Raw genomic sequence first — 239,185 nt, forward strand, 5'->3', positions numbered from 1 at the left:
TAAAGAATGTATAAGTAATTTAGCAACAAAAGCTTATGACTGTTATATATATGTAAATATATCTATAAATGTCTATCAAAAAGTGTTCTTTTAGAGAATAAGCAAGGAATTTGATAAACAAAAGTTTTTATTATGGAAACCATATAATGTTATAGTTAAATATCTTGAAATGTTAACTAGTCTTTTTATTATTGCCCCACCATTTGTAGATTTGTAGGATATTATACTCACTTTACTTTTGATATTTAATTAAACAATATTTAAATAAAGAAATGTGCAACAGCCTCATCAATATTTCTGTATAAATAATTTAACAAAGATGGTTTATTAATTTTATATTCACTTTTTTAATTAATTTGGACAAATAGATTTATAAACATCTTCCTAGAAGCATGTTAATGTAGATTTAGAAGACATTACAAAGACAAATAAAAATATGTATAATCTATATTTAGGAAAATTACTTTTGTGTCTTAAAATGTCACCTAAACGCTGTTTCTTATTGTCCCATCATTTGTAGAATTATAGAATATTATACTCACTTAATTTTTGATATATAATTAAAAAATAAAGAAATGTGCAACAACCTCATCAATATTTCTGTATAAATAATTTAACAAATAGACTTACAAACATCTTCCTAGAAGCATGTTGATGTATATTTTAGAAGACATATTGCAAAGACAAATAAAAATATGTATGTGTATATTAAGGAAAATTACTTTTTTGAAAGTCCAACATTTGTAAAGTAAAATGTTTTTAAATGTCACCTAAACTCTTTTTCTTATCACTTTAATTTTGATGTTTAATTAAAAAATATTTAAATAAAGAAGAGAGATCCATCAATATTTCTGTATACAAAATTTAACAGTAAAGGTTTATTAATTTTATAATTACTATTTTAGTTAATTTGGACAAACAGATTTGTAAATATCTCTCTGGAAGCTTATTAATGTAGATTTAAAAGACATTTATTACAAGGACAAATAAAAATATGTATAGTCTATATTTAGGAAAATTAATTTTGTGGAAATTAAACAACAGTTTCAAAGTGAAATATCTTAAAATACCACCTAAACCCTTTTTCTTATTGTTCCATCATTTGTAGAATTATAGGATATTATAATCACTTTATTTTTGATGTTTAATTAAGAAATATTTAAATAAAGAAATGTTGCAACAGCCTCATCAATATTTCTTCATAAATAATTTGTCAGTAAAGGTTTATTAATTTTATATTTACTTTTTTTCCTTAATTTGGACAAACAGATTTACAAATTTCTCTCTGGAAGCTTGTTAATGTAGATTTACAAGACATTTATTGCAGACAAAAATGTGTATAATCTATATTTAAGAAAATTACTTTTGTTAATGTACAATATTTTTAAAGTAAAATGTCTCAAAATGTCACCTAAACCCTTTTTCTTATTGCTCTATAATTTGTCGAGTTATAGGATATTATACTCATTGTAATTTTTATGTTTAACTAAAAATATTTAAATAAAGAAATATGCGACAGACAATATTTCTGTATAACTAATTTAACAGTAAAAGTTTATTAATTTTATGTCTACTTTTTTAATTAATTTGGACAAACAGAATTATAAATATCTATCTGAAAGCTTGTTAATGTATATTTAGAAGACATTTATTGCAAAGACAAATAAACATGTATGTAATCAGTTTTAAAGTAAAATGCTTTGGAATGACACCTAATCTTTTTTTCTTATTGCCTCTCATTTGTAAAATTATAGGGCATTCACTTGAATTCTGTTTATTGGAAAATGTTTATTAATTTTATATTTATTTCTTTAATTAATTTACACAAATAGATTTTTAAATATCTCTTTTAATGTAAATTTAGAGAACGTGTATTTGAAGGAATTTGACAAAATAAAAGTTAAAGTAAAATATCAACTTGATTTATCACCTAAACCCTTTTTCTTGTATTTTATTATTTATAAATTATAAAATATTATACTTTAATTTTGATTAATTAAAAAATATTTCTATCAATATTTCTGTATAAATAATTTAACAGGATTTATTAATTTTATATGCTTAAATTTTAAACCCAATCTGTCTTAAATAAAAAATTAAATTTAGTTTGTATTTACGTAAATTTAAGCATATATTGTGTATTATAGAGTATATTCTTCATACAGCATATTTAGACTACTAGACAACTTTATCCATTCATAATTATTAACAACAATGATAAAATATAGGTATAATGATAAAAACACTATAAACATAAGCTACAATATTTATTAAAATTATTATAAACATATGAAGAAAATTATATACATCAACATAAAATATATCAAAAAATAATTTTGTAATTCATTGTTGTTACTTACCTGATAATGTTTGATAAATATGTAATCAAAACCATTTTAAAATTGTATTAAAAAGTCACGTTTTCGCTTCCACTTTATAAACAAACACTAAGCTTACGCAAAGCTCAATCAAAATAGGTATAATTAAATTTAATTCTATATATACATATATATATAACATAAATGCATTTATTCCATGTTCAACTCACTGTTTCCAACACTAGATATGTTCCTTTTAACACTGCTAAATTGATACTAATGTATCACCAGCGGCACGCCTGAAACCACTGTTTTAACTATAAGAATCGTGGCGATAAGTGTCGGTAGAATATATACACACACACACGCCCACCTTTGTTTTACATATTGAAATATTTTTAAAATCATTCAAAAAATGTCAGAGTTTGTATTTTTTAAATTAAAAATGGAAATTAATAAAGTTTTAAAAATATTTTAATATGTAAAGTACTCCTGAGTGTAAGTATGTCACAGGTTTCAAACAATTCGTTTTAAAATACCCAATTTTGTCATAAAATTATCCATTAGAAAATATATTAATACAATTTAAACAACTTAATGACATACATTTTTTTATTAACAATTGAAAAAATCACAATATTTCATACAAAACAAAAATGGATCACAATAGTTAATACCCATTTGAATTAAACTAAAAGATTGGGTGGATTCCACACTTGGATAAAACTGTTAAAATAAATAAGTGTTACAAGACATTTAAAAAAATAAATAAAAGTTCTCAGGGGGAAGATTAGATAGTAAACACTATGTATTTATTTGGTAGAACATTTTTTGGCTTGTATAAACCCGTTTAAGAAAATACCTTAGACAATTGATCTTGTAGAGCGTTTGCGTCAGGTGTTGGGGGAGTAGACAACATGTATTCAGACGCGTAAATATACGCAGCCACCGCCAATCCAATCACCCCCGATACCACGACATTCTTCTGGAATATTATGCAGGTCGCAATACATAAACCTGCATAAGTAATATACCTCGAGTACAAAACACGGTTCATTCTGCTCTCGTTTTCACTATCTGAAATGTGAGAATAAAATGAAATATTTCAGTGAAGGAAATGTTAGTTGTCATACCGACGCAGATGTTGTTTTGCTTTGTGTATCCACTGGCACATCTTAGGCACATATCTGGACCATCACCAGTGCATCCCAGACAGGCCCTATCACATTCCAAACATCGGTAACTGCCTTCGTTGTTGACGCAAAATTGCAGGGGACTGCAAGGTGACTTTTTGGCAGCGCATTCATTCAGATCTATACAACCCTTGCTCTCCTCCTGAATCCAACCAGCAGCACACTTTTTACAACCTGGAGACAACAACAAGGATGTTATATGTATTTATATTGACAAATGTACATGTCACCTAATTTTGTAGTTAAAAAACACATACCTATGGGTCCTGCTTTGGTGCATGGGCCATCACAAGCTTGATGACACTTGGAGCACAGAATCTTCTTCTCATCCTTGTAAGATTGGAAGTAGGTTTCAGCACACTCACCGCACATATCCCCAGCATAACCTGGTTGACACAGACAGGTGCCATTGCCTTTCCTTGTGCCAGCACCCCTGCATTTCCCGTTGTCAGAACATATTGTTCCTGGATACCCTGGACAAGGTGTGCAGTCCGGACCGTAGTGCAAGTCCGGACAGCATACTTTAAATACGTCAATACATAAATAACTAAACAGGTCTGGGTTGGATTCTTGTTTCTTGAACCACCACTCCTCCAACTCAGGGTCGTACTTCTCGATCAGCGAAAAACATTGGTCCTTGCCGTCGGTCACGTCGTGACAGAGCTTCTCCTGTATTTCAGTCAGTCTTAGTTCGCTGTTTCTGTACGGTTTCAGTTTCTCCTCTTCCCAGGCTGCGTCACCGCCTTCGAACTTACCCTTCTCAGTTCTTTGCATGCCCTACGAAAATACGGATGTGGTGTTAGCATTTACAACGGATAAGTTTGTACCTTTTTGAAGGAGTCCACGAATATTTTGCAGGCTTTGCATGGCCCCACCGTCGATTGTTTACTTTGTTCGCCGAAAACACCGAAGTCGTTTGAGGTTAGGAAAACAAAAAACAATAGTCCAGCTGTTCTCGGACGCATTTGAATCGGATTTGGTTGTTGAGGGTGGCGGAATGAAATGTTTAATTCACCAATTCGTAATGCTTAAACTAATTTCGAAATTTGCAACACATCAATATTGACATGTCCACAAGCCGTCAAACCTGCGCAACATTGGATAAATCGGTGCCTGGTAAATTATTTCCAGCCACTTGGCGGTAAACGTGGAATAATTGTATTGGTTTCTGCTTTATCTGATTTGTTAGCATACATAACACTAATGGTAAGTTAAGTTAATGTTAAACAATAAAATACTCATAGCAAAACATGATTTTTTACAAAATTATATGAAATTAATTAAATAACTAGATAATAGAGAAACTATGGTTATGGTTAATGGAATCACTTCTTCAATAAATCCTGTTGTTTATTAATGTTTACACGTGATTTATTTTCATAAATGACCATTCATTTGTAAATGACTTGATTTCAAAATTGATTGATGAAATTATTTATATAAACAAAAAATAATAATTGTTAAAATTTTCAGCGAATAAGGAAATTAATTTTTATATTTTATAAAAATCAATCACAAATATAAAATGGATGATCTAAATTAGAAATCTCACTAATTGTCTTAATTAGATGTTATGTATATTAAGAACTTAAATGTCAGACAGCTAGATGGCGCTGTCCCGTATTTTTGGATAGATACCTCCAATTACTTAAACAAGGAATTGGTTAGACTTCGAAATGGTAAATCCAATATATACAAATAGATGTCGCCACTATTTGAAACAATGCAGTGGCTAAATCCCAGCTTGTTAAGATTTTAGTTTCACGTATATTGGAATAGGTGGCGACCTTATATTTATTTTGAATTAATTTCTCATATTGGAAGTGTTTGAGGAGTAAATATCGATAAATGAAAGAATTTTGAGGAATTTTATATGGGCGTTGCTAATAGAATTTATAGTTGTATGTCATTTGTAAAATTATGCATATAATATGCACATGTATACATAATTATATTTAAACTATATTTTAATAATTTAATATTGCAGTACATAATTTATTTTAAACTGACATAATAGATTCTATATCTGATATTTTTCCTTCTTTTAATAATTAATTAATGAAATTAGTAAGGAAAAGAAAAAATAATTTACTTGCATATTTATTACTATATTTTTTAGTGAAGAATTATTATGAATGAAAAATGAAAAGTGAAATTGTTAAGAAAAAAAAAGTCATAATGTTGAATGATTGGTCTGTACACACAGTAGTGAACAGAGAAATAGCACAAAATTTAAAATTAAACATTATCTAATATATTTCATAAAAGGAGTTAGTCAAAATTTGTCCATTTAATATAAAAAAATTATTTCAATATTCTATAGGTTTTTTTGTTTTTTTTTTATCACATATATTAAGAATGGTGGAGGTACTACTTATGCACACATTATTTTGTTTTGATAGTCCAAAGAAATAGTTCATTCAAATATATTTACATTTTATGCCACTATTTAATAATACTCTTAATAGTAAGTACTTATTTTCAATAGGATTTATTTTATTTTATTGAATAACTCACTTTCATAAAGAAAGAAACATTGCACTCCAGAGAAAAGGGAAATGATAATTAACATGAAAAATCAAGGTTTAAATATTGCTGACGACACTAAAAGCTTAAGTTTTTCACGAAAAGTGGTTTATAACAAATGTGGAACAACATATTCAATTAAAAATACAATAAGAAAACGTCCTAATAAAAAATCGAATCCTTTTATAGACAGACAAGTTGGAATTAGTAAATATAATCCTTTCTTGTTTTTTAGACAAATAAAAAATGAATTAATTGAGTCATACAATATAAGTGTGTCTAGTAGAACAATCAGACGTCAACTGAATGAACAAAACTTTCAAGGATGTATTTCAGTAAAGAAATCATTGGTATCAAAAAAGAATATTCAAATAAAAATCAATTTTACAGAAAAATCCAAATAAGTTTGGACCCTAGATGCACTACAAAAATTTTAAAATATTGTGGAGGAAACGTTATTGTTTGGGATTCCTTTTCTTGCCCTGGTATAGGATCATTACAGATAATTATTGATTAATTGGACCGTTCCATGTATAGAGATGTCAAGAGAGATGTAATGGAACCATTTGCCAAATCAATTTATCAATTACACATATTCTTATGCTTGATCATGATCCGAAGAATGCATCCAAGTTGATTAATTGTCCAATCTAAATCCAACTGAAAACTTATGGAACGATTTGAAGTCTCCATTAAAACACCAAAAACCATCTAATTTAGATAAATTGTGGTTATTAATTGAAGAGTTTAATTTTAAATCATTTTCTGGAATTTATAACAAACAAAGGTTACCCAACAAAATATTAACAATTTTTTTAAGTCATGTATAAATTACTGAATGAATCTATATTTTTTAAATGTGTATTATTGACATATTGCCCATTTATTTTGTTTAAGATATAAATTAAGTAGAAATTATTTTGATTTAGGTACAAAAAGAGTAAAAGTAGAAAAATGGAGTGTAAATACCTTAAATAAAATATTTTGATTGCATTTAATTAGATAGTATAAATAGTAAATAATGTGTGCCATTTATTTGACCACCACTGTATATTTAATAGATTAATAAAATTGTATTTTTGAACCAACTTACTAAAATTATTTAAATTCTAATAATTTTATAACGCATCCACTATTTTTACATTTTATGAGCGTTGCTATGTTTTAATATAAATGTAATATTTCCTCAAATTTCTCAGATACAAGAATAGAGAACATTTTTTAACATTTGTCACAAGTTTGAACGGAGTGTAAATTTTATAGTAAAATATTCAAATAGGTTGCAAATGAACGAAAAAGAAGCTAAAACTTCTTCAACAGATAAATTGATGCAACTTTTCAAAATGTTTTGAAAACTATCAATATTAAAAAGTTTTAAAAGAACTGCTCGTTGTAAAAGACAAATGTTCATTAATAATAATAATAATAATAATAGTAATAGTAATAAATACAGACAATTAGATACTAAATTAACTCTTTATTATTCAAAGATGTTTTGTTGTTGTTTAAGCAATTAACAGTACATAGTGGAGATTTACCAGACAAAAAACTAGCCAGTTAACTGTGTAGGTACCATAATGGCACCACTCCTAGACTGCAATCATAGACTTACAGGAGCAATTGAACACGAAATTAAGTTATACGTAAGTTAATTATCGTAATAAGGTGTGTGTTAAATAAACGAAAGAATATATTAACTCGATGCAAGCATCTAATTAGATGAATTTATTAAGTCATAACGACGTGCAATAAATCAATAAGACAAATGGATTTCAATATGTATGGAAATAATTGCAAATAATTACACCAACGACAACGAAAAAAAAAAATATATATATATGTATATATATTTATTAAAATTCCACAAGGCAATTTCAAGTAATTTAACTCGTACAGCCGGGCAATTGTTATGAAAACAGATAAATTACGAGACGTTTAAAACTAAATTAATTTTATGATTATAGGTTGAAATACACACACACACACACACACATGCACACACCTTCTTTCTTGGACCCAGAGCCTGGGAAAGGGGCGTCGCTTCGACTGGAAAAGCACGTGGACCGCAACGATGGTGGGGGAAAACGTGGCGAAATCTGGAGTGGGGCGACAAATGTTGTCAGTTCGAATTCGGTCTTCGTGTCGTATACATTTGCTGCGCGTTTGCCCGCTAAATACGAAAAATACGATCACTGAACCAACCAAGGTACGATCTGTTGTGATTTGTGTTATTTTTTTGCAAGAGTACGATTTTACTTACGGTTTCTGTACTTTTTATATGTAATTTTTTGGGGGTGGGACTTTGGGGATGCATTGTTTATTCTAGTGTTTCGACGTTCTTTTCTTTCTGTTTGGCAAGGTATATTTTTTGTTTATTTTATTTTCTGGTAGTTTTTAAACTATTTTATTTTTTATATTTAGTATTTAATAATTATTCATCATAAAGAAATATTTAAATTTATATAAATTTAAAAAGAATTGTTCCATCATAATATTGGAAATAAAAATAGGATAATATTTTAAATAAATCTTTAAATATTTTTAATAAATCTGTAAAGTATCATAATTCTTTTGAATAATGTTTAAAGTTGGAATATATCATTCTAAAAAACTAATCTAAATATCAAAATAAATAAATAAAAAATATTTATATAAAACATATTTTATGAAATAAAAAGCTTTTTATAATAAATTTAACTTCTGTAATTTTTATAAGATATTTTATCTGAATATAATAAATATGTTATATCTTTTAATTCTGAAATATCTAAATATTTGTAATTAAAATTTATAAAAAAGATATATTATTACATTATATACTTAATTACAAAATAATTTTGAGATAAACAGTTCTAAAATATATTTTGATATTTTTGTAAATTATTTTATCTTAATATAATAAATAATTTTATCTTCAAGAAAAATTGTTTTACAAAGTTTTAAATATTATTTGAACTTCAAAATAATGGAAATAAAAATGTATTTTTCAAAATAAAACTCAAAAATTTTATAAAAATTGGTAAAAATAATATTTATGATAGGAAGTTTTAATTCTAAAAAAATTAAAATATCTGCCATTAAAAATTATGAGAAAAATATATTATTCTCTTTTATACTAATTACAAAATATTTTATAAATTTTAAAATAATTTATATTTATCAAAATATTGGAAATAAAAATGTATTTTTCAAAATAAAACTCTGTTAATTCTAAAAGTTAAAATATCTGCCATTAAAAATTATAAGAAAAATATATTATTCTTTTTTATACTAATTAGAAAAATATTTTATAAATATGGTATTTTATAAAAGCAGTTTTCAAATATTTATTTGAAATTGTGATATTTTTATAAATTATTTTTATCTGAATATAATAAATAATTTTATATTCAAGAAAAATAGTTTTAGAATGTTTTAAATATTATTTGTGCTTAAAATTTTATTATTTAATTTTGAAATAATTTATATTCATCAAAATATTGCAAATAAAAGTGTATTTTTCAAAATAAAACTCTGAAATATTTTATAATAATTGATTAAAATAATATTTATGACAGGAACTGTTAATTATAAAAAAATCGAAATATCTGCCATTAAAAATTATAAGAAAAATATATTATTCCCTTTTATACTAATTACACAATATTTTATAAATGTGGAACTTAAAAAAGCAGTTTTGAAATATTTTTTGAAGCTGTGATATTTTTAAATTATTTTTGTCTGGATATAATAAATAATTTTATCATCAAGAAAAAAACTATCACAAAAAAATTGTTTTACAACGCTTTAGATATTATTTGAGCTTAAAATTTTATTATTTAATTTTTAAATAATTTATATTCATCAAAATATTGCAAATAAAAGTGTAATTTTCAAAATAAAACTCTGAAATATTTTATAATAATTGGTTACAATAATATTTATGATAGGAACTTTTAATTCTAAAAAAATCGAGATATCTGCCATTAAAAATTATGTGAAAAATATATTAATCTCTTTTGTACTAGTTACAAAGTAATCTATAAATATGAAATTTTAAAAAAGCAGTTTTAAAATATTTTTTTGAAGCTGTGATATTTTTATAAATTATTTTTATCTAAATGTAACAAATAATTTTATCTTCAAGCAAAAAACTATTGAAGAAAAATTCTTTTTCAACGTTTTAAATATTATTTGAGCTTAAAATTTTTGTTATTTAATTTTTAAATAATTTATATTCATCAAAATATTGGAAATAAAAATGTATATTTTAAAACAAAACTCTGAAATATTTTATAATAATTGGTTAAAATAATATTTATGATAGGAACTTTTAATTCTAAAAAAATCGAAATATCTGCCATTAAAAATTATGAGAAAAATGTATACGAATTACGAAATATTTTATAAATATGGGATTAAAAAACACACTTTTAAAATATTTTTTTGATGCCGTCATATTTTTATAGATTAATTTTATCTAAATATAATAAATAATTTTATATTTAAGCAGAAAACTATTAAAAAATATTAATAAAAACCAGTTTAAATTACATTTTTTTTTAATTTTGTGATATTTTTGTAAATTATTTTATTTGAATATAATAAATAATTTTGTCTGAATATAAGTAAAATTCTCTTTTTTAATGTTTTAATTTTTAAGTCTTTATTATTGGACATATAAAAAACTTTTGTAATGAACTTGTAAAAATATTTTGTTCCCCGTCGGATAATTTTGGTGTTTCAGTTTTAAATAATCCGTTTTTCTCAGGAATGGAAAATTCGGCCTATGTGCCCAATTCGGGGCATTTAAATTCCCCGGCCTTGGTGGTGTTTTCTCAAGCCGGTGGTCTACTTCAGCGTCCCTTCAACCCTCAGGTTAGTACCGTCAATTAATCACACAAAACGAAACATTAAAAAGTCATTGAAATTGACCCCCTAATTTGGACAATGACTTGGAATGATCAATTGGACTCGGTTTAAAAAAAAAATAATTTAATTGAGCAAACCAGTCTGAGTGTAAAAATATTTGTTAGTTTAATTAAGCATTTTTAATAATGATTGCGCATTTAAAATGTCACGGGGATGCGTTTCATGATTTACACAAATTGTGTTTTATTAAACATTGTAATCTCAGAGTCGTTATTCTTAAACATCCTATTGTTTACACAAGTGACAAATGTCTATATCGGTGTACGTCTATAAAAACTACTTTGTAACACGTCCTTACAGCAGCAGTTAATTTAATCAGTAGGCACGTCGAAAATCGGTTTTCCAAGTCAGCTCTTGTGTTCCAGTTCGCCATGTCGGAGGCGTCGAAGGAGCTGCACCGACCGTTCACGGCCTCCAGCTTCGGCCTCCGCCACATGGAGGCGTACGGCGGCATCCCGGCCCACATCCTGAACCACCTTCAACCCCAATTCCTCCATCCGGGCCTCTCCCTGGGCTCGGGCGCCTTCCGTCCCCTGGCCGACCTGAAGTCCTTCCCGTCGCCTTCCGCCTTCACGCCGCCCAAGTGTCTGAAGATCGAGACCAACAGCGACGTCCACTCGAGCCACAGCCACGGCATATTCTCGCCGTCGGAAGAACGGATTTTGGGCCCGAGTCCCAGGACCGATTCCTGTTCGCCGGCCAGCGCCTCCATGTCGCCGCAGCCGCAGACGGCGGTCAAGGAGGAAAGTCTGGACGCCCAGATGTCGGAGGACGGCGAGGCCCACGGCGCGGCCCACGACAACGACTCGCCCGGCATCCACGAGGAGAACCGGAGCTTTAGAAGTAAGTAGGATGCGGTGTGGCGATTGGTGATCCAAGTAGATTATTGTGTGGAAATTCCGTAATTGCAGTCCTTCCGACGGTATGTAAGTTAGTTTGGTGACGTGGCATTTCTCCACAAGGATCTGATAGTGTGAAAGTGGCGAAATTGTATGGTGGGTTGTTGTTAATATGTCGAATGTTTTCAGGATATCATGATGACAGTAGAAAATTTTTACGTAAGTTTCATTTCTTATAATACATAATCCTAACAAGTCTATTACGACAGCTTTCTTGAACTTTACTATTACCAGCACTAACTGTATATAAATTCTTTGGCCTTGTCTTATTAATTCATTAATATTAAACACACGTACACGTAAAAAAGGCGGCGCAAATTTGTTATGGTGGGAAACAGTTTTTTTTTGTAATAATATCTGAAAAAAATAAGGAATCATTATTGTAAGATAATATTACAACAATACAATCTTTAAATTGGCACAAAATGCATCAACATGGATATTTAAAACAGGTTTTTCTGATATAAAAAATACCAGGGGGTCGTAAAATGTTCCCCCTTTGGTACTTTTTGAATGGAATAAGTTATCGACCACGAATAAAAATTATGTATAACGTTTTCGGTCTAATTATGTTTAGCCATAAAGTTGATATCATATTGATATTTATTAATGAAAATGAATGATCTTGTAATACCTCATTTGAAAGGCACTTTTTTGTCTTCTGTTGAATGCTATTTTGGTGGTTAAAATCGACAGCTAGTTATCAGCGACTCATTTAATGTGTTAGATAAATTACAAGAAAAATTATTCTTGTTAGTTTAGTTATTACTAAAATTCGATATTCTTTCAAAAAGTAGGTATTGTGGTTAATATTTATGCAGTAGAAGGCAGTTTTAGTATCTGGTTTACTTCTGAAATGTTGGTTGTGCTTACAAAAGTAATCAGGAGAATTTTTTTACAACCTCACTATATATATTATAAAAATTATTAACATCTAAATGTTTGTATTTCCATGATCAATGATGAAATTAAAAAAACAACCCTTAAAATATATATTTAATAAACTAAAAAACTAAACTAAACAATTTTAACTTATTTTCTATAATTTACAAAATTAATAAAATTAAAATATTTTCAAATTATTTACTATAAAAAGTAGGATATTCTAAATTATTTAACATACTTTTCTGATTTAAAAATTAGTAAAATTAAAATATTTTTCAATTCCATTATAAAAATAATTTTGTTTTATAATTTAGATTTTAATTTATTAAAAATACACGATCAAAAAATATTTCTGTCCTAAAAATACGTTCATAAATATTGTAATTAAAAGTACATCAGATTAAAAATAATAATTGTTTAACTATTTTGTAATGTTTTAAATCCTTTTGAAAAAGGATTAAAGAGATGAACTTTTAACTGTTTAATTGTAAAAAAAATTAATAAATCTATTGAAAATAATAAAAAATAAATAAATTTTATTACAAAGTTTATTCTATAATTATATCTTAAAAATGCCTTTAAATTAACATTTTGCACATTTTAAATCTTATTAATAAGATTATGGACAACCAAATATGGAATGAGAAGCAAAAATTCAAATTAATTATTTTTTTAATCGGTTCGATATATCACAAATTGTGAAATGTCTTAAAAAGGAAATAACAGCAACAAATTAAATATTTTTGAGTATATTGTTAAAAGAAATGAATAAGTAAAGATTAAAATTACAAATAGAATTAAATTAAAAATTTCTTAATATTATAAATGTCTGACACCTTATTGACAATTAATTAGAAACAAAACTATTAAAAGTGCTTAATTATCAACTATGTTGAGTATCAATTATACATTTATACTTACGACCTGAAATTAATTCATATATTTCAATTTTTGAACAAAAATAGTTTAAAATGCATAAACAACATCAAATTATATATTTTTGAGTATAACAAAGAAAGAAGTTTCTGTTGTTAAAAAATTGAATAAGGAAAGATTCAAATTATAGATAATAAAATTTTAAAATTTGTTTAATTTCATAATTTTTTTACTCCTTTTGAACTATTAAATAGTAACAAAACTGTTAAAGTGCTTAATTATAAACTATATTCAGTATACATTCTATATTTTTACTTAGAGCCTGAAATTAATTCATATATTCTAATTTTTGGAAACAAAAACTTATTTTAAAGTGAAGTAACAACATCTTATTATATAATTTAGAGTATAACAAAGAATTTATAGTTTATATTATTAAAAAAAAAAAATAATAAAGAAATATACAAATTAAAAACAGAATTGTATTTAGAAAAATTTATTATTATAATTTTTTGACTCCGTATTGACAATTAAATATTAACAAAACTATTAAAAGTGCTTAATTATATGCTACATTGAAAATAAATTCTATATTTTTACTTAGGGCTTGAAATTAATTCATAAATTTCAAATTTTGGAAAGAAAATAACTTTAAAGTGGATTAACAACATCAAATCATATAATTAAGAATTTAACAAATAATTTATAGTTTATATTGTCAAAAAAAATAATAATAATAAGGAAAGATTACAAACAGAATTGTATTAAAAGATTTTTAATGTTATAATTTTTTGATTCCTTATTGATAAATTAAATAGTAAACTTTTATGTGCTTAATTATAAACTAATTGAATATAAAATCCATATTTTTACTTAAATTAATTCATGTATTTCAATTTAATCATCATCATGTAATCTAATTAGATATAATAAATAAATTTGTATTATATTTTATTTAAAAAAATGAATAATAATTAAAATTATAAATAATAATTATATTATCAATGTTATCAACTTTTGGCTTTTTAATGACAATTAATTAATTACAATATATATTCAGTATAAATTTTGTAGTTTTACATAGACCTGAAATTAATTCATATATTTCATTAAAAAAATACTAATTATAAATGTTACTGAGAAGTGCCTGTAATGTATACTTATTAATTGTGGTAATGTAATTTCAGAAAAGTAAAGTTTAACAAAAAATTAATTTTTAGCTATAATTTTCCTTTCTTCGGTGTTTAAAAATTAAAAGAAATTAAAATAATTAAGCCTTAAATATATCTAATTAATTCATAAAATATTTCTTGATATATATGACAATTAAAATATTATTTAAAAAGTTTAATAACAAATTATTTAACAGGATTTTATAATAAATTAAAATAAAATCGAGTTTTGTTCATATTTTCGTATCTATGGTTTTAAATTTAAAAAATTATAGGTTAACAATATCTTCAATAAATCAAAATTAATCAATTTTTCAATTTAGTAGATTATTAAAATTTGTGAAATAGCATTAATCGAATAAACGAATTAGGAGGACTAAACTAAAAAAAATGTTTTTCAGTTATGGTTCTATTAAAAATTAAAAATTAGGAGAAATAAAATTATCATTTAGTTTAGAATAATAATATAAAAATAAAAAATACATAACACTATAATTAATTTTCTATTATTTTATATTAATCTTAACACAATTAAACCATTAAAGTATTTTTTTAATACTAAATATTTATTAAACTTGGTGTAATTTATTTTATTATTGTTTATTACTTTTTATAGTTTAAATTATTATCCTTAATCTTAGCATTCTAATATCCTTAAAATAATAATAATAATAATAATAATTCGCATATTACTGCTATAATCCTTAATAAGTTTAGATAATAATCTTTAATCCTAGCATATTATTTTTATTTAAACAATTCATATATTATTCTATTTTTGTTATTCATATTTCTTGAAAATTGCTTAATTTCTCAATAATTAAAATCTTACTCAAAAACATACTGATTTTGAATAATTTGTCAGAGAACTAATTTAAAATAATAATCAATTCAACAAATATTTAATTAATTAAATAATTTATTTGCTTAAACATTAAAGCGTTCTTATTATTAAATTAAATTCACCAAGTCATCATTTTTGATTCAGACCCACAATACATATTTATAAAAACCAGCCACTTGAACAAAATACCAGTCCTCATCCGCAACAGGAGAAAAAAGGGGTAGTAATTCATACTTTCCCTGAACTTTTCCACAAACATATTTAAACCGCCGTGTTTTATAGTATTCATCAATCACCCGGTATAATGCATACAGGAAAACGGAAGTATTTTTATGGTTTAGCAGTTCTTCCTTCCGAAGGATATATGACTCTCATTTCGAATCAATTGCCTCCGTGTCTGAGGGGGATGTATTTCGGTGCGGGGGCCACGCGATCCTTGAATGGAAATCATTCTCGCAATTAATGACGATTCAAATTAAAAACGTTTTCAAGACCTGTTATTGGATTGGCGTTAATAAAATAATTCGTATAAATCAATCGGGTTATTTATTTTTTTGTCCGGGCACGTTTAATAAAGCCTATCGATGACTTTCTTTTTAATAATATCCCGACCGGGTTTTGATTGGTGGTGGATGTGACCACGCATTTTGCTAATTTGCGGCCGCCAAACGGCGCAATAAATTTATATAAATTCGATGGAAAAATAATATAGTTTTAAAATGTATTGATATTTTGTGTAAATTAAAATAACCAATTCGCGGTCGGTGCTTAAATACCGTGTATTTATACTATAATGCTTGACAAATGTATTTATCGCAAAATTTGTTAATTGACGATTATATCAATTTTTGGCCTTGTCCAAACAGAGGGGATTTTTCAAACAAACTATTTTAAAATACAATTGATATCGGCGTAAATGTTTGTTTATAGTAAATATGCTTTGCCGACAAAATTCAATAATTCTTTATACGGAGATAACTGTCATCATAGTTATAAAACAATTTCACGCGATTCGTTCGCTAAAATAAATTTTCGACGCGTTCGTGTGGGACAATATTTCTGGAGATTACACGTCCCATAATCAACGCCGTTTACTGAATTACCTTCACAACATTAAAGGGATTAGAAGGAGCAACACATCATAACACCCTTGTGCCAAAACTTCCTAACTGATTTTAATGTTGTAATTAATCGTATTTGAGTGTATTTGGGTTATTTGTGTTAACTACACGTTCTATTCAATTAGCCAAATTAAATTAACGTAACTTTAAATTTATTACAAATTGTAAATAGAATCATTATGAAACTTAAATTAGCCCAATAGTGCTAAGAAATCAGTATTTATTTTTAGCACTTTAACACAATTAAACAACTTTTATATTATTTTATTGTTGTTATTTATATTTTTTAAAAAATGGGTAGAACTACAACAATAAAATTTATTTAAATATAGGACTAATTTTTTACAATAAACAAAATACTTTAATAACTTTAAAACAATTTAACAATGTATGGATTAAAGTCATTTAAATATAAGATAATTTTCTGGTAAATGTTTGTATTTTGTTATTAAACTTTTGTCATATAAAAAAAGTATTGTCTTTAATTTTAGCACTTTAGCCTAATAGTGCTAAGACGTCAATTGTAACAACTTTTTATGTCACTTTTTGGTATTTATAATTTTTTAAAAAGTGGTTAGCACTACAACAATCAAATTTATTTAAATAAGACTAATTTTTTACAACAAATAAAATATTTTAATATATTTAAAACAAGTTTTAAATTTAGATTATTCTATAGTTGGCATTCATATTTCTTAAAAAATGCTTAACACTACAATTAAAATAATTTAAATATAACTTAATTTTCTGGTAAATGTTTGTGTATTTTATTATCAAACTTTGGTTATATAAAAAAATATATTATTGTCTTTAATTTTAACACTTAACACAATTAAACGACTTATATATAATTTTATTGTGGGTATTTATATTTTTTATGAAACAATAATTAAATTTATTTAAGTCTGACTAATTTTTTATATTACCAAAATACTTTTATAACTTTAAAACTGTTTAACAATTTATAGATTATTCTATTGTTGACATCCATATTTTTTTAATGATACTTAAATTAGCCCAATAGTGCTAAGAAAACAATTGTAATAACTTTTTATGTCACTTTTTGGTATTTATAATTTTTAAAAACTGGTTAGCACTATAACAATCAAATTTATTTAAATATAAGACTTTTACAACAAATACAATATTTTAATAGCCTTAAAACAATTTAATAATATATAGATTATTCTATAGTTGGGATTCATATTTCTTAAAAAATGCTTAACACTACAACAATTAAAATCATTTAAACATAAGAATTTTCTGGTAAATGTTTGTATATTTATTATTAAACTTTGTCATATAAAAAAATACCTTATTGTCTTTAATTTTAGTACTTTAACGCAATTAAACGACTTATATATTATTTTATTGTTGGTACTTATATTTTTTATAAAATGGTTAGCACAGTTAAATTTATTTAAGTATGGCTAATTTTTTACTTTACCAAAATACTTTTATAACTTTAAAACTATTCAACAATTTATTCTATTGTTAACATCCATATTTTTTTAATGAAACTTAAATTAGCACTATAGTGGTAAGAAGTTAATTGTAATAACTTTTTTGTCACTTTTTGTCACTATTTATATTTATAAAATAATAATAATATTAAATTTAAACGATTTATAGATTACTCTGTTGTTGATATTCATATTTCTTAAAAAATGCTTAACGTTACAACAATTAAAATAATTTAAATATAACTTAATTTTCTGGTAAATGTTTGTGTAATTATTATTGAACTTTTGTTATATAAAAAAATAACTTATTGTCTTTAATTTTAGCACTTTAACGCATTTAAACGACTTATATATTATTTTATTGTTGGTATTTATATTTTTTATAAAATGGTTAGCACTACAACAATTAAATTTATTTAAGTATGGCTAATTTTTTACATTACCAAAATACTTTTATAACTTTAAAACTATTTAACAATTTATTCAACTGTTGACATCCTTATTTTTTTAATGAAACTTTAGCCCAATAGTGCTAAGAAGTCAATTGTAATAACTGTTTTTGTCTCTTTTTGTCACTATTTATATTTATAAAATAATAATAATATTAAATCTAAATAATTTATAGATTATTCGTATGTAAAATAATATTCTAGTAAATGTTTATATATTTTTTATCAAACTTTTAACATATATAAAAAATAAAGTATGTCTTTAATGTTAGGACTTTAATACAATTAAATAACATATATAATTTAATTATTTGTATTTATATTTTTTTAAAATTGTTAACACTACAACAATTAATATTATTTAAGTATGACTAATTTTGTACATTACCAAAATACTTTTATAACTTTAAAACTATTTAACAATTTATATATTATTCTATTGTTGACATCTATATATATATATTTTTTTTTTAAATTGCTTAACACTACAACAATTAAAATTATTTAAATATAAAATAATATTCTGGTAAATGATTATATATTTTTTTTATCAAATTTTTGTCATATAAAAAAATTATATTATTGTCATATATAACTTATATATTATTTTATTTGTTGATATTAATATTTTATTTAATGATTAGCACTACAACAATTAAGTTTATTTAATTTTTTACAATATCAGAATATTTTTATAACTTTTTGGTACATTTTGATTAAATATCAAGATCTTGTGGTATAAAAAGACAACAAAAATAAATTATTATCTTTAATCTACCGTTTACTGAGTCACCTTCACACATTAAAGGGATTAGAAGGAGCAACACATCATAACACCCTTGTGTCATAACTTCCTAACTGATTTTAATGTCGTAATTAATCGTATATGTTACGAGTGTATTTGGTTGAATTGTTTTAACAACCTGTGTTCCTCAAAAAACAATAATAATAAACAGTTTATGTACTTTTTTAAAAAAACTTGTACTCTTAACGGTTTTGTACTTATAAGTATGCTTATAAAATAAATAAGTACATGCCAAATAAAAATATAATTTAGTATTTTTATGGTTGTAAGAAAATATTAATTAGATATAAAAATACAAAAAAGTTAAGAGTACATTTAAACAAAAAAACTAATTTAAAAGTACATAAGTAAATAAATTATCTGTGTCGTTTCAACGTGCAGGTTTTATTAATGTGTTTGGTGCTACTTGTATAGCAATAAATTGGAAATGTACTTTTATAACACTACAGCATAAAAATGGAAAGATTTAATATTGATTTTTATCGCAATATTAACAACTGCACATCTTATTGCTTTTCTATAATGGTGCCACTAGAAAACGTTGCAAATTTAATGGTGTTAACTAGTCTTAACTAGTATTAATTATAACTGATGTTGAAGCTAACTGAATGTCCTGAAAATTATTTTTAAGTATAAGTGATGCATAATATTTGTTGGTGATTCAAATTGTTTATGTCATTTGTCACGTAGAATAATAAATCCACGACAACTAATTGTAGACCAAACATGAAGAATAAACAATTAAAAAAATAACGCTGGCCTATTGTTGCCATAATATGACGGAAACGTTAGTTGTTTTAACACGTAATCTGCCAAATAAATCACATATTTTTTTTTCTTAGTTATTAATTTTTGAGGAGGAACATTCCTTATTAAATCCGAGCGCTTCTTGTAATTGACCATAAAAACAGTAAATCTTTAACACACCTGTAAAGTGCCGAAGGTACTTTACAAATGAATATTAACTGGCAATATTCCTTTACAATGCCTATTAACTAAAAGTTGCAATGCGTAAGCGTCCTCGGCGGAACCTGTAAAATTCCACAACTAAATAAACCTAGCAACAAAGAAGCACACCGACCGATGTTGCTGTTAAACTCCAAAACTGTAACATTGCGTCAAAAACTGTTAAAAATCGCCAGCGCTGATTCCTTTTAACCGCTGTAATTCAAAAGTAATCCGTTTTAGAGCCTGTTTGTTATATTATCGGTTTTTCCGTCAGCGAGCTTAAACGTCTATAAATAAAAGTTAAACCCGTCGATCACCTATAAATATCGAAATTAGGATGGCAATAACAATGGGCTTTATGGTTCAAGCAACGTGATACAATGTCAGTCCGTCCCTTGGCGTCTATTTAACAATTCAGATTTACTACGATCAGATACTTCATACGACCCCAAACAAAATGCAGATGAATAACTTTTTTTCGCTCCTCGGAACTACTTATACATTACCCCCGTTTTCGTGGCTCCGTTCAAGTGTTAACACGGCGTATTATTGAAATTTCAAATGTTATTCACCCCACCAAGTGCTGTTTTAATCTTATAGGAATATACTAGCTTTTAATTTGACAATGCTATTCTTTAATGATCACTTTTTTATTTAGCACCTTTGATATTGCATTTTTTCTTAATCAATATTAGATTGTCCTTCTTTTCATCATATTCAATGAACTAAAATAAATCTAAACTAAAGTTATTATATATACAAACTATAAACAGACAATACTTATAAAAAAATAAATTATCCCCATAGTGCTAACTAATCTCATATTTTCAGATTCTTAACAATGAACTTATAACAATTATAGTAACTTTTTTCTTGATGTATTATTAGTTTTATATTTTATAAACAATCCTTAACACCACAAAAATAAAAGTAATTAATATAAGACTGTTTTTTAATTGGCTCTCTTATAGAAAAGTTATAAATAATTATATTTTTCTATTATTCAGCATAAGTTGTCCTTCTTTTCATCATATTCTATAAAAAAAAATTAATATATGTTTAAACTTATACAAACTGTAAACAGAGAATATTTATAAAATTTAAATTAACCCCATAGTGCTAACTAATTTTATATTTTCAGATTCTTTCATAATAGTGAAAGTATAATAATTAGAGTAGTTTTTTTCTTGATAGATTATTCTAATGTCAGTTTTATATTTTATAAATAATTCTTGGCACCACAACAATAAAAGTAATTTAATATAAGACTGTTTTTTAATTGACTCTCTTATAGAAAAGTTATAAATAATTATATTTTTCTATTATTCAGCATAAGTTGTCCTTCTTTTCATCATATTCTATAAAAAAAATTAATATATGTTTAAACTTATACAAACTGTAAACAGAGAATATTTATAAAATTTAAATTAACCCCATAGTGCTAACTAATTTTATATTTTCAGATTCTTTCATAACAGTGAAAGTATAACAATTAGAGTTGCTTTTTTCTTGATAGATTATTCTAATGCCAGTTTTATATTTTATAAATAATTCTTAGCACCACAACAATAAAACTAATTTAATATAAGACTGCTTTTTAATTGGCTCTCTTATAGAAAAGTTATAAATAATTATATTTTTCTATTATTCAGCATAAGTTGTCCTTCTTTTCATCATATTCTATAAAAAAAAATTAATATATGTTTAAACTTATACAAACTGTAAACAGAGAATATTTATAAATTTAAATTAGCCCCATAGTGCTAATTTTATATTTTCAGATTCTTTCATAGCAGTGAAAGTATAACAATTAGAGTAGCTTTTTTCTTGATAGATTATTCTAATGTCACCTTTATATTTTATAAACAATTCTTAGCACCACAACAATGAAAGTAATTTAATATAAGACTGTTTTTTAATTGGCTCTCTTATAGAAAAGTTATAAATAATTATATTTTTCTATTATTCAGCATAAGTTGTCCTTCTTTTCATCATATTCTATATAAAAAAATTAATATATGTTTAAACTTATACAAACTGTAAACAGAGAATATTTATAAAATTTAAATTAGCCCCATAGTGCTAATTTTATATTTTCAGATTATTTCATAACAGTGAAAGTATAACAATTAGAGTAGCTTTTTTCTTGATAGATTATTCTAATATCAGTTTTATATTTTATAAATAATTCTTAGCACCACAACAATAAAACTAATTTAATATAAGATTGCTTTTTAATTGGCTCTCTTATAGAAAAGTTATAAATAATTATATTTTTCTATTATTCAGCATAAGTTGTCCTTCTTTCCATCATATTCTATAAAAAAAATTAATATATGTTTAAACTTATACAAACTGTAAACAGAGAATATAAAATTTAAATTAGCCCCATAGTGCTAATTTTATATTTTCAGATTATTTCATAACAGTGAAAGTATAACAATTAGAGTAGCTTTTTTCTTGATAGATTATTCTAATATCAGTTTTATATTTTATAAATAATTCTTAGCACCACAACAATAAAACTAATTTAATATAAGACTGCTTTTTAATTGGCTCTCTTATAGAAAAGTTATAAATAATTATATTTTTTTATTATTCAGCATAAGTTGTCCTTCTTTTCATCATATTCTACAAAAAAATTAATATATGTTTAAACTTATACAAACTGTAAACAGAGAATATTTATAAAATTTAAATTAGCCCCATAGTGCTAACTAATTTTATATTTTCGGATTCTTTCATAACAGTGAAAGTATAACAATTAGAGTAGCTTTTTTCTTGATAGATTATTCTAATGTTAGTTTTATATTTTATAAACAATTCTTAGCACCACAACAATGAAAGTAATTTAATATAAGACTGTTTTTTAATTGGCTCTCTTATAGAAAAGTTATAAATAATTATATTTTTCTATTATTCAGCATAATTTGTCCTTCTTTTCATCATATTCTATAAAAAAATTAATATATGTTTAAACTTATACAAACTGTAAACAGAGAATATTTATAAAATTTAAATTAGTCCCATAGTGCTAACTAATTTTATATTTTCAGATTCTTTCATAGCAGTGAAAGTATAATAATTAGAGTAGCTTTTTTCTTGATAGATTATTCTAATGTCAGCTTTATATTTTATAAACAATTCTTAGCACCACAACAATGAAAGTAATTTAATATAAGACTGTTTTTTAATTGGCTTTTTTATAGAAAAGTTATAAATAATTATATTTTTCTATTATTCAGCATAAGTTGTCCTTCTTTTCATCATATTCTATAAAAAAAATTAATATATGTTTAAACTTATACAAACTGTAAACAGAGAATATTTATAAAATTTAAATTAGCCCCATTGTGCTAACTAATTTTATATTTTCGGATTCTTTCATAACAGTGAAAGTATAACAATTAGAGTAGCTTTTTTCTTGATAGATTATTCTAATGTTAGTTTTATATTTTATAAACAATTCTTAGCACCACAACAATGAAAGTAATTTAATATAAGACTGTTTTTTTAATTGGCTTTTTTATAGAAAAGTTTTGATTATTTTGTTGCCAAATGTTTATCATATAATAAGTTTAAAATATTATTTTTAATGAATAAACTGAGACATTGATATATAACTACTATTGTTGGTATTTCTATTTCTAAAACAATTAAAAGCAGTTAAAAATAAAACTATTTCCAGGTACCAAAATACTTTTTGGTATTTTGTTTAAGATTTATGTTTATTAAACAGTTTAAATTATTGTCTTTAATCTTAGCTCTGTAACATATAATAATAATTATTTTTAACTTCATACATATGATTTTACAAATGAAAATCATCAATTTTTATTTCCAACCTTGAGAATAACAGAATTTTATTTTTAAATGTCCAATATCTTAGGATCTACAATAATTTTTTAGCACCATAACAATAAATTTATGTAATACAACTATTAAACAATGCACACAGGTTTTAAGAGTTAATATCATTTATTATTATTGCTTTGTCAGTTCAAGGAAATAATATGTATGCTATTGACGTGGTGAAGCAAGTCCTTTACTGATCACTAAGACGAATAATTAAACATCAATTTTTGTTTAATAAACACGTAATTGGTTAATTATGACCAAAACCGATATAAAATCAAATCGGGATTAAAATTAAACTGCGCAAATGTGCGAAGGTAAACAGACAGCACATAATTAGGCAATTAATTAAAGTTGTTTGTATATCGATAATAAAATAAAGGGTTTTAAAGAATTTATGTAGAACCAACGAAACAATTGTGAAACAATATTGGTTGTAACTGGTTTGCGGTGTGGAAAGCCGCAATAACAAATCATATGTAAGCTTTTACTAACAGATTTTAACTGTCTATGTAATGCTAACATAATGCGATTCGGTGTTTGGGAGGGAAATTGGGATACGCTTCGACGCATCATTTTCCACACCGTTTTGTTGCGATGGTAGTTTCGGTCTGTTCTGCGGTTTCTACTTTTTATTCCTGCACACTGCTACTCATTTTCTAATTAATACGCCAGCCACTTCTTCCATTAGCTACCGGACGAAGTTATTTATCTTTTTGATGTTTAACTTTGAAATAACTTTTATTCAATCAAATAATCATCAAAATAATCAATAATTTTTGGCATAACCTTTTACAAGTCAATTCATGACAAGAGAAACCAATTCGGAACACTTGGAACTGAAGAAAAGATTAACCTCAACTTTAACAATGTGAAAAATAAATAATGGTCACTTGGAGGACTACTTGGAGTATATGGGGGATGAGATAGAACCTCTCATTTAACATTTTGAAGCCTCTTTTGAGTCTGTAATGTGACCTAAGGTCTTTCTTTGTCATGAAGAAGCGGAACATTTTTTCAGCTGACCAAAGAAGCTCTTCTTTGAGCAAGTTTCTGACGAATTTGGTTAAGACTTTCTTCTTCTTTCTCTCTTTCTTGGATTAAGACTTCATTTTAGTTCTGTTCTACCAAGTTTACTAGCTTCAATTCATTGTCTGAAGTGGCGAATATTATACTGATCAACTTACATGAATCTTTTTTCTAATGGTTGATTCATCCCAGTTTGATGACTGGATTATTTCCAAATAGGTTGCTCGAGGATTTAGCACCAGATATTGCTTAATTTCTTCATTGGTGTAGACTTTAGGAAGACCTTGACGATGTTCATTTTTAATGCAGTCATTACTACTTTTAAACTTACAAAACTGCAACTTCAGCACTTCTCCAAACGAATGTGATGTGCTTCTTTTGTTGTTTTAAGCTGCTTTTTGAACTCATAAAGGAAATTTACACCATCCGAAAATTATTTTTCTAACCTTTTCGAAGGCTTCATTTCAGTCAGCATAGATGCGTTATCTTTTTAACTTATCTTACGTTTCATTACATTTTATAAGTGCCTTAAACCTTGATGTAGTTTGTCACTTCATCAGTTACAGCATCTTCCCCATCTCCTTCTGTTACTTTAAGCTTCAGTTACAGCACATAAAAATTTAAACAGCATACTTAGAAAGAGCTTAAAAAAGCTTTTACATTATATAAACAAAATTTAAAATATAATAGAAAATAAACCATGAACCAAAAACATAAATTACTTTTTCTGGAACCCAATATTCATTTTGGGTTCCGTACTAATCAAATCAACAAGACTAAAATCGAAAAAACTACGATTAAAATCGTGTTATTCGTTCGAGGGCTAAAAATAAATGGTAATTAATTAAGTGGTTCGTGGAAGTTATTTATTTTTTTATGCCCATTCGTATTGTTTACTTGGCGTGATGGCTGCCATTTGGTTTCACTAAACAAACATATAATGTTAAGAGTATTGTTCTTCCTCTGGTGTGGCTTGCAGCCACCTGGTCAATAAGAAACAGTTTACATTCAAACTGTTTATCTTATGTCCAAACTGATTCTTGTTTAGCTTATTAACAGGGGGCTAATGCCGATGTTATATTAATACCAATAAAATATGTGGCCGGGATCCCGGGAAAAATGAAGCAAATAAAAATCGTTGTGTTTGTTTTTGCCATTCGTTTAGTACCGTTTGCGGGATTTACATAAATTTAAAATTTTAATAAATAAATCCAGCGCTGGGATTATAAATAAAATATCAAGAAATTGAGTATCTAAATCATGGTTTGATGTATGGGCTGCATTTTACTTTGTAATGCATTGGATATTTGTTTTAAATTGATGATTTCAGCCATGAAAAAAAATAAAAAAGTACCTTTCCAAGAATATTTCTTGTTTCTATCGGTTTTAAATGTCGAGAAAAAGGTCAGAAGATCCATGTACTTATTGTTATATTAACATATGTATAATATAACAATATAAGGACTATTAAAGGAATAAAACGTTTCCTCTTTGATTTTTTTTATTATAATGCTGAAGAATTCAGTAAATTTTACTATTTTTTAATCTTCAAAGTGTTTTTTATTTGAATTTTTGATATTTTTTATTGCTATAACTTTAAACAATGTTACGAGGAAACTTTATAATCTAAATAGTTTTCTTATCAAAATTCATTTTAATTTAATTTTGAAAAAAGAGAGAATATTATTACCAATTTAATAATATATTATTTTTTTCTTTTTTAATAAAATTAAATATTAGTTTATTTATTTGAATTTAATTAATCATTTTTATTTTAATACTAAATTGTTTTTACTATAATAAATTCATTTTAAGAATAATTTTAAATTTCATTTGAAAAATGAAAAGAAGTTTCAGTATTATTACCAAATTAATATAATAATTTATTATTTTTACCTCTTTAATTAGTTAAATATTACTTTTATTTATTTGAAATTCATTTACTATTTATTTAATTATGTTTTAATACTGAATTCTTTCTTTTATAATAAATTCATTTTAAGAATAGTTTCAATTTGATTTAAAAAAAGAGAAAAAGTTTCAATATTATTACCAAGTTAATTTAATAATTTATTATTTTTTATTCTTTAATTAGATAAATATCACTTTAATTTATTTCAAATTAATTTATTGTTTATGTTTATTTTAATATTAAATTCTTCCTACTATAATAAATTCATTTTAAGAATAATTTCAATTTTATGTGAAAAAAAGAGAAAAAGTTTCAGTTTATTACCAAGTTAATTTAATAATTTATTAATTTTTTCTCTTTAATTAGATAAATATTGCTTTTATTTATTTGAAATTAATTTACTGTTTATTTATTTCTGTTTTAATACTGAATTCTTCCTTTTATAATAAATACATTTTAAAAATAATTTCAATTTTATTTGACTTCTACAATAAATTCATTTCAACAATAATTTTAATTTTCATTTGAAAAAGGAGAAGAAGTTTCAGTATTATTATCAAGACAATTTAATAATTTATTATTTTTTCTTCTTTAATTAGATAAATATTATTTTTAACTGTTTGAAATTAATTTACTGTTTATTTATTTATGTTTTAATACTGAATTCTTTCTACTATAATAAATTAAATATTTAAAATTAATTTACTGTTTATTTATTTATGTTTTAATACTGAATTCTTCCTACTACAATAAATTCACTTCAAGAATAACTTTAATTTTCATTTAAAAAATGAGTAGTGTCAGTATTATTACCAAGTTAATTTAATAATTTATTATTTCTTATTGTTTAATTATATAAATATTACTTTTATTTATTTGAAAAAAATTTACTGTTTATTTATTTATATTTTAATATTAAATTCTTTCTACTACAATAAATTAATTTCAAGAATAATTTTAATATTTATTTGAAAAATGAGAAGTTTCAGTATTATTATCAAGTTAATTTAATAATTTATTATTTTTTATTGTTTAATTAGATGAATATTACTTTTATTTATTTGAAATTAATTTATTGTTTATGTTTATTTTAATACTAAATTCTTCCTACTGTAATAAATATATTTTTAAGAATAATTTGAATTTCATTTGAAAAAAGACAAAAAGTTTCAGTATTAATTTTTTCCTTTTTAATTAGATAAATATTACTTTTATTTTACTAATAATTGAATTTTTTAATTTTAATATTAATTTCTTTACTTCACTATTAATTGAGAAAAAAAGAGAAAAAGTTAATTTAATGAAATATTTATTATTTATTCTATGTAATTCATTTTGTAATTAATTAAATATTTATTTGTTTTATTTTAATACTGAAGTTTTCAGTCCTATAATAAATTCATTCAATTAAAAAACATATAAGTTTTTAAATATATTTAATTAATTATATCAATAAATTATTTTCACTTAATTAATTAAAGGAATATTTGAATTTTGTTTTATTATAATATTAGTATAATTAGTATCCATTAATTTCACATTAATTGTTATTTATTATTAGGTGAGGACTGCCATTAATTTCAATAAATTTTTGTTCCTGTTAATTGACTAATTAATAAACACTAGACATCAAAAAACAAAACAATCAACAAAATAAATAAATAAAAATAATAAAGAAAATTTTGTAATTATTCTAGAATAAATTATTTAATTTAATTAATTAACGTAGGTAATGAAAAAAGGTCTAAATCAAGTATAAATAATAAATGAGTGGCTGAAAAGATTATCTAATTGATATATGAGGGGGGATTTTGTTAAGACGGTGGTTACAGTACGGCGGACCCCGTGAAAAGTAGCAATAGCTTAAGTTTTCGTTATTTTTTTTTCCGCACCAAGTGAAAAATGCCTTTATCTCTTGCAAATGGTTTCATTAAAACCCCGGCTAACAGTAACACAATCAATTATGGAATCCCGTGAAGCATAAATGACAAGCTAGTGTTTGCACATTTTTAATTGAAATGCAGAAATGTTCGTAACTTTTTGCAAAACGAATGTCGCGGTTTGTTAGGTATGCATTTTTGTCACAAATCATAAATCCTCTCAGTATTTTGTCAACTTAACCGCTCCTCTGCTTGTATAATTTAACAGGCCTGGTTTCAATTATATTCACCCGGCTCGTCTCCGCTCCACGATATACAGGGAAGCCGCATTTAAATTCAACACCTTTACCTTTTAATAATTCAACAACCACGTCCGACTGCAACGCCGATCTTTGATTTGATTGCCTTGAACAACCTTTTGAAACTAATTTAAATTCATTTTAATACCATTTTTACGTTAAATATTGGGAGTTTATTTTAAAACAACAAGTTACTTTCAAGTAAATCAAGCTTGGGTTCTTGGAACTGACGAGAAGAACCTCAGTTTTACCTCCCTCTTCAGAATTAAACCGTTTATTACGTACACGAGTGGACAATGTCAAAAATAAATAATAGTCACATGGAGACGTATCTGGACAATGTGATAGATGAGGTGGAACATTTTGGAACTTCTTTTGAATCTCTGGTGCGACATGTGGTCGTAAATTTAATACAAAAATAATGTAAAAATGAACCAAATTACTTTTTCCTGTACCTAATATTTACATGATTATTTCGTTTAAATCCTGACATTGTTAAGCCTTGACGAAACCTTTATAATAAATAAATTCATTTAACGGTTTCCCATCGTTCACAGCCAAGTACAAGTTAAAGCAGATTAAGAAAGTCAACCCGTTTTCAACACCACAAGCCAACCTTAAGCAGTTTTAATACTTCAACTAGAATGGCAACGAGAGGAAGTAAATAAAATTGTAGGTAAACCGTTTGTTGGACGCCAAAAACTGAATGAATTGAAAAGTTAATGCTTTGTATTCATTGACTTCCGGACCACGGCCGGTGACAATAATAGGGACACCTTTTCGGCATTATTATTGTTAACTTCTCACTTTTATTCCTATTAACGCAGATTAGGATAGGAAGGTAGCGGCCAACAATAACTTTTACAACCTTTGCCGTAGCTCGAAAATGAACAATCATGATCAAGCTACAAACTAAACAGCTATCTTTGGATGACTGTGTACTTTCTGGGTACACGTTTGTCTAAATTCTGTATTCAAATAAAGCACTTTTTGAATTTTTCAGGTCTTAATTACAAGTAATTATTATTAAAATGTTTACAGTGGTCATAAAAAAAATAACAGATAGATCTTTAAATATGTAAGAGTTTAATTAAGAAAGTTTAAATTAAACTACTGAAATTTAATTAGTTTTTGACAATAATCCTAAACAATTTTTAAAAAATCTCTATTATCGTTCACTCTCTACTTTAAATATTAAATAAATTAATTAAAAATGCTTTAAATTTAAAGATAATTTCATTTTTTTTTCAAATTTTTAATAATATGTAAAATACAATTTAAAATTATTCACCTATATATTTGATTTCTTCAAAAATAAATCTATTAAATAGTTAATTTATGTCAGATTAAATGAAAATATGATTTCTTTAAAAATAAATTTTTAATTTTTTTATTATAATTTTAACGTTTTCTCAATTTGTTAAGAATATTAAAAATTTTGTTTTTGTAATTTAAATTTTAGGGAGAATATTTTTTTTATTCTTTTTTTAACTTAACCATAACCATAATTAATTATTTAATTTAATTCTTTTTTTATAATATTTGTAAAAAATCATTTTTTTTTAATTATTTTATATTTAAATTGAAATATTAATAAATTTTTTAACTTTGTTTTTCAAAAACGAATGTTTTTTCAATTTGTTAAAAATATTTAAAAATTTGCTTTGTGTATTCCTAATTTTTTCAATTCTTTCATTTGGAAAAAGTTATAAAACATAATTTGTCTTAAAAAATCATTTATCTTAAATTGTTTAATGATTTTTTTTGTAATATCGTTGATTAATTTTACACTGTTTTGTCATTTTATCCAATTTTAAGTATATTTATAAATTTTTTTCAATTTGTTAAGAATATTTAAAAATGTATTTTTTATATGTCAATTTATTCAATGTTTTTTTTTTTAATTTAAATCTCAGGGAGAATTTTTTTATTCTTATTTTTTTAATTAATTATTTAATTTAATCATTTTTTTAATTATTTTATATTTTAAGAAAACTTCAATTCATTAAAATCTTTATTTTCTTAATTTGTTTAAATTTTTTAACTTTGTTTTTCAAAAATCAATGTTTTTTCAATTTATTAAAAATATTTAAAAATTTGCTTTTTGTATTCCTAATTTTTTCAATTATTTCATTTGGAAAAAGTTATAAAACATAATTTGTCTTAAAAAATCATTTATTTTAAATTGTTTAATGTTTTTTTTTTTTTTGTAATATTGTTGATTAATTTTACACTGTTTTGTCATTTTATCCAATTTTAAGTATACTTTTAAATTTTTTTCAATTTGTTAAGAATTTATTCAATGTTTTTTTTTTAATTTAAATCTCAGGGAGATTTTTTTTTTATTTTTATTTTTTTAATTAATTATTTAATTTAATAATTTTTTTAATTATTTTATATTTTAAGAAAACTTCAATTCATTAAAATCTTTATCTAAATTTAAATATCAAGAATTTTTTTTAACAAAACATTAATTTTAATTTGTATATTTTGTCAATTTTCTTAATTTGTTTAAATTTTTTAACTTTGTTTTTCAAAAATTAATGTTTTTTCAATTTGTTAAAAATACTTATAAATTTAAATTTCATTTAAAATTTGGAAAACTTTTAAAACTAAAAATAAAAACATAATTTGTCTTAAAACAAAAAAATACATTTATTTTAAATTACTATGAGTGTATAGTTAAAAAAAAACTGTTCTTACTAATTAAAATATTTCTTATTAATTAAAATTTAAATATTAAATGGAATAAACTGATTAAAACAGCATTTCCAAAATAACTTTTAAAATGACAAATATTTAATATAACTTTTTTATAATTTTAATAACATGTAAAATTTAATTTAAAATAATTTATCTACATATTTGATTTCCTTAAAAAATAATCTTTTAAATAACTTATAATATAAAAAATATATGAATAAATTTATTAAAAATTAGTTTTAAAACTGTGAATAAAAACATAATTTGTCTTGAAATAAAAATATAACTTAACCTTTAATTAATTAAATTTTAAATATTAAATGAAAAATAAAAAAAAAACTTCTCCAAAATATTAAAAATATAAATTGTTTTAATAAAAAGGATAAAATAAAATAAATTTATCGACTTGGGAGTATTTTGTGTATACGTTTGCTTTCAACTGTGGATGAAGCAGTTGAAAGTTAATTTTTAAAACGACAATGTACTCAAGCTTCAGTGAGTTACAGGCCAATAATTTATTTTCTGTAGTGATTTTAAAATTGGAAAAAGTTAAACGCTGTTGAAACATAAATACGTAATTTTTTATAAATGACTGTACTTTTAAGTCAGTACCCTTTTGAATATAAGAGGTAAATGGTCAGACATAAGACGCTATTGTAGTATATCCTCAGCCAGTTTCAAAAACCATCAATAAATTATAGTTGCCATCAATCCGCGGTTATATTTTACGACAACTTTATGATGAAATGTTTAGCAGTAGTGTTACAAGTTTAAGCTCGATGTTATACACAAATGGTCATTTATGGCCGGTCTGATGCTAATACCCCGCCAGACACTTATACGAAGATGGAACCTTCTTTTTACATTTGCTAAAACGATTGGGAATCGAACGCCAATGTCACTTTAAGCTGTAAATGCCGCTGAAATTTATGAACTTGTATTTAAACTGACCTTACCGAAAATATGCGACTACCCATAACACGGAGATGTTCACTTAATGACTTACAACCCATAAACTTAATTAATATTTAAAACGTCCGAAACCGAATATTAAACCCGTACAATAAAATGTGTCCAATTAGTTTTAAAAGAATATATTGCACTCCACAGTTTGAAACAGTAACACGACACATCTACATACGTAAAAACAATGTATTTTTGCAATAAAATCTTTATTTAACTGTCCAATCAAAGGAAACATTTTGCACCCTAATAAAAAGTTTTACGGTCATATAATCCGGTTAGTGACAAATTTTGAAATATGAAGAAAACAGGAGTCACATAAAAAGTCATGTTTTCAGTAAATATAATAACAATAAAATCTAAATTGATTTCTCACGGGGTCGTGTATTTATGAAAGGGGGATGTCGGATGGCCTCAGACATCGAGATACGAAGGTAACGCACTATTGGGGACGCATGGATGTATCACAAATCTTATTGAATTAATTTTAAATAAAAAAAAAAAACTGATCAAGTCTATCTTAGTATTATTTTCTGACAATATTACTTTCATTATTCTTTCATTCATTCGATTATTCTTTTCTTTTTTAATTTCAACAAATTGTAAAAATATTGATATTAGAAATAGTTAAAGAAATTTAAACAAATTGAGTAAACTGATAAAACAGTTTAAATTTTAAATAAAAGTAATTAAAAAATTAAAAATATAAAAAACAAATTTATAAGTATTTTTAACAAATTGAAAAAAGAGTTAAAAAATAAAACAATTAGGTAATGTTTTGTTTAAAAATATTTCTCATTGGTATTTAAATTTTTAAACAAATTGAAAGTATATTTTTTTAATAACTGAAAAAACGTTGATTTTTTAAAATTATAATAAAAAATGGTTTATTTTTGATAAAAATATACTCGTAATATTATTAACAAATTAAAAAAATATTGATTTAAAAAATTGAATAATTCAAAAGTAATTTAATATATATATTCTCTTAAATATTTGAATTAAGAAAAAGAAAAACAGTTGAATAAATTTAAATATAAAAAACAAATTTTTAAATATTCTTAACAAATTGAATAATTTAAAAGTAGTTTAAAACTAATATTTTAATTGTAATAAAAAGTTTCTATTCATTATTTAAATTATTTAAATTTAAAAACATATTTGAATATTTTTTTTTTTACAATTTGCAAAAACATTTTTTAAAATTATAATAAAAAAATAAATAAATTAGATGCTTTATTATTATTTTTTAAAATATATTTTATCAAAAATAAACCATTATTTATTATATTCATTTTTTTATTTTCTTCAATGTTTAAATTAAGAAAATGAAAAACAGTTGAATAAATTTAAATATAAAAAACAAATTTTTAAATATTCTTAATAAATTGAAAAAATTTTGATTTAAAAAATATTAAAAATTTTGTCAATATTGATTTAAAAAATTTTAAAAAATTGAATAATTTAAAAGTAGTTTAATAAAAATATTCTTTTCATTATTTAAATTATTTAATTTTAAAAAGAAATGTGAATAAATTGGGAATATAATTTTATTACAAATATTGCAAAAACTTTTTTAAAATTATTATAAGATTATAATAAAATTATAATAAAAAAATAAATAATTTTTTTAAAAATATAATAAAAAATGGTTTATTTTTGAAAAAAAAATCCCTTCAATATTTAAATTAAGAAAAAGAAAAACACTAAACACTAAAATAAATTTAAATATAAAAAACAAATTTTTAAAAATTCTTAACAAATGGAAAAAGTATTGACTAAAAAATACTAAAAAATTGGCAACTTGAATAATTTAAAAGTAGTTTAAAAGTAATATTTTATTTGTAATAAAAATATTCTATTTATTATTTAAATTTAAAAAGACATTTGAATAAATCGGGAATATAATTTTTTTATAAATATTCTTAACAAATTGCAAAAACATTTTTTAAAATTATAATAAAAAATAAATAAATTGGATTCTTTATTATTATTATTATTTAATATAAAAAAATGGTTAATGTTTGATAATATTTTTTTCAATATTTAAATTAAGAAATAGAAAAACATCTGAATAAATTAAATATAAAAAACAATTTTTTAAATATTCCTAACAAATTAAATAAATATTGATTTAAAAAAATATTAAAAAATTAACAATAAATTGGATACTGAAATATTCTAAATAAATTGAAAATACATTATTTTTTAAAAAACATAATAAAAATGACCAATTTATTCAATTTAATATTTTTAACAAAAAAATATTTTAATTTGAATAAATTAAAAACGTAAATTTATAAATATTTTTAAAAAGAAAATAAATTAGGATATAATTTTTTATTTATTACTCTAATATTTTACTAATTTTTATATTTTAGATTGGAAATTTTTTATTTGGATATAAATTTTGTTTTTTATTGTTTATTTAGACTTTAAAACTTAAACTCTAATTAATATCTGAAATTGTAAATGTAGAATTTAACTTTCAAAAGTCATTTTAATTATTTATACATTTTTAAAACCAGTTATTTAAAAAGATATTGTTATATTATTATATAATTATATTTATTTTTTTTTTTTCTATTTCATTTTTCCTATTTTCAAATTTCAGGCTTGAATTATTTCAGTATAAATTTTGATTTCTGTTATTTATTTAGACTCTACTACTTTCTATTCTTTTAAATTGTAAATGAAGAATATTTTAAGATTATAGACTATATTTTTTTATACATTTAAATTTATACAATTATTTTTAATTCTAATTTTTTTCGTTTGCCTTTCGTCGATCCCTTCCACTTAAAATATGCATGTTTACCTTCAAGCAACAATTGGCATTACGACCCCAAGCGATTCACACCCCAGCTATCGAATTGCCGTATATATTTACAGATTTCCAAGGATTATAAAAAACGACGGCCCGTTTATTATTTTAATCTAGACATATTACAGTGTCTTTTATGTAATATTGAAATATAACATTTATTATTTCCTTCGATTAAAACGTATCGCTCAAATAATATTAAAATTAATGTGGGGGGTGTAGAAAAATCTGTAAATTAAACAGGTAAATCGGGCCGGGCGAGTGTGTGTGTGCAATTTGGGAATCCCCCGGGCCCCCCCAACCGTAATAAATCGTATCATATTAAATTTTTGCATGTGAATTAGCATAATCATGTGCCGCATTTATAATTCACTTTACCCGTTGTTGTCATTTCACCCGTAACACGATTAACCCAGTCACTTAAATAAATCGAATAAAATCGCTGTAACATTCAGTAGATACAACGCGAAACGTGCATGTTATGGTACAAAATGAAACTGCAAAAGTAAAATGTGGTGTGAGTCGAAATTGAATAAATTTATTAGAGTATTCGAAATGAAATGAAATGATGTAATTACGCATTTTACAGGGAACAAAACGCGATTTTGTATGCACGACGCGTCGCCAGTTGTTGGTGGTGGCCGCACACTCTGTGTGTGTGTGTGTGTGTGGGTGCAGTACAGTACGGACGGGGGTAGTACGGTTGTGTACGGTGTGTGCGGGACGCATAGCGTCGCGTCGCCTCGCTCCGTCCACATTCACAGCAACACGTACACGCTAATTGCCCGATTGCTCTTGCTGATGAGAACGTGCGTTTCCCTCTTTACTACTCGGTTATTGCCGATTTTATTCTGTGCACCCTCTTTTCCATACCGTCAAACCAAAACATCACTTTTTAATTGCCAAAAGCAGGCGACCGAAACGGTTTACTATCGGCTCTGGTCACGACTCAAATCAATTTATTATATATTAACTTGAACAATGAAATTGGAATTGTTTATACTTGAGTAGTTAGATAATCTTATTTTATGGGGTTAAAAGTATTATACATAAAAATCAAATTTTTTCTCAATTGCTTTGTAAATTTTTGGCCAAATTCAAAGAAAATTAAAATATTTAGTTAAAAATTACAATAATACATTTTTTTGTTATAAACGTTGAAATATATGACTTTTTAAAGACAGAAGTTGAAAAGTTATGTTTAAGTTTAAAGTACAATATGATGAGAATTTATATCGGCAGATCTTTTAATTACGTACTAAATTAGATTTAAAGATTACACGAAAATAAGTATTCATTTTAATGGTGTTAATTTCATTATTAGGAACGTTGAAAAATTCAAGAAAATATTTTAAATTATATATTTAATTTTTTACTGTGGATTGTTTATTTAAAAAAATTGACATAATTTAATAATGATTACATATTAAATGACATTAACTTTTGTTAAACAATTTTAAAATTACTTTTATTAGATTTATTTATTTCAAACATGTAAAGTTATATTTAAGTTTTAAGTACAATATGATGAGAATTTATGTCGTCAGATCTTTTAATTACGTACTAAATTAGATTTAAAGATTACACGAAAATGAGTATTCATTTTAATGGTGTTAATTTCATTATTAGGAACGTGGAAAAATTCAAAAAAATATTTAAAATTATATATTTAATTTTTTACTGTGGAATATTTATTCAAAAAAATTGCCATAATTTGATGATTACACATAAAATGAAATAAATTTTTGTTATACAAATTTAGAATTACTTTTATTTGATTTATTTGTTTCAAACATGTAAAGTTATATTTAAGTTTTAAGTACAATATGATGAGAATTTATATCGTCAGATCTTTTAATTACGTACTAAATTAGATTTAAAGATTACACGAAAATGAGTATTCATTTTAATGGTGTTAATTTTATTATTTGGAACGTTGAAAAATTCAGAAAAATATTTTAAATTATAATGACATTAATTTTTGTTATACAAATTTAGAATTACTTTTATTTAATTTATTTGTTTCAAATATGTAAAGTTATATTTAAGTTTTAAGTACAATATATTGAGTATTTATGTCGTCAGACCTTTTAATTACGTACTAAATTAGATTTAAAGATTACACTAAAATAAGTATTCCTTTTAATGGTGATAATTTCATTATTAGGAACGTTGAAAAATTTAAGAAAATATTTTAAATAATACATTTAACTTTTTACTGAGAAATATTTATTTAAAAAATTGGCATAATTTAATGATTACACATAAAATGATATTAATTTTTGATATATGAATTTAAAATTATTTTTATTTGATTTATTTGTTTCAAATATGTGAAGTTATATTTAAGTTTTAAGTACAATATGATGAGATTTTATATCGTCAGATCTTTTAATTACGTACTAAATTAGATTTAAAGATTACACGAAAATAAGTATTCATTTTAATGGTGTTAATTTCATTATTAGGAACGTTGAAAAACTTAAGAAAATATTTTAAATTATATATTTAACTTTTTACTGGGGAATATTTATTAAAAACAATTGGTATAATTTAATGATTTCATATTAATGACATTAATTTTTGTTGTACTACTTTAGAATTACTTTTATTTGATTTATTTATTTAAAATATGTAAAGTTATATTTAAGTTTTAAGTACAATATAATGAGAATTTATATCGTCAAATCTTTGAATTACGTACTAAATTAGATTTAGAGATTATTCGAAAATAAGTATTCATTTTAATGGTGTTAATTTCGTTATTAGGAACGTTGAAAAATTCAGGAAAATATTTTAAATTATATATTTATCTTTTAAGTGTGGAATATTTATTAAAAAAAAAATAATTTTTGTTATACAAATTTGGAATTACTTTTATTTGATTAATTTATTTCAAATATGTAAAGTTATATTTAAGTTTTAATTGCGTACTAAATTAGATTTAAAGATTACACGAAAATAAGTATTCATTTTAATGGTTAATTTTATTATTAGGAACATTGAAAAATTTGAGAAAATATTTTAAATAATACATTTACTTTTTACTGTGACATATTAAGTAAAAAAAATTGGTATGATTTATACTTATAAAATACATTATATTTTTATACAATGTTAGAAGTACTTTTATTTGATTTATTTGTTTTAAATACGCAACGTTATACTTAATTTTTAAGTATGATATGATGAGAAATTAAAACGTCAGATCTTTTAATTACGTACTAAATTAGATTTATAGATTACACGAACGTTGAAAAATTTAAGAAAATATTTTAAATAATACATTTAACTTTTTACTCTGAAATATTTATTTAAAAAAATTGGTATAATTTAATGATTACCAATAAAATGACATTAATTTTTTTACACAATTTTAGAATTGCTTTTATTAGATTTATTTGTATCAAATTTGAAAAGATAAATATAAGTACAACATGAAGAGAATTTATATCGTCTGATATTTTAATTAGATACATTTCAATGACTCTCTACTGTGAAAAATTTATTAAAAAAATAACATAGTTTTTGTTATATAGTTTTAAAATTACTTTTTTTTATTTATTGATATCAAATATATTTTAAATAATACATTTAACCTTTTACTATAAAATATTCATAAAAAATGGCATGATTTAATGATTACCTATAAAATAACATTATTTTCGTTTTACAATTTTAGAATTACTTTTCTTTGATTTATTGATTTCGATTATGTAATACATCCTTATTTAATTTTAATATTAAATACTTTACTTTCATAATCAACATTATGAGATTTTAGTGCCTCATTATGATTTAATAAGTAGAAATGTTTAAATATTTATCCATTATATCTTGTTAAAATTTTTTAATTAATTTGCTTAATTTAGACATTACTTTAAAATAATTATTTAATTTATTAACTTTATTTTTAACAAAAGTATATATTTATAATATTTTAGCATGTTTTAATATATAATAAAATTGTTTATACAAATTTTTGAAACTAGTGAATGAAACAAAAACATTCACTAGTTTCAAAAATGACCACTATTTTATTTTAATATTATAATTAATCATTTTTTTGTAATAGTTATCAAGAGCTATTTATCTTACTTATTTTTTCAAGATATTTATCTCGCTAGAAAAAGTAGTTGACAAGTTTTATTTGAGTTATTGCTGTCTGAAATCATCGGGTTTTTTGGAATATTAAATTTTTGTCAGATTTAAAGATTAGATGAACATCCGTGTAATTGGGAGCTTGCTTTTAATTATTATTTTGATACCATAAAAGTTGGAAGCTTTTGAAGTTTTGTAACAATTAAAAATCTTCTTTGTATATTGCAGACATGACCTTTGTTTTTGTTGTTAAAAACTGGACAGTTAACATTGAATTATGGAGATATAAAGTGATCAAAATGTTTATTTATCTACAATTAAAAGTAATTTCCATTGTGTAAATTCCCAATTGTATACAAAAAACTGGCGAGATGATGCAAATATATGTTATAAAAGAAGAAATTGAATGGGAATATAGTCGCTACATTCTTAGAAAATGATAGCAGTAGGAATGTTTTCGGCGATTGTTGCACACAAAAAAGGAATATTTGGTTTTTTTTATCGGTTGTAGAAATCTCGGCGAAGACCGAAGTGTCTATATGGAGAGGACTAATGTACTGGGCTGGTAGCCCCGACAAATCACACAATTCCTTAACATAAATCAATTAAAGAGGCAGAAAACTAGCTGTAGCAACATACCTTGCATAGATTTGGATGCGAGCTGACTGTTTCCTCTTGTATGTTAAGTAGGAAATAAGTCGCCAGCCTTTCGGGACGGTCTCGACAAAAAGGAATCACTTCTGTATACTATTCATAGGATTCCTAACATAATCAACACGTTTCATCATAAGAAATTATCAAATTCCTTACTACCATTTTTGTAAATTAATTTATTATCATTTTTATTTAATTTATCTATTCGGCTTCTTTATTTATTAGGTACAGGCCAGCTTGACCGTTTTATTAGTCTTTGTAACGGCCTGTTTTACAACAGCATATTTCTTCGCGCGAATAAAATCGTTTTGATCTATCTATTAAATCAAAATTGTTACTTTTTAAAATTTTACTTTGGGGTTGGCATTTATTTTATAATGTATTTTTGGTTAAATTACATACAGAAAGAAATTCCGAGTTCTTCAGAATTAAACAGAGAAACATCTGGACCTATATGGTGAATGAGGTGAAACTTCCCATTTAACATTTTGAAGTCTTTAATGTGACCTGTGGTCTTGCTTTGTCATGAAAAAGCGGAATATCTTTTCAGCCGACCAAAGAAACTCTTCTTTAAGTAAGATTCAGATGAATTTGGTCAATTTGCTAACAGAGACAGTCGACTGACGATTGTCAGTATGTAAAATTCCACTTTTAGTCCACGTTGTTCATCTTCAATGCAGTCATTGCCACTTTTAAACTGACAAAACCAAAATGGTGCAACTTCATCACTTACAGCATCTTTTCCAAACGAATGTGATGTGCCCCTTTTGTTGCATTAAGCTGTTTTTGAACTCATAAAGAAAGTTTATAACTTCTAGCATAGAATACACTATTTCTAACCCAAAAAAAGCTTATTTAATATGCGAAAGTTATTTTTTTAGCTTTTTGAAGGCTTCATTTCAGTCAGCATAGTTGCGTTATGTTTTTAACTTATCTTACGTTTTATTACATTTTATAACTACTTTAAACCAACAAGATTGTTACTTTTTAAAATTGTTTTTGGGGTTGTCATTTATTTTAGCCTTTGGTTAATTAATATATAGAACAAGCAAGTTCATGACAGAAGACAGAAATTTTGTGTTCTTGAAACTGTAGGAAAGATCAACCTCTTCAGAATTAAACCATTTGTTACATAAAAAATGGATTATATATAGGAAAATTATTTTTCTAGCCTTTTTGAAGGCTTCATTTTAGTCAGCATAGATGCGTTATGTTTTTAACTTATCTTATGTTTTATTACATTTTATAACTACCTTAAACCAACAAAATTGTTACTTTTTAAAATTATTTCTGGGGTCGACATTTATTTTAGCCTTTGGTTAATTAATATATAGAACAAGCAAATTCATGACAGAAGACAGAAATTTTGTGTTCTTGAAACTGTAGGAAAGATCAACCTCTTCAGAATTAAACCATTTGTTACATAAAAAATGGATTATATATAGGAAAATTATTTTTCTAGCCTTTTTGAAGGCTTCATTTCAGTCAGCATAGATGTGTTATGTTTTTAACTTATCTTATGTTTTATTACATTTTATTAATACATTAAACCAACAAAATTGTTACTTTTTAAAATTGTTTTTGGGGTCGACATTTATTTTAGCCTTTGGTTAATTAATATATAGAACAAGCAAGTTCGTGACAAAAGACAGAAATTTTGTATTCTTGAAACTGTAGGAAAGATCAACCTCTTCAGAATTAAACCATTTGTTACATAAAAAATGGATTATATATAGGAAAATTATTTTTCTAGCCTTTTTGAAGGCTTCATTTCAGTCAGCATAGATGCGTTATGTTTTTAACTTATCTTATGTTTTATTACATTTTATAACTACCTTAAACCAACAAAATTGTTACTTTTTAAAATTGTTTTTGGGGTTGACATTTATTTTAGCCTTTGGTTAATGAATATATAGAACAAGCAATTTCATGACACGAGAAAGAAATTCTGTGTTCTTGGAACTGTAGGAAAGATCAACCTCTTCAGAATTAAACCATTTGTTACGTAAAAAATGGATAATATATAGGAAAATTATTTTTCTAGCCTTTTTGAAGGCTTCATTTCAGTCAGCATAGATGCGTTATGTTTTTAACTTATCTTATGTTTTATTACATTTTATAACTACCTTAAACCAACAAAATTGTTACTTTTTAAAATTATTTCTGGGGTCGACATTTATTTTAGCCTTTGGTTAATTAATATATAGAACAAGCAAGTTCATGACAGAAGACAGAAATTTTGTGTTCTTGAAACTGTAGGAAAGATCAACCTCTTCAGAATTAAACCATTTGTTACATAAAAAATGAATTATATATAGGAAAATTATTTTTCTAGCCTCTTTGAAGGCTTCATTTCAGTCAGCATAGATGCGTTATGTTTTTAACTTATCTTATGTTTTATTACATTTTATTAATACATTAAACCAACAAAATTGTTACTTTTTAAAATTGTTTTTGGGGTCGACATTTATTTTAGCCTTTGGTTAATTAATATATAGAACAAGCAAGTTCATGACAGAAGACAGAAATTTTGTATTCTTGAAACTGTAGAAAAGATCAACCTCTTCAGAATTAAACCATTTGTTACATAAAAAGTGGATTATATATAGGAAAATTATTTTTCTAGCCTTTTTGAAGGCTTCATTTCAGTCAGCATAGATGCGTTATGTTTTTAACTTATCTTATGTTTTATTACATTTTATTAATACATTAAACCAACAAAATTGTTACTTTTTAAAATTGTTTTTGGGGTCGACATTTATTTTAGCCTTTGGTTAATTAATATATAGAACAAGCAAGTTCGTGACAAAAGACAGAAATTTTGTATTCTTGAAACTGTAGGAAAGATCAACCTCTTCAGAATTAAACCATTTGTTACATAAAAAATGGATTATATATAGGAAAATTATTTTTCTAGCCTTTTTGAAGGCTTCATTTCAGTCAGCATAGATGCGTTATGTTTTTAACTTATCTTATGTTTTATTACATTTTATAACTACCTTAAACCAACAAAATTGTTACTTTTTAAAATTGTTTTTGGGGTTGACATTTATTTTAGCCTTTGGTTAATGAATATATAGAACAAGCAATTTCATGACACGAGAAAGAAATTCTGTGTTCTTGGAACTGTAGGAAAGATCAACCTCTTCAGAATTAAACCATTTGTTACGTAAAAAATGGATAATATATAGGAAAATTATTTTTCTAGCCTTTTTGAAGGCTTCATTTCAGTCAGCATAGATGCGTTATGTTTTTAACTTATCTTATGTTTTATTACATTTTATAACTACCTTAAACCAACAAAATTGTTACTTTTTAAAATTATTTCTGGGGTCGACATTTATTTTAGCCTTTGGTTAATTAATATATAGAACAAGCAAGTTCATGACAGAAGACAGAAATTTTGTGTTCTTGAAACTGTAGGAAAGATCAACCTCTTCAGAATTAAACCATTTGTTACATAAAAAATGAATTATATATAGGAAAATTATTTTTCTAGCCTCTTTGAAGGCTTCATTTCAGTCAGCATAGATGCGTTATGTTTTTAACTTATCTTATGTTTTATTACATTTTATTAATACATTAAACCAACAAAATTGTTACTTTTTAAAATTGTTTTTGGGGTCGACATTTATTTTAGCCTTTGGTTAATTAATATATAGAACAAGCAAGTTCATGACAGAAGACAGAAATTTTGTATTCTTGAAACTGTAGAAAAGATCAACCTCTTCAGAATTAAACCATTTGTTACATAAAAAGTGGATTATATATAGGAAAATTATTTTTCTAGCCTTTTTGAAGGCTTCATTTCAGTCAGCATAGATGCGTTATGTTTTTAACTTATCTTATGTTTTATTACATTTTATTAATACATTAAACCAACAAAATTGTTACTTTTTAAAATTGTTTTTGGGGTCGACATTTATTTTAGCCTTTGGTTAATTAATATATAGAACAAGCAAGTTCATGACAGAAGACAGAAATTTTGTATTCTTGAAACTGTAGGAAAGATCAACCTCTTCAGAATTAAACCATTTGTTACATAAAAAATGGATTATATATAGGAAAATTATTTTTCTAGCCTTTGTGAAGACTTCATTTCATAGATGCGTTATGTTTTTAACTTATCTTATGTTTTATTACATTTTATAACCAACACAGTTGTTACATTTTAAAATAATTTCTGGGGTTGCCATTTATTTTAGCTTTTGGTTAAATAATATATAGAACAAGCAACAAAAAAATTCTTGAAGACTTCATTTGAGTGGGCATAAACGCGTTATGTTTTTAATTTATCTTACGTTTTATTGCATCTTATAACTGCCTTAAACCAACAATTTCGTACCGGCATAAAATGATTTCGGCTGATGAGTCAAGGGTGCAGAGTGAAAAGGCAATTATCACAGTCACCGTAAGGCCCCGATTTTAATTCTTGATTATTCAAAATAGCCGTAATATATTTGGCAACGCCTTAATTAAACATCTGAACGGAGCCGAGTGCACAATAAAAAAAAAAAAAAATAAACGAAGTGATGTAAACTTTTTCGCCGTACGGTTTTCTTTTGTCGCAAGTACATTTAGATAAGGCGGCCACGAGAAAATGTAAAGATGCAAAATTTAGAAGTGGCGGTTTTCAGAGGGGGGGTTAGGGGGTGGAGGACCTCTCCACACAGATACAATATAATTACACAAAGCCGCTATCATTTTGCGGCCTATTCATTAGGCACCCCGAGTGCGGCGTCCAAATAAGCGGCGAGACGCCCGAAACGAGTGTTAACCGACGTCGATTATCGCCTGGGCCGCAAGAAAGGGAGAGAAATTTCATCTTGCCATTACGATTTTCCGTCGGTTTTTAAATTTCCCACCGAGCACGCCTTTTCGGTTTTGCAAATTGAAAAGGGTTCTTATTAAATCTTCGGCGGATTAGACGGCGCACGGGGCGGGTTCGTCGCACCACCGGAAATTGGCGGGCATTAACAAATAGAGGAATGATGGAGAAGCGTGTGACGATCGGCAATTAATCAGATAATAAAAAGCGGGTAACACGGTGGCAAAAGGCATCGAGTAGGAATCAATTAGGGCACTATTTGTCAGAAATTACGCACAAAAGATAAGTGACTTTCGAACACCTGTTTTACGGACGAGTGCACTAAATAGCCGTTTGTAATGCTCATTTTGAGTGTGTGCCGGGGCAGTCATTGAAATTCGAAATCGGGGTACGACTGCCAGTCCTTCAATAACTGCAACTGAACTTTAGGGTAGAAATGTCTACCTCCCCCTTTTTGTGTTCCCGAACTAGGTTGACATCATTTCGCCTAAATTAATCCTATTACATCACTCTCGTATATTTGAACAATAATTCAACTGTAACCGTTATAAACACCACTAGTTAAACCTATATATTTCATGCACTGTGCGATTTGTCATTCCCGGATACTTTACTAAAAATCATGCATCGAGCATTTTAGGTACACAATTACAACCCTTCCGGCCCCATTATTCAATAAAACTCGATAAAATGTCACGGTAAAAAAATTAATCATCACCCGACTTAATTATCCAATGTTCATTTGTTATCTATGATTCAGCAAGTCCGGAACGTATTCTGCGATTCGAAGATTTATTTGTTTTAATCGAATCAATTGATTAGCATATTATTGCGATTGTATAAAAGTATGTGAGCGAATAAAAGGATAACATATAAACAGTGACATGGCTTTGAAGTCGGAAAGACAGATGGACGTTGAGTATAAATCTATTGGCCAACAGGATCAATCGGAAAAAGTTTTATGTCAAACTCCGATCGGTATACGTTTCGCGTTTTGGAGTAGGCTTTGAGTAAAACGATGACAGTCGGCAGATGTTAAGAAGAGACTGGAACCAGGTTCCAGCTAAACCGATCACTAGATGATAAGGTAATAAGCTGAGCCAACTTGATATTTAAATACATGAATTATGTAGATATGTTCTTATTCGATTGGACATATTGATATTCCACTGGATGTTATTAATAGTCACAATTTACACACAATACAATACCAAACTATCCAAGTCAACGATTCAATACAATTTATATTCAAATTCGTTACATTCATTTGTATAATTGTACCAACTTTCTTGCGATTTATATACGTGCTTTTTACCATTTATTTTTGTTTTTTTTTTTCTTACCAGTTTACACTTTTTAACCCACTAAAATTATACCATTTACGTCTAACGGTCGTGTGTTTATTAATCAAAAAAATTATTCCGTAAAATGAATAAAACATGAGGACCCATTTGGTGTCGGTTAAGAAGTTTAAAAACTGTCATTGGAACAACAAATTATCAAAACATCACTTAAAACTTGTTCCGAAACGGAAATGAAGCCTTACATCTCTATCAAATCAGTAGAATTATAATAACATTTTTGTAATTTATTTATGAGATTATTTTATTGTAATTTAGTAATTTTTAAACTACTCAGTTACTCGAACGAACAAAATAATCAAAAAATAATTTAAAAAATAAGAAAAAAATATAAACACTCATTTGGTGGTCAATAAATAGCTAAAGAACTGCCATTAGAACAATTAATTACCATAACATCATTTCTAACTTCTCCAGATACTGAAATGAAGTCTTACAAATCAATTCGATTACTGCAAATATACTACAATCATTACGATTTACATCTGTACTTTTTACTATTATACTTTTACATCTTTGTACTGTTTAATCCACTAAAATTATACAAGTTGCTCACACTAGTCGTACGAACCTTATTAATTAATCAAAAAAATTATTCCATAAAATGAATAAAACCTAAGAACTCATTTGGTGGTGAATTAATAGTTTAAAAACTGCCATTAGAACAATTAATTAACAAAACATCATTTCTAACTTCTCCAGAAACCGAAATGAAGCCTTCCAAATCCATCCAATTGTTTTAATTTTGCTACCACTCTCGCGATTTACATCTGTACTTCTTACTATTATATTTTTATGACTTTATACTGTTTAATCCACTAAAATTATACAAGTTACTCACACGTCGTACGAACGTTATTAATTAATAAAAAAATTATTCCATAAAATAAGTAAAACCTAAGAACTCATTTGGTGGTGAATTAATAGTTTAAAAACTGCCATTAGAACAATTAATTATCAAAACATCATTTCTAACTTCTCCAGAAACCGAAATGAAGCCTTCCAAATCCATCTAATTGTTGTAATTATGATGCCACTCTAGCAGTTTACATCTGTACTTCTTACTATTTATATTTTTATGCTTTATACTGTTTAATCCACTAAAATTATACAAGTTGCTCACACTAGTCGTACGAACGTTATTAATTAATAAAAAAATTATTCCATTAAATGAGTAAAACCTAAGAACTCATTTGGTGGTGAATTAATGGTTTAAAAACTGCCATTAGGACAATTAATTATCAAAACATCATTTCTAACTTCTCCAAAAACCGAAATGAAGCCTTCCAAATCCATCCAATTGTTGTAATTATGCTACCACTCTCGCGATTTACATCTGTACTTCTTACTATTATATTTTTATGACTTTATACTGTTTAATCCACTAAAATTATACAAGTTGCTAACACTAGACGTACAAACATTATTAATTAATAAAAAAATTATTCCATAAAATGAGTAAAACCTAAGAACTCATTTGGTGGTGAATTAATGGTTTAAAAACTGCCATTAGAACAATTAATTATCAAAATATCATTTCTAACTTCTCCAGAAACCGAAATGAAGCCTTCCAAATCCATCCAATTGTTGTAATTATGTTACCACTCTCGCGATTTACATCTGTACTTCTTACTATTATATTTTTATGACTTTATACTGTTTAATCCACTAAAATTATACAAGTTGCTAACACTAGACGTACGAACATTATTAATTAATAAAAAAATTATTCCATAAAATGAGTAAAGCCTAAGAACTCATTTGGTGGTGAATTAATGGTTTAAAAACTGCCATTAGAACAATTAATTATCAAAATATCATTTCTAACTTCTCCAGAAACCGAAATGAAGCCTTTCAAATCCATCCAATTGCTGTAATTATGTTACCATTTTCGCGATTTACATATATGCTTCTTATTATTATATATTTATAATTTTATACAGTTTAATCCACTAAAATTATACCGTTGCTCACACTAATCATACAATCGTTGTTAATTGATAAAAAACTATTCCATAAAAGGAATAAAACATAAGAACTCATTTGGTGGTGTACAGATAGTTTAAAAACTGTCATTAGAACAATTAATTATGAAAACACAATTTGAAACTTATGGTGAAACCGAAATGAAGCCTTGCAACCGCATTCGATTATCCAGAACGTGCGATTGGGGTCGATCAGAATCTTGGCAAGTTTGAAATTGTCGATTTTCTCTAATTCCAAACAATCAAAAGTGAAGTGACTATTCAATAACACGTTAAACGGTTGTAATCAAGCATCGGTTTGTCGACGCCGACCCCTCGGACGCTAATGGAGCAGTTACCGCATAACGTAGTTAGAACCGGACATGCATCCAACAACATTCAAATTGAAACGTCAGTGTCATTTTCACTGTGTCGGTGTTTCAGAATGCAACGAACACGTCGGTTATTTTCATATATTCTGCTCTAATTATACATTTGATAATCCACATTGTTCTGGACAAGTAAAAACTGTTTAATTACGTTATAAAAATTCCCGTAACAAAACTAGATGCACATAAACTGAAACGGTGTACGTAGAGGGAGTATAAGAAGAAGAAAGATAAAAATATTTGTAATTTCTGCATATCTGCAGTGTATAATTTATGTCCATAAACATCTATAGACCGGTGTTTAAGCTGTATCTCGAACAAGCTCCGTATGTATCGTCGCATTCTCGAGCCCGAGACCAAAATGCTGCCGTACGTAGCAGCAGACAACTTATTTATGTTTGAATTGTTTTCAAAATGCCGACATTTTCCCACTACTGTTGTTTTTCGAATGGACTCATCGATGTAGGAAATTTTTAAAACGTTCAAACAATTTTACGGAATCTTGTACAGTCACGACACCGCAAAATCAAGTGGGTTATTTAACGTTCCCCACGTTTTTAGCGTGTGTCGCGATTCTTTTCTATAAAATTTTTATGCCTTTTTACTTCGGATGCAGTGGCGTAACAGTTTCAACATGCACACATACAGACACGCGTTTATATTAGTTTTCTCGTCCTCTTTGTAGTTAGCGGAGGAGATACATCTGTTCATCGGGTGTAAGAAATCTTTCAAGGCGTATCTCATACGCGAATAGATCTGGCTGCAGCTAGAAATAAAACGAACCGACGTCCTATCGGTTTATTGCATGCTGATGTGTTCCCTTTGTTACAGTAGGCCCTCTGTTCGGGGGTGGATTCAACAATTCGGGGGGGTACACTTTCTCCGTGCCCGGACTACCACCAGCTGCACACGCTTTAGCCAAGACTACGTTCCTCTTCGATCACGGTAAGTTTTTATTTTTTAGTCAATCCGTACATGTGGTCAAGTGGCCTATACTTCACCGGACTTTTTCGCTTTGTTAGACTGTATTAAATAGGATGAACGTGAAGCTTTTACTTGGACCATTAACTGATAAATATTTTAGCCTACGAAACTCTCCAAGTATTAAATTATTTTTTATTTAAATTGATAGTTCTTCATGTATCTTATATTCTTCATTATCTACATTTAACTTAAAGTGTAAATGTCAATTTAAACTGGAAACAATTAAATTAGTATCGAAGATAATTTTGCAGATATCTATACTGATTTATTATTTAAGAATTATCGATAGATGGTAGTAATTGTCTAAAGCATAATTTTAGTAGTGCAGTGAACGAGCGAATAGAGTGGGACGCAACATTAAAAAATAAAAAAAGAAAAAGATGGAACGAGAATCAGTATTAGAGCAAGTGTGAACTGTCGGGGAGCCGGTGAAAATTGCGGATGGTATGCTCGCTTCCTTTAAAGCAACATCTTTTGATCGTTCAGCCGCATCAGTGCCGACTTTCGATGGTGTAAATTGTAAGGGAGAGGCCGCGATTCATCGTAAAAACTCTGATACTAACATAATTAAAGTACAAGCAGTGTAATTTTACTTAATTAAATTCCCTTTTTCAAGCGGACTGTCGCAAAGCTAGTGGAACAGTGGCACACGGCAGAGCCAGCCGACGCTTGGGGAGCCTTTCGACCCAATGAACATTAAAACTCGGCATTTAATTTCATCAAGATCCAAGAAAAGAGATTTCTGACCATAAAAAACACTGATACTGCTATCGCCCGGAGTATGAGACATCTGCCCCTCTCGCCCTTTAGTTGGGGGGCGACAATATTCATTTCGCGTCACAATTTAAATTTCAAATTGCCGAATAACCAGACGTTAAATTCTGACAGTTCCAAATTTTTATTGGAGGTGTACGGCTACATCTTTTTCCTTCGTAAATTGAACCAGTTTGGTGGGCTCATCCGTTTCAGCATGATCAATGGTTTCTAATTTGTTTGTTTTTACAAGTCAGCCACACTTACACATGTCAAAACGAAGAAATAAGCATTTAGTCTCATGTAAACATGCTCCTGAGATTTTGTAAATATTCAAACACTTAAAAAAAAGATATTCTTGATATTATCTGATGCAATGCAGTATTCCACAATTTATGGAGTTCAAACCAAAAGAGGACACACAAAGACACAATAATTGAGGCAGTCCCAGAAAAAATGTAAAGGGTAACAAAAAAACCACTATAATCATATAAGTTGATGACACTAGTCCTACAAACATTGTCAATTAATCAAAAAAATATTCCATAAAAGGAATAAAACATAAGAACACATTTGGTGGTGAATTAATAGTTTAAAAACTATCAATAGAACAATTAATTGTCAAAACATCATTTCTAACTTCTCCAGAAACCGAAATGAAGCCTTCCAAATCCATCCAATTGTTGTAATTATGCCACCACTCTCGCGATTTACATTTGTACTTCTTACTATTATATTTTTATGCCTTTATACTGTTTAATCCACTAAAATTATACAAGTTGCTCACACTAGTCGTACGAACGTTATTAATTAATCAAAAAAATTATTCCATAAAATGAGTAAAACCTAAGAACTCATTTGGTGGTGAATTAATAGTTTAAAAACTGCCTTTACAACAATTAATTATCAAAACATCATTTCTAACTTCTCCAGAAACCGAAATGAAGCCTTCCAAATCCATGCAATTGTTGTAATTATACTACCACTCTCGCGATTTACATCTGTACTTCTTACTATTATATTTTTATGCCTTTATACTGTTTAATCCACTAAAATTATACAAGTTGCTCACACTAGTCGTACGAACGTTATTAATTAATCAAAAAAATTATTCCATAAAATGAGTAAAACCTAAGAACTCATTTGGTGGTGAATTAATAGTTTAAAAACTGCCTTTACAACAATTAATTATCAAAAGATCATTTCTAACTTCTCCAGAAACCGAAATGAAGCCTTCCAAATCCATCCAATTGTTGTAATTATACTACCACTCTCGTGATTTACATCTGTACTTCTTACTATTTATGTTTTTATGACTTTATACTGTTTAATCCACTAAAATTATACAAGTTGCTCACACTAGTCGTACGAACGTTATTAATTAATAAAAAAATTATTCCATAAAATGAGTAAAACCTAAGAACTCATTTGGTGGTGAATTAATAGTTTAAAAACTGCCTTTACAACAATTAATTATCAAAAGATCATTTCTAACTTCTCCAGAAACCGAAATGAAGCCTTCCAAATCCATCCAATTGTTGTAATTATACTACCACTCTCGTGATTTACATCTGTACTTCTTACTATTTATGTTTTTATGACTTTATACTGTTTAATCCACTAAAATTATACATGTTGCTCACACTAGTCGTACGAACGTTATTAATTAATAAAAAAATTATTCCATAAAATGAGTAAAACCTAAGAACTCATTTGGTGGTGAATTAATAGTTTAAAAACTGCCATTAGAACAATTAATTATCATAACATCATTTCTAACTTCTCCAGAAACCTAAATGAAGCCTTCCAAATCCATTCAATTGTTGTAATTATGCTACCACTCTCGCGATTTACGTCTGTACTTCTTACTATTATATTTTTATGACTTTATACTGTTTAATCCACTAAAATTATACAAGTTGCTCACACTAGTCGTACGAACATTATTAATTTATCAAAAAAAAATATTCCATAAAATGAGTAAAACCTAAGAACTAATTTGATGATGAATTAATAGTTAACTATTGATCCTGAGATTTTGTATATTCAAATACTTGAAAAAATAATAATTCTGATAATATTACCTGATGCAATTCAATATACCACAATCTATAGAGCCAAAATTACATTTGTTCAAATCAAAAAGAGGACACACAAAGACATAACGATTGAGACAATCCCAGAAAAAAATGTAAAGAGCAATATAAAAACGATTAAAACCCATAACTGTGAATAATAAAATTAGTTCGTGATATAAAAATAAAGTGGGAGGAATAACAGAGGTGGTAAAAAAGCCATTAAAGATGGCCACTTCCGCAGGGCGGCTAAGTAAAGACATAGTCTCGAGTTGTAAACGTAATGGGCATGTTAACGCAGCTATGTTTGGGGCTATTATCATAATTTAAGTGTCAACGAGCAAAAGCGGGAGCCGAAGTCGGAAATCTTGTCGCGGTGCCGCAGGTAAAACGCCGCCCCGTTACCCTTTCACACCCAAACCGCCCCGTCCGTAATCCCCGTTTTATCGACTTTTTAAATTGCCACTTCAACTATTTATCTCTTTAATTGTGCGTTGACATCGGACCGTCGAGATCTCGAAACAAATGAAAACAATTTTAAAGAATTATCTCGTCTCAAGGTATCCAATTATCGCTTAATTAAATTTCCTTACGCGCGGGGGTGGATGGCTGCTCCTGCATCTGTTATTGTTCGTAAAGCATTTTTAATTTCGGGCTCGGGTCCATTGATTTTGTTCGGTTATTTTTCGCCGAACGTTGTCAGATCCAGGCTCATCAAACATCGAATTAAACTAACTGACCTAGGACAACGTATGGTAAAGGGGATCGCACTACAAGGAGGTAATTAAGGAAATTGCTTTGTCGATGCGTACACACATAGCACGAAAATCGGACGGATGACAGAGATTTTGGGGGGGAAGTGTTTTGTGAAGCGTTTGACACGTGAAAGGTCTAGACTGCCTGTCAACCAGTCAGCAATGCATAAATGCATTTTTGTTATTCGATTAGCCTTTCCACTAGAACGAAGGCATTTAGGTTAAATCGTTTTTTTATTCTGTATGTTTTATTTCGGTGCATGGATCGCACGAATAACTGTTGACTGTTTAGTGTTTAGTTGATTCAATTAATATATTTGCTTTTTTAGACCAATGAGTCTTCCTCAGCAAGAATTGGAACACTATTCAATAAATGGATGAAAATTGGAACGTTATCTTTGCTTTTATTTTGATGGTTTGTCTTCTATGATTCATCTTTACTACTGCTATACTTTTCTAGTGTTCCAATACTTACTGAGGAAGACTTCTATCTATTACTTCCTAGTTGGAAGATTCAAATTGATAAATCTTCTTGTATCTTCTAGTCTTCATTGTCTATCTTTAACTTCAAGTATCAATTCTTACTTAAGAACCTCATAAGATGTAGATGACTTCCACCAATCCTTTCGTCTGTTTCTTTAGTATGAGCAACATTCGACAAACAAAAAGTGATCCAACAAATTAATTGTCAAATTGTTTTTCATTTATTAAATAAGATAAAAGTGGAACATTATCTTTAATTTTATTTTCATAATTTGTCTTCTGTTATTCGTCTTTACTATTGCTATACTTTTCTAGTGTTCCAATTCTTGCTGTGGAAGACTTCTACTAATTACTTCCGCATTGGAAGCTTTAAATTGATAGATCTTCTTATATCTTCTATTCTTCATTGTCTATCTTTGACTTCAAGTGTCAATTCTTACTTAAGAACCTCATAAAATTGATGCCGTTGAAGACTTCCACCAATTCTTTCTTCATTAGACTATTTCTTTAGTATGAGCAACATTTCACAAACAAAAATGTCTTCCAACAAATTAGTTGTCAAATTGTTTTTCATTTATTAAATAAGATAAAAAGTGGAACATTATCTTTAATTTTATTTTGATAATTTGTCTTCTGTTATTCGTCTTTACTATTGCTATACTTTTCTAGTGTTCCAATTCTTGCTGAGGAAGACTTCTACTAATTACTTCCGCATTGGAAGCTTTAAATTGATATATCTTCTTATATTTTCTATTCTTCATTGTCTATCTTTAACTTCAAGTGTCAATTCTTACTTAAGAACCTCATAAAATTGATGCCGTTGAAGACTTCCACCAATTCTTTCTTCATTAGACTATTTCTTTAGTATGAGCAACATTTCACAAACAAAAATGTCTTCCAACAAATTAGTTGTCAAATTGTTTTTCATTTATTAAATAGGATGAAAAGTGTAACATTATCTTTAATTTTATTTTGATAATTTGTCTTCTGTGATTCATTTTTACTATCGCTATACTTTTCTAGTGTTCCAATTCTTGCTGAGGAAGACTTCAACTAATTACTTCCGCATAGGAAGCTTTAAATTGATAGATCTTCTTGTATCTTCTATTCTTAGTTGTATGTCTTTAACTTCAAGTTTCAATTCTTACTTAAGAACTTCATAAGATTGATGCTGTAGGAGACTTCCATCAATCCTTTCTTCATTAAACTATTTCTTTAGTATGACCAACATTCCACAAATAAAAATGTTATCCAACAAATTAATTGTGAAATTGTTTTTCATTTATTAAATAGGATGAAAAGTGTAATATTATCTTTAATTTTATTTTGATAATTTGTCTTCTGTGATTCATTTTTACTATCGCTATACTTTTCTAGTGTTCCAATTCTTGCTGAGGAAGACTTCAACTAATTACTTCCGCATTGGAAGCTTTAAACTGATAGATCTTGTATTTTCTATTCTTCGTTGTCTGTCTTTAACTTCAAGTGTCAATTCTTACTTAAGAACTTCATAAGACTGATGCTGTAGAAGACTTCCACCAATCCTTTCTTTATTAGACTATTGTATTTCTTTAGTATGAGCAACATTCCACACACAAAAATGTGATCCAACAAATTAATTGTCAAATTGTTTTTCATTTATTAAATAGGATGAAAAGTGAAACATTATTTAATTCGATAAATTATCTTCTATACTGTATCATATAAAAATTATAATATATATTTAACAATTACTCCACCTACAAAAAATTCTTATTAGAACAATATAGATTTCTGTAAAATTATCTTCAGTATTAATTTTATTGTCTCAAATTTAAATTGAAATTTACGAAGAAGATTGAGGGAGCATTTTTCATATTCCACGATTATATAATATTAAAACTGAAGTAACATTGTGGTAAGATATTCGTTGTGAGGCAATTTAGCCGGTAGTTTTCGTCATCTCTTTCGTCCGTCTGCTTTAAGGTATCGCCGTCTTTGTCTGGGTAGATTGGTGGCAATTTGCTGCAAAATGATCCGATAAGGCCGAAAGAAGGTCTGACATATGGTTACACATGCTGTTCACAAGAAACGATATAAACAAACACCACTCTTTGCATATCTTATGTAGATCCCGTATAACAGGGGTGATTCGCTTGCCTGAGAGGGTTGTTACCTACATCATTATTACATAATAGGGTATTGAACGCCTTATTACCGGGAAGAAGTTCAGTCTTTTTCATACGGCGTGGTTTAACATGCAAATTAACCCTCGTATTATTTATGGTTTCATACCTATGTGACCTTAAAAATTCACACCCCTAGGTGGGTTTATTAATATTAATATTAATTAATTTGTCAACGTCAATAAGTCAAAACGTGAGTTATGTGGAGAATTTCCTTGGAAGTGTTCCATTTGAGTTGATTATTTTAATTACTGTACTCAGGGTGGTTTAATTAATATAAATTTAATTAATACTGTATGTAAATTAGCCCTTTGTATGACCCCACTTAATATTAAGAAATTAAAAAAAGCATAAGGGTCGTCTCACTTTTTAATATTTACATCAAGGACATCTTCATCCATTTTTATCTTCAATTGCTTCGTGATGGTAGTTGTTTAATTGTAAGAATTGCCTGATTTATGATGATGCATTTTTAAATTACGTGATGTCTTGAATTGATCTTGCAACATCCGTTTAGAAATATTAATAAAAAGGCATTAGAACAGAGATATCTGTTCCAGTTCAGTGATGTAGCAATAAAACTGAAATCTATTAGGGAAATCGGCTTTCAGTTTTTATGTCGGCTTTTATCTCAATCAAATTCCTCACATATTCCCTACTCCATCCGTCCTCGCAAATTGCCTGTGCCTCCACAATTATTAAGGCATCCGCATGGCGAATAGTAAAACCTACAATTCAAAACAAGACCCATCCAAGAGTGAGACCATAAATTTATAGTTGATTGGCCGAGATCTGCGGAACTGCTTCAATAAATGTTTGTTACTGCCTCCTTGACCAAAGGTCTATCACACCATCTGTTATCATCAATTCCTTTGGCTCTTTATTTTCTAAGTCCGGATTTATCGTTGTTGTAAGGTGGAAAACTGCCAAAAAATTAATTAGCATAAGTGACAGTCGCAGTGGAACGAAATAACTCATCAATAACTGTGAAAATCTGATTAGCAATAATTAAATGAATCACCCCATGGTAGTTGTGAGTGGCATAAGTAGGGTAGAGGAGTCAACCCAAAAGTATATTGCTTCACCCCACACATTTCATAAGCTGCATGTAATAGTTTGTTATCTTTTGTCCTTACTGTATTTGATTTTTGGATGACAATTAGACAGACATCTGATCACAAATGTTGCCAAATCAATAATGTGGACAAAGGGATTTTTTTGTTGTTCACTTAAAAATATTTATTTTTTTACAAATAATATGTTGAAACTATAATCCTAGATAATTATGCCATGTGCTAGATCTGAACAATGAGGAGGAAATTAATTTTAGAAACAATATGCGATATATTTCTAGTTAAAAATAAATTTAAAAGTGAATGAACTTCCAAGATACTTTTGCCACAAGTCAGAGTTGAAGAATCAAGATTTAAACTTGAGTTAACTGAATACTGCTTCTAATCATTATTAATTTGATAAAAATATTGGAAATGTAAGAGTCGAAACTCTTATTTCTACTTACAAAAGATCAATTGAAACTTTGTCTTCCAAGATACTTTTGTCACAAGTTATATGTGAAGAATGAAGAGTTACAAAATATTTCTAGACAGAACCAATTTAAGATGTTTAATGAAATCCACTATTTAATTAATTTTAGAAACAATATACAAAATATTTCTGTTTAAAAATGAATTTAAAAATGAGTGAACTGAATACTGCTTCCATTCAATATTATTTGGATATAAGTATTGGAAGTTTAAGTACCCAAACTCTTATTTTTTACTTACAAAAGATCTGCTGAAACTTTGTCTTCCAAGATACTTTTGCTACAAGTCAGATGTGAAGAATGAAGAGCTCTAAAATATTTCTAGACAGACACAATTCAAGATGTTTAATGAAATCCACTATTTAATTAATTTTAAAAACAATATACAAAATATTTCTGTTTAAAAATAAATTTAAAAATGAGTGAATTGAATACTGCTTCCAATTAATATTATTTGGATATAAATATTGGAAGTTTAAGTGCCCAAACTCTTATTTTTTACTTACAAAAGATCTGCTGAAACTTTGTCTTCCAAGACACTTTTGCTACAAGTCATATGTGAAGAACGAAGAGTTACAAAATATTTCTAGACAGACACAATTCAAGATGTTTAATGAAATCCACTATTTAATTAAATTTAGAAACAATATACAAAATATTTCTGTTTTAAAATAAATTTAAAAATGAGTGAACTGAATACTGCTTCCATTCAATATTATTTGGATATAAATATTGGAAGTTTAAGTGCCCAAACTCTTATTTTTTACTTACAAAAGATCTGCTGAAACTTTGTCTTCCAAGACACTTTTGCTACAAGTCATATGTGAAGAACGAAGAGTTACAAAATATTTCTAGACAGACACAATTCAAGATGTTTAATGAAATCCTCTATTTAATTAAATTTAGAAACAATATACAAAATATTTCTGTTTTAAAATAAATTTAAAAATGAGTGAACTGAATACTGCTTCCATTCAATATTATTTGGATATAAATATTGGAAGATTAAGTGTCCAAACTCTTATTTTTTACTTACAAATGATCTGCTGAAACTTCGTCTTTCAAGACACTTTTGCTACAAGTCAGAAGTGAAGAATGAAGAGTTACAAAATATTTCTAGACAGACACAACTCAAGATGTTTAATGAAATCCTCTATTTAATTAATTTTAGAAACAATATACTAAATATTTCGGTTTAAAAATGGATTTAAAAATGAGTTAACTGAAAATTGCTTCCTATCAATATTATTTGGATATAAATATTGGAAGATTAAGTGTCCAAACTCTTATTTTTTACTTACAAATGATCTGCTGAAACTTCGTCTTTCAAGACACTTTTGCTACAAGTCAGAAGTGAAGAATGAAGAGTTACAAAATATTTCTAGACAGACACAACTCAAGATGTTTAATGAAATCCTCTATTTAATTAATTTTAGAAGCAATATACTAAATATTTCTGTTTAAAAATGGATTTAAAAATGAGTTAACTGAATATTGCTTCCAATTAATATTATTTGGATATAAATATTGGAAGATTAAGTGTCCAAACTCTTATTTTTTACTTACAAATGATCTGCTGAAACTTCGTCTTTCAAGACACTTTTGCTACAAGTTAGATGTGAAGAATGAAGAGTTACAAAATATTTCTAGACAGACACAACTCAAAATGTTTAATGAAATCCTCTATTTAATTAATTTTAGAAACAATATACTAAATATTTCTGTTTAAAAATGGATTTAAAAATGAGTTAACTGAATATTGCTTCCAATTAATATTATTTGGATATAAATATTGGAAGTTTAAGTGCCCAAACTCTTATTTTTTACTTACAAAAGATCTGCTGAAACTTTGTTTTCCAAGAAACTTTTGCCACAAGTCAGATGTGATGAATGAAGAGTTACAAAATATTTCTAGACAGACACAACTCAAGATGTTTAATGAAATCCTCTATTTAATTAATTTTAGAAACAATATACTAAATATTTCTGTTTAAAAATGGATTTAAAAATGAGTTAACTGAATATTGCTTCCTATCAATATTATTTGGATATAAATATTGGAAGATTAAGTGTCCAAACTCTTATTTTTTACTTAGAAAAGATCAGCTCAAACTTTGTCTTCCAAGATACTTTTGTCACAAGTCAGATTTGAAGAATGAAGAGTTACAAAATATTTCTAGACAGACACAACTCAAAATGTTTAATTAATTTTGGAAATAATTTCTAAAATTTCTATTTAAAATAATGTCCAGAATAATATTGACAGTAATACTGCAAATTCATCTATTCAAACTAAATGTTTTGTCTTTAATCTTTATCATCAACTAATTCTGTCCAGATCTGAAGAATGGGCATCTCCAAACCCATCCCAAAAAGACATTCACCAAACATTGCAAACAGTGTAGGTCAATGTTAAAACTGGGTCCGACTAATCCGGCATATGTTAAGATGTGTGGAAGTAATGCCCGATGGTAGATAATTGGGGGTGGCTTATGGATAACACACATGTTATTCCGAGGGTGTAAATAGATAGAATTTATCAGATTCAATAGGAAACAACGGAAAAATCCCCCGATTTAAATTTTTAGTGAGTTTTGCGTGGAAACGTGCAGATAGTTTAAATTTAAAGTACGCTTTCAGGGGTGGACGAGGGAAAAACTGAATGCGGCAATATTTTAAACCGTTATCTCGATACAAAATATCGGAGAGCTTTGAGCTTTCGCTACAATATATATGTGTGTGTGTGTGATAGCTGTGTGATATAGATATATTCGTTAGCCTAGTTCGGAAGGCGTTTAAGGCGGAGTCTTTGGAGAAAGACGCTCGAATCTCGATTCAGGCGACGTCGACGTCAGAACGCCCGCGACTCCTGCGACTCCTGCGAAGACGCCCGTTTCGTCTAACAGCAAATTACATAAAACACTAGCATATTCTTATTGTGCGCACTCAAACCGCTTCTTTCTTTTTTTTTACCTCTTTCTTTCTTTTTATGTCTTGCTTTTAGACACACCGAATGTACTCGCAGCTCTTGATGTTTTACTTGATCCATGTGGAGTTTACAGTCTCTTTCTTCTCTTAACCATATAATAAACATGTCTACAATGTTCATATTTTTATATATTCTTTATTAATTTTATAAATTCCATTCAATAATTCTTACTGATTCATATTTTTGGTTTTTTAACCATTTTTAAATAATTTATAAATTTATAAATCTAAATTTTACATAAAAAATATGTCTAGGTAACACGATAAATAAATATTTCAGATTTTAGACACTGAATATTTTTAAAAAAAGACTTTGTAGCATAAACGTTGATGTAAAAGCTTTAGAAACTGTAAACTTAAAGATTGATTAATCTAAAATTTTTTGACAATTATCCAATATCAAAATTTGTTTATTTTAGTTTTTAAAATTCAAATTTTCAATAAAAATTCTGTTCTTGTATAAATATTTAACAATTTTCACTATATAAACTTTCATATACAAACTTTATTAGTTTAATAATAGTTATCTAATATGAAAATTTTGCTTGTTTAGTTTTTAATAAAAAAAAATGTTGATATTTCTGATTAATAGAAATTATAAATATATAACTTGATCTTGTTTAAACATTTAACACTTATTTTTTAGCATGAACGTTGATGTACAAGCTTCAGAAACTGAAAACTTAAAAATTGATAAATCTAAAATTTTCTGACAATTATCCAATATCAAAATTTGTTTATTTTAGTTTTTAAAATTCAAATTTTCAATAAAAATTCTGTTCTTGTATAAATATTTAACAATTTTCACTATATAAACTTTCATATACAAACTTTATTAGTTTAATAATAGTTATCTAATATGAAAATTTTGCTTGTTTAGTTTTTAATAAAAAAAAATGTTGATATTTCTTATTAATAGAAATTATAAATATATAACTTGATCTTGTTTAAACATTTAACACTTATTTTTTAGCATGAACGTTGATGTAAAAGCTTCAGAAACTGAAAACTTAAAAATTGATAAATCTAAAATTTTCTGACAATTATCCAATATCAAAATTTGTTTATTTTAGTTTTTAAAATTCAAATTTTCAATAAAAATTCTGTTCTTGTATAAATATTTAACAATTTTCACTATATAAACTTTCATATACAAACTTTATTAGTTTAATAATAGTTATCTAATAAGAAAATTTTGCTTGTTTAGTTTTTAATAAAAAAAATGTTGATATTTCTTATTAATAGAAATTTTAAGTAAATAATTTGATCTTGTTTAAACATTTAACACTTATTTTTTAGCATGAACGTTGATGTAAAAGTTTCAGAAACTGAAAACTTAAAAATTGATAAATCTAAAATTTTTTGACAATTATCCAATATCAAAATTTGTTTTAGTTTTAAAATTCAGATTTTCAATAAAAATTCTGTTTTTGTATAAATATTTAACAATTTTCACTATATAATCTTTCATATACAAACTTTATTAATTTAATAATAGTTATCTAATATCAAAATTTTGCTTGTTTAGTTTTTAATAAAAAAAAAATGTTGATATTTCTTATTAATAGAAATTTTAAATAAATAATTTGATCTTGTTTAAACATTTAACACTTATTTTTTAGCATGAACGTTGATGTAAAAGTTTCAGAAACTGAAAACTTAAAAATTGATAAATCTAAAATTTTTTGACAATTATCCAATATCAAAATTTGTTTATTTTAGTTTTTAAAATTTAAATTTTCAATAAAAATTCTGTTCTTGTATAAATATATAACAATTTTTGTTATATAAACTCTCATTTAATAATTATCGAATATCAAAAATTTGAATTTTTTTTAAACTAAACAATTTTAATCAAAAAATGTTTAAATTTTTTATTAATAATTTTTAAATAAAAAATCTGATCTTGTTTAAACTTTTATAATCTAAAAAAAAATTAGGAATCACATAATATTAAAATTTGGTTTATTTTACTTTTTACAATTGAATATTTTGTAACCAACAATGTTAAAACTTTTAATACAAATTTTTAATGAAAATATGTGACCTCTTATAAACATTTATTTAATTGCACACAAACGTTGATGCGAAAGTTGAATATCGATTGAATTCTTGTATCAAACAATGAGGGAATTATGAAAAATTAATTAAACGAATTGAAGCAGAAATTAATAAACGGGTTTAGTGAGCATAAAAGATTTTTTTTGTGGCCGTCAGTAATATTAATTATAAATTTAGTTATGAGTTTTCATGATGGTGGTTAGGCATATGAAATAGTCGGCCATTCATGTGGAAATAACCCCTATAACATACAGTAATAATCTGGTGAAATTCGCATTCCAGCGCTATGATAAATACTGCCCTTCAGCCAATATCTTCTTCGAAATAAAAGGATCGTTTTACAAATGTTATAACAGTAATATATTTATGGGGTCAGCTCTCTCTCGCTCTCTCACCCGCTCCCCCACCCCGAACAGTTGCGCCTTTTATTTTGTTCAACTCATTTTCTGCTGTTTTGTAAATTTATGTGCCCGAATATTAGCTGGCTGCCGTTGACAGTTTTGCGGTCGCCACAAGGTACACTTGCCACTGTATTCTGTATACTGTATGTCGTGTTCCTCTCCTTCGCGGTCTTCCATGCCGCTCTGTTTATTCCCTGTACCGTTCTCGTCTCGCTCGCCAACCTCAAACCAACCTACCCGGCTGCCACTTCCCCAATAATAACTTTCATATATAAATGTCAATGATTAAATAACATTATTATTACATTTTGTTTCGTTTCTTTCTTTATTTCTTTCCTTCTTTCATTCATTCGTTCTCGTTTATACATCCAGTTTGTCTTCGCAACACAATATTATTGTCATCTAACAAAAGTATTATTAATATCTCTATAAAAATATTAGTTTTTTTTTTTATAATACAATGTTTTTTTATTGTATTTATTGTATAATAATAATGTTGATTATTGACTTTTATAATTAATATAAATTTCTCTTAATTATCTAAAATTTAGATATCTATTTTTTTTTTATTATCATAAAAAACTATATTGTTTTATAAGAATGTAAGGAAAATTTAGATGAAAATATATTAAAAAAATAAATGTTAATGAAAATAAAATTTTCAACTACTCTAAAAATGAAAAATATGAAGTTTTTTATAATCATTTAAAAACACTACAAATATAGTTAGAAATTGGAGGACACTTCATAAAAAACCTAATTAGCACAAATATTTCAATATTAACTACACAAGTGTGTTAAATTTATGCAAAAATCATGAAACTCGCTTTTATTAAAAATTAAATTAAAAATAACTAATTTCAAATATTTTTCATTTGTATAAATCTTATTTTTTAGAAAATTACTTACTTATTTAGAAAATCAATTAATAATTTATTCTTTTTGATTTTGAAAATCATTTTTATATTAATTAATAATATTAATTTCTCACAGTTTTCAAATATTCTCTGAGTCTGTGATTTGTATTCGTACACTTAATTTATAAATAAAAAAAAATAATAATAAATAACAGATAAATTAAATATTTCATTAAATTTAAGAAATTTTTTATATTGTATTGATATTGTTATATTAAAAAAATAAATAACTACAAATAAATAATAATTAATAATAATAAGATTAAATAAATAAAATGTTCAACTCCCAAATTCAAAATTTTGATATTTCAATTATTTAATGATGTATTGTAATTAAAATATATTTATTACAAAAATCAATTATATATTATATAATATTAAAGAGTTATTAAAAATTAGATTAAAAATACTAAATCTTTATCAAAATTTAGTTTTTAAATATTTCAAAATAATTATTAAAAATTATAATAAAAATACTAAAATTAAAATATATTTATTATAATGATTAAAAAAATCTATTAAGTATTATATAATATTAAAAAGAAATAAAATTCTTAAGTAATATTAATTAATAAAAAAATACTGAAATTAAAATATTTTTAATGTCTAATTCAGTTAGAAATTGGGGAGCAGTTCACCAAAATTTATTTTTTAAATATTTTAAAATAACAATTGTTTAAAAAACTATTGAAAATTCTTGTAAATACATATTTATTATCATTTAATAATAAAAAGTAATAAAATTATAAAAAAAGTAAAAAATTAAATCATTATAATATTTTTAATTTTTAATTCAGTTCAGAATTTCAGGAACACCATCAAAATTTAGTTTTCAAATATCTAAAAATCTATTAAATATTATATAATATTAAAGGGGAATAAATTATTAAAAATTAGATTAGAAATACTGAATATTCATCAAAAATACATATTTATTATCATTTAATAATAAAAAATAATAAAATTAATAAAAATTATAGTGAAAGTACTATAATTAAAATATATTTATTGTAATGATTAAAAATATTTATTAAATGTTATATAATATTAAAAAGGAATAAAATAATTAAAAATTATATTAAAAATTAAAATATTTTTAATTTTTACTTCAATTAGAAATTGGGGGACACTTTATCAAAATTTAGTTTTCAAATATTTTAAAACAATTATTTTTTAAAAAACTATTGAAAAATCTTTAATTAATCTCATTTAATAATAAAATTATTAAAAATTATAATAAAAATACTAAAAACTATATTAAAAATGAATAAAATTTTATAAAGTTTTAAAAAGAACATTAATATTAATTAAAAACAGAATGTTTTTAAATTTTTATTTTTGTAAATTTAGATAAACTAAACAAAATTCGAAAAAATATGGTTTATTTGAAAGTATAAATAATTAATATGTATAATTACTAAATACATAAAATTGTCAATATTCCAAGAATGTAAATTTTCATATTCAATCATAAGTTTACAAACTTATGAATGATTATTCAAAATCTTTGTTAAAATGAATCAAATTTTAGTAATTTAATTTTTATACTCAATTAAGAAATATTAAAATTATTCTTTTAGAAATTATTGAACAAATCTTTTAAATACATATTTATCTTTAATAATACAAATATTTCAATATAATAGAAAGAAATAAGATTATTAAAAATTATAATAAAAATACTGAAATTAATATAATAATTTAATTTTTAGTTAACAATATTAAAAAAATAAATATCAAGAGAAATCACAATTTAAAGTTATAAATGGAGATTCTATGTTATTAATCAGAAAATTTGTATATATTTATTATATATAATGTAAATAGCAAAGAATTTTTATTCTTTAATTATTATAAAATGTTTTTAAATATTTATTTTTAATTTTTTTTTTTTTAATTTGATCAAAATTCAAAAGTATTACATTTTATTTAAAAGGAATTATATTTATTTTATTTAGATTTTAGGGTGTTTTAAAATATAATACAAGTACAAAATATTTTAAGTATTAGAATGAAATTTTCAGATTTCTATTTGAAGATATTTATATATTTGGTTTTCATTTAGAAATTTTAAATGTTAAAATTGATTATCATTTTAAAAGGATAATAAAAATGTCAAACTTCATATTTATTGAATTATCATAAATTTATTTATGTCTAGTTTTAAGTTATAAAATATTAAATAGCAGTAAAATTTGCAGCTGGTTTAAATAAATGAATAAAATAAACAACAAAGAAATAAAGAGCTATTTCTGTTTTACAAAAAATTTATACATAAATTTTATACATTGAAGGAAAAATTAAATAGTAACTCGACAAAGAAGAAAGTCATAAAACATAGGGAACATTTTCACAACATTGTATTTTCGTAACATAGCACAAAACGGTTTGGCACATTTGTTAAAACTAAAAACACACAAGCAAGCTAATTATAAAAGAAAGAAACACATTTTCGCACGGCTTAACTTCAACATTTTATATCATGCTAAAACTCTATTGTGCCATGCAATAAATTAACATGTTTTGCTCGGTAAAACTGAATGTACGATATTACATTTCAAGTAGAGACCATTACAGAACAAACGCTGAATAATATTATAATAACACATTGTTCATTTCACATATTTACAAATGCAAAATCGCTGGAAATCTATTACTCAAGACAAATTGTAATGGTAACTGCCTTCCATGACAATGGTGTTCTTGTGCATTTATAATTCAGCTTGTAAAACGTATTGCTTGATATGAGACTCGGGCTTTTTTTTCTTTATTAGATCCGCAGCGTCGTAATCAGATCGGAAACATTCTTGGGTAATTACCGATGTTTTTCATGTTTACACGATGCATAAACAATATGGGGGTGACGGGAGCTAATTATGAGGTAACAATTGAATACAGTGCTCAGGGGTGGAGCAATGTTATACATTTATGAAGAAAATTCAGCAAAATTAAATTCAATGAATAAAATTTCCTAATTTCTAATTAAAATATTTGTATATTTGGCTTTTCAATTAGAAATTTTTCAGTGGTCAGGTTCAATTAAGCCCTGGTGTACAGTTTGAAGTAATAGAGAGCTGTAAAAGTAGACAAAAATATTGAATATATTGATCAGAATCTTTTTTTAAACTAATATGTGGTGGTCAATTTGGTCCTCATTCCATTTCACATCTTCCTGAGTTTGGAAGGTCCTCCAAGGCTCTAACACCATGATCCTGACACTTATTTACTCGTCTTGGCATTGATCTAATGTGGTGGTCAATTTTGTCCTGAAATACCACATTCCATATCACATCTTCCTGACTTTGGAAGGTACTCCAAGGTCTGTGGAGGAAGGAATGAACTATCTATAATGTACCACAATAACAGGTGGTAATGTATTGAATATATTAGTCAGTATCCTCCACCAATTTCATCCTGAGGTACCTCACCCAATGCCATCTCCACTTGACATTGAAGGTCCACCAAAATCTGTGGAGAAAGGGCTCACCGTCAAAGTCTCTGGTCTATGATGTTCCATTGGTCATAAGTCCGAAGATCTTGGTGGCTGTGGATACAAATTTACATTGTAATCTAAATACAAGACTAGACTGAAAAATGTTTTAAAACCATTAATAATTTTCATAAAATTATATTTAAAAAAATGACGTTTTATTAATTAATTCATAATTAAATTCAATATTTAATACCATGAAACAATCACAAGTCTATATTAATGAATGATTAAGATATATAAGAATGATAAATTAAAGAAAGTCAAAAATGTTCTGCACACCTTAATTAAATGACCTGACTCCTGAACATTTTAATAACGGTCGAAAAACTTCTCCACCAAAATTAAAATACCAAATGATAAAACACTGATGACGATTTTAATTATCATAAAATGAAAAAAAAAACTGGAAAGAACGCTACAATTAGGATATAATCCGAGATTATTGAAATCTTAATTCGTATTTTTTAATAAGCTGGGCATAATTGAATAATTGGAAACAATCGTTTATAATTGCAGCATAGAGTGTTTTTAAGCTGGGAATGAATCGGGCGAAACGTAAATAAGTAAATGAAATAAAAGGAATGTAAAAATCTAGCCGAGAGTTCGAAAGTAATAAGGGACAAAGTCGCGAAGTATAAAAATAAATGAAAGTTAGCTCATTCAGAGTCTGATTAAATTAAAATAGGGGGGGACGCAGCAATCTTGTCACTTTGCCGTTTAAAAACGTGTAAAAGACCTTGCCTGATGAAAATTATATCCGAGGTAGGCTGGTAATCGTTTTACGGAGCTAAATTGCCCCACCCTTAAGTATATTGTGTTTAATTTTTAACTAATAAGTCAACCCTGGCACCGAGATATTGATTTTGATTGTGTACCATAAGTATGAAAAATGTCAGTAATCAGTATCATTAATAGTAATTACAAATATTTGTGGCACTAGTGGCAAGTAGTATTTTTTTTTTTTTTTTTGGCTTTCGAATCTAGTTTAAAGATTCATAAAATTTAAGCATTTGATTATTTCTAATGATTAAAAATATATTAAAATAATTATAAAATTGTAATTCACTGAATTTTTTATTAATTTTAAGGAATTGATAGAATTATTAAAAGAATCATTTTTTATAATTTAAAGTATTAAAGATTAAGGACTTTTTAAGGATATTTTTATGAAAATTAAAAAAAAAGATTATAAATGGTTTTTAATTTTTTTTTTTTTGTATAAACTTATTTTAACTATTTACTTATTACGAATTTTAAGTGTGTTTCACTCATAATTTTTAAACATTCAATATATTCAAGGATTAAAAAGTATATTAAAATTTTATTAATTTTAAGGAATTTATGGACTTATAAATGGTTTAATAGTTTTTAATTTAAAATTATTTTTACTATTTACTGATTATTATTTTTTTTTTTAAATTATATTGAACTTTCTGTCATATTTTTAAGTAATTTATTCTTTTATTAAAAATATCGTTGAAGATAATACATTTAAAATTTTAAACTTTTTTACTTTAAGTATTTTTCAGGACCTTTCGTTCATAAATATGTGAATATATTAGAATATATACAATTATTAAACAACTGAATTTTTCACTAATTTTAAGGAATATATGGAATAATTAAAAAAATATATGTATATACTATTTAAAGATTAAGGATTTTTTAAGAATACTTTCATGAAAATAAAAAAAATGTGGTTCAATTCTTATTATTAACTTATTTTAAATTATTTTGAATTTAATCTATTAATATAATTGTAAGAAATTTATAACATTATTAAATAATATTATTAACGGTATTAAAAATTAAAATTTTAAAAGTTTTAAAGGTTAAAGATTTTTTAAGAATACTTTGTTGAAAAATAAAAAAATATATATGGTTAAACTCTTATTATTAACTTATTTTAAATTATGTTGAACTTACTCTATTAACATAATTTTAAGAAATTTATACCATTATTAAAAGATATCATTAAAGGTATTCAATTTAAAATTTTAAACCTTTCTAGTTCAAGAATTTCTTAGTATCCTTTTACTCATAAATTTTAAACATTTAAATATATTCAAGGATTAAAACATATATTAAAATACTTTGAATTGTAAAATCACTGAATTTTTCATTAATTTTAAGGAATTTATGGAATTAAAGTTATTTTTACTATTTACTTATTATTAATTTATTTTAAATTATTTTCAGTTTAGTGAATTATCTGTCATATTTTTAAGTAATTTATTCAAAAAAATCATTATAGATACTCAATTTAAAATTTCAAACTTTTTTAGTTTATTGATTTTTCAGTGTTCTTTCATTTAAATCAGTGAAGTTTTCATTAATGTTAAGGAATTTATGGAATTATTAAAAATATATATTTATATTCAATTTAAAGTTTTAAAGATTAAAAATTTTTGAAGAATACTTTCATGACAATTAAAAAATATATATGATTAAACTCTTCTTATATTAACTTATTTTAAATTAATTTGAATTTACTCTATTAATATAATTTTAAGAAATTTATATGATTATTAAAAATATCATTAAAGCTATTCAAATTAAAATTTTAAACCTTTATAGTTCAAGAACTTTTCAGTATCCTTTCACTGATAAATTTTAAATATTTAATTATATTCAAGGATTAAAACATATATTTAAATACTTTAAATTGTAAAATCACTGAATTTTTCATTAATTTTAAGGAATTTATCGAATTATTAAATAACTGCTTTAAATGGTTAAATAGTTTTTGTTTTTTTTTTTAATTTAAAGTTATTTATACTGTTTACTTGTCATTAATCATATTTTTAAGTAATTTATACTTATTTATTATTAAAAGATCATTGTAGAAACTGAATTTAAAATATTAAAATATTTTAGTTTATGGATTTTTCAGTGTTCTTTCATTCATAAAATTTAAAAATATATTAGACTATTATTAAGTCACTGAATTTTTCATTAATTTTAACAAATTTATGGAATTATTCAATTCTTTAAACAATCTTTATATACAATTTAAAGTTTTATAGATTTTTTAAATCTACTGTCATCAAAAAACTAACTTATTTTAAATTATTTTGAACTCTATTATCATAATTTTAAGAAATTTATACCACTATAAAAAATCATTAAAGGTATTCAAATTAGAATTTAAAACCTTTCTGGTTCAAGGATGAGTGTCCTTTCACTCACAAATATTAAACATGTAAATATATTCAAGGATTACAAAATATTATAAAAAACTTGTAAAATCATTGAATTTTTTATTAATTTTAAGAAATGTATGGAATTATTAAAAAAATATGTATAATTTAAAGTTTTAAAGATGAAGAAATTTTAAGGATATTTTTATGAAAATTAAAAGGCTTTGTAAATATTTAAACAGTTTTAAGAAATTTTACAACTATTAAAAAATTATAAGTATTCAATTTAAATTTTTCAAATTTAAGCATTTTTTAAATGTTTTTAAAAATCGTTAAAAAATTTTAAATTATTTTAATACACAAATAATGTTAAAAAAAATAAATTTTTTAGTCTATTAAAAGAATATCAGTATTATTTTTATTGAAAATATTTAGACCTTTTTTCAGAAATATTAAGATTAAAATTTTTAACTTCGAATAAAAACCATGTTAGATGTTGATAATCTACTTTATTTTTTTATAAAGTTGACATTTATTATAAAATCGTGTATTATTATATTACTAGAAATATATATCACAGTCAAAAAAATTGTGAGTTCGAACTATAATCAGAAAATAAAGAAGTTACGACTAAAAAATGTATGAAAATATGAATAATTTTTATAAATAGCGTCAAAATAATATGAAAAATATGTGCCGAGAAGATTTTTAGACAGATTACACACACGTTCGACAAGAAAAAACACAAACAAAACAGTTTTCTTTAAATAGAAACATCACATCACCCGCCATTTACATAAAAAAAAAAAAATAAATTACGTACAAAACATCATAAACGCCCATTACGCATATCGATCCCGTCACTCGTAAAACTAACCTGACGAAAACAAAAAACCAACATCCACAGAAGCAAAAAGTCAACGATTACAGTTACGCATCGGGAATAACAAGCCACATCTATCCATCTATTCGTGCGCCGTGCGTCGAGATCTATGCGTCCCGCAAAAGGACACGGTCAACGTATCCCGTTCCGCATCCCATTAAAAACGCCACTCGTCCGTCCGCCAGCATTACATAATTCCCGTGTCTTAATAGAATTTCTTCTTTTTTTTTGTATTTATTCCACCGTGCTCCTCGTTTTTGCGTTGGCCGGCGCGGCGCGTCGTGCGTATTGCAAAATGTTTGTTGCTAGTTTTTAAATGGACGCGGGCGTCGGCGGAGGCGTGTAGGGCCAGTCCCACTGCCGTGGCCGCGCCGGGCCACGCCTCCACCTCCGCCGCGAACGTCGCAGCGGAACACCTGGAACGGCAAACATCCGAACTGACGGTGTCCGTCTCTCTGTGTGTGTGTGCGTTGTTTGTTCGCGGTCAAATTTGTAACGTGTAACGTCAACACGGACGGCGGATGCACACACACGCAAACGCACGCACTATATCTTCGCACAACTGTGGGTCTCCGGTCAAAAACTGCACACGACTAAGGTCAATTTTAATTGGGACCTGACGGAGTCCGCTCAGTGGAAACACGGGGGAATCCCATACCGCCGTTCCGGCGGACTATAATCTATTGGCGTTATAAAAATAAGAAGGGGGTCATTTGATGGTAATAACGGGGGGTGAAGCACACTTGCCGGGTTGGGGGAATATTTTATGTTGAATACATTAGTCGTCGGGACGGTCTCGTTTTAGTCGGCGTATTCGCAGAAAAATGCGGTATTAGTGCGAATAAGGAATCGGGCCGTTGCCACAGGTGTAAGTCGTACATCTACATTTTAGATTAGCGTTTCGTGTTGATTTCAAGGCGCAATTCGCTCGGGGGTAGTTCGAACGCTTTAACGCCGCATTTACATCCGTTTCACCCCTCTTTTTATTTAATCTTTCTATTTGCTATTGTAATTTGAACAGACGTGGATGTATTCTGTCATCTGTTCCGGTCTTACGAACGTGGTTGGCACATATTTATTTATATTTTTATTGTACTGAATTTTATTCCTTTGATAATTTTGTCATTTAATTCCACGAACCATTTCATATAAAATAATTAAATTTGTATTTTCTGTTTTTCTGACCAGACACAGGAAAAGTGATTTAAGTGCCCAGTGGTCGACATTTTTTAATACATTGATTGCCACAAATCACATTTGGATATCTCTGACTTTTTACGAAATATCTTCAAAAACTGACACTGTAACTTTTTTATATTTATTAAAAATAAAAAAACTGTATTATTATTGAATATGCATATATTCAAGTACTAAAGTTTTTTAATTATTTTTTATTTTTCAAAATATTTAGAAAATTTTCGTTTTTCATTTTCACAATTTTTATTATTTATTTATGTTATTTTAGTAAATTTTAAATAATATTTTATAATATTTATAAAAAATTGTAATTATTAAATAAGTAAATTTTGTTAGCTTTTTTTCTCTTTTTTTATTTTTCAAAAAATTTAAGAAATATTTATTACATTTTCACACTTTTTATTATTTATTTAATTAAATCGTACTTAACATTTTATGAAGAACTAAAAATAATAGTTTTTAATTTTCTAAAAATTAAAATAAAATTTATTTTTCAAAACATTTAATAAATATTCGATTTACATTTTCACATTCGTCATTATATAATTTTTATTAGATTGTTTAAATTTAAATTTTACTTAAATATTTATGATATTTATAAAAAATATATTTTTTATTAGTTGTACTTTTATATATATATAATATATGTTTTACATTTTTTTTATATATTATTTAATTAAATTGTATTTTGTTTATAAAAGACTAAAAAAAAATTTTTAAATGGTAATTTTTTATTTATTTTTCAAAATAAGTAAATATTTGTTTTACAGTTTCACATTTTTGATTATGTTTATTTAAATTTTATTTAATATTTAAAATTTATAAAAAAATTTAAAAAATATATTTTTAATTTTTAAGTGGTGATTTTTTTTATTTTTAAAAAAAATCATTAAATAATTGTTTTACATTCTCAGATTTTTCATTATATATTTTTTATATTATTTAATTAAAATTTACTTATATTTAAATTTATACAAAATTTAAAAAAAAAAAATTAATATTTTTAACTTTTTTTCAAATTTTTCATTATATATTTTTATATTATTTAATTAAATTTTACTTATTATTTATGACATTTATAAATATAAGTTTTGTGTTCTTTTTTATTTTTCAAAAAATATTGGTTTTACATTCTCAGATTTCTCATTATATATTTTTTATATTATTTAATTAAAATTTACTTAATATTAAATTTATAAAAAATTTTAGTGTGTAATTTTTTTCTTTTTTTCAAATTTTTCATTATACATTTTTTATATTATTTAATTAAATTTTACTTAATATTTATGACATTTGTAAATATAATTTTTAAGTGGTTATTTATTTTTTTATTTTTCAAAAAATTTAATAAATATTGGTTTTACATTCCCAAATTTATCATTATATATTTTTTATATTATTTAATTAAAATTTACCTATATTTAAATTTATAAAAAAAAATTAAAAAAATAAAATTTTAAAGTGGTAATTTTTTTCTTTTTTTTTAAATTTTTCATTATATACTTTTTTATATAATTTAATTAAATTTTACTCAATATTTATTAAAAAGTTTAAAAAAATATTTTCAATTTTTAAGTGGTATTTTTTTCTTTTTTTATTTTTCAAAAAATAGTAAATATTTTACATTTTCAGATTTTTTGTTATTTAAATTTAAGTCAAATTATTTTATATTTTTTCAAGTTTAAAAATAATATTTTCTTTAATATTAAAAAAAAAATATATTAATATTTATTTTATCATTAAAAATTATGTTTAATTCATTCATAATAATATTTTTTATTAAAACTAAAGTTTTATGCGTAAAATATAAATAATTCATTTATTTTTACAAAAATAGTATTTTTTTTAATTTCATTTTTGTGAATATTATTTTTTATATTTTAATATTTTTTATGTTTTATTACATTTTATAATATTTTGTTAAATTATATTATGTATAATATGAAAAAATGAATTTAACAACAATTATTTTTTTATTTTGGGTTAATAAAATAAATTATCAGATACGCCCTCTATGTTTCATATATAATATTATTATCTCGAAATTTACCAAAAATATTTTAGCTGAAGATAAGTTTACATATCACAAATTATATATATTTTTAAAGAATTTGATTATTCAACATTTTAAAACCAAACTCAACTATGTTTTTTTTTTGAGGTGAATAAATTATTTGTATTATCTCGAAATTGTTGATTTTGCCTTTAAAATACCGAAAAAAAATAAAGCTTTACAAAAATGTATAATATGTGATATCTGAATGTATCTTAAGTTAAATTTTACCATATTTTTGATAAATTTTGAGATAATCATATTTGTTTTACGTTTATGTATATGTATATATAAAGGCAAATTCTATTAAAATTTCCATTTCAAATAAAAAAGTTTATCAGTTTTTGTAGATATTTCAGAAATATGAAATTTCAGTTTGCTTCAGTCAAAACAATTAAACAAATTGTCTCGCTACATTGAAGTCTATTTTTTCCCTACGTTTTTCTGAGAACGCTCGTGACAACCAAGACCAACCAATTCGGAACACCCCGTACTTAAGCTTACCACCGCAACGAAACGAGTGCCCCGCAAAAATCGTGCGTGCGTGGATGTAGGGCACGTGTATCGGTCGGAATGTTGTTGGTCGGTCGCCTAATATTTGAAAAATGTCATCCTGTCACCCATATTGTGGCGAATTTACTGTCTCATAATATGTTTTTGCACGATATTAAAATTCGTCGTGATTGATGAAACTTAGATATATAACGGGCTTTCGGGATGAAAAAAAAAAAAATGAAAGTGGGGGACCCGGCCTGCCCCGAAGTTTTTATTGTAATGTTCCCGTTTCACATTGTGGTTGTTGATGGCACTTTTTACCGGGACGACGACTAATTTATTAGTTGGCCCTCTTTTGTCGACTTGTTTTCTAACAAAAATCTGTTCCGTCCTTTGTACCTTCGTTCATTAATTTGTCAACGGTTTGTGCCCACTTATGTGGGTGTTGGTCTTCATTATTTGACGTTTTATTATATTAGAACGTTTATTATAATGGTTTTTATAATTAAGTACTTTTTATTGTTACTTAATAATTTAATAGTCACCATACGGAGTGTTCTCGAAAGGACTGTACAAGAGTACAGTTTAATTTTCTTCGTCGTATTAATCCCTCTATACATGAAAAGTATTGTGCCTAATTAATAAAATTCACATTTTTTCAGTTCTATTTTGTAGGTTCTTTTAATTAAGAGCAACACAAAACAAGAGAAATAAATATTACCATTTTGGAAATATATACAGTGAGTGACAAAAAAGTTTTGAAATGCTCAATATGCTCTATGTGGCGCCCTCTACATTACATCGAATTTGTTAACGTATTTGAATTTTTCATCCTAAAATACACCTGTATACTTATTTCATGACGGTGATACATTTCTATCAACAAAAAATAGAGAAAATTGAAAATAAATTATGTATATGTATGTACTGATCTTTCGGAAACAGCCTATATATTGTCAAATGTATCAAAATAATTAAGGGAACATATTCAGGGGTGACCACATTTTTAATTATTTTATATAGCAGAAACAATAATTTTGGTCACACCTGTTTAATTTATTAGCGGTTTGTGGTATTTTGTTTATCATTTATATTGTTTATAAATTCACTTAAACCTGAAACATTCGTCTAGCGTTCAGCGGTATTTATGGTGCATTAAACTTTATTTATTAATTTGAAAAAAGTTCAGGAATGTTGCTTTAATATGAATTAATATTCTTGATGTTCTTTTTTGAACGTCTCTATTGTTTATCTTATTTCTATATTTATTATTTTTTTTTTTCGTTATTTTCTTTATTTTATGAGTATCTTAATGATAAATTAAAATTTATTTGTTAATAAAAAAATTCAGTATCCGAAAATTATAAATTGATTTTAAGTTGTTTTAGAATTTCACATTTTTAGCAAATATTCAGGAGTGTCCAAAATGCAAAACGATAACCAGCAATAATTTTTCATTACATATTTTTTATATTATTTAATTAAATTTTACTTAATATTTATGACATTTATAAATATAATTTTTAAGTGGTTATTTATTTTTTTTTATTTTTCAAAAAATTTAGAAAATATTTGTTTTACATTCTCAGATTTTTCATTATATTTTTTTTATATTATTTAATTAAAATTTACTTAATATTTAAATTTATAAAAAATTTAAAAAAAAATCAATTTTTAAGTGGTAATTTTTTTTTCAAAATTTTCATTACATATTTTTTATATTATTTAATTAAATTTTGCTTAATATTTATGACATTTATAAATATAATTTTTATGTTGTTATTTATTTTTTTTTTATTTTTTAAAAAATTTAGTAAATATTGGTTTTACATTCTCAGATTTCTCATTACATATGTTTTATGTAATTTAATTAAAATTTACTTAATATTTAAATTTATAAGAAAATTAAAAAGAATCCATTTTTAAGTGGTATTTTTTTTCAAATTTTTTATTAAATATTTTTTATATTATTTAATTAAATTTTGCTTAATATTTATTTATTATTTTTATTTTATTTTTAAAAAAATTTAGTAAATATTGGTTTTACATTCTCAGATTTCTCATTATATATTTTGTTTATTTTATGAGTATCTTCATGATTAATTAAAATTTATTTATTAAAAAAAATTCAGTATCCTTAAATTATAAATGATTTTCAAGTTGTTATAAGATTTTCACATTTTAGCAAATATTCAGGAGTGTCCAAAATGTAAAATGATAATCAGCAATAATTTTGGACACCCCTGTTTTATTATTAAAATTTTAGCAAAATCAATTAAAATCAATAATTTCTTATTTTTTTGAACAACCATTTTGGTTTATTATTAATTATTTACTCCAAAACTACAGTAGTGGCCTTAATTATAACAACTTTTTACTTTATAACATTGCATTGATCTCTGTGAATTTAAATTGATTATAATTATTGAATCATTGGTCGAAATTGAAAAATTATATTCCAGTTTTACTAAGACTGAGAGAAACAAGAAGAGATAGCTAAGGGTTTACGATTAAATAAGTCAATCAATCGATTCCAGTATTATTAAAGAATTTAAAATAACTGGCCAAGTGGTAGCTACAAAAGAAATTGGATAATTCAAAAAACAATCCAATCTTATCCTCTTCTAAAATTAAAGCCAACCTGGAGAAAATGGAACTTGCTGTTCAAGGACTGGATGGGGGTATGTTTGACCCCAGACCTACAAGAAAAACCCTGACATCTATTAAAAATGTGAAAGTCCAACAGAACATGAAGGAAAATTATAAAACAAAAAGGTATTATACAAAGTGTTAATGTTAAATTAAATAACACATATTTAATCATTAAAAATCCCTTAAATATTAAAGTTCTTTCCAGTTTAATCCAGAAAAAGGTACATTTTATAGAATAAAACATTTGTTGCAACATAAAAAATTATTGGCACCAAAAGGATTGTTGGCATGTATAATTTATTCTTTAACACAAATCTCATAAATAGTAATAAATCGATGCAGTTGACCTCCAACATAAATTATCGAGTGGGAAATTAATTAATAATTCGAATATCCACGTATGATAAAGTTATAAGACAGTTGGTTAACTATTAGAATAACGTGGGGCATATAATAGGGTTAGATAGATGTCGATTTTGGGATATTAAGAACAAAAGTGCTACCGTACTGAGGAGAAGTAAAGTAAGAGCACAGCCGTTGCCTTGTTTCCAGTTCTGAAATGAATTAAGTTTGTCGATTAAGGGACCCTCATATAGAGTTAGTGCAAGTGACATAAGGATGATTTTAGTTCCTTCAACTTTTCGTAGTGCCGTGACGTGATGTGACGACTTGTCTCCTCTTATTGTGTCGTGAAATGGCAAGATCCAATGTCCAGTCGACGATATAAATAAAAATCTTAAGCATTCCAGCTTTTTATTAATGCTTGTTCGAGAAAGGGCCATTTAAAACATTGTTATTTTATGATTCGGAATGGGGATACATAAACGTTTGCCTTATGACTTTTTAGGACGTATTATACATTGTAAAATATTATGTTCTATCTGGCACTAGCTGGTTTGTATCTTGTTTTACGACGACAAAATCGATCAATTTACTACGCTAACGATGTGTTTGCCAATATGTATTTATTTATTAATTATTTAACTTAATACTTTTACCATTACATTACATTACAAATTCATTGTAGGCGCTTTATGGTTACAAACATTATTTTACGATCCATCTAATGGCAATATTTTAACGTCGACCCAGATGTACGTTTTGCAATGAAGATAGATCTACATAGGAAAGTCACAAAAATCAGGATAAATTAATTAAACGTTCCGCAGTTTGTATGCACATAATAGTTTTCTTAACAAAGTAACCATCGACACTAAAACTTAAGCATTACATTAGTTGAAATAAACCACAATGAACGATTAAATTTAATGATAAAAACCGACCTTGAATATTTTGATATTTTATTGGTAGTTTAATCATTGTGTTTATTGAAATGCTTAAATTTCTGCAACAATGTACGAAAATATATCTGAATATAATAATAAACTTATTTACGGATTCCATAATTCCACAGAAATACTGAATTAAATTATCCTCTGTTTCAAAATACTAAATTATCAATAGAAAATAATTTACGTGATCCCTCATGTTTTCTGTAGTTGAGTTGATGTCTGAATATTGGGTCGGACAAGACGAAACATCGAAGCTTTGGTCTTTTAACCAAACTGTCACAATTTTAGATTCGTGTTTGGGATCGTTTTCATGTTGAAACACATTTATTAAGAGCATAATTCCTTCAATATATGGAAGCAAATTGTTGTTTAATATATCCCTGCACATAAATCAGTCTAAGGGGGTCTATGACAGAAAAATTGAAGCATCCCCAAAGCATAATTGAACTGCCACCATGTTTTACTGTAGCTATAACAAACTTTTTGTGTAGTTTTGTCCCTGCAGGATGTTTAACATAAGCACAACCATCATTTTTTATTAATTAAATTTAGACTCGTCACACTAAACTAACCTTCTCATAGTTCTAGAAGTAATTTCAGCAAGTCGTTTCTGTTTCATCCTTCAGTTGCTCAGTAAGACTACTGAAAGTTGAAATAGATATTTCTTTTGCTGTATTTAATATCTTTGATATGTACGAGACATTGGTACATCAAAGCTTTAGGTACTACCTGTAAGAAATGGCCAATTGGAATTCAAATCTAGATATGAAATTCAATTCAAATCAAGTCCGTTCCTGATGGATAAAATGTGAAGGCACTTTAGGAATCAGAAAGAACATGTACCATATAACAAATATACCACATAAATGAGAAAATAATTTTGTTGGTTTGTGTTATTAGTGAGTTACAGGATAGATAAAGATACAAAGATGAGGGTAGTTAGACAGTGTGTTTTAAGTATAGGTGCTAGTAATTCTATTACTTTAATTACAGTGACACGTGTGACGTATCATTGAAATTTAATATGCCCAACAGTTGCGGCCTGGATGGTTCTAAAATGGCTGGCTAATGCAATCATTTTAATAGCAAATTAGCTTGTATAAGCGTTCACATAAAATCAATTACGACAAGATTTACCAACAAATATACAGTGAATTACACCATTTTACAGCTCTGTACGTTTTAAAGGGGGGGCCTTTCCATGAAATTTAATCTCGTGACATCTCTAACAAAGCAATACAATAAATTACCGATATAAAACAATATGAAAGCGCCTGGAATGCGTTAGTCTTTACATTCCTTTCTCGTTTCGCCTCGTCGTTACTCCCATTTTGTCCTGCAATGCTCCAAACGTTCACTTTTCGCCGCTTTATGTCCTCTCTATACTAAAACATCACTCTGTACACTCGAATACCAATATTTTTATTGTCTACGCCGTCGTAAACGAACCTAATGTCCCTATTTGTAATTATGAATTATTAAATTCTTTACGGAGAAATTCGTATTATATAGATTCCTTTAACTATTTTATTTGTATTTAACAATAAATGCGGCGTTAAATCCGTGACTGACACACTTTTCACAGTTCAACCACAAAAGTCTCTAAATATTTAATAATAATAAAATAAACACATTTAAAGGCATGCCTTTATATGCTTTCAAATACAATAATCACCAAAACTATGATTAATTACTTTCTTTATATGAAATGCCCTTTAAACAACAACATGCTTATCCAAATTGATATGAAAAAAATTGTTTTTATTAAGGAAATTAAAATATAATTTCGCAATCAATATTATTTTATTAAGTGTGTATTATTTATATGACGTTTACAAGTTTAATAAATCTTCGTTTTTCTTTTCAATTTATACGATTATTGTTTGTTTATTTTAATTTGTTCAAACAAGCTGTGACCAAATTATATTCCAAATAACTTTAGTATTTAATTTATTTGATAAGTTTTTCTTAGAAATATATTTTTTAATTTTTGATCAGTTATTTTAATATTTTACCTAAATTTTTGGTTATACATTTTTTATTATTATTATTATTTTAATCGATTTTTAGTATTTTTATAAAAAAAAAATATATAAATAATTTTAATTATAAAACTATTTAATTATTGTAAATTTGTATTTTACTTATTGATTAATTTATTAAACTTAATTTCAACTAAACTGTTATTCTTTTATTAATTTTTAATAGTTTGCATATTTAGAAATTAAATGTATTTATGAATACACATGTTTAACAAAATGTTAAATTGGTTTCTATTTTTAACTGCTTTCTTTTTAAATAATTTGTATTCATATAATTTTTTTTACAGTTCTTTTTCGTCATTCTTTGATGTAAAAATAATTTTTACTTATTGATTAATTTATTAAGCTTAATTTCAAATAATTAAGTCTTAAACAATATTTTAATGAATTTTTTAAGTTTCTAATTGATTCTCTGTATTTTTGGAATTAAAATATATGTTTATAAATACATATGTTTAATAAAATGTTATTTTTAAATTGGTTTTAAATTTTGTATTTTTATAATTTTTTTCACAATTATTTTTTGAGGTAAAAATAATTTTTACTTACTGATTAATTTATTAAGCTTAGTTTCAAATAATTAAATCTTAAACAAATTTTTAATTAATTTTTTAATAGTTTTTAATCGATTCTCTTAATTTTTGGAACGAAAATATATTTATGAGTACATCTGTTGAATAAAATGTTATTTTTAAATTGACTTCCTTTTTAACTACTTTTTTTTTTAAATAATTTGTATTTTTATATTTTTTTCACAATTCATTTTTGTCATTTTTTTATGTAAAAATAATATTTACTTATTGATTAATTTATTAAGCTTAATTTCAAATAATTAAAGCTTAAACAAATTTTTATTTATTTTTTTATTAGTTTTTAATCGATACTCTGCATTTTTAGAATTAAAATATATTTATGAATAAATCTGTTTAATAAAATGTTATTTTTAAATTGATTTCTATTTTTATCTTCCTTTTTTAAATAATATGTATTCTTATAATTTTTTTCAGAATTCCCTTTGTTATTGTTTGATGTATAAATAATTCTTACTTATTGATTAATTTATTAAGCTTAATTTCAAATAATTAAAGGTTAAACAAATTTTTACTTAATTTTTTATTAGTCTTATTTATTAATCGATTCTCTGCATTTTTGGAATTAAAATATATTTATGAATACATCTGTTTAATAAAATATTAATTTCAATATGTTTTCCATTTTAATCTCCTTTTTTTTTAAATAATATGTATTCTTATATTTTTTTACATTTCATTTTTACCAATTTTTGATATAAATATAATTTTTGATTAATTTATTAAGCTTAATTTCAAATAATTAAAGCTTAAACTAATTTTTATTTAATTTTTTATTAGTTTTTAATAAAATGTTATTTTTAAATTAATTTCCATTTTTATCTGCTTTTTTTAAATAATATGTATTCTTATAATTTTTTTCAGATTTCTTTTTTATCATTTTTTGATGTAAAAATAATTTTTCATTACTGATTAATTTATTAATGTTAATTCTCTGCATTTTTGGAATTAAAATATATTTTTGGATACATCAGTTTAATAAAATGTTATTTTTAAATTGGTTTTTATTTTTATCATTTTTTATATAGAAATAAATTAGTGATCAATTTATTAAATAAATAATTTTAAATAAAACTTAAACAAATGTTTAGTTACTTTTTTATTTGTTTTTAATAAATTAATGTAATTATCTCTTTTTTCTTGAGTGCATTTGAAATAAAACACAATTTAAACTTACTTAATTCATTTATTGTATATTAATTTTTTGAAATAATGAATAAAAAAATCATGTCAAGTTAATTCATGCATTCGAAAACAGCGTAATAGAGAAAAACCCTTCCGGTTTAACATAATTTAAATTTGTTGTTGGCGCGATTTCATCAGTAACGAGTGTTAATGGGGGGAAATCGGGGATGTTTTTCCGGGGGGTGGCTTAAAATTCGGTCCCTCTATCTATCACTAGGCGCCTCGACAGTTCGCAAAATGATTTATCTGTCTTGTCACCACTGACGCGACACCAGTCATCACCAAATAACCTGCGACTCTCTCTCCATTGAAATATTATTTTTAGCCATGTTTTCGAATTGTTTTAATTGTTGCGTGATTTATTTACTATATTTAATAAATCCCACGAGCCGGACCGACAAAACGCAACAAGTACAATTCATTTATCAAAATGATTCGATTGCGTCCTCCAATCTTGTCAACGAGAGTATTTTATTAATTACGTACGACGAGGTCGTTGAAAAAATTGGAAAAAAAAAATAATAATTGAGGGTCTGATTTTCCGCCTTCACGTTTCCAATATAGTTAGTGGTCTTAAACAGATTTCTAGTGTGGATTTTGAGCAAAGGAAGGCGAAACGACGCCGCCATACATATTACTGGGGTCGGGTTGGCCCGTAAAGCGAGAGGGGAAATGAGGAACATATAAACTCTAGACGAGTTTGTGCCGATCATCAGACCAACGTTGCAGAAAAATGAAAAGCTAAATCCTGTTATAATAGCAATTTCCACAGATAGCTATATTCCGTCGTGGCGTAGTGAAGCAAATTCGCTACCTTTGCCCTGCACTCAAGCATTAAGCACTGTGCTCCGGGGCTTTCACAGTTTACCATCAACTTCTAAACTTCAACCACACCACGGCTGCTTGCGCAATTTTCTCTTGTCAGATAAACGATTTTTATTTTATATAGAAACGTCGGCACTATCAATTTTATTTTATGTATTTTATAATAATCCAAATACAGATTGTCCTGAAATTGGCTGATGTTCATTGCTACGAATATTTTGAAACCAAATAGAAACTGTCATACTTAATTAAGTATCCAGACTCATTTTTTGTATAATTTTTTTAAACATTGTCTATTTTCAGACAAACTTAACTATGGTTTCCATTTAAAATAAGAAGTTAATCTATTATCTTAAAATGTTAAACAGATAATTAAATATATATACATATTTTTAAAAACCACTTTGTTTAGGTATCTCTTCCTGGTGAATTTGATACACCCTGTAGATATGGTACAGACATTTTCTTGTACCTCTTAGAAACCTAATTTTGTCCACTACACTTAATCCAGTAATTTAATTATTTAATTATTTTCAAGATATACAATTTTTAAATATGATTTTTAATATTTAGGCATTTGAAATATCAAAATATTATTATCAATAATATCTTTTTAAATCCTAAAGATATACAAATTATAACTTTTTTATTCGATATTTTAATTAATAAATTTACAATATGTACAAAATTGGCTTTTGTTGTATATTTATTTACAACATACACAATATTTTATTTTTTACCATTTCTATGATTTGGGTATATAGGCATTTGAATTATATAAAAAAAATAATAATTTTTGAAACCCACAAGATATATATATATATATATATATATATATATATATATATATATATATATATATATATATATATATATATATATTATATATATATATATATATATATATATATATATATATATATATATATATATATATATATATTACATTAGATATTTGAAATATAAAGAACTTTTACAAAATTACATTTTATCTATAATATTTAAAAAAAAAATTCAAGATATTTAAATTTGATGTCTAAAATTGTCATATTTAGATTTTTGATATATAAAAAAATTAATAACTTTTGCAAAGATTTATAAATTTTTTTTTATATGTAAAAATATTTAAATTTGATCACTTTTTGTACAATTTTTTTAAGCATTGTCTATTTTCAGACAAACTTAACTATGGTTTCCATTTAAAATAAGAAGTTAATCTATTATCTTAAAATGTTAAACAGACAATTAATGATATATACATATTTTTAAAAACCACTTTGTTTCGGTATCTTATCCTGGTGAATTTGAGACACCATGTACATATGGTACAGACATTTTCTTGTACCTCTTAGAAACCTAATTTTGTCCAGAAATTTAATTATTTAATTAATTAATTTAATTTAATTATTTAATAATTTTCAAGATATACAATTTTTAAATATGATTTTTAAAACTTAGGCATTTGAAATATAAAAAAAAACAATATTTTTTTAAATCCTCAAAATATACAAATTTTGATTCGATATTTTATAAGATTTAATAAATTTACAATATGTACAGAATTGTCTTTTGTTAAATATTTATTTACAAGATATACAATATATTATTTTTTACCATTTCTAAGATTTGGGTATATAGACATTTGAAATATAAAGAACTTTTACAAAATTACATTTTATGTACAATATTTAAAAAAAAAATCAAGATATTTAAATTTGATGTCTAAAATTATGATATTTAGACTTTTGATATATATTATTTTTTACCATTTCTAAGATTTGGGTATATAGGCATTTGAAATATATAAAAAGATAATAATTTTTGAAACCCACAAGATATACATATTATATTAGATATTTGAAATATAAAGAACTTTTACAAACAAACCTCTTTGTTTAAGTATCTTATTCTGGTGAATTTGAGACACCCTGTACATATGGTACAGACATTTTCTTGTACCTCTTAGAAACCTAATTTTGTCCACTACACTTAATCCAGTAATTTAATTATTTAATTATTTTCAAGATATACAATTTTTAAATATGATTTTTAAAATTTAGACATTTGAAATATAAAAAAATTTAAATTTTTGTAAATCCTAAAGATATACAAATTATGACTCTTTTATTCGATATTTTATAAGATTAATAAATTTACAATATGTACAAAATTGTCTTTAGTTATATATTTATTTACAAGATATACAATATATTATTTTTTACCATTTCTAAGATTTGGAACATTTGAAACATATAAAAAAATAATAATTTTTGAAACCCATAAGATATACATATTATATTAGATATTTGAAATATGAATAACTTTTACAAAATTACATTTTATATACAATATTTAAAAAAAAAATCAATATATTTAAATTTAATGTCTAAAATTGTACTATTTAGACTTTTGATATATAAAAAAATTAATAACTTTTTCAAAGATTTATAAATTTACAATATGTAAAAATATTTAAATTTCATCACTTTTTGTACAATTTTTTTAAACCTTGTCTATTTTCAGACAAACTTAACTATGATTTCCATTTAATATAAGAAGTTAATCCATTATCTTAAAATGTTAAACAGATAATTAATGATATATACATATTTTTAAAAACCACTTTGTTTAGGTATTTTATCCAGGTGAATTTGAGACACTATGTACATATGGTACAGACATTTTCTTGTACCTCTTAGAAGCCTAATCTTGTCCACTACACTTAATCCAGTACGACCGGTCGAGGTGAAATTTAATTAAAAACACAAATTAAAGTCGCAGGGATAATCCCTCAGAATTTTCAAAAAAAAAAAGAAAGAATAATCCAACAACAGGATTTGGCCGGGATAAACGGCCCGATATTGTTGTCCGTCCGTTTTGAATATTGAAGTGTCCAGTCCGTGGAGGGCCCGCCGTTCTCCTTACATAAAAACTAGAATACTAAATTTGATTGACAATATAAGAATCAAAAAGCTGGTAAAAGGATCATTCCTTCATCTGATCTGACCGTCTGATCCGTGTTGACATTCAAATTTCCCCCCGCTTTGAATACGGCCCGGGAATATAATAAAACACATCCACTGTTTGAGTGACAGGGGTGCGGGTATATATGGGCTCTTGGGCGACGACTTGGAAAATAACATCCGAATTTTATAACTCAACAATCGTATCGACCACCTTTTTTTATCTTATTGTTATATATAAAAAAAAATTCACCGGCGTGTGTGTGTGTGTTTGTTGGGCCAACAAATATTGAGACCTTAGATCCAATATTATTCTTATCTACACCTACAATCCTCTTGAATCAATTTAAGATTCCTAAATTATGCACTAAATTAACTAAAAATTCTTTTGTTAGATATTTAGAATTAAAAGATAGATTTATAAACTTACAATAGGTAAGTTTTTTATGTAATTTATTTATTGTTCATTTCTAAGATTTGAGATATGCAATATTTAAATTTGATGACTAAAATTTAGATATTTAGATATTTGAAATATAAAAAATTAAGAACTTGAAAACTTCAAGATATACAAATTATCCCTTTTTTATTATATTTTATTATATATACAAACTTACAATATATACAAAAATTGGTTTGTATTATGTAATTTTTATTTACTAGAATTTAAGATATACAATATTTAAATATGATTTCTAAAATTTAGGTATTAGGTAAATTATTATTTTTTTAAATCCTAAAGATATACAAATTATGACTTTTTTATTATATATTTTATAAGATTAATATATTTGCAATATGTACAAGATTGGTTTTTGTTATATATTTATTTACAAGATTCAACAAGATATACAATATTTTATTATTATTATATCATTTCTAAGATTTGGGTATATAGGCATTTGAAATATAAAAAAATTTAATAATTTTTGAAACCCTCAAGATATACAAATTATATTAGATATTTAGACATTTGAAATAGAATATTTGAATTAAATATACTAATTATCGCATTTTTATACTTTTTTATAAGATATAAAAACTTACCATATATACACGTTTTTATTATGTAAATTTTATGTATAATATTTTAAAAAATTTCAAGATATGCAATATTTAAATTTGATATCTAAAATTGAGGTATTTAGACATTTTAAATATAAAAAATTAAAGAACTTTTGAAAACTTCGAGATATACTAATTATCTTTCTTTTATTATCTTATAAGAAACTTACAATATGTACAAAATTGGTTCTTATTATGTAAATTTTATTTAAAAGAATTTAAAAATTTAATAATTTTTTATATCTTCAAGATATACAAATTGTCTCTTTTTTATTATATTTTTTATAAATTTACAATATATAGATATATTAAGATATACAATGTTTTCAAAGTGTGAGATTATTATTGCATAAAATTCATAAAATTTAATTTTTTGTTTATACAAGTTTTACAAAATTTAGAAGAATTTAAACTTTTCAAGATATACAATATTTAAATACGATTTCTAAGATTTAGGTATTTGAAATATAAAAAAAATAATTTCAGAAATCTTCAAGATATAAAAATTATTATTATTTTTATTCTTATTATATTTATAAATTTATCATATATACAAAATATTTAAATTTAATGTCCAAAATTTAGATATTTAGAATATTAAAAAAAAATTAAAAGCTTTTGATATCTTCAAAATATCCTAATTATATGTTTCTTTATTAAATTAAAATATAAAAAAATTAAGTATGTAGATGTTAATGTAGATTGCAAATTATTGTTGCCTTACACATTTTTTATCTACAAAAGTTACAAGATATACAAGGTTTAAAAAAGTAGTTTGTTTTAAGTTTTGAGATTTTAAAGAACAGAATTAAGAAATGTGTTTTTTTCAGATGTTTAAAATATTAAGATATACTAATGTAGTTCTTAGATTTGTAAGATATGTCATAATTTTTTATTGGTTTTTCTTAAATTTAAAGATATTTAAGATATACAGTATTTAAATTAGTATTTTTAAGATTTAAGCATTTAAAATATTAAAATTTCTAAGACATACTTTATATGATGTATTTATAAAATTTACAAAATTTGTATATTGTATATCTTTATAATGTATTTCTGTTTTTATAATTTTTAAATTTGCAAAATGTTCAAGATCTACAAGGTTTACAAATTTATTGCTACCTTCATTAAATTTTATTTTAATAATCTTTCAGATTTCAATAAGAATTTTCAAGATTTAAAAATGTTTTATAATATTTGTATAATTTTACTTACATATTCAAAGATTTATTAGATATAGAAATTATTTTTTTATAAAAAAGCAACAAATTGAATTTGTTGATTAACCAAAGATGATTGCTATTGTATTGAATATAAATGACTCTAGCAAACGAGTGTAGCATTCGTTGAAATTAATATGGAATCTAAATGAAATATAAAACGGTCGATGTCTCATAGTTGATGTAACTTTAAACCATACCCTTTTAAAACACATTGTGCAAAATAAGTTCGGTTATCAGAGTTTTCCCCGAGTAAAAATGATGTAAAAGTTGCCTTTTCATTCAGTATACGTGTCTGACGCGGGTGTGCAAGTCATTAGGAATATTACAAACGGAAAACTAAATCGTGACGCGCCATATGGTTTGAAAACCGACAGGCACACGGGCAAGTCCGCTACAACATAGCTGCAGCTACAGTAGTGTGAACGTACGGTGGGGCGCACGACTGGCTAATTTGCTGCGGTCCTGCGGTATCATTAGCAGGATTGACATCTCTCGTTCTCCTAACTCCCATTTACCTATTTCACTTCCCCTTTCCATGTCAACATCGATTATGAATTTACAAATTGCTGACCCAAAACACACTTTTATTTACACGATTGGTTTTGGTGTTTGGTGTGTTGCTCTTTAAATAATTCCAACTACACAATTTTAACAAGCTTTGGGGTGTTTGGACAAAAAATGTGATCAGATTTTGAAGGTTGTTTGTCGAAAAGTTTTTGAAGGTGGTCTGGAGAAGACCGCGAACGACTTATTCAGTCCTTTCTCCAGAGATTTTGGCACACCTTCAAAATATATTGAATATTTTTAACCCTGTACACCAAAAATCAATGAAATCTGACCACTGGGGTCTATATGATTTTGAAGGTTTGTCGAAGAGTTTTTGAGGATGATCTGGAAAAGGTCGTGAACGACTGACGAGAGGATTACAGAAGAAGAGAGGCTTCTTAACGTGCTAAATATTTTTCATAAAATCCGTGTTTCCTCTCAATTTGAGACATTGTCAAAGATTGGAATGGTATAAAGAACAACAGCTTTGAAGTATGGAATGGATTAAGGTCATATTAAGTGATAAATCCCAATTTTGTGTGGTCATGGATAATGTCAGACGCAGAAGAAGAAGTAGTAGCCAGTGTTCTTTAATTTTAGAGATAATTTGACCAGTCAGGGGTACATATGGAACTCCATTTGTTACCCTACCTTAGTAGCCTTCAAAATCCAATTTTCCTGCAGCGACTGTTACTTTGTAGTGTGTCCTACATTCAAATGTAAATTTGGTGCCAGGGCCACCAATATCTCTAAACTTATCACTTGTGGAACAACACAGGCAGGAGAATTTAGTCCTATCTCCAGAGATTTTGGCACACATTCAAAATATATTGAATATTTTTAACCCTGTACACCAAAAATCAATGAAATCTGACCACTGGGGTCTATGTGATTTTGAAGCTTTGTCGAAGAGTTTTTGAGGATGATCTGGAAAAGGTCGTGAACGACTGACGAGAGGATTACAGAAGAAGAGAGGCTTCTTAACGTGCTAAATATTTTTCATAAAATCCGAGTTTCCTCTCAATTTTAGACATCGTCAAAGATTGGAATGGTATAAAGAACAACAGCTTTGAAGTATGGAATGGATTAAGGTCATATTCAGTGATAAATCCCAATTTTGTGTGGTCATGGATGATGTCAGAAGCAGAAGAAGTAGTAGTAGTCGGTCTTCTTTAATTTTAGAGATAATTTGACCTGTCAAGGGTACATGTGGAACTCCATTTGTTACCCTAACTTAGTAACCTTCAAAATCCAGTTTTCCTGCAGCGACTGTTACTTTGGAGTGTGTCCTACATTCAAACATAAATTTGAAGCTATGACCAGCAATATCTCTAGACTTATCACCTGTGCAACATCACAGACAGGAGAATTTAGTCCTACCTCCAACGATTTTGGCACACCTTCAGAATATATTCAATATTTTTAAACCTGTACACCAAAAATCAATGAAATCTGACCACTGGGGTCTATGTGATTTTGAAGGTTTGTCGAAGAGTTTTTGAGGATGATCTGGAGAAGGTCGTGAACCACTGACGAGAGAATTACAGAAGAAGGGAGACGTCTTACCGTGCTAAATATTTTTCATAAAATCCGTGTTTCCTCTCAATTTGAGACATTGTCAAAGATTGAAATGGTATAAAGAACAACAGCTTTGAAGTATGGAATGGATTAAGGTCTTATTCAGTGATAAATCCCAATTTTGTGTGGTCATGGATGATGTCAGAAGCAGAAGAAGAAATGGTAGTCGGTCTTTTTTAATTTTAGAGATAATTTAACCAGTCAGGGGTATATGTGGAACTCCATTTGTTACCCTACCTTAGTAGCCTTCGAAATCCAATTTTGTCCTACATTCAAATGTAAATTTGGTGCTATGGCCAGCAATATCTCCAGACTTATCACCTGTGGAACATCACAGACAGGAGAATTTACACACCTTCAAAATATATTGAATATTTTTGTCTCTGTAAATCAAAAATCAATTAAATCTGACCACTGGTGTTCTATTTTCCGTGTCGCTGAGTATATTTTTAGACGAAGTAACACACCTGTGTAACAGCAAATTAACGACGTTGACAGACCAAACTGCAGTAAAACCAACAATGCCAATTTTATGGCTGTATACCAGCGGAGGAAATTAATAAAGCACGCATTAAAATCAATAGCTGATTTATAAAAAAAGCTTTAATTAGACTGGTGGAAATTTTAATTAAATCGGGGCCCTCAAGTGGGGGGATAAAATATCGTCTTTGTAACGAAAGAATGATTCCGGTAGCTAATGTAACATTGAGAATTCCGTAATCCGGCTATTTAGCATATGCTTGAAGGAGTAACTGATCTGGCAAACTCAAATATTTTTTCGACCCTTTTAACAAGCCCATAAAGGGGCATAATAAAAAGGCAAAAAGAATGAGAAAACCACGCTTTACCTCAGTCACTAGATCAAATACGGCAATTTATTCAACCTTTTATGAATAAATTACAAATGAAAATTCCTGTTTTCTTCCCCTTCCTTGGTGCTTGGAAAACGAAGGAAAAGTCGACAATAGAAACGAACGTAATTCGTCAAGCATTGTTAATACAATTATAGATCAATCCATTTCGACTGGAATCCGGCTACATTATTAAATTAGCCTGTGCCGGCCAATTAAATTCCGGCTAATTGAGTGATATAAGGACCCGAGTCTTAACTGACCACCGACCAGAACAATCTTTGTTCATACATCAAACGCCGAAGACAAAATCCTTCCTTCGCCCGGCTTGGCTGAAATTTCATTTCACCGGGTGTGCAATCGATTTTGGTCATATTTCAGTGGCATTTTAAAACGTCTTTTTATTGAATATAATGCGTCAACATTTCCACCCCTACGCACACACATATATATGTGTGTGTGTATATATATAAAAGGCAGGATTACGAAGGGGGTAGAAATATAAGTTATAATTTGGTTGACGTATCCGAAACAAAAATATGCATATGTAAAAAAGTGTTTCCCCTATTGTGTCAAAAAAAAAAAAAAAAGAAAAAAAACGAAACAAGGAAACAAGTTCGTATGTTAGGGATTTCGTCGGTTATTTCAGTTGGTGTTTTACATCAAACGCCCGTTCGCACCTCCGAAAGCATAGTAAATCCTTTCCCGGGATTTGTAAACGAGTTCAGGACTAAACGTTTTGTATGTATGACTGACCATTTATCATTCCGCAAAACCCCCCTGCCCGACGTCTGCGTCTCTCTACAGCCGCCCCCTTAAAACGCTACCCTCTAACGGAGCGGTCCGTCTCCACTTTGCACTCTAACACCGCAAATTTGAACCTCTCACATTCCCGTCATAACTCGCACAACGTTTCCTCGCACATATTTTCCTTAGATTTGAACCGCACTGCTTGTTGCTCTCGCCACCTCGTGCCGGTCTACGTTTTGTAATTCAATCGGTGACGTGGATGTTCCCTTTTTTACGTGACGGACTTTTAATTTGATTGTTGACGTTTTTTTTTTCCGGCTGAAATTTCCATTTGTATATCTGATGGTGTCATATCTATTTATATAAATTTATCTGAAAACTAACTTTAGACACAAATTAAAGACTTAATTACATTTTAATGATTATTAAATTAATTTTGACATATGTAATTTCACATAACGTTAAACTAAATTACGAATGAAATTTTAATGATACTCCAATTTATGAATAGTTTGTAGGTTTATTAAACTTAATAATAATATTTTAGAGTCTAATTAAACATTTAATTAGATTATGATGTTATCATTTAATTTTGATATTTCCAATTTCTTAACATTTTATTATTTCAAGCAGGCCTTAACAAGGGCCTACTAAATTATTTTATTAAATTAAACAAATTTCAAATGTAACAAAAACATTCATAATACTACAATGACCAAAAATTGTTTTGTTGACGATTTTTTCAATTATTTTAAAGGTTGTTGATGCATTAAACTTAAAAATAATATTGTGGAGGCAAATTAAACATTTAATTAGATTATGTTATCATTTAATTTTAATATTTCCAATTTCTTAACATTTTATTATTTCAAGCAGGCCTTAACAAGGGCCTACTAAATTATTTTATTAAATTAAACAAATTTCAAATGTAACAAAAACATTCATAATACTACAATGACCAAAAATTGTTTTGTTGACGATTTTTTCAATTATTTTAAAGGTTGTCGATGCATTAAATTTAAAAATAATATTGTGGAGGCAAATTAAACATTTAATTAGATTATGTTATCATTTAATTTTAATATTTCCAATTTCTTAACATTTTATTATTTCAAGCAGGCCTTAACAAGGGCCTACTAAATTATTTTATTAAATTAAACAAATTTCAAATGTAACAAAAACATTCATAATACTACAATGACTAAAATTGTTTTGTTGACGATTTTTTCAATTATTTTAAAGGTTGTCGATGCATTAAATTTAAAAATAATATTGTGGAGGCAAATTAAACATTTAATTAGATTATGTTATCATTTAATTTTAATATTTCCAATTTCTTAACATTTTATTATTTCAAGCAGGCCTTAACAAGGACCTACTAAATTATTTTATTAAATTAAACAAATTTCAAATGTAACAAAAACATTCATAATACTACAATGACCAAAAATGGTTTTGTTGACGATTTTTTCAATTATTTTAAAGGTTGTCGATGCATTAAATTTAAAAATAATATTGTGGAGGCAAATTAAACGTTTAATTGGATTATGTTATCATTTAATTTTAATATTTCCAATTTCTTAACATTTTATTATTTCAAGCAGGCCTTAACAAGGGCCTACTAAATTATTTTATTAAATTAAACAAATTTCAAATGTAACAAAAACATTCATAATACTACAATGACTAAAAATTGTTTTCTTGACCATTTTTTCAATTGTTTTAAAAGTTGTTGATGCATTAAGCTTAAAAATAATATTGTGGAGGCAAATTAAACATTTAATTAAATTATGTTATCATTTAATTTTGATATTTCCAATTTCTTAACATTTTATTATTTTAAGCAGGCCTTAACAAGGGCCTACTGAAATATTTTATTAAATTAAACAAATTCAAATGAAACAAGAACATTTGTTATACTACAATGACTAAAAATTGTTTTTTTGGCCATTTTTTCAATTATTTCAAAGGTTGTTGATGCATTAAACTTAAAAATAATATACATTAAACTAAAAAATAATATTGTGGAGGCAAATTAAACATTTAATTAGATTATGTTATCATTTAATTTTGATATTTCCAGTTTCTTAACATTTTATTATTTCAAGATTTGAAGCAGGCCTTAACAGGGGCCTACTAAAATATTTTATTAAATTAAACAAATTTCAAATCAAACAAGAACATTATAATATTACAATGACTAAAAATTATTTTCTTGACCATTTTTTCAATTGTTTCAAAGTTTGTTGATGCATTAAACTTAAAAATAATATTGTGGAGACAAATTAAACGTTTAATTAGATTATGTTATCATTTAATTTTGATATTTTCAATTTGTTAACACTTTATTATGTGTATTATTACATTTCATTAAATTAAAATTCTGAAATAAAAAACAGTAGGGTGAATATTATTTCGCCGACAATTTTTGAACAGTTTCAAAAGTTGTGGGTGCATTAAAGGAAAGAATAATACCACGTCCTTGGTTTATATTAGACGGCAGATTCGCAAGTTGAGTCTGATGAGGTATTGATGATTCTAACGTGTCGGTGCCAGCTGAACCAATTACGTTTTACAAATCCTTTTGAAAACCACACTCCCTGTGGTCCCAGTGCACTTGATCCCCCGGATTACCGGTTCAGCATAGCGAAACCCTGATTTTCTGCCGCTTTACGTGTGCGGTTATACGCGGTTATACAGCTGTTGACACTTTAGATAATAGCCAACACTTATCTGCATGTAGATCGTTATTTAAATCGACAAAAAAAACTTAATAGTTTTTGCGGCTTACACTTACATCGGTCCGCCTCCGCCCAAATCCAACCTCGGGTGTTTTATTAATTGTTTACATTAATGGGATGCTTGTCGATCCCGGGTTTTTTTCTATCTTGGCACATGGGACCGACCATTTGTTTCAGCGAATCGCCGCTGAAACATCTGACGTTCGAAACTTACAGTTTTAACTGTGAAATATTATTTGTTGGAAGTTAGTCACTTTTTATTTGTACTTAGCTCTTAACTGAGTCTTTATTTAAGTCTGGCCTTAATAGGACCTTCTCTTTTTTGTGTTACAATACAAATAATTTATTTCTTAAGCAATTAAAATGATGCTAGTTTTATAATACATAAGTTAAAACGTTTGTATTATCTTAATTTGGTCATTTTTTCATGAAATTGACTTTTTATATCAGTTAATGCATAAAGATATACAGTGGTGGAAAAATTGTACAAATATTCCACACTATTTTCCACCACTGTAAGTATCAAATTATTAAAAGTAACATCGTTCAATTTTAATTTGATGTATTTTGAAGTAGTTCTAAATAAAAACAATTCTTTATAAATTCTGTTGTGTTTGTTATGACTGTTATTGTTTTATAGACGTTTGGTGACAGTACAATGAATAAAATATACAGAATCCCAAATAAATTCATAACTAAATGTATGTATATGAGCAGCTCTATAAAATAAATCCATGTAGAGGATGGAGAAATGTCTTAACATAAAGTTGTATGATATTGTTTCCAACTCGTAGACTTAACAGAGCGGTTTTGTCGGTTTCGTAAAATTTGCGGAAGGCAATGGAGTGCGGCTCATTTCCTTCAATGCCTCATAACTATCTTCCACACTCACATATTCCCATATTCGCACACACTAGTTATGGAGGAGCAGGACCCCAAAAAAAAACTTCGCCGTCCCTTACATGCAAAGACCATCATTTGAATTTTTAAAGCTCGTTATTCACCATCATCACCTACTAACGCGGGAATATATTTTACTTACATGATACTATACAGGACGATCCGTTTTTAACGATGTTACATCGAGAATATCAAATTCAGTCCGTGTACCAAACTCCACCCTCGAATCCTCGAATCTGGAGATTTTCGTCAAATTAAATTTTTTAACCTCTTGCTACTCAAAGACATAAAAACCTGAGAGGATTAAAAAAAAAAAAATTGTGAAGTAATAGCGGGAATATTTTAATTGGGGGTAGATATCGACGCAGGGAGGGTAAATCTTGAACCCGCAGGTGTGTTATGCGGGCTACATCGATGTTTCAGACAAATCCTCCAATCTGCCCCTTGTGACTATTAACATGACAAATGCTAATATATTTCAGCGGATAAAACAGATCTGGCTGATGTATTTTTCTGTTTTTCAACCTTTCATTCAAAATGTTTCCCTTCTACTGTTTTATAGGAGCACATTTTAAATCAACGAGGTACGTTTAACCCATTTGAATAAAATAAAAAATTGAATATATTTCTAAAACCAGTCTTAAAACAAATTAGAAATAGTTTAAATTGTAAGTAAGCCTTATTTTTAGTTTAGTTTAGTTATTATTCTCGTGAAATTATCAACTGGAAATCTTTTTTTAAGACATACATACATAAACATACATAAAATTGTGTATTTATAGATATGGTTAAGGTTCTCATTAAGACCTGTCTGAATAAAATAATAAAATGTCTGTATTTACAAAACCACTATTAAAAATTCTGCAATTGTACATTTAAAAACAAATTACTAATAGTTTACAACTGTAGACAACAACCAGAACAAATAACACAATTTTTAAAAACTATTTAGACTTAGGCCTTTACTAAGGCCTACCTAAAAATAATGAAATTAAAATTGCTTGATTTAATTGACATATAATTTTTAATAAATAAACCTATTTTTTTGCATCAAATTGTATAAAACAGTTAATTAATAAAGCCTTTCTGAAATAATGAAACTTACTTTATGAAGTACTGATATTAAACAATTTTTTAACATACCTAAATATTATCTGTAATATGTTTTTAATATTTTACTTATAAATTAATTATTTTTGTTAAATTATCAACTGTATTTTTTTAAAAACTTGTTAAAATTGTGTATTTATAGATATGGTTAAGGCTCTCATTAAGGCCTGTATGAATAAAATAATAAAATGTCTGTATTTACAAAACCAGATTTAAAAATTCTGCAATTGTACATTTAAAATCAAATTATTAATAATTAAAAACTGTAGGTAACAACCAGAACAAATAACACAATTTTTAAAAACCATTTAGACTTAGGCCTTTACTAAGGCCTATCTAAAAATAATGAAATTTAAATTGCCTGATTTAATTGACATATAATTTTTAATAAATAAACATATTTTTTTTCATCAAATGGTATAAAACAGTTAATTAATAAAGCCTTTCTGAAATAATGAAAGTTACTTTATGAAGTACTGATATTAAACAATTTTTTAACATACCTAAATATTATCTGTAATATGTTTTTAATATTATACTTATAAATTAATTATTCTTGTTAAATTATCAACTGTATTTTTTTAAAAACTTGTTAAAATTGTGTATTTATAGATATGGTTAAGGCTCTCATTAAGGCCTGTATGAATAAAATAATAAAATGTCTGTATTTACAAAACCAGATTTAAAAATTCTGCAATTTAATTTATATATAATTTAATTATATATTTAATATATTTAATATATAAACCTAATTTTTTTACATCAAAATGGTATAAAACAGTTAATTAATAAAGCCTTTCTGAAATAATGAAACTTACTTTATGAAGTACTGATATTAAACAATTTTTAACATACCTAAATATTATCTGTAATATTTTTTTGATGTTATACTTATAAATTCATTATTCTTGTTAAATTATCAACCGTATTTTTTTAAAAACTTGTTACATTTGTCTATTTATAGACATAGTTAAGGCTCTGATTAAGGCCTGTCTGAATAAAATATTGAAACGACTATTTACAAAACCAGTATCAAAAATTCTGTTGTTATTGACATATAATTTTTAGTAAATTAACCTAATTTTTTTGCATCAATTGATATAAAACAGTTAATTAATAGAGCCTTTCTGAAATAATGATGATATTAAACAATTTTTTAACATACGTAAATAGTACCTGTAATATTTCTTTTGTTATTATACTCGTTAAATTAAAACCTGTTAAAATTGGGTATTTATAGAAATGGTTTAAGCATTGATAAAGATTTTACTTAATAAAATAGAAAAATGAATATATTGAATTCAGAATTAAAATTTTCAAATTTTCAAAAACATTTTTTAAAATTGTTTTATCATAAATATATTATCCAAGTTCACTAGTAAAACTAAATAGTATACAATTCCACATTTAAAAGCACATTAATATTAGTTTAAAACCCGAGATGATAATTAAAAGAAACACGCGACAATAATGATGCAACATTTAATTAAAAATAAACTAAATAGCAAAATCTTAATTTGAGTTGATCGAAAGTTTCAGTGTTGAGTATGGTTATTCAAAGAAAGTCAGATTATTAGGGAAGTTGCGGGAAGTCCTTGGGGTTGGTTTGAAAATGTTCTGCAACAGCTGTTTGTAGTATGTTCTACCACACGATTACTTCGATATAGGACCCCAAATGAAGGTCTAAGATTTATTGCTACTCAAAATTAACGTAAAGGGTTCATTTAGCCTAATTAATTTTACATTCTTAACCGCCTTGACAAACATTACCAATGATATTTCCCTCGCCCCCAAAATCGTTCCGTTACCCCGTCATTTTAATTCGTTTTATGTCCGGGCAACTTTTGGCTAATCCTCAAAATAAAATCGGCGGTGTCATATATCCAAACACACAAGTCACGAGTCAATATTTTATTGTGCGTAATTAGCGCGTGCCACGGGGCGACGCAGGGGTGGTCGGAATTGCATCTTTCCGCACCGTTTTTAGTTTATAAATTCAAATGATGGATTGTTATTGTTGTTGTACCGTTGTCTATTTAGTAACGCTTGTTCGGGCGAATTTGCGATGCCGATCACGTGTGCACTAAAACCAGCCAATCTCCACTGTCCATCCTGCGTTCGCCCTCTTTTCAAACATTGTTTAGCTGTATAAATCCCTATGTCATTTTTTTCCCGGATTATCCCTACTGTCTCCGAAAGCCACTTACAATCACGCCACTTTTTATGAACACATAAACTCACTATATTGCGAAAATTTAAGAACGACAAATTCCCATCCCCTAAAACGGGTATGATCAGAAAGACGTACAATTTTTAAATTACTATTGGTCAAAAAGTAATTTAACGTTTATTTTATAAAATAGCTTTCATTCAACAAAAGTTTGCCAAAGGTTTACAAGTAAATTCTTGCCAGGAGAAAAAAATTCGTTCTATTTCTCAAAATTACCTAATTTTGTTATGGCTTTGACATACATTGTTGGTTTGACACTAAAAGACAAAATTTAAACTTGTCCATCTAAAAAAATCAAAGATAACTGAAATAATTTTTGTACTTTAATCAAACTAATCCAGAAAGTAAATATATACCCTTAAAAATTTTGTTAATAAACCCTCGTTCTATTTCTTCCAAATTACCTAATTTTATTGTCAGTTCAATTTGTGGCTTTAACAATAGCTTATATTCTTGGTTTGGTACTAAAAGCCAAAATTTAAGGATATCCATCTAAAAAAAATCAAAGATAACAGAAATAATTTCTGTAGTTTAATCAAACTAATGCAGAAAGTAAATATATACCCTTAAAAATTTTGATAATAAAACCCTCTATTTCTTCCAAATTATCTAATTTTGTTGACAGTTCAATTTATGGCTTTGACAATAGCTTACATTGTTGGTTTGGCACTAAAAGACAAAATTCAAAGCTACCTGAAATAATTTCTGTAGTTTAATCAAACTAATCCCGAAAGCAAATATGTTCCCTTAAAAATTTTGATAATAAAACCCTCGTTCTATTTCTTCCAAATTATCTAATTTTGTTGTCAGTTCAATCTATGGCTTTGACAATAGATTATATTGTGGGTTTGGCACTAAAAGACAATATTTAATGATGTTCATCAAAAAAAATCAAAGATAACTGAAATAATTTCTGTAGTTTAATCAAACTAATCCCGAAAGCAAATATGTTCCCTTAAAAATTTTGATAATAAAACCCTCGTTCTATTTCTTCCAAATTATCTAATTTTGTTGTCAGTTCAATTTATGGCTTTGACAATAGATTATATTGTTGGTTTGGCAGTAAAAGACAAAATTTAAGGATGTCCATTTAAAAAAAAAATATCAGTGTAAAAAAAGTTTAAAATTATATACTTGATTTTGCATTTATTTGATTCATAAACCAAACCAAACTGTAAAATATTGTCAAAATCACAAATTGTACTGACAATAAAAAGTGACATAAAACCCTTGTTATGTATTGTCAGTTCAATTTATGACTTTGACAATAGTATACATTGAATGTTTGACACTAAAAGACAATATTTAAGAATATCGATGTAAAAAAATTTAAGATTATATATTTGATTTTGTATTTATTTGAATGATAAACCAAACCAAACTGTAAAATATTGTCAAAATCACAAATTGTACTGACAATAAAAGAGCGACATCTTAGTGGAACTAAAACTAGGGTTTTATCTTGCATTTTTTAAGTCCATATTTAATTTTGAATTAGTTTGACCGAATAAAAGAGTTCACGTAGGCTCTTTTTGATTTTTTTTAGTTGGACATTCTTAAATTTTTACCTTTCAGTATCAAACCAACAATGTAAAATAATGCGAAAGTGACATTTTTAATTGATGGCATCCTAAATTAATGGGCTGTAAATTTTTTATAGCCCCATAAACTATTAAACAAATATTTGACTTAACAATGAAGAACCGTCACAGAGCGAATTAATATTTTTCGGCCGCGTAAACCGTAAAACGCATTTACGTGATTACCACTCGCTAATATTCATAATCGAAATCAATTAGTAAAATGCGAAAGGGCGTGAAGTAATTAACATGACGTTCGAACAACGTTAAATGATGAGCGTGCGTTGAAAAAGTTGATAAAAACATTGTAATATTGATAACGGTGGCTGTAATATACAAAGTAATGTGTACATACAGAAGCACAACTGTCTATCAATAACACGATTAGGGCTTAACACCATATGTTGCTAAATACATACCTGTGAACACTGGTGTCTCGCTACCCTGAAATCCATCTTATTTAAACTGGAATTTGTATGTTTTTGATGTGTCGGGCTTTATATCGAGTTTATGCCAGTTCCTATTTTCCTGCTTTTGCTACAGGTAATTTATAACAACGGGAAAGCGTTAATTATTATTAAATTATGTGCCGAAAAAAGCATTTTAACCTTTTTAGTTCATGATTTATATGAGTAAATTTGCATTTTAACTGTATATGTCCAAAAGAGTTCAAAAATTAACTTAAATGCCTTTGGTGAATATGCTGTAAGTGATGAAGTCACAAGATTTGGTCAGTCTGAAAGTGACTGCGCTGAAGATGAGCAACGTCAAGATAGTGCTAAAAACTGTACCAACGAAAAAATGAAGTAATATCTCGTGAAAAATCGTCGTGCAACATGTCTGGTAATAACCCACTCATTAAACTGCGATGAATCAACCATTAAAACAGGTTTTATACAATTAATTTCATTAGAAAGTTGAACAAATCGATTCCTCATAAATTAAGTGAGGTTAGGTGTTTGATAGTTGTCAATTCTCTTCTTGTATGCACCGCAAATGAGCCTTTTATTGGTCTTATTATTCCATTCGACGAAAAATAAGTTGATCACGACAATTTGGGCTCATCTGGGCAGTGGCTTGAAGCTGGTAAACCTAGTAGATCCTTTATTACCCAACAAGAGCATTAATTATTATTAAATTATGTGCCAGAAAAAATATTTTACCTTTTTGGTTCATGACTTATATGAGTAAATTTGCATTTTAACTGTATATATCCAAAGGAGTTCAAAAATTCACTTAAAGGCCTTTGGAGAATATGTTGTAAGTGATGACGTCACAAGATTCAGTCAGTCTGAAAGTGACGTTTGATGCGCTGAAGATGAGCAACGTCAAGATAGTGCTAAAAGCTGTACCAACGAAGAAATGAAGTAATATCTCGTGAAAAATCGTCGTGCAACATGTCTGGTAATAACCCACTCATTAAAGTGCGATGAATCAACCATTAAAACAGGTTTTATACAATTAATTTCATTAGAAAATTGGACAAATCGATTCCTCATAAATTAAGTGAGGTTAGGTGTTTGATAGTTGTCAATTCTCTTCTTGTCTGCACCGCAAATGAGCCTTTTATTGGTCTTATTATTACATTCGACGAAAAATAAGTTGATCACGACAATTTGGGCCCATCTGGGCAGTGGCTTGAAGCTGGTAAACCTAGTAGATCCTTTATTACCCAACAAGAGCGTTAATTATTATTAAATTATGTGCCGGAAAAAGTATTTTATCTTTTTGGTTCATGACTTATATGAGTAAATTTGCATTTTAACTGTATATATCCAAAAGAGTTCAAAAATTCACTTAAAAGTCTTTAGAGAATATGCTGTAAGTGATGACGTCACAAGATTTAGTCAGTCTGAAAGTGACGTTTGATGCGCTGAAGATGAGCAACGTCAAGATAGTGCTAAAAGCTGTACCAACGAAGAAATAAAGTAATATCTCGTGAAAAATCGTCGTGCAACATGTCTGGTAATAACCCACTCATTAAAGTGCGATGAATCAACCATTAAAACAGGTTTTATACAATTAATTTCATTAGAAAGTTGAACAAATCGATTCCTCATAAATTAAGTTAGGTTAGGTATTTGATAGTTGTCAATTCTCTTCTTGTATGCACCGCAAATTAGCCTTTTATTGGTCTTATTATTCCATTCGACGAAAAATAAGTTGATCACGACAATTTGGGCTCATCTGGGCAGTGGCTTGAAGCTGGTAAACCTAGTAGGTCCTTTATTACCCAACAAGAGCATTAATTATTATTAAATTATGTGCCAGAAAAAATATTTTACCTTTTTGGTTCTTGACTTATATGAGTAAATTTGCATTTTAACTGTATATATCCAAAAGAGTTCAAAAATTCACTTAAAGGCCTTTGGAGAATATGCTGTAAGTGATGACGTCACAAGATTCACTCAGTCTGAAAGTGACATTTGATGCGCTGAAGATGAGCAACGTCAAGGTCGTGCTAAAACCTGTACCAACGAAGAAATGCAGTAATATCTCGTGAAAAATCGTCGTGCAACATGTCTGGTAATAACCTACTCATTAAACTGCGATTAATCAACCATTCAAACAGGTTTTATACAATTAATTTTATTAGAAAGTTGGACAAATCAATTCCTCAACAATTAAGTGAGGTTAGGTGTTTGTCAATTCTCTCCTTGTATGCACCGTAAATGAGCCTTTAATTGATTTTATTATTACATTCGACGAAATATAAGTTAATCACCACAATTTGGGCCTATCTGGGCAGCTGATAAACCTAGTAGATCCTTTATTACCTAACAAGAGGCCAAATAATCAATGTAAGTGTCCATTTCTGGCAAATTAACCAAATATACTCAAAGTCTATTGTCAAAGTTATAAATTGAACTGAAGTTTATCTAAAATAATCAAAGGTGATTTAGATAATTCTTTGTTTAATCAAACTAACCCAAAATCAAATATATACTTTTAAGAATTCCAATTATACAACCCCCTAAATTGCCCAATTTTGTTGTCAGTTCAATTTATGGCTTTGAGAATAGTTTACATTGTTGATTTAACACTGAAAAACAAAGTATAAGAACGTCCATGTAAAAAAAATCAGAGATGACTCAAGTAATTCCTGTTCTTCAGTCAAACTAATACAAAATCGAATATGTACTTTTAAAAATTCCAATAATATAATCCTTGTTTTACTTCTTCAAAATTATCTAATTTTATTGTCAGTTCAATTTATGGCTTTATGGATTTGACACTAAAAAAACAAAATATTAAAATGTCCATCTAAAAAAATCAAAGATGACTTAAATAATTCCTGTTGTTCAATTAAACTAATCCAAATCAAATATGTAATATATTTAAAAATTCCAATAATAGAACCCTTGTTTTACTTCTAAATTGTCTAATTTTGTAGTCCCTACAATTTATGGTTTTACAATAGTTTATATTGTTGTTTTGACACTAAAAAACAAAATATAAGAATGTCTATCTAAAAAATCAAAGATATCTTAAGTAATTCCTGTTGTTCAATCAAACCCTTGTTTTACTTTTTCTAAATTGTCTACTTTTGTTGTCAGTTCAATTTATGGCTTTGACAATAATTTACATTGTTGGTTTGGCACTGAAAAACAAAATATAAAAATGTTTATCTAGAAAAATCAGAGGTAACTAAAATAACTCATACTGTTTAATCAAACTAATCCAAAATCAAATGTGTACTTGAAAAAATTCGATAATAAAACCCTCGTTCCAGCAAACTGACAATTTTTGTTATCAGTACAAGTTTTCAATACATATGTTATATGCAATTTCAAGTTGTAATTACTGTACATCGATAATCACTAACATACTGTTAGATACAAGTTAGAATTACGTTGACAAAATTAATATAATAACTTTAGTTAATTAAAACACCTGTTTTCCACTGTTTTTGTATAATATAATGGTATCGGTGTTGACATTCTTTGCCATAATTGGTCAAGTTGCTCCGAGCAGCAATAAAATTTTAAAGCAACATCTTCGACTTGTGAAAATACAAGTTTTTGCTAGGGCATTTTATAAAATTAATACTAGCCAAGTTATTATAACATAAAACAAGAGCATCGGAAGGTGAATGACAGCTGTCATCTTAACTGGTTTTTACTGCACGGACACGCTGATTGTTTTGATAAATTCCACTCGTTATTAAAATAACATTAACGACCTTAAATAACTTTATTTACAATTATATTCTTTTCGAGACATGCCACTGCCGGGACGTATTGATATAAATAATTGCGGAATTTATTGCTTGTTCGTCAATTTGCACAAAACAAAATTGCGGCCTTCTTCTCGTTCTTCTTTTTTTTTTTTTTGTTTTGTTTTTGCTTTTGTTTTCGTTGTAGAAAGCGGACGTCGACGTCTCAATCACGAGAACCGGACCGAGAAATTGGCTCTGGTGTTTAAAACCAGCTCATCTCGGTGACAATTCATTTCTTATTCGGTTTGCGACAACTTTCTTCATCTTATTTTTGAAGTGTTGGTTTTTTGGCGACAATAATTATAATTTATTAATGCTGCTTTTTGTAAGTAGAGTATTTTTTAAGAAATTCTTTAATTCTTCAACTAAACAGGACAAAAACTGTTGTGCCTTTCTTCTAACACTAATCTTAAGGAAAATGTTACGATGACGTCTCAAATGAGAGGAAATAAAGGGTAAGAAATAGAAATCAATAGGTGAGGAGAATTATGGTTCAAAAATAACATGGTAAACGTTTATGGGATTTGTGTGAGGTATTATATGGAATGTGTTAGGCATAAGTTGGGCAATAATTGAGAATAACCTGATTCATTATAAGTATTAGGGTCTTAGTTACACTAGTTCGGGCTTACATGAGGATTAGGAACAATCGATTGGGAACGAATGCGAAATTGTAAATCAAGACAGTGTGGGATAACAATAGCCCGACTAAAATGTAGGTGCTGCTTTAAAGTGTTAAGACACCAGCATATTTGGAGCCCCGGTGTAAATTTCAAGTGATGTGATGACTTAAGCTTATTTTATCCCCTTTTAGCCGTTGCTGATTTACGTTTTAGGGTACAAACGGGCACACGGGCACGGTCTAGTCAAGCAATTAACAAGGTTAGCGGAGCTAATCCCATGAATGATGTTCCTATCTGACTGATTGCAATATCTCTCTCTCTGCTAACTCAAATACTCGAATCCAATACGATGTCCACCAGATTTCGACTGAAAGACACATGCTTTTTCCAATTTATCAAAGCTATCTTAATTACAACTAACAACATTTAATTATATCATTTTTACATTTACCATTTCTTCTATAATGAATCATACGAAATTTCCTAATCTAAAAAAAATAAAAAGAATTATATCTTTTTATTCCTGTATAATATTAAATCTTTTTATTTTATTAAGTTTTAGAAATGTGTTTAATTAAATTTATTCTAAAATGTATAAAAAATTCTGTACCTGCTTTTTATAAATTCAAATTTTTGAAACAAATTACTTAAAAAATATTATAATTAAGAAGGCAACTACTGAAAGATGTACAAAAAGTGTTAGTAGTAGTTTCAGTTTAATTAGATTTAATCTGAAAAGTATAAAAAGTTCTGTACCAGTCTTTCCAGCTTTTTATAAATTCAAAATTTAGTATTAAATTTTAAAGTGGATAATAATAAACTTAAATATTGACAATTTGACAACAAATGTGAAACAAATTACTTAAAAAATATTGTAATTAAGAAGGCAAGTACTGAAAGTTGTACAAAAAGTGTGACTAGTAGTTTCAAGTTAATTAAATTTATTCTGAAAAGTATAAAAAGTTCTGTACCAATCTTTCCTGTTTTTTATAAATTCAAATTTTAGTAATAAATTTTAAAGTGGATAATAATAACATAAATATTGACAGTTTGACAACAAATGTGAAACAAATTACTTAAAAAAATATTATAATTAAGAGGGCGAATACTGAAAGATGTACAAAAACTGAATAGTATTTTCAATTTAATTAAATTTATTCTGAAAAGTATAAAAAGTTCTGTTCTAGTCTTTCTTGCTTTTTATAAATTCAAATTTTAGTAATAAATTTTAAAGTGGATAATAATAAATATAAATATTGACAATTTGACAACAAATGTGAAATAAATTACTTAAAAAATATATAATTAAGAAGGCAAATACTGAAAGATGTACAAAAAGTGTGAGTAGAAGTTTCGATTTAATTAAATTTATTCTGAAAAGTATAAAAAGTTCTGTACCAGTCTTTCCTGTTTTTTATAAATTCAATTCTTAGTAATAAATTTTAAAGTGGATAATAATAATAATATTGACAATGTGACAACAAATGTGAAGCAAATTACTTAAAAAATATTTAATTAAGAAGGCAAATACTGAAAGATGTACAAAAAGTGTGAGTAGTAGTTTCAATTTAATTAAATTTATTCTGAAAAGTATAAAAAGTTCTGTACCAGTCTTTCCTGTTTTTTATAAATTCAAATTTTAGTAATAAATTTTAAAGTGGATAATAGTAACATAAATATTGACAATTTGACAACAAATGTGAAGCAAATTACTTAAAAATATATAATTAAGGAGGCAAATACTGAAAGATGTACAAAAAGTGTGAGTAATAGTTTCAATTTAATTAAATTTATTCTGAAAACTATAAAAAGTTCTGTACCAGTCTTTTTTGTTTTTTATAAATCCAAATTTTAGTAATAAATTTTAAAATGGATAATAATAAACATAAATTTGACAATTTGGCAACAAATGTGAAACAAATTACTTAAAAAAATATTATAATTAACAAGGCAAATACTGAAAAATGTACAAAAAGTGTGAGTAGTAGTTTCAATTTAATTAAATTTATTCTGAAAAGTATAAAAAGTTCTGTACCAGTCTTTCCTGTTTTTTATAAATTCAAATTTTAGTAATAAATTTTAAAGAAGATAATAATAAACATAGATATTGACAATTTGACAAGAAATGTGAAACAAATTACTTAAAGAAATATTATAATTAAGAAGGCAAATACTGAAAGATGTACAAAAGGTATTAGATTCAATTTAATTAAATTTATTCTGAAAAGTTCTGTAATAGTTTATTCTATTTATTATAAATTCCAATTTTATTAAATTTTAATAAACAATTTAAAATCAAAGAAGAAACGATATACTTTTAAAAAAATAAATTGTAAATAACGAAATAACGATGCAAATACAAAAGGTGTGAGTACTAGATTCAATTTAATTAAATTTATTCTGAAAAGTTCTGTAATAGTTTATTCTATTTATTATAAATTCCAATTTTATTAAATTATAATAAACAATTTAAAATCAAAGAAAAAACGATATACTTTTAAAAAAAATAAATTATAAATAACGATGCAAATACAAAAAGATGTACAAAAAGTGTGAGATATAAAGCAAATTTAAAAATAAAAATAAATCATGAATAAGTTGATTGGCCGTTTGTTTGAATATCGTTAAAAAGCTAATAAACAATAATTTTAATAAGACTTTGAAGTGTGGATTAAGGACTGGGGTGGAAATTCAGATTATGGCGTGAAGGCTTTTAGACAATTTGAAGCGAGTGCTCCGAAATACTTGTTAGCCCACTTACTGTTTATAACAGATTTAATTAATTAATTTAGACTTTCTTACAGCCTTTTCCTAATCTTACAGCCAGTTATTACTTTGTAAGTATAATAACTGTAACACTACTCGACAATTTGAAAATTAATATCTTCATAAAATGCTCCCTACTGAGACTGCCATCATTTAGAAGGCGTATGGTGCCCTTATGAAAGCTTATGTTCTTATAACATGGGCCTACACGCAATAACAATACCTGTAGACACCCTACAATTTATGACGCTACTTATTTTTATAGAATTACCCCAAATAACAATAAAATATGTCGTAAAATAAACCGACAGAAAGATTACAATCGTATATACCACACAAATCAAATAATACTAATTATATACCCTCTCCTAAACTGTTTCATACATTCGACTTGATTCTTAAATAAGTCATCAATTTTGAACATTGTACGAGAAAAATTTAAGTGCCGGATACAAGGGATGATAGTTTTTGGGTCAGATTGGGAATTAATGGCTTTATATACCTCGCAGTGTCCGGCAGCGTCAAACTTTGTTAATATCTTGTTGTTTTGTAGTCAGTTTAGGCTCGTGATGGGAAAATAAATCGCCGTTTGACCCTCACCATTAAAGTTGCGACTTCTTACATATTTATACGTCGTAAAAACGGGTGATAATGACAATTAGTTGTGAACGTTCTAGTTATCGATTATCGCTTTTTATCATATTATTGTTTCGTAATAAAGTTAATCAGATATTGGACAAGCTCTAATGATTTTGTAATTAATTTACTGTCAATCGAAAAACCCACATGTCTCCCATTTAGATTAAACCCTACGTCTGACAGGTATAAGATTACAACATCTGGCCACCTTGGATTTTTATTAATCTGTAATTGATTAAACCGTTCATCTAAAAACTAAGCCCCGATTTCGATCAATAATTCATACACGGGTCTCCCAAAACCAACTACTTAACTAACACCCGTTTTGCTTCAGACATCGTGTTAAACAAGAAAAAACGCGACCCATCCAGTTGTCCGGTGTGCGGCCTGACAATCTCCCCCGGCGACCTAGAGACCCACTTCATGCACGAACTGGAACGACTTTACAAGCTCAACGGTACCGGAATAGCGTCGACGAGGAAACGACGCCCGGAGCCGGGCAGACCTCAGGCGCTTCCAGGCGACCATGGACCGGACGGCAGATGGGAGACTTTCCAGAGGATAAAGACGAACAGACAGGGACGGTTGCGGTTGAAGATACGCAAACGCAAAAACGACGACAACTGTGCCATCTGCACCGACAGGCCGCACAGAACGCAGGAGGAGATCAACTTACACGTGGAACAATGCACCAGGAAGGTACGTCTTTTGGCTTCTTCGTTTTTGAGTTGCTCTACATTACGCGTTACCCAACAGAACGCCATGAACGACGAGGATGAAACAGTGGACGTGGAAGGCGACTCAGAGTTGGAAGATTGGTCGGAGGTGCAGGCGAGAAGGGCTGCAGCTTTGGTGGGTACCATTCCGAGCAGTACTGGAAGAACAACGGAGATCGATAACGAAGCCGACGACGTGATCGTCGACGGTGATGATCCGGAGGAACACAGCTTCGGTCCTTCTCAATACACCGAATCAGACGTCGTGGTTAAAGAGACCAAAGAGAAGGACGGTCAATCGCAGGTAGCTACTGTTAACTCCACAGGCGACGTCGAAGTGAAGGTGGAAAGTAACGGCCAACAGTGCGATAGTAACGTCAGTACGTCTGACGCTGAACCAAGTAGTAGAATTCAATTAATAGAAGAACTGAGGAATAGAATTCGACAGTTGGAGGCTGAAGGGGGAGGCGAGACCGCCACAAGTACAGACCCGGAGGATTATAAATGTTTAATTTGCTTGGTAAGATTTATTGCTGGCGGTGTCGAGACTGATTTACTGATTTTTAAATTTGTTACAGGAGCATTACAAGAAGCCCGTAATATCGACAGTTTGTTGGCACGTTCATTGCGAGGAGTGCTGGTTGCACACACTGGTAAGTTTTGTTTCATTTTTATTATCCTCCACTAAACATCAATCTAATATTAATTAATTTTATTATAATTTTGCAGGGGAGCAAAAAGGTGTGCCCGCAGTGCAGTATGATCACTTCCCCAACAGATCTCCGTCGTATTTTTATGTAAACGATATTGACGTATATCCAATAAACTACTAAACGTTAAAAGAAATGTTTCATGCACCGTACTTATATAACTGCACTAATTAATATAGAAGAACAGCTTAACATACCTATTCCTTAAAAAAATACTGTATAACCCCTGATCTATATATGTCTCTTTGGAAATTTCTATTATTTCTTTTCAAACTTCATCGAAAAGTGTAAACAAATTTGTTAATTAAAAACTTGTTATGATATTAGGATGTATGTAGGTTGGTAGAGTTTTTCATTTCTGAATGGTATATATCCGAAAATGATATTTGTATTATTTATGACATATATCTTATTTTATTTGATGTTATTTTTAAATTATTTACTATCTTTATAATTATGTAATATAAATATTTATGTTGTTTGTAACTATTATTATATGTTAAAATTGTATCATATAAAACATGTACATTTTATGTAGATATCCAATAAATGTCTATATCCAAACATCTAGTTTATTTTTTCATCACTATCATTTTTAATGATGAATGTTTTCCAAACAAATTGGTAAGTAGCAATAGAATTATTCTTAATGAAGTAATTAACACACACATACAGAATATTAAATACTACATTTTTCTAATCAATACATGGACGGTCCTCCCTTGGTCTACAAACAGCTTCCACCCTCTTTGGCATACTCAAAATTAGTGAACGTATAAATCCATAGCTCCCCATTCCTTTCCAAGAGATTAGTTTTTCTAAATTTTGAGACTGGGGGTTTACAGTGTAAATGTATCTATGAATAGAGTCCCATACGCGTTCAATTGGATTGAAGCCTGGTGAAAGTGGGGACTACTTCAGCCGAGTAATGTCACTATCAATGTTGCAACGCCAAATTTAAAAGTCCAGCAAGGTGAGGTCAGGCACTGCCTTCTACAAAAACAAAAACTGGTCCAAATCCCTGAGCAAATAAAATAATAATTGGTTGAATAACGGCACTAAACAATAGGTAATTTAAAAATGAACCGAATAATATGTATTTAAAATCACAAATTACATTTTTTGGAAACAAAAATATTACAATAAATGGAATGATATTAATTTTTATGTATTAAGTATCCAAAAAGTAAAATAAATTTAGAGCTACAAATAATATTTCTGGTCAAAATAAAACGTACTGGAAATATTTTTAAATCTATTTAATCTAGGAACTCAAATTATTTACTTCAAATGACGCGCAGCACATTTGAAGCTGAATAATTAAAATTCAGTTAGGTGATTTTTATATTCCATATCAATGTTCTGGGCGTCCTCTGTGACGTGATAAGAGAATTAAGAATACATTCTTACAGGCTTTTAAAAACTCCCCACCACATCATACGTTATATAATAGTGTTAGTAAAAATTGATAGATGGCGCAAAATTATTGTAAACGTAATCCAACAGATGGCTACGATTTGTGGTCGCCCAGTCCACCTGATTGTCAAATGATTACAACTCCCAGTTTCACGTGATCCTTTAAAATTTTTGTGGCTGCGTTCTAGTTGCCTTTAGTTTTGTTAAAATGATGATGTTAAAAGGTTCTTTAGTGCTTCTATCAACGATATTAGTGGCACAATGTACCGAGTTCGTGCCCGTTTTCAGCTGGGGATCACTAAAGTAAGTTTGTTTTCGTTTAAAGTTTTTTTCCAATTGGATAAAACCAAAACCCATAAAATGTTTACTGCCGTCCGTTATATCGATTAACGTCCTAATTCACTGACGAAAATCATTCGCTAACAATTGAACGTCGCCAATTTGATGTCACATTTCTTGGTCATATGATTTACAGATCCATAGAAAAAGTTCCTGCCCTTCACAAAATCAGCCAGGACTCGTTTCTGGACGCAGTGCAAGCACAATTAAAGAAAAACGTACACACTGTCGTATTTGCTGAACAAACAGTAAGTTCTACAAAGTCATGTAAAAAAAAATGTGCCACATAACATTGCATTTCAGCTTAGTTCTGAAGACTTTGGACTGAAGAACTCACAGGGTGAAACTGCATTCCCTTATTTATCAGAACTGAAAACGGACTATAAAGTAGAATATTTGCCGTCAGTGCAAAATCCCATTAAAGCTTTGAAACATAGTGAGGGTGAAGTTGAGGAGGTCTCAATTGATTCCTTGAAGGAGTCTTTGGACATTCCTGAGTCTGGAGTTCTAATCATTGATCTCAATGATGCCAAAGATAATGAACACAGGTGGAACATGCTGGAACGTCACGGTAAGTTGCGTTTTTTTGTTTACTTTTTATGTGTAAATTAAATTGTGTCTTTTTAGACCAAATGATTGTGTCAATCTTTAAGAAACTGGTTGAAAAGTATGAAAATGTTGTTGCCTTTTACACGGCCCGTCATAATTCTTGGGTAAATTGATTTACATAATAGTTGTACATAAAACATTCTTATAAAATAATTGATTTTAGGTTTCCTCAGAAAACAGCAACAACAGACAACGTAGATCTTTGTTGGAAGCTGAGGAAGATAAAAGTAACGCCACTTTTTCTGTAGTAAATAAACTGGCTTATGTGTATGGAAACGTCACATCAGATAAATTGAGTGCGAAAAATGAAAGCAACACAATTATATTGACATTTGCGACAGAGCCCGCCTTAAGGTATTGTTTTTAATAAACACCATGCATTTTCAAATTTTCAGTTTCTTTGCATCTGGTGTTTCATTTAACATTATTTCCAGTTTGTCCTTCAAAGAAACTGACGCTGGTTACGTTGAGCTGGTGAGCGGAGACTTGGGAGGAGAATCCCTTCTGGGAGTTAGTGACATATACGCCCCATCCGGCTTTTCCTATCATTGTTCAAACCAACATTTCAAAAGCGCAAACAAATCCTTACTGATCAAAGACTTCCAGATTCAGGTGTTCCTGGGAAACACAACTAACGAAAAGTTCGGCGACGCGTACGATTGCGTTGGATTCACGTCCGCACCGATCTGGTCTGGATTGTTCGTGACGTTTATTTTGCTGTTCATTTTGACCCTCGGTCTGACAATGATGATGGACATTAAGACGATGGATCGTTTTGATGATGCCAAGGGTAAAACAATTACCATAAATGCTTCAGAATAATGCATCAAAAAAAAAATAACTAGGTGTTACCTCAATGTTTACATTACACCTATAGCCTTTAACTTAGCTCAGTATTGTGTAAAACCCCTTCAGATTTATACTTTTTTGGATGATGTGGCTCATGTGATATCTACAGCTTCTATATTATAACATCATCTTAGTCTGATTTCTGAATTTGGGGTAGCATTGTAGGCCTAACAAATAATTCGGCTCAATGTCCCACTATGCCCTACTTTGAAATCTTTGTCAATTTTACAACAATGAAAATCTAGTCCTATAGCTTACAGTTGCTTTTTTAATAGGTACTGTAAGCTATGAGAGTAACCAATTTATACTTAATTTAGTAAAAAGTTGCTTACAGATTAAATACGTCAAATAATATAATCGAATTTGTCAATAAGGGTCCTACTTCAACTTTTTACTAGCGAAAACGAATTTCTTGTGGAGCATAGTTTGACGAATATATACAATTTATAATATATATATATGACAATAGTATTTTTATTATTTTTGGATCAATATAAATAGTTGTTTGGTCAAGTAGGAAATATATTGTTGAATATATGTAATATGTTAAGGAAATAGGGTAACCAACTTAATTTGGCCTATTTTTTGGATGTTAGGTTTGCACTATAGAAAAATTTACTAATTTTGTAAAATTGTACTTCTTGTTTGTTGCGTTAATTTGTAAATATATAAAAAATCTATTCCCCTGTTAATGTATAGTGTTATCATATGTTTCAAAGTGCCCTTATTTTATTTCATTCCAACATTTTAGATCATTTTTAGATGACACCCTCCTCTTAGTTTATACATTAAATGTACATTTTTTAACGGTAGTGATTCATGGTTATGGGTAATTTTATTTGTATATAATGTCATAGAATGTTTTACTGTATTTAGTTGCCAAACAATGTAGACTTGTGTCATCAATAAATTATTATATACATCTTTTTGTTTTTTATTTATTCCCCAAATAGAACACAAATTATAAGTCAAAGGTATATTTCATTCAAATCGTTTCTGGACACAGTGTAAGCACAATTAAAAAGGTATTTGTTGAGCAAACATTAAGGTCTACGAACTTGTGTAAATAAAATGTGCCACATAACACTGCATCTCAGCTCAGTTCTAAAAACTAAAACTGCATTCCCTTATTTATCAGAACAAAATACCGTGAAATATATATAATATAAAATGAAATATTTGGCGTCAGTGCAAAATTCCATTAAAGTTTTGAAACAGTGAAAGTGAAATTGAGGAGGTCTCAATTGATTCCTCGAAGGAGTCTTTGGACATTCCTCAGTTTGGAGTTCTAATCATTAATCTCAATGATGCCAAAGAAAATGAATGCTGGAGCGTCACGATAATATGAGTTTTTGTATTTGGTTTCTAAGACATCTTTTAAAAGTATGAAAATGTTAAAAACATAGTGAGTGTGAAGTTGAGGAGATCCCCATTAATTAATTAAAGGAGTCTTTGGACATTTTTGAGTCTGGAGTATGGATATAATATTATTGATACTGAAATAATTTATCTCAATGATACCAAAGACAATGAACACGAGTGTCACGATAAGATGTGATTTTTATTTGGCTTTTATATGTAAATTAAATTTGTATCCTTTTAGACCAAATGATAATGTTCATCTTTAAGAAATTGATTGAAAAGTACGAAAATGTTATTGCCTTTTACATGGCCCGTCATAATTCATAGTCAAATTGATTACCATAATAGTTGTACATAAATATTCTTGTAAACTAATTGTGATTTTAGGTTGCTTCAGAAATCAGCAACAACAGACAACGCAGATCTTTGTTGGAAGTTTTAAGATGAAAGTAGCAATGGTACGAAAACCTCTCATCGATAAATTGAGTGCGAAAACTGAAAGCATTGATATTTACGACATTTACGAATTTACATATAAAATTATATCCGGTTTATTCTTCAAAGAAACCGGAGCTGGTTAGTGGAGACTTGGGCAGAGAAACTCTTCAGGGAATTATTGAAATAAAACACGAATTATAAAGGCAGAGGTATATTTCATTCAAATAAATACAATCAGGCCTACTCTGCTAAGCTAAATTCTGAAATTCACATTAAATTAATATTATCAATTACAAATGCTAAAGCTGATGTTCTGCTTTGATTTTCCTATTTGCTACCTAATAACTTTTTAGCAATAGGTTTTGGTGTTTGAGATTAGAATATGATTTTTTGGCATTTGTTATGCTGTGCTTTCAAAATTCATTGACCCTGATTGGAGGTGTTGCACATTTCGCCGTATAAATTCATTTTGTACCATATAGTATTGAAAGCACTGAATATGTGTGTATGGAAGATTATTATTATTATTATTATTATTATTAGTAGTGGTAGTATGTACAATGAAATTATGCTACTTTAGAAATTGAATTGAAATACATCTACTTATTTATATTGCTTTAGAATTACGGGTGATAAATACGGACTGTTTTGTAGTGCCGCTAAAACCTACAGTGCTTATTATATACAGTTAACTTTATATCATAATCGCAGAAACTTCTCGTAAAAAATTCAACATCACAATTAAATCAAAGTGTTCCCTTAGATTATAGGTAACAGCAGTTTTCATTCAGGAAGTATTACAATGCTCACTTACTTCCCAGATACTAATTTTAAGCATAAAATGTTAAGTTTCAATAGGTTTTGGAAGTTCATTTTTAACACGTATATATCAAGTTTTAAAAATGTTTGTAAGGTATTTGTATTTGCCACTAGCTTCGGTATTTATAGACCATTCATTATAAAGTACAAACGTATAAAGACCAACACAAAGAAGTATTTTTTAAACTTGATATATACCATAAAAAGCAGTTTATAAAAAACAACTTTATCACCTTGATTGAAGACCCCAGCGTCAAAAATGTAATGTAACTGACTTCAAATGAGTCCAAAAAATTCAACTATCACAATAACAAAATACTTGAGATTTAAGCAAAAGACATTGCAGTTAAAACCTAAACCACAATAATTACACAATAAAAAGATTACAATGATTTTCTAAGACTTGCTAATAAAACAATCGGTTACATTTTCATGATGAAGCAGTGGTCGAACTTTGTAAGAGGTTTTAACCTCGGCACCGAGTGAATCTATTACACAATCATTCAGAAATTCACACATTTTTAATTACAACTTTTTAAAAAATGTGTTTAATACTGTAAAACAAAACGATACTTTTGGTATATTTCGCCAAATATTAAAAACCAAAAATAATTTTCTACAGAGTGTAGTGTATAAATAAATACGTTCACAAAATTACCAGCTCAAAAATGAATAAATGTAAAATTGTCCACCTTAATCAATTAATAACACAATAATCACAATTTTAAGGTGAGAGTAAATACTTAATAATAACAAAATTCAATATAAACTAGTGTAAAAATTATACAGAGTTAATTAAAAATATCACATTTAATGTTCGACAATATTATTTAACACATACCACGTGAATTAAACGCAATTTGAGGACTGAACCTCGGCAACTAGTGAGTAAATTAAATTCCGCATTTGTTCAAAAAATTCGCACAATTCCTAATATGTAAACGCGTTAACTGGCAGCCAATGTGTTACACCCAAACTATTTTCAAGTTAAAATAATATTTTTATAAACACTTAACATGTATAGAAATAAAACGTGACTCGTAACCTGACATCAATTTGATATTAACGAATACGCCAGCAGAATATCATCTTTAGCATAAAGCTTAAAAAATTTCACCAATAGTCTATACATTGAAATAGCAGTGTAGACCCAAATAAATTATCTACTACAAAATTGGATAGTAAAAAGTTACGTCTAAATGCTATTATACAAATTAAATCCTAAAAAAAGGGCAGATGTACTATGAATCCATGCAATAAATCTTACAGTTGTTTCTATAAAAAGGCTAGTTTTTTATTGCGGTGATGTGCAGTGAATCCATTATAAATCACTAAAAACTATAATATTTATTGCATGACTGTATAAGTTACGTTTAAAAAAATAATTATCCTTGTTTCAGCAAGAGTTTGTCCCATTCAATTGGTGTGCCAAATACTTCCTGTTCTAACCAAAGATGATAATGCCTTTTAAAACTGTCAGATAAATCGTGTGTCGTTCCAAGGACACTGTTCAAACAATTATCTACTGGCTCGTATTCACTGTCTGCTATTTGTGTGTACCTCCTATTGTTAAACCTGTCAACTGACGCTCTCAATGCGCATTCCTCGGCTTGGAAATCCCACGGCCTGGCATCCAAATCTGTAAGAAAGCGTTTAGAACAACTTTTTACTTCAAAACCCCTCAATTGATCTACGTACCGTTTCCGTATGCCCAATCATCATTGAGGCGATGTCTGACCTTCTGATAGATGGCACTTATGGTCTTCATGTTCGACTTCCTCCATTGCCTGCCCAAGTACTTAGTTTGCATCTTAAGCAACTTCAGCACGTACAACTGAGTCATCGCATGCCTGACTTTCAGAGTACGCTTCAGTATTGGTGCCGACTTGAAAACCACCAGCATCTAAAACAACATTCCCAATAACTGCGAGCTGGCAGGAACATCAATACCCACCATTATCCGTGAATGCTTCCATTTGGTCAGCTTGTTCAGTATCCTCAGCAGATTGATGCACGAAAACATGTTCCGCCACGAGAACGGTATTGGATCCCCGATCTCCAGACTCTCCGTAGTGAGCTCGGGCTGATCTCCAATTACGCAAGACGGAAAATCCAGTATTGGAATGCTGGAATTCCACTAATAGTAACACAAAGAACCAACATTTAATAAATAAACTTACGCGTTCTTGGCGCCAACGTATGCCATGATGTTTTGGTTGAAGAATTTCAGAACCAGAGGTATGCAATTGGCGAACACCAGGTGCTGCGACATAAATTCAAATTGATAGATGTGATTGATCTTGAAGTGCTTGAGCAGCAACAACAATATCGCAGACACAGCTTTGACGATGATCTCCTTGTGTCTGTTCACATCTATGCCCAGTTTGGTCGACCTGAGCACAGTCATGGGCATCTCCTCCGGCAGCACGTCGGCCATTATGTTGATGGAGTCGGTTTTCGCCTTCGACGTGGGAGCTGCGGCCAGAAGTATTTTCAGAAGGGCTATCATGTACTGCGGCAGATTCGGCAGCATTGCTTGATACAGGATTTCGGTCGGTGTCATCTCGATCTCGCCTTCGCTTGTCGACAGCGGGTTCCTGGCAATTTCTTCCTCCTTTTGGATTTGCAGCTCCGCCAGCGAAGTGTAGACATGCTTAAAAGATTTTGGCCCGTTATGGCTATTTTGTAACGCCAATTTGTTAAACAATTTTTAGGCCTTCAACTTATCACTACGTGTACTACAGAAGTTGGCCAATTTATTGATATTTACACATAATATTAGATATTATATCTTTATTTTTTAAAATCTAATATAATTTCATATTTGAACAAAGGTAGAAGGGTAATATGTTACAAAACGGACAAATAAATGAGCAGAAACAGTTTACAAGATTTCATATAATCCAGAGGCACTTTTAAATGTGCCTCTTCGCGCCAATTCGTTTCATAAATCAACCATGCCAACATTCGCGCATGCGCTTTAAGGTCGGACTGTTGTTTCAATGGTAAGGGAGCTGAGGCGTCCCTCTAGCCAATATCCAGCTCCAAATATCATTTGTTGTTAAAGAATTAAATTGCCTAATTCTTAATTTGAATTTTACGGACTAAATTTACATGATAAAAACACTGATTATTCAAATTGTATGTTGTTAATTAAGCGTAAATAGAAATAAAATATTGTTTTTGTTTTTTCTTGTTCTAAATCCAAAATATGGATTTTTCGTAAAAAAAAAAATTGAGAAAGTTATTGCTTTCGGCACACATTTCCCTAACATCCTGTATAATGTGTCTTACTAAACCTCACGAGCCGCCATTGGTCACAATATTCTACTACCAACATATAAACAAAATTTGTATACAAAAGTATACAGGTTGCATATATGAAAATAATATAACCTAAAAATAAATATGTTGCCTGCACTGTCGAAAAACTGGTATATACAAATTGTCTAACAAACTGGTAAGTGTTTAATAGTTATTGTGTAATTTGTGAGAAATTATACTAATAACTATTAATACTTACATCTTTAAGTGTTTTTACTCCCTCATGTATTGGCTCAGGAAGTCCAAACATGGTTGTCCTATCATTCTGCAGACTATATCCTACGAATTTCATTCTAGCAGTGTCTAAGAACATGTCAATATCCTTTTGCCTGACTTTGGGTTTCCAAGGCAAACCACGAGGTAACATAATAGTGTTTTGTAAAGTGGGTGACATAGGCCTATTCTGGTAATTATTATACATCTGGCCGTCACTATTTTCTGCCGGCCTCCTTTCATCGTAATCTGACATATCAGACAAGTCATCTGCGTTTTCGCCGCTCATCGAAGCTTCGAGTTCCATGCCCAACGACTCGTGATCATCCAAGCTGCTTTGCTTCATCAGACTCTAAAATAAAACATTGTACAAACCTCAAACATTTCACGTGTCAGTTCTCACCCTTCGAAACGGTCTGGGGTTCCTCTTTTCGTTCTGTGCTTCAAGTAAATCCGACGCGCTGGCAGGTGGAGAGGATGATCTCATAGTTTTGGCGATCTCCATGGTGTCTTCATCCTGTTGCGGCAAACCGGCCCGTTTACGTTTCTCAATTTTCAGCTCCCTGAGCGTGCTCATGCCGCCCAGAGACACCAAAATTAACTTCCACAATAAGAGCAGCACCTTCTTCATGGGGAAATGTGGGGCGGCGCCGCTACAAAATCTAGTCACCATGCCGAGCAGCTTGACTATCAAAAGGTCCTCGCCACTTGCGTTCGCTAAAACGTTCACACGGGTTCAGTGAGTCGTTCACTTCGGTTGCAACACGTTTACCTATCTCGTTACAAAAGGAATTCACATCGGCCTGGAACTCGTCGCATCCGGTGGCTTTCTCGTTCCGGATCACTTCGGTGATGGTGTATAAAACTGACAGAATAACGCGCAAATCCTGCGAATCCGCCAGCGACACGGCTATTTTGCGCATGGCGACGTGTGCCGCCGTACTGTTCCTGAAACGTATTTGTTAGTACTGATCACTCCTCGACTTACAACTACATACTCGATCTCAATGTTAAGTAAATCGGTGAATGCATTGAAAGCACCAAGTTGATATAGTAAAATGGAGTTACGGCGGGCCCACTGCGCCTGCTCTGTGTCGGACTGCATTTCAGCCCAACATCCCTGAGTTATGTACAATATACATCTGGCACTTCGCATTCGAAGAGGTTTACTGCTGACTTCCAGTTGATCTAACAGCTTCATAACTACCGACTTCTTCTCCTCGACGCCCAGCCGCTGCCAGCTGGGCGGCAGATTGTACTGCTCCATTTGGTCCTCGAACGCCCTGACATTGAGGGTGAGCTCAGGTTGTTCGGTGTAGCTGTACAGTTCCGCGATTTCGTTCTGATGCGTGTCGGTGTCATCGTAGACGAACTCGAGATCGGGTGAATCACCACCGCCACCCTACAAATTTCAAACAATTTCAATGTTGTTAAAGTCAACTGTCAAATTGAATAGGTTATTTTTAATGTTTATTGACAGTAACCGACGTTGACGGAGTGTCAGAGATATGACAACTATACGGTTAATTTAGCGCGGTTGTTATGACTACAATTGGATATCAGTGCATGCTTGTAGAAAAAATAAAAAACTTACATCCGAGTCTTGTCTCTGACGTCTGATGATCTCTCGAAGTCTGGGCAAACCTCTCTTTCCGTTACCGTTTGGATCCATGCTGAGTCAGAAGGCATTATTCATTTTAATCATAACATCTTAGAAGCGTACACGTTATTTATTTATTTATTAAGCACTTAAAAATTATGGAAACATCGCCATTATCCCGTTAAACTGGGTAGGGATATTGACCCAGGCTTTTGAGCACCATCTATGAATTACTTGTTGAAGTTAGACCGGGACTTTTAAATAAAAATATGTTTTTCAACAAATTTATTTAATTATTAAAATAGGTGCGTAGTTTTATTGAGATAATGATAAGATTTATTACCGTGAAGTACCACACTCAATCATACATGAAACAATAAAATCAGATATGATATCAACACTTGCAATCCAGTATTATCATGGAATAAACAAACAAACGCATTTGATTAATCAATACAGAGGATTTACAACATACAACCAATAACATTCAATTATGACATGACATTGAATGGGACTATATTCATTGACTAATTTGGAATTACTCTGTTCATTTAAATAAACAGTACTTATGAAGTGTATTTTCCATTATATATAATGAACAAATTATATTAACGTAAATTTTTTAATTAAACGTAAATTTAAAAACAATTTTAATAAATATTTACCAATTTATAATATTTAATAATTAAGCTGGTGTGATAACACTTCATTAAAAATTGAACCTTGAAAATGATACAATATTCAATGTATTATTCATATTTTCCATTTAAGGCACGTCAAGCCTGTAAATACATTATATAACTTTTATACAAGAAAGCTTGAGAATATCTAGATACAACATAATAAATAAATATTTAATTATTTTTTAATTTATGATGTGGAACATTTAATATACAAAGTGTTTCTAAAATAGCTGACCAAAATATAATTTTCAAATATTGTTTTTTCCCTCATAACCGTAACCTTTGTTCCAAGTGTGTTTAAATCTAATATATATTATTCTAAAATATATTCTTACAATCCAATGTAATAAACTTTTTTTGTAATGATAAAGTAGTGTAGATTCTGGGGGAGTTCCCTCTTTTTGTCATCCATATTTTCTACGCTACTGATATTGTTTAAAACCATTACTTTTCCTATTCTTTACCCAATTTAGAAAAAAGGTACTCTTAATTATATTTTGATTTTAGTTTTAAAAAATATTTAGTGTCGTAGGAAATATGGATAAAAAATAGGGGAATCCCCCACAATGTAAGCTTCGGTATCATTATAGAGAAAATTTATTACATAACTTGAGGGACAGTATTTAATATACTTTAGGAGAAACTGCAGAAAAACATTTTATTATTTTATATTTTAGAAGTAAGAATTTTTGTTCCATTAAATCATTGTACCTATACTTACCTTCATAAATTGTGTGGTGAAAGTTATATAAAATAACTAGAATATACAAATTAAATATTTTATTGTATTGTTTTCCTTAACCTATGTCTTCTTACAATGTAACACTTGATAAATAATTCGAATGAAAGATACATAAATGAGAGACGAAAAAATAAATATCTAAATAAATTAAACACTACAATACAACAGTACATCTGTACATTCGGTATACAATACATTACTACAATAATTAAGAACACTGTCATTAAAATTTAGTAAAGCTGGTAAGGAATTGTACATCTGGTGACAAAAAGATACATACATATACTTAATAAATAAACTCACTCTCTTTGAAATAAATTCGACTTTGCTTTCTTTGAACACTCCGATTGCAAGAAACCTTAAATGCGATCAAAAACACGTGGCAGGAGACTAGGGCAAGCATTGGCATTGGCATTGGCTGATTAATTTTAATTATTGTCTAAACGCACTGTCACATCACATGAGTTTCACAGGATAACTAAATGTGTGACTCGACTCTTGATCAACGTCCTTTAAATTGGGCTTAATAAATGAACTGAGAAACATTGCTAGAGTCTATAGTCTAGTATTTTATTATTTTTTGCAGGACGTCGTATCCTGCCAACGGAGGGATAATACTTGGTCCTTAGAATCGGGCTCAACTTCCTGGAGCTGCTGATAAGTTGGCTTCTTGTAAAGCCACTTCTACGTTACGTCTGTGTGTACCCACAAGTTCAGGGAGATCATACGCGATGGCGATGTCCAATCTGTTGATTGGACAACCTCTGAAGTACGTGCATGTAGCAGACAACTGTTGGAAATCGTACAGAGGATTTAAGTTGAAGAAGTCCTTGTAAACCTCTGGGTCGGGCAAATCGTATCTGGAGATGTTCGTTAATGTTGACAGACCTTCGTAGATGTGGTAGTCTTGTGGGTGTTGGATAATAGCATCCGCTACTTGTTTACGGTTTCCAAACACGGATTTATGATTGTAGTAAGTCGTAAGGTAACAGTCTACCATTTTAGCGTGATTTCGTACACGCACCTGGAAGAAACATCCTTTCAATTAACTAATTCTACCCTTTATGATGTCTTATACGTACCGCGAATCTTCGTGCACTGGCGATTTTATTTTCTATGCGTTTGTCGATGGCACCTCGTAAATCCCTAAGGAAAGCCCTCTCTTGTGCTTGCAAAAGTCTCACAGGAGCCCAAGATTCGTATGGTCTGGACCACAATGATGTGGTGTACATGATTGGAGGTTGTGGAGAAGACATCAATGGTGAGATGTTCCAGATCAGAGCACCTTGTACTCTCATAAGTTCTTCTGGTTTCACTTGATCAGCCTTATTCAAAATAATTCTGGTCTGTAAGGACAAAAATTTAAATGAAATAAACGTTTGCTATTGTTGTGTTTTATTTATTTACCTGATGTTCCCTTCCTTTAAGCTGATCGAGAATAGCTTCAGTTTCTGGTCCTACATCAAGTTTAGAGGGGTCGTAGACCAAAAATATAATATCGGCTCTGTCAATGAACCATTGGCAGGCATCGTTGAATGGGAAGACTCTTGAAATTTGTTTTCGTACTTCCAGTATTCCAGGAATTTCGACAATGTTAACCTACACAAAATTATCACACAATAGATTGTTCAAAATGTTACTATAACAACTCACCTTTTCCAAAAGTTTAGATGGGATCTTCAAACCTCTAAGACGTTCTTCCAAGCCTTGCCCGAATTTTTGTAGACCTGAGAATGTAAAGTCAGCCGCCAATTCGGTACCGTCAACTACTTCCGGTTCTTCTCCGTGCATTAAAATATTAAAGTATGCGGGGGATGGTTCAGCACCTAAATAAATGTATATTCATTAATTTAATGTATTTTTAGAAATTTAAATTAACTACCTGTACGCAAAGATGTTTCGTTATACTCATTGTTGACCAAATAATTGATGATGGAGGATTTTCCACCACTCCAAGGTCCCATGAAGAGTATCAACGGTTTAGAGAAGATTTCAGAGTCACCGAAATGTCTGTTGCTAAGATCCCTGTATTTGTACAAAACTTCCAAAGGCTTGATGGCGTTTTCGTAAAGTTTTTTAAGTTCACGCAAAGTAATATCGGAAACTCTATTAATAACAGCCTCAACATCAGAAGAATCCCTGTCCAATTTCAAAAGTTGTTCGACGTGCTCCCTTGGTCTTAAGTTCTCAGGGATTTCAATATCCAATGTTAAATCTTCTTCAGGAGCTTCTTCACTCTTAGCTTCATCACCTTCTTCACTTTGTTCAGCATCCTCTTTGCTATCTTTATCATCTCCTTCAGCTGCTTTATCTTCCTCTTCCTTGCTGGCTTTATCATCATCTTCAGCCTTGCTGTCATCATCTGCCTTGGCATCATCCTCAGCCTTGCTGTCATCGTCGGCTTTATCATCTGAAATGATATTAATAAAATGGATAAATTGAAAGAAAAACTACGTACCTTCTTTGCTGGGTTCTTCTGGAGCCTCCCTTTTCTGTCTGGCACTGTCGTCATCATCGCCTTCCTCAGATTTTTCATCTTCCTTGCTCTTGTCATCAGCGGCATCTACTTCTTCTTTGGTATCGTCTTCGGCGCTTTCTTGTTTGCTGTCGTCTTTGCTTTCTTCTTCTTTGTCATCAGCTTTGCTGTCGGCGTCTTGTTCGGCACTTTCTTCCTTAGTTTCGTCTTGTTCTTCTACAGATTCCTTTTTGTCGTCGTCCTCTTCTTTACTTTCTGCTTTCTCTACTGATGGGGCTTCTTCTTCTTTGCTGTCGTCTTTAGTTTCTTCTTTGCTGTCCTCTTTACCTTCTTCTTTGCTGTCGTCTTTAGCTTCTTCTTTGCTGTCTACTGCATCTTCTTTGCTTTCGGCTTTTTCTTCTTCTTTGCTTTCCTCTTTCTCTTCTTCTTTGCTATCTTTATCATCTTCTTTAGTATCAGCTTCATCTTCCTTACTTTGACCATCTTCTTTGGATTCTTCTTTGTCGGCCTCAGCTGCTCCTTCAGCTTCTACCTCTTCTTTGGTGTCATCATCTCCTTCTTTGGAATCAGCTTCTTTGCTACCTTCAGCTTCCTCACTTTTCTTTTCCTCATCTTCTTTGCTTTTGTCGTCCTCCTGTATAAAAATGAAATCCAACTTATTTTAAAAGATGATTGGATGTTTTGTACTTACCGTTACTTCGTCCGTTTTGTCATCATCCGCTGCTTCTTCGCTTTTAGCCTCTTGTTCGTCCTGTAACAAGTTGTTTAGTTGGATTGCTGTTGAAGATTCTACTGGTAATTACCTTTTCGTCAGATTGCGTTTCATCAGGTTGGTCTTCTTGGGCCTCTTGCCCGGCTTCGGATTCGGTCTCGGTACTAGCATTTCCGTCATCGTGGCTTTCGTCATCTCCGTCACCCTCTTGGTGATCGGAGTCGTCGGTAGTGATTTCTACAGTTGGCAAGTCTTCTTTACTATCGCCCGTATCGCCTGTGTCACCCGCACTCTCTGGAGATCCCGCCTCTCCAGTTTCTAACTCTTTAAGAGCTTTCTCGATATAAGGCCGACATTCGGATTCGGAAGGACCCTCAGACTCTACCTCACCTTGCACACCTGTAATAAAACATTTATTCAGTTCCTCCGATACTATCAATAATTTTTATTATTTTCTATTCACCATGATTAATGGTGTTGGTTTTGAGGTGTGTTTACGGTTGCGGTGGCATAATGTTCCATTTAACAATGCTAAAATATTTCAATCATCTAAACGTGTAACAATACGTGCGTCGGGAATGTCGTAATTTATTTTTGGTCGTCGTTATATAGATCACTGGGCAAGTAGTGTGACGAGTTGAGCTTTTTTGCTCTAAATAGAACTTAACACCGTGGATGTGATCAAAATTAGATGACCTTGTCGCTTTCAAATAGTCAAGGCTATTTAAAATGGATTGTTACTTGAAATCAGAATCGATGACAAGTTTTTTGGATTGATAACATAGAATTAAAATAAAGACAGAAGACCAAAAATAAACTTCTCCTCCGTCCCATCGTTCTAAGTTAAACCAATATTTTCTCACGCAGCATTAACCGACTGTTAAAACAGTATTAAAATATCAGTATTTTTAAATTCTCAACCGCCCGTGAGTTTTTTATTTAGACAAAAATTACAACATTTTTGGCACAAAAGTCTATAATGTTGACCTACATTCTGACTGGATTCCAACTTTTGGTCGTGAGCAATTCCAGCGTTTAATACATTTAAATTTTTTTGAAGTGACTCTAAAAAATGATCAGCTCCATTATTACGAAGCCTGTTTCACGATCGGACTCAATGAAAGTAATCGATACGGTCTGTAAAAAACTTCAAAGATTCGAAAATTTATGGCCAAGGCTTCCCACAAACAAACAAAGCTTTAATCATCTTTTTAATGCATCATAACGAGTATTTTAATTGCTTGTTGCTAATCTCAGCAGAACAATGATTATTATTGGCTTTGAATTAAGTACTTCCAGACGCATAAATTTTATTGCTCGTAGAATTAATCAACAGTTCAATTTATGGCTGAAATTTATTTTATTGTGGACATACATTGTACCGTAAAAATCAATTAAACCCACTCAATAATAATTAAAAAAACAACGTAAATTTTGTTTTGTTTGTTGGTTCAAGTTTTAATTCATTATTTGGGGCGGTTGGTTTACACGTTTATTACCAGACACTGTAAACTAATGACCACATAGTTTAAAATTGAGTTAACTGAGTTTTTAGTGTATGTAAAATATTGTTTATATCTAAAATAACGTTCTATTTTCGATAGCTTGAATAACAACATTATTTTTAGTTGTCATATGTGGAACATCGAACAAAAAACTAAATACATGACTTCAAATTTAATATTTAATCTAGTTTATATATTGAGACAAACTTATTTTTAGCAAGAGATAAATGAGGACGATTTATAAAACCAAATAATTCATTTAGGCTTTGATTGTTAACTGTTATTAGTCATCAACTTCAGCACATAGAAAGGAACCGAAGCCTTAACAACTGAGGGCTAAAATTAAAAATTGCTAGTCCTCAACTGCTGAAGATACTTTAGTATGAGCCACACCAAAAAGAATTGTAAAGAGGAGGAGAATTTGGCAAAACTGCTGCCAATAAAGTTAATGAGTCGATCTTGGCAAGATTCTAGAAAGTTTTAACTTCTTAGATCTCTCAAAAAATACGGTGTTCTATTGCTACTTTAGCTACAAGACAAAAAGAGCCAGAGAAGATACATTTCTACAATTTTATTGGTCAATTTAGTTTTAAATCCTATACTTCTAAAGAAGTCAATTAATTATTCCAGATTTTAATCTTCAAGTAATCAAGAGCAGCATTTGGGCCACCACTTGAAAGATGATATTTTAATAGATTTAGGCAAAAATTGCTTCAGAAAAATTATTTGAGGTCATCTAAGTCTTTGAATCTTTGAATAAACTGACCCTTCCATTATTTGATGAAGACTGAAGTAAGTCTTCACACAGAAGTGTGGAGCAAAATGATAATGAAAATAATACTGAAGAAGAAGAAGAAGGTATTCGTTTAAGTTATTAAAAAATCAAAAAATATTTGTATAGTAGTTATTTAAATTAGCTCACATTTATGGACCAGAGAAGTTACACAATCGATAATTTAAAATATTTGGTCCATATAACATGATTTCAACTGGAACAGCGATATTTTTATATTTTAGTTTCGGATATCTAAATCAGTTTGAGACATTTAGTTTATAACTTGTGACGTCAATATATAAACTAATGACATCATATTCCGACGAGAATTGTGACAAAATATAAAAATTTTTGGAAAGTTGATGAGTATGTATTTTTGGATGTGGGAATTAGTTAATTGATGGTTAGATTTATGTGGAAAAAGTGATTTAAGGCGATTTATAGATATAATGTCGTAGTCAAATCTAAATATGTAGCGGTTCAGGCTAGGGTGGCACGGTGTTGGCGATTTGCCTAAAAGTTATTGCATTGGGATCCAGCTACTTTTAGATGAACAAAATTTGCAAAAAAAAATTAACATCAACCTGAAAAAAGTTGTCAATGGTTGTGCAAAAAATGGAAATGAGTGAGTCAATCTAGGATGAGTTAGGTGATGGGTGGGCCAAATTAAAGAATATTAGCTTGGTTAGCCAAAGAGTTAATTTTTTTAGCAAACGTTGATGATTTTAAAGCAAAATATTTATTTATAGATTAAAATATATTTGTGGTCAATTTTTATTATTAGAAACCTGGTTAATCCAAAAATAACATATCATATTATAGACCGAAAACTGGGAATCATGGCCGCCAGTCGTAGCATTACATAATAATTGTATTGATTTCACTACAGCAAACTAATAATTCTTCACAATCTCGAAGGAGTACAGGAGCAAGTACATAACCTAATCCCACGCACTATCACTCGAAATTAAAATTCTTAAATGGTCACTGTTTTTACAAGTTGACAACCTCATATTTTCTTAAACACGTACCCTGCAAGGCAGTGGTGAGAAGGGAAACTCCAAGAAGCAGCAACAGCCATGAGGATCTCCGGTAGATCTCCATGGCTCTCCTCACTACACCGGTCACATAAAAAGTCCCGTACTGAATACCCAAATTACTTTGGACCAACCATCACATAGAACAACGTCGACGGTCAGTAGCGTCGATCCAAAAATATACCTTCACGTTATTACTCCATAGCTAACATATTAAACGCGATCTTTTATTTTTACTTTTATTCAACTTATTCCAATTCGTGCTTCTCTGGGGACACGATCGCCCCATTAACTTCGATATCATTCCAGAAAATAATTTAGAAAACTATTTTGTACTAGTTAGCATCATAATTTGTTTCGAGTTGAATTCTGTCCAATTAAACTTGTTAATACATCTTCATTAGCATTATATATTTATACCAAATGGTTTTGGTACAAGGCATCCAAAAATGCTACATCTAATTTATAAGCAACAAATGGGACCTGTGTTTCTTCGTAACTGGCCTTTCATTTCATTTATGGGTTCAGGATTTGATGATTGGAGGCAGCTACTTCCAGAGCAAGTGAATCAAAATGTTATTGGTAAATCTAGCTAAAAACTGAAGCCATATGAACTAACTAAAGTTACCTTTAATAGAAAGAGAAGAAGATTAAACTATAATTTCAAACAATTGAAAGAGTAAGAAGTAGGTGGTGATTTTTAGTAATCTAATGGATATTTCAAAATATGTGACTACTCCATTTATTGATCTTGGAAGTGTTCTTCATTAGAGTACCGTGGATATTTATTTCAAATACTTTATAAGCGGAGGTTTTAGCCAATTTATCAACAACAACTGAAGACTCAGTTTCTTCCCAATTTGATGTTGATTTGAAGATTGCAGTTATTTTCATAACATTTTGATGAGGTGGAGAAACCAAATTAGCGAACATCTTCAGTTTTAACAACATCATCTGTTAGTACAATGTACATGAAAAGATTAAACCATAATTAAACACAAATCAATTGGATTGACTTTATAGATCTTTGAGGGATTTGGTGCATCTTCTTTAAGGAAAATTAAGTAAATCATAGCAAAAAATGGAGACAACCTAAGTTAGAATTTGAAAAAAAAAGAAATAATCTTCTATTTTGTCGAATTGTATTTGACAATTCCTGTAATTGTTTCTTCCAATGTTTTAAGTTTTGTCACTGTAACCTACTCAGTTGACTTTAACGAAAAATTGGTAGAAATAATTTTATATTTACATCATATATTGACACTTTTATTTTCGTGTTTACTCACAAGGTCGATTTCACACAGCATTCCGTAATTTTCGAAATAGTTTTCTATTTTCAAGTATTATTAATTCGGCCATAAACAATACTGAATGGTCACAAACAATCCAGAACGTAAATCAGTTTCGTTACCACGAGCTTAATTATACAGGCAATTCCAAACTGCAGTTGACAAATGTATTAATTGCTTAAAATTGAACAAACGTTTCACGGTTATATGTGTAGAAACGCTTAGGACAAATTGTTGCGTTGAAACATTTAATTGGGGCACCCCTAAAATCATTAATAGGTGATGAAAATTTTAATACCATTATTATTATTTAAGTCAAGTGTTCTTGTCATGTAGAAACGAAATATTAGGTAATATAATCATCAACTTTTTTGTCAGTGTTTTACAGAAAATGAGAAAAAATTCTGAATTTTTGAGGCAGCAGAAAAGATCAACATCAATTTTGACTCATCGTTACAATTAAACCGTTTTTATGACAAAAATAAATAATAGTCACGTAGAGAAATGTCTGGACTATATGGTGGATGAAGTAGAACTTCTCATTTAACGTTTTGAAGCAAAACGTGTCTTCTATTAACTAAAGAACATGGTCTTTAAAAAGGTTTTTCATGAACATAGTCAATTCCTGTTCCACCAGGTTTACTAGCTTCAACCTATTATTTAGACTGACGAGAATTGTCGTAATCAACCCATTTTTCGTCGTATGTATCAATATCATCAATAAAAGAGTAATTTGCTTTGCATACAAGGGGAAAATTGACAATTGTCAAATGCTTAACCTAACCTAACCTCACTTAATTCATATGGAATCCATTTGTCCCAACTATTTCATGAAATTCATTGCATGAAGCCTTTTTCTAATCGCAATTTAATGACTGACCTATTTCTAAATAAGAGGCTTGAGGATTTTGCACGAGATATTGCTTAATTTCTTCATTGATTCAGATTTCAGTGTGACCTTGATCATGTAATTTCAATGAGTTTTGGACCAGTTGTAGTACTTGAATAGCACAGCATAATATAATATATAACTTTATTCAAGAAATCATGAACCAAAAACCTAAATTACTTTCTCCAGTACCTAATATTAATTTGGATTATAATTTTACTCATTTAAAACGAACCGCACTGGATGACGACGCTTAGCAATGATCGACTGCTATCGAATTGATTTCGTTCCACACGATCTCAACATACCTTAAGTGATTTTAACATGACATCTGTACCAAAGGTCTCATTCATTTAAGGACCTCCAACCTGCAGCGAAAGGATTAATAAAAATCCTTTCGTCGTACCAGTCATCAGTCACCAGCTAAAATTTCACTGCCGAATCGAATCGAATAACCTGTATTTTTAGTTTAACCCCGTTGAGTGGTTATTTTTGGCATAAATAACAAATGTTTATTTTTGGATTTTTAATTTATCGTAATAACGCTGAGGTATTAGCAAGTAATTACATCATCGAATTTTGCAAGGTACGAGGCTGCAACATGCAGTGACGTTGCTCGTCTCAGTTTATCAATCGAATGCATTTGGCTTTGAGTGTATTTATTCTTGTAATTTTGTTTAAATTTAAATCTAATATACTAGAAAATTTCACATCATTTGTTTTTAAGGTTGCAGCATTTTTTAATCAATTAACTCTGGTTGAGGTTTTGGAAGCAAGTCTTACAATTTGGAAGTCAATTGTTATTACCAGCTAAAAGGAATTATGAAAGGGAAGAAAACTCAATTTCAGCTTTGAGTTTTATTATTTTATTTTTTACATTTAAGAATGCAGGTTCAAGAAATAAGTCATACTTTTTAAAAAAATATTATATTGACTCATTTTCAGTTAGACTAGTCATACTCAAAATAATACTTAATTAACACAAAAAACAAATAAATCAGCAATAAAAAACAAAATAAACACAACCAATTTACAAAGAATAGTCTTATTAATAAAATGGTACTAAATACTACGTTTTGGTATTATTCAACAGTCTATATGCAACCGGTCTATCTTTTTCTATGTGACCTTCATCAAACGTAAACCACATTCCTATTGCACATCTAGAACCCCTTTTAACAGCCCTCACACCATGAAGGTTTTCACCTCCGGACGAAAAGCCCAACAGTTTGCCACAAGATGGAGTCACCGTACTCTTAAAAACATCAAAATCAGTGATCAACTAAATTAGACTTTGACGTTTTGCTTACTTGTATGGTTTTACCCTTCGGGTCTTCCGAAAATATGAATTCTCCTCCATCAAAATCATTGTTTAAGTACAAAATGGCGCTGTAATCCCTCCACGTGAAGGCGGGTGGTGATTTATCGCACTCACCATCCGGTAATATGTTACAGTTATCTGCATGCACGGCATGACTTAAGTCGGTCCTATTCTTTGGCGAGTCTGAAACGATCCAATCAATTATCCGCCCCATTTACAGCCTTGTTGGCTTACCTGGCAACGCAGACCTGCACACCAGATGGGTGTACGAAAAATGAAGGGTCTGGTTCAGTTTGAAATAGCTCTGGACCTCGTGGCGCACGTTCTCCGTCAAATTCAGATACATTTCCAAGTACTTGCGATTGAGCAGTCCGATGTAAACCAGTAGGACGACCCTACCCAACGTGACGCCCTCGAATTTCTCCATCAAAGTGTGCGGCGATTTCTTTCCTTGGTATCCGTCGCCCAAAATTGCGAACGTTTTAGCGATTTCGATCAGCGATTTGCATTCCTTGGCCGATGCCAAGCCATCCGATAAAAATCTGTTCGGACCTTGCAGTTGTTTTTCTGTCATTAATAAGCGAATTCTCTGTTTCGTTGCCTGTTGGATGCAAAAATTTTAATTGGCTGTCACTGGTCCAGTTAATTGTTATTGATTAAGGGGGAATTGCAAGAGAGAATGAAGAAGAAGCGTCTCGTTGGGAAGACAATTTATCATCCTGCTGAAGCCAGCAAGCCCCAATAAACTTTTACTGAAACTGTGACACAATTGTTTTCCATACGTTTTAATTTCGTGTGCAAAATTAAAAGTAAGGTTACAATAAAACTGGCTTATTACAAAAAATATAACAACATAATTTTATTTGGTAAAACTGAGTACAAAAATACAAATAATGATGTTAATGATTTTTTTTTTTGGCATACAAACTGAACATATTTACAGTCAATCCCAAGCATAGTTGAAAGATCAGGCAGTGTTCTCATTATCATCAGAAGATTTTGGACCCTGCAAGTCAAAGTTCTTGTTAATTTACAACCACATGCGCCATAAAATTATTAGCATAAAATTTAACACATAAAAAACATTTTAAAACAATGTTAAGTTGTTAGAATATTATTTTGCACGATTTCAATTAAAACGATGATAAGCCCAAAATAAGCCGTCCACCAAAATGAAAAACGACAGCGTGAATAGGTTGAAACAAAATATTTATTGTTAAATTTTATGACAATTTCCGTTTGCGTAATGAATATAAATAAATGTGTGATGTCAGATTACAATGTGTTGATAGTGATTAGCGTCGAAAACGTGTGTTGACAAACGGAAGACAATTGAGTGGCAATAACCCACGAATTCCTTCAAATTTTTCCAACCTTAGGTATACCAAAGGTAAGGATGGTTTGGCGAAGAATCTAAAGGAAAAGAATTGCCCCAATAGTTGAGAAGATAAGTGCCAAAACAGCAAACTTCAGTTTCATCCACCCTAATCAACGAAGGGGTTCAACATCTAACCAACACCAAGAGCACCACCATGAGTCGAATGTTCAATTTATATTTCTAGCTCAATTCTTGACCAGCACCCGTATTTTCAATAACCCGATACCACACGTCTGTCCATAAACTAAATTTAGCCACCAGCTTGGAGCCAAACAACCAATTATTTCTCTGTAATTAATTTTCATTGTCATATCGGTGTGATCGATTATTTCTTTTAGTAAAATTGTTAAAGTGCAGGTGTGCTTTACAGCTTACTGCCATTTTGTTGTGGTTTGAAAGTTTTAAATTAAAACACATGTGTTCAATTAGTTACAAATAACTGCATATTTAAATCCTCGTAAAGATTGTGTTTATTAGTGTTACGTGTTTAGTTTCTAACGTACTTACACATTACGGCTTTACTTACTTTGTCTTCGTCCACTGGGATGTCAAATTTATACTCATTTAATACAAATTTCATTATTTTTCTCTCGTATATTTGTCGTTGGACGTATCTGATGGCCTCCTGGAAACAGAGTATGTTTAGTCATAAATTAGTAGTTGAAGCTTGAGTACCAACCTCCCTGGGGGTGAAGTAGTCGTTGGTTACTTTGGGCAAGGACCTGTAGTACTTCATGTTGTCCAACATGACTTCATCATCGGGATAAAACAGAAGATAACTGGCAACAGCTTGGCAGGCCTCCTTCAAATTACCCACTGAAGGCAAAAATAAAAGATAACGAACATTTTTGGGGGCCACCCTTACTTACTCTTAAAATATGCATATTGGAGGTAGTGGTAGTGACTAGCCAGGAGATCTTCGTGCTTCTCCCCGTTCAAATTGCCCAACTTCTCGACACATCCCAGTTTACATTTCAGAACCATTGTGAAGTGATCTGGAAGAAGCTGCGTTAGGTACTGTATAGGCAGAAAATCGTGGGACTTACTCGCAATGGATGGAATGAAGTCTGGGTACCACCCTTGGTCAAACGGTCCTTCGCAGTACGCCCTGCACTCATCCTCCGCCTGGAAGTACGACACCAGGGACTCCTCCATGTTGTGCTCCACATCTTTCCACTCCTTCTTTTCGTAGGCTGCAGCTCCGTGCACGTACAAATATACGTAGTCCTAAAATTGATTGTTTAAAGTGACAATTGGATGTTGTTCACCCACTTACTTTGGCTTCATAGTTGACGATATCCTCAGGGTTGACGCCCTCCAGTTCGGAATAGTATTTCAAATTTCTCGTCATGGTTTTATCGTCCGGATGGGCGATCAAATAAGTGAACGCTGCGCTTGCGGCTTTCTGATATTGCTTCGTCTGTAACAAAATTTAATAAAATTGCATAAGAACGTGAAGATCAGTTTTCTGCTGTGTAATTTGAAATAATCGAATACGGATGTTATGGTACGAGTGGTAAACAATTTTATTTTATTGGAAACTACTCTGGTGAATTTATAAATAAATTCTAATTTAAAGCTTCATAAAATTTTAGTGGCAAACAATAAATGATATTTTTGTGACAAGATTTAGAGCAACACGAGTTTGCATCATTCGATTTATTATAGTTTGTTATGCATGAAATTTGCTTCAATTTTATGGTTGAAATTTAATATCGTACACAGATATAAAACTAATTAATTGTTGGCGACGTAAATTAAACGAAACATCTCTCCATTGTTTTAATATGTATGTATTCATATCTAATTTTTGTCATTATTTGTGAAAAATACAGAAAAATCTAATAAAATAAAAATTCTTAATTCCTAAAACTAAAAATATGTATTTAAAAAATTTATTTTTAGTTTTAATATTTTAATTTGATTAACTTAACCTATAATCTATAATTTGTTAAAAGATGTCACCAGTTGAGTCTAAATATCAATGCGCATGCGCTACTATTAAAATGCTTTTCTTTGATAATTTGGAAGGTATTTTCAAGTAAAATTTTAAATTACCTAACAATGAAAAATCATTAATTTTAACAAAAAAATCTTAAATTACAATGTGCATACAGTGTTTATTAGTATAGCTGCTAAAATGTTAAATATTTTAGCCATAACCTTTTTATTTAATGTGAATTGTTTTTTTTTTAATTGACTTGGATATAAATATAGCAATTTTAATTTTTGAAAAAGTTTTTCAATAATTAAATCTGTGTTATTTAATTCTTGTTTAATATATCCCTGTATGTAAATTAATCCAAGGGGGCCTAAGCCAGAAGAAGTAGTTTTTTCCCTGTAGGATGTTTAACATAAGCAAAACTACCATTTTTTTATAAAATAAATTCTCATCACTAAAAATTATTTGTCCTCACTTCTGTGGTCCAGTGAATGTGATCCTAAGCAAGTCAAAATTGGACCATCAACCATATTTTCAGTCATTGAACTAAGTTTTAATTTCAGTTGGCTATAAGATTGGATTGTTTTTTGACATTCGAATTATCCATTTATTGATTTTCATTAAGAACTCAGACAATTTTCTTCGTAGAAGACGATTGACTTATTTAACCTTAAACTCCAAACCATCTCTTCTGGTTTCTCTTGGTGTTGGTAACGCTGAATTTCGAATCACTTCGACCAATGATTGAATAATTATAATAACCAAAAGATCTCTAGTACAGAACCCATGTAAATTTACTGAGAGCAATGAAAGACACGAGATGTCACTAGTTGAGTATAAATGTAAGTGCGCATGCGTTTCTGTTCAATTACTCTTCTTTAATAATTTGAAAGATATTTTTCAGTACAATTTTAACTGATCTCATTAAAAATTAGTTAAAGACAAGAAATCATATTTATTTATGCAATTTACTGTCATTTTGTTATTTACCACTTAGAAATAATGGCATTAAACATAATTTTTTATACAGAAAACTACAGTAAAAAAGTTAAACTGCACTACTTGTCAAATAAATAATCAATTTGAAAACATTTTCCTCGTATTAGGAATGCAGTAACGAAGTCAGCCACATATAATTCTAATACATTTTTGTGGGTGTAAAATAAGTGGGCAAACAACTGTTACTGCACGAGTAGCACAAGAAATGTTAAGGACAAACTTGAAAGAAATTATTCCCGATTTGTTTATACACAATTTTGAGGTCGTTGCATCCAAAAATAACGACAGATTATTATTACAAACTCAATATGTGTTTGCAAATCAAGCGTTCCACTTATAATTTCGATTATTAAATTTCACACTCCTATTGTTGTATTATATTCTCATTAAAATTCCGAATTATCGAGAATAAGCAATTTTATTTAATGGCTCATTAAAACTGGGAATAATAAACCCATAGATCGCCGTCAAGGAACCAGAAACGAATGGTTTTAATCAAATTGTTTCGACGTATTTCAAATTCAAACTGTGTCAATGTGATTAAATTTATAATCGCAAAATGGTGATTCAACTGAACTAGAACGAATTATATAAACTTAACAATGGGCACAAAATCAAAACATTATTTTTCCTCGTGCAAATTAGCAAGATATCAACTGATACTTGACAATCTCATATTATGTTGCACAATTCTAATTACCAACAACATTTTTTGTGATAAATTTAATCAAATTACACCGAAGTATCTTCTAGACTCGCTATCAATACAAGCAAAACATGCTGATAACAATCCTGGGTCACAATATTGCCATGGTATTAAATTTGTTTTATTTTTTTCCGGCCGACAATATTTTTAATACGTGATGGCAACTAATTAAACGACAAATTACCAGAATGTGCGTATGTTTTGTACATTAATATTAGACAGAAGAATTACATCATCATTGTTTTATGAACGTTAACTAACTGTGCATAAAAGTGTTTAACTGTGGAAACTATGGTTAGCCATTAAATTGCTTAACTGCTCAATTATAAGCTTATTAATTAATTGAATTGAAAAGCGTTTATTTTAAGTAACTTTAATATGCATTCAATTAATATAAACTTTCATTGTTTCATTAAAGTTACACCAGACACTTTTGTGATTTAATTGGGTCAACGAAGGAAATCTTTTAATTCGTTTATTAAATGTTTTCAAGACAAAAGTAATACTTGTTTATACACATCAATAAAATATTTTGAGGTGACAAGTGAAATTCGACGTACCCGAAAAGACGACATATTTTTCCCTTCTTTGGTAGTTAACTTTCGTTTTCGATGTAATACATACTTCAATATTCGTGTCAATTAAATCAACTCAAAATTGCAACTGAATGAATTTTAAATAAATAATTATATAATTGAATTTCTCTTCATAATTGTAAAATTTATTTTTTTTTTAAATTAAACACAAACTAAAATCTGTATCTTTGTAACTATTTGAATGTATAAATTCAAAATTTTCATCTCATTCCAAAGTTGTAGTAAAAAAAGTAAATTAAATAAAATCTCAATTGAAATAAATAAAAAAAATACTTTTTATTTCACTATGCACTAAAAATAGTTTCTTGGCTTTTTCTCAATTTAAAACTAAAACTTAAACATGTTTTGAATTGTCAGAACATATTTTTCTAAATTTATTAGCCCAAAATTTTCTCATCATTTCAGTATAATATGAAAACTTGACCTGAAGACACTAATTAATAAATTTTACTTAATTAAATTTGAATTAAAGTCATATTATGTTTTTCTAAATTTATTTGTCCAAAATAATTAAATTTAAATAGTAAATGAAACTGTTTTTCTTAAATCTCTTAAGTTTATCTTTTTAAAAAATATTCTTGATTTTTTACATTGGAAATTATTAAATAATTATACAAAGAAATATAAAATTAAATTAATATTTATTTTTTTTTTAAATAATAGAAACCAAAAAAATGAATTAAAGTCATATTATGTTTTTTTAAATTTATTTGCCCAAAATTTTCTCATCATTTCGGTATAATACGAATATTCCTCCCAAATAAACTAATTAATAAAGTTTATTTAATTAAATTTAAATAGTAAAAGAAAATGTTTTTCTTAAATCTCTTAAATTTATCATTTTAAAAAATATTCTTAATTTTTTACATTGGAAATTATTAAATAATTATACAAAGAAATACAAAATTAAATTAATATTTATTAATTTATTTTTTTTTTTTTTAATAATAATAGAGACCAAAAAAATTGAATTAAAGTCGTATTATGTTTTTCTAAATTTATTTGCCCAAAATTGTCTCATCATTTCGGTATAATACGAAAATTCCTCCTAAATAAACTAATTAATAAACATTATTTAATTAAATTTAAATAGTAAAAGAAACTGTTTTTCTTAAATTTCTTAAATTTATCATTTTAAAAAATATTATTGATTTTTTACATTGGAAATTATTAAATAATTATACAAAGAAATACAAAATTAAATTAATATTTATTAATTTATTTTTTTTTTTAAATAATAGAGATCAAAAGAATTGAATTAAAGTCATATTATGTTTTTCTAAATTTATTTACCCAAAATTGTCTCATCATTTCAGTATAATACGAAAATTTCTCCTAAATAAACAAATTAATAAAAAGTATATTTTAAAATTAAAAGAAGATGTTTTTCTTAAATCGCTCAAATTTATCATTTAAAAAAATATTTTTGGTTTTATTACGTTATTATGACTATTAAATAATTAGGCAAAAAAAATACAAAATTAAATTAATATTTATTAACTAATAATAATTAAAAATGTTCAAAGTTCAAATACGAAGATTATTTGTTTAATAAAATTTTACTTAAAATATAAAAGGAATGTTTGTTTTTTAATCAATTTAAAAATGTGAATTTAGAATATTTTATTATTTATTTACGTTAGAAACTATTAAATATTTACACAATAAAATATAATCAAGGAAATATTATTTTATTTTTTTATAACATATGTGAAATAAAAAATATATATTTTGATTTAAAATAAAAAATTTTATTCTGAATTTAGCCCAAAATTTTCAACATAACCCAAATAATAATAATAAATAAATACTATTTAAATAATAAAAGTAAATAATGGTATAATTAGAGAATTAAAATTTATTTTAAACAAATTTAAAAATTACCCGAAACGTTTATATTATATTTTAGGAAATATTAGAAGGAACTTTACCTGAAAATAACAAATATGCAGATAATCATACACTTTGAGGTCCTCGAAAAGCAGCTCCGTGTCAAAATTGAGATGCGTATTCTCGAACACATCCCTATGATCGTTTTTGCATAGCATAATGCACAGCGTAGTTTTAACCGTCTTCTCGTAAAACAACAAATTCTCTATGTTCACCGAAAACATGGGCTCGGACATTTCGGCCTCCTGTTTGCATTTTAAACGGCAGTTGTTCGTTAATTTCTTGTACAACCGGTATTTTTGCAGGGCCCCCTCGAAATCGGCGACACATTCGTCGTAATCGTTGCCCAAATAGGCCTCGACGCCCCTTTCGTACAGCACAACGCACGACTCGTTGTGATTAGAAGTCAACGATAAAACATGTGGCAAAAGACCGAGTCCGACGGTAAATATTATGCGGGAGATGCACGTGGAGCCGGGCATGTTTCAGGCTCGGAAATACACTGACTGATTCAGAGTAAGCCAATGGGATGGAGTTCTCTCCGGTTTGACTGATTAATATTTAAGATCGTCTGGCCGACGAATCTCCGTTGCCCCGGGTCTGGTGACTCTAGCAATCGCCTCTGGACGCCCTCGTCTTTTTGTGTTGCTTCTATTTTTGTTACGTGCCGTTGCGCTACGATGATAAATCTCGTGTGTTTCGGTGTTTTATTGTTCGCCGCTTCTTCAGATCTGGTTTTGTGATACGACCAAAACAGGGGGCAATTTAAATGGGTAGAATTATCCGTAAAATTCGATAACTACTTAAAAAATTGAAAATTATTAAATTATCAGTGGCAACGATTTATTAATTTAGTTTATTAGCATTGCCACACAAGTTGACGATGTTTCTTATTATCACTTATATCACACATACGTAACATTTATCTATGCAACTGGTCAATCTAATTTTATTCTACCATGCCTATCTGCCTTTTTATTTTTCAATGGACAAAATTATAGCAACTTTTTACTTTATGATCTATTATTCCACTCTATGACTTTAAATCTGAAAAACTTGAAAGAAAATCGATAACCAGATAATTCGAATGTCAAAAAATAATCTAATCTTATCGTTAACTGAAATTAAAGCCAACCTGGAGGAAATAGGACTTGCTGGAATTAGTTCAAGGACTGTGAGAAGATGGTTAGTGGATGGGGGTTTGTTTGACCCCAGAGCTACAAGAAAATCTCTGATTTCTACTGAAAATGTGAAAGTCCAATTTTGACTTGCTTAGGATCAGATTCACTGGACCACAAAAGTGGGGACAAGTCGTGATCAGTCTAACTTCAATTTATAAAAAAATGATGGTTTTGCTTATGTTAAACATCCTACAGGGACAAAACTACATAAAAAGTTTGTTATACCCACAGTGAAACGTGGTGGCGGTTTATTATACTAAGGGGATGTTTCAGTTCTTCTGGCCTAGACCCCCTTAGTCTGATTTATGTACAGGGATATTAACAACAATTTGCTTCTATATATTGAAGAAATGATTGTCTTAATAAATGTGTTTCAACATGAAAACGATCCCAAATACCAAAATTATGGGCAATAATTATAAGACAAAAAGGATATTATACAAAATGTTAATGTTAAATTAAATAACACAGATTTAATTATTAAAAATCTCTTTCAAAAATGAAGTTGACTATATTTAGAATGTAGAAAAAGAATATAGTAGTTTTTATAATAAACTGTATAAAACAACAACAGTAAATTAATATTATTTGAACAGTTCACATTAAATAAAAGAGTTATGGCTAAAATATTTAACATTTTAAAAATTTGTTTTAATAATGACCACCACAGTATGTTCAGAAGCATTATTTTAACTTAATTACCCTTTTTCTATCTATTTGTTTTGTGTATAATTATCTAAATCATTTCATTTTCATCTTTAGTGTCCTCAATGGTATGTCCTCTTTAATACTGACTACATCGGATAAAACTTCCAGCATTTTCCACAGCCATAATCTGAGTGGTGGACCCTCCGAACAGAAAATCCATTATAGCAGGTATTTTAGGGCTGATTGAGTTAGAATAGATCCAGGTAGTGGCATAGACTTGCACAAAAGAAGTATTGTACCTTCCCTATATGTATACATATATGTATGAGGAAGTTTAGACGTGAAAAACGTTTCTAAATGCAGTTTCTTGTTAAATCTGGATGAGTAAGGACCTTAAATCCAAGCAGTGGAAATTTAATTTGTGAATTGTGATCCGCACAGGTGAATATTAATGAATTAATAAGTAAATAAGAGACACAGTTGGTGATGAAACAACGTAAATTACTTTTGTTTTCCCCTCGTAGTTGACTCACTGATTAATTTTGGTGGGTAATTTGAAACAGTTTAATAAATTTAACTAGACAATTATGGAAACAGCAATAAAAATTATTTATCATCTTGTTACTTATAGATAATGGTGTTTAGCAAATTATATTTAGGAAGCTTTCTAGGTAAATCGCAATCTTAATGTAAATACTACACAACCAAACAGTACGTGTAACGTAGTATCACATAATCACTTTGTTCTTTCAATTTCATTTTATCGTTGTTTATATTATATTTTAAGGTGTGAAATTATATTTTTAAATTGGGTCTAAGGCAAGTAAAACCTTATTTTTCCTTATTTTATTTTGTATATTTATTATTGCAACATAAAATTAGTTTTAATTGTAAATAATAATATTGATATTATATACAGTGGTGGCTAAAGAAGTAGCACACATTTCTATCCTAATAGGTCAACAAGAAATTGTTGCCATTTCTCCTGTATGGTATAAAGAAGTCCTTGTTCACTTTCGATGTTTTATGTTTGGATGCGACGGTCTTTTACCTCCCAAAGGAGCTCAATAGGATTTAGAACGGAAGACTGAGACGCCCATTCAATCACAGTTAAGTTTTTCATTAGAAACCACTGTTTAATAATTTTAGACGTGTGTTTGAGATCATTGTCTTGTAATATCCAACGAAGTTGCATCTCTTCCTCGACAAATAGAAACATGGTGTTTCCTGTATGTGCCTGCATTGGAAACGATCCGTTTTACCCTCCACTTGAATCAAGGGTTCAAGAAAAGCATCCCCAAACCATAATGCTTGGGCCACCATGTTTAACCGTAGGAATTTGGTGTTTAAAATTGTATCGTTGCCCCACTGGCTCTCTTACTATCCGTCCCAAACAAATTAAATTTACTTTCGTCACTTTAAAGTACAGTGTTCCATTTTTCCTGAGCCCACGACAAGTGGGATTTTGCAAATGGCAGACCGGAAGCTCTGTTTTTCTCTGATAGCAGTGGTTTTTTAATTGCAATTCGGCCATGTAGTCCCACGACAATAAGATTTCTCACTGTTCTGCTACTAAAATTTAGATTAGAATTTTCTCAGTGATTTGTCTTGATGTTTTGGTGAGGACTTTGAGGGAGAGCCTTTTTATAATTTCGTCTATCTTGGGAGTGGTTTTTCGTGAACGTCGATTTTCCACTCCACCCTGAGTGCAGAATTTATGTTTTTGCCGCGTCACATTTTGTTCAACCACTTTCACAAAGTTTAACTATTCTTTTCCTAAATTGCAGTGAAAAGTAAACGTGTCTAGACACTACTATGTTGAAACCGACCGAAAAAGTTACGAATTTAAATACAACTGACCGCAAATAGAATGATATTCTATACTTTTTCCAAGTCAATTTTTTTTTTTTAAATATTCCATACTTTTTTCCACCACTGTATATCCCTGCCATTTATAAGATGTGTAACAAAAAAAGCACAAAAAAGTACAGAATATTGAAATATATCTTTTATACTGACTGAACAAAATTTGAATTAAATCCATTTATGAAATATTTTACAAAATATTTGATTTTAAATATTGTCTTATTTCTCTGGCCACCACTGTACTTTGATTGTCTCCGTTATGATCGACAAAGTGTTTAGCGGGTTATTTAAATTTTGTGAACTCTGATGTAACCAATGTAAATTTAGATAAGCAACTGAAAATATACGCACTGTACCCACTGAGTTTTTCTATGCTTACTAAAAACTTATTTGGTACTTTATGCAGTTTAGAACATTATGGTATGTTCAGAAGTGTCTTAAGAAATAATATTGGGGCCATTAAGGGAATTAGGAGGTAATCACGACACATTACGGCCTCTTAAAATTAATTATATCGACAGTTTATCAATGTACAAAACCGCAAAGTATTTGCTCTTAGAACAATGCAAGGTCTTGACGATGAGTACAAAAGCCATTTATATATATTTCATGTTGTTTGCCATTTAAAGCTAGTCAAGTATATTGCATTAAAGTTTCTATATATAGAAATCACTTGAAACATAATTAGGGAAAGTGACAAAAATCAGCACAGCTGGGATGGTAACGTAGCGTTTGTTTACATAGTCTGGTTAATTCATCCCGTGCGGTGACGTATAAATTTTTGGTTAGATCGTTTAGGTTATATCTAATTAGACAAATTTAATAAATTCCCTTTACCCCTTAACTTATTAAACACCAATAACGAAACGTAACAAACAAAACCCTTTTATTTATTAATGACGTTTAAAAAATGTGGTTAGGAAAAAATGCTTACACATTCAGTGACTAACATATTTTTTTTTCCAGTGTATATAATTATTTTAACATGTCAGAGGCACCACTAGAGGATTTTCCAGTTTGGGGTCTGTTGCCCAAAAAAGAGACGGGCGTTGTGTCCTTTTTAAATAAATATCCAACTTATGATGGCAGAGGTACGGTCATTGCAATTCTGGACTCTGGGATTGATCCAGGAGCACCGGGTCTTCAGGTAAATTTTTCTACCACCTCTTACTCCTAATGTTCAACTCAATTTGGATTTTTAGAGAACATCAGACGGAAAAGTTAAGGTTATAGAAAGGTTCGATTGCAGTGGTTGTGCTGATGTTAATACAACATGCATAGTTACACCAACCGAAGGGACTATTACCACACTTACAGGAAAAAAATTGAAGGTTTGTTTTATTCATATTTATTATTACAGTGATGATTAATTAATTTTTCTGTAAGTATGAATTATATTATTGTGTCAATTTTTTCTTATTGACCTCAATTTTCTTGAACAAATAGTTCCTAACTAAAATAAAAATTTGAAATATTTTATACACCTTCATTTGTTGGAAATATTGCATTTAATTGTTTTTATAATCTACTCAAATTTTTAATATTTTATACATCTCCCTCTGTTGAAAATATTTATTACTTTTAATTATTTTTATAAGCAATAGATGGAGGGCATTTTAAATTTATACGTTAATATAATTTTGAATAAATTCAAACTCAGAACTTGTGTCATTTGTTTTGAACACGTTTTTTATCACTAAAATTAAGCTTACTTAAATTTGTAAAATATTATATTTAATTATTTTTATAATTAGTAGATGGAGGGTATTTTATGCTCAAATTTGTAACATTTTATACAAATCCCTTTATTGAAAATATTTATTACTTTTAATTATTTTTATAACCGATAAATGGAGGGGAATTTTATATTCAAATTTGTAATATTTTATACAACTCCCTCTGTTGAAAATATTTATTACATTTAAATGTTTATATAAGCAATAGATGGAGGGTATTTTAAATCCAATTTTTTTTAACTTTGAAAGTCAAACTCTAAAACTAAGAACTTGTATGTTTTGTAAGATTTTAATGTTCCTGAATATTGTTTTTTGTCACTAAAATTAAAAGTTCCATGAAACATACTTAAATTGGCAAAAATTTATGCAGCTCCCTCTGCTGGAAATATATATAACTTTTAATTGTTTTTATAAGGCATAGATGGAGTAGATCTTAAAATTTAAAATTTATATAACAATTTGATTACGTAAATCGACCACGACTTATCTTTTGACATTTATTTTATTTAATGCCTAAAAAAGTCAACAAAATCTAATTATTTTACGTTAAGACACAATGGTGAAACTCCTTATGTAAAATTTCAGATACCTAGCGATTGGCATAATCCTTGCGGAACCTATAGACTTGGTGTTAAACATGCATTTGATCTTTATCCCGACAGGTTGAAGGATCGCGTCAAACAAGAGATCAAGAAGAAATCCTGGGACGAAAGTCACCGGAGGAGCTTGGCTGAAGCTACAAGGAGCCTCGTGGAGTTTGAATCGAAGCGTTCCAGTAATTATGTTGTTTTTTGTCCAAGTATTATTTTATGAACCGTCTTTGTGATGTTGCAGCGTCGGCAACGTTGAGTGAGTCTGAGAAGCTCGAAAAAGAAGATATCGATGCGAAGTTGGAGTTGCTGAATAATTTTGAAAAGAAATACGCGTCTAGTGGACCTGTTTACGATTGCATTCTTTTCCATGATGGAACTAAGTGGGTCTGTTGTGTTGATACAACTGAAGACGGTGATCTGTCAAAGTGTCCTTTATTAGGGGAATATAGTATAACTCATGATTACGCTCCTCTGACTGATACTGATAAGCTTAACTTTAGCATGAACGTCCACGATAATGGGGACGTTTTAGAATTAGTAGGAGTGTGTTGTAAGTACTGCTGTAAATCATCCTTTAGTTTCTCTATGGAATATTAATGGGAATTTTAGCAAGTCATGGAACCCACGTAGCTTCCATAGCCTCGGCGTATTTCCCCGACACGCCGGAATTAAATGGTGTAGCCCCTGGTGCTCAAATTATCTCATTGACAATAGGAGATGGAAGGCTGGGATCGATGGAAACTGGAACTGCTCTAGTCCGTGCCATGATTAAAATCATGGAACTGAAAAAGACACGACCTGTAGACGTAATAAACATGAGTTACGGCGAGCATGCCCACTGGGTAGACGCTGGGTAAGTCCGATTATTGTAACCACCATATTCGTACGGCTCAATTTTGTTTTCCAGTCGGATTGGCGAGTTATTGGATGACATTGTTAATAAGTATGGCGTGACATGGGTTGCGTCGGCGGGTAACAACGGACCGGCCTTGGGAACCATCAGTACTCCCTCGGATATGAGTAGGGAACCCATCATCAGTGTCGGCGCCTACGTTTCTCCCGAAATGATGGTCGCTGAGTACGCGATGAGGCAAAAAGTTGCAGGTAACTCACAAGGTGTGTGGACTAGGAACGTTTCAATTGTTCTTTTGTACATTTAGGTAGTCCGTACACTTGGTCGTCACGTGGACCAACAATCGACGGTGGGATAGGAGTTCACATTTGCGCCCCAGGTGGCGCAATCACATCAGTGCCCAACTTCACCTTGCGGTACTCGCAGTTGATGAACGGCACATCAATGGCTTCGCCCCACGTTGCTGGGGCGATCAGCGTTCTGATATCAGGGTTGATGCAAAGGAAGTTACCACATACCCCTTATATTATTAAAAAGTCGCTTGAAAATACTGCTCATTACTTGACTGACATTGAACAGTTTGCTCAGGGAAGTGGCTTAGTACAAATAGATAAGGCATTCGATTATCTTGTAGAATATAACGACATAACCGAAAGCAAAATACGGTTTAACATAAGCTGCGGCTCAAATAACGCTAAGGGCATTAGTTTAAGGACTAAATTAGTAAACTCGTCGTATTTATTCAAAGTTTCTGTCGAACCGTGCTTCTTAGACTCCGATAACGTACCTGCTGAAGATAAAATTAATTTCAATATGAAGCTATGTTTGACGTGCAACGCCAGTTATGTGAGCTTCCCCAGTTACCTTGACATATCGAATGTGGCCAGATTGTTCGCCGTTAAAATCGACACGTCTTCATTATCTGAAGGAATCCACGGTACTTTCATCTGCGCATATGATAGTAAAAACGTAGAAAAAGGTCCCGTCTTTAAAATCCCAATTACCGTAATAAAACCCAAAGAACTTACCAGAGAGACTAAGTATGTAGCTAGTTACAACAAAGTTTTATTCCAACCGAACACAATCAAAAGGCACTATTACGTAGTACCCAGCGGAGCGACATGGGCCGTCATCAAAATGCTTTCAGACGACGATAATGGTAGATTCGTGGTGCACACGATGCAGTTCGTTCCGAGAAGAAACTGCAAAACTCTTGAAACGTGCAAGACTTTGGCTGTTTCATCCAACTTGGAAACGAACGTGCCATTCGCCGTGCGTGGTGATGAAGTCCTGGAGGTTGTGGTGGCGAAATACTGGGCCAGCTTGGGCGACAATGTTTTAGATTACTCCATCAGTTTCTACGGCGTCAAACCCAATCAAACTAATTACACGATGGTTGGCGTTGATGGAATCATGGCGATGGATGTTAGAACATTGCAAACGGAGGAAATTATGGTCAACGTTTTGCTGAAGAATTCCGTCCAAATAATAAAGTACGGTGTAAATCAGATTAGTAAAAATGGCACCTTTTACTAAAAATTGTTTATTTCAGAGCTTCCGAAAGTAAAATATCTCCACTTACTGAACGTGATGTAATCCCTCCCGGTAGACAAATTTACGAACTAGTCTTGGTTTACAACTTTTCGTTAACGAAACAAGCGGAAGTCTCACCGAATTTTGTTCTGTTAAATGATACGCTGTACGAATCCGAATACGAGTCCCAATTTTGGCAGTTGTACGACTCGAACCGTCAACTGATGGGATGTGGAGATGCCTATCCAAGCAAGGTACTATCCATCAACATTTTATGACGTAGAAAATGGAACACATTAAATCCAGTGGTCAAATTTTATTGATTTTTACCTTGGCAATAACTTAATAAGGTGGTCATTGGCTCCTAAGGTACCTTATTACATAGATCCTCTACTTGACTTTGAAGATTCGCCAAAGCTTGTGGATGGGAGGCTAAATTTCGTCCTGTACTCATCAAACTTTATTAATCTACGTGTTCCTTATTCTATGTCACTGAGTGATGGATGGATGAAGCACTTAATTGAATCCAATTTTTATTTACAGTACACGGTTAAGTTGGATAAAGGCGATTACGTAATAAGATTGCAAGTCAGGCATGACAAGAAGGACCTGCTAGAAAAGTTGAACGAACAGCCGATTTTACTGAACCAAAAACTGAACAGTAATATATCATTGGATGTGTACAACACGTATTCCCAAGCCTTAATTGGTGGTAAGAAAGCTGGAGTAACCCATGTGGGCAATGCCAGCACACTCAGCCAGTTCTACATAGCGCCTTTGTCTTCTGATAAATTCAATACAAAAACAAATAATACAGCACATTATTTAACTGGTTACCTCACTTGTGCTAAAGACGAGAACGGAAAAAGAGTGGATACTTACCCCTTTAAGTACGTGTTACATGACACATCAGTGGTGAAAAAGAACAATAACAACAATAACACCAATGGAGAAAAGACCAAATTGGATGAGTACAATGAAGCCCTAAGAGACTTGAAAGTACAATGGATATCAAAATTAGGTAAGAGGATTAATAAGGTAAGACTGATTTAAATTTATATTATCTTATGTTTCAGACGGCCAAGCTGGAGAAAGTCTTTACAAAGAATTAACTAAAGACTATGATGACCATTTGCCCTTACATGCTGCTTATTTACAAGCCTGCGAGTCCCTGGATAAAAAAATATTACCCACGGTTACCTTTAAGTCCGGCACCGTAGATAATGAAAAAATCATTTCGATTTGTGATAAAATAATCAAAAGCGTCAACGAGGAAACAATTCTGGCCTTCATTGGTCTGAAGACTGACACCAGAAACGACGCCGCCAAAATTAAAACGTGAGTTGTCAAAACAAATTAAAAACAACCACTACAAACATTTTGCTTACAGAAATATGGAACAGCAGAAAAACACGTACATAGAAAGTTTATGTCGTAAGGGTATCGCTTTGTGCAGACTGTACGCGGAGAAAAGTGAGTCAACGACTGAAGACCTGGAAGCTATAAAGGCAATTTGGAGTACCGTTTTGAAGTTCTCGGATCCCAGTGACGCAAAAGTAAGGTGCAACCAAATAAGTAGTGGCACAAGTTAATTAATTACTTCCTTTCAGATCAACAACAATGTTTTGTCGTTCTCCATCTGGCACGCTTACGTCCAGAAACAATATGGAAGGGTACTGAAATATTTGTTCAAAATGCAGGACGACAAACCCTCAAAGGAAGTGGAGGAAAGGATTATCGAATTTGCCGAAGCTTTGAACTGGCAACACGTGAAAACACATTTACAAAGAAGTTTGCCGTCTAAGTTCCCCAGTGCTTACAAACCGTTTTAGTAAATGAAACATCAGATGAACACCTTAGCATTATGTATATTTTTTACTGTTACGCAAATTATGTACACAGGTGCCTAACCGTTTATATAAGCTTAGTGCAAGTAATTATGTTGGTAGTTATTAATTTTTATAGACTAATTGTTATGAAACAACCTCTTAAAATTGTTAAGTGAATCAACAATCTTAAGTAGTCGTTCTCTAACATTTTATATATTGTAAGTATTTGTGATTTATAGTAAATTGATCAATTTTTTTGTTATGCTTTATCAATTGGTGTTAACAACATCATATACGTATTTGTTAATGAAATGTTTGATATGATTCTTTATAAATCAATATATTAATTTTTAACGTGAGTTGAGTTTTTATAACCCTGTTGCTGTAGCTAAACCAAATTTAATTTAAGGACTAAATTAGTTAACTTGTCGTTTTTATTCTCTCTGTCGAAGCTTGCTGAAGATTTTTTTTTTTTTTTGGAACAAAGGGGAAATTTTAAAAACCCCTCTCCAAAAATCATGACCAAATATGTTAGACACATGAAAATTCATGTAGGAGTGACAAGACATATATGCAAGGCATACATGGGGTTACTGAACCAGAAGACGCAAAGCAGGCAAAGATACCAGCCCCCTGTCAACTGATTCGGAAAGAACAAGACCAATCGAGGAAGATTGGGAATGGATTGGAATTGCAGTTGGATCCGTTAGCTTCCCACTGCCATTGGCTTGTGGAGTGGTACTGAGACCCAGGACCACCACAAGGTGGACCTATCGTGGGGACCTTGCTGAAGATAAAATTAATTTCAATATGAAGCTGTGTTTGACGTGCAACACCACTTACTTTGACATATCGAATGTGGCCAGATTATTCGCCGTTAAAATCGACACGTCCTCATTATCTGAAGGAATTCACGATACTTTCATCTGCGCAAATGATAACAAGGACGTAAGAAGCCCCAATTTTGGCAGTTGTATGATTCAAACACTCAACTGATGGGGTGTGGAGATACTTATCCAAACAAGGTATTCCAACTCCTAATCAAATTTCATTGCTTTTTGATGTAGAGCCTAAGGAGAGCAGATAAAACAAATTAAACCCATCTAATTAAAATATTTTTATTTCACTTTAATTTACATATATTTTTGTTTTCAAAGCAAAAATTAAAGTACAGTCCATTACTCTCTCTCCACCATTAGGAGACTTATACAGGATAATGTTTTAAAATAACCATTGTTTTCTCTTGTGATTGATAAAATTGCAAAACAAAAGATTTGGACTTATATATAAAGAAATTATATATAAAGAAATTACAATTTGTCAACCAACAAGATAAAAAAGTTTTATATTTTTTTCCACATAGCACATATATACAACTATTTACACGACAATTAACACAGACAATCTTGATAAGCCAATAGTTACAATTAGTTGTATTTCTATTGCTATAGCTGCTTAATTAAGTACGAATGAAGTATCTATAAAAATATACTAATAGAACTACTAGAAACATACACTTTATCTCCTATCAATAATTTACTAGAGACGTGAAAATAGTATATAGAAACCACAGTTTAAAATTATTTACAGTATTTACATTTTATGACAAAATAAAAAGATTGTAAGTAAATTGGACAAACGCCAAACAATGACTAGACTTAAAGAACATTTCGCTTATTTGGAAGAACAACGTAATAACGAATTGTCCAAAATCCTTTCAAATGTGAAATGTAACAGAATGCAGCATGTTATTTGAAAATGGACGTGTTCTATTTCAGATCTACTCTACTGAGCTTATCAAGACAATTTTTCTTTCTACTTTCTTTTTTTAAACATCAACTAGATTGTCCTGTGTATAAAAATAATAATTAAATAGTTGTAAATAAGACTTCCTAAACTTTTTCTGAATCTGTTTTGTCGGGTCAAACAACTGTGATTTCCGGCTCCTCTTCCTCGTCTTGTATTATTGGGCCATTGAGAAGAATGTTTGTGGGTATTTGCATGGAATTTAAAACACCTGTAACTAAAATGATGTAAATAAATGTAGTTTATTAAATAAATAAATCTGTGATTAATACCTTTGTATGTTTTGAATCTCTGTGAATCAAATGAGGTGTAAGATGGATCCAAATTGTTTATTTTAACAACATTATGCATGTCTCTGTATAAGTCTTGGTCGACAATAGTCGGCTGTTGTATTTGGGGCGTCGGTAAATACTGAATCTGAGACAATTCGGGAATGTGAGGTCTAACCTAAATTTATAAATAATATGATTATAAAAATTACTGGGCGTTTATAGGTGTTTAAAAATTACTTTGTTGCCGTCAGGTCGATGCGGATTTCTGCATCCTCTGCATTTGCATTCAATGCACGCCTTCCCGTCGACGTAACACGGACACCTTTGTCCGCAGCATGTTAATTTACCCGGTGTTGCGGTCGCGTTACCGCATCTACATCCTCTTTTTGGTTTCACATTGCACTTCGAAGGGGGTTTCTTAAACACAGCCTGAAAATTATTTTATTATAATAAAATACAAATGAAACCATACTAAAAGTTATAGTAATTATAATCGTTGGTCAAATAATGAAAAAAAATCTAAATAATTTTCTAAAGTTTCTCCTGAAAAAAATACAGGCCCTCAAATTTAAATTTCAATAATTGATTTTTCCTCATATTTCCTTAAACTTTGGTCCAATCGAGTTTAATTTTGTTATGTGTTATCCTAAAATACATTCCTACAATTCAGTGTAATAAACTTTTTCCATAACAATACAGTAGGGTAGATTTTGGGAGTTCCCCTCTATTTCTCGTCCCATTTTCTACACCACTGATTATATTTTTAAAACTATTTACCTTTTCATATTATTTGCACAATTTAGAAGAAAAAGACACTCTTGATTGATTTTGATTATTACCCAGTTCTGATGTTATGTGACTTGATTTGTATTATTCAAACATTAAAACTGAAATATCTCAAAAACGACTGTGACAATCAAAATTAAACAAGAGGAACTTTTTTTTCTAAATTGTGTGAAGAATATGAAAACCAAAAAAGTTTTAAAAAATATTCATTAGTGTAGAAAATGGAGCAAGAAAAACAGGGGAACCTACCAAAATTCATTACTGTATTATGGGTCTTTCATTGCTCTCTGTAAATTTAAATAGATTATTTATTAGCGGTCTTTTGCTTATTATAATTATTTAATCATTAGTCGAAGTGAAACCGTAAAAAAAATTGTAATTCAGCGTTAGCAAGGCCGATAGAAACAAGAAGAGATGGCTAAGAGTTTACGGCTAAATAAGTCAATCGTGTCCCGTATTATTAAAAAAAATAGAGAAACTGGCCAAGCTACAAAAAGTTCGAAAAACTTGAAAGAAAGTCGATAATTGGATAACTCAAATGTCCAAAAACAATTCAATCTTAGTGTCAACCAAAATTAAAGCCAACATGGAGGAAATGGGACTGAAATTAGTTCAAGGACTGTGTGAAGATGGTTAGAGGTTCAATTGACCCCAACCCTGGTTTCTACTAAAAATGTGCCAAATTTTGACATGTATCACTGGATTCTAAAACAATGAGGTGGAGTAGTTTCTAGACCAGTCTAAATTTAATTTATAAAGAAAAATGATCGTTCTGCTTACATTAAATATTCTATAGAAGAAAAAAAAATATAATATGAGGAAAAAACAATTTTTAAAATTTAAATTTGCCCCAAAATTTTGACCACTTATTTTAGAAACATCCTGTATATCCCTACAAAGTTGTTCACAATTGCCAATTGCATAATTATGCCCATTTCCAATCAAACAATTAGTACGTAAACTTCAATTATTCAATAGTGAAAAAGTGTTAAGTAGGATTAACTCAAGTTAAGCAAAAATATTTGAATTAACCTTCAGTTTGGCGCCATCTACGCAAACATATTGACAATAAAAAAATAATAAACATTATATCACATTCACTATGAATGAACTCTCACATGACGTTGGTAATCAAAACAGATAAATAAAACAACAAAATCAAATTAAGCTGGAATAAAACAAATGAAAAAAAAAACAAAACAATAACAAACCTTCTCGCCAACTTCTTTTTTCACGGTCGCACACTTATTCTTAACTTCAGTAGATTCTTTGGGTTTTCTCTTAATAGTAATCTTATTCCCTGAACCATACAATACAGAATACAAGGACGGTCTGCTCTGTACATTGTTCGAGGTTATCACATTGTTGGGGGTGGGTTCACTTGTAACTGTCGGCTGTAACGTCTGTGTGGACGAGTTCGTGTAAACGCACGGTAGTATGGAATAAGTTGACTTTGGTAGGCCCCCTGAGCTTGTGTACTCATCATGGAAGGATGCACCCTCACGTATGAGCAGTATGAGATTTCCTGCACCCCTTTCCACTCCCGTGGCCTGAGTTTTGTTGGCCTGCTCCTTCAGACCGCGAAATATCGGCGAGTTTATTAGCGAGCTGCACATTTTCTTGTAACACTGTAGGAGTATTCGCAGGCTTTTGTTTTCTGTGTAGTCCACATTGTCCTTGCAAAACGAACAGGCCGGCTTGATCCTTTTACGTCCACCTTTGCACCGTCTGCACAAGTGATGTTGACAACGGCCAATTCCCGGGGATAAAGGGTCCACTAACAAATTACCACAAACTACACAACACAAGGAATTTCTTAAGTAAGGAACTAGACGATACAAATCTTGCCATGTACTCGGGTTGTTTGGCTCAGACTTTAATATTATTTGGGTGGTTGTTATATATAAACTAGTCGAATTCATTTTTGCCATTGTTTAAATTTATTATTTTGGTTATGTTTCTGTTGGATTACGCTTTCTGTCACTTTCTTTCGGGGCAATTGAATTTTTAAATGTTGTGTGCGATCCCGAAAGATGGCGAAGTTATACACACGCTGGGTTGTAAAGGTATTAATGCGAAAAATATTAGGTTGTACTTTTATATCATAGATGGCGCTGGACCCTTATAAGCATTAACTTGTAATTAACTCATCTTACATGTAATAAAACTACCAACCGGCAGATGTCGTCCAATTTTAAAAAATGATCTAAGTACTTCCACCAAATTCCATAACTAAACTATAAATAAAACGGGATATTCAATTAGTTCAACCATTTGTGGTGACCAAAAAATTTGTAATTAGACATTTAGTTATATATTTCATAAAAGTTGAACTTTTTTATTTTTTAATGGACAAAATTGTAGCAAATTTTTACTATATTGTTTTTAATCACTCTCTACGATTAATTGGTTGAAACTGTAAGAAAAATTATAATTTAGTGTTACCAAGACCGAGAGATACGTCAGTAACACACCTTTTATCATTCGATGGATAATCTTATCACAAACTAATATAATAAATTGATATTGTAAATAACTAATAAGATACCAATGGTAATAATTATTTTGTACTTGGAGTACAATGCTATTAATAAGAGAATTAAATTTTATTGACTAGACAAATTCAAATTATATTTTTAGTACCTAATAAAAGAGACTTATCTTTGTATACCCACATAAACAATTGACTGATTTCTATTCAACAAATTATATTTTAAGAAACTAAAAAATGTAAGTTGGCCAGTATTATTGGATCAGCTATTGTTTTGGCTCTATCTATACAGTGTGACCAATTTGAAAAGTGATTTGTAACACCTCCATAAAATTTGCAATTGTAAAGCATGAAAATATGTACTTATAAACTAAATGTCTTGTTTCACGTGTATAATATAGGGTGAGTATGATGGGTGAGATAGTACCTCGCACCACAATTCATTAATTTCTCGATCAAATTATTCACAATAAAGGTCTATATTAACAGTTTGTCCAGGTTTTAGGACATCAATGTGAATACTCCACCAAACACATAGAAACGCCTTTTTGGGATGTAAACTCAGCTTCGTAGTACTTCGTGGAGTTTTGTATTATCATATAGGACCCATTTTTCGTCCCCAGTGATCAAACGATCAAAAAACGGTTCTGTATGGCACCGTTGAAGCAATATATTGCATGAGATGGATCCGTTGGCTTTGTTCTCTTCGTACAGATTAAAGTGGACTCAAACACTTGCTCTGCTTATTTTTCCAATCTGCTTTAAATGTTCCTGGATGGTCGACCAAAGTTGGTTAAGGATATATGACAATTCTTCGTTTGTTTAACATGGATTTGGTTCCACTTCTGCCCTTAGTATGTCGTTGTCTAAAGTCGTTGATCTTACTGATCGGTAAGAGTCAGAGAGATCAAAATTACCAGATTTGAACTTGGAAAACCATCTTTGGCATTTACGAACGTCAAATGACACTTGGATAAACATCGCAAATGTTTTTGGATGCAACTGTTTCGTTACTACCCTTGAGAAATTCGAAATCCACAGAATGCCAGATATTCTTCTGGTATGTGGCTGGCCATTACATCCCAAATTGCAACAAAAAGTTTAATATTGAATTATTTAGAAGTGAACAAGTCACAACAACCTTAAAGTGTCTTTGGCACGCCTTCGAGACTCAATGAACTGACAAATGACAATCAAATATCCACATGCTCAGAAATGACATTGCTTTGCGGTCCCTCTCAGGTATAATTATAATATATATTATAAATAGGCCACACTGTTTATATTTTAGACTGTAAAAATGAGAATCAATAAAAATAAATGAACTAATCGCTTAATAATAAGTAAGTAGCAACAGAGATGGGTCAAAATTATTAATCAAAAAGGACATTATACAAAGTGTTAATGTTAAATTAAAAACCAGACTTAATCATTAAAAATCCCTTTCAAAATTAAAGTTGCTATATCTATGTCCAGTACAATTTAAAAAATATATACATAACATTTTATAGAATAAGAATATAATAGTTTTTATAATACTGTATAAATAACAATAGTAAATATACTTATGTGTATTTATTTAAAAAAGGCTCTGTAATATCAAATATATCAGTGTAGTTTACAACTACAATTACTTTATGTTAGTAATATATTTATAAGCCGAAAACCTTGTAATGCGAATTCAATCAACCATCTAGATAATAAAATATATAATATAATGATTGTGTAAACAATTTAATAAATAATATCGCAGTCAAACCAATTCTTCCATCTATTATCAATCAATTGAAGCTATTGATAACATTAGTTTGGAACAACAGCTCACAACACCACAACCCACAAAACAAACGCATCCTAAAAATAGCCCCAGGCATTTATAATCTTGTTATTTTCTATCTCATACGGTCAATAAACATTCTTCCACTTGCATTTAGATAATTAAACTGTCGCCTCAATATAACAAAACATTTCGCAGATTACATTGTATTACGTATCCTCGCGTGGTGATAAGAATTTGTTTATTAAAAAGTCAAAACGACCTTTAGTACCGCTAATCTAACAAACCAGTCTTAGGAGAGCCACAGACGGGGACAACGAGTGTTAATAACAGTGTTCAGTGAGGCAAAATGGTTGCGAGGAAAAGAGTTCTCGACTTGTTGCAAGTCATCACCAGCAACTCGTAAGTTAACAAACTGTACAAACAATGTGCAACCGACTAACAACAATACCGTAACGTGTTCATTAGATGTAAATGTCCGGCTCACTCCCATGGATCCGTCTCACATTCCAGCAGTCTGCCGAACGCCCTGCCCTCGAAAGAATACGCATTTGAAGTAATTATATTTATTAAGTAGTTTATTTTTAAAGCGGCTACCTGGAAACATTGTTTTTGATGTACTTGATTGGGGCGTTGCGAAAGTGGTGGTGGCAAGTGCAACAGGTTGATCGTATAAATAACTTGTTTGTACGCTAATAATTTGTCCGGCTATTTATGGAGGCCCAGACAAACTTGAAACTATTTTTGAAAAATGGAAAATATGCGGTAGTAGTAAATACCAGCTGATGTGGCATCGTTGCGTTGTGTGCGCACATTTTTTGGCCTTCAGATTGGATCTTACCTGTTTATTGACGCTTCTTAAGGTCCTTAAAGATTATAGTCTATCTTTGGACTTTAATATCCACCGAAATGTAACACAATTTTGCCCAATTAATTTACTACAGAATCTTAAAAGATTTTATTAAATTAGATTTCTTAAGTACACTTAAAACTTTAAAACAATATAAATTTAATGAAGAAGTTATGAAAAAATGTTTCTTGAGATTATTTACGTAATAGACTTAAGTAACAAAAATAATATATCATAGTTTATAAAATTGATGATCTTGGATTGCATTACCAAAAACTAAATTTGCACAATTAATTTTTATCAAAATATTTAGTCGCTTAGTTTTATACATTTGACCTTGTCACCTCATCAATTTTGCTTATTATTAAATGATTAGTTCATTCATTTTTATTGATTCTCATTTCTACAGTCTAAAATATAAACAGTGTGGCCCATTTATAATATATATTATAATTATACCGGAGAGGGACCGCAAAGTAATGTCATTTCAGAGCATGTGGATATTTGATTGTCGTTTGTGAGCTCATTGAGTCTCGAAGGCGTGCCAAAGACATTTTAAGGTTGTTGTGGCTTGTTCACTTCTAAATAATTCAATATTAAACTTTTTGTTGCAATTTGAGATGAAATGGCCAGCTAAATACCAGAAGAATATCTGGCGTTCTGTGGTTTTTGAGTTTCTCAAGGGTAGTAACGGAACAGTTGTGTCCAAAAACATTTGCGATGTTTATCCAAGTGTTATTAGACGTTCATAAATGCCAAAGATGGTTTTCCAAGTTCAGATCTGGTAATTTTGATCTTACTGACTCTTATCGATCAGTAAGATCAACGACTTTAGACAACGACATACTAAGGGCAGAAGTGGAACCAAATCCATCTTAAACAAACGAAGAACTGTCATACACCCTTAACCAACCTTGGTCGACCATCCAGGAACATTTAAAGCAGATTGGAAAAATAAGCAGAGCAGGTATTTGGGCCCCCTTTAATCTGTACGAAGAGAATAAAGTCAACGGATCCATAACAACATATTGCTGCATCACATGCAACATATTACTTCAACGGCGCTATACAGAACCGTTTTTTGATTGTTTGATCATTGGGGGCGAAAAATGGGTCCTATATGATAATCCAAAACGCAAAAGATAGTGGCTCTCCAAATGAAACACCACGAAGTACTGTGAAGCTGAGTTTACATCCCAAAAAGGCGTTTCTATGTGTTTGGTGGAGTATTCACATTGATGTTCTAGAACCTGGACAAACTGTTAATATAGACCTTTATTGTGAATAATTTGATCGAGAAATTAATGAATTGGGGTACGAGGTACTATCTCACCCATCATACTGATCCTATATTATACACGAGAAACAAGACATTAAGTCTATAAATACATATTTTCATGCTTTACAATTGCAAATTTTATGGAGGTGTTTCAAATCCCTTTTCAAATTGGTCACACTGTATAGATAGAGCTAAAACAATAGCTGATCCAATAATACTGGCCAACTTACTCTTACTAGTTACTCAAAATATAATTTGTTGAATAGAAATCTGCTAATTTTTTATGTATGTATATAAAGATAAGTCTCTTTTATTAGGCACTAAAAATATAATTTGAATTTGTCTAGTCAATAAAATTTAATTCTCTTATTAAAAGCATTGTACTGCAACTACAAAATAATTATTACTATAGGTATCTTATTAGTTATTTACAATATCAATTTTTTATATTAGTTTGTGATAAGAATATCTATCGAATGATGAAAGGTGTGTTACTGACGTATTTATCTTATTATTGCGTACAAACATCTTATCAGTATTGACCCTAAAATTATGTTGAATCATTTTAAGACTCATTATTTGGCAACTATATTTCAAAATAAATATTACTATTAGATTTGTTAAAAAAATTCATGAAAGCATAAAAATAATGTTTCTGGATAATATATTTATTAGTCACATGGTTTTACTATTCCATTTTACAATAATTTATAGATGGCCTCATCGACTGTTCGTTATGGAAAGGGGGTGACCAGAGAAATCGGCCAGGATATGGTCAACTTCAAAGCAAAAAAAGTTGCAGTCTTCACCGACCCTAACTTGGCAAAACTGCAACCAGTTAAAACCACCATCGAATCTCTCACCAAAAACGGAGTTGCTTTTGAAGTATTCGATAAAGTTAGAGTTGAACCAACCGACGCTAGGTAACCATTGTTGTCTTTAGGCAATGATTGTAAATTTCATTCACTATTAATGTTGTAGTTTGTTAGAAGCAACCAAATTCGCTCGTTCTCAAAACTTCGATGCTTATATTGCAGTAGGTGGTGGCTCAGTAATGGATACAGCCAAAGCCGCCAATTTATACGCATCAGACCCCGATGCTGAATTATTGGACTATGTCAACGCCCCAATTGGCAAAGGAAAGGTCGTTAAGGTACCCCTGAAGCCTCTCATTGCTAGTAAGTGGCCGCCTCCTTTATGCCTTCCCCACTACAACCATTCACATTACAGTTCCAACAACCTCAGGAACGGGTAGTGAAACAACTGGAGTGAGCATTTTTGATTATAAACCGTTGCAAGCCAAAACTGGTATCGCCAGTAGAGCCCTGAAGCCCACCTTGGGAATCGTCGATCCACTCCACACTCTGTCACTTCCAGAAAGAGTCACCGCCTTCAGTGGCTTCGACGTGTTCTGCCACGCCTTGGAGTCGTTCACAGCCATTCCTTTCGATGAAAGAACTCCCTGTCCCCCAAACCCCAACGAAAGACCTACTTATCAAGGAAGAAACCCAATTTCTGATGTGTGGGCCAGATACGCCCTTAACATAATCGCCAAGTACTTTGAAAGGTATTTGTATACTATTAAACGCCTATTATGTATGTATTAACGTGGGTTTTTGCAGAGCTGTTTATAACCAAGACGACATAGAAGCCAGAGCTTCCATGCACTTGGCTTCCACCATGGCTGGCGTAGGTTTCGGCAACGCCGGCGTCCACTTGTGTCACGGTTTGTCCTATCCGATTTCCGGTAATGTCAGATCGTTCGTACCCAACGACTACAGTGACGACCATCCGATTATTCCTCACGGCTTGTCCGTCGTTGTGACCGGTCCAGCCGTCTTCCGTTTCACTTCATCCGCTTGTCCGGAAAGACATTTGGAAGCCGCACAGATTTTGGGTACAGACGTCTCTAACGCTAAGAGGGAGGATGCCGGAGCTATTTTGGGAGATACTGTAAGGAGGTACATGGACAAGATGAAAATTGAGAACGGTTTAGGAGCACTTGGTTTCAAGAAAGATGATATTCCACAGCTGGTTAAAGGAACACTACCACAGGTAAAACAAAATAGAAATATTAATAATAGTATTTGTATATAACTGAAATTTTTTTATAGAAACGCGTTACTAAAATGGCTCCAAGGGAACAATCTGAAGAAGACTTGGCCAGCCTGTTTGAAAATTCCATGAGTGTTTATTAAGCATTTAATTTTTTGTACTAATTGTGGTACATTGAAAGTATAACATAACTAATAATTAGTTGCAGGAATTCACAAGAGCTTTTTGTATTATTTGTAAAATTGTATAAATAAAATTGTTATCTACAAATAATGTATTTTTCCCCATAAATACAGTAGTAGTCATTATTAACAATTTAAAATGTTAAATATTTTAGCCATAACCCTTTAAGTTTTTATGTTGAATTTGGTTATAAATGCAATCCCCCATCTTTTCTATAGGGTTGATGTCTGGAGACAAAACATCGATGCTTTGGTCTTTTAACCAATTCGTCACAATTATAAAATTGTGTTTGGGATCATTTCCATGTTGAAACACATTTATCAAGAGCATCATTTCTTCAATATATGGAAGCAAATTGTTGTTTAATATATCCCTGTACATAAATCAGTCTAAGGGGGCCTATGCCAGAAGAATTGAACCATCCCCATAGAATAATTGAACCGCCACCATGTTTCACTGTGGGTATAACATTCTTTTTATGTAGTTTTGTTCCTGTAGGATGTTTAACATAAGCAGAACCCTAATTTTTACAATTCTGTGATCCTAAGCAAGTTAAATTTGGACTTTCACAGTTTTTCTTGTAGGTTTGGGGTTAAATGAACCCCCATTCACTAAAGATCTTCTCACCTTGAACTAACTTCTCCAGGTTGGGTTTAATTTCAATTGACGATAGGACTGAATTTTTTTTTGATACTCGAATTATTCAGTTATTGTTTTTCTTTCAACTTTTTCGTAGCTACCACTTCGCCAGTTTCTCTAAATTTTTTAATAACATGGGAAGCGATTGACTTTTTAGGTTTTCATATTCTTCACACAATTTAGAAAAAAACGTTACTCTTGTATAATTTTGATTATTACAGCCGTTTTTGAGATATTTCAGTTTTAATGTTTTTAATAATACAAATCAAGTAGATATGATGACATAACATAAGAACGGGTGTGATAAACCAAATCAATCAAGAGTGCCTTTTTCTTCTAAATTGTGCAAAGAATATAAAAAGGTAAATAGTTTTAAAAATAGAATCAGTAGTGTAGAGCAATGAAAGACTATAAAGTGAAAGGTTGTTAAATTTGCCAATAAAAAAATAAGAAGTAGGCATTTTTTTAAAGAATAAAATTAGATTGACCACTTGCAACACTTACAGAAAACATAATACGAGTAGTACTCATATTTAAATAATTATAGCCATTACTGTATGTATATTAATTAATAGGAGGAATAGGGGGTACTGGAACAAAAACGAAATAAAACTTGCAAAGTAGTTTATTAATATCTTTTCTACAACTTAAAAGTACATTCTGATAAAAAAATAAAACAAAAAACAAAAATAAATAATTTATTTCCTCGAATTAAGTCTTTTCGTATAAATCAAATTTAGAAAACAAATTAACAAAGAAAAACTACTTAATTTTACATGTAATATTTAATAAATTAAATGAGTAATACAACAGAAGTTATATACAAAGATATGCTTGTTAAAATACAATTTTATAATAAAAAAAGTAAGTACACATATAAGAAAATAATGGTAACTTTGACTACTATAACATGTAATTTATAATTTATATTAATAAATATGTTTACCTTACATAAACCCTGTCAAAATATTATTTAGTCTAGACCTTTTTATTTTCATGTGTACACATTTTACATTAGTGGCCAAAGATCAAGAAAAGCAAAACAATAAAATACTACGATCCACATATGATTTATTGTAGGATTAATAAATGGCAGCCAACATGAATTTCCTCGATTCATTCTTTATATTTGGCCATTATTGCATATAATATAAAACATTAAATTTTCTAAATGTCTAAACGGTTACTATACGCAAATAAACGAATACGTTTACATTCTAAAGTTAATTTTCACTCACGTGGATGTGGTGATACGGATACGGATGTCCCATGTTTTTAAAATATATATTAATAAAAATATATTGTTTCTAAAGTCTACACATTTTGCAAGGATTTGAGCTTATTAATAATAAAACTAGCGCAATTATTAAATCAATATCCTATACAGATCGAATTGTAATCACGTCTATTTTATACCATGTACAACACGCATCAAATAACAACGTTGTTTTTGTAAACGAACGGAATCATTGACACGTTCCCGTATAAAATAAACAAATAGATGTAGCTTTTATGATAAAAGCTATAGAATCTAGAGAATAAATTCAGCCTGTACGTTCAAAACTTAATAATTTACATTGGGTTAGCTATTTGTTCAACAAATGCTACTTCTATGAACAACATCGATCGTATTACACAGAAACAGTGATTGCATTTTGCGGGTTTATTAGTGAGTGCGTTAGGGCAACATCTTTCAATAGTTAAGGGGAAGCTTAGTGTGTAAATAATATTTTGACGGGGCGACTATATCAACAAAACTATTGTGTAATAATCCACAATACATCACCCATTGAAAAATCATCTTGTAATATGTTATGCTCTCCAAAACTGCTAACATACACGTACGTAATCTAACTCACCTAGATGTCATTATTAGATAGATGCATAAGCTGATTGTGTATATATAAAAAGATTCTGAATATACATAATATATCAGTTGGTTCTGGAAACCATATACACAAAAATAGATTTTAATACTTTACATTCAATACGACGACACATTCAATTATTATCGGATAACATGTGGACAAAGCTGATGGGAAACATGCCCGCCCTGTGGGGCTCGTTCTCCACGACGCCCTCCATCCAGTTGTCGTCTTCCGTGTGCTCGTTCGTCACTATTATGATTTCGCCTTCTCTGAACGACAGCTCGTCGTCGTTGTCCGCGTTGCAATCGTACAGCGCCTTGCAGCGTCGCGGACCGCCGGCGCCGTTGGGCGTGCACGTGAACCTGCCGCTGGGCATTGAACGCGGCGAACACAACGATATCGGACTAGATGAAATTCTGTTTGGTGGTGAATCGGATGCCTATAAATTCATAGCACGTATTAATGTGTGGATTCGTCGCAAGGAAACGATCGTTCACAGGCACGCTTGGACATTTTACTGGGACTTCAGATTAATTGGACTGTTGTTATTTAGAGATAAACTAAATCAAACAGGTGTTGTTAACTGTGAACAATCATTTGTCCATTATGTAACAATAAAACTGTAATTAGACATGTTTAAAAGTCTTGTAAATTGCCGACACTAAAGTGATGATGTTTGTCCTCCCTTCGATTATTGCTGTCTTTTACCACTGTATATTTAAAAATAGTGATAGACTGAATAAAAGTATTGACTCATTCGACAGCTGTCAATTTTACGAATTATTCGATAAACAACAGAAATCGGAATTATATTATATGATTACTACTAAAATGAAATGTAATTTAAACCATTCATATTAATTGATTCGATAGTCAGTATAATTCGATACTTCATAATATTAATATAAAATAAATTAACTTAAATAAAATAAATATATAAATTATATAGTTTAAACATTTTATTTAAAAGATATAAATAAAAAATAGTTATTAAGATTAAAATAAACAAGTAAATATTTGATTAGTCCTAAAAAAATCAGTAATACAACGACTATAAAAAATATATATCGAAAAATAGTAATAAATAAAAGTATTTGAAATGTTTCTTTCGATAACTGGATGTAAATATTTAGTAAATACTCAATAGTTAACATTATTCGAGTTTCTATTAGTGACGTGAACTATCGAATAACTCGATAGTTGTCACCTATTAGATTTATTTGACAGACAACTGAATTAAGAATTATTTTATTTAATTACTACTGTGTCAATGAAATGTGAATTGAACAAAATTTAAACAATTCGAATTATTTGATTCGATAGTCACTATAATTCGATACTTCATAAAATTAATATAAAACAAATTAACTTATCTAAATTAATAGCTTAAATTATATAGTTTAAACATTTTATTTAAACGATATAAATATCTCAGTAAAATAATATCATATTTGATTAGTCTTAAAAAATTTAGTAATACAATCATTATAAAAAATATATATCCAAAAATAGTAATGAATAAAAGTATTTGAAACGTTTCTTTCGATAACTGGTTATAAATATTTAATAATTACTCAATAGTTAACATTATTCGAGTTTCTATTAGTGACGTGAACTATCGAATAACTCGATAGTTGTCATCTATTACTATGAATTATTTTATTTGATTACTATTGTGTCAACGAAATGTGAATTGAACAAAATTTAAACCATTCGAATTAATTGACTCGACAGTCAGTATAATTCGATACTTTATAATATTAATATAAATAAAGGAACATATTTAAATTAATAACTTCATAATAAATTATACAGTTCAAACATTTTAATTAAGCGGTATAAATATCTCAGTAAAAGGAACAAGTACATATTCGGTTAGTCCTAAAAATTCAGTAATAAAACCACAATAAAAATATAAAAATAAACAAAAATAGTAATGAATAAATCTGTTTGAAACATTTCTTTCGATAACTGGATGTGAATATTTAGTAACATTTCAATAGTTAACATTATTCGATAGTTTCTATTAGTGACGTGAACTATCGAATAACTCGATAGTTGCCAACTATTAAATTTATTCGACAGACAACTTAATTAGGAATTTTTTTATTTGATTAACTGCAGTGTCAACGAAAAGTGAATTGAACAGAATTTAAACCATTCGAATTAATTTACTCGATAATCAGTATCATACGATACTTCATAATATTGATATAGATAATAAATGTGATTATTCGATGCTAATTGAATTAATGACTAATTTATTTGATTACTATTATATCAAAGAAATGTGAATTAAATAAAATGAATATACTTATTCGATAATTGAGTGTATTCATTCAGAAATTATTCGATACTTCACATCTCAGTGTTAAATTTAATTGTTCATTTATTTTTGTAGTGTGATATAAAATAGTTAATAAGCTTAATAAATAATGTTATAAACTGATTTTAATATTATGTTAGAAATGAAGATATATTTAATAAATACTTTATTCATTGGTTTGTAAATAATATTTACCCAATGATTTTTACTATTTCAAACGAAATAATATCCTTGACAACATCATTTTCGGTGTCGGCTACAAGAACTTACAAACACAAAGACACATAAGCCAATTAAAACAGTATAAAGTACAGTATAAATAAATCTCCTCAAGAAAATAGTAATTAATTAATTAAAAAAACCACTAAGCAAGCAGAGCATGATTAATATTAAGAAAAAATGCAGCCTTTCGATGTTATTACAACCACTCAAAATGGCTGCATCGTAAACTAAAAAATTAATAATTAATCAACTAAAATCATGGCATATTGATCAAAATTTATATGGATATGATAGTTTAGTGTAAACATTTACTTCTAATTCAATATCCATATTAATCTGTATCGCGCGATTTTTCGCCACAACAGCATTTTGTTTGTTACCAGGAAATAAATATCATCATAATGCTGCCCCCCTGTATAACTATCCAAACGACACCTCATTCTCCTCTGCAAACCAAGTAAGCTCAACAATTTATACAAGACAAGTTTATACGTTAGTTTCATAAAAAAGCTCATCTAACTAACGTTAAGTGTTCAAAAAAAAAAAAATCTACTGCATAAGAAGTCATTTCAATCGTCGAAAACTGAATCGAAAACGAATGTCGTTTTCATTTATCGGTGCGTCACATGCATCGTTTTACTTCTATGAATTACACCTAAGTGCGTTGAACAGAAATTGATCTCTTACCCTTCGGGGCGGCGGCATTGGATTGTGCATTACGCCGGACATCTCAATATCGGAGGTCATGGATGATATACTTTCGTTCGACCTGCCGTTCGACAGTCGACTCGAACCCGGATTTGGTGCGGGCGGCGGTGGATTCTGCGGCCTCCTCACGAGACCCAACTTGTCCGAATTCTTACATTCGGGCATGACTAGTTTATTTACTATACAGAGAAGATATTCGTTAGTTAAAACCGTTACGGTTGTTGCGTGAGGAAGTGGACAAGCTAACAAGCAACGATGAACAAGCTAAGTCGACTACTATGTACCGTCCCCGCATATACACATACAAACTAGATAGTACCAGACAGGCATGCACTAGTGGTGGGACGCCGTTCCGACGTCCTGTTGTTGCAGTATGCGAGGCACCCCGTTTCTAGTTTGCAGACACTGAAATTGGAAGGACATGCTGTCTTCGCCCAGTGTTTTGTTAATAGCGGTAAATTATGTGTTGTGTTAGTGGTGGAGATATTTACAACAGTGCATTTGGGGGGTGTGTTGTTGGATTAAAAAGGTGTGGTTCAATTAAAAAGTGCGTGGTTAAATCAATAAAAAAAGTGCTTGGTCGTGAATATTCTTGAATCAACTGTGTCATGTTGGGAGAGAGACACTTACACTGTCGCCTATGTAACAAAATCACTTTGTATATTTACAACATTAAAACTCTACGACAAAGAAACTAAGAGTGAAAAGACAAACTGAAATTGTCACCCGACTAGCAGTGTGTTCACAAGAAAAGGTGTCCGAGAACCTAAACAGGCAGGCGCAAAATAAAAACAAAAAGAAGAGGTCTTAAAGGGTATGTGGGGGCTGCTGAGGGGGGGGGGGGCGATTGTCTAAGGTGACTCTCACCTGTTTGTATCACAGATCTGCCTGAGCTTGAATCAGAACTTGGTGAACGTTTATGCGTATAATTTAGTGTGTGGTACCCCGTTGCCATTGGATCTGAGGGCGTCCGACTATGGCTGCTCGGCAGTGTACCATATATCGAACCGGTCGGGGGTGGTAGGGGTGCCACGCGCTTTTTCAAACTTCCGTGCACATTGGCTGTAAATGCTGCTAATAATGGGCCGGGTAAAATAATAATGAAATCAAAATAAAATCAAACGTAACAAAATAATAAAGTTAACACACTAAATGGATGCAAAATGATAACTTAATATAAACGATCCCCATCCAAGAATATTCATTCGACAAATTTATATATTTTTCAGCTGCTAAACAGTTAAAAATACAATTTGTTAATACGATTAGTTAACTTTATAAGTAGCAAATTAATGTCTAAACCCTATCAACTATAATGACATTATTGACGACAAAAATGACAAAAATCGTCATCAGTTATTTGACGACACACTAGTTTTATAGCTGATGATATCGTCATTTATAATTGAATGATATTTTTTTATTTATATCTTTAATAGTATTAAAATATTGTCTGTCTTAAATGAATTAATATATTAAGAAAAGAAAAGAGTTATTTGACGATTCAATTGTTGAAAATCAATTACTTGGCAACACTGTAGTTTTGTCATTGATGATGATGTCGTCCATGTATATGGTTATTTCTAATTTAATAATAAACTCCAATGATTTACATTTTTAACAGTGACAGGAATATTAAATCTGACTTAATCTACAAAGTGTTAAAAATAAAAGTTGACTTATTTGACGATACAATTGTGTCGAAATGGTGTCGAGTCATTTCTTAAATGATACTAATCTTTTAATTAATCTGTTGACATCAGAAATATTTGAAAATGTTTATTATCTTGAAATTATAAGTAGTATAAGTATTTTGATGATGACGACATATTGACGACAAAAAGAAGACATCATCACTATTAGTAGGGAATTATTGATTTATTTGACGATAAAATTGTTGAAATTTTGGTGAATCATTCCTTAAATAATGCTCATCATTTAATTAATGTTGTCACCAGAAGTCAGAAAATTGTTCCCCCATTGTGATTAAAATGAAGACGATATCATCACCGTTAGTAGGGAAGTGCAATTGCCATATTTAAAATAAAAAATGTGACTGTTAGATTAATATTTAGTAGTAATAATAAACGTAGGCTAAGAAGTAATTCGACTTAGTTTCGTGACATTTTAGTATTAAATTAATTCTTGGATTGAGATGATAAATTGTCTAAAATCAACTCCAAATGATCCAAAGCGATCGTCCTCAACCAATCTACCCCGGACTAGCAAACGGAATCATCTTTGCCATCATTCCGAGCAGTTTTAGTACAACCCACTAAAGGAAATAATAAAAAATAACAAAAATAACGATAAAACCCCACAATACGAAAACTCATTATACTGAGCCCGACTAGTTAAATTTACCTGGTTTTCTAGATTGTGGGGCTGGTGGTGGCATTTGTCTATTAATACTATTTCCTAATTGTAAGCTATCGCAAGTAGATGACCGTGATCTTATAATTATAGGAGATTCCCCACCTGTATAACTGGGAGGTCTAGATCGGTTTTTCTTTTCGGGGGTCAGAGATCCATTCTGAAACCAATACTATATTTAACGATTAAATAAAATTAACACATTGACACATTGAATTAATTGCTAGTGTTATGATTGTAGTATAATCAGAGTAAACAATGGGTTTAATTACCCTAGAAGGGACTACAATCAAAGTTTTAAATTCAAAACGAACTCACCCTATCCTCAATTATAGTGTCGTCGTCAGAAAAGTCCGTTGAACCGTCATCGTGCGAAAGATTCCACTCAATGGTGATGTTGTCGAATAAGTTCTTTAACCGGTTTGCAGCATTTTGCAACTGTAAATAATTAAAACAATTAATTAACATTAACAGGAGGTATTAGAGCATATTTACTTACCAGTTCCACACAAGTAGTGTGGCCCTTTTCCTCGGCAATCTCCTTGGCAGTTTTGTTCTGGGAGTTCCTGATGTTGGCGTCCGCCCCGCTCCTGAGCAACAGTTTCATGCACTCCACGGAGTCGTACATGGCGCACAGATGTAGGGCCGTGTTGGAACCGGGTATCTCCGACGTACTCGTGGGAGGATGCGTTTGCTTGTCGATCGCCGACGTCGACATGTTCTGTATCAGGAAGTCGACGATGTGCAGGGTCTCGTGCAGGTTCCTCTTCGACACCTCGTTCAATATCGCTCTGTGTAGAGCCGTTTCACCGTATTTCTGCAAACATAACGATTTATTTAATTCTAGTTTATGCGAAAAAGTACTTCATAAAATCATAGAATTTGAGATTGTCAATTAGCAAAAATTACAGTACAATAAAATAAATAAATAAATATTAATATATTAACAAAATATTGTATTTAAATTAATATAAAATAAAAAAATAAATTGTTTAATTTAAAATTAAAAAAGGAATAAAATATTTATTTAAATTTTAAACCATTAATATTAAAAGTTAAGTCAAATTAAAAAAAAATCAATATATTAACATTAAAATTAAAAAAGAACAAAAAAATTAATTAAAAAATAATAAAATACAAAATTTAATTTAAAATAAAAAATGTTTATTTCAAATTAAATATATATTAATATATTAACTTTATAATTAAAAAAAGAAATATTTAATTTAAATTTAAAAAAATAATACGTTTTAGTCTAAAATTAAAAAAAAAGCAATAAAACATTTAATTACATTAAAAATAAAATACAATATTTAATTTAAATTAAATAAATATCAATATATTAACTTTAAAAAATTAATATAAATTTTAAAATATTTAAATTTAAAAAAAAAATTAAATCAATATAAAGTACAAAAAATAAAATGTTAAAAATTAATTTAAAGATTAAAGTATTTAATAAAAAAAATAAAATAATTCATTTAAAATTAAAAAGGACAAATAAAAAGTTAAGATAAATTATGAAAATAAATAAATAAATAAAATAAAATATTAATATATTGACTTTAAAATTAAAAAAAATAATTATTATTTTTAATTTCTACTTTAATTTCAACCTAAATATCAATTTTAATTTCAATTTTAGTTTCAACTTTATTTTCAATATTCATTTCCATTTTAATGTCAATATTAATTTATAGATAAACTTATCTTTGGGTTTAAATTTTAGTGTCAATTTCGATTTTAATTTCAATTTTAGTTAAACTTAATTAATTAAGTAATTTTCAACATTAATTTTAAATAACTAACTAATTAACAGTTTTAATATTAATATAAATTTCAATTTCAATGTAAATATTAATTTCAAGTTTAATTTCAACATAAATATCAATTTAAATGAAAATTTTAGCTTCAATGCTAATTTCAATTTTAATATTAATTTCAACTTTAATATTGATACTTCAATTTAAATATCAAGCTTAATTTAAAGTTTAGATATAATTCAAATTTTCACATTAATTTCGAATTTAATGTCAATTTTAATTTCAACTTAAATATCAATTTTAATTTAAATTTTAGTTTCAATTTAATTAATTTTTAACATAAATTTCAAGTTCAATGTCAATACTTCACTTAAATAGCAATTTTAACTTAAATTTTCAATCCCAATTTCATATTTCAACTTAAATCAATATTAAAATCAGTTTTAATTTCAATTTTAATATCAATATTATTTTTAATTTATACTATTCATTTAATTTCATTTTTAATTTAAAACTTATTTTCAATTTAAATAAATAATTTTGAACATTAATTTCAATTTTAATATCAGTATAACTTAAATTTTGATGTGAATATTAATTTTCAACATTCATTTCATCATTAAATATAAATATTTAGTGGTTAAACCTAAACTAGTGCAACTAAATTAATTGTAACTTACGGAAGTTGGTAACGTTTGGCTTAAGTCAACATTTTCAGCAAACACCTGTAAGAGGCTAGATATTTCGCCGCGATTGACGGCCGTCTCCAGTTCGTACATCTTTTCCATTTCCGAATCGCATGTCCGCAACACAAATCGCTTCTCCAAATATTTAACCCGGATAAAATTGAGCCGCTCCTCCATCGTGCTGGTGGGTCCCAATTTTTCGTTGTGGGGCAGCTGGGCTTCCATTACTTCGTTAAACATATTGTTGGTCATGAATCTGGCGAGCAACAATTGACTAGTACCGACGTTGTCCAGCGTTAGGGACTGTATCCTGGATATGTGGACGCCCAAGTCCCTGTGGATGCCCGAACACTCTATGCACACTATTATACCGAAGTTTGTCGACAGCCATGTCGCATCTGGAAGTTGAAACGTGTTTAATGTAATAATGATTTTGTGAAGTTTGGGGAGGTGTTACCGTTTTGCGAGTTACAGTCGCAACATCGGTCGTTGCCGGGTATTTTCTGGATGTATTTAATAATAGCTTGTTGCAGTTCTATGAAGCTGTGGTTAACTTTGTCGCCTCCGGTTTTGCTGCTGTCGTCGAACGCCTTCATTAGAGCCATATCCTTACAATTAATTAATACTGACATCCAAGCCCTCTGGTCCGCCTCATCTTCCGCTTGAAAATGGTACGTTCTATTGTCTGCAAAACGTCCCACATTACACACGAACCCTCAATTAATCCAACAACCAACATACATGAAATCAAGTCGAAGCCGCGTTTGTCGTCAGGTACAATTTTAATTTGACAGGTGAGCAGATTCACCCTGGTTGGCGGCTTGGACTCATCGGCGTGGCATATGTCCAAATAGCCGTCCGCCTGCACCCGACACTTCCTCTTTTGCCACACCCTACGCATCTTGCCCTCCGACTTCTTGAGCAAGTGTCCCGTCTTCGTCACGCCGTGGTTCTTGTCGCCTTGCAACTGATGCAAGGAGTAACCTGCGGCACCCTTGTCGCTTGAAGGGCCAACCTTAAAAGAAATACAGTCCAGTATTTGCTAGAAGAGAAATAAATGAAAATAAAATTAAATAAAAAAAAACATAGGCAGAGGACAGGACAAAGAATAACACAGGGTAAGGTATGAAGGACAGTAAATAAATAAATAAATAAATAAAATAAATAAATAAATAAATACAAACACTGTTGCAACTCATAGTTTTATTTTTCTAATCTAAGTAAACTCTATTTTAACGATTATTATTGCATTTTATCAATAGATATAACTTATCAACATGGATTTTAAATATTAAAAAATTATGTAATTTTCAATTAAAAAAATGAGATAACAGAAATCATTATAGAAAATATTGTAAACATAAAAATTAATTAAGAAACCTGTTCATGATTATTTGTTTAGAATAAATCATTAATGTAAATATTCGCTTTTAAAACTTTTTATAATTGCTTTATTCTCAACAGACACAATTAATCTTCTTGGTATTTTATTACTGAAATTTGATGTAATGTACAATTAAAAAATTAAGATAATATAAATCATTATTATAAATAAAAATAAGGGTGTCAAATTTAATTAAAATATTTCATATTTATGTAAATAATATTGTTTAATTTCATTGTTATCTAAATTAATTAATAAACATGTGTGTGATTATTTGTTTAGAACGGGTATTTGATGTAAATATTTACTTTTAAATCTGTATATGACTTTTAAATCATTACAAGATTGTCTTATTCTCATAATTTATTCCACTAATTCAATTATCATATTATTGGGATTTTGTCATAGATACAACTTAAAAACATGAATTAAATTACTACAAATTGATGTAATTTTCAATTAAAAAAATTAAGACAACATAAATCATTATAAAATATATTACAAACATAAGACTGACATAATTAATTAAATTAATTCCTATATATGTAAATATTATTCAATTTCACTGTTATTTAAATTAATTTTAAACCTGGGCATGATTATTTGTTTAGAATAAATATTTGATGTAAATATTAATTTTTAAATCTTTACATAATTGCTGTATTCTCATAATTTATTTAACTATTCTCATCATAATCAGGTTATTGAGATTTTGTCAATAGATACTTTTTACCAACACGAAATTAAATTAATAAAAATTGATGCAATTTCCAATTAAAAAAAATAACAGAAATTATTATAAAAAATATTATAAACATAAGACTGGCAAATTTAATTTAATTAATTCATATTAATGTAAATAATATTATTCAATTTCACTGTTATTTAAATTAATTTTAAACCTGGGCATAATTATTTGTTTAGAATAGATATTTGATGTAAATATTCATGTTTAAATCTTTACATAATTGCAGTATTCTCATAATTTATTTAACTATTCTCATCATAATCAGGTTATTGGAATTTTGTCAATAAATACTATTTACCAACACGAAATTAAATTAATAAAAATTGATGCAAATTCCAATTAAAAAAATTAACAGAAATTATTATAAAAATATTATAAACATAAGAATGACAAATTTAATTTAATTAATTCATATATGTAAATAATATTATTTAATTTCACTGTTATTTATATTAATTTTAAATCTGGGCATGATTATTTGTTTAGAATAAATATTTGATATAAATATTCTTTTTTAATCTTTATATGATTCCTGTATTCTCATAATTTATTTTACTATTCTCATCACCATTATGTTATTGAAACTGTCAATAGATACCATTTGAAACATGGAATTAAATTACTAAAAATCGATCATTTTAAAATAAAAAAATTAAGTTAAGACAAATCATTATAAAAAATATTATAAATATAAAAATTAATAAAAATTCATATTTATTTAATGTTTTTTTTTTTAATTTCACTGTTAGCTAAATTATTTAAATTATATTATTGGATTTGTATCAATAGATAAAACTTATCTACAGCTAATTTAAGTGCTAAAAATGGATGTAATTTTCAATTAAAACAAAATTGAGATAACACAAATCATAAAAAATATTATAAACATAAGAGTAACAAATTTAGTTAAAATTCATTCATATTTATGTTAATAATATTCTTTGATTTCACTGTTATCTAAATTATATAATAAACCTGTGCATAATTATTTGTTTAGATTAGATCTTTGATGCAAACATTCACTTTTAAATCTTTACATTTGCATTTTTAAACAACTCTTCTGTTTTTAAAATGTGTGTTAGCTACTGTGAACTGTTAATAGATTTCAAACGGATACACATAAATTAATAAGCAAACACTTCAATTAATTCACCGCATTGTCATTCAAAAAGTACTCTTCAAATATTGTATTCTCCAACACCTGTTAATAAATTATTTTAATATTCCGTCTAGCGAATGAAATAAGGACGTCAAAAAAATAACTGATAAACAGGCAGCAACGAGTGAACAATAACTATAGAATTTATGTATTGAAGCGGATCGCATAATGCACTGATATCGAAGCGTATACAAAAGACATGCAAGACAATAGTTCAGTCTATTTTAGAATATCATATTTACCTCTTTCTCAATACTCGGCGTTAATTTTATTAAATTCCTCAAGTCAGTCAATTTCCGCTTTTCCTCGTCTTGAGTTTGTCTAATCTTCTGCAGTTTTACACTTAAATCAGCTACGTAATTACCGAAATGTTCTATCGTTTTTAAACCGTCTTGAAAATAACTGAAAAACGGAAATTGTCGGTTTAATTCTGCGAATCCGGAGTTTCCTCATAACTTACTTGGTTTGAGCGTGGTAAAATTCAACTAAGTTTTGGAGCAGATCTATCCCTTTCTTCGTTTTTATCTCGTTATATTTAATTAAATACTGGAAACAAAACATTTAATACACGATAATACACACACAGAAGTTTTCGTTTGGGGTACCTCGCACATCTGCAGCTGGAACAGCCTCCGTTCCTTCTCCATCTCGTCGGCGATCTCGCCGGACGTGATCTCGTTCCTGATCATGCCCGCCTCTTTGGCCTGCTGCTTCTTCTCCTTCTCGATCTTCGAGTACTTGCTCTCGTAGTCCTTCCACGCCTTGTCGAAGGGCCGCTTCAGGTCGCCCTTCATGCCCCTGAGGTCGCCCTTCAACAGATTGTCCAGCGGGAACATGACGATGTTGTTGAGGTTCTGCATCAGCGTCTTCATCAGTGCCGACAGTTCGGACGTGACGACGGCGAATTTCTTGAACGCGTTCCCTATCGTGTCCTCCGGCTCCTTGCTGTGGGCGTTCTGGCCGATTTTCTCGAGGGCCTTGGCTAAATACGCCTCGTTATCCACATGGGCTGGAAAATAACGGACGACACGTTAGACGTTTAATGGAGTTGTCGCATCGAGTTAATGTATATAGCGGACGTCGGTTGTTGCGCCTTATTCATTATTCACGTGGCCCCATCGATCGGATTTGTGCAATTATTAATATTAAACTGCAAGTGGCTGTCATTACCATTAATCTCTTTGTTCGTTTGGCTGGAAAGCGTACGGACCGGCCACGGGGACGGCCAAGGAAACAGATCAAAGGGCACAGTTTAATTAAACCGGGACATAATTAATTTCTTTCAACTGTCGCCGTTTATGGAGCAAATTTTTTTTTTTTTGCATACTCTTATTCAATTACTGCTCGTCATTTTTTATTATTGCAATTTAATTTGACAAAGCTTTTGTCTATAAAGTGAGTTGAGTGTTTAAAAGAACTTTTTTATGCTGAAAAATTAATTTTCCTGAAACTTCATTAACTTTTAATATGACATGGAGGTGATTTCGCTTTATTAAATAATACAAATATCTTTATATTCTAAACCATTATTAAATTATAACGTGTCAGTGTCCATTATAATTATATCTGGTGATGGTTAATTAACATACCAGATTTGCAGATTGAGATTTCATGTTTATTAAGTCGACACTACCACATTTAATCAGACTACTACAGTATTCCATGTGGTTTTAAATAATTTTACAGTGCATATCGCTTGCCTACTTTAGCATAAAATTGTATTTTTTGATATGAATTGGTAAAAATTTCAGGAAATAATATATAAAAAATCATGTAAACCAACTTTTATTTCATAACTTGATGAATTTAAATCAAATTGAATCATTTTTCTTCTAAATTTTAAGTTTTGTAACTCCTTTTTAGTAAAATTAATAATTAAATGAATTTAATCCAATACAAAATTATTGTCTATACATATCAAGATTCTTGACTCTTGTTCTTTATAATACAAAATTAATTTAGAGTAAAGAAAAACGTTTTCTTATGTATACTTTTTAATAATTTTACAAACTTATTAAAAATGCTTTGCTATTAACATCTTAATTATTGCTCTAAATATTTCATTTTTTTTTTAATTTCATATTTTTAGGAAAAGGATACTTAAAAATCTGTTTTTTCCACATAACTTTATGAACTAAAATTAAATTGAATTAAATTTCTTCTAAATTTTTGGTAAAAAATATTTAAAATGTAAATACAGTTTCATATTCCAAAGTAGAAGATGAAAACTTTGTTAATAACGTTCTTTTCACTTTGAACTATTATTATTAAATTAAGTTTATCAAACTAAAAGCTACAGTTAAATAAATTGATAATTTTCTAATAATTTTAAAAAAATATCCCAAACCTATGTTTTTTATAAGATTAACTAATACATAACTAATTAATTTCATAAAAATCTAAATCAAATTTATAATAAATAAGTAATTTTCATATTTATCAAGATCACTGCTTTTAATTCGACCTTTATATTCCTAAATTGACTTTAAATTATTAGATCAGTATGAGCAAAAAGGTGGAAAACGTTTCTTCACATATTTTTTAAATAATTATACAATAATACCTTCGTCCAGTTTCCCGCAACATTCACCACAACGCGGTTTAAATTTAGACATGTTTAAATGCAGACCTACTTGTTCAACGCATTAAATTACCATGTCCTAGATAATCCCCAAGTGCTTTTGTTTTACGGAAGAGAAAAAAAAGTCAAGTTACGTTGAATCTAATCAACCGAAGACCGTAAGTACGGCAAAACTGTACCTCCATCTATTAATCACTATTTACTAAATTGAAGTAATTTACAACAACCACCGGCTTCATCGATTTATCGGGGCATTTTACGTGGATTGGACCAATTAAAATGGGCAATGGCCACTTAAAAGATCCAAATAATGGGACGATAACGATTAACGGCGCATTTTCAATCAACAACAATATAATTCGACTGGCTGAACATATCCCAATTAGCAACGGATTAGGATTGAAGCTAACTAACCGTAACCTGATTAGCAACAATTAACCCTTCATACGTGCGAACTAATATTGTCTCATTGTTACCCTTCCCATATTGCATCAATATTGATTTAACGAACCGTCACATCACAGTACTAAATGCAATTATTTTTGTGTCACAACTGTATGCGACATGTAACGTTTTCGATAAACAAACAAATTTAATCTGGTCGCAGATGAATAATGGGAAAAGGATGTTTAAAAAGGAAAAAAACACCGGCTCGTTACCGAGATCTGCTTATTAACAATTTCTCCGGTTAATAACTCATTAATATGTGACCAGTGATTTTAACTTTTTACGTGGAAGTTATTAATAGAAGACCATTATGCCAAGACCTGTTACTTACTGTAATGATGACTCTTCGGGGCTTTTTTCCGTTCGAACGAGAAAATAAAATTAATATTGACGGATGAAAAACGTTACACGTCAAGAAAAGGACACTTAGTTACTGAACGTGGAAAGTATGTCGGTTTTAAAATGTTATTTTTTTCCTGATTATATACTGTACGGTGCACGATTGTGTTAATTTTGAATTTACGATGAAAAAAAAAATGTTAAATTTTAAACCGTTCAGTTGGGAATTTGTTACCATTCAATTTTATCGTCCAATTATCGGGTTGGTTCGAGTTGCAGTCAACTGGTTAATGAGTCAGGGAAATGATTTTCACTCGGATAGTAACACATTTGAATATAATGCAGTTCTGGAGAATGAACTGTTTTAGCTCATCGTTACTGTGTATGTATTAATATTTATTAAAATAAAAGGAACAAGTTCTATGCGAGTCAAAAATATTTATTTTGTGCAACAATTTTGTTATTTCAATTATTTTTCTCCACACAATTGAATCGCTGCAGTTTTAATTTAAATTTAGAACAATATGTTATAACGTTGAAGGAATATTTTTAATTTGTTTAAAAATAGATTAATTATTCATTTAATCAGAAAATGATTCAAGTTGAAATCAATTAACTTAATTAATATGAAAAATAGGCTTTATCTTCTTAAATTATTATGTACTGGTTAAAAATACGAATTTTATTATGTTAAATAATTATACAAACATCTTTGAAACAAGATGACAAAGAATGAAAAAAAATATATACATATATTTTTAGCTTTCCATAATTTTTTAATAATCATTGTTAGTATGCAGGAGGTCTCTCAGGTATTAAATTTCCCTCTTATTTTAATTTCTCTTTTGGAATAATTGACGAAAATTGAATATTCTGATAGAAAACTTAAAATGTTTTACTAATGACTTATTAAATATTGGATCAATATTGGATGTAATGAAATTACCATAGATACTGTGGAAATTTAAATTTTTAAATTTCCTTCAAAATTTTTAATAATTTTGTATAATTTCTGTTGTTTTTTGGTAACAACTTCATTAATAAACGGATTCACATTTAAGAATGTGAGGAATTATAATAAATTTTTAGATAAATTCTCATTTTATGATAAAAAATAATGAATTAATTATTGAATTAATAAAAAATACCCAGAATTATATGCTTATATTTTTTTAAATATTATACAAAATTGGGCCTCTTCTACCAACATTTTCGTTTTAATCACGTACATTTCAGAAATGAATGTTTAAAAACCCAAAATGGATCAGTTTTTTTCCAAAATATTATTTTCTTAACATATTTGTATCATAGGAATGTTAAACAACAGAATTAACCGAAAAATTAGCTATTCCTGAACTATTTGTTAATATATTTTTGAATATTAGACAAAACTGGACCTGTCTTATTAATATTTTCGTTTTATTCTTATACTTTTCACAAAAGAATGTTTAAAACCTCAAAAGGGATTATTTTTTTTTTCAAATTATTATTTTTGTTGCAAATTTGTGTGATAGGAATGTTTAAAAATAAAATAAACCAATAAATTAGATATTCCTGAACTATTGCTAATATTTCTTTCAATATTAGACAAAATTGGGTCTCTTTTATCAAAATTTTCGTTTCATTCATGTACTTTTCAGAAAAGAATATTTAAAAACCCAAAATGGATCAGTTTTTTTACAAAATTTTACTTTCTTTGCATATTTGTATGACAGGAATGTTAAAAAATGAAATTAACCAAAAAATTAGCAATTTCTGAATTATTTGCTAATATATTTTTGAATATTAGACAAAATTGGGCCTCTCCTATCAAAATATTCGTTTTATTCATGTACTTTTCAGAAAAAAATCTTCAAAGATCCAAAATGAAGTTTTTTTTTTTTTTTAATATTAATTTCTATGCATATTTGTATGATAGAAATGTTAAAGTATAAAATTAACAAAACAAATTACCTATTTCTAAACTATTTGCTAATATTTTTTGAATATTAGACAAAATTGTGCCTCTTATCAAAGTTTTCGTTAAGGAAAAAACGTTCAAAAACTCAAAATGGATGAGTTTAGTTTTCAAAATATTAATTTCTTTACATATTTGTAAAATTAACTATTGCTCACTACTTTTTGTTAATTAGTCGAAATTCATTACTTTTTTCAGAAAACAATATTCAATAAATACCACAAATAATTATGGTTTTTAAAATCTGAAAGGAAGTTTCAGTGTCCATAATTCACTATGTTTAAGAAGACAAAATACTTTCTAATAAAATTAATAACTTCTAAACGGTTTATAAAAAATACACTTTTTACAAGACGGATTTTATAAAATTCTACTGAATTTCATGTAAATCTCCCTAACGTCACATATTACGAATTCCAAAAACGGCAAAAAATATGCCCCCAAACCGTACAGCTCGTCAGCCAGCCAAAAAAATAAAACAAGCCTGGACTAATTAACTAGAAAGCCCAATCAATCCCGAGCCTCGCATACCATTTTTACCGTGATTGACGGCGCCGAACGTCGAACGGGGTATGTGCGTGAACGAGTGACACGGTCTGGTCTCGGTTTCGAATCGGATGGAAATTCATCGGCGGGAAAGTAATGAGATTTGTCGAGGAAGTGTATGCCATTTGCTCCGTATCGATTTACACATTCGTACGTAGGATTCGGTGCCTTGTGGGGGGCCGCAGGACGGACGGACAGATTTCATGCACCGTACAAATGAACTACGGTCCGACTAGACGGATGGCCGGATTGTTTTCTGATTGATTTTCCGGAAATACTGCTCCCCTCATTCGACATTATTGCCTGACCGTGTCGCAAAGACGGATTGATCCTGCTCATGGACGGATAATGACGCCAGTTGACAGGAAAAATTGCATCACGTAGAAATAGCTTTCTATGGCGAAATTTTATGAAAAATTAATGTGTTAAAGTTACCCCCTGTTTTTGAAATATTGTCAAAAAGTCGTAGTTTTGATCGAGTTGGATTACGTGGTGGCACAACATATTCGTATGATGAATTAGCTATTCCTGAACTATTTGGTAATATTTTTTTTGAATATTAGACAAAATTAGGCCTCTCCTATCAAAATATTCATTTTATTCATGTACTTTTCAGAAAAAAATCTTCAAAAAGCCAAAATGGATCAGTTTTTTTTTTCAAAATATTACTTTGTACATTTGTATGACAGGAATGTAAAAAAATAGAAATAATCAAAAAATTAGCTATTCCTGAACTATTTGCTAATTTATTTTTGAATATTAGACAAAACTGGACCTCTTCTATCAAACACTTTCATTTTATTCATATACTTTTCAGAAAAGAATGATTAAAGACTCAAAATGGATTAGTTTTTTCATCAAATTATTATTTTCGTTGCAAATTTGTGTGATAGGAATGTTTAAAAATGAAATAAACCAATAAATTATGTATTTCTGAATTATTTGCTAATATTTATTTAAATATTAGACAAAATTGGGTATCTTTTATCAAAATTTTTGTTTCATTCATGTACTTTTCAGAAAAGAATATTTAAAAACCCAAAATGGATAAGTTTTTTTTACAAAATATTACTTTCTTTGCATATTTGTATGACAGGAATGTTAAAAAATGAAATTAACCAAAAATTAGTAATTTCTGAACTATTTGCTAATATATTTTTGAATATTAGGCAAAACTGGACCTCTCCTATCAACAATTTCATTTTATTAATGTACTTTTCAGAAAAGAATGTTTAAAGACTCAAAATGGATTAGTTTTTTCTTCAATTATTTTCGTTGCAAATTTGTGTGATAGGAATGCTTAAAAATGAAATAAACCAATAAATTAGGTATTCCTGAACTATTTGCTAATATTTCTTTCAATATTAGACAAAATTGGGTATCTTTTATCAAAATTTTCGTTTCATTCATGTACTTTTCAGAAAAGAATATTTAAAAACCCAAAATGGATAAGTTTTTTTTACAAAATATTACTTTCTTTGCATATTTGTATGACAGGAATGTTAAAAAATGAAATTAACCAAAAAATTAGCAATTTCTGTACTATTTGCTAATATATTTTTGAATATTAGGCAAAACTGGACCTCTCCTATCAACATTTTCATTTTATTCATCTACTTTTCAGAAAATAATGATTAAAGAATCAAAATGGATTAGTTTTTTCTTCAAATTATTATTTTCGTTGCAAATTTGTGTGATAGGAATGTTTAAAAATGAAATAAACCAATAAATTAGGTATTCCTGAATTATTTGCTAATATTTATTTCAATATTAGACAAAATTGGGTCTCTTTTATCAAAATTTTCGTTTTATTCATGTACTTTTCAGAAAAGAATATTTAAAAACCCAAAATGCATAAGTTTTTTTTACAAAATATTACTTTCTTTGCATATTTGTATGACAGGAATGTTAAAAAATGAAATTAACCAAAAATTAGTAATTTCTGAACTATTTGCTAATATATTTTTGAATATTAGACAAAACTGGACCTCTCCTATCAACAATTTCATTTTATTAATGTACTTTTCAGAAAAGAATGTTTAAAGACTCAAAATGGATTAGTTTTTTCTTCAAATTATTATTTTCGTTGCAAATTTGTGTGATAGGAATGCTTAAAAATGAAATAAACCAATAAATTAGGTATTCCTGAACTATTTGCTAATATTTCTTTCAATATTAGACAAAATTGGGTATCTTTTATCAAAATTTTCGTTTCATTCATGTACTTTTCAGAAAAGAATATTTAAAAACCCAAAATGCATAGGTTTTTTTTTACAAAATATTACTTTCTTTGCATATTTGTATGACAGGAATGTTAAAAAACGAAATTAACCAAAAAATTAGCAATTTCTGTACTATTTGCTAATATATTTTTGAATATTAGGCAAAACTGGACCTCTCCTATCAACATTTTCATTTTATTCATCTACTTTTCAGAAAAGAATGATTAAAGAATCAAAATGGATTAGTTTTTTCTTCAAATTATTATTTTCGTTGCAAATTTGTGTGATAGGAATGTTTAAAAATGAAATAAACCAATAAATTAGGTATTCCTGAATTATTTGCTAATATTTATTTCAATATTAGACAAAATTGTGTCTCTTTTATCAAAATTTTCGTTTTATTCATGTACTTTTCAGAAAAGAATATTTAAAAACCCAAAATGCATAAGTTTTTTTTACAAAATATTATTTTCTTTGCATATTTGTATGCCAGGAATGTTAAAAAATGAAATTAACCAAAAAATTAGTAATTTCTGAACTATTTGTTAATATATTTTTGAATATTAGACAAAACTGGACCTCTCCTACCAAAATATTCGTTTTATTCATATACTTTTCAGGATAAAATCTTAAAAAATCCAAAATGGATCAGTTTTTTTTTTCAAAATATTACTTTCTTTGTACATTTGTATGACAGGAATGTAAAAAAATGAAATTAACTAAAAAAATAGCAATTTCTGAACTATTTGCTATCAAAATTTTCGTTTTGTTCATGTACTTCAGAAAAGAATGTTTAAAAATCCAAAATGAATCAGTTTCTTTTTTTTAAATATTAATTTCTTTGCATATTTGTAAATATATATCTAATTATATTTATGATAAGAATGTTAAGAAATAAAGTTAACCAAAAAAAATAGCTTTAAGAATCAATGACAAATAACAGAGGAAAACCAATACCTTCGTTAGCTGATTGTATAAAGGACTCTTTTGTGAACGTTTTAAGCCAACAGACATGCATCTAGGATATCCCACAGGATGTCACTTTACTGAAACAGTGTCTTATACTGCTTTTGGTATATTTTCTTTAGTTTGTGCTGCAACTGAAACTAAATTTGATAAAACCATTTCTTAGACACTTGTTTCTCCTCAATTTTTACAAATTCTCATTTTTTCCTCATCATTAAATATTTTAGTCATAACTCTTTTATTTAATGTGAACAGTTAAAATAATATTAATTTACTATTGTTGTTTTATATAGCATTATAAAAACTACTATATTCTTATTAATAAAATGTTACATACATTTTTTTGAATTGAGCTGGACATAAATATAGCAACTTTAAAAAAATAAAATAATTATTAAATCTGTGATATTTAATGATTATTATAATAAGTTAGTAAATAATTGATTTAAATTCACAGAGAGGAATGAAAGACCATTAAGTAAAAAGTTGCTATAATTTTGTCCATTGAAAAATAAATTTTTTAAAGAATAAAATTAGATTGACTAGATCATAGTAAACATAACAATAATAGAAAAAACAATAAACATTATGGGTACTGGGATCTAAGTCAATTAGTGCAGCTCATACTTTCAATATATTTTAATAAGTTGCTATAATTATGTCCACTACTGTACGTACAATTTGGCCAATAAGTAAATAGTTCGAAGTATTAATCTGTACCATAATATTTTAAATTAAAAATAAAAACCCCTAAATACACTTTTCCAATTTAATGATGTCTATTCTCTCAAAAAGATCTCTGTTTTTTAATTTTGCCACCAATTGTTACCTTATTTTACCTTACCAATTAAGGAGAAATTAATAATATCGTTAATTTACGTCCAGTATGAATAAAACAGTTAAACACAATTGTCGCAGGGCGTTGTTAATGAAGTTATTTGTCACCACACATTAAGTATTCTTTTTTTTTAATGAGTCCAAGACGTTTTCGTTCCAATTTATCCGGCCGTCCGACCAAAAATATGGCCACAGTGAAGACTAATTAAGACGCACAACACGATCGGTGGTTTATTTTTAACCTTGCAGTTATACAATGGGTTTTAACAACAAGCTCCACATAAAATCAAATATTTATTTCTGAAGCTCGTTTATTTTAAATTGAAAACGGGGCTTAAACACGAAAAGATCTTAAGTGTTTTTAATTAAAAAATTAAATTTAACTTTAGAAATTGCCTTAAGCATAAAACGGGCCAAGCATTCATAATTTGTAATCTTGTTATTTTATATTTTCAATAGACGTTAAGGAAGTGGCTCAATTTCCTCGACGTAACTTTGTTTTTGACGTAGATGATACAAAATAAATCAATCAGAACGTCGCAAAGGCAACGAACCACCTGACAAACTGACAAACTGACAAAACTATAAAACCATAAAACAGAACAATCTGTAATAAAATTGTTATTGATAGTGGTGCGTCGGCTATGCGGTTCGACAAGAATTTTAAACACTTACTGTTTCCTGATGTGTGAATAGCCTTGATGGCCTTTTTCATTTTCGTCAGCCCATCCCGATCGTAGTCGAGGGTCTGCAAACAAACAAAACAATATTAAATACGTGACCGCATCCATCCGTTTGTGGAACTGGTCCCAGAAAACTGGGTCTAAATCTAATCTGATGTTAACTGTTTTAACGCTAATGGAAAACGTGTAACAGGGCGAAAAGGTTTAATCTGTGTAAATATTTGCCTTTGTGGCTTTTAGTTCAAATTATTGCCATGGAAGATAGACTAAACTCGTATTGTGTCTTAAATTCTTTATCTTTGTATTTACACGGGAAACTTGTAATTAGTACATTCAAAGAACTTAAATGTTATACAAGAATCATCTTAAAATGTTCAGTGTACCTGCGATACTTCTTCTAAATGCATCGAAAGACAAATTATTGAACAATCCAAAGAAATTAACTAAATTAGATATGTCTGTTTTGTTAGACCGTCAAATTTAATAGAGAATTAAATTAATGACAACAATAATCCTGATATGTCAACTAGATTAACAATATTATTATAGATAAAAAATAAGGCTTTATGGCTTTCAGTCCAAATTATAGTTAAATAATACACAGTAAACTTTTATTGAGTCTTTAACTCTTTATTTATGTATTTTGAACAGGAATTAGAACTTTTAAAGAACTGAATTGTTAAACAAAAATCATCTTAAAATGTTCAGTGTACCTGCAATGCTTCTTCTAGATGCAACAAAAGGTAAATTACTGAACAATCCACAAGAATTGAACTGATTTAGATATGTCAATTTTGTTAGACTACCAAATTTGAAAAAGGAGAAATTAAATTAATGGTAATGATAATCCAAATACGTCAAGTAGATTAACAATATTATTATAGATAGAATATATGGTTTTGTGGGTTTCAGTTCAAATTATGGTCAAAGAAGACACAGTAAACTTTTATTGAGTCTTTAACTCTTTATTTATGTATTTTGAACAGGAAAATTAGAATTAGTACATTCAAAGAACTGAATTATTAAACCAACATCATCTTAAAATGTTCAGTGTACCTGCAATGCTTCTTCTAGATGCAACAAAAGGTAAATTATAGAACAATTCACAAGAATTGAACTGATTTAGATACGTCAGTTTTGTTAGATCATCAAATTTGAAAGAGGGGAAATTAAATTAATGACAATGATAATCCTGATACGTCAAATAGATTAACAATATTATTATAGATAAAATATATGGTTTTGTGGGTTTCAGTTCAAATTATGGTCAAAGAAGAGACAGTAAACTTTTATTGAGTCTTTAACTCTTTATTTTTGTATTTTGAACAGGAAAATTAGAATTAGTACATTCAAAGAACTGAATTATTAAACCAACATCATCTTAAAATGTTCAGTGTACCTGCAATGCTTCTTCTAGATGCAACAAAAGGTAAATTATAGAACAATTCACAAGAATTGAACTGATTTAGATATGTCAGTTTTGTTAGATCATCAAATTTGAAAGAGGGGAAATTAAATTAATGACAATGATAATCCTGATACGTCAAGTAGATTAACAATACTATTATAGATAAAATATATGGTTTTGTGTGTTTCAGTCCAAATTATGGTCAAAGAAGAGACAATAAACTTTTATTGAGTCTTTAACTACTTATTTTTGTATTTTGAAGAGGAAAATTAGAATTAGTACATTCAAAGAAATGAATTGTTAAACCAAAATCATCTTAAAATGTTCAGTGTACCTGCAATGCTTCTTCTAGATGCAACAAAAGATAAATTACTGAACAATCCACAAGAATTGAACTGATTTAGATATGTCAATTCTGTTAGACCATCAAATTTGAAAGAGGGGAAATTAAATTAATGACAATGATAATCCTGATACGTCAAATAGATTAACAATATTATTATAGATAAAATATATGGTTTTGTGGGTTTCAGTCCAAATTATGGTCAAAGAAGAGACAATAAACTTTTATTGAGTCTTTAACTACTTATTTTTGTATTTTGAAGAGGAAAATTAGAATTAGTACATTCAAAGAAATGAATTGTTAAACCAAAATCATCTTAAAATGTTCAGTGTACCTGCAATGCTTCTTCTAGATGCAACAAAAGATAAATTACTGAACAATCCACAAGAATTGAACTGATTTAGATATGTCAATTCTGTTAGACCATCAAATTTGAAAGAGGGGAAATTAAATTAATGACAATGATAATCCTGATACGTCAAATAGATTAACAATATTATTATAGATAAAATATATGGTTTTGTGGGTTTCAGTCCAAATTATGGTCAAAGAAGACACAGTAAACTTTTATTGAGTCTTTAACTCTTTATTTTTGTATTTTGAAGAGGAAAATTAGAATTAGTACATTCAAAGAAGTGAACTGTTAAACCAAAATCATCTTAAAATGTTCAGTGTACCTGCAATGCTTCTTCTAGATGCAACAAAAGGTAAATTACTGAACAATCCACAAGAATTGAACTGATTTAGATATGTCAGTTTTGTTAGATCATCAAATTTGAAAGAGGGGAAATTAAATTAATGACAATGATAATCCTGATACGTCAAATAGATTAACAATATTATTATAGATAAAATATATGGTTTTGTGGGTTTCAGTTCAAATTATGGTCAAAGAAGAGACAGTAAACTTTTATTGAGTCTTTAACTCTTTATTTTTGTATTTTGAACAGGAAAATTAGAATTAGTACATTCAAAGAACTGAATTATTAAACCAACATCATCTTAAAATGTTCAGTGTACCTGCAATGCTTCTTCTAGATGCAACAAAAGGTAAATTATAGAACAATTCACAAGAATTGAACTGATTTAGATATGTTAATTTTGTTAGATCATCAAATTTGAAAGAGGGGAAATTAAATTAATGACAATGATAATCCTGATACGTCAAATAGATTAACAATATTATTATAGATAAAATATATGGTTTTGTGGGTTTCAGTCCAAATTATGGTCAAAGAAGACACAGTAAACTTTTATAGAGTCTTTAACTCTTTATTTTTGTATTTTGAACAGGGAAATTAGAATTGGTACATTCAAAGAACTGAATTGTTAAACAAAAATCATCTTAAAATGTTCAGTGTACCCGCAATGCTTCTTCTAGATGCAATAAAAGGTAAATTACTGAATAATCCACAAGAATTGAACTGAATTAGATATGTATATTTGATTAGACCACCAAATTTAAAAGAGGAGAAACTAAATCAATGACAATGATAATCCTGATACTTCAAGTAGATTAACAACATTATTACAGATAAAATATATAGTTTTGTGGCTTTCAGTCTAAATTGTAGTCAAAGAAGCGACAGTAAACTTTTATTGAGTCTTTTAACTCTTTATTTTTGTATTTTAAGTAGAAAACTTATAATTAGTACATTCAAAGAACTTAATTGTTAATCAAAAGTTATCTTAAAATGTTTAATGTACCTGTAAAGCTTTTCCTAGTTGCATGGAAACACAAATTATAGAACAATCCACACGAACTGAACTGAATTAAATATGTTTTTTACTTCACTAGTTCACCAAATGGGAAAGAGCAGAAATTAAAACAAGCATAATAATAAATCTGATACCTCAAGAGGGACAATATTAATATCGGAAAAAAATTCCCTGATCGCCAATTCCAATAACTCTTGATTGTCACCACTTTTAGTACAGGTCATAAACGAATCCATCGTTTAAAAAACACAAAAACTCACTAATATACATATTAGTCCGATCCAGAAGAGGATTCACAGAAAACTGAATTATGAATATTCGATAATGTACCTTGAAACAATACTATCAGAAACTAGAATAAAGCGCTGGTTATCAGGTGATTTGTACAATGAAGAATTGTAAAGCACTGCATCATAAACAATCCTTATCGCAATAATGGCATATATTTGGCAGATTTTTAATTAGCTTCAAGTAATTAGCAAATAACTTCATAAAATCATCATCTGAGCTTAATTATCCGTTGTTTGCATCAACCCAAAAACCTGCAGGACAAATTCGTCAGCCCCCCAAAAAAGCAAGGTTTTCAAGCACCAAAGCCCGTATTAATTGAAATCATAGAAGTCGTTCATTGCGCTTAGTTTATTGCTGTGTCAAGTCTCGCCGATATTGTCTTTCGTCGTGAACGATAAAACAAGATAAAAACATAAACTTGCGAGTCCTGGCACGGACTCATCAGATTCATGTAATTTTACGAGCCGCATTAGGATTTGCTTAATAATGTCGAACGAATAAAATTTATATTGCTTTTATGTCGCGCCGATGCATTTCGACTTTTATCGTTTTTTATTTTATTTTATTTTTTTTTGTTCTTTTCTGGTGTTTCCGTGGCGTTTTCTCGCGTGGGGATCCACCACCGCCGTCTAAGAATATCCGTTGATCCATAACCATGTGCGAGTTATTCAATAAGATGTAAACATACACAATATCTGACGTAGGAATTCCACTTATTTATAAACATACGTGCTAAGCCTGCACTTGTAAGTTTCTGTACAAAAATAATTTAATTTAGTGATCTAGAAGGTCACGGACTATCACTGCGTTCATATTTTTGTATGTGTGATCTAGGGTCATATCAATCATCGACACGCAAATCACTGAAGTCTACTTTTTTCAACGACTTATTGGTCATTGAGCAAAAAAAAAACGTTTGCGAGAGGAAACGGCTGTAATCAAATAATTGAAGGACTAAAATGTGAATCACAAGTCTAAATATTACCGTCAACACACTGTGTTAAAAGTAATGCTAGAATATGTAATAAATTTATAAATAAGTTTGATGCTGCACTAATGAACTGAATTAATGTCAAAATTCAATCTAAGCATGTAAGCATTAATAAGATTATTGAGATAAAATATCATTATCTGAAACTGATTAAATTGATGCAATATATCAGTTTTCCGCAATGTTTGTGTGTACTTAGAAAATCTCCTATCATCATCCATTATAATGTAAGTTCACTAAGCATAATGAGTAATAAATGCTAATATCAACAGTCACAGTATTGAATTGAAAGTGAAACCTTGATTATCTGGAGATGATTAATTCCATGCAATGTTTAGAGTTTTCCCTAACAAGATTGTATCTAATTAACGAAGTCTCTTCCTGACATACATATTTTATAGAAGTTCACACGAAGTATTGCGAGTAATATGTATGTTGAATATCATTATTGAGCTGAAAGTGAAACTTTGTTTATTTGATGATGATTAACTCTATAAGATCTTTAAATTTTTCCTAATAAGTTTGTATGTAATTAACAAAGTCTTCTCTAAATATTACTCATTTATAGAGGTTCTTTAAGAATTTTGAATAATCCATATATTAAATACCACTGTTGAATTGAAAGTGAAACCCTGAAAAGAGGTGATGAATTACAGACTATTTTTTAATTTTCTCTAATAAATCTGTAGATAATTAACAATATCTCTTCCCAACCTAAATATTTTATAAAATTTCAGGAAGTTTTGTGAGTAATATTAATATTAAATATCATTATTGAGTTAAAATTGAAATCCTGATTAATTGGAGATGATAAACTTTATGAGATCTCTTAAATTTTTCCTAACAAATTTGTATATAATTAATAATTTCTTCTCTAAATATTCCTGTTGAGTTGAAAGTGAAATCCTGACAAGTGGTGATGAATTACAGGCTAATTTTTTATTTTTTCTAACAAACTTATAGATAATTAACAATATATCTTCCCAATCTACACATTTTATATAATTTCTCGAAGTTTTGTGAGTAATATTAATATTAAATATCATTATTTAGTTAAAATTGAAATCCTTATTAAATGGTGATGATAAACTTTATGAAATCTTTAAATTTTTCCTAACAAATTTGTGTATAATTAAAAATTTCTTCTCTAAATATTACATTTTTATAGAGGTTCCTTAAGAATTTTGAATAATACTTATATTAAATATTCCTGTTGAGTTGAAAGTGAAATCCTGACAAGAGGTGATGAATTACAGGCTAATTTTTAATTTTTTCTAACAAACTTATAGATAATTAACAATATCTCTTCCCAACCTAAATATTTTATAAAATTTCAGGAAGTTTTGTGAGTAATATTAATATTAAATATCATTATTTAGTTAAAATTGAAATCCTTATTAAATGGTGATGATAAACTTTATGAAATCTTTAAATTTTTCCTAACAAATTTGTGTATAATTAAAAATTTCTTCTCTAAATATTACATTTTTATAGAGGTTCCTTAAGAATTTTGAATAATACTTATATTAAATATTCCTGTTGAGTTGAAAGTGAAATCCTGACAAGAGGTGATGAATTACAGGCTAATTTTTAATTTTTTCTAACAAACTTATAGATAATTAACAATATCTCTTCCCAACCTAAATATTTTATAAAATTTCAGGAAGTTTTGTGAGTAATATTAATATTAAATATCATTATTTAGTTAAAATTGAAATCCTTATTAAATGGTGATGATAAACTTTATGAAATCTTTAAATTTTTCCTAACAAATTTGTGTATAATTAAAAATTTCTTCTCTAAATATTACATTTTTATAGAGGTTCCTTAAGAATTTTGAATAATACTTATATTAAATATTCCTGTTGAGTTGAAAGTGAAATCCTGACAAGAGGTGATGAATTACAGGCTAATTTTTAATTTTTTCTAACAAACTTATAGATAATTAACAATATCTCTTCCCAACCTAAATATTTTATAAAATTTCAGGAAGTTTTGTGAGTAATATTAATATTAAATATCATTATTTAGTTAAAATTGAAATCCTTATTAAATGGTGATGATAAACTTTATGAAATCTTTAAATTTTTCCTAACAAATTTGTGTATAATTAACAATTTCTTCTCTAAATATTACATTTTTATAGAGGTTCCTTAAGAATTTTGAATAATACTTATATTAAATATTCCTGTTGAGTTGAAAGTGAAATCCTGACAAGAGGTGATGAATTACAGTCTAATTTTTAATTTTTTCTAACAAACTTATAGATAATTAACAATATCTCTTCCCAATCTAAACATTTTATATAATTTCTCGAAGTTTTGTGAGTAATATTAATATTAAATATCATTATTTAGTTAAAATTGAAATCCTTATTAAATGGTGATGATAAACTTTATGAAATCTTTAAATTTTTCCTAACAAATTTGTGTATAATTAACAATTTCTTCTCTAAATATTACATTTTTATAGAGGTTCCTTAAGAATTTTGAATAATACTTATATTAAATATTCCTGTTGAGTTGAAAGTGAAATCCTGATAAGAGGTGATGAATTACAGGCTAATTTTTAATTTTTTCTAACAAACTTATACATAATTAACAATATCTCTTCCCAATCTACAAATTTGTATATAATTAACAATTTCTTCTCTAAATATACTTTTTTATATAGATTCACTAAGAATTTTGAATAATACAAATATAAAATATTTCTGTCGAATTAAAATTGAAGCCCTAAAAAGAGATTAATAATTTCAGGGTATTTTTTAAACTGGAAATATTTTTGATAGAAGAATTGTGAAGTTTTATTAAACATTATTTAGTTATTTGACTATGATTAACATCATGTAAATCCATTCGTTTTCCAAAGCAAACATTATTTTTATAAAAACTGCCATTGAAATAAATCACATCGAGTGACAAAGTCACATTTGTGAAAACATAGTTCACGGGTCGATAATTCATTACATTAGCTTTAAATGTGTCTGTGAAACCGGAAATATCACATCGTGTTTCATTTGGTTCTTTGATTTCGCACAATAGGCAAATACGATTAAAGGTACTCGACGTGTATAATTTCCATGTGCACATAATCAAATCGTTCTGATTTAACAAGCAAATCCGCTTTGTTATTTTTCATCTACGTTTTATCATTTCATTAAAGTACCATCACTGTGTCGATTGTGTGCCACTTGTTATTCAAATTTAACTGTTTGGTTACCTAAAAGAATTGAACGAATTTAAAGGCCGGAGGAAAACCAATTTTTCTGTTGAGACGTCTCAATTAGCTTCATCAAACGGTACTTCTCAATTCACGGATTCAAAATTGGCCACAAAACGGTTCAGAAATCAATTACAAGCGTCATTTAACACGAATTAAATGAAACCCTTACAAATCGCTTGATTGAAGTGCGATCTGCACGCCAGATGTAGCTTTAATAAACCTCCAAATCATCAAAATGTGAGGTCTTCATCAAACACACTTTTCTTCCTACGTTTAAAATGTCAGGAAGGAGTCCCAAGTGAAGTTTTATTGAGGGAAACTCATTAAATGCGACACAATACAACAAATTTACTTCAAATAAACATAAAACGTTCAGTTTTACTTAAACGACATCAAAAGATCAATTAAGATATTAAATTGAATTTATTGTGCAATCTTCTTAGTTATTTACTTTGATGTCTCTGTGTCGCATCTCGTAAGTGTCTTGTTTCAGATATCTATTGATAGCATTCCATCAAACCACACACACACACACACACACACACAATTGATCAAATTAGCGATGTATGTACCAAACCGGAAATGTCACATCGAGTTTCATTTGGCCCTTTGATTCTGCACAATGGATGGGACCTGACAAATATTGTTGTGAGCGACACAATCAGATATTTTCGTCTCGGACCGGGCGCAACGTGGACACGGGATGATTCACTTAACTGATTCACTTCAGATTTATCGGGAACCAAATAAAAATATATCAGTCGTTATCGGAATGTGTTTGGAGAAGACGGTTAGAGCTGAAATAGGTCAGACGTTAAGCTGCGAAGGAGATTTCAAGTAATGAATTTCATCAATATTTTTGGTATAGGATAATTCCATTTGAAATAAGAAAGATATTAATATTTAAAATGAGGAAAAAATAAAGAGAAATACTAAGCACCCTGTATAATATTTCTGAATACTATTAGTAGTTTTTGATAGGATACTCTTTTGTTAACAGGTGTACCAAGTACTAACTTCTTAACATCACAATTGTTGAAAATGCAGCCATTAAATCACTCCACGTGTGAACAATTTTAGAAAAAATTAAATATCTGAAACATAAATGAAGATAGGAACACGATTCAAAGTGCAACATGACCCTAACTTAAGGTAGAATCCAAAAAGGTAACAATATTTATAGATTTCCATGTAAAAAGCTGAACCAGATTGACTCCTCCCTACTCAGTTAAATGAATCATCCTATATACTAAACGTTAAAAACAGAAAAAGTACCACAACTCAATTTATCACGTTATCTGTTTAGATCGGTATATTTATGGTGGTGTCATTGAATCCGTATATGTAAATAATATGTGCGTTGTTTTATATTTTTTAAACAAACTCAGTAATCTCGATGTTTTCAACTAATAGTTTTGAACGTTGTGGGCAGTCGTACTTACGTGACGCCATGACTAATTCGTATTAGATTGAGATTTACATTTTTATTCTGCCAATTCACGTAAACAGCCACTTAAGGATATACTTAATTTATTGGAATAATTACGGGTACTTTCGCTACGCGTCGCATATAAACTGTTGAATTTGTCGGATAGGAAAAAAATCGCCTAGTAGGAGTACACCGACCAGAGAAATATCACGTTTCAACACAGAAAACAAAATTGCATTACATTAATAAGTTGATTTTAATTAAACAAGTGTTAAGCAATTTACATTAACTGCTTCAATTATCGCGTTTAAAACAATATTATGAGTACGCATGTAAACATTTTAAAATTAGACCTTATCATTTTCGTAATGAAATTCGTTTCACAAGTTCATTTTGTGGTCTACAGTGTTAATTATAAATAAATGAAAGGAATTTTCAGTTATTTCTATCTATGGAAGTTTATTTTATAAGTTATAAAAGTCAATGACTTCCACAGCCTGAATTTTGTTAATAACTAACTAAAACAATTTTTAAATGTTTGTTTAAATCATGTACTGACTTTTTAACATATTTAACTTTAAATTAAAAATTTTGTTACTTCAAAAAATTTATGTAAATCTCGGTTTTTATGTAAAATGTATTAAGGACATCTAAATTATTTATTACATTTTAATATATGATTAAAATTATGTAACGTAACAATTAAATTTATATTTTGGAAAATATAAATTTAATAGCTGGAACTAAAAAAAGTTAAATACCAGCAAACTAAAGAGAAACTTAAACTATCACTTTTTAACAATGGTTTATTGACATTTCAATTAATTATTACAATTTATTTGGAAACTAAAAAATGTGAATGTATAAGTTAAGTATAATTCTAAAAGTTTTTCAATTCTAGTAGCAATAAAATTGTTAAAGTTTTACTAAAAATCTTTTAAGAACAAATAAATTAACTTGGAGTTACCTAAATTGATAAAATTCTAATTCTAATAAGCATTAAAATTAATTTCTTGGTGGTTAGTACTAAACACTGTTTAAGGAAGAACAAATTAATTTAAATCATCACTTTTTTACAGATGAATTGATTAATGAGCAGTTTAATGCCGACAAAAAAAATTAATTTACAAACTCTAATCTTTAAATTAAATTAATTTGTTGATAGTTAGTTACTATTAAAAATTGCTCAAAAGAAAACAAATTAATTTAAACCATCACTTTCTTACAAATAGACTAATTAATGAGCATCTAAATATTGATTTAGAGAATTTATTGTCAACTAAAAAATTTAGAACTAAAATTAATTTGTTGATGGTTACTATTAAAAATTGTTTAAAGAACAAGATTTAATTAATTTTTAAAGATAAACTGATTAATGAGCATCTAAATTTTGACTAGAATTTATTGTAAATTAAAAAAATTAACCTACAGTTGTAAATATACAAGTTCAGCCTAATTCAACAAATTTTAAACATTTTTCCACTCTAGTGAGCACTAAAATTAAATCCTTAATGGTTACTACTAAAAATTGTTTAAGAGATAATAAATTAATTTAAAAAAGCATCATTTTTTACAGATAAGCTAATTAATAAGCATCTAAATATTCTAAAAAAAAATAACTTGTGATTGTAAATGTACAAGATAAGCATAATGGTTAATGGTTATTACCAAAAATTGTTTAAAAGGGAACAAATTAATTTAAAGCATCACTTTTTTACAGATAAACTGATTAATGAGCATCTAAATATTGACTAGAATTTATTGTCAACTAAAAAAAAATTAACTTGCGATTGTAAATGTACAAGATAACCATAATTCAACAAATTTTAAACATTTTTCCAGTTTAGTGAGCACTAAAATTAAATCCTTGATGGTTATTACTAAAAATTGTTTAAGAGAGAACAAATTAATTTAAAGCATCACTTATTTAAAAATAAACTTAATAATGAGCATCTAAATATTGACTCGAATTTGTTGTCAACTAAACAAATTAACTTACAATTGTAAATGTACACCAAAATTAATTTCTTGATGGTTAATACTAAATATTGTTTGAGATAAATTAATCATTTTTTACAGATTATCTGATTAATGAACATCTAAATAATGACTAAGAATTTATTGTCAACTAAAAAAAATCAATCAATTATTCAACAAGTTTTAAACATATTCCAATATAGTGAACACTTTTTTTACAGAGGAATTGATTAGAATTTATTGTCAACCAAAAAACTTACAATAGTAAATGTAGAAATTAAGTATAATTGAAAAAGAAATTAAATGTCTAAGAAGCAATAAAATTTAATTGTTTACAGTTTTTACTAAAAAAACTCATAACAAAAACAATTTAACTTAAAGCATTACTTTTTTATAAATAAATTGATTAATGAGTATTTAAATATTTAATAGATTGCTAAGTAAAAAAATAACTAGTAAACTTAAAATATTTTTGAAATGTTGTATTTAATGTAAATATCTAATGAATGGGCAAAAAATTAATTAATGAACATCTAAATATTTACTAAACTATAAATAATTTATAAATATAAAAATTGATATAACAAAATATAATTTAAATATATTATATTAGTTGTCAGTTTTATCAAATATATTTAATAATAAGCATAACTTTAGACAGAGAAACTGATTAATGATCACCTGAATATTAACTAATATTTTTTGTCAACCAAAAAAATAGTTTACAAATGTACTTTTACAATAAAATTTCAGCTTTCTCCAATGATAAATTAAAATTAACAATAAAAATAGTTTCCCAGATTGAATTTCAAAATAATTCAGATGTGATTGATTAATTTTCGTTGTGCATTAAAATTATAATTGTACTTTTATGTGTTTTACAATGAATTGTAAAATTCAATCACATGTACACAACTTCTCCTGTCGTTAACAGATAATGAATAAATAATATCGGAGTCCCATTATCTCCTCTCGGGTCAATATTCCACACATGTTTTTGTATAAAAGAACTGTTATCCAATACAGTCCGCATTATTTTAACTGTTACACACTTCAATTAATACGTTTCAACGGCGGGTGATAAAATTAATTTACACAGGCAATTTTACTGCCACGTAAAATAAAAACGAATTAACAGGGAAAAATGCCGCCGTTTGTTCCGGACGGTCCCGACATAATTTCGAACGCATTAAATTCCACGTTCCCCATATCTTTCAGCCGTTTTATAATCCTTTATAAAGCACACGGAACGTCAGACTCGAGTGTTATGTGCACGGGGATCTTTTAAACGTCAGGCATATTGTTTTTCATATGCAAATAAAATTACCGACGTCGGCGGTTTTCTCTCGAACCGAGACCATTTCCTCATGCAAATTTTCCTGATTAATCTCAGGGAAGGATGTTTTCTTTAATTTAAATTGTATTTGAATACAAATACAAATTCTTATTCATTCCGTTCTATTGAACTGAATAATGCATTTTAAGGAACAAAACTTATTTGAAAAAAAAACTTTTTTATCAAAATAATTTTTTTTTTTGGTCAATTTTAAAATATTTATTATAATCTCGCAGACTTTTAATGATGATAATTAAAATGATTCGTTTTTTCTACTATTTATTTTTAATAAATTATAATCAAAAAAGAGTTTAATAATAATAATAATATACACTAATGAAAGGGGTATATTAATTATTTTTTAATAAATATGTTATCAAAAAAATAAGATAACAGTACATAAAATTGAATGAAAAATGAATATTTTATTTTTAAGAATTTACCATAAAATTATTACTTCCTTTGACTAAAATTTAATTAATTATTTTTTTTTTTAAATTAAATAAATTTTAGAGAATATTTTGAAAATTTATTATTTTTTTAATCTCAACTGAGATAATTAACATTATTTGATTTTTTACAATAAATTAATTTAAAGAATTATTAAAGTATTAATTTTTTAATGATGATAATTAAAATTATTAGTTTTTTCTACTCACAAAAACTACAATATTTATTTTTAATAAATTTTCTATCAAAAAAGAGTTTAATAATAATAATATACACAAATGAAAGGGGTATATTAATTATTTTTAATAAATATGTTATCAAAAAAATATGATAACATTACATAAAATTGAAAGAAAAAGGAATATTTTATTTTTAAGAATTTGCCATAAAATTGTTACTTCCTTTGACTAAAATTTAATTAATTATTTTTTTTTAAATTAAATAAATTTTAGAGAATATTTTGAAAATTTATTATTTTTTTAATCTCAACTGAGATAATTAGCATTATTTGATTTTTTTTACAATAAATTAAGTTAAAAAAATTATTAAAGTATTAATTTTTTAATGATGATAATTTAAATTATTAGTTTTTCTACTCACAAAAACTACAATATTTATTTTTAATAAATTTTCTATCAAAAAAGATTTTAATAATAATAATATACACAAATGAAATGGGTATATTAATTATTTTTTAATAAATATGTTATCAAAAAAATATGATAACATTACATAAAATTGAAAGAAAAAGGAATATTTTATTTTTAAGAATTTACCATAAAATTGTTACTTCCTTTGACTAAAATTTAATTAATTATTTTTTTTTTTTAAATTAAATAAATTTTAGAGAATATTTTGAAAATTTATTATTTTTTTAATCTCAACTGAGATAATTATCATTATTTTATTTTTTACAATAAATTAAGATAAAGAATTATTAAAGTATTAATTTTTAAATGATGATAATTAAAATTATTAGTTTTTTCTACTCACAAAACTACAATATTTATTATTTAATAAATTTTTTATCAAAAAGAGTTTAATAATAATGATATACACAAATGAAAGGGGTATATTAATTATTTTTTAATAAATATGCTATTAATAAAATTACATAAAAGTGAAAGAAAAACGAATATTTTATTTTTAAAAATTTACCATAAAATTATTACTTTTTTTAATTAATATTTAATTATTTTTTTTAATTTTAACTGAGATAATTAATATTATTTGATTTTTTTACAATAATTTAAAGTAAAGAATTATTAAAGTAGTAATTTTTTAATGATGAAAATAATTAAAATATTTGCTTTTTCTACAAAAAAAAAATTATAATAATAATAATAATAACTATAATATACACAAATGAAAGAAAAAATGAAAGGGGTAAAGAAAGGGAAACATAATATTTTTAAAAATATACCATATAATTATTTTTTTTCCATTAAAATTTAATATAATATTTTTAAAAATCTTATAAAAAAGGGGTATTAATATAAACATAAAAATAAACTAAGGAAATTTTTCTTAATTAAATTTTTTAATAATTAACATTAATTACATGAAAAAATTTACTATGAAAAGACATTTTATTCATGTATTTAAAAAAACATCTGTTATATTTTGCGTTGCTAAAGTGAAGCACAAAAACGGAGAAAAAGCAGTTCAATAAAAATATTTAAACAAATTCCGTAAAAATCGTAAACGGCAGTTACTGTACATAAACGATTATCATCGACAAGGTGAAAGTTTCAATCATTTTATCTCGGTATCAACGTCCGATTGATTAGGGCTTTTACCAGAAACTATCGATCCGTCGTGCAAAAGTTTATTAACACCGGCCGTCGACGATATGGAGGGATAATCGAGTGCGGTGGCGTCAGCCAAATGAGGGGGCTTATTTTGCCTTTTCCGTAAGTCTCAACGAGATGCACGGTCACAGTTTTATCCACGTGTTTCGCTTGCGCCTCGTGAACTGCCTCGTTGGCGTCTGGATTGAATCGAGACGATGGTCGAGTGGTTGATTTGATAAACTAGGGAATAATTGGGCAAATCTAATTTATTAAAACCAAAATTCAGTCATAAATTGTCATTTTGTAATAGTCTATAATTATTACTATACAAATAATATTTTTATTAACTGATTAAAAACATGAAAATATATTTTTTGAATTAATAAAATATAATTTTCGATTAATATGATACATAATCTAATACTAACAAACTTTTAAAAAAAATAAATATTGAAACATTTTAGTGAGGTATCTTTAAGATAAGTAGAAGTGGCATTTTATAAACATGTATTTTCAAAATATTTACTTAATTTATAAAATTAACACTTTACGACAAAAACAGATTAAATCCACTTTTTTTCTTCATTTTTAAATTCTTATCATAATATCATTTAATTATAATAATAATAAATAACAAAATTGGCATATCTTTGTGCTTCTCAATTTAAAACTAATAATAACTTTATAGAATTATTTGTAAATAATTAAGAAAATATTATATATTTTCCATTTTCATATATTGTTAATAAGACTTTTTTTTCATTTTTAAATTCTTATCATAATATCATATAATTATAATAATAATAAATAAGAAAATTGACATATTTTTGTGCTTCTCAATTTAATACTAATAATTTTATAGAATTATTTGTAAATAAAATATTATATATTTTCCATTTTCATATATTGTTAATAAGACTTTTTTTGTGTTTATTTAAAAATTAATGTATAATCTTTAATATAACTTTTAGTTCAATTTAATATTTAATTAAAAAAAATATGATTTTTTTAAACAATTAATTCAATAATATTTTATATTTCTTTAATAATAATTTAACAATTTTTAGAAATAATTAAGAAAATGTTATTTTTTTTTTCAATTTTCATGTATTATTAATATTTTTTTCAGTTTTCTTCATTTTTTAATTTCATATAATAATAATAATAATAAATAATAAAATTAATATATTTTTGTGCTTTAATTTTAATAATAATTTTTTTGAATTTTTTTTTGTAAATAAAGAAAATGTCATTTTTTCCATTTTCATATATTGTTAATAGTACATTTTTTGTGTTTAATTAAAAAATAAGACATATTTTTAAAATAATTAATTAATTCAATAATTTTTTAATTTTTTCTTTAAAATAATAATTTTCTAGAGAAATTTTGTAAATAAATAAGAAAAAAAATTTTTTTTTTTTCAATTTTTATGTATTGTTAATATTTTTTGTGTGTGAATTTTAATTCAGAAATATTTTACCAATTTTCATTTAAGAAATAATAATTTTATAGTAATTTTTTAAAATACTTAATTTAATAATTCTTAAACTTAAAATCAAAAATATTTTTATTGTCAATTCAATGATAAAAAAATAATAATTTTGTGATAAATTTTTATAAATTAATCTTTTATTTTTTTATTATTATTTAATGTTACCTTAATCATTTAATCAGATGATATCAAGTTAAATATTCGTAATATAAAAAAATAACTTTATTTATTTCAAAGACTTAAAAAAAAATAAATTTTAATTCATTTATTTCCTAAAAATATTTTCAGGTATTATGAATATAATTTAACATATTAAATTAAAATATTGTTAAAAAATAAATAAATTTGAATTATCTCAAATGAAGATTTAAAAATATAAACTTTAATTCAACTAATTTTCAATTAATATATTAATTTTAAATTAGGAAAATAATTTTATGGAAAGTATTTAAAAGTAATTAACTTTTTCTTCTTTTTTTCAATTTTATGTAATTTAATTATATTATTTAATAACATGTTTGTAAATAATGACACTTTGATAATTTCTCAAGTTAAATTTTTGTCATAAAAAATAATTTTAATTACTTCATTTAAAAATATTTTTTCACATATTGTTAATATAATTTGATGAGATATTTTATTAAAAGTTGTTGAAATATTGTTAAAAAGGCAAATAATTTAAATTACCTCAGATGAAAATTTGAAGACATAATAATTTTATATGTTATGTATTTAAAAATACTTATTTAGGTCATATTTTTGTTATTTCAGTTGAAGATTAAAAAAAAAAGTTCAATTAATTTTTAAAATTATGTTATTTTTATCTTAATTTTAATTACTAAAACTGTTTTCAAAACATATTTTTTTAAATAAATAAATAGATCGAAATTGCAGAATTTACAAACCATTTTCAATTTAAAATATTGTATTTTACTCCATCTCTATAAATAAATAAATGAACTGATGATTGGTTAAACATCATTTGTATTTTAACAAACCACATTTTGCCATTAAAACTGGATAATTTTCAAATCATGAAATCATCATTTAAAATAATAAATCCATTACCAAATAATTAATCAACAATATGTTTTTTTGTCATTTAAAACCAAAGCAAATATGTTTTTTTTAATGTATTATATACGTATGTACAGAGTCTGTTTCGAAAATGTGTAACTAATGCATGTAATTAAACGCAAGGAAACATCTTTGCGTAATTCGTTTTGGGAAAAACGCAATCTCATTGTTATTTAGTGAACATTTCTCAGGTAAATTGGGTACGTTATATAATTCATCTAAAAGTGAAATTTCGCCTTGCCAATTGTTCTGCCTACATCGAGAAAAACACGTTCGAGTAGCAAAATGCTAAAACGAAACGTTACATAAACCGTTTGCCTCGACGCATTAAAACGATACCCAAGAAACGGAAAGCTCGTAAAATTCGTCCCAAATATAATCGAGGCGGTTAATTTGCAATAATCGGCGTGGCCAACGTCGCGATTAAACGCGTGTTTAAATTAACAGGTTGATTAGAGTTTATGTCCGTGAAACCATTAAATCATGCAGCACAAGTACGCGGCCCATTAAGTTTCTTCTTCTATATACCAGGTGGTTTACTCAATTCATTCATTAGATGTTTTTAGACAACTAGAAGAAACATCAAGCTGAACTGACATTATTAACTTTGGTTTTTTCCAGTGAAACCATTTTTGTATTATTTGGTTTTTGATGTTTTTATGATCCTCTAAATTATATTTTTCTACACTGTATTTAAAATATTTTTTGACATACCAAGAGGCCAGATGATCAAGGCAACTGTCTACTGCTTACAAATTGACCAAGATCATGAAAAATTTACTTAAATATGAATTTTTATAAATAATTAAGAAAATGTTATTTTTTTTTTTAATTTTCAAGTATTGTTAATATTTTCTTTCAGTTATCTTCACTTTTTAATTTCATATAATAATAATAATAAATGATAAAATTGACATATTTTTGTGCTTCTTAAGTTAATTTTAATAATAATTTTATAGAAATTAGAACTGACATTATTAACTTTGTTTTTTCCAGTGAAACCATTTTTGTATTATTTGGTTTTTGATGTTTTTATGATCTATCTAAATTATATTTTTCTACACAGTATTTAAAATATTTTTACACATACCAAATGACCAGATGATCAAGGCAACTGTCTTCTGCTTACAAATTGACCAAGATCATGAAATATTTACTTAAATACGAATTTTTATAAATAATTAAGAAAATGTTATTTTTTTAATTTTCAAGTATTGTTAATATTTTCTTTCAGTTTTCTTCATTTTTTAATTTCATATAATAATAATAATTAATAATAAAATTGACATATTTTTGTGCTTCTTAAGTTAATTTTAATAATAATTTTACAGAAATTAGAACTGACATTATTAACTTTGTTTTTTCCAATGAAACAATTTTTGTATCATTTGGTTTTTGGTGTTTTTATGCTCTATCTAAATTATATTTTTCTACACTGTATTTAAAATATTTTTTGACATATCCAGAGGCAAGGTGATCAAGGCAACTGTCTACTGCTTACAAATTGACCAAGTTCATGAAAAATTTGCTTAAATACGAATTTTTATAAATAATTAAGAAAATTTTATTTTTTTTTCAATTTTCAAGTATTGTTAATATGTTCTTTCAGTTTTCTTCACTTTTTAATTTCATGTAATAATAATAATAAATAATAAAATTGACATATTTTTGTGCTTCTTAAGTTAATTTTAATAATAATTTTATAGAAATTAGAACTGACATTATTAACTTAGTTTTTTCCAGTGAAACCATTTTTGTATTATTTGGTTTTTGGTGTTTTTATGCACTATCTAATTTATATTTTTCTACACTGTATTTAAAATATTTTTCACATACCAAAGGGCCAGATGATCAAGGCAACTGTCTACTGCTTACAAATTAACCAAGATCATGAAATATTTACTTAAATACGAATTTTTATAAATAATTAAGAAAATGTTATTTTTTTTTTAATTTTCAAGTATTGTTAATATTTTCTTTCAGTTTTCTTCACTTTTTAATTTCATATAATAATAATAATAAATGATAAAATTGACATATTTTTGTGCTTCTTAAGTTAATTTTAATAATAATTTTATAGAAATTAGAACTGACATTATTAACTTAGTTTTTTCCAGTGAAACCATTTTTGTATTATTTGGTTTTTGGTGTTTTTATGCACTATCTAATTTATATTTTTCTACACTGTATTTAAAATATTTTTCACATACCAAAGGGCCAGATGATCAAGGCAACTGTCTACTGCTTACAAATTAACCAAGATCATGTAAAATTTACTTAAATACGAATTTTTATAAATAATTAAGAAAATGTTATTTTTTTTTAATTTTCAAGTATTGTTAATATTTTCTTTCAGTTATCTTCACTTTTTAATTTCATATAATAATAATAATAAATAATAAAATTGACATATTTTTGTGCTTCTTAAGTTAATTTTAATATTAATTTTATAGAAATTAGAACTGACATTATTAACTTAGTTTTTTCCAGTGAAACCATTTTTGTATTATTTGGTTTTTGGTGTTTTTATGCTCTATCTAAATTGTATTTTTCTACACTGTATTTAAAATATTTTTCACATACCAGATGATCAACTTTTTACTGATTACAAATTGACCAAGATCATGAAAAATTTACTTAAATACAAGCTTTTTAAGTCAATAGAAACAATCCAAGATCACATGTCGTATTAGACTCAGAAAAAGCTACAAAATGTGTACCTCATCCACCATATAACTCAGATATTTCTCCATTGCCATTGTCCAATTTTTTACGTAGTAAATAATTTAATACTGAAGAGGAAGTCAAACTGAGGTTTCTTCAGTTCCCCAATAACTGTAAATATTCATTTTAGATGTGAATTATGTTGGAAAGGATAAATTCCATTTGAAATAAGAAAGTTATTGATATTTAAAATGAGGAAAAAATAAAGAGAAATACTAAGCACCCTGTATAATATTTCGGAATACTATTAATAGCTTTTAATTGGATACTTTTTTGTTAACGTGTGTACCAAGTATGAATTTTACAACATTATAATGATTGATAATACAGACATTTTAATTAGTCAGTCGATGTATGAAAATTTGAAGGAAAACGATTCATAAAATAGGTTCCACCATATAGTCCAGATATTGTGACTATTATTTATTTTGCCAATTTTATACGTAAAAAATGGTTTAATATCCAAGGACCCGGATTTTTTTCTTGTAGCATGAATTTGCCTGCAAAATGTCGGCCAAAAATTGTTGAACAAGTTATTTTAATGAAAGATAAACAACAAAAAAACCTAAATTACTTAATATATGATTCATACCCCGCCGGGCTGCGGCTGGAACGCGAGGAATTTCGCATTGGCGGAGGGACCGTGCGATCGAATTCGGCGATTCCAGACGCCCTTAATCCCGTCGCCGTTTCGGAATGTTAACGGCGGCGCCGCACTCCGCACCGAAAACGAAAATTAAATTCACCGTTAAACGGCCCGAAAACGAGGAAGTTTATTTCCTTTCGGCGGCATTTGCATTCGTACGAGTGCATATTATTAAATGGCCGGTTTCGTTTTCGTTTTCGGACCGCATTTTCGACCGCGGACGTATAAATTAATCGCCGCTGCCGATTAATTAATTATTCCGCAAACCTGTTTGTTTTCGTGCTAAAACTGCAAGTGTCATTTAGATTGGATTTATTGAATGGCAAACGGCACATATTTTAAGGTTTTAAATAGAAATCGTGTCAATGTGTTTAGAAATTTAGCGAACGTCTGGCAAAAATGTTTTCAAGAGTTTATGCTAAGCGAATTCTTGGGCGAGATTGTGTGCCGTTAAAAATAACATGCGGTAGTATCGGACTATCGTTTATATATGTTAATTATTAATTCGTGTTAATCAGATGGTTAAACTAATAAATAGTCGTGTTAAGTGGAACAGTTTTAATGTGTGGCAGCACGAAAAATAATAAACAAGCGAAAAATTAGATTAATATCAAATTCTTTCATTTATTAATTAATACCATGATTTGCCTCTAAAAAATCGAATTATCAAGATTTCGAGATTATTAAATAAAATACATTAGGATAGGACTAAAGTTCCTGACAATGAATCCCTAAACATATTTTTAATTACTTTAGTTAAAAATTTGAAAAAAAAAAAATAAGTTTACTCATTTAAAAATATTTTTTCACATATTGTTAATATAATTTGATGAGATATTTAATTAAAAATTCTTGAAATATTGTTAAAAAGACAAATAATTTGAATGACCTCAGATAAAAATTTGAAGAAATAAATATTAGTTCAATTAATTTTTTAAAAAATTAATAATTTTTATGTTACGTATTTAAAACTAATCATTTAGTTAATATATTTGTTATTTCTGTTAAAGATTAAAAAAGAAACTCCAATTAATTTTTAAAATTATGTTAAATTTAGTTTTATCTTAATTTTAATTAATTTCTAAAACTGTTTTTAAAACTTATTTTTTAAATAAAAAATTAGATTAATATTAAACTCTTTCATTTATTAATTCCATGATTTGCCACAAAAAAAAAACGAATTATCAAGATTTCCAGATTATTAAATAAAATACATTAGGATAATGTATCACTTCAACCCATCGTACTCCTGGATCATCAACATATAACTTAGCTAAGTATCTTGCCAGATTGTTACAACTTTATGTTCGAAACACTCCAACCTTTATCAAAGATTCCACTCACTTTGTTGAGATATTGAAAGGATTACATCTTGATGTAGATGATAGATAGATTGGTCAGTTTCGACGTACTGTCACTTTTCACTGAAGTTCCTGACAATGAATCCCTAAACATATTTTTAATTACTTTAGTTAAAAATTTGAAAAAAAAATAAGTTTACTCATTTAAAAATATTTTTTCACATATTGTTAATATAATTTGATAAGATATTTAATTAAAAATTCTTGAAATATTGTTAAAAAGACAAATAATTTGAATTACCTCGGTTGAAAAATTGAAGAAATAAATATTAGTTCAATTAATTTTATAAAAAATTAATAATTTTTATGTTACGTATTTAAAACTAATCATTTAGTTAATATTTTTGTTATTTCTGTTAAACATTAAAAAAGAAACTCCAATTAATTTTTAAAATTATGTTAAATTTAGTTTTATCTTAATTTTAATTAATTTCTAAAACTGTTTTTAAAACTTATTTTTTAAATAAAAAATTAAATTAATATTAAACTCTTTCATTTATTAATACCATGATTTGCCTCAAAAAAATCGAATTATCAAGATTTCGAGATTATTAAATAAAATACTTTAGGACAATGTATCACTTCAACCCATCGTACTCCTGGATCACCAACATATAACTTAGCTAATTATCTTACCACATTGTTACAACTTTATGTTCGAAACACTCCGACCTTTATAAAAGATTCCACTCACTTTGTTGAGATATTGAATGGATTATATCTTGATGTAGATGATAGACTGGTTAGTTTCGACGTAGTGTCACTTTTCACTAAAGTTCCTGACAATGAATCCCTAAACATATTTTTAATTACTTTAGTTAAAAATTTGAAAAAAAAATAAGTTTACTCATTTAAAAATATTTTTTCACATATTGTTAATATAATTTGATGAGATATTTAATTAAAAATTCTTGAAATATTGTTAAAAAGACAAATAATTTGAATGACCTCAGATGAAAATTTGAAGAAATAAATATTAGTTCAATTAATTTTTTAAAAAATTAATAATTTTTATGTTACGTATTTAAAACTAATCATTTAGTTAATATATTTGTTATTTCTGTTAAAGATTAAAAAAGAAACTCCAATTAATTTTTAAAATTATGTTAAATTTAGTTTTATCTTAATTTTAATTAATTTCTAAAACTGTTTTTAAAACTTATTTTTTAAATAAAAAATTAGATTAATATTAAACTCTTTCATTTATTAATTCCATGATTTGCCACAAAAAAATCGAATTATCAAGATTTCGAGTTTATTAAATAAAATACTTTAGGACAATGTATCACTTCAACCCATCGTACTCCTGGATCACCAACATATAACTTAGCTAAGTATCTTGCCAGATTGTTACAACTTTATGTTCGAAACACTCCAACCTTTATCAAAGATTCCACTCACTTTGTTGAGATATTGAAAGGATTACATCTTGATGTAGATGATAGATTGGTCAGTTTCGACGTACTGTCACTTTTCACTGAAGTTCCTGACAATGAATCCCTAAACATATTTTTAATTACTTTAGTTAAAAATTTGAAAAAAAAAATAAGTTTACTCATTTAAAAATATTTTTTCACATATTGTTAATATAATTTGATAAGATATTTAATTAAAAATTCTTGAAATATTGTTAAAAAGACAAATAATTTGAATTACCTCGGTTGAAAAATTGAAGAAATAAATATTAGTTCAATTAATTTTATAAAAAATTAATAATTTTTATGTTACGTATTTAAAACTAATCATTTAGTTAATATTTTTGTTATTTCTGTTAAACATTAAAAAAGAAACTCCAATTAATTTTTAAAATTATGTTAAATTTAGTTTTATCTTAATTTTAATTAATTTCTAAAACTGTTTTTAAAACTTATTTTTTAAATAAAAAATTAAATTAATATTAAACTCTTTCATTTATTAATACCATGATTTGCCTCAAAAAAATCGAATTATCAAGATTTCGAGATTATTAAATAAAATACTTTAGGACAATGTATCACTTCAACCCATCGTACTCCTGGATCACCAACATATAACTTAGCTAATTATCTTACCACATTGTTACAACTTTATGTTCGAAACACTACGACCTTTATAAAAGATTCCACTCACTTTGTTGAGATATTGAATGGATTATATCTTGATGTAGATGATAGACTGGTTACTTTCGACGTAGTGTCACTTTTCACTAAAGTTCCTGACAATGAATCCCTAAACATATTTTTAATTACTTTAGTTAAAAATTTGAAAAAAAAATAAGTTTACTCATTTAAAAATATTTTTTCACATATTGTTAATATAATTTGATGAGATATTTAATTAAAAATTCTTGAAATATTGTTAAAAAGACAAATAATTTGAATGACCTCAGATGAAAATTTGAAGAAATAAATATTAGTTCAATTAATTTTTTAAAAAATTAATAATTTTTATGTTACGTATTTAAAACTAATCATTTAGTTAATATATTTGTTATTTCTGTTAAAGATTAAAAAAGAAACTCCAATTAATTTTTAAAATTATGTTAAATTTAGTTTTATCTTAATTTTAATTAATTTCTAAAACTGTTTTTAAAACTTATTTTTTAAATAAAAAATTAGATTAATATTAAACTCTTTCATTTATTAATTCCATGATTTGCCACAAAAAAATCGAATTATCAAGATTTCGAGATTATTAAATAAAATACTTTAGGACAATGTATCACTTCAACCCATCGTACTCCTGGATCACCAACATATAACTTAGCTAAGTATCTTGCCAGATTGTAACAACTTTATGTTTGAAACACTCCGACCTTTATCAAAGATTCCACTCACTTTGTTGAGATATTGAAAGGATTACATCTTGATGTAGATGATAGATTGGTCAGTTTCGACGTAGTGTCACTTTTCACTAAAGTTCCTGATAATGAATCCCTAAACATATTTTTAATTACTTTAGTTAAAAATTTGAAAAAAAATAAGTTTACTCATTTAAAAATATTTTTTCACATATTGTTAATATAATTTGATGGGATATTTAATTAAAAATTCTTAAAATATTGTTAAAAAGACACATAATTTGAATGACCTCAGATGAAAATTTGAAGAAATAAATATTAGTTCAATTAATTTTTTAAAAAATTAATAATTTTTATGTTACGTATTTAAAACTAATCATTTAGTTAAAATTTTTGTTATTTCTGTTAAAGATTAGAAAAAAACTTCAATTAATTTTTAAAATTATGTTACATTTATTTTTATCTTAATTTTAATTAATTACTAAAATTGTTTTCAAAACTTATTTTTTAAATAAAGAATTAGATTAATATTAAACTCTTTCATTTATTAATACCATGATTTGCCACAAAAAATCGGGTTATCAAGATTTTGAGATTATTAAATAAAATACATTTGGATAATGTATCACTTCAACCCATCGTACTCCTGGATCACCAACATATAACTTAGCTAAGTATCTTGCCAGATTGTTACAACTTTGTGTTCAAAACACTCCGACCTTTATCAAAGATTCCACTCACTTTGTTGAGATATTGAAAGGATTACATCTTGATGTAGATGATAGACTGGTCAGTTTCGACGTAGTGTCACTGTTCACTAAAGTTCCTGTCAATGAACCTCTAAACATGATATTAGAAATATTCCCTCCAGACAGAGTGGATCTTTTCCGTACTTGCCTTACTCAAAGCTATTTCGTTTGGAGCAACAAATTCTGCGATCAGACTGAAGGATTAGCAATGGGCAGTCCTCTTAGTCCAATTTTTTATGGAAAAGTTTGAACAAAAAACGATTGAAACTTCCAAACACAAACCTCCTGTTTGGTATCGTTACGTGGATGATATTATCGTGATACGGAAACATGGACCCATCGCCAACCAATTTACTTTGAGTTATCATGTGCATAATCACGGTCCAAACATGTAAAACAATTTTTTGCGATACCCAACATTTTCTGTGGTCACTAGGTAAAGAAATTTGCCTGTGAACCGACGTCCGCGGCCGTCCACCAAACACAAAGCGGTCCACGTCGTCCTTGAGGCACTTTCCCGTTTTCTATGGGGCCCCCGAAAAAAGTCGGACAAAAGCCGAAAAATCCATTCTGGTCCCGTCGCTTTCAAGAGGCGAAAAGAATGGGAAAAAAAGGAAGGAATGGTGTTCGGTGCATCCGCACCGTGTTCTAGTTGAGTTGTCCCGGCCGATTGTTGAGATTTCTTTATGTAACTGTTAAATCATTACAGTTTCATTATGTTCGGTGACCAGGTGTGTACGAAGTATTGTACGGGTTTGTAGTCGAAATCAAGTCTGACAACGTGTTTTTTTTTTCTTTTAAATTAGGATTCGGCTGAGTTAAGTGATGGGTCGAAAAATGTTCGATAATGGTGGATATGATGGCAGAATTTTTATTAAAGCAACATATAAAAATATTTTTAATTAAACAATGCACATATACATACGTACATTATTTTAAACATTTTGTTGATTTACGATGTGAAAGTTATTAAATTTTATTTTATATAAAATATTTTTATTGTCTAAGCATTTTATTTAATATAAAAATTATTTACTAAATAAATTATTAACTCAATCAACTTTTGAATTAAAAATTGGGCCAATAATTCATACAAAATTGATCACAGAATAAATAAAATTTATATTTAAAATTTGTTTATTAAGTTGAAATCCATTAAATAGTTTCATTTTGTAAGAAAATTTTAATAAATTAAATTTTTGACTAACTTTTATTGAAACTGAATAATTATAAAATTGTTTGCTCTTTTTTAGTAAACATCTCCATTATTTTATATTTAGAAAAAAAATTTAAAGCTAATTAAAAAATTTATATTTAAAATTTATTTATGTTGACAAAATTGAAATATTTTGTTTGTAAGAAAATTTTTTTCAATTAAATTTTTAACTAAAAAGAATTTTATCTTTTATTGATATTTAAAAATTATGAAATTAATAAATTTATATTTAAAATTTATGTTGATAAAATTGAAATTCATTCATTTTGTAAGAAAATTTTAATCAATTAAATTTTTAATTAAAAAGAATTGTATCTTTTATTACACATATCCATTATTTTATATTTAGAAAAATATGTTTAAATCTAATTAATAAATTGTATGTTGCCAAAATTGAAATCCATTTAATAATTTCTTTTTATAAGAAAATTTTAATCAATTAAATTTTTAACTAAAAAGAATTTTATCTTTTATTGAAATTGAATAATAATTAAATTTTTTGCTCTTTTTTAGTAACATTATTTTATATTTAGATAAAAGGTTTAAATCTAATTAGTAAATTTATATTTAAAATTTATTTATGTTGCCAAAATTGAAACTCATTAAATAATTTCTTTTTGTAAAGAAATTTTAATCAATTAAATTTTTAACTAAAAAGAATTTTATCTTTTATTGAAATTAAATAATAATCAAATTTTTTGCTCTTTTTTAGTAACATTATTTTATATTTAGATAAAATGTTTAAATCTATTTGGTAAATTTATATTTAAAATTTATTTACGTTGCCAAAATTGAAATTCATTAAATAATTTCATTTTGTAATAAAATTTTAATCAATTACATTTTTAACAAAAAAGAATTTTTTTATCTTTTATTGAAATTGAATAATAATCAAATTTTTTGCCCTTTTTTACCATTATTTTAAATTTAGAAAAAAGAAACAATTTTTAAATTTAATTAATAAATTTGTATTTAAAATTTATTTGTTGCCAAAATTAAAATCCATTAAATAATTTAATTTGGTAAGAAAATTTTAATAAATTAAATTTTTAACTAAAAAGAATTTTATCTTTTATTGAAATTTAATAATAATCAAATTGTTTGCTCTTTTTTAGGAACAATATTTTATATTTAGATAAAATGTTTAAATTTAATTAGTAAATTTGTATTTAAAATTTATTTATATTGTCAAAATTGAAATCCATTAAATAATTTTATTTTGTAAGAAAATTTTAGTCAATTAAATTTTTATCTAAAAAGAATTTTATCTTTTATTGAAACTGAATAATTATGAAATTTTTTGCTCATTTTTAGTAACACATTTCTATTATTTTATAATTAGAAAAAAATGTTTAAATCTAATTAATAAATATATATTTAAAATTTAAACATGTTGATAAAGTTGAAATCCATTAAATAATTTCATATTGAAAAATTTTGTGTGAATAATTATGAAATTTTTTGCTCTCTTTTATTTTATATTTAGAAAAGAATATTTAAATCTAATTAACAAATTTATATTTAAAATTTATTTATATCGACAAAATAAAGAAATAATTACTCAATTTAATTTTTAAATTAAAAAATATAACTTGATCTTAAATTGAAAAATATTTTTTTTTATTAAAATTTAACTAATTAAATATTCAATCAAAGAATAATTTGTCTAAAAAAATAATTGCACGTATAAGAAATTTTATTAACTTGTCTTCATTTCCTTTATATCTTTCTTTAATAAGTTTAATAATTGAATTTTTTTGGATTTTATTCTTAGTCTGCAAAGTTTGGAATGGCAGGTCCATAAAAAAACGTTGCAATGAATGTTGCAATGCGAAGTTTGCAGATCAATATTTTAAAGACCGGGGAGAAAGTTTTATTGTGACAATTAGTTGGCGAATTGTTGAAGTTCGGAACTGTTTTATGTAATTTCATGCCGTAATAAATATACATCATTGTTTTAATCAGTCTTGTGTTAAAATAGGGAAACTTAATGCGCATTTTAAATCTGTATTATTAGTAATTAATTACTATTTTCCATTTCATTTACGATTATAATATCTATTATGCCGTAAATTATAATAGAATAATAAAATTATATTAACAACATTGTCTTATTAGAAATAATAAGATGAAAAGCAATAAAGTACGATTTATCAATGAAATAAACGATAAATAAAGCACAAATTGTCGGTAAAATTTAATTAACCGTTAAATGACAACTTGAAGGAATTAAAAAAGCTAAAAGCTGGCCAAAGGCTCGTGTTAATTGGATTTAGAAGTGTAAATACATACAATGTTTTTAAAAGCGTTACACAGTTAGCATCTCGAAGTTTCATCGATCAATACCATTAAACATCGAAGCTGAAGTGTTGGAAATCGTATTGCTGCGTTTCAAAACGGCGATAAATATGCATCAACGTTTTAATTAGTCGGCGTTAAAACAAGGAAAGGCAATTTATTATGCGCGTAAATAATAATAAATCATTAGAAAAAGTTACACATTAATACAAATTTATTGGTTTTTGTTTGTCTGTTTATTATTTAATGTGTTTATTACCTGTTTTCATTTTCGTTTACGGTTTTCCGTTGGAATGAACGACAGGTATGCACCATGATGGACGGTGACAAAATGATGGATGCCGTAACTGCCTACTTTTGTGTCGGGCTTTAATGTCAAAGCTTTTAAAGTGCAAACTACATAATTTATTTCGTAAATTTCCTGCATATTATGCATTGATATTGATTAATACGAAATATATTAATATTTAAGGTTGTCTCGTCTAGACTTTGTCGTTTATAAATTATACGACGAATCGATATTCGATAACGGTTTCGTCACCAACTTATTGATCAATCTTTTTTATTTTTTAAATAGGTGTTTACTCGTTTGATATTTTTATTAATAGTATTTGTCCCCACGTTGACAGTTGGGGGTAAATTTAAACGTCGAATACAATTGAATCTCGTTTTGAGCCTTTGATAAGTTGAAATTGACATTGATTGACAGTTTTGTGAACGACCTACTAAAACCCCGACAAAAGCTGTATATCAACGGTGTATTAAATTTATGCATTTTAGGGTTTTAACAAATGAACAGTTATTTAACAATGTGCCTGCATATTTTTTTATGCCACTTTACCAAAATTATTCCATACATTCCATACATTTAGGTACAATGCTGATCAACAATGTCCAATTGTTTTTACACACAATAAATTGACATTTCACTCATGTTATTATGTTTTATTTATATTCTTTGTGTATTGAAATAATAAAATATTAACTGTTTGATATAAATTTTTTAATCTAAAATTTCAAAAAACAATATAAATGTTATTAATTAATTTTTAATCCATAAATTCTTACATATTGGATTTTATAAATACAGCAAACATAAAATGTATAAAATTTTAATTAAATTTTTAATACCCCTACAAATGTTTTTTAAATTGTACCATGCTTTTACATTATTTTAATCAATTTTTTTATATTTTGTATTTACAATATGCTTTATGGAGGAAACATATTATTATTAAAAAATATAGGACAGAATGAATGTTTTAAATGTGAAGGGAATTATTTTCTAATATTTGTAAGTTTGAGCAAGTTTGTGGGTTTTTGATAAAATAGCAATAAACAGTAATATTATCTAAAAATATAATACAAATATATAAATTCCTAAAACTTAAAAGTAAGAAAGTGATAAGAATAGATAGTAAAATCTATCAGGGTGTCCCCGACTATACCATTTCTTGAGGTAAAAATACAAAAGTTAACAATTAAAGAGACACAGGGCAAAGTTAATAATTTTTAAATGTATATTCAATAATATTTAAATAATAGTAAATTAAATGATTAAAAAAATAATTAAGACTAATTTTAAATTGTAAATTTTTTTAATCCTCCACTTTTTATGAAAGCAGAACCAACGTTTACTTATAAGTTCTTTGAGAAGTTTTGAGAGGGCACTTAAAATTTAATTTTCCCAACTAACTTTAAGAAATGAATTTTTTTCGCAGACGACGTTATAAATGTTGGCATTAACGTTATTTTGATGCGCTCAAATTGAATTTTTATACGCTTATGATAAACGGATTATTTCGGACGAAATTCGATCGTTCCGCACGCCTCCGCCGACAAACGGGCGGTGAGCAGCAAAACGGCCACGGCAAAAAGGTAAAGTGAAAAACACGCAAAACACACAAGACCCAGTGACCCACTTCGCTTATTCTCTCGAGCCACGTGGCGAGTTTTGCAAGTCGAAAAGAGGCGTCGGGGGAGGTGGAAAAAGTTGAGTACGTGCCTTAATGGGTTTGCCGCCAAGTTCGAGCCGTTTCTGTCTCTCTACCGGGTGATTCACTCAACTCAACTCTCAACACTCAAAGGTTTATAGGCAACTAAAAGAGATATCTGAGGTTTATACATTTTATTGTATTTTCTAGTTCTTGTTAAGACTCTGAACGTAGTTTTTTGTCTATTAAAATGTCTGTATTATCAATAATTGTAATGTTGTAAAGTTCATATTTGGTACGCAGGTTAACAAAAGAGTATCCTATCAAGAGCTTTTAATAGTATTGAGAAATATTATACAGGGTGCTTAGTATTTCTCTTTATTTTTTCCCCAATTAAATATCAATAACTTTCTTATTTCAAATGGAATTTATCATTTACCAGCATACTCCACATGTAAAATGAATATTTACATTGCAATTATTGGTATCACATACAATTTAATTACTCCCTCCATGATTTTTCAAAAAATTAAATATTAGGTACCAGAAAAAAATTTCATGTTGTTGGAACTGAAGAAAAGATAAACCTCAGTTTGACCTCCTCTTCAGAATTAAACCATTTATTACGTAAAAAATTGGACAATAGCAAAAATAAATAATAGACAAAGGGAGGAATATGGTGAAACCTATTTTATGAATCGTTTTCCTTCAAATTTTCATACATGAAGTGACTAATTAAAATGTCTGTATTATCAATAATTGTAATGTTGTAAAGTTCATACTTGGGACACACGTTAACAAAAGAGTATCCTATCAAAAGCTATTAATAGTATTGCGAAATATTATACAGGGTGCTTAGTATTTCTCTTTATTTTTTCCCCAATTAAATATCAATAACTTTCTTATTTCAAATGGAATTTATCATTTACCAGCATACTCCACATGTAAAATGAATATTTACATTGCAATTATTGGTATCACATACAATTTAATTACTCCCTCCATGATTTTTCAAAAAATTAAATATTAGGTACCAGAAAAAAATTTCATGTTGTTGGAACTGAAGAAAAGATAAACCTCAGTTTGACCTCCTCTTCAGAATTAAACCATTTATTACGTAAAAAATTGGACAATAGCAAAAATAAATAATAGACAAAGGGAGGAATATGGTGAAACCTATTTTATGAATCGTTTTCCTTCAAATTTTCATACATGAAGTGACTAATTAAAATGTCTGTATTATCAATAATTGTAATGTTGTAAAGTTCATACTTGGGACACACGTTAACAAAAGAGTATCCTATCAAAAGCTATTAATAGTATTGCGAAATATTATACAGGGTGCTTAGTATTTCTCTTTATTTTTTCCCCAATTAAATATCAATAACTTTCTTATTTCAAATGGAATTTATCATTTACCAGCATACTCCACATGTAAAATGAATATTTACATTGCAATTATTGGTATCACATACAATTTAATTACTCCCTCCATGATTTTTCAAAAAATTAAATATTAGGTACCAGAAAAAAATTCCATGTTGTTGGAACTGAAGAAAAGATAAACCTCAGTTTGACCTCCTCTTCAGAATTAAACCATTTATTACGTAAAAAATTGGACAATAGCAAAAATAAATAATAGACAAAGGGAGGAATATGGTGAAACCTATTTTATGAATCGTTTTCCTTCAAATTTTCATACATGAAGTGACTAATTAAAATGTCTGTATTATCAATAATTGTAATGTTGTAAAGTTCATACTTGGGACACACGTTAACAAAAGAGTATCCTATCAAAAGCTATTAATAGTATTGCGAAATATTATACAGGGTGCTTAGTATTTCTCTTTATTTTTTCCCCAATTAAATATCAATAACTTTCTTATTTCAAATGGAATTTATCCTTTACCAGCATACTCCACATGTAAAATGAATATTTACATTGCAATTATTGGTATCACATACATTTTAATTAGTCACTCCATGATTTTTCAAAAAATTAAATATTAGGTACCATAATCAAAAATTCCATGTTCTTGGAACTGAAGAAAAGATAAACCTCAGTTTGACATCCTCTTCAGAATTAAACCATTTATTATGTAAAAAATTGGACAATGGCAAAAATAAATAACAGACACATGGAGAAATATGTGGACTATATGGTGGAAGTTATTTTATGAATCGTTTTCCTTCAAATTTTCATACATGGAGTGACTAATTAAAATGTCTGTATTATTTATAATTGTAATGTTGTAAAGTTCATACTTGGGACACACGTTAACAAAAGAGTATCCTATCAAAAGCTATTAATAGTATTGCGAAATATTATACAGGGTGCTTAGTATTTCTCTTTATTTTTTTTTCCCAATTAAATATCAATAACTTTCTTATTTCAAATGGAATTTATCTTTTACCAGCATTCTCCACATGTAAAATGAATATTTACATTGCAATTATTGGTATCACATACATTTTAATTAGTCACTCCATGATTTTTCAAAAAATTAAATATTAGGTACCAGAAAAAAATTCCATGTTCTTGGAACTGAAGAAAAGATAAACCTCAGTTTGACATCCTCTTCAGAATTAAACCATTTATTATGTAAAAAATTGGACAATGACAAAAATAAATAACAGACACATGGAGAAATATGTGGACTATATGGTGGAAGTTATTTTATGAATCGTTTTCCTTCAAATTTTCATACATGGAGTGACTAATTAAAATGTCTGTATTATTTATAATTGTAATGTTGTAAAGTTCATACTTGGGACACACGTTAACAAAAGAGTATCCTATCAAAAGCTATTAATAGTATTGCGAAATATTATACAGGGTGCATAGTATTTCTCTTTATTTTTTCCCTAATTAAATATCAATAACTTTCTTATTTTAAATGGAATTGATCCTTAACAGCATACTTGTAAAATGAATATTTACATTGCAATTATTGGTATCACATACATTTTAATTAGTCACTCCATGATTTTTCAAAAAATTAAATATTAGGCATCAGAAAAAAATTCCATGTTCTTAGAACTGAAGAAAAGATAAACCTGAGCTTCTCTTCAGAATTAAATCATTTATTAAATATTAATTTTGTACACTTGAATATACTAACTTTTAAACCACATCAACGTTTTAAAACTAAAAAATAATGAAATTGAAGATGTAGATAGAAAAGTAAAGCAAAAATTAATGAGCGCAGAAATATATATTAATTAAAATGTTTTTTAAAAGCATAATTATAAACAAAGTAACAACCATAACAACATACAATTCAAAAAAAAAATTAATTAAAAACATAAAAGACAAAAAATATAAAAAAAATCTGTTGTAATATGAACATATTCAAAGGATAATAATAAAGAATAAAAACTAAACAAAAAATCCCTGGCTAAAATATATATTTTAATTAATTAAATGACGTTCGTTCGTTTAATACGAAAAACTGCATAATTATTAATGCATTTGCCATCAAAATGTTTCGTATCATTAATCGTGTAGTCATTATCAGAAAACGTGTTGATTGAGACGTGTTCCTTGGCGTCTTATAAACCGTTACTTTCAATGGTTAATTGAAAACCTAATTAATTTCACACGCATAAAACTTGCGATGCGATTATCAAATCGAAAATCCCACGCGTGCACAGTGCACAGAGGAGGAAACACTCTCGAAAAACATGAATGAATCACCGGCGCGACACAAACGCATCCGAACGTGTTGCAAATTACGACGGATTTCGCAAAAACGATTTATTTATTGCCGGTTGCGGTGCAACATTTAAAACGCATTTGAACAAATGAAGCTTCGTTTGTTTGGTAAAAATCGTTCGTTGTTGACGACGTTAAAAATACATAGATGGGAAAAATCCCGGGTCTGACTTCATGTGATGAGGTCACAATGGGAGTGTGACGGGACGAAATGTGATGCTGTTTTGGCCCGTGCAATAGGAAAGTCCGATGAAACGCCGTACGGACGATGCCAAATAGCTGGATGCCAATTCGTTTATATTCCGTTGAATGTAATAATAAATTTTTATATACAGAATGTCACAATTTTTACATACATTTTTTTTAACTGAGCTGGACATAAATACAGAAACTTTGATTTTTAGTGATTAAATCTATTATTTAACATAAACACTTTGTATAATATCCTTTTTGTTTTATAATTTTGGCCTATCAACGTGGCATAGACTCGACCATTTTCCTAATATACGACAAGTCTACATTCCTTCAAGTTTCTTGAATTGTTGCGATGAGTTCATTAAAATCTGTAAAATTTTTATGTCGAATTTACGTCGAATAAACGTGATCCCCATGTTTTCTACAGGGTTGATGTCTGGAGATTGGGACGGGCAAGACAAAACATCGATGCTTTGGTCTTTTAACCAATCTGTCACAATTTTGGATTTGTGTCTGGGATCGTTTTCATGTTGAAACACATTTATATATGGAAGCAAATTGTTGTTTAATATATCCCCGTACATAAATTTGTCTATGGGAGCCTACACCAGAAGAATTGAAGCATCCCCATAGCATAACCGAACCACCACCATGTTTCACTGTGGGTATAACAAGTTTTTTGTGTACTTTTGTTCCTGTAGGATATTTAAGATAAGCAGAACCATCATTTTTTTATAAATTAAATTTAGACTCGTCACTAAAAACTATTCGTCCCCACTGTTTTGTGGCCCAGTGAATCTGATCCTGAGCAAGTCAAAACTGGACTTTCACATTTTTAGTAGAAACCAGGGTTTTTCTTGTAGGTCTGGGATCAAACGAACCTCCATCCACTAACCATGTTCTCACAGTCCTTAAACTAATTTCAGCAAGTCCGATTTCCTTCAGGTTGGCTTTAATCTCATTTGACGATAAGATTGGATTGTTTTTTGACTTTTGAATTATCCAGTTATCGATTTTCTTCCAAGTTTTTCGTAGCTACCACTTGACCAGTTTCTCTAAATTTTTTAATAATACGGGAAACGATTGACTAATTTAGCCATAAACACTTAGTCATCTCTTCTTGTTTCTCTCGGACTTGGTAACGCTGAATTATAATTTTTCTTACAGTTTCACCTCGATCAATGATTAAATAATTAAATTAAGCAAAAGACCGCCAGTAAATAATCGATTTAAATTCACAAAGAGCAATGAAAGACCATAAAGTACAAAATTACTATAATTTGTCCATTGAAAAATAAAAAACATGCAATTTTTTGAAGAATAAAAATAGATTGTTCCATAGTAGGCACAACAATAATTAATTATGGCCACTACTTTATAAACAAAGTTAGATATTATTTTTAAAAAGTTTATTTATAATTATTACTACATAAAATAAATATAGAAAATTCTCTTCAATAAACATATTAAACAATCTGTTTCTCTAACAGGTGCTCAAAATTTGGGAGCAGGTAGAACACGTCCAGAAATGAAGAAAATTTAAATAATTCTTTTTTCTAAAGATTCTTTTGAAGAAAATACAGCCATTCAAATTTATATTTCAAAAATTGTTTTTTCCTCATATTTCTGTAACCTTTGGTTCAATCGTGTTTAAATTTGGTATGTATTATCCTAAAATACATATCTACAATTCAATGTAATAAACTTTTTCCACAATGATACAGTAATGTAGATTCTAGGAGGTTACCCTCTTTCCCGCCCAATTTTTTAAAAATATTAAGCTTTTCATATACTTGGTAAAATTTAGAAAAAATTCACTCTTGATTAATTTTGATTATCACAGTCGTTTTTAAGATATTTCAGTTTTAATGTTTAATGTAATGATTGCATACATATTATAAAATTATTTTAAGCAAAAATTAGATGGATAAATCTACAATTTAAGGCAAAAAACAAATTTACTCTTTAAAAAATGCATCTCATAAGTTCATATTTATCATAAAAATTGTACTGATATTTTTTATTTTATGTTTATTTTTAATTAGGTTTATATTAGATATTTTTCAATATTTATTAACACATTACTTGGTCAATTCAAGTGGATCATTTTAAATGTTCTTTTGCAGGTGGATTCTCACATTATTGACAAATATAAATAGTTTTTTGATACTACAAAAATTCTTGCAACTAAACATTATTTTCTATATAATTTCCTATTTATTATCGAATATTTTTTACACTTTTAAGTAACTAAATTACTTTGTAAAATAGTCTTCTGTACTCATTTTAAAATATCACCTACAGAAGGTACATTACAAATTTTTATTAGTTGCATCACCTTACCAAATAAATAATTTCTAAAATATGTTATAATAACTGTTTCTAAACCACGTATCTTTTGAAGAAAATACAGCCATTCAATTTATATTTCAAAAATTGTTTTTTCGTCATATTTCTATAACCTATGGTCCAATCGTGTTTAAATTTGGTATGTATTATCCTAAAATACATACCTACAATTCAATGTAATGAACTTTTTCCATAATGATACAGTAGACCATAAAGTAAAAAGTTACCATAACTTTGGCCATTGAGTAATAAACAAAGTAGGCAATTTTTCAAAGAATTAAATTAGATTGATCAGTTGCATAGCAGACACAACAATAACAGAAAAATCAATGAACATTTAGGTACTGACATCCAATTCAAGAAGTAAGTACAGCTCATACTTTTAATATAATTTAATGAATTGCCATAATTATGACCATTATTGTATACTTGATTTTTTTTTCTAACATTTTAAACCCAAATTAAGTTATAAAATTAGAAAAGTTACACATATTATCCGAGAATTTTAAGAAAATATATTTTTAGATCAGTTTCCAGTTCAAGTCTAGAAACACAAATAATTTTGGTCGCCCTGTACACTTTCCTGCCTCCGTCACCGACGATGATTCACCCATACATACATACGTTTCGGTGGAGTTCAGACCGGAGATTTCCGTCGTTGTGTGCCTCGAATCAATTATACACACAAAACAATATCTATATGTATATAACATACGTCACACATACACATGCATAAATTGGACGCGTGCGACCGGAATACCAATAGGTAAACAATGGAGGAAATCGGAAAATCGGACTTTCTACGTGTCCGTGTCGCGTTCGATTTTACTGAAAAATCGCCGTGAATCGGTGATACGTGGGCGTGCGTTGACGGTGCCAATTGTTTTGCGCCTATTAAAATGCAAATCGAGCGAATTTGAATAATAAATTAAAAACGCAATTAGTTTTTGCCAGCGACAACAACAAACCATCCCACTTTTGCGTTTGGAAAAATTGCAAAAACAATCTAATGTGTGGTTACGTGCATTTTAAAATTGTTGCCTGTGCTGAACAACCAAAATATTATTACAAACTCTGCTGCAAAAGTTTTTAAAAATAACTCTAAAAAAGTGTGCCTGGAAAATTGATAATTTTAAAATGTTCTAAAAATAAAATTAAATAAATTGTATATTTTATTTAAGTTCAATAATATGGACAAGTTCTTTGATCTCCAAAAACAAATCAGGAACTACTCAGAAGCATTAACGAAAATTAAATATTTCGGTAAAAATTATCTGATTCATGTTTTTATGATTAATAAATTACTAAAATACTTTAGAAACATATTAATATTCAATTTTAATAACAAAATAAAGTTAAAATAAAAAATATTCCTGTGTAATATAATATTAATAATAATTAATTTTTAATTAATTATAATTAATTTTTTGAATGACATATTTAAAACATTTAAACAAAATATTATAAAAAATATATATATAATTATAATTTATCAGGATTAATTAATTTTTTAAATGACATATTTAAAACATTTAAACAAAATACTTAAAAAATCAAGTTGAGCAAAAGCTTTAACTAGACGATAAACTAAAATAAAAAACTAATAAGTATCTTAAAAAATAAAATATTCAATTAATTACTAGCAAATTTTAAAAAATGATAAAAAACAATAAAATAATAAAATTTTGTAATAATTATGTATATTTATGTATTATCTAAAAAAATGATTTGTTACACTTGATTTTTTAATGAATTTAATTTATTTTTGAGTATCAAAGTAAAAACATTAAGATCTAGATAGTCAAAAACTGAACAAAAAAAAAATATATTCCTTCATTTTTAAAGTGAAAATAAAAACATTATTTATAAATTACTAAAACAAATTTTTAAAGTTCAAAGTTAATATTAACTTTTTTTATAATTGTCAAAAACTGAACAATAAAAATAAGATATTTAATCAATTACAGGGAACTTTTAAGAAATGAAAAATTAATTAAATAAAACCATTCTATAAATTATTTAGTTTAAGGTATTAATTTTAGTTAATTTTTTGAATTATACATTACATAAAATAATTAATAAATTATCGAAATTTAATAATCGTGTAATTTTAGATATTACATAAAAAATTTGGGAAAAATAAAAAAATTGATAATATAATTTGTTATCTTTAATGTATTAAAGACAAAATAAGAACATGGATTATTTATAAATTATTAAAACAAATTTTTGAGTATTAAATTCAAATATTGAATATATTTGTTTTTTTGATAATTGTCAAAAATTGAACAATAAAAATAAAACATTCAATATAAAATGTAATTAATTAAAACCATTTTATTAATTATTCAGTTTAAAGTATTAATTTTAGTTAATTTTTCGAATTATACATTATATAAAATAATTAATACAAATACAGAAATTTAATAATCGTGTAATTTTATATATTACATAAAAAAGTTGGGAAAATAAAAAAAATTGATAATATAATTTGTTACATTTAATTTATTAAAGAGAAAATAAAAGCATGGATTATTTATAAATTAGTAAAAATAATTTTTTTAGTGTTAAATTCAAATATTGAATATATTTGTTTTATTTTTGATCATTGTCAAAAACTGAACAATAAAAATAAAATATTCAATTTAAAAATTAATGAAATAAAACCATTTATTAATTATTCAGTTTAAAGTATTAATTTTAGTTAATTTCTCGAATTATGTATTATATAAAATAATAAATAAAAATATCGAAACTTAATAACCGTGTAATTTTTGATATTACATAAAAAAATCTGGTAATATAATTTATTTTTATTTTTTTGTAGAAAAAATAAAAACATGGATTATTTATAAATTATTAAAACAAATTTTTGAGTTTCAAAGTAAAAACTTAAGATATGAACTTGTTTTATAATTGTCAAAAACATAACAATGAAAATAAAATATTCAATTTCAATAAACTTTTAAAAACGTAATTAAAAAAAACATTTTCTGAATTATTTAATTTATTTACAAATTTTGGAATTATATATTATATAAAATAGGTAATAAAATTAATAATTGTGTAAATTTTAGAACAAGCTAAAATTTTGATAATATAACCGTTACATTTAATTTCTAAAAGTTAAATAAAAAAATGAATATTTTCAATTTCTAAAACAAATTTTTGAGTTTCAAAGTATAAAATTTGAAATAAATACAAAAATAAATACTCGATTAATTTCAATCAATAAATTAATACTTTTTTATAATTCTTAAATATTAAACAAGATCAACACTAAATTATAAATATAAAAATCCACAAATGATTTATTATTTGTAATCTAAATGTGAATTAAACTATTTATTAATATTTAAACATTTAAAAATAATAAAATGTTCTGATTATTTTTTATTATAGGGGAAATATTTGAGTTTGTTTTTATATTTATATTAATAAAATAGATATAAAATAAAATAAAAGATATTTAATTAATAAAAACTGTGTGGTTAACTTTTAAAAGCGACTTTTTTCTAAATAAAACAGAATTTAATTTGAATTTATATGTGAAATTAATATAAAAATGTACATTTTTATTAAATAAAATACTGGTATTTTATAATAAAAAATTAATTACAAAATATACAAATAAATTTGACAAATGAAAGTAGATTTGTAAGTTATAAAAAATTGTTTTCCATATCCACGACGACGATTCAACTTTTACAAGGATCTTTGGAACTGGACGAGAAAAACCATCGGTGGAGGAGCCCATAATCTAATTTTAGTTCAGTTTCCTCCTATTTTCAGTGGCGTTTCGATCCAGAAACGATTTAAATTTCACTTTAACTGTCTAGTTCCTAGTCGTAAAAAAAAAACCCATGCACATTAATCATTTCGGTCGTGAAACGCCTGACGAACGTTCGTCGAGTTCTAAAACCGTTTTTCCTCCAACAAAAAAAAAAAAAAAAAGCTAAACAAAATAACAATAAAAGCGACATCTCGTCATTGGGACCACGTAACGGAACGTAAAATAATTTCAAGGGCGAGACCACTATCAAAACAAACATTACCGGCCATTATTATTTATCCGTTTGGTTAACAAGTGTAACGGATTTTTTTCTAGTACTATCGATCGGTTTGTCGAATGTTTTTGGCGTGTGTGTGTGGGCGGACGAGGGTATTTCGGAAGTAGGATTCCGTGTTCGAATGCTAAGGCAAAAAATCCCTCGGGTCATTAGAAGTTTGATTCGATTTTGGGGTGTCTAGATGTCAATATTTTTTTATGCAGATTTTTTGGTTAATTTAAATTAATTTTAGATACACTGATACTTAATTGAATTCAAATGTTCCAATTACTGTTAATGGTTTTATTAATTTAGTTTATTAGTTATCTTAATTAATTTTAGATAGCTAAACCCAATATTTAATATTAAAATATATCTTATTCTGAAAAGCTTTATTTTCAAGTAATCTTTTCATTGTTCTAATATCTACAATTTAATAATGGGAAATTATGTTATGCAACTAAAATATGATATAAATAATCTGTAATAAAACTTAGATTAAGTTTATATATAGTCATAAAAAAAATTAAAATTAATTTATTGTACTTACTTCAAATTATTTTGAAAATTATTATAATAAATCTAATAATTAACATACAAATCAATGTTATATTTTATTTTTAATTATTTGATATTAAAAATAGTACTATTTTAAATAGAAAATTCTACATATTACTAAAATCCGTTGTTATTAATTAGTAATATAATTTATAAAAATTAGAATTAGATTAAAAATAATAATAATAAAATTAGCAAATTTAAGCTTAACAATGAAATTAAAAAAAAAATAATAATTAATGCTTAAATTAATAAAATTTATAAATTTATAAATTTATAAATTTAAAAATTAAAAAAAAAATAAAATTTAAAAATAAATAAATAAAATTAGTAATATAATTCACAAAAATTGGTAAATTAAGCTTAAAAAATTAAAATATACAAATTAAATTTATAAAAATTAAGCTTAAAAATTAAATCATACAAAGTAAATAATAATAATAATAAATTTAACAACATAAATTTATAAAAGTTTGTTAAACTAAGCATAAAAAATATAATCTATAATACTAATTACTTATAAAACAAAAAAGAGCAATTTAAATCTATAATTTAAAAAGGGAATTAAATTATAAAAAAATTAAATTATTTCTTTAAATATATAGAATATAAAAAAATAATTTTAAATAATTAAAATATATATAAATTCATAAAATTAGAAAATTAAATTTTAATAATTAACATAAAAAATTAAAATTATTAATTTAATTTAATAAAAATTAAAAAATTAGGTTAAAAAAAATTAAAGAAAACATAAATAAATAAAATCACTAATTAAAATTTATAAATTTAAAAATTACCATTTAAATTTAAAAATAAATAAATAAAATTAGTAATATAATTCATAAAAATTGGTAAATTAAACTTAAAAAAATTAAAATATACAAATTAAATTAAAAAATTAAGCTTAAAAATTAAAATATATCAAACGAATTATAAAAAATATATTAAATTGCAATTTACCAATTAAATTAAAAAAAATAGTCATATAAATTCACAAAAAGTAATAAATTAAACTTAAAATATTAAAAAATATAAATTTAATTAAAAAAAAAATAAAAATTACTTGATTTAGATTCATATAAATTAAAAATTTAAGCTTAAAAATTAAAATATATCAAATTTAAAAAATATATATTAATTTAGATTAATAAAATTAAGAAAATTAAGATTAAAAAATTAAAATTTACAAATTAAATAAAAAAAGATGAAATATACAAATTAAATTTATAAAATTAAAAAATCAGCCTTAAAGAATTAAAATTTACCAATTAAATTAATAAATAAATAAAAATAATTAATTATATTAAAAATAAATTAAAAAATTAACCTTGAAAAATCAAAATTTACCAATTAAATTAAAACAAGAGCACCTAAAATAAAAATAACAGGAAATTATGTTGTACCACAATAATATAAATAATCTATAAGAATAATTTATTGCTATAAATTTTAATTAAAAAATTCAAATCATTTTGAAAATTAATAGAATAAATCCATTCTTTAATACTTCTTCCAATTAATGTTCTAGATACTTAAAATTAAAATAATAATATGGATTGTAATATTATAATAAAAATTAAATTAATATTCATTTCAAATATATTTGAAATTATTATAAAGTTTAATAATTAACAATACAAATTAAATGATTGGTTTTTTTTTAATTTTTTTTAGTTATATTTTATAAAAAATCAAAAATTATTAGAATTTTAGTTTTGAATTTATATTTTTTATGAAAAAAAAATGTTTTATAATTTTTATAACAAACTAAAATTACAGAATGTAGGCCAAATTGATTAAAATAATAAATTCACATAATTTCTTCGTTTTAATTAAAAAAATTCTAATTTAAATCTAACCAACTAACTGTGAAAATATTTTAATGTAGTTACACAGATTTTTAATTGTTTGCAAAAACTTCCAGTCAAGGTTGAATAATGACGTTTTCAGTCAATATTTTTATGTTTAAACCAAATATTTAATTCTAGACAAATACCTCCAATATTATAATCAATAATTTGTATTTTCCTCCCTTAAATTAAGCACATTTCGAACGTACTACAACAGAGAAGGATAATTAATTAATTGTTTTAAGGCAAAAAAATAAAATTTCCTAAACAACATGTAAACAAAACCTAAACATTATCATAAAATAAAATAATGTTTACGTACAGTTTAAAAATAAACCGAACACCGTTCTTACGTACTTGCATAAATATTTACACATTTATCGACGGGCCGCATAAATAAATGCAACTAATTTCATTTCGCGGCCCGCCCAAACGAGAAATTAACAAATTGACGGCAACCGGAACCGTTTACTTAGCCCGTGCAATTTCTCGTCTGACTAACGCCACGGATTTCGTTAATTAATTCTTGAATATTCGGCCGACGAGTTTTTTTTATTTGATAAAGCCAAATTGCCGCCCACTCCGTCACTTAAGTGCGGTGACGCGAATTAAAACGTCCGACGGCGAGACGACGAAATTAAAAAAGAAAAAATAAGCCAAAGGACGGTATCAATTTTTATCTGGTCGTGTCATTTCCGCGTGGAAGTCCCATATCCGGGCGATATATATGTATAAAGAGAAACGAAATGCGAAAGTAAACGCCGTAAAACTAAATTGGAGCTCGCCCCGTCTTGTTTTTAAACACGTGCCCATAATATTGGGACTAACGTGCAATAAATAATTTTTTTATTAGTAACTTCCCCCCGTCAGGAACGTGATGGTGTTTGCACGGGTTCTTTGTGAAATTTAAAGGCTGTTACTCTTTTACAATTAGTAATTGTATCTGTGCGTGAGGTTAAACTGCATTCGTACGATAACATCTTGTTCAGATTCTTATCGTTAACGATGGAATATTAAGAGTGACAGCACCTTCACACCTGATTATAACGTTCTATTTTTAAGTGGTCAGCGTCTTAAATTTAGACGTGGAAATGTATTTCGGGCGTTAAAGTCACCGAAATATTTTCGATTTTATTGGAATTCAATGTCAGATCTAACAATAAGTTGCTCCATTTAATAAATAAAGGTGTGAGAGAGGATACAAATTTAATAATATACGTGTGTTATCTTTTATAAATGTTTTAAAAATGTATAAATTTAATTTATTAATAAATATCAAGTAATTTGAATAAATCACCCAATTTTTAACTTACAGTAGTGGTCATTATTATAGTAACTTTTTAAAATGTTAGATATTTTAGTCATACTCTTTTATTTAATGTGAACTGTTAAAATACTATTAATTTACTATTATTTTTTATACAGTATTATAGTATTATATTCTTATTCTATACAATGTTACATATATTCTTTTGAATTGAGCTGGACATAAATAAGGAAACTTTAATTTTGAAGAGAATGTTTAATCATTAAATCTGTATTATTTAATTTAACATTAACACTTTGTTCTATATATAATATATCAATATATAATATAATATCTATATTCTTTCACATCTTCTCAGAGTCCTTGAACCAATTTCAGCAAGTCCCATTTCTTCCAGGTTGACTTTAATTTCAACGATAAGATTATATTGTTTTTTGACATATATCCAGTTATCCATTTTCTTTCAAGCTTTTCAAACTAAGACAAATTTTTTCGTAGCCAATTCCTCTAAATTTTTTAATAATTTGGGAAACTTATTTAGCCGTAAACTCTTAGTCATCTCTTCTTGTTTCTCTCGGTCTTGGTAAAGTTTAATTATAATTTTTCTTACAGTTTCAATTCGACCAAATAGTAAATAATTTTTTAAAGAATTAAAATATATTATTCCATAGTAGGCACAATAATAATTAATTATGGCCACTACTATATAAATAAAGTTAGATATTATTTTTAAAAAGTTTATTTATAATTATTACTACATAAAATAAATATAGAAAATTCTCTTCAATAAACATATTATACAATCTGTTTCTCTAACAGGTGCTCAAAATTTGGGAGCAGGTAGAACACGTCCAGAAATGAAGAAAATTTAAATAATTCTTTTTTCTAAAGTTTCTTTTGATGAAAATATAGCCATTCAAATTTATATTTCAAAAATTGTTTTTTCTTCATATTTCTGTAACCTTTGGTCCAATCGTGTTTAAATTTGGTATGTATTATCCTAAAATACATATCTACAATTCAATGTAATAAACTTTTTCCACAATGATATAGTAATGTAGACTCTAGGAGGTTATCCTCTTTTTCCCGCCCAATTTTTTAAAAACATTAAGCTTTTCATATACTTGGTAAAATTTAGAAAAAATTCACTCTTGATTAATTTTGATTATCACAGTCGTTTTTAAGATATTTCAATTTTAATGTTTAATGTAATGATTGCATACATATTATAAAATTATTTTAAGCAAAAATTAGATGGATAAATGTACAATTTAAGGAAAAAACAAATTTACTCTTTAAAGAATGTATCTCATAAGTTCATATTTATCATAAAAATTGTAATGATTTTTTTATTTTATTTTTTTTTAATGAAAACTAGGTTTATATTAGATATTTTTCAATATTTATTAACACATTACTTGGTCAATTCAAGTGGATCATTTTAAATGTTCTTTTGCAGGTGGATTCTCAAATTACTGACAAATATAAATACTTTTTTGATAGTACAAAAATTTTTGCAACTAAACATTATTTTCTGTATAAGTTCCGGTTTATTATCGAATATTTTTTACACTTCTAAGTAACTAAATTAATTTGTAAAATATTCTTCTGTACTCTTTTTAAAATATCACCTACAGAAGGTACATTACAAATTTTTATTAGTTGCATCACCTTACCAAATAATTAATTACTAAAATACGTTATAATAATTGTTTGTAAACCACAAAACAAGTGTACTACAATGGATAACAACATTTTTATAAACCGTATGTTATGTTACATTTAATCAACGAAATCACACAATAAATAAATTTATAAATATCCACAACTGATAAACGATAGAAACATCTATTTACTTAAGATAAATCAATGTAATCCAGAGAAACACATGCGTTACAAAACCAGTGTAAAAAAAGCGTGGATCGAACAAATTTTTGCAAATTTATTCCAATGAAAACAGACTCAATAGACGTCGCGTTAATAATGCATGCAGTTCTTGAAGATTTATATACTATATAAGAACGAATTTGTTAACAATTTAAATGCAGATATGAGTTTGATATGGTAATTTGTTGTATTCCTTGGCGGTGCATGTGTTTTGTTAATTTTTGTTATTGTAACTTCCCATGTAAATTGACAGGAAATTCGTATAAAATCTTGAACCATAGCCGGAGCGTTCATGCATGAGGGGATATGCTAAATAGAAAAACAGGAGTTTTGTGTTGTATTTTCGAATTTAAACGCTAATGATTTTTTAAAGTGGGTCACACAGTGGCCAGGTTATATCATTGTTAAATACAACATTTATTTATCACTTCCTTGTGGAAGTCGCATATCCTGCGACAACAAAAAATAATAATTATAATAATAATTCTTTCATTATTAATAAGTTATTGAAACGATCTAAAAATATAAAGATGTAAACATAAAAATTGAGCAGTGGCCAAAACACATACATCCCAATTCCTGATTATAAGCTGCAAAAATTCTCCAGCCGACTCAAACAATGCTTCTAATAATAAATTATAAAAACATTTGGGCGAAATGGTTTTTAAAAAATCAAAAGGGAAAGTATATTGATTGACAGAAGAAAATTACCTCTTCCATTGAAGTGATCGTATTTCGACATTGATGCATCTTCGATACGAAATTGGATGTAATTGGCGAATTGTAGTCATCTTTGGTTTCATTAATAAACTCTTCAACTCTAATTGTATTTGAACCTGGCATGTTGTATTGTATTTAGAAAGACGTCAAAATAGCATCAGTCTATGCAGAAAAGCTCCAGTGAGCCTTAACTAAAGACAAACCATTCACCATCACTTCACAATAGTCACTTCATATTTTCGCGCACCTTAACTTTTTGCGGCGACCGAAACACACATTTTATTGATAGAACGCATTGTTTCTGCAAAATCAGTGATTGTTGTTCTTGATCACTTTATTACATACACGTATACCAACATATTTAAGCAAAACACTCAGAAAAATAAACCTAGTTACTTTAGGTTTGCGACCGGGATCGGTTCTAGGGACTTTTCGCTGCTAAGCGACCGGGAAATTTGAAATTAGTGCGATCGACGTTGTTCCTAGCCCCGCAACAAATCGATGATTGACTGTCATGAGGATACTGTCTCCCCACCACCTGATTCAATAGCTGTCTCTTATTGTAGTATACATTGGTGACCGCAGAAATAGCACGAAATTTAACATTTGTGTGATATTTCATAAAAGGATTTAATTCAAATTTAAAAAAAAAATAATACTAAGTCTAATTTGGTCAGCCAGAAAAATGGCATATTCAAATATATTAAATATATTTACGTTTTGTGGGGCTATTTAACATTACTCTTAATAGTAAGAATTTATTCTTAGCAAGATTTACAAATAAAATATAAAATGAAATGAAGATGAAATTTATTTAGTGGTATTTTCTAACTAAAACTAAATAACAATGTGTCCCCTTTTCTATTGCCATTACTGTATTTGAAGAAGTGATGAGATGAAAAAATATCAGAATAAACAAAAAGTTAAGCTTAAAATTTTCTAAAACACCAAAAATCAAACACGTATTTTATATTATCAATAGAATATTCCACAGTATTTGACTTTGGTATAGTATAAAACTGTGCATATTTTGGTAAAAACATTACCCAGGAACAACGCTTTTGGTGCCCCGAATGAAATTTTAAAGATTTGTCAGGGTAATTTTCCCGTTTTTTCCCCGATGAACGTTCCGAGAATTAATTAACCATACAAAAAGTACATTATAATGCAATACCACTCATTAAAACATAAACAAGAAACGGCTTGATCTGGAACTATCTGTCAACAATGGGTCACATGAAAAATGTCTAATATAGTTCAAGGTGGGGTGTTAAATATTGTACTGTGCAGTTGGTTTATTATATTTTTTTGAATTCTAGACGTCAGCAAAATTTGGAGTAGACTATTTGATCACAAGGCTTTTGTGGGTGGCGAGATAAGTTTCACGTTACAGGAGTTTGAGGTATTCATTTGTAGGTTATGTTATTGTTTTCGTTTTGTTTTAATATCCCCCCAATTTTAATGTTCGTAACTTAACAGAAGAAGCGCGGCGAAAACGAAGTGGACAAGCTGTTCACAACCATCGAGGTAATAGCGGATCTCAGAGACTCTCAGGTGGACAGACTGAAAGAGGCCATAGATGACACAGTACCAAATACATTTAATGATATAGAGGAAGCTTTGTATTTATGTGAAAACTTCTCTAAACTCGAAGAGCAATACAAAAAGGTATATATTTTAATTCTTAATTACTGTGTACCTGATCGTATTCCCCATAGAGGCATTGCATGTTGTCACGGTTGAACACTTCAACATATTTGCTGGTTTTTTGGCATATCATGTGATTTTGTTTATTGAAGTTATTTTTACCAGTAATTAGTGGTGTACAAAAGTGTCATATGGTTATTTTAAAACATATTTACATATGGTGCTTGTGTCTCCAGTAAGATATATGATGTGGCCTATTTAAATAAATAAATTTATAAAATACTCTGGAACATATTTTGGGGCTTTTAAACTAGGCAACTAGAATAGCATATTTGAAGTGCAATGTAGGCAACCCTGATAACATTCAATCATCTGCATTGTTCATGATGTTAAGTTTATTAATTATTTAGTACCTAAAACGATACAATAAACTTGTACTAAATACTTTATAACCCATAAACAGTGATTTTCTTTTAAATATATATATTTTATTAAAGTGAGGCAATAAATACATTTATAAATTAACCTAAAACTTATTCAGCCATTCCAAAAGAATTATTAGATTATATTTTTGATATTTTATAGTTTAGTGAAAATACTATGTATGTTAAACATTAGCTAATATATATAAGATGCGACTCTTTAAAGTACGTAAATACGTTCATAATTCCACTTTCACTTTGGTTAAAGTAACATATATTTATTTTTAAGTTATTACAACAGCTTTTACTTTTATTTACTACTCTTATTCATATTAGTTATTTTATAAATAGTTATTATAAAAATATTGACGCTTTTTTTAATTTTAGGACACCACACTTGCTGATAATCACCAAAAAAGAAAGACAGAACTCAACAAATTTATGGATGATATCACCAACAAATATACAGAAATCAACAGCAATTTCGAAAACAAGAAACAGGAATTGAAGAAAATTTATGAAGATTTGGAGAACCAACTAAAACTGCAATAGTATAATGGCTGTTAACGTGGGACAAATTTCGAACCCCTCAATATTCATAAAGCCTTCAAAACAGCTTCACAAATACATTCAAAATGTAAAAGTTTCAGATGATATGCCCTGGGGCATAAAACAATTCGTGTTCAAAAACAAAATTGAAAGTGAACCCAGAAAACCCGAGAACATCAAACATTTCATCAGTGAGAGGGATCTGGATTTTATCGAGACCCTCGAGCTGAACTCCAGAATTGAAAATGTAGATTTAAAACCCCCACCGAAAAAGCCGCAAACCGAATCTAAAGATAAGTTGTTAACGCTGCAGGATTTGTATTGGCTTTATGACTACATAAAGGAACTTGATGAACAAAAAGTTTACCTTCACGAGTTGTTCGAAGGTTCGGAAATTGTGCTGCCGAAGAATGTTGAGGTACCGAGGAGCGCAGAGCTGGAGAAGCGTTGCCAGAAACTGAAGGCTGAGCAGCAGAACCGTGAATACAACATGATGACCAAGAATGTGGATAACAAAAGGAGGCAACATCCTGAGGACACGATTTCATACCAATGTAAGATAATCTAAACCAAAATCTTTTAATTTTTCTTTTTAAATTGGCTTCTTATTGTGATCAATGTATTTGTATTAAAACTGTTATAAATTATAGTTGTGTGTATTATAAGAATGTTAGGCAAAATTACTGAATATTCAGTGTTTTTGTTTTACAGTGAAACAGATGAACAAACATTTGATAGCGATAGCTCAATTTATCTTCTCGGTTTTGGCCGGTTTCGCATTTGGTTTTTTTGGTGTGGAGTTCCTGATTGGAAATCTAGATTTTGGATTCCGTCTGCTGTTGGGAATTATGAGTGCACTTACAATTGCCTTAGCTGAATTGTATTTCCTGGCGAAAAAACTGAACGAGGATCTGCAATGGGAGGAGAGTACAAAGACCAAAGGATTTAAAGTCGATTGATATATTTTATTTTGTTATGTTTATAATTTTTGCTTAAGTCATATAATTATATCTTGATATTAAATATTTGCTTGTTTTAATCACATATTTTAAATTGTATAAACTACAGTCCCTTAAACCCATCTAAGACTTGTTTGTCTGGTTGTCAATTTGTCTTTTGAATATGTTATTATTTGTTATTTAGGTTTCACATGTTTTATGTCCTCCACAGTTATGTTCTTTTGTCAGTTTGGATAATAATTTTGGCATGAACATTATAAATTACTTGTAACCTTGTCTGTCTTAGCAGATTGCTTCTTGTAATTGTTATTAGTAGTTTTG

The 239,185-nt window shown here is 27.9% G+C and overlaps 12 protein-coding genes across 30 annotated transcripts; 6 read left to right on the forward strand and 6 right to left on the reverse strand.

Moving 5' to 3' along the window:
- Positions 1–2,916: 2,916 nt before the first annotated feature.
- On the reverse strand, positions 2,917–4,628 carry LOC109601087 (cysteine-rich with EGF-like domain protein 2). The gene is made up of 4 exons (XM_020017305.2): positions 4,339–4,628; positions 3,769–4,288; positions 3,452–3,685; positions 2,917–3,395 (listed from the first exon to the last, which is right to left on the reverse strand). The coding sequence occupies exons 1-4, from the start codon at positions 4,474–4,476 to the stop codon at positions 3,169–3,171; spliced, it is 1,119 nt and encodes a 372-aa protein (XP_019872864.1). The 5' UTR covers positions 4,477–4,628; the 3' UTR covers positions 2,917–3,168.
- A 3,510-nt stretch (positions 4,629–8,138) lies between these two features.
- LOC109596301 (E3 ubiquitin-protein ligase RNF220) lies at positions 8,139–111,869 on the forward strand. Of its 2 annotated transcripts, XM_049970766.1 has the most exons (9): positions 8,139–8,243; positions 10,788–10,894; positions 11,314–11,791; positions 11,977–12,006; positions 50,004–50,117; positions 110,263–110,627; positions 110,685–111,164; positions 111,223–111,297; positions 111,374–111,869. In XM_049970766.1, exons 2-9 carry the CDS (start codon positions 10,790–10,792, stop codon positions 111,443–111,445), a joined length of 1,719 nt encoding a protein of 572 aa, XP_049826723.1. In that variant the 5' UTR covers positions 8,139–8,243; positions 10,788–10,789; the 3' UTR covers positions 111,446–111,869. The 2 variants fall into 2 exon arrangements, with proteins under 2 accessions (XP_049826723.1, XP_019867375.1); XM_020011816.2 differs by lacking the exon at positions 11,977–12,006.
- Positions 111,870–112,897: 1,028 nt separating this feature from the next.
- LOC109596296 (V-type proton ATPase subunit S1) lies at positions 112,898–115,491 on the forward strand. The gene is made up of 6 exons (XM_020011808.2): positions 112,898–113,073; positions 113,246–113,357; positions 113,413–113,680; positions 113,737–113,822; positions 113,882–114,072; positions 114,153–115,491. The coding sequence occupies exons 1-6, from the start codon at positions 112,979–112,981 to the stop codon at positions 114,538–114,540; spliced, it is 1,140 nt and encodes a 379-aa protein (XP_019867367.2). The 5' UTR covers positions 112,898–112,978; the 3' UTR covers positions 114,541–115,491.
- Positions 115,492–116,562: 1,071 nt separating this feature from the next.
- LOC109596307 (striatin-interacting protein 1) lies at positions 116,563–122,499 on the reverse strand. Its single transcript, XM_020011821.2, has 9 exons — positions 122,318–122,499; positions 121,722–122,125; positions 121,496–121,671; positions 121,127–121,440; positions 120,710–121,075; positions 119,367–119,839; positions 119,141–119,312; positions 118,885–119,089; positions 116,563–118,825 (listed from the first exon to the last, which is right to left on the reverse strand). The coding sequence occupies exons 1-9, from the start codon at positions 122,393–122,395 to the stop codon at positions 118,572–118,574; spliced, it is 2,442 nt and encodes an 813-aa protein (XP_019867380.1). The 5' UTR covers positions 122,396–122,499; the 3' UTR covers positions 116,563–118,571.
- Positions 122,500–123,771: 1,272 nt separating this feature from the next.
- Positions 123,772–130,406, reverse strand: LOC109596309 (midasin). The gene is made up of 9 exons (XM_020011824.2): positions 130,248–130,406; positions 127,028–127,335; positions 126,916–126,975; positions 126,207–126,858; positions 125,631–126,158; positions 125,402–125,574; positions 125,156–125,347; positions 124,831–125,094; positions 123,772–124,772 (listed from the first exon to the last, which is right to left on the reverse strand). Exons 1-9 carry the CDS (start codon positions 130,318–130,320, stop codon positions 124,386–124,388), a joined length of 2,637 nt encoding a protein of 878 aa, XP_019867383.2. The 5' UTR covers positions 130,321–130,406; the 3' UTR covers positions 123,772–124,385.
- A 2,875-nt stretch (positions 130,407–133,281) lies between these two features.
- LOC109596290 (prolyl 3-hydroxylase 1) lies at positions 133,282–141,783 on the reverse strand. The gene is made up of 9 exons (XM_049970765.1): positions 141,305–141,783; positions 136,407–136,550; positions 136,177–136,357; positions 136,000–136,125; positions 135,810–135,946; positions 135,657–135,755; positions 133,987–134,353; positions 133,742–133,935; positions 133,282–133,686 (listed from the first exon to the last, which is right to left on the reverse strand). The coding sequence occupies exons 1-9, from the start codon at positions 141,743–141,745 to the stop codon at positions 133,501–133,503; spliced, it is 1,875 nt and encodes a 624-aa protein (XP_049826722.1). The 5' UTR covers positions 141,746–141,783; the 3' UTR covers positions 133,282–133,500.
- A 3,517-nt stretch (positions 141,784–145,300) lies between these two features.
- LOC109596308 (tripeptidyl-peptidase 2) lies at positions 145,301–151,861 on the forward strand. The gene is given in 12 exon segments (XM_049970762.1): positions 145,301–145,433; positions 145,925–146,105; positions 146,161–146,289; positions 147,280–147,469; positions 147,529–147,837; positions 147,897–148,391; positions 148,448–149,633; positions 149,693–149,927; positions 150,217–150,694; positions 150,750–151,011; positions 151,064–151,229; positions 151,284–151,861. Coding segments are annotated over 12 exon segments (3,957 nt in total). The 5' UTR covers positions 145,301–145,329; the 3' UTR covers positions 151,506–151,861.
- Positions 151,862–152,604: 743 nt separating this feature from the next.
- LOC109596298 (E3 ubiquitin-protein ligase MSL2) lies at positions 152,605–156,583 on the reverse strand. Of its 2 annotated transcripts, none has more exons than XM_020011811.2 (4): positions 155,578–156,583; positions 153,818–154,009; positions 153,581–153,755; positions 152,605–153,519 (listed from the first exon to the last, which is right to left on the reverse strand). In XM_020011811.2, the coding sequence occupies exons 1-4, from the start codon at positions 156,295–156,297 to the stop codon at positions 153,425–153,427; spliced, it is 1,182 nt and encodes a 393-aa protein (XP_019867370.1). In that variant the 5' UTR covers positions 156,298–156,583; the 3' UTR covers positions 152,605–153,424. The 2 variants fall into 2 exon arrangements, with proteins under 2 accessions (XP_019867370.1, XP_019867369.1); XM_020011810.2 differs by having other exon boundaries at positions 152,605–153,525; positions 155,578–156,576.
- A 2,192-nt stretch (positions 156,584–158,775) lies between these two features.
- Positions 158,776–163,091, forward strand: LOC109596297 (probable hydroxyacid-oxoacid transhydrogenase, mitochondrial). The gene is made up of 7 exons (XM_020011809.2): positions 158,776–159,036; positions 159,103–159,190; positions 161,478–161,686; positions 161,745–161,941; positions 161,994–162,330; positions 162,386–162,818; positions 162,878–163,091. Exons 1-7 carry the CDS (start codon positions 158,984–158,986, stop codon positions 162,959–162,961), a joined length of 1,401 nt encoding a protein of 466 aa, XP_019867368.1. The 5' UTR covers positions 158,776–158,983; the 3' UTR covers positions 162,962–163,091.
- Positions 163,092–164,325: 1,234 nt separating this feature from the next.
- On the reverse strand, positions 164,326–235,594 carry LOC109596302 (arfGAP with SH3 domain, ANK repeat and PH domain-containing protein). Of its 17 annotated transcripts, none has more exons than XM_049962242.1 (15): positions 235,279–235,594; positions 187,448–187,520; positions 177,483–177,886; positions 177,338–177,423; positions 177,120–177,279; positions 174,328–174,601; positions 174,044–174,271; positions 173,581–173,984; positions 171,637–171,954; positions 171,456–171,575; positions 171,129–171,297; positions 169,632–169,835; positions 168,744–168,943; positions 168,437–168,502; positions 164,326–165,947 (listed from the first exon to the last, which is right to left on the reverse strand). In XM_049962242.1, exons 1-15 carry the CDS (start codon positions 235,408–235,410, stop codon positions 165,642–165,644), a joined length of 3,144 nt encoding a protein of 1,047 aa, XP_049818199.1. In that variant the 5' UTR covers positions 235,411–235,594; the 3' UTR covers positions 164,326–165,641. The 17 variants fall into 17 exon arrangements, with proteins under 17 accessions (XP_049818199.1, XP_049818198.1, XP_049818206.1 ...); XM_049962241.1 differs by having other exon boundaries at positions 169,632–169,838; positions 171,129–171,309; XM_049962249.1 differs by having other exon boundaries at positions 169,632–169,826; positions 171,243–171,297; positions 174,328–174,628.
- A 767-nt stretch (positions 235,595–236,361) lies between these two features.
- Positions 236,362–237,908, forward strand: LOC109596300 (biogenesis of lysosome-related organelles complex 1 subunit 5). Its single transcript, XM_020011814.2, has 4 exons — positions 236,362–236,549; positions 236,607–236,689; positions 236,767–236,955; positions 237,744–237,908. The coding sequence occupies exons 1-4, from the start codon at positions 236,531–236,533 to the stop codon at positions 237,906–237,908; spliced, it is 456 nt and encodes a 151-aa protein (XP_019867373.1). The 5' UTR covers positions 236,362–236,530.
- A 4-nt stretch (positions 237,909–237,912) lies between these two features.
- Positions 237,913–238,930, forward strand: LOC109596299 (transmembrane protein 199). Its single transcript, XM_020011813.2, has 2 exons — positions 237,913–238,459; positions 238,617–238,930. The coding sequence occupies exons 1-2, from the start codon at positions 237,913–237,915 to the stop codon at positions 238,862–238,864; spliced, it is 795 nt and encodes a 264-aa protein (XP_019867372.1). The 3' UTR covers positions 238,865–238,930.
- Positions 238,931–239,185: the final 255 nt, after the last annotated feature.

Source organism: Aethina tumida, chromosome 1 (genome assembly GCF_024364675.1).
Source record: "Aethina tumida isolate Nest 87 chromosome 1, icAetTumi1.1, whole genome shotgun sequence".
Classification (NCBI taxonomy): domain Eukaryota; kingdom Metazoa; phylum Arthropoda; class Insecta; order Coleoptera; family Nitidulidae; genus Aethina; species Aethina tumida.

Coding starts and splice junctions, on each gene's coding strand:
- LOC109601087 (XM_020017305.2), bottom strand. CDS start 4,476: ATGCGTCCGAGAACAGCTGGACTATTGTTTTTTGTTTTCCTAACCTCA. Junction 4,289..4,338: donor TCGTGGACTCCTTCAAAAAG/GTACAAACTTAT, acceptor GTATTTTCGTAG/GGCATGCAAAGAACTGAGAA. Junction 3,686..3,768: donor CACCAAAGCAGGACCCATAG/GTATGTGTTTTT, acceptor TGTTGTCTCCAG/GTTGTAAAAAGTGTGCTGCT.
- LOC109596301 (XM_049970766.1), top strand. CDS start 10,790: ATGGAAAATTCGGCCTATGTGCCCAATTCGGGGCATTTAAATTCCCCG. Junction 12,007..50,003: donor TGACAGTAGAAAATTTTTAC/GTAAGTTTCATT, acceptor CCTTTGTTACAG/TAGGCCCTCTGTTCGGGGGT. Junction 111,165..111,222: donor ATAAATGTTTAATTTGCTTG/GTAAGATTTATT, acceptor AATTTGTTACAG/GAGCATTACAAGAAGCCCGT.
- LOC109596296 (XM_020011808.2), top strand. CDS start 112,979: ATGATGATGTTAAAAGGTTCTTTAGTGCTTCTATCAACGATATTAGTG. Junction 113,358..113,412: donor TCGTATTTGCTGAACAAACA/GTAAGTTCTACA, acceptor ATTGCATTTCAG/CTTAGTTCTGAAGACTTTGG. Junction 113,823..113,881: donor CGGCCCGTCATAATTCTTGG/GTAAATTGATTT, acceptor AATTGATTTTAG/GTTTCCTCAGAAAACAGCAA.
- LOC109596307 (XM_020011821.2), bottom strand. CDS start 122,395: ATGGATCCAAACGGTAACGGAAAGAGAGGTTTGCCCAGACTTCGAGAG. Junction 121,672..121,721: donor TTACTTAACATTGAGATCGA/GTATGTAGTTGT, acceptor AATACGTTTCAG/GAACAGTACGGCGGCACACG. Junction 119,313..119,366: donor TACGTTGGCGCCAAGAACGC/GTAAGTTTATTT, acceptor GTGGAATTCCAG/CATTCCAATACTGGATTTTC.
- LOC109596309 (XM_020011824.2), bottom strand. CDS start 130,320: ATGGAGATCTACCGGAGATCCTCATGGCTGTTGCTGCTTCTTGGAGTT. Junction 126,976..127,027: donor AAACGCAATCTGACGAAAAG/GTAATTACCAGT, acceptor AACTTGTTACAG/GACGAACAAGAGGCTAAAAG. Junction 125,575..125,630: donor CGAAACATCTTTGCGTACAG/GTAGTTAATTTA, acceptor ACATTTATTTAG/GTGCTGAACCATCCCCCGCA.
- LOC109596290 (XM_049970765.1), bottom strand. CDS start 141,745: ATGCCCGGCTCCACGTGCATCTCCCGCATAATATTTACCGTCGGACTC. Junction 136,358..136,406: donor TCGTCAACTATGAAGCCAAA/GTAAGTGGGTGA, acceptor AATCAATTTTAG/GACTACGTATATTTGTACGT. Junction 134,354..135,656: donor TCCCAGTGGACGAAGACAAA/GTAAGTAAAGCC, acceptor TGCATCCAACAG/GCAACGAAACAGAGAATTCG.
- LOC109596298 (XM_020011810.2), bottom strand. CDS start 156,297: ATGGCAAAAATGAATTCGACTAGTTTATATATAACAACCACCCAAATA. Junction 154,010..155,577: donor AAAAAGAAGTTGGCGAGAAG/GTTTGTTATTGT, acceptor AATAATTTTCAG/GCTGTGTTTAAGAAACCCCC. Junction 153,756..153,817: donor ATCGACCTGACGGCAACAAA/GTAATTTTTAAA, acceptor TTATAAATTTAG/GTTAGACCTCACATTCCCGA.
- LOC109596297 (XM_020011809.2), top strand. CDS start 158,984: ATGGTTGCGAGGAAAAGAGTTCTCGACTTGTTGCAAGTCATCACCAGC. Junction 159,191..161,477: donor CGAAAGAATACGCATTTGAA/GTAATTATATTT, acceptor AATAATTTATAG/ATGGCCTCATCGACTGTTCG. Junction 162,819..162,877: donor TTAAAGGAACACTACCACAG/GTAAAACAAAAT, acceptor ATTTTTTTATAG/AAACGCGTTACTAAAATGGC.
- LOC109596302 (XM_049962237.1), bottom strand. CDS start 235,410: ATGCCAGGTTCAAATACAATTAGAGTTGAAGAGTTTATTAATGAAACC. Junction 171,310..171,455: donor ACACTATAATTGAGGATAGG/GTGAGTTCGTTT, acceptor CGTTAAATATAG/TATTGGTTTCAGAATGGATC. Junction 169,839..171,128: donor CCCACAATCTAGAAAACCAG/GTAAATTTAACT, acceptor GCCCATTATTAG/CAGCATTTACAGCCAATGTG.
- LOC109596300 (XM_020011814.2), top strand. Junction 236,690..236,766: donor TCACGTTACAGGAGTTTGAG/GTATTCATTTGT, acceptor GTAACTTAACAG/AAGAAGCGCGGCGAAAACGA. Junction 236,956..237,743: donor TCGAAGAGCAATACAAAAAG/GTATATATTTTA, acceptor TTTTAATTTTAG/GACACCACACTTGCTGATAA.
- LOC109596299 (XM_020011813.2), top strand. CDS start 237,913: ATGGCTGTTAACGTGGGACAAATTTCGAACCCCTCAATATTCATAAAG. Junction 238,460..238,616: donor GGACACGATTTCATACCAAT/GTAAGATAATCT, acceptor TTTGTTTTACAG/TGAAACAGATGAACAAACAT.